The 246,813-nt window shown below is 43.9% G+C and overlaps 6 protein-coding genes across 18 annotated transcripts in view; 2 read left to right on the forward strand and 4 right to left on the reverse strand.

Annotated features, from left to right (window-relative positions):
• Positions 1-5,042, reverse strand: part of PMM2 (phosphomannomutase 2) — a 15,680-nt gene extending 10,638 nt beyond the window's left edge. For both annotated transcript variants that reach the window (XM_050966483.1, XM_050966484.1), the window contains exons 1-2: positions 4,944-5,042; positions 1,436-1,547 (exon numbers count right to left, since the gene is read on the reverse strand). In XM_050966483.1, coding sequence (XP_050822440.1) covers positions 1,436-1,547; positions 4,944-5,012 — 181 coding nt within the window. In that variant the 5' untranslated portion in view covers positions 5,013-5,042. The remainder of the gene's footprint in view (positions 1-1,435; positions 1,548-4,943) is intronic.
• TMEM186 (transmembrane protein 186) lies at positions 4,950-8,622 on the forward strand. Of its 3 annotated transcripts, none has more exons than XM_050966478.1 (2): positions 4,950-5,264; positions 6,719-8,622. In XM_050966478.1, the coding sequence occupies exons 1-2, from the start codon at positions 5,024-5,026 to the stop codon at positions 7,264-7,266; spliced, it is 789 nt and encodes a 262-aa protein (XP_050822435.1). In that variant the 5' UTR covers positions 4,950-5,023; the 3' UTR covers positions 7,267-8,622. The 3 variants fall into 3 exon arrangements, with proteins under 3 accessions (XP_050822435.1, XP_050822436.1, XP_050822433.1); XM_050966479.1 differs by having other exon boundaries at positions 5,183-5,264; positions 6,532-8,622; XM_050966476.1 differs by lacking the exon at positions 4,950-5,264 and adding an exon at positions 5,713-5,907 and having other exon boundaries at positions 6,532-8,622.
• A 5,341-nt stretch (positions 8,623-13,963) lies between these two features.
• ABAT (4-aminobutyrate aminotransferase) lies at positions 13,964-168,091 on the reverse strand. 3 transcript variants are annotated; one of them, XM_050966455.1, is made up of 17 exons: positions 167,996-168,091; positions 126,276-126,353; positions 107,366-107,496; positions 83,516-83,613; positions 82,649-82,678; positions 80,925-81,042; positions 58,268-58,317; positions 40,437-40,517; positions 39,004-39,096; positions 36,681-36,743; positions 35,088-35,151; positions 34,114-34,262; positions 22,500-22,637; positions 20,846-21,013; positions 18,808-18,954; positions 16,298-16,409; positions 13,964-14,626 (listed from the first exon to the last, which is right to left on the reverse strand). In XM_050966455.1, the coding sequence occupies exons 3-17, from the start codon at positions 107,433-107,435 to the stop codon at positions 14,505-14,507; spliced, it is 1,503 nt and encodes a 500-aa protein (XP_050822412.1). In that variant the 5' UTR covers positions 107,436-107,496; positions 126,276-126,353; positions 167,996-168,091; the 3' UTR covers positions 13,964-14,504. The 3 variants fall into 3 exon arrangements, with proteins under 3 accessions (XP_050822412.1, XP_050822410.1, XP_050822413.1); XM_050966453.1 differs by lacking the exon at positions 126,276-126,353; XM_050966456.1 differs by lacking the exons at positions 126,276-126,353; positions 167,996-168,091 and adding an exon at positions 84,740-84,806 and having other exon boundaries at positions 107,366-107,451.
• LOC127057597 (uncharacterized) lies at positions 139,626-141,311 on the forward strand. The gene is made up of 2 exons (XM_050966485.1): positions 139,626-140,339; positions 140,979-141,311. Exons 1-2 carry the CDS (start codon positions 139,808-139,810, stop codon positions 141,185-141,187), a joined length of 741 nt encoding a protein of 246 aa, XP_050822442.1. The 5' UTR covers positions 139,626-139,807; the 3' UTR covers positions 141,188-141,311.
• Positions 160,041-162,352, reverse strand: LOC127057595 (uncharacterized). The gene is made up of 2 exons (XM_050966482.1): positions 161,529-162,352; positions 160,041-160,563 (listed from the first exon to the last, which is right to left on the reverse strand). The coding sequence occupies exons 1-2, from the start codon at positions 162,187-162,189 to the stop codon at positions 160,460-160,462; spliced, it is 765 nt and encodes a 254-aa protein (XP_050822439.1). The 5' UTR covers positions 162,190-162,352; the 3' UTR covers positions 160,041-160,459.
• A 9,724-nt stretch (positions 168,092-177,815) lies between the features above and the next one.
• On the reverse strand, positions 177,816-198,589 carry METTL22 (methyltransferase 22, Kin17 lysine). 8 transcript variants are annotated; one of them, XM_050966450.1, is made up of 13 exons: positions 195,100-195,220; positions 194,254-194,287; positions 193,943-194,091; positions 193,048-193,419; positions 191,007-191,047; positions 190,777-190,921; positions 189,615-189,686; positions 188,885-188,938; positions 185,556-185,636; positions 183,897-183,999; positions 182,971-183,139; positions 180,698-181,388; positions 177,816-180,398 (listed from the first exon to the last, which is right to left on the reverse strand). In XM_050966450.1, the coding sequence occupies exons 3-12, from the start codon at positions 194,073-194,075 to the stop codon at positions 181,353-181,355; spliced, it is 1,206 nt and encodes a 401-aa protein (XP_050822407.1). In that variant the 5' UTR covers positions 194,076-194,091; positions 194,254-194,287; positions 195,100-195,220; the 3' UTR covers positions 177,816-180,398; positions 180,698-181,352. The 8 variants fall into 8 exon arrangements, with proteins under 8 accessions (XP_050822407.1, XP_050822409.1, XP_050822404.1 ...); XM_050966452.1 differs by lacking the exon at positions 195,100-195,220 and adding an exon at positions 194,464-194,544; XM_050966447.1 differs by lacking the exons at positions 194,254-194,287; positions 195,100-195,220 and adding an exon at positions 198,519-198,589.
• Between the last annotated feature and the right edge of the window lie 48,224 nt (positions 198,590-246,813).

Here is a 246,813-nt window from a genome sequence, read left to right on the forward strand (position 1 = left end):
TCCTCATACTTTATAGTATGCAAAGCTTTTCAGGTCAAAATACAGTAGTTTTTAGAATATTAAGCCCAAAAGCTACACACTTGTAACGTCCAGTGAGAAACTCCAAGGACCTAATTCTGCACTCCTCTGTATTTGTTCCTCCTTCTGAAGTCACCAGAAGTCTAATATCATCTGAACAGCTTGTAGTTAAGTTACATGCATTTAGCGTTAAGGATCTGACTCCATCCTTAGCACATTTCTTTGCGCTTTATTACTGTAAATGGTCCTGGATCCAGTAAGTATTGCAAAACCTTGGAACAACTATCTGGATTTAAATTGATAAAAGGACGAAGGAAAGTTTACCTATTTGAGTGTGATTTTTTTTAATGCAACTCTGCCTTAAGATATGTGCGTGTGTGTGTGTTTAAATTGAATTATAGGAGTATTGAGTCTCCTCTGAAATATGTAAGTAGTATTAGAAGATGAAAACATATGGTTACAAAATGATAAATCCAAGCAGCTTGTTCTGGACCACTATGTTTCAATAGGAAAATGTACAGTACTATTTATTTCACTACAAGCTGTGTGATACCGCTGCTGAAATTCAGCATTTGGATTCAAATGAATTTGGCAGGAATAGGTTGAAAACACTATCAGATCTTTCCTTGAAACAGAATATTCTGTTCCACAACTGCTGTGAAATCACATCCTTATCTGAACATTTGCAGTAGTTGTAATACTGCTGGCGATTATTTCAGGGTATCAGGATCTTGCTAGTGTAGGACAGGATGACTTCCTGGAGGCCCCTTCCAGGCCACGGGAAACAACGATTAGATAAAATGTTCATGGCATGTAATAGGCTTGCATACTTGTGAATTATGGAAGGCTATTAACAGTGATCTTCCACATTATATAGAATTAAAAAGGAAAAGAACCAGATTTTCTTTTCAGAGCCACCATCTAATAAAATCAGCTCCTGCATGGATGAACACATTAGATAATTCAACAACCTATGTAATGAGATATACACAACTCCAATTTATAAAGATGTTAAAATATATATGTTACTACAATGCTAGTGTGGACTCAGTAATTCATTCTGAGTAGCAAGCCCTGAAGAAGAAATTTCAAGATCTTTAAGATATAAAATAATTCTATCCAAAAGCATAGGTACTAGATAGGACTTTTAATCTAGCTGGTAGCTGTCCACATAAGGTATAAAATCCAGCAATCATCATATGCTAACCTCGGCAGGTTCTGAGTGGGACAGTAAATAACTAACATTTCATGAAACTGGTGTGATAATAAACACAGAGAAACTGATACTCAGAACAAGGAATAAGGAAGCTTGCATTTAATATGCAACTGTTCCAGGAGAAAGGGTTTGTATTTACGCATCAGGACTTTTTCATAAACCATTCATTTCAACTTGGATTGCATCATCCTCTTTTCTTACCATCATCTCCCAACTGCTCTTGAACTTTGTCAAAGTCTGAACCACCTACAACTCCAACTCTCACCTTCTTCCGCAGCTTCTGCAGAAAATCTGCCATTTCTGCTGTAATTTTCTAGATTAAAAGAAGAGTTTACAATTTTTAGGTAGTCTAGGTACTTTTAGCATGAGTTATCAGTTGACTGTAAATACAACAGTTCAGTGGGAGAACGGTCACTGGGAACTAAACTGTGTGGGGCTTTAACAAACAATATGAACGCTTTTTAAAAATGCCTATGAGAACATCTTCTCTTAAGGTAAAAATGCCTTAAATAACAAGGAAGTCACTATAGCATTTGGCTCACTAATGTGGCGTGTTCCCTATTGCTAAAAAGTCAAAAAACTGCATTGGCTTCTGAGGTGTCTTCTAGGGCAGCCTCCACATAGACTGAACTAATCCCCCTCTTGGCCCAGTTTGAAAGTCAGAGGCATCAGTAAGCGTGGCACAACGTCCATATCAGAATAAATGTCTTACAATCATCACACAGAACTCACAGGTTAAAAAATGGCGCTTATGGGCAATGCTGCTTCCTGAAACCAAGAAAAATTGAGAATCCAGGAGCTCCCTCCCCTAAACTGCAAGCCAACAACATACTATACACCCTCAACTCTCTCAAGATGGAACAGTAGGCATTTCTTCCCAATTACTGGCATTATCTCCATTTGTAATTCACTGAGCTTCAGTTAGCTCACTCTCATTCCAGCCAGCCAGCTATTATTTATTGCGACAAAGTTATTCCTAAAAACAGAATAAAAGACTGTAAATAATATTAAGGTACCCCACCATCTTAAAGCTAATGAATTAAAAAAAAAAGTTAAATTAGTTTCAGGCCAGACAACTGCCCACAAGCATCCTTGCCAAATCTGTGTTGCTTTAGAATAACTTTTTTTTTTTAAGATGTCTCTTCTGTTACTGTGTGAAACGCTCATGCAAAACAAAGGAAACAACAAAACTGGCTATATGCGAAATACTGTCAAAGGTACAAAGTAAATAAACCGAAAAACAGTTGAAAATGTCATCTGTGTTTTCGATTATAATTACACTGAATATACAAAATATTCAAAAGTAATATGATTTTTATTTTGAAGCTGGTTACAAAAAAATCTCAGTTTGATATAAACTCAGTGCATATGACTATATAATTATTCATTTCCTAAACCTCGCATGCAGCTTGTTACTTTTAAATGAATAGAAAATAAATATTCCAGCCATCTGGGGAAAAAACGTGAACTGCACTTTTATTTATTTGTCTGAATCTCAAAGTGAGATCTATTAATTTCTGTTCAACAAAATCCATTCCCCAGTGGAATATAATTAGTGCTAGCAGAGGGGTTTTGGAATAATTAAGGAAAGAAGCTCCTGTGACAATTAAACATTGGAGCTGACAACACAACATGCTTCTTAAAGCAGAATCCCAATAATAAGGACATTATAAAAAAAGTTATAATCCAGAAATTATATTTTCTTCCTTGCCCACACACTGAACTCATCCCATGTGGCAATGGATACTTTAAGATTGCTTTATATAACACCTCTTCTGTCACTCCGACCCTCAGTGTACTGGTTCCTATCCTTTCAGGACTACTGTTCCAGTTTATCAAAGGCCTCACGTGAACTAGTCAAACAGTCTCCCATTTAGAAGTATGCACTATAATATCATGTGGCATTTGTTTTAATCCAGTCTCAAAAGTCACCTAAACTATTACCAAAAAATGACTGCAATCAGAATGGACAGGGCTCATCATTAAAAATAGCAACACAGAGTACTTGTCACAAAGCCCTAAGTTTCCGGGTGGCTTTTTCCAGAGTTTGCACATGGGACAGAACTGGCACTCAGGATATCACAGCAACAAATGATTTTTGTAGTGTAGTATGTATTTTCTAAATGGACAACCAACCTAATTCTCAATTACTGGGGGACAATCCCCACTCATTGGTATATTTTGCTTTCCACAACCAAATAAATCCCTGTACAACTTTTCATGAGTGATGTACCCGAGTATTTGAATTCTAATATCTAAACTGTATTGTTCAATCTATTCACCTAAATTTGGGATTGTGGATTAAGTACTCTATGTACCATATGCCTTTTGAAAAATAACTTCGTGTATGTGGCTAATTTACGCACTACACCCAGATGTACAACTACTCTTTTCCCAACCTATTATATAATTTTTTTAACATTAGCTTTAATACAAATTTTAAATCTATCACAAGTGCAGCTTGTGTGAATATTTTAAGCTAAAACCTATTTTTGCTGAAGAATACAGATTTGGGTCAACCAAAAATTAATGCAAAGCCATGACAAATTTGCAGAACAGTTTCATACCAAAAAACTTTTTAAAACAGTTTTGATTTTTTTTGTACTTGAAACGAGTTTTGTTCTGAAGTTTACTTCAGTTTTAGAGCTTTTTTAAATAAAACAGAATGAAATATTTAGTCTGACCCAAACTAATTTTTTTTTTAACATTTTGGTTAACTGAAAAGTTCAAAAAATGTTCATCTCATGTCAACTTGAAACTATTTTCTCCTCCAATTTTTCAGCATAGCCAGTTGAGTTGAGGGAGCAGGGAAATCAGTTATTTGCACGGCTCTAATCATAAGTCACGGTCACATGGTGTTGACAAGCCATAATATTAAAATGCAACGTTATCAACTTCCATCAATATGACAAACACAGCATGAAATGAAGATGCCAGTAATACAGGGTCCCCCTACTGGTGTAAAAGTGATGCAGGGAATGTTAGTACAGGAGGGCAATCGTAGGTGTCAGATCTTTGGTGGGACTGGAAACGGCTATTTTCTAGGTCTTTGATAAGGCTTTGGTGCCGGAGCCCGGAGCTGGAGCTCCGGGTTTTTGCGAGGAGCTGGAGTGGAGCCGGAGCACAGCTCCAAAGCTCTGTTTGATAGTGTAACTCTCAGGGTTTGTCAATTGCATATCTTGGGAGTCAGAACTGACTGGTCCGAGACCGTATCACCGATAACCCCGCCCAAAGACATCCCTCACCCCAGTAACCCACCCTATAACCTCCCCAGGCTCCCAGTCCAGCCAGACTCCCCTAATAACCACCTGCCCAGGTCCTTCTGCCCTGCAACTCCAGACTCTGTGCCCCCCCAGCTCATCCCTATACTCCATAACCTCCCATATGTCCCCCATGTAACCCCACAGCCCAGCCCAACCCACGAACCTCCCCCACCCCAATCCCATAACCTCCCATATGTCCCCCATGTAACCCCACAACCCACCCCACCCCACCAACCTTCCTCACCCCAATCCCATAACCTCCCATATGTCCCCCATGTAACCCCACAGCCCACCCCACCCCAACAACCTCACCCACCCCAATCCCATAACCTCCCATATGGCCCCCATGTAACCCCACACCCCACCCCCATAACCTCCCATATATGACCCCCCACCCCAGACCCCTCTCCAGGTCCAAAGCCCCAGGGACGCCCCCGCCGGCTCACCTGCCTGGGGGCGGTCAAGGTCCCGTCCACATCGAAGAGGCACAGGACGCCGCTGCCCGGCGCCGCCATACTGCAGATGAATGAGGTGGCTCAGTCCACCCAGACGGGCGCTGCACTGGCTTCCGGCTCTGCGCGATCCCGCCGCGGTGGATGCCGGGAACCCAAACAGCTCCAGCGAAAGGCGCCCGCCGGCCGCCACCCTCCCCCCGCGCCAGCTGCGACCTGGTTCCACAGGGCGCCGGCGCAGTAGAGTAACGGTAGCGGCGGCGGCGCACGCGCAGTGTGTGTTTGTGTATCCTCGTCTCTCTCCGCGTCGAGATGGTAAGGGGGGGCCGGGGACTGGCGTTGGGGGATGCGGCCCGGTGCTCTCCTCGCTTGCGGTTTCCGGCACGAGGCGCCGCCCGGACCCAGCGCCCGCTCGCCGGGCACGGCCCTGGCGGGATTCGCAGCAGTGCTGTCCAGGGAGGGCGGCAGGCGGCTCCAGTGGCCCTCTCGCAGACACGCCTGCGGCAGCTCCACCGGAGCCGCGGGACCGGTGAGCGGCAGAGCGCCCCCCGCGGCGTGCCGCCCTGCTTGGGGCGGCGAAATTGCTAGAGCCGGCCCTGCTGCTCTCGGTGCTAGGCGCTGTACATGGCGCACAGCGGAACGGGCCCCGCCCCCAGCGCCAGTTTTCCGCCAATCAAGGTCCGGCCCCAGCAGCAGCTGGGCTGGGGAGGGGGAAGAGGGAGGCAGGCCGCCCTAAGCCAGGGGGCGGGAGGCGCGGTAGTACAGTTTCCACGGAGGGAAGCATGTGGCACCTTGCCGGCGGACAAGCCGGGGACGTGGCGCTACTAGCGCCTGGACAGCCCCGACAGGCATCATGACGTTCACAGCGTGCTGGGGCTGGTGCCAGTCACCTTGCTGCCCTAAAGAGAGGAGATGGGGCACTCCAGGGCCCTTCAGCCTGTGTACACCATGCATTCAGGTGCTCCTGGTCAGATCTAGGTCCCTATAGCAAGTAATTTTGACTCTTCTGTGCTGTGTAAACAGGTCTCAAAGTGAAATATACATATGACTAAGTTTCTCAACAGGAACATGAGCTTCACCAGTTCGCTTAGAACAAGCTTAGGAATGTAACTTAGGGCTTGGCTACACTGGAGAGTTGCAGCGCTGGTGGTGAGTTTACAGTGCTGCAACTTACTCACCGTCCACACTTGCAAGGCACACACAGCGCTGCATCTCCCTGGCTGTACTCCTGCTCTGCCTGGGGTATAAGGATTGCAGCGCTGGTGATACAGCGCTGCTCCGCCAGTGTGGCCACCAAAAGCACTGTAATTGGCCTCCAGAGATATTTGGAGGTATCCCAGAATGCCTGTTCAGCCACTTCCAACAGCGCTGCAAATGTGGCCACACTGCAGCACTTTCCCTACACAGCTGTATGAAGACAGCTGTAACTCCCAGCGCTGTACAGCTGCAAGTGTAGCCAGACCGTTATATACACCAATTGTCCTTAAGCTGCTTGAGACACAAATATTGAAATAACTGCAATTCTCTTGTAATGCCAGTATTGAAGGATTTAATGGTGTGGTATGGGAATCTTCTCTTTTAGGCTGGAATCTTCAAAATTAGGACTAGACTCCACTTGCTACCTTCCTTTGGGAGATCTCTACCAAGGGAGTTATCAACAAGATTGTGGAAAAAAGAAGACAAGTGCCTACGCCGTTGCTTTGGGACCCATATGTTCTTAAAGCCACAGAAATGGCAACCTGACAGTGCTTATTTTTATCCTGGGACAGGGCTGGTGCCATACAGATGTGCTGGCAGCTTAACCCCCACCAACAGTGTCTTGGAAAAGTCGATGATTGAGAACAAAGAACAGTTCAAACTGGTCTACAAGTTTCCAGGAATTAAATATTGTAGAATATTTTCAAGAATGAAGTTGCTACAGACTGCTCTAACCATAGTCATCCTCCCACCTGTCTATCATCTCTATCTGCAGGAACAAGTTTCTCAGGGTTTTGTGTTGTATGTCACTGGCACTGCTTGCTTTGCTGCTACAATGCTGTATGGTATAAGTTATTTTCTCAGACGAATGATTGGACTCATGTACCTAAATGAAGCTGGCACCGTGGTAAAAGTGGCACACTTGACATTTTGGGGAAGAAAGAAAGAAATTTATTGTCCAGTTGAAAATGTGATGACCTTGGGTGACACTGGAGATACCAAGAACGAAGTACTGCTCCAGTTTAAACAGCATAATAGTACACAGGTTTTATATTTTACTCTAACATTTGGCCATATTGTGGATAAACAGAAGTTTGCCCAAATATTTGGAGGATTTTAGTAACTCATTAGATGCAGTGACCAACATTTTCCAAAAGTCTAGCTTGTTTAATGTTTTCCATTGCTCTTCATGCTGAATTCATCACAGCCATAGCTGAATAGATTTGTAAGCACACAAATACAAAACCTCTGAGCAAATATGCACACCTGTACTTGGATAAAAGGGATACAGCGATGTGGCAACCCACTAGATAGATGTTCCTGTACAACTAGTTTCAGATGAAAGCGGAATCTCATCCTACACACACAACCATTATGTAAAGAAATATAGTTTAATACTCATATCTGATGGTAAGTTACACAGTTGAAATCTTAGTCTTGCTAATATTTCATGTTAATATAAATAAGTTATTAAAACGGTATCTTGGGACACGGATTTGCAAAGATATTGTATGGAGATGCGGTGGAATTGCTTGCTCAGTCCCTTGTCTTCTGGGTTGGCACCAGCTGGGAAGTGTGCCACTCGCTTTTTTCTGAAACAGTTCTGTCAGATCAAAACGTGTTAATGGGATCCTGAGTGAACTTTGTCCATTGTTCATCTGTGGCTTGTGGATTCAATGCTTGGATGATTTTCACAAGGCGCTAAGCATTGCTTGGAGAAAAATATGTTGCAAGAGAATATCTGCTTCAACTATGTGAAAGCAAATAAAGTAGCTGAACAGTGTCTTGAGAGCCCCAGTAAAGCATTTTAACTTGTGTACATAGTGAAAAGGATCAAAAATTCTGAAGAGAAGTATGTTACAGTAGTACTATTTACAGACATCATCAGGTCCCTGTTCAAGTTTAAAAAACATTTTCTTACCCTGGTCTATAGACAATATCTTAGGTTATTGAAACAGATAATTTTAAGCATTCATTTTTCAGTGCTTGTGCTCTATTGGGATTTTCTTTTTCAATTTAACCAACTGAAACGGTCAATTTCATTTTCTCAGGTGTAGTATCATCATATGGGGGTTGTAAAAACAGCAGGGAAATGGTTATTTTTAAAAAAGATTTACATTAGAACAAAGAATCATGGAAATATTTGAATTGGGCTGTGATTTTATAAAACGTGTGTGCATACATAGCTTCATTTCATCACTGGTTCAGATCTTTCACCAGCAACAGTGCCCATACAGGAGCTAAATGGCACATCAGTTCAAAATATCTTTTCACTGACTGGACTACAGTTAGAATAAATTTGCTTTTCTGCTGTGTACTATAGATATCACAAATTAAAAAAACCCAAAGTTGTACTATATAAGTGTTAACAGACTCCAGATGTGTTGCTTACTGATATAGAATGACAGGTAATTAAGCAGATTTTTACAGCACAGTATGTATTTTAATAAAAATGTAATGGCTGCGTTTGTTACTATCATGTGAAAAATTACGAGTGTTAACACAAGCAGACCATATGGTACAGTGGGAGTTGTTTAATGAAAGCTGCACCACTTCACATAGTGTGAAAGTTCACAGGAGTAAATGTTGCCCAATGCCTCTCCAGATATGGAATGCTCTGGTTACAGAAGTAGTATGTGTGTTTGTGTTGGCTTTTGGCAGTCTCACAGAGGGCATATAAGGTCCCGTCCCCCACCCCCGCAACTGCGTGTACACCTGGGGAGGCTGGAAGGACCAATATTCAAATCCTCTATTTTCCCCCCTACCAACTGAAGATAGCAGCTTTACTGCTCCATGACCTTGGGTGGGGAATAGTCCTTACCAGCCAGCTGAAAATCAGGAGCAAGATTTATTCCATAATGAGAAGCAGACCTGTACATGGAGAAAATATGGACTCAGGGCAACCCCTGGTGAGGCAAAAGGGGCAGTTTGCCCAGGAGCCCTGTTTGAGAGGGCCCCCAAACCTAGTGGCATTGTAAGCTGATGTATCAGTTTGCAACATCACTCACTGAAATTTGGCCCAGTGAGCCTGGGACAGGTGAGCCTTACCCTGGGGTGAGCGTGGGGCAGGCTCACTCTCCAACCCCCGCCCCTCAGTGCTAATCTTTTTGGAAGGGTGGGGAGCCTCTGTTTTAGATTTTGCCCTGGCCCTGTATGGACTTTACACCTCTAATAAATTTCATTATGTATTAATGAAGAGCCTAATCCTGAGAGGGGCAAAGCACTGCAATTTTCTCATTTTCACATTAAAATAACTGAATTAGTAAAGGGAGAGGATGGCTGATGGGATAAGATAGATTACTCTGTACAAAAACACTTGAAATTGACCAAATAAAGTACTACACGAAGTCGTGGTCTTAGAAGCACAAAGTATCCTTCCAGGGTAGGCTTAGATAAGATCAGAGCAATTACAGAGCAGCTGCCAAAGGAGGTCACTAGGGCATCATAAATGGAAATGTTCAAGAAGAACATAGCTAATGCATGTGATCACCTTAGAGTTCATTCCATCTTTAACATCTTTGGAGGTTCCATTTGTCATTACATAGCTGCTCTTGATTATTCTGGAATTACTGATTTCTGTGACAGATTTACAATTCACTGTCAAATGTTTTGCCTAAAGTCAAATAATTCCTAAAAATGTACTGCACGTTACTGCAAAATCCTCTGTGCTGCACTGGTATGCAAGAGAGTGGAGGAAGAAAGGTAAGGATTAGGAAACAAGCAGCAAGGCAGGATCTTATGAGTGCTAGGATAAAAGGCCAGCCAATGTGAAATTGCCATGTCCCTAAGGATATGTCTGCACTTTGAGCTGGGGTTTGATTCCCAGCTTGAGAAGGCATCTCTGTACTAGCTATGATTAAGATAGCACACTAAGGGCTTGTCTACACTGGCAATTTACAGGGCTGCAACTTTCTCGCTTGGGTGTGAACCCCTCCCCCCCAGTGCAGCAAGTTTCAGTGCTGTCGAGTGCCAGTGCAGACAGCACTGGGAGCTATGCCCCTCATGGAAGTGGTTTCTTTAGAGTTCTGGGAGCGCTTTAGAGCGTTCTGCAAGGACCACACAAGTCACGTTAAAGCGCTGCCGTGGCAGCACTTAGCATTGCCAGTGTAGACTAGCCCTAAAAATAGAACATAGCCACGGAGGCACAAAGGGCAGGAGGAGCTAGCCACCCCAAGTACAAACCTGTCTCAGATGCTAGGCACATATTTGGGGTGGCTACCGCCTCCTGCTGCCACAGCTACACACAGGTTTTAATGCATTAGTTAAAGCTAGCACAGTTATGTCTCCTCAAAATGGGAATTACACTCCCAGCTTGAAGTGTTAGACATACCTTAAGGGATGGAGATGTAACCCTACCCCACTCAATCAAATGGATTATATGCTGCAGTCACAGCAGCATGAAGTGCACAAAGTGCATGTTGCTTCTGCTTGTAAGGAGCTCCAAAGAGCATTTCCCAGGGCACCTTCAAACCTGTCCTGTGAAATCCTGCTACAACTGGATGAAGTTCATAGTAGGACTTAGCAGGGAGTATGTCTGCTCCCTCCACTGTGCTGAACTGGGTAGGATTTTGCTCACTGATGTACAGTGAACCTTGAGGTCTGAAGGTGGGGATGAATTGTGTCTACAGTAGAGAAATGGGAGTTTGGAGTAAAATGTTCTAATCCCAGTTATCACTGACTCACTGTGTGAATGCTGACTGATATTTAAACTCTAGGTCTCAGTATCCCCATCTATGAAATGGATAAATTTCTTAGATTTTTTTTTTTAAATCCATCCTCAACTCCCATAATTACACCTACCCTGCTGGCATGTTGTGATACTTAATCAACTGATGTTGAGAAAACTACTGATTCAGAGAATGAAACGACAGTCATCTGGAAGGGGTTCACTCTGCGCTGAGTATAAATCAAAGACCTGTACATGAAGTCTGCTAGATTGTAACATTAACATTTCTATCACAAATAGAAGGAAAACTTACATATGTTGAGTTGTTCTGGAAGTGCTTAAGTCAAGTCCTTACAGCATTTTTTTAATCTGTCATGCATTTTTACGTCACGTAGCAAACCTAGGAGAATGGCAAATAATTCAGCTCTCCATGTTCACTTACCTTGTGTTGGGGTTCTCTCTATCCCAGACTTTTCAGGTTCGTTGTCTGATCGCAAAAGACAGACAACCCAGCAAAGTCCAAATACCAAGTTCTTTATTGATGAATGCACACAAACAACAAAGAACAAGCCCGTTTTCCACACAGAACCAGCCCCCCTTCCGCAGATTCAAATTGCTTTTTATTAGCTACTCCGTCGCGTCATCACTTACGTCACGTCATCACTGTACCTTCCCAGTTATACTTTCCCAGCATACAAGAGAAAAATAAAGAGCAACTGTTATTTCTTGATAAGCTTCAAAAAGGTACAAGTTGCTTCACAAAGTGTTTGCAAGCATTTTCCCCAGACTTTGCAAGCATTCTCTTATCTAACAAGGTCATAAATCTGGCCTGTCTACCCCAGCCAGTAAATTTTTCAGTAGGCCTTGATTGGTTGCTAGGCTGAACCGGTTTGCTAAGCAGAACAGGCCATCAAGGCAAACTCATCACGTGGAAGAATTAGCTATAATTTTCAGGGTTGGCTCTCTTTGGTATTTTCAGGGGAAAATCACCATCAATTAAACACATCACTCAGACCAACCCTGATTTGCAGTCTACTAACACAGAGCCAGTAGGGGGAGTTCACATCATTCATATGACTTGGCAGACCTCAATACTACTGCAGTAAAGCAAAAGGAACCGATGAAGCAGTCGTGTTGGCTAATGCTTCCTCTTGGCTTAAATAGCAATGCAGCCAGAGGTATCACCAGAATGAGTGGGCTATGTGTATGGTGTACAATCCCCCAAAGAGTATATAAAAATACAGAACTATGTAGTGAGCATAACATTTATGAGTGTATATTTTTATTTAAAAAGTGTATTTCTAACAATAAAAAGGGCTGCTTACTGGAGGAGTTCAATTATAAATATTTTATTTAATAATACTGATTACACAGGAAACCTACTTATTTCATGGAGTCATGTGCATTGTTACCAGTTACATCATGAAGTGCAGTTAGGTATTTTTGTTTAAACATCTATTTGGCACTGTCCACAATATGCTGTAAACAATATTACTTTATTATGCTTAGGCTGCAGTGCTCTCTGAGTATGTTTTCTAACATAATCTGATCAACATACATTGTGCACAATTTTACACAGTTACTGAGTGTCAGTAAAAGTTATTAAAAACACCTAGAGTATTTATAATAAAAGTGAGGATGTGATAAGACTTCATTACTGGACCTTTGATTCTGTAAAAGTACAAGACTTGCTAGAGACATTTACTAAAATCTACTGCACTGATATGTTGAATGAACTAATTCCCAAAATGTTGTCACAAGAGGAATTTCTTAGTTTGATTTTCTTCTTGATAGTATTATATCTACTAGGACTGTGATGACAATGAGGTTTCACTGTACAGTTATTTACCAACCCTCCATCAAGTCTTTTGTAATCTACAATTCCAAGTTTTACCCTGACTTTTGCTGGCTATTTCCCCAACTATGAACTTTTACAGATAATCATCAGAAAACTTACAGTCAAAAGCCCTGTCTACGCTATGAAAATTCTGACCAACAAGTTCCAGAACAGTGTGTAGCACAGACAGGCTTACATGGGCCTGCTTATTTTTAAATCAGCAGAAGTGAATTTCCTTGGTTGCTAGTTGCCAGTAATTTTGAAAGTTACTTGTTAGGCAGAAATATTTTCAAAGCAGACCAGAAGACTTAGACACATCTTTCACCGAACTTATCAGAACGTATGTCTAAATCTCCTATGCTGCTGTGCAGGTCTCAACCTAAATATTGAAGTGCTTCCACTGAATTACATTGTAGAACCTATTGGCCACTGGGAGCTTAATAGTTTAATTTGTAATACTTCTCTATTCTCTATCTGGACATGGAAAATTCACAAATCAGTTCAAAAGATTTTTCACCCTGAATAAGGTTCAGTCATTATTCAGTCAAAATTCAAACGTTCACTAGGGAAGAGAAAGGGAATACGTAACAGTATTAGTTCAGCAAATCAGCTTCATGAAAATATCCTTTCTACTAGACAGAGGAAAGCCATATATAAAGGAGCTATCCCAAAACAACTGTCTGATAGTGAACAGATTAACAGACCACCGACATTTACAGATCCTGTGATTTTCTAAAGGACCCTTCAAGCATGAGAGAAGAAATCTACTACAATAGAATTATTTTGCATTAGAGCTGTGCACTTAGTAAGGATCCCATCGCAACAGATCTGATGTCAAGTAATGGCTCGATACAAAACAGTGCATCTGTGGTTTTGCAAAATATCTTGAATATTTGCTTAGAAATTTTGCTAAATTAATGGCTGCATATTATGGGCAAGCTAGTTAAATAATCCTGCAGCCCAACATATTTTAGATTGCTAAAATAAGGCAGCAGTACATGCTTCATTTTATTTCTTAAGTTTCAGCAATTCGGAAACCTTTGGGTACAGTTGTGTGTGCACAAGGCTGACTTTTTACATTAAGAATAACTAATCAAGGGCCAGAAAGGAATTATTTCCCCTTCTCACTTCCATGTAGCACTCAACTGGCCAGATGCATCAGTGCCTCTGAAGAACTAGGTATAGGCCGAAGGTAGCAGATCTGATAGTCCCTTGGTCCAGTCTGGTATGGCAGATTGTGTGTTTGTATTTATGGGAACACAGCTGGAAGCGATTCTCTGAAATACTGTACTTGGCAGTGCTGGAAAGCAGAGCTTGCTTTGAAACATCTGTTCTTTCCTCCCAGTCACTGTCAGACAATAGCACTTTCTGCTTGGCAGACATCCCCTAAGCTTCTACCCCATACTCACAGGACCTGCTGCTTCGTCTGGACACAAAGTGGAGAAAGGAAAGTTACAGCATTTACCTATGAAAATATATATATTATTGTGTTATTTTTAAATAATCAAATATGCAAGGCAGTGCATGTCTGTAGGGTTTTTCCTTGTTTCCTGCTTTGACCCAAGGCTGAAAATGGAGTGCAATCTAGCACTCAAGTGCAATATCCCTTGCAAACACACTGCTCAGAGCATTTGGATGCACTTGCTGGGGGTCTATGAAACTCCAAAGCTCCATGTGCATCCAGAGATTCAGTTTAAAGCAGCCTGACTTGATGGTAAGCATGGGAAAAAAACAACAGCTTCATTTTATGAATTCACATTTTGTCCTGTAAGTGAAAATATGTACCAATTAAGTAAACTAATTCCATAATCTTAGAGGACAGGACAGGACTGTTCAGTGCAAGGAAAATGTGTGTTTACTTGAAGTCTGCTAAGATGTCACTGAAGATGTTCAGAAAGAGGTGCGCATGGTGATCCTTGAAGATCAGAGTTGGGCGGAAACGGATCGATCTGTCGCCACAGCCTCCCAGCACAACACCTAAGGCAATAAGATGTACCATAGTGACTTCCCTCTTTGGAGGATACACAACACATACCATTCTCTCAGGATGAAGTTCACCCAAGTGCTGAGGGCCAGTATAAGCTTCTACACAGCACTGCAGACCCATGTAAAGCCATAAATGGGGTTTCAGTGATGCAGCGGGGCCTGGAGCTGATCACCTGACACAATAACAAACATAAGCAGCATGGTAGCTGTTTGATGCTGTTCACCAGATGTTTGAAATGTTGGAAGTAGTCCTAGCCGTGACAAGGGAGGCCATATAGTATCACAAAGAGACTGATGCTCAGACAGTGACAAAGACTGAAAATGAGCATTAATACTCTCAACACAGTCATTGCCTACATCACAGAACAAGATGTTTGCTTGTTTTCATCTTTGGTGTGACGTTTTTGTATTTAATACACTGTTGAGTACAGGAGGTCAAGGGTAACCATCCAAAGAGACTGGCCAATCATTTCATCTCTGTTAAGTTTTTTAAAAAAATGTAAAGTGTTCTAATTCTGAAACAATCTATCCGTTTTCCCAATCAAAGGCTGCAGTACTGTTAAAATCTCTGTTGCTCAGCTGGGGCCATGTCTACACTACAGAGTTTTGTTGACAAAAGTTATGCCGCCCTAACTAAACTGCTTTAATTAAACCACTATTGCACATCCACACTATATTCCTTGTGCTAGCCGAGTGCTTCCACACTAGCAACTCTTGCATTGACACAGAGCAGTGCACTGTGGGTAGCTATCCCACTGTGAAACTGGCTGCAGGATGCTTTGGAAAGGGTTTGCAATGCCTCATGGGATGGGTACACTGTCACGTGATGTAGGTTCCTCAAACCCATTGTTCCATGGGCATCTTACGAGATTGCCAGCTGATTTTCAACTGAAGGTGGGGGGAGATAAGGGGGAGGGAGGAGGGAGGGACTGTGACAGGGATATGGTTGCCAATCCTCCAAGATTGTTCTGGAGTCTCCAGGAACTAAAGATTAATTTTTAATTAAAGATCATGTCATGTGATGAAACCTCCAGGAATTCATCCAACCAGCAACCCTAGACAGTTCTATAAACTATGAATTATTGTAAGCTACAATGCAAGAACAGTGGATTATATAGGGATACACACACACACACACACACACACACACACACACACACACACACACACACACGTGATTATGGGGTTTTCGATACACAAATACATTTTGAGTATTACCAGCCTAACTAGAACATTTAACTGTTATAGAAAAAAGATCTCATTTTCTAATTAAAACATATGAATTATAAATGGCATTATAAAATATTACTTATAAATACATGATAAATTAGCGTGGTGGTATAAATGTATTCACTAACAAAAAACAGCCTTGGTAGAACTAGCCTCTATTTTAATATAAAAATTAAAATCTCCACTGAAGTGATATCAGGCTTTACATAGAACATAAGGAGAACATTTCTGTTGTCTTACATCCCGAATGTGGAAACAACCTGAGGCTTTGGTATCATGCTTACAGAAATAGTATGTTATTTCCCCAGCCAGGGAAAACAAAATTTTCTGGAACTTTTCATTCATATGCCACAGGAGAAAAATCAAATGCATGAGGGGATGAGATACTGAAAGCCACTCTCCCGCATGACATGCAGACAGACTTTATCATACCTTTGTTTCTGGCTATTGCAATTAGCTTGTTCCTAGTTGTATCATCTGGAGTGTCAAATGAACAGAATGTCCCTCGCCCTCTCACTCTGCTGATGAGATGGGGGTAACGAGCCTAGAATAAAGAGAGTTAGGAGAACATTACTCTTACATCTGCTGTCAGACTTTTCCAGCAGAGAATTCAGGGCATCTTATTGGTGAGCAGTGCACCCAGGCATTCTAAAACATGGAAACTTTGCCTTCTCAGTTTCTGCAGACATGGAAACATTATACAGTTTTAATTTCTGTGACCTATTTACCCAGCTGCAAAAACTGCCTGGTGCTGCTGGAGAGTTTAGTAATCAGAAGATTAGATGTCTATGGCTGGAAGAAATTTTATTCTCTCTCTCTCATAAGGATATAAAGGAGTCTGACAGCGTTTACACCACAGAACAGGATCAATAGGCAATATTTACTTGGATTTTTAAAATGCACCCATTCCATACATTTAGGATACTACCAAGGCAAATCAGCACAAATGGCTTACTGAATGGTGCTAGAAACCAGCTTACCTTCATGTTGCAATAAGCTGCAAGTTTTGCTAGACACAAATATATTCAGTTGCTAAAAATACATATGGACAGTAGATATATTCAACCCCTTGGCCTATATGATGCTTATTTCTAGTGACGTGGTAACTCTATTTTCTAAGTGAGACTAGAAAGAGTTTAGCTCTTTATTCCCCAAGGAAGCATGCACTGCTGTGTGGCTGGGACATAGCCTTTTTAATGAAAAGAGAAAAAGGAAACAGGGCAACAGCGGGAATTTCTGTATAGGAAGAAAAATCTCATTCCTCAATATAACAGCATAAGAACTGCCATACCGTGTCAGATCATAGTCCATTTTGCCCATATCCTGTCTCCAACGGTGGCCCACTAGAGCTTCAGGGGGAGTGTACAGAACGGGGCAATTATGGAAAGATCCACCCAGTCTTCCTCTCCGGGCTGTGGTAGTCAGAGGTTTACAGTTGCTCTGAGCACAGAGTTGCATTCCTGACCATCATGACTAATAGTCATCCTCCATGAACTTATGTCTGAATCCATTATATTTTATATGCACCACACTTTGAGGTGATGGCCTTATGTACGACTGTCTCTGTGCAGCACATTGAACTAATGTCTGGTATATTCTATAGGATTGCTTTTAATTAAAAAACAAAAACACAACAACCCATGATCAATAGTTTAGTACAGGCAGCGAGATCTGTCATGTCCACAGGCAGAACCCATCAAAACTCAGCTTCAGGACACAAATCCTGCAAACTGAAGCTAAGGGTAAACAATTTTGATTTGCCCCATAAATCTCAAAGGAAAATAAACCACATTGTCACTTCTCCCTGTCTCCTTGGGCAGGATCATTAATAAGTAGATCCTGAGGGAGAACAGCGTTAACCATTTGCAAACAAACGTGCTGACTGTGCTCCTCTCTGCCCACCTACTATTCACAGATTGGACAATCCCCTATCTTAGTCACACAGCTAAGTGCCAATAGATTCCCAGTTCAGAAGTACTTCTAGCATTAGCTTAGTATCTAACAATAAATTACCATTAAAAAACATTTTGTGCTAGGACAGATTGGCCTGATTATTGTAAAGGCATCAGTAAGCCCAGATTTTATTTGTATTAAAAACAACTTCAGTGAATGCACCAGGATTGTATGTATGAGGCAGTCTGCAGGTGATCACAATGGGGCTCAGACACTATGCTGAGCAGTGCGATGAAGACCTCAGTTGATAAAAACCTCTAATACTTGTGGTGGAAAAGGCCCACTATCTCTTCATTTTCTTGTCTAGAAGACAAGTGGGACTTCTGTAGTACAAGGTTCATTTAATCTTAAAACACTAAAACTAGGACAATTAAATCTGTGAACACTGACTATACACCACATAGTAGAACTCAGACTCATAGACTTTAAGGCCAGAAGGGACTATTGTGATCATCTAGTCCAGGTGTGGGGAACCTACTGCCTGTGGTCTGGATCAGCCTGCAGCAAGTCTCCATGCTCTGGGCTGGAAGCCACAAGCTTCAGCACCCCCACACCCTCCCGGCGGGGCTGGAGCCACGAGTGCCGGCTCACCAGGAAGCTAGGGTTGCCAGGCCGTTAAAAGTCCGGTCAGCTCTGCATAGCTCCCAGAAGCAGCCGGCATGTCCAGCCCCTAGGCACTGGGGCGATTAGGGAAATGCATGTTGTCCCTGCCCTCAGCACCGGCTCCGCAGCTCCCATTGGCTGGGAGCTGTGGGGGCAACACTTTGGGCATGTACAGCGTTCAGAGCCACTTGGCCACACCTCTGCCTAGAGGCTGGACATGCCAGCTGTTTCTGGGAGAAGCATGGAGTCAGGGGAGGCAGGGAGCCTGCCTTAGCCCTGCTGTGTCGCCAACTGGGATCCGTCTTTGGTAAACGTAGCCCAGCTGGAGCCTGCATCCTGAACCCTCTGCCCCAGGTCGGAATCCCCTTCTGCACCCTCCAAGTCACCTGTAAGTCCAGCAGCCCGGCCAGTAGAGCTTTCCCTGCATGGGTTGCATTGTTTAGAAGGTCTTCCCTCTTAATAACATTAATGACTTCAGCAAGCATGAGGATCTTGGAGGGATCTCCAAGCCAGGTGTTAAAAATCCGATATGGCTGGAGGGAGAGGGGAAAAAAATTGTGGAAGATGGTGAGAGGCAATTTGAAATCAAAGCAATGCTCTACACAAAGGAGAGTGAGCATATGGGCATCAACAAATTTCTGGGGCACCAGAAATGAACACTAGGCGCCTCTTCTGTGCCGTAGGAACAGAAAGCCTGCTCAGAAGGGAGCAGATCCACAGCATTTAGGACGAACTACGGAGAAGCCACTCTGCACTGAGAATGGCACCCTGTTCTTTGTGACCTCACTGATATGAATGGTAGTGTAACTGAGGCCAGCAGTTAGCACGGTGTGGTTTTGCCTTAGTGTTTCCATTGTTGTCCCATTGGCTCAGTTTCCGTATGTTAAGTTTACAACTACGCACAGATTGCTAATTGTCTTAAAAAAATTCTGAATAAAAGAATCTGCAGATCTTGAAGAAAAGAGATATACCTCCCAAAAGTACAAGGTTAATTCTTACTCACATTTGGTGCTGAAAATAAAGCATATCAGAAATATCAGCTCTGATTCTTCACTCCCTGACACCAGTTTTATACAAGCAGAACTTCAGTGTAGTTAAACTAGTGTAAGGGCATGGAGAACTAAGCCCACTGTCTGTGCTTGTGAAACTACAATAACTCCCCACTTAATGTCCTTTCGCTTAACATTGTTTCGATCTTACGTCCCTGCTCAATTACAGAACATGCTCCATTTAAAGTTGTGCAACGCTTCACTATAACATCGTTTGGCTGCCTGCTTTGTCCACAGCTGGCAGCCCCCCTACGACCTGGCCCCCCCTCAGTGCCTCCCGCCCGACCCCGCGGATCAGTGCCTTCCCCCTCCTCCTCCCACCGGCAATCAGCTGCCTTGCGGTAGGAGAGAGGAGAAGCAAGGACTCAGTTCACAGGCTCCTCCTTCCTCCCCCACCTCCCGAATGCCACAAGCCAGCTGATTGCCACATGCAAGAGGCAAAGGAGGGAGGGGGAGGCAGCGCGCCGGGTCCTTGCTCCTCCCTCCTGAATGTCGCAAACCAGCTGATTGCCGCAGGCAGGAGGGAGGGGGAGTGTGCATGCCGTGTCCTCCCTCCTCTGCCTCCTGGCCGCAGCAATCAGCTGGCTTGTGGTGTTCAGGAGGCAGGGGGAGCCTGCGTGCCATGTCCTCGCTCTTCCCCCTCTCTCCTGAATGTCGCAAGCCAGATGATTGCTGTGGGCAGGAAGCAGAGGAGGGAGTGGGGAGGAGCGAGGACGCGGCGAGTGGAGTAAAGGGGGAAGGGGGAGAAGAGGTGAGATAAAAGTGGGGGCTTGGAGGAAGGAGGGGTGTGGGCAGGCTGAGGGTTGAGTCCCCCACCCCTGGTGCTTGGGGAAGCTGCCGCTGCTGCTGTGCAACGTGCTTCTCCTAGCCTACCACACCTTCAGCCTCCTTACCTGCCTCATTGTCTCCAGTGCCAGTGGGCTGTGCCTGTATAGGGCAAGGCGGGGGCACCTCCCAACTATAGTACTGGACTGTAATGTACTGCATGGCAAAAATAATTTCCCTGGAACCTACCTCTCCATTTATATTCATTCTTATGAGGAAATTGGATTCACTTAACATCATTTCATTTAAAGTCGCATTTTTCAGTAACTAAAATGTTCAGTGAGGAGTTACTGTATACAGAATGTGTGTGTCAAATAATAGCTCCATCGTATTCAAATAAGCAAATATGTGCATTGCCACATATCAGATGAACTCAGCTGCAGGACAGCTGAGTTTATTATACATGCAGCAATACTGTTCACCAGGCATTTGAGGACAGAAGCATGTCCCAAGGTTCAGCATATTTTAGAATCACTCCCAGAAATGGACCATCTTCCTTCACTCATTAACACTTAGGACTACAGAATCCAAGGCACACTAAAACACTTACACCATTGGGCCTGAACTCCTCCTTGTGAAAAAATCCTCCTGTCATCATCTTCTTACTAAATGTTACCACATCGGCTGGGTCATCTAGGCCCCAGTGTTCATGGGCCCAAAACTTCCCAGTGCAGCCGCCTCCTGTCTGTACCTCGTCCACCAGAAACGCACAGCCATGCTATTCAGAGAGATTGAGAGATCAGGGAACCTGAATCCATGTTTCCAAAACAAATATTCACCTCTCTTACTAAACACAAATTCTAAGAGTTAAAGAATAGTACACAGAACAATATGTCAGGAGAACTGTTTTGAACACCTCTCTCATGTCAGTCTGTAAAACAGTTGATCTTTTAGGTCTTTGTGACTACAGCATCAAAACAAATTCAGTTATTTTTCAGGAAGGTACACAGTAATTTGGTTTCTATACAAGCTTGTGAGGACAACAGAGAAAATAACTATGTTTTATATAGACTGTCTCAAAACATTTATAAGGGATATTAGAAAACGCTAGAGGAGAGATTTTAAAAAGTTCAAAAAGCAGTTAGACTTTAAACTCCCAATGAAAGTCAACGGGAGTTTAGAGCTTAACTTCCATTTGTGCTTTTGAATGTTTCCACCTACAACACTGGGGGCCAGTCATGTTCGATAGACACAGGAAACATCCCAGCACATCTGACTAGCTGAAAATTCCAGGTTTAAAAAAAAGATAGATGTTACTTGCAATGGACCACTCCACGGATCCTGTGCAGGCAAGGAAATTTTGAAAAGTCACATTAAAACAGATTACTAAGTGTTCTCAACACAGTATTGTTACAACATTGGCACATCCTCAGTTTGGGCAAGAAAAAACTGCTTGACTTAGCCTCATACTTGCCCATCTAATCTAAACTGCTCAAATGATGAGAAAAATGAGTGGGCAGTGAGAGCACTTGTTAACAAAGGAAAATGATGCTGCTTCATCTTACAGAACAGGGTTACTCAAATGTCATTAACATGTTTTTCCATGAACACACATTCAGGTTTCTCGCCTGGAACATTTACAAGAAGAAACTGAAAGGCAGGTCTCATCTCCTCTTTTAAATAGTTCCCATGGTATTCCAAATGTCATAAGACATCTTATCTATTTTTGTCATTTACTGGAACATCTGAACTTACATCTGGACTCAGCTTCTGCTTTTACTGTTGCTGGGTCTATAGTTGCAAGTGCAAATGTTCCAGAAAGAAAAATACTTCTTCACCATCCCAACTACTATTCCTGGAATTGCGTGAGCCTCTCTATGGAAGTTAGCTTTATAGCTTAAGGAACACGGATATGGAACCAGGATTTATCAGACTGGACCAATCCCTCAGTCTCCCTTGAGAGTGGGGGAATTTATTCAACAGAACAAGTCACTACTAACTCTCTGAGAACACTTCAAATGGAACAGGAGGTGTTACTGTGCTGGTGAAGAGGCACTGTTGGGTCTGAGCACATACACATCATTGCCACCAGTGCCATTTTAGAGGTCTTCCAGGATGTCTGGACTCTTACATTAGTCTTCAGAAGGGGATTATGGGAAACCCATTGAAATGGTCTGGAGAAAATGCTAGTTAACTTGAGAAGCAAGAATGAAGTCTGGCAGACTGAACTAACCAGTTAGTGGACCTCTAAATGTTTGACTTACCTTCCTGGTAATGTCCCGTAGCTTCCTGAAGAATTTATCTGAAGCATGATTGTCTCCCCCTTCTGACTGAATTGGTTCGATGATTATTCCAGCAACAATCCTCTTCTTTTTCCTGTACTTTACAATCAGATCTTCTACCTGTATCAATCACAGATATTACATTTTCTTTCCAAGACATAATGGCAAGTTTCTTCCCAGAAAAAACTAGTCCTTCCTAGCACTAGAAGCTGGACTTCTTTGGTGCAAAGAGCATTGGTGATATCAAACCCCACAAACATTAACATGTGGTTGCTGCAGAAATTAGAATGGTTACCTACTTCTTAATTTTAATTATGTTAAAGTGCTATAATTTTAAACCATTTTAAACACAGCTCACATTAATTTACAATAATGCTTATTTGAAAGTTGTAGCAAAACTCAGGGAAATAATGGAAACCACTTTTGTTTATTAAGCCACTCAAATGATGCTGAAGAAAAAACAGTTATATATTGTGCTACTAAGTGAAAGCTCATCTAATCATTTTGAATTATTAGTATTACAAGGAAATATACTGCAGATGCTTTGAAATTAATCAGATTAAATAGTGCAGAACTTTTGTTGCTGAGAACATCTTATAGAAACATTTTAATTAATCCCAGAGTACCAGTTGTTGATGGTTAGTAATATAATTTGTGCCTGGTAATTTCTACTCCAAGCTTCCTGGGGCTGGTAACAGTTTATGCTATTTAAAGTGACACTTTTCTGAAGGTGCTGATCAGCTACTACTGGGTCTTTCAAACAAATCACCATCTCTTTATAATCTTTAAGTTTGTGAACTGATCCTTTGCATCCTTGCTTTCTCCACTGACATGTTGTTTTTTGCTGTTTGTCATAACAGCATGTATCCCCAAAGCATTTTGCTAGGCTTGTAGTTTTTCCTGTTGTTATCCAGTGTGACAAAGTTCCTTCTCTACCTTGTATCAGAGGAGTAGCTGTGTTAGTCTGGATCTGTAAAAGCAGCAAAGAATCCTGTGGCACCTTATAGACTCAGACATTTTGGAGCACGAGCTTTCATGCATCTGACGAAGTGGATATTCACCCACGAAAGCTCATGCTCCAAAACGTCTGTTGGTCTATAAGGTGCCACAGGATTCTTTGCTGCTTCTCCACCTTGGTGGGTCCTGTGCTTATTGGCAGATTTGCTCACCTCAGTGATCTTCTCCATAGTCTGGGTCAACTTCTCCTGTGTCTGATCAGGAGTTGGGAGGTTTGGGGGGAACCTGGGCCCGCCCTCTACTCCAGGTTCCAGTCCAGGGCCCTGTGGATTGCAGCTGTCTATAATGCCTCCTGTAACAGCTACAACTCCCTGGACTACTTCCCCATGGCCTCCTCCAAACACCTTCTTTATCCTCACCACAGGACCTTCCTCCTGGTGTCTGATAACGCTTTTACTCTTTAGTCCTCCAGCAGCACACCCTCTCACTCTCAGCTCCTTGCTCCTCTTGCTCCCAGCTCCTTTCACACATTTCCTCTCCTTTAGCTCCCCCTCCCTGACTGGAGTGAGCTCCTTTTTAAACCCAGGTGTCCTGATTAGTCTACCTTGATTGGCTGCAGGTGTTCTAATCAGCCTGTCTGCCTTAATTGGTTCTAGCAGGTTCCTGATTACTCTAGTGCAGCCCCTGCTCCGGTCACTCAGGGAACAAAAACCTGCTTCTCCTGTGGCCAGTAGATCTCCCTTCTATTCCTCTGCTGTAGAGGGAAGGAGAGAGAGGGCTGCTGCTGCTGTTCCTGCTGAGCACTGGGCCCTCGTTGCTGCTGCTCTTCCTGCTGCTCCCTTGGCTGGGCCAGACACCACCACTTCCATCCCAGCCTCCCCCCTTCTCTGCTACCCTCTAGTCGGCTGGCTGCTGATCCCCTCACCGCCCCCACCCTCAATTGCTGCTGTTACTCCACCTAGAGCCCTGGGGGGGAGGAGAAGGCTGCTGAAGGCCTGCTTTCCAGAGAAGGAGGAGAGTGAGGGACCCCAGCTCTTGTTGCTGAGGACACCACCATCTGAGGAGGGTCCCTCCTGCTTGGACACCAGACCACCACCACCTGGAGCTGCTGGGACTACTGTGGCTGTTGCTGGGAAGCTGTTGGAGCCCCAAGGAGAAGGAGGAGGAGAAGAGGACCACCCGCTGCTGGAAGACCACGTGAGGACCGTTGTGGAGGGGGCTTTACTGGACTCAGTCTTTTTCGAACTGTGCTCTTCTGGTGGGGGTTTGTACTGTGTCTGTTGGGACACCGGGGGTGTGGCGTGGAGCTTGCCCACAGTCCATCCGTGTCCCCCTTCGCCCCCACCACCATTGTTGCCCCCTCCACCACCCCTGCTGGCTGCTTTCCTTCTACTTTGACCTCCTATCTTTGGGACTGAGCTGCTTGCCTGGCTCACCACACTCACTTCCACCATTTGAGCCTGCAGCAACAGCAGCCAAGCATTTACTTTTGTGCATGAGTGCCCGTGGGCGCACCTCCCTCTGCCCCCTGGACGTGACGGAGGGCGGGGCCCTTGCAGCCCAACGGGAGAGGGCTGATGACGGAGATGGGGCGCCCCAGGGCAGAAAGGGTGGGCAGCAGGGTGGCATTGGGCAGGAAGGGAGGGATGGACGTCAGGATCAAGCGGACCCCCAGGTCTTCCAACGGCTTCAGGGGGACGAATATGCCCCCCACCGCCAGGCCCATTTCTACCACCTCCTGGGCAGCGGCCTCCGATGCCAGAAAGACGACCACCCTCCCGTACATTTTAGAGGCCGCCATGATGTCCGTGGGCTCCACCACCCTCGTCAACGCCCACACGTAGGTCTCCACATGGAGCGAGGCGGGCACCAGGAGGCAACGGATGCCGTGCTTCCTGGCCAAGGTGGGGAAGGGGCCCCAGCCGCTATAGATGGAGGAGATTGAGGCCCTGGGTCTGACTCCGGTCACGCAGGAGGAGGATGACCCTCTGCCAGTGGGCCTCGATCTGGGCGACCTCACCTCAGTCCCCTTGTCCCCGTGTTCCCTTCCCCTAACCGCTGCTTCTGCTCCCGCCTCTGAGGGTCCCCTGGAATCTTCCATCAGCCTGGCTGCAGGTGGCACCCTGCTGATGGCCAAGCCCATTGAGGCGACGGCCAGCGCCCTGCTGCTGGGACGCGGTTCCCAGGAGGTGTCCCTCTTGGGTGTGGAGCAGGGACCCAATTGACGACCATTCATCTCCTGATGTCGGGGCTACCGCCCAAACCATAGTGGCTGAGCCTGGCATCATTGGGGGTCTCCTTCCCACTCCCCAGATCTCTGAGCCTAACCAGGAGGGGCCAGCTTCCAGCGGCCCAACTACTGAGGCTCAGGATCCTACTTCTGCCCCCCTCCCCGGTTCCCTTCCTGATCCCCGCCCTACTCCTGTCCCCTACCCTATTCCTGATGCCAGCTCTGTCCTTGTCCCCTCCACCTCCCATGCTGCCAGTGCGGCCCCTGGGGATACTCCCTAGGGAGCGGTTTTAGTTGTTTTTCCCCATCCCGACCCATTGGGGGCTGCTGTTTTCCTTACGCCGCCCCTGTTGAACCGGGGAGTGGGGCAGGTCGCGTGGCGTCAGCCCATCGGACGCCACGTCGGGGGTCTTCCCCCTCCCTGCCTGCCTCGGTGGGCCACAGGGCTGCAACAGGGGCCCCACTGGGGGACAGTCGTAGATCAGTGACCCCGCCCCCCCATGCACTGAAGGAGAATCTGCGGGAGTTCCTTGAGGATGTCCGTGGCTCCCGTAACAAAGTCCAGCTTGCGCTCCAGCGGTGGGGGGATTTCCATCAGGTCCTCTGGGCCGCAAGAGCCCTCATGGGGGAGGGTAAGAGGACCGGAAAGCAGGCTGCTGCGGCCTACCAGCGGGTCCGCCTTTTCCGCGACTCTTTACTCACCTATGGGGTAGGTCACGGACTGCTGTGTGGCCTGACGGAGGCCGTGGGCGTGTCTGCTGGCAAGGATCCCCCCCAGCCCTCCTCATGGCACCGATCATCTTTGCCACATTAAACACCCGGGGTTCTAGGATGGGTCTCCACAGGAGCCAGGTGCTCAACTTCCTTCAGGAAGGGGGGGGTACTCTGTGGTTTTCCTTCCTGAGACCCATACAGATCCAGCCGCTGAAGCTAGCTGGCGGCTGGAGTGGGGGGGACGGGGTCTACTTTAGCCACCTCTCAGTCTGCACGGCTGGAGTGGCGACCCTGTTCTCCCCCGACCTACGGCCCGAGGTGCTGGGGGTCGCCGAGGCTGTGCCGGGCCACCTGCTGTGCCTCCGGGTCCGTATGGAGGGGCTTGTGGTTAATCTCGTCAACGTTTACGCCCCGACGTCGGGCCCGGAGAGGCTGCGTTTTTATCAGCAGGTGTCCGCCTTCCTCGGCTCCCTGGATCCTCGTGAGTGCCTGGTCCTGGGAAGGGACTTTAACACCACCCTCAAGGAACAAGACCGCTCAGGGACCGAGCAGTGCCCGGCCGCCGCGGACGTCCTCCGGGAGATCTCGATTGCCACTCGTCTCGACGTTCACCTTCGTCCAGGTGGAGGCCCATCGGTCGCACCACTCCCGGCTGGACCGCATTTACCTGTCACGTTTCCACCTTTCACGGGCCCACTCCTCCAGTGTTTGGCCGGCCCCCTTTTCAGATCACCACCTTGCCACCGTGACGGCCTCTCTCTGCGCGGACAGGCCGGGGCCGGCCTATTGGCACTTTAATAATAGTTTGCTGGAGGATGCGGGCTTTGTGGCGTCCTTCCGGGAGTTCTGGCTGGCCTGGCGAGGGCAGAGGCGTGCCCTTCCCTCGGCGCGGCGCTGGTGGGATATGGGGAAGGTGCGCGCCCGGCTCTTCTGCCGTGACTACATTCGGGGCGCCAGCCGACAGAGGGATGCGGCGATAGGGCAGTTGGAACGGGAGGTCTTGGAGCTGGAGAGGCGTCTGGACACCAGCCCCAAGGATCCATCCTTCTGCAGAGCGTGCCGGGAGAAGCGGGAGGAGCTCCGGGCCCTCGAAGACCATCAGGCCCGGAGTGCTTTTGTTCGATCCCGCATCCACCTCCTTCGGGAGATGGATTGCAGCTCCCGCTTCTTCTATGCCCTGGAGAAAAGGAGGGGGACCAAGAAGCACATCGCCTGCCTCCTGGCGGAGGACGGCACCCCCCCTCACGGATCCGGCGGAGATGTGCGAGAGGGCCAGGGCCTTCTACGTGACTCTTTTCTCCCCGGATCCGACCGATCCTAATGCTTGCAGAGTGCTCTGGGACGGACTCCCGATGGTCAGCATGGGCGACTGAGACCGGCCAGAGCTGCCTCTCACTCTGGCCGAGTTCTCGGAAGCCCTCCGTCACATGCCCACCAATAAATCTCCAGGCATGGATGGGCTGACCGTGGAGTTCTACCGCGTGTTCTGGAACGTCCTCGGCCCAGACCTGGTCACCATCTGGGCCGAGTCTTTGCAGGGTGGGGTCCTCCCTCTCTCGTGCAGGTGAGCCATGCTTGCCTTATTGCCGAAGAGGGGGGACCTCCGTGACTTACAGAATTGGCGTCCCGTCTCGCTCCTCAGCACAGACTACAAAATTGTTGTGAAGGCCATCTCGATGCGGCTAGGGTCCGTGCTGGCGGACGTGATCCACCCAGACCAGACCTACACCATCCCGGGCCGCACGATTTTTGATAACCTGTATCTGGTCTGGGACCTTCTGGAATTAGGGTGTAGGGATGGTCTGTCGTTCGCCCTCTTGTCCCTGGATCAGGAGAAGGCGTTCGACAGGGTGGACCACGATTATCTCCTGAGCACTCTGCGAGCGTTTGGCTTCGGACCCCGGTTTGTGGGTTTTCTCCAGGTGTTGTACGCTTCTGCGGAGTGTCTGGTCAGGCTCAACTGGACAGTGACCGAGCCAGTCAGCTTTGGGCGAGGAGTGCAGCAGGGGTGTCCCCTCTCGGGTCAGCTGTACGCTCTGGCGATCGAGCCCTTCCTCCGTCTCCTCCGTCGGAGGCTGATGGGGTTGGTGCTTCGTGAGCCGGAGCTGCGGCTGGTCCTGTCGGCGTATGCCGACAATGTGCTCCTCGTGGTCCAGAACCCGGGCGACTTGGTGCGGGTGGAGGCTTGCCAGGCCATCTACTCGGCTGCCTCCTCCGCCCGAGTCAACTGGGTTAAGAGCTCTGGCCTGGTGGTCGAGGACGGGTGGCAGGCAAGCTCCCTCCCACCCGCGCTTCAGGCCATCCAGTGGAGCGCAGGCCCGCTGCTCTATCTTGGCGTTTACATTTCTGCCATGCATCCGTCTCCGCCGGAGAACTGGCATGGTTTAGAAGGCAGGGTGATGGAGCGGCTCCGGAAATGGACGGAACTACTCCGGTGTCTCTTCCTTCGAGGGAGGGCGCTGGTGCTCAATCAACTGGTCCTGTACATGCTCTGGTACCGGCTCAACACCCTGGTCCCGGCCCCGGGTTTCCTGGCCAACCTCTGGATGAAAATTCTGGAGTTCTTTTGGCCAGGGATGCACTGGGTCTCTGCAGGGGTCCTCCACTTGCCCCTGGAGGAGGGAGGACAGGGCCTGAAATGCCTACACACTCAGGTCCATGTCTTCCGCCTCCAGGCCCTACAGAGACTCCTGTATGGTGCTGGTAGTCCGGCATAGAGTGTATTGGCTCACGCCTTCCTCTGCTGGTTCCGAGGGCTCCGATACAACCAGCAGCTCTTTTACGTCCATCCAAGAGGTCTTCCGCGAGACCTCTCCGGGCTGCCGGTCTTCTACCAAGACCTCCTCTGGACGTGGAAGCTCTTTTCAATGACCAGGTCCATGGCGGCCACTGTGGGGGCCGATCTCCTCACAGAGCCCCTGCTACACAATCCCCAGCTTCGTGTGCAGGTGGCGGAGTCCCCTGCGGTGTGCCAGAGGCTGGTTTTGGCGGGAGTCACCAGGGTCGGAGACCTCCTGGACTATGACCAGGGAGACTGGCTGGATCCCCTGACGCTCTCCAGACCTCGTGCTTCCCGGCGCGTACTTCAGGAGGTGAAGGCTGCTTTACTGCCTGCTGCTCAGGCTTACCTCAACTGGGTCCTGCGAGAGGGCATGCCCTGCCCACCCTCCACCCCAGGCCCCGTGGACATTTTTATCGGGCCCCTGTCCCGTGGACCCAATCAGCCCCCTCATCCTTTCACTGTGAGCCGGCTGCACGAGCTGCAGCTGGTTCTGTTCCAGGCCGCGCCACAGAAACACCTGTACATGCTCGTGCTCCACACTCTCCACTACCTCACCCTCGCATCCCGCCCTGATACCAAATGGCGGGACCTCCTGCCACCTCGAGGGTGAGAGGCCCAAGTGGGCCAGCTTATACTCTGCCCTGGTCCCGAGGCCCGCCGGGGATGTCAGTTGGTGGCTCCTTCACGGGGCCGTGAGCACGGGCGTGTACTTGGCGCGGTTTACCCGTCCCCAACACCTGCCCTTTTTGTGGCATAAGAGAGACCCTGGTGCACATGTATTTAGAGTGCGCCAGATTTCAGCCCCTGTTCCGGCTCCTCTTGAACCTTTTATTGCGTTTTTGGTTGCACTTTTCCCCTCACCTGTTTATCTACGCACTCCCCATCCGTGGCCCCACAAAGACACGGGATCTCCTTGTCAACCTCCTCTTGGCCCTAGCCAAACTAGCCATCTACAAAACCAGGGAGAGGAGGTTGGCCGACAGGATTTCCTGCGACTGTGGGCCTATTTCTGCTCCTCCGTCTGTTCACGTATCCGGGCAGAGTTCCTCTGGGCGGCGTCCACTGGCTTCCTTGATGCTTTCGAGGAGCAGTGGGCGTTGTCTGGGGTTCTCTGCTCGGTGTCCCCATCAGGTTCCCTTCATTTAGCCCTATGACCTCACTCCCAATCCTGTTTTTTCATTAGTTGTCCCCTGTACTTATTTGGTGTCACGGACCTGTGGATCCTCCCCTTAAGCTAGGGGGAGGTCCTTTAGAAGTGAGTGGGCTTTGCCCGCCCACCTCCTGGATACCAATAGGACCAGACTCCCGTACCCCCACTGGTCTGGGTCTGTCACATCAGGTTTGAATAAAAAAAAATAATAAAAAAACCTCTCCAGTGTAACCCAACGTGCCCATCTGAATGATCCTGTTGTGGAGTGATAGTGCTTTGTTTAGGATATCCTAGCCTGTTGAAGTATAAACAGTTATGAGGTCTCAAATTCATCACTGTTGTGTCTGAGATCACAGAGCTGCTATGCCTTGTAACCCTCTGCAGTCTTTTGGGAGGACGTGCTTCAAGGTGATGGGCTTGGGGCCTCCACTTCATTGCCACTCTCAGGGCAGGTCTACACTACAGCAGGGATTGATGCTCTGAGATCGAGCCACTGGCGGTCGATTTAGCAGGTCTAATAAAGACCCACCAAATCGACTGCAGATTGCTCTCCAGTCAACCCATGTACTCTACCCCTGACGAGAAGAGTAAGGTAAGTCTATGGGAGATTTTCTCTCGTCAACTCCCTGCGGTGTAGACCCCGCAGTAACTCGACCTAAGGTACGTTGACTTCAGCTACGTTATTCACGTAGCTGGAGTTGCGTAGCGTAGGTCAACTTACCGCAGTGGTGTAGACATAGCCTCAGACTGGGTGTCCCTCGGCTGCGGCACCCCTGTTTCCCACCATGGCTTCTTTATCAGTGCCAATCTGGCTTGGCTCCTTGCAGGAGTATTCTCTCTTGGAAGTTCTGTAACCACAAAATGTATGTATTCAGCCTTTTCAAAACAAAGTACTTCTTATTAGTCAGCAAGAACACAGTAGTCAGAGAAATGGGTTAAAACAACAAATAAGGCTGACATGCAGGAACCTTACTTAAACTTCATTTTCTCCTTGCAAGTTATGGGTAAGTTCCAATCAGCCGAGACATTCCTACTCTTGGGCTGGGAGAGACAGCCCATGCAGCATACCCTCAGGGTATGTCTACACTGCAATTAAAACCCCATGGCTGGCCCATACCAGCTGACTCTGGCTCATGTGGCTCAGGCTAAGGGGCTGTTTAACTGCAATGCAGATGTTTGGGCTCAGGCTGCAGCCTGAACTCTGGGACCCTCCCACCTTGCAGGGTCCAGGAGCCTAGGCTCTAGCCCAAGCCTGAACCTCTACACTGCAATTAAACAGCCTCTTAGTTTGAGGCCGAATCAGCTGGCATGGGGTAGCTGCGGGCTTTTAATCGCAGTGTAGACATACCCTCAGTATCTCTGTCACAGCCTTACGTCCAGCTGCTCCTGCCTGCTCACTAGACAGAGGACTTTAAGGGTTTAGTATCCTTTTGATCCTATGTTTGGATCTTGGAAAAATAAACTAGGTACTTGATTGGAGCCATGCAAGGGCACATTTCCCTTTTAATAGCTTAGTTCGGTTGAGGACCCTTGGTATTCTCTGCAGAAATACCTTATCTGTCATTGTTTTATTTCCTGTTTGTTTTCCCAGTAACAACCTCCTCTGCTTTACTCACATGCAGTGTGACAGACCCAGACCAGTGGGGTACATGAGTCTGGTAGAGGGCAAATATACTGGTCACTGGCTGAGTAGTTTTCTGTTCCCTGAGTGACCAGAGCAGGGGCTGCACTAGAGTAATCAGGAACTTGCTAGAACCAATTAAGACAGACAGGTTGATTAGATCACCTGCAGCCAATCACGGCAGGCTAATCAGGGCACCTGGGTTTAAAAAGGAGCTCACTGCAGTCAGGCAAGGAGCTGCCAAAGGAGAGGAAGTGCATGTGAGGAGCTGGGAGCAAGAGGCGCAAGAAGCTGAGTGAGAGGGTGTACTGCTGGAGGATTGAGGAGGATAAGCATTATCAGACACCAGGAGGAAGGTCCTGTGGTGAAGATAAAGAAGGTGTTTGGAGGAGGCCATGGGGAAGTAGCCCAGGGAGGTTTAGCTGTCATGCAGCTGTTACAAGAGGCACTATAGACAGCTGTGATCCACAGGGCCCTGGGCTGGAACCCGGAGTAGAGGGTGGACCCAGGTTCCCCCCAAACCTCCCAACTCCTGATCAGACACAGGAGGAGTTGACCCAGACTGTGGGGAAGATCACTGAGGTGAGCAAATCTGCCAATAAGCGCAGGACCCACCAAAGTAGAGGAAGAATTTTGTCACAGCAGTTATACAGAATAACACTGAGCAGCTAAATTGGGGCAGATATAATATTCATAGAAATAACACAGAAACCTACCATGTTCTGCATAACTTTGCTGCAGGATTGTGCAGAGGAAAGAAGAGGGTTTATAAGCAGGATAAAACTCTTCCTTAAGCACAAATATCTAATAATCAGGAAGAGTTGACCAGAATATTGAGAATCGTGAAAGGGGAATATTTAAGCTATGTTAAGATCATGCTGAAAAGTGTCTATGAAAAAACGATACACCTCTTTACTCAACAACATGTGTCTGCCCAGAGTCATTTCTACTAATAAAACAAACATTTACTTATCTTAGCACAGCAACCTGGACTTTGTTCTGCATTACGCTTCAACAGAAATATCAGCTATATTCTGACTGCAGGATTGCTATTAGTGATGATGAAGGCTCCGTGTTTGTCACAGAGGTCACGGAAGTCACGGATTCCATGACTTTCCGTGACCTCTGTGACTGCTGCAGTGGCTGGTGTGCCTGGCCCAGGGGCCACCTGAGCAGCTCGGGCAGCCTCTAGGCCAGTTTTGCCTCCCCTTCTCCTGCCCCGCCCTCCCAGCAGCAGGAGTTTAGGTATGGGAGGCTGGGGATAGGGTGGTGCTTACCTAAGGCAGCGTGCTTACCACGATTCCCAGCCAATGGGAGCTGCAGAACTGGGGTTTGGGGCAGAGAGGAGGTGCATGTGGAGCTCAGGAGCTAGGCAGGGAGCAAGCCCCAGCCCCATCAACCCCACAGGCCGTCTCCCCCAATTCCCCCCCACACCTCCCAAGTTTTAGTCAGGAGTATATAGTAAAAGTCATGGACAGTCACGGGCTATGAATTTTTCTTTACCGCTTGTGACAGGTCTGTGACTTTTACTAAAAATAGCTGTGACTAAAATGTAGCCTTAGCGAGGATGTGAAAGGCAGAATGGAACAAAGCTTAATTTCCAGATTTAGTATGGAAATGAAGCCTCAGTCCCACAACTGAGTCTGCATAGGACCTCACTACACCTGCACAGGAAGACCTCATTGGCTTCACTGGGGAGCCACACTGGCATATAAGTTCATGGAGCTGGTTATAGGATCAGAGCCTGAATCCAGAAATTTTGGATAGAAAAGCAGGAAAATCCATGTCACTTTTACAGAGATGCTTTTCAGAGGACTAAGCACACTGAGGTTTATCCTAGTGCACATTTCCCTCTCCCAAATTTGGGCAAGAAAATTAATTCAGACATTTTTAAACAAACCTTTCCTTGTATATGAAATTTCACTCTGGGGCAAATTTCTGCAGACCAGTCATAATATCATAGTAGACAGTTCCTTTTAAATGGCAGCGGAGGCAGGCTATTAACTGTAACAGCTTAAGGAGTACTGCTTTCATCAAAGGCCATTCCAATTCCTGAAAATTTTCTTCCAAGTTAACAGCAGCTAATCCCACTAACTTCATTATTTCAAAATGAAAACAGAATGCAGATAGTGAAGTACTCACCTCTTCTAAACAGCGGGCTTCTTCCTGTTGATTCTCTTTCACAAACTCTTCCAGGGGGTATTTTAGTCTTGGGAATGGAGCAATTGGCCAGTCAAGTGATGGAATGTCTAATTTGTGAATTGCTTTAGAGTGAGTTGTAGCTAAGCAACCTAAAAACCAGAAAAACAAAAATTAGAACAAAAATTCACTAGAAATAAGGAAAGAAACATTCTGAGAGGTGAGAAACAGTCTTCTTCTGAGCTACTGGAAAGAACTGGATGGTTCCATTTTAACTGCAGTGTTCAGATTAATTTATATTTGATTATTCTGGAGTACTGATTGATTGGGTTTGGGGATTTCTACTAGGCGGAGCATCATTCTGAAGTGTTGGAAGGCATCCACACTATTTAAAATGTAATTTAAAAAAAGCTAGGAGAATCTGGTTACAGGATGGTAAATGGACACCACGGTTAAATCTGGGTTTCATCTTCCCAGTATTGGAGAAGACCAAACCATGTTCTGAATCACGCTACAGCCCTGCAAAGTTCAAAGCAGCAGCAGAGTTAGGTAACGTTTAAAATATGACACTCTCCCATCTGCACTGGCAGGACCAGATAATATCCTGTAAAACAGGTCCTCCCCAATACGGTAGATTTTTAATAGTGTAGATAGCAAAACAATAGGCCTAGAATGAAATTGGGCCATCTCCCGAAGATGAAAATCCACAGTTAACCACACCTCCAGTTGAAATAAAATGCTGTTTCAGTACATTTCTAACAAATTCCATTAGCATCAGATTTAGGTTCCAAATATTTTAATAAATCTATGTTTTGTTTTGTTTTTTTACTGATCGTATTTCTATCACCAATTCATTGCAAAAGAACCTTTCATTTAAAAAATATAAATACAATGAGATAAATATGCACTGCTGTGTCCAATATCAGCTGAGAAAGGAAGAGGGAAAATATAGAGATTACTGGGAGTGTTTTACTTACCCATGGTTCTTCCATGGAATCCACCCATAAAGGACAGAATACTATAGTCAGGGCACCCTGGATACTAAAATAAAATACAGGCTATGTCAATGAACTATTCAAACAACAGGAAGGTGGCAGTGTAGCTTATTGGAATGGAATCATAAGCAGCATTACATAACTGGACTGAAGAACACACAAACATCCTACTTGTAATCAAATGGTCAGTCAAGAATACGTCCATCAGAGCATTAGGAAAGACAGGAAGATTTTTACTACTTTTGGCTGTTGCCTCAACTAAAATGCAAGTAAGTTTCACTCTGCAGGCAGCAAGTTCAGTAAAGTATATTCACACATTTCTTTGCCAAGAAATATTTTTCATCCCTTTAAAATTATCTGACCTCCTGTAAATACCATGAATATTAAAGACAAATATTGGCTAATTTAGCATTTCATCTTCAGAATGCTTTGCAAATACTAACTAATTAATCCTCCCAACAGACCGGGGGTGTGCGTGTGTCTCAATCAGCCCAATTTTTTAGAAATCAAGACAGATGGTAAATTGCCAAAGGTCACAAGGGAATTAGTGCCCAACAAATGGATCAATGACTTCAATACTTATAAGCGTAAGCATGTATCTAGGTGTTTGCAGGATTGGGTCCAAAGCGGCAATTAGACACAGGAATAAACTGCAATGAGCTCACACAAGATGTAGCTGTGTGATAAAAGTACTTCTAGCACATTTACTACTTCACTCAATCCTAGGGTTGCTGATATAAATCAGATTAGTCATAGGGCTGCTTTAACTCATGCCAGCTGGAATGGTCCCTATGAGATCATTCCATCAGTCCAAGATCGCAAAAACACAGTGTGTTCCAGTACCCAGTTCTCTCCCTGGCTGTGGCCCAATTTAAAGCACATCCCAGCTCCCCTTCCAGCAGAACCACCTCCAGGAGCCTCTTCAAGACAGTTTTAAGCATTGCACCACTGGAGCAACACAACAGGAACATACCCTGGGCCAAGGATCTGGCCCTGGAGTTATAGATCCTGTAATTTCCAAGATGCTCACATCTTAGAAGGTGTCCCAAATTAAACACATCCCCTCTTCATTAGTAACCTTGTGTATTAAGGTGGCTAGAGCAACACAATCTGGGTTAGAGCTGAATTGGCACTGCACAGGCTTTCCAACTGTATGTTAATTTCTTGCTGCCATGTGATTAAATGATTATTCCATGGCAAACTAGCTTCTTGATTAATTTTAAGACATTAAACCCCAGTTTTGGAAAAAATTATGAGGACTGTTAACGTTCTTAATCTTTATTTATAAAATCTGTGTATATTAGTGCTCCCCACAGTCTCTCTCAGCACATGCACGTCTCTCTAGCAGATGGTGTATCACATAAAAAGGGCAGTTTTAACACAAGTCACAACTACTATCTTGGAAGGTAGCAGGGTGCCAGTAGCAGGCCTAGAATTTTGGTTTGGAGTGAGTTATAATTGGCCATTCTTGAGGCTTTTGTTAGAAATATTGCAATGTTAGAAAGCCCTGGATTTTTTTCTGTGAACAAATCAAACACTAACCATCTGGGTAAGATAACAGAACAGTAAAGTTACCTGGTTAATCATGCACGTCTCCAGTTCTTCCTTTGTGACATTATTGTTACCCCTTTCTTTGTTCTGCAAAAGTAATGAAGAAGTTTTCATGAGGTATCCTACATGAATCTCTCATTACTTGCTGGTGAAGTCTTGCTGAAAAATCCTAGTGTAATAAAGTGTCTGAAGGATTAACCAGCAGGTAAAATGACAGACTTGATGAAACCATATATGGATTTTTAAGCCACAAATTACATGAGATCTCCAAAGCTTAACAGGCACAAGTCTATCTGGAGTGGGCATGAGAAAACAGTCAGAAATTCCTTTTTATGTCTCTTTTTAAAAAGAGAATAAGACTTTTCAGTATTTCAGATGTAGTGGAAGCACCAGGGTTTGTCTGTGCGACCACTCTTCACTGCCCGTTTGTCGCTTCTTTAGCTAATTATGAGTTTGTTTAGTCTAAAGTGGACAGTAAGTTTTTCCTCCCAAGAGCTACATACATTGTTTCTCGAGTGTCATGTTGTGTGGGATGATCTAGCATTAGAGGCATTATATGCTCATTCTGAAAGTCAAAAGGAGAATGAAGGGACTTATCTATTTTGTTATTAGATGAATTTAGAGGGGCCAGAGAATGGCTTAGAGAACTAGTAAAAAGATTAGCTTCTTTCAGATGGTAAGCTCTACAGAGCAAGGACTCTCTCTTTATCTATGTTAGCATAGGGACAATGGGGCATGAATCCTAATTGGGACCTTTGGGCTCTACTGTAATATATAAGGCAATAATTCCAGCATATGGATTTAAATTAATGGTTGCTGCAGCTTTAACTGGTTGACTGTATGCTACCGTCACCCAAAAACATTCCATTCAGTATATATCTTCTATGCACAGATGTTAAAAGATTGGCCAGCACTAGTTTAGTTAACAATATTAGGAGAGAGAGACTGTGAATGAGCACAGCTACTTGTGACATAGGCTTTGTTTATACTAGCACTTCTTCACACCCCTGACCGACGGAAGTTTCACCAACAAAAGCGCCGCTGTGGACAGCACTATGTTGGACAGGACAGCGTCTCCCACTGACATAGCTACCACCACTCTTTGGGGGTGGTTTACTTATGCCAGCAGGAGAGTTCTGCTCCACCAGCATACAGCAGCTATGCAGGAGACCTTACAGTGGTGCAGCTGCAGCAATATAGCTGTGCCGCCTTAAGGTCCATAGTGTAGACGTAACTTAATACTGTATTTCCAAACCAGGGCCAAGGAAGATTTTATATCAGCCCCTTGCATTTTTAGTTTAGGAAACACATTTTAGGACAAAAGCTTGAAAAATATGTTTGTTTAAAAAGACAGCCTCACTGGTACTTTTGTAACCAACTTCTTCTAACCCCTTTTTGTCCTAGAATCACACACAGACCTTGGAATGCCGGAAACAAAAATGCACTGCAACAAATTTAAAGAAAGAAGCTTTTCCAAAATCGTTTTGCTATGAGCCGTATGGGCCTACTGGCTTCAGGGGGGAATTTCACGTGTTGGTTTTAACCTAAAAAACCCAGAAATTGCTTGGTATCTGTCCCTCCCTCCCTCGCCTCCCCCCCCCCCAATGCCCTACTATCACAGTTGCATCAGCTGCTTTCCTTTCATTTGGAATGTTTTTGTCCCTTTCTTCCCCTCACCGCACCCAAGTCTGAAATATCCCAATTTTATACACTGCAAAGCCCCTTTGTTTGCATAAGCATTGTCAGAAGACAGTTGAGGGTAGAATTTCTGGTTAGTGCTGGAGGGTTTGAAGCTGCATCAGTCACATGATTTCTGACAGTAAAGAGGGAGGAAGGAGTGCTGCTGCACTGGCTGATCTTTACTCTATCTCCTGTGTTCTTATGTTTTTAAAATGCATGTCAAGGAAGCCCAAAGCCCTATATGGGTGCCTTTCAATGTGGAGTTTGTAGCAGACTGGAATCTAAATAAATATTGTAGAAACCAGGATAGAAACACAGCCTCTGTTTGGAGCCCTGCCAGCTCATGAGAGAGCAGATCTTTAAATATTCACTTGTTCAAGCAAAATGTGAATTTTATATCTCTATTTTAACCTGATCCACCTAATTCTGACCAGGGTGAGGCGGCGGCACAGGGAGAATAAACAATAGTTTTGTAGTGAGAAAGCTGCTGACACATCTGGGGTCTTCCAAGTGAGAAAGTCGAAAGTGCAAAGGTCTATTCTGGTTTCTACAGTTTAATCCATAGTTGTATAACTAAAGGAACACATTCCATTCAGTTTTTACGAAGCACTGTCGATGTCTAGGTTCTGCAGTATTGTAAAGAGTCATACTCAGTATTTTGACTCACCCTGTACCACATGAATATTGCTTTAAAGGCATTTTCATTAGAACAGGATCCACAGGACATGGTAATAACCTGTTGCAGGCCCTTAGGAGCCACCTGTCAACAAAGAGACATAATAAATCTAAATTGCAGTTATGGAACTAAGCAATAATACTAACCAGCCCCATTTCATTCCCTTACTCAAATAAATTCAGTGTGGGGTCTGCATGCAGACACACCACCACCTCTCACATTCAGCTCTTAAGAGAATCAAAGGTTTGATTTCATCATGGTGGAGGGTGGGAGGTTCTCTTTGAAATTTCATCTGCAAAGTTCTCTGCATGGGAACATCCAGCTTCATTTATGGATCCTATTCTCTTGAAAAGGGGAAGGCAGGTGATTCAGCTGCTAACAGTTAAACCACCTCATATCCTATTCAAATGCTTTTATTTTTACCCTGGTAAGTCTGTACCCTGAATACCATGTGTTTCTTCATAAAAATTGATCACAATTTTAAGAAGGAAAGAGAAAACACACATTCCCTTACAGAATAGTTACACAAATAACCATCATCTGCAGAAAGCACACATGGAAAATAACCTCAATGCCAAGCTCCACATGCTCAGCATACAAGGAAAAGAAGGTTGACAAACAGTGCCTCACTTGGAGAAAGCCTCTAGTGAAAATACAGTGAAAGGTTTGGAGGCCTCATCTTTAGCTATTCACACTTTGAGCTAAAGGATTGTTAACTTTAGCCTTGTACTTTCTGGGTTCCATGTGAAATTTCCCACTTATGAAAGGGCATTCATAAACCGGAAAAGGGGTAGAACACTAACAAAGCAAAACCATTGCTTCCTTTGATGCTTAGTTCTTCAATCTGTAAGCAATGATTACTCGCAACACTCAGTCTCATTATCCGTAATTTCAGTTGACATCTTCAAGAATATAGAATAATGGTTATTTAATAATAGTTCCAACTTTTGAATCTCTTCAAGAGCAGCACCATCTGGTCAGTTCTCTGATGATCTTTAAAAAAATTCCTATCATTCCTTAAAATCTCTTCAAATCCTGTTTCCATCATGGCTTTCAGCATTGTAGGTTGGATTATGTTATGCTCTTTAGGCCCTGATCAAGCAAAGCAGGTAAACACATGCTTAACTTTAAGAATATGAGTAGTCTCATTAACTAAAGCAGCTACTGCATTTTTCATTGCGTTTGATACCTTCTGAACCCCTTCATTGGTGTTAACATGGATGGTAGGAATATTCTAATGGGGGGTGTTTAAGATAAGTGCACAGAGCTCTATTTCTTATTTGTGATTAAGTAACTTTGCAATTTACTGCTGCAACAGAAATTTCAGATCCTTCCTCTCGGGGCGGGTTCATACCATACATGCACTTTGGAGAATATGCAGACTTAGAATACGGTAAATGATCATAGTTCATTCTTAAACTTACGGAAAGCAAAGATTCCTTTAATTTTTCAGCAAAATTCTCTGGAGGTAAAATCCCAAGAGCAGGTCTGTTAACAAATGTACTCTGAAAAGTGAAAGAAGGGAAACAGTAAGTATTTAACATCATAAGAAAAAATCTGCGATGTTGAGACTGCGATTCAAAAAATATGAATATAAATTAAAGTCTAAAGTTCAAGTATACTAACATCAGCAAATTCTTAAATATTTGTAGTCATGATACAGAAGTTTAAAAAAAAAACTGAAAATATTCAAGTCTCAATAAATTCACCCATTTTTCTGTCTAAGACCAAATTTTATTCTCTTTGAGGATCAACTTTAAAGAGAGAGGTTCTAGACTGCATTAAATGTTTTTTCTTTAACACTGATTTTTTTATCCCTTCACCCTATTCTTTCACCAAAATCTCAGTTTCTTTTATACAGAGGAAATAAACTTTAAAGCCTTAATTATTTGGCTTCAGTTAGAATGGCTAAACCCAAATTTAATTAAGATAGTGTAACAGTTTCTTCCTTATCAGGCTTCAAGAGAGACCAGTTCTGAACACTGTAGGTATAAACACCCTCCAGATATTATAACAATATAGGATTTTGAGGCTGGGGGAACTAGACAAAGATATGTTCAAAAGACAAGAGAGAGATAAGCTGCAAGAATGAGCAAAGCAATGTTGCAATAAAATAGTTTTCCTGCAATAAAATTATGCACACACACACACGCTCTCTCCCTTATAAAATCCTCTCATACATTTACAATAGTGAGTGTACATCAAGGGAGTAACGTGTTAGGCAAAACCATGTCTGGATGAATGGGGATTTGTGTTCTGATTTAATGAGAGATACTGCTACACCATATTATGTAAAATTGCATTCAGTGGCTTTGTGCAGCTTAGTTTTAGTAGCAACTTGATTCTGCACTCGTAGGTTGATCAGATTGGTACTGGATTGTGAGAGAAGGGGGTTAAAAACATCAAAACTACTGGCCATAGTTACCATTTTGAGTTGATTGTGTCGACTCAGCTGCACATAAGTGTCTCAGAATGCTGTTGCAGACCTGAACCAGTTCCAATCCCCAATACTCGTGAAGGTAATCTCACTGGTGAGACACAGCTACGCAGAGAAGACTGACATGAACAATGGCTGAGAAAGCAGAGATGATATTCACAGAATCACAGAAATGTAGGACTGAAAGGACCTAGATAGGACATCTAGTTCAGTCCCCTGCATTGAGGCAGAACTAAGAATTATCCAGCTCATCTCTGACATGTGTTTGTTTAACCTGTTTTTAAAAACTTCCAATGATGAAGATTCCACAACCTCCCTAGGTAATTTGTTCTGGTGCTTAATTACCCTAAGGCCTGGTCTATACTGGGGCGGGAAATCAATTTAAGATACACAACTTCAGCTGCGAGAACAGCGTAGCTGAAGTCGACGTATCTTAGATCGACTTATCTCCTGTTCTCATGGCGCGGGATCGATGGCCGCAGCTTCCCTGTCGACTCCGCTTCCGCCTTTCACCCTGGTGGAGTTCCAGAGTCGACAGGAGTGCGTTCAGGGATCGATTTATCGCATCTAGGCGAGACGCAATAAATTGATCCCCAACAGATCGATCGCTACCCGCCGATCCAGCAGGTAGTGTGGACGTGCCCTTATAGTTAGCAAGTTTTTCCTAATGGCTAACTTAAATCTCCCTTGTTGCAATTTAAACCCATTCCTTCTTGTCCTGTCCTCAGTAGTTAAGGGGAACAATTAAATCACTCGCTTCTTTATAACAACCTTTACATACTAGAAGACTTCTGTTCCCCCAACATAAGTCTTCTCATCTCCAGCTTAAACAAACCCAATTTTTTCAATAGTTCCTCATGTCATGTTTTCTAGACCTTTAATTAGTGCTTAATTTGTAATGAAAGAGGTGCCAAGGCTCAAGCAATTTTTTTTAAAACTTTTATAACAGATGCAGCAAGCTCAGAGGTGCAAGGGCGATGAACTGCCAAGCCTAGAGGTGCTGGGTCTCAGCCTTGGCAAGCCCAGACACAAATTAAGTACTGCCTTTAATCATTTTTGTTGCTCTCCTCTGGACTTTCTCTAATTTGTCCACATCTCTCCTGAAGTGTGGTGCCCAGAACAGGACGCAGTACTCCAGTTGAGGCCTTATGCTGAGTAGAATGAAAGAATTACTTCGTGTGTCTTGCTTACAACACTCCTGCTAATACATCCCTGAATGATTGTTTGCTTTCTTCAGTTCTGTTTTCCATGCTGTTTTTGGGAGATACCTGGAAGGCTCTATTGTAGTGTAGTATATTTGTGTTTGCTATTTAAAGCAAATGGCATGATAAATAATATTTAACACCTTTCACCCATAGATCTCAAACACTTTGCAAAGGAGAGCAACATTATCCTTATGTTATGGATGCGGAAGTGGAGGCACAGAGAGGTGAAGTGCTTTCTCCAAGAGTCCACATCCGGTCAGTGGCTAAGCTGGAAGTAGAATCCAAGACTCTTGGATTCCCAGTCCATTGACTGATCCACTGGACCATTGCCACTGTACGTGTAACTCTCTCACACATTAGGATGTGTGGGTAAGGATAAAAGGGGTAAAAACAAGGGTGATGTCTTGGTAGGGGTCTACTACAGAACACCTGACCAGAAAGAAGAGGTAGATTAGGCTCTCTTTTTAAACAACTAACAAAATCATTCAAAGCACAGGACTTGGTGGTGATGGGGGACTTCAACTACTCAGATATCTGTTGGGAAAATAACACAACATGGCACAGATTATTCAACAAGCTCTTGGAATGTATTGGAGACAACTTTTTATTTCAGAAACTGGAGAAAGCTACTAAGGGAGAGGCTGTTCTTGATTTGATTTTGACAGGCTGAGAATTTGAAAGTGGAAGGAAGCTTGGGTGAAAGTGATCATGAAATGGTAGAGTTCATGATTTGAAGGAATGGCAGGAGGGAGAATAGCAAAAAAGAGAATATGGATTTTAAGACGGCAGACTTTAGCAAACTCAGGGAGTTGGTAGGTAAGATCCCCTGGGAAGCAAATCTAAGGGGAGAAACAACTGAAGATAGTTGGTAGTTTTTCAAAGAGACATCATTAAGGGCACAAGAGCAAACTATCCCACTGCATAGGAAAGGTAGGGAGTATGGCAAGAAACCACCTCTGGCTTAATCAGGAGATCTTCAGTGATCTAAAAATCAAAAGAGAGTCCTACAAAAAACTAGGTCAAATTACAAAGGATGAATATAAACAAACAATACAAGTATGTAGGTACAAAATTAGAAAGACCAATGCACAAAACGAGATCAAACTAGCTAGAGACAAAGGGTAACAAGAAAACATTCTTCAGATACATTAGAAGCAAGAGGAAGACCAAGGACAAGGTAGGTCCGTTACTCAATGATGGGGAAAAACAACAAGAGAGCATGTGGAAATGGCAAGGGTGCTCAATGATGAGTTTGTTTTGGTTTTCACCAAAAAAGTTGGTGGTGATAGGACATCTAACATAGTGAATGCCAGTGAAAATGAGGTAGGATCAGAAGCTAAAATAGGGAAAGAACAAGTTAAAAATTAGACAAATTGGATGTCTTCAAGTCAACAGGGCCTGATGAAATGCATCCTAGAATACCCAAGGAAGTGACTGAGGAGATATGAGCCATTAGCGATTACCTTTGAAAAATCATGGAAGACGGGAGAGATAATGAAGCAAATAATTAAGCAATCAATTTGCAAACATCTAGAAGATAATAAGGAGATAAGTAAACAGTCAGCATGGATTTGTGAAGAACAAATCCTGTCAAACCAACCTGACAGCTTTTCTTTGACAGAGTAATGAGCTTTGTGGATTGGGAGGAAGCAGTAGATGCGTTATATCTTGACATTAGTAAAGCTTTTGATCCTGTCTCGCATGACCTTCTCATAAACAAACTACGGTAACGCAACCTAGATGGAGCTACTATAAGGTGGGTGCAAAACTGATAGAAAAACCGTTCCCAGAGAGTAGTTATCAGTGGTTCACAGTCATGCTGGAAGGGCATAATGAGTGGGGTCCTGCAGGGATCAGTTCTGGGTCCAGTTCTGTTCAATATCTTCATCCATGATTTAGATAATGGCATACAGAATACACTTATAAAGTTTGTGGACGATACCAAGCTGGGAGGGGTTGCAAGTGCTTTGGAGGATAGGATTAAAATTCAAAATGATCTGGACAAAGTGGAGAAATGGTCTGAAGTAAATAGCATGAAATTCAATAAGGACAAATGCAAAGTACTCCACTTAGAAAGAAATAATCAGTTGCACACACAAAATGGGAAATGACTGCCTAAGAAGGAGTGCTATGGAAAGGGATCTGTGGGTCATAGTGGACCACAAGCTAAATATGAGTCAACAGTGTAACACTGTTGTAAAAAAAGCAAACATCTTTCTGGGATGTATCAGCAGGAGTGTTGAAAGCAATACATGAGAAATAATTCTTCCGCTCTACTCCACGCTGATGAGGCCTCAACTGGAGTATTCTCTAGTTCTGGGCGCCACATTTCAGGAAAGATGTGGACAAATTGGAGAATGTCCAAAGAAGAGCAACAAAAATGATTAAAGGTCTAGAAAACATCACCTATGAGGGAAGATTGAAATAACTTGGTTTGTTTAGTCTGGAGAAGAGAAGACTGAGCGGGGACATAACAGGATAGGACAAGAAGCAATGGGCTTAAATTGCAGCAAGGGAGGTCTAAGTTGGATATTAAGAAAAACTTTCTAACTGTCAGGGTGGTTAAGCACTGGAATAAATTGCCTAGGGAGGTTGTGGAATCTCATCATTGGAGATTTTTAAAAGCAGGTTAGACAAACACTTGTCAGGGATGGTCTAGATCATACTTATTCCTGCCATAAGTGCAGGAGACTGGACTAGATGACCTCTTGAGGTCCCTTCTAGTCCTATGATTGTATGATTCTATGATGTGCATTTATTCTTACTCAAGGAGGCTGGCTTTCACCAAAGATTGGTTGGACACTGAAGATTCTGGTTGTCTCCATGCTGCCTTCCACTCAGCTTAGCAGCTCAGGTTCAAAATGTTTCCAATGAAATCAATGGTTTGGTGTTCTGGTTCCTTTTATTTGTGTGGCCAACCTCCTAGGAGCCTGAAGCACGCCCCTTTACCACAACTGCATTTTAGGGATGTCTTCCTTGGTGCACTAGCACAGTAAATTTCTTCTCTCAGATTCATGTGGCACCTTATAGACTAACAGACGTTTTGGAGCATGAGCTTTCGTGGGTGAATACCCACTTCGTCAGATGCATCTGAGGAAGTGGGTATTCACCCACGAAAGCTCATGCTCCAAAACGTCTGTTAGTCTATAAGGTGCCACAGAATTCTTTGCTGCTTTTACAGATCCAGACTAACACGGCTACCCCTCTGATACTTCTCTCAGATTGTGACAATGGGCTAAGCAGATGATGGTGTTCTCTACTCATCGCATTAATGTTGTGGGTAATTAGTCTCTCTTTGACCAACAGCCTCTCCCAGCATTACATCTGAGTAATTTGGCTGGCAGTTGCAGAATTCCCTGCAGACAAGAGAGGGGAATCCATTCTTTTGGTCCAGCCCTGAGCCATTCAGCAGCCACTAAGGCTGGAGTAGCCTCCATAGCTGTAGCACTCTCTCTCGAAGCTGTGGAGAAGATTGGATGATCTTTGTAGCAATGGATTCTCCAGCTCTGTCTGGGTTCCCTCCCCACTCTGAACTTAAGGGTACTGACGTGGGGACCCGCATGAAGACCCCCTATGCTTATTTCTACCAGCTTAGGTTAAAAACTCCCCAAGGCACAGATCCTTCCTTGTACCTTGGATTAGGAAACGCTGCCACCACCAAGTGATTTAAACAAACATTTAGGGAGAGCCACTTGGAGCCGTACCTTCCCCAAATATCCCCTTGTGACGAACTAGGAATGTTCTTAATGTTTTCTCTTAATACTGTGTTGGTGCCTCAGTGTCCCCTATGCAGTTCTTAAGTATCTAGGTGGTGGAATAAGGGTGTATAGTTGCTGCAGAGCAAAGGGCCAGTGTACATAAATGCCTGAAACTCTGTCTCCTAGCAACTGATGGCCTAGGCCCCTCCTCTGCAAAGGTGCCAACTGAAGGTGTTGGACACAAAGAAATCAAGTGACTTCCTGGCCCCGGAAAGGAACTGAGCAGAGGAGGAGGGGCTAGAGGGGGTTCTCAGTCTGGAGCTGGCTGGGGACGAGGAGTGAAGTGCAGACATGGGTGTCTGGCTCACTGCCCCCCAAAATGGACCTGGCTGAGGGGTCCGGTTCTCTGTACCTACAAGCTCTGTTTTAGACCATGCTCTTGTCATCAAATAAACCTCTTTTTACTGATTGGCTGAGAGTCTCGTCTGACTGCGAAGTGGGGGTGCAGGACCCTGTGGCTTCCCCAGGACCCCGCCTGGGTGGACTCGCTGTGGGAAGTGCACAGAGGGGCAGAGGATGCTGAATTCTCCAAGGAGAGACCCAGGAGGTGAAGCCATGTGAGCTTCTTGCCCTGGAGACAGTCTGCTCCAAGGGAGAGGAGGCTCCCCAAAGTCCTGCCTGGTTTGGTGGGGAGCAGTTCCAGAGCATCACTTGTGACACCTCCAAACCCCTACATCCCTTTTCCTGGGGAGGCTTGAGAATAATATCCTCACCAATCGGTACAGGTGAACACAGACCCAAACCCTTGGATCTTAAAACAATGAAAAATTGATCAGGTTCTTAAAAGAAGAATTTTAATTAAAAAAAAAGGTAAAAGAATTACCTCTGTAAAACTGGGATGGTAAGTACTTTACAGAATAACAAAACACTGAAGAAAACAGAGGATCTCCCCTCTAGGCAAAACCTTAAAACAGTGGTCCCCAACGTTTTTCATCTGAAGGACCGTGGCGGCAGTCGAGCATCTGCCGAAATGCCGCCGAAATTTGGCGCATTTCAGCAGCGACGCTTCTGGATGATGTCACAAACCAAAATAAAAGTAAGCTAACGCATTCCTTCGCTAGTACTTACTAATACTAATGGAGTTGGATAGCTTGTTTTCTTGATCAGTCTCCGGCAAGCACACAGAACAGACAGACAAAGAACAGACAAAACAAAGCCTCCCCCACAGATCCTAAAGTATCTTGTCTCCTTATTGGTCCTTTTGGTCAGGTGCCAGGTAGGTTACCTGAGCTTCTTAACCCTTTACAGGTAAAAGGATTTTGTGCCTCTGGCCAGGAGGTGGATTTTATAATACTGTATACAGGAAGGTTGTTACCCTTCCCTTTTTTATTTATGACAAGCTCTGTCCCCAATTTTCTTCTGTGCAACAACATGCAGGGACACACTGCGGAGCTGGACTCCTCTTTGCTTACCAGGGATAGGGTCCTCCCCAACTCTTCCCTCTCTTACTCAGTAGAAACAAAATGTCTCCACAACAAGAGTCCTTGGCACCTACAGAGGTGGCAGCAGCAAGATTTGCCCCACCACAGAGAAGCTAGCAAAAGACTAACTACAAGCTCATCTAAGTGAAGCCAACATACTAGACCCAGCACAATCTGGCTTTAGTGGCACTAATGGATGATCTCCTGACAATGGATTCTCATCACCCTACACCCCTGTGCAGCATTCAACACTACTGACCATGAGAGACTGCTGTTTCACCTGACAGAGGTGGCAGGAGTTCAGGGTGATGCGCCAAAATGTTTTCAGTCCTTCCTGGAGTGATGCACCAAAGAACAGTAATGGGAACTGCACTTCCATCACCACATCCTTCATTTGGGGGGTTACACAAACATTAATTCTCTCTTTGGTTCTTTTCCACATCTATATGGAACCATTGGTGAACTGATCAGATGACATGGACTCAAGTGCCAGTGATATGCAGATGATACACAGTTCTTCAACACTTTTGACCATATCAACCACCACCAAGATGGCTCAGTGCTTGGATGAGATCAGCTTATGGATGAACAACAACTGGATGAATCTGAATCCAAGCAAAAGAGGGCAAAGGAAAGTATTCTGAGGAGTTTTCAGCCATGATAGAGTCTTCTGTGATTGAAGGTTCACATCCACAATTGGTCAATTCAGTCCATAGTCTAGGAATACTCTTGAATTCCTCACACCACAACAGCCACAAGTAATGCTTTCTACCTTCTCTGGTTGGCTGGGAGACTCCATCCCCTCCTGAAGAATGAAAACCTGTCCTTAGTTATTCAGGACTTCATAACCTCTCAGATGGACTGTAGCAATGTAATATACCTGGGCATGAAACCTTCAACACTTACAAAACTCCAATTAATACAAAATGCTCTTCAGCAACACAGAACAGGTGTGATGTGCTCGCAGTAGCCTCTGTACTCTACACTGGCTTAGGAAATTAACTCTCCAGGACAGGACTATCACAAACCTCACCACTTTCCGTTCCAAGTGAAAGGTGGATTTCTTTGACCTTGCTTTCTCTAATATATACACACAGAAAAAAAAACAAACAAAAGAAATCCATGCTATCAAAACAAGACACTCCACTGCTTCTTCCTCTGGGAATAGGATGAGTGAACAAAACATGACAGCAGTTAGTCAAGTTGCTTAATGCACTCCTAGAAGGTACTCGATACTATGATATAAAAACCCTTATAGAATAGAGTTTGGTGTTGGTGGTCAGTAGGTGGTAACTGAGTGGGGAGTCAGTAAGCACCAACTTGTACAGTACACTGTTTGAAAAACAGTTTTTGTTCTTCAAAATCATTGTTAAATTATTAATACAGATGAATTTGGTAAATTTATTCAAGTGACTTGAATGGAATGTCATGGATTGAAGTGTTCCTCCATAGCACAGATTTTAATCTTTGCAGATGTTCTATTGTCAAACAATATGCTACTTTTATCGGTATATTAAAAGTGAATTAAGTACAAGTCAATAATGTTTGGCAATGAATTCATGTATGAAAGCAGGCTCAACAACCCATGAGTACTACAAAACAATGTTACTTTTTTCAAGTTCTCATTAGAATTACAGTCTGAGCTCCAGTGAAGTAAGTCCTTATAGGTCTCCAGAGAGAAGAGACTGTTTTCCTAAATCCTCTATGTTTTTCAGTGAAAAGCAGTCTGCATGTTATCTGATATTTTTCAAATCTCTTTCTTTGGGAGAGAAGCTCATCTTATTCAGGAAATGCATGGAACATGATCAGAGCAACGAGAAATGTGAATTGCAATATTTACAATGTGTAAGGAAAACATCATCAGAATTCTTGAAAAATACACAGGGTCTAACTGGACACTAGCCAAAATTTCATAATTTATAAAAATATGTCATTTCTGAAACAATGTTTACTTCTGTAGGCCCAGACTTAAATAAATCTAAATACAGATATTCCTCTCCAATTGTTTGAACAGCAAATTTTTTTGGTGTGTACTTGAGCTCTTATTTAACTTTTGTCTTTACTAGAGAAAAGTTGCCACATAAAACTAGATGCTTGAGAAAAATTCACAACAGATTAATGGATTATGGGCCATTTTGAGAAGAAAGTGTGTTTTTCTTTTGTTGTTAAAAAGAGACAAGCCCAACAACAAGAGAAACAGAACATTCAAATCATCTGCCACCATTTCAAATTAATGAGAATAGATTCCTCACAATGGGATAAAAATATAGTATATGATGCATTAAAAAAATAAGGACAATCCCCACAAGTAAATTTTATTTTTATAATTAACAATAAAGTCCCTGGAATATTTTGGCGCCTCAGGGGAGATTACTCCAGTAAGACTAAGGGCTAGTCTACACTGAAGTGCTACAGTGGCACAGCTACGTGCTTCAGCTGCACCACTGTAGTGATTCAGTGTAGATGCTACCTATACTGACAGAAGGGGTCCTTCAACTGGTGTAGACAATCCACCTCCATCCATCTAGTACTATCTACACAAGGCCTTAGGTTGTCTTAACTACGTTGCCCAGGAGTATGGATTTTTCACATCCCTGAGTGACACAGCTTTGCCAATCAAATTTTCTAGTGGAGACCAGCCCTGGGAACATGAATGGATTTTCAAAGTATGGCTGACACTTAGCAGTCTGCAATCACACCCCCATATACCAGTTGGCTGCAGTAGGTTTCCAGAAGCCCTTGCTTTTCATAATTCCCTGACTATAGAACTAAATGCTTTCAGTATACTTCAGTGCAAATGGACATATTGCCTACAGTTGCCAAGACAAAGCATTGCCAGAAATAGACAATGCACAGATGGTTTCTGGCTGACTCAATTCTGTCTTTTTTCCCACTGAACTGATGGAGGCCTATATCATCCACTCTAGAAATAAAACCACAATACTAACAGTGTCTGTGCAGATCATGTTTAGGAGAGGTGGACCGAGCTATAAAATTCCTATCTGGACTTTGCAGGCATTCTGATCTGAGATTTGTTCCAAGCTTTTCTCTGACATTTAAAGTGCCAGTAGACAAATAGGCTAGTGCCACTAAACACCATGGTGGTAGACATCTCTTTTTTAGATTAATGCTGCACTGTTATTAGGGTGTTTTGAGCTGACCTAACTCTCCATGTTGGTTTTTAAAAAAGTTTTGAGGCACTTTGTTTTACCTTCAGGGAAGGTAGAATCACCCACCCTGGAGAAATGAGAACTTCCCTTGAGAATTCACTGGTCTGGTCTTTCACATCTACACAGTGCTGCTGAGCTTTTGCGTTCAGACTCTCAAACAGTTCAGAGCTTAACTTGGAATCATGCAATGTTTTCAGTTAAGTTAATTCAGTTCATCATTCGATGCATCCAGGGGCGGCTCCTGGCACCAGAGAAGGAAGCAGGTGCCTGGAGCGGCCAACAGAAAGGAGCGGCACTCTGTCCGTTATTGGGCGGTACGTCTGGGTCTTCAGCAGCACTTTGGCGGCAGCTCAAGCACTCCGTTTTAGTCTTCGGCGGAAATTTGGCGGCAAGTCCTTCACTCCATCTCTTCCTCTTCAGTGGCACTTCGGCGGCAGCTCATTTGGGTTTTTCTTTTTTTTTCTTTTTTTTTTTTTGCTGGTTGGTGCAGCAAAATACCTAGAGCTGATCCTCGATGCATCTACTCATATGCACAAGCTAAACTCAAAAGTCATGGAAATTAAAATATATATATATATATATATACACAAAAATCATGGAACCCATGACTTCCAGAAAAGCCATGGCAAAAAAGCAGACTGAATTAAAATGCAATATTATTCAAACATCGTTCATGTGGGATTCCCTCCCATAATTTCCACTTCATAGGCAACAAGGGTGTAGGATGCTGTTCTTTTTGATGACTTAGGCTTTGGCTACACCTGCGACTTACAACACAATAAAGCTGCCCCGGGTGCTCTAGCTCCCCATCCACACTGGCAAGGCATGTAGAGCGCTCTGACTCTGCAGCTACAGCACTGCTGGTATCACTGCTCTACAGCCAAAGTGCTTCTGAAATAAATGTAGTCCAACTTTACTAATTCTGGGTCACTGAGAACGAAAATGATGCTTAAAATTGTCGATTGGCTCAAGATATGCTATTGGGTCAGTATATATGACCCTTGACTTGGGAATGGCGGAGGATAAGTGAGTTATAAAGGGAAGGGATCTCAGTTTAAACCAGAAATGACTAAAATACATCTTTGACTGGATTTATGAATAAATCTATGACTGGGTTTGGACAGTACTTGCTTTTTAGGCAAAACAATGAATGATGCAATCTGAAGCTGGTATTGTGTCATACATGATATGAATTGCATCATGTTATTCCTAGAAGTCATGGATGATGCAATCATAAAGAAGCTTACATCACTCTGCTGAACAAATTGCCCTAGATCAGCTCTAGAAATCATATAGTGTCGTGCTCTCTTATTTGTCAGTGTTTGATTTTGCAAAGGGACACATTTCTGTTTAGCCAAAGTGAGCAGAGATGCCTCGTGCTTGTGTGAACAGTGCAGATAACTTCTGCTATGTTTGTGGTGAAGTGACTTTTGCATCACAAAAGCGCAGTATAACCACTATGATTAAGAAAGCCTATCACTTTTCTTTTGGCTGCAAAATTGGAGATCATGACAAGAGGTGGGCCCCACATATATGCTGCAACACTTGTGCAACAAATCTTTGCCAGTGGTTGAACAGGAAAAGGAAATCTATGCCTTTTGCAGTGCCAATGATTTGGAGAGAGCTAACAGATCAGACCAGCAATTGTTACTTATGCATGGTGCCTCCAGTTGGGAAAGGTGTGTCAAAGAAGAAAAAGTGGACTGTGCATTATCCAAACATTCCATCAGCTATACGCCCAGTACCCCACAGAGAAGGACTGCCGGTTCCTGATGCACCAGAATCATTCTCACTTGAGTCAGATGAGGAAGAGAAAGAGGATGAAACTTCTGGTCCTGAACCATCCATGTCACAGGACCCACATTTTCTCCCATCCTCCTCCTCTGAACCACACCTCATAACACAAGGTGAACTGAATGACCTTGTCAGGGATTTGGAAATACCCAAGAGTAAGGCAGAGCTGTTGGGCTCCAGACTACAGCAGTGGAATCTCCTGGCAGGCTATCAGGGCAAATGGAGCCCATCAATGCTTGCAGACTATTGCTGGACAGTGACAAGAGATGCTCCATTTAATGAATCCAAGAGACAAGACAAGAAGCGCCGAGTAGACACCGAATAGGACTAAACTATGTACACAATAGTTTTTTGCCTTTTGTTTCATAATACATTTTATTTATATAACCCTTTTGCTGATTTTTAAAGTGTTACATAAACAGGACAGGTAAAATATTATCATGTAAAGCAACCATAAACACATGGAAAGACCTAGGTTTACAATTTATGATTAAAACTCTACTATTTCCACAATATACATAGATATAAAATGTAAAAACTTAAATATCTTAGAAACAGTAGCCAATCAGTTGTTTTAATTGTCATATTTGAATTCAGCACATCAAAATACATAATAAATATCACATTTTATCTCTGAAGCAGATGACTTCTCAAAAATTGTAAACCAGTGTATTCCACCTCGGTGAGTGGAATAATGTTTGCTGTGCCCCTGCTGGAGCACCGGGGCACCAGTGTGAACAAGGTATTACATTACTGTGCTGTGATCAGCCTCCGGAAATGTCCCATAATCACCTTAAGTCAAGTGGCCACTCTTGTCATTGTTGTGAAATCGGCTGCAGGAATACGGAAATGCCCTTTCAAAGCTCTGTTTTGGAGAAGCCAACTGCTTATCAGCTCTGAGAAGAGCAAACATTTACTGTTTGCTTTGAGTGAGTGAGAAGTGGGGGGGCGGGTCTGAACTTACAAGACAGCATGCTGACATACTCTCAGCACCCCAAAAATCCACTCTCCCCCCCACATACACACTCCCTGTCACACTCTCCTCTATCCTCTCCCCCTCCATTTGAAAAGCACATTGCAGTCACTTGCATGCTGGGATAGCTGCCCATAATGCACCACTCCCAAAGCCGCTGCAAGTGCCGCAAACATGGCCACGACAGTGCGCTTGAAGCTGTCAGTGTGGACAGACTGCAGCGCTTTCCCTACTGCACTACGAAGGCAGGTTTAACTCACAGCACTCTATATCTGCAAGTGCAGCCATGCCCTTACACTGATAAACAATATATTCACATTATCTGCATAATTACTCCATATCTGACATCCCAGTCCTTGTCCTCAAAGGACACCTGCACAACACCTTCAAAAGACAAGCCTGAGAATTTAAATTTACAACTCTGCTAGACACTGAAAATCATGGACTTAAGACACTGAATTTATGGCTCATTACAACAGTCTATAAGCCACAAACCCTCCTTTGTCCTACTCATATCACTTTGAATGGTCTTCTGCAATATGTGTTAAGTCCTTATCTGTTCCACCATCTATTTAGCTGTAAGCCTTGGCTACACTTGGAGGTGTGCAGTGCTGGGAGTTACAGCTGTCTTCGTACAGCTGTGTAGGGATAGCGCTGCAGTGTGGCCACATTTGCAGCATTTGCAGCGCTGTTGGGAGTGGTGCATTGTGGGCAGCTATCCCACAGAGCACCTCGTCCCATTTTGGCGCTGTGGGTTGTGGGAAGGGGACGGAAGGGTGAGGGTCATTCCGCTTCCTGTCCCAACGCCCCATGGTGTATCGCTTCACATCCCAGCAGTCACTGTTTTTCCGCCCATGTTTGGTGCCATTGTGAGTCTCCCAACGGTTTCAGTGCAGCGTGATTTCTGTAGGAAATGGAGCCCGAGTTGCTGAGGACTTTGCTGATGAGTGTCGCCAGCACATCACATTTGGCAGTTGAGCTATTCCTTCAGCTGCAAAGTGACAGTGAGGAGTCCGACGATGATAGCGAATCGCCTGACGCGTATGACACTAAATTGCTTGTGGCAGTAATGGAAATGCTCAGCACCGTGGAACGCCGCTTTTGGGCTCGGGAAACAAGCACTGAGTGGTGGGATCACATTGTCATGGATGTCTGGGATGACGAGCAGTGGCTGCAGAACTTTAGGATGAGAAAAGCCACTTTCATGGGACTGTGAGAGGAGCTCATCCCCACCCTGCGGCGCAAGGACACAAGATTGAGAGCTGCCCTGCCAGTGGGGAAGCGGGTGGCTATTGCAATCTGGAACCTGGCAAATCCAGACAGCTATCGATTGGTCGCGAACCAGTTTGGAGTGGGAAAGTCGACCGTTGGAATCGTGTTGATGCAAGTTTGCAGGGCCATTAATCGCATCCTGCTAAGAAGAACCGTGACTCTGGGGAAAGTGCAGGACATTCTGGATGGCTTTGCACAAATGGGTTTCCCTAACTGTGGAGGGGCAATAGATGGGACGCATATTCCTATTCTGGCACCACCCCACCTAGCATCTGAGTACATTAATCGGAAGGGGTATTTCTCTGTGGTTCTCCAGGCGCTTGTGGATCACCGTGGGCGTTTCATTGACATTAACACAGGCTGGCCTGGAAAGGTGCATGATGCACGCATCTTTCGGAACAGTGGTCTGTTCAGGAAGCTGCAGGCCGGGACTTTTTTCCCAGACCGGAAGATCACAGTAGGGGATGTTGAAATGCCCATTGTGATCCTTGGAGACCCCGCTTACCCATTAATGCCTTGGCTCATGAAACTGTATACAGGGAAGCTTGACAGGAGCATGGACCGGTTCAACTACAGGCGGAGCCAGTGCTGAATGACTGTAGAGTGTGCGCTTGGCCGTTTAAAAGGGCGCTGGAGATCTTTTTATGGGAAGCTAGACTTGGGGGAAAGCAGCATCCCTGCGGTTATATCCGCGTGCTGTACCCTCCATAATCTTTGTGAAGGGAAGGGTGAAACATTCAGTCAGGCATGGACCTCCGAGGTTCAACGCCTGGAGGCTGAATTTGCACAGCCAGAGAGCAGGGCTACTAGAGAGGCCCAGCACAGGGTTACAAGGATTAGGGATGCCTTGAGGGAGGAATTTGAGGCTGAAAGCCAACAGTAATGTTTAGTGCCTTCCACAGGACTGAAGTGCAGTGGTTACAATGATTTGCAGTGGCTGTTTTTTCCTTGGAGTACGGTATCTTTCACTTTCTGCAATAATAAAAACTGTTTTAAAAGCCAAGAAATCATTTACTGAAAAGAAAGTAAGTAAAGGGCAAGGGGGTAGGGTGGTGAACTGTACAGTCAGAGGTTTGAATATGTCCTGCCTGGAGTGTTGTGCAATGACTGCTGCACTTCAGGATGAAAATGCTACATGGTGATGGGGGTTGAGTGCAGAGGGTAAGGGTGGTAGTTCTCAGGGCTGGTAGGTGAATGTACAGGTGTTGGGGGCAGCTGGTGGTGGTAAGAACCTGGATGCTGGAGAAGGGGGTTTTGAGCTGACATTGGGGAACGAGGGAGAGAGCTTTGGGACGGGGGGAGAGGTGGCACGGTAGTGCTCTGCCTGCATGGCTACGAGTGACTGGATACAGTCCGTTTGGCGTGCCAGGAGGCTTATCAGCTGCTTCGTGCTTTTCTTCTTAGCCAATGCCTTTCTCCTGCGTTCTCTTTCCCTCCAGTGCTGCATTTTTTCTCTCAAGTCCTGCAGCGTCTTACTCTCTCTGGCAGACTGATTCATAACTGCTTTCACCATATCTTCTTTGCTTTTTCGTGGCTTTTTCCTCAGGTTTTGTAGCCTTTCAGCAGTCTCTGATATGGCCAGTCGAGTAGTAGTAGTAGTCAAGGACACTTATTAGAAAGACAAAAATTGGAACATTTAACAGAGAGGCAGCATTGTGTATAATCACAGTGAAGGAGTTTACAGTCTCACTTTAGCATACTTTCCACATACCAAACAGAGCACAGAAAGCCCACAGCAGCAAAGACATGGTGAGTAAGGGGGAATGAGTGCAGGAGTTAATTAATCCTGGAAGCTATCTTGCTGCTGCGGGTCACCTGGGAAGGGGGACTGATTGGTTCAGGGCTGCACTGGGGTTTCTGTGCGTTGGGGAAAGCAAAGAGCTGCAGGGGAACCTACACTGAACACTATCCCTACATTTTCCACAGGAGTTAATCCTGGAAGATATCTCACTGCTGCGGGTCACCTGGGAAGCAAGGGATGGTCTTCTACAGCAATGCGGATTCCACCCTGGCCCCTATGCAGCTTGCCTGTGTGCAGCAATGGTCCCCCCACCCCTCGTGGCACAGTGGCGCGGAAAGTGTTAGCCTGACTGGGACAAGGACCACAGTGGCTCTCCCTATAAACTTGTGCAAGCGCATTGCCCATGCTCTGGCAGAAACTTTTGAGGAGATTACCGAGGCCGATTACAGCGACGTGATAGACCACATCAATGGGCTATTCCACATCTAGGCATGCATGCATGAAGCCCTAACACCCCTACCCCCCCCTCCCAAAACATTTCCATCATGAAAATAAAAGCTGCTTACCGGGAACCCGCTCCTCTGCTTCTTCTTCACCAAAAAGCTCCAGCTGCTGCGACTGGCTACCTTCCTCCTGGCTTGAGAAGAGCTCCTGGCTGCATGCCTCCTGGGACTCTGGGGTGTCTCCCCCCACCCCAGTACCCTCACTCTCGGTTTCCTCCCCCCCCCACCTCCCTCTCCTCTCCCTGCTCTGAACTGTCCAAACAACCAAAAATAATGAATTCAAAACAGCCTGGCTTTGAAGGGAGCATTTATTTTAATTAGTCTGCATCCACAAAAACAACAAGGAATCCAGTGGCACCTTAAAGAACTGGGTTTTTTACCCACGAAAGCTTATGCCCAAATAAATCGGTTAGTCCAGGGTCCCCAATGCAGTGTCCGCGGATGCCACTGAGCATCCGCCGAAATTCGGCAGCATTTCGGCAGCGATGCCTCTGGATGACGCTGCTTGCCGCCGACAAGCAACATCATCCAGAAGCATCGCCGCCGAAATGCTGCCGAAATTCAGTGGCATTTCGGCAGATGCTCCACCGCCACCACGGTCCTTCATCTGGCGCCCACCAGATGAAAAGGTTGGGGACCACTGTGTTAGTATTTAAGGTGCCGCTGGACTCCTTGTTATTTTTATCTGAATTCTCTCTTTCAAATATGTACAAAGTGATGCATAAATATGTCACATCAAATTCCCTTCTTCTGAAACTTGCATAAAGTCATTGTTGTTGTCCGTAAACTTTACAGAGCTTTTTTTTAAAATAGTGAGTCTCCCCACCTACCCCCAAAAAATAAAGCCTGTCCACTCACATACAAAAATGATTTGCAAACATGTCATTTTTAAAAAGTTAACACAAGATAAAGCAATAACAAGGGTGGGAGAAGTGAAGAACTGATTTAAATTATTTTGTGTCTTTTATACAAACCACTTACCAAGTTCTGTGGCTGCTGAAGAAGTTTCATCAGAGATGGATGGCTGTAACCTAAAACAAAAGAAGGAGACTATTTCCATCTGGTTTCAAGTAGCCTTTTTGAGATTTATTCATCAGTATGTACTGTAGGGAATAACTTTATAACTTTATAACTTGCTTTTTCCTTAGTATCAGAGGGGTAGCCGTGTTAGTCTGGATCTGTAAAAGCAGCAAAGAGTCCTGTGGCACCTTATAGACTAACAGACGTTTTGGAGCATGAGCTTTCGTGGGTGAATACCCACTTCGTCAGATGCATGACATGCATCTGATGAAGTGGGTATTCACCCACGAAAGCTCATGCTCCAAAACGTCTGTTAGTCTATAAGGTGCCACAGGACTCTTGGCTGCTTTTTTCTTAGTGTCATCTCTAACCTTTGCATGTATTAAAGTATTAAAGGTTGATTCTTTTCTAAAGTGGCACAAACTGTTATACCCCTATGACTGACAAACTTTTCAGTGGCTTTGGGACAAATGAAGCATCCGATTACAGGGAAGCATGCAATACCACCAAAGACTCTGGTGTAAGACTTCACCAGTCTTAGGGTTTATCACCAAATTGACAATCAGGTTGAAATGGACACAACATGATCAATCTGCTCTCTGTATGTATATATCTCTCCTCAATATATGTTCTAGTCTATGCATCTGATGAAGTAGGCTGTAGCCCACGAAAACTTATGCTCAAATAAAATTTGTTAGTCTCTAAGGTGCCATAAGTACTCTTGTTCTTTTTGTGGATACAGACTAACACGGCTGCTACTCTGAAACAACATGATCAGTTGCCCTATTAAAGTTTGATTAAAACAGATAAAACAATTACAGACTGTTTGAAAAGGAATCAGGCCCACAGGTGACACATGTGAATCTTTCTTGTACAAATTAAGCTCTTTGGTATTTAGTTTGAAGTGCTACCATCCACTTGAGTGGTGGAAATTTGCTTCCTCTTCACTCTGGGGTTACCAAGTTAACACTTCTCATTTCTCTTTAGTATCAAATGTATCTGTCATCCACTTTCTTTTACTGAGAATGGTATCACTGTCACTAGATCAGTACCACTAATGTTTTTCGGCTCAGATTCTATTACTGTCAACGTTTAAAATGCATGCACTGTGGATTGCTTATTTTCCCACTCTGAAGAGATTCTTTCCAAGAACAGAGGGATAGTAATCATAACCATGGCTTGTTTGAGTAAAATGACCTTCATCAAGCACTGAACATTGTACTTTTGTACACAGTTATTTGTCCACTCAAAGTCAGTCTGGAAAATTATGCTCCATCCTTATGCTTCTCAGCCCATACTAGTCCCCCAATTCCAAGCACAAAAAGGATACAAATATCACCCAAAATTGATAGTAAAGTGGGAGGAAAGGACCCTATGTAGCATCATTCCACCTTTCACCCTTCAACTTGTGGAAGTTCATACACAAGAATGGAGCATAGTTTTGGCTCTGATTTGGTGAAGGAGGTATCTGATGTAATCCCAGGGTCGGCCTACAACATTTTAGCATCTGAGGCGGGGAGCTCAAATGACACTCCCATACCCTCTCGCTTGGGCCAAAACATTGAAAGATCTTAATTCTACCTTCTTCCTGTTCTACTCCTCTCATGGTAGTGCCCTGCTACTTACCCCGATAAAGAAGAACTAACAACTTAAAATGCCTTGTTCAAAAACTTTAACACTTAACTTTCAAACACCTGAACAGCAAATGTAACTTTTCTTGTCTGCATAGTAAACACTGGCATTTTTATCTGTTTGAATAATCAAAGTGGTGCTTTCCATGCCTTCTTGGCTACGAAGATTTGAACTGCTTCCTGCTGAAGGGCCAGCTTATGCTCTACTGAGATGGTTGCAAAGTTGACCAGCCTCTCCTGTGTCATTGTGGAGCGTAGATGTGTTTTTATTAACTTCAGGTTGGAGAAGCTGTGTTCTCCCACAGCAACTGTTACAGGAAGTGTTAGATGTATGCACAGAGCAACAAAAGCATTTGGAAAGAGGGTGGTCATGTTATTTGTGCACATATATTCCAGAACAGCTTTTGGAGTTGATCCTGCTGAAATGTATCGTGAAAGGGCTTTCAGTTCATCACCTAAATCACTTGCGTCAATACTGCATATCATCATGAGTCAACACTGTCTCTAGTGCCCTGCATTACTGGTGTAGGTCTTCTTCAGGTACAGTCAGGAGTTTTGGAATATCATACAACATCCCAAATATACTGCTGTGTTCCTTGAGCTGCATGAAACGTTCTTCAGCTAACTGTATTGTATAATCTAGCACCTGGTTAAAGAATTCAACTTTGAACTGTTGTTTGGAGTCTCTTATGGGATTATCTCATGCCTCATAATCAAAATGTCTTCTTCTTCGGTGACTCTTGTATTCTTGAATGGGAAAATAGCTTCAGTGTGAAGTTCCTCTGCCAATTTCCATGCACTCTTTAGAACGTTTTGAAATCCCTCATCTGACCAGTAAGACTGTAGGTATGACTTTGCTTTGTCCAGTTGTTCCATTGCTCCAGATATATCAAGGTCAACACCTTGGAGTCTCTTGCTTACAACATTTATTTCAAAGAGTATGTCATGCCACAACACTAAGCCACACAGAAATTTAAAGTTATGTATGTTTCTGGTGATTCCATTTCCCTCTGCTACTGTTCTCCCATGAACAGTTAATGTCATAGCATTATCCTCCATAATGGCAACTATGGCATCATCTATCTTCCCAACTTGGTGTTTGATAGGCTTTATCACCTCCACTCGACCTTCCCATTGTATGGCACTCAGTGGTTTCAGTGTCGGTGAGGATGTTCCCAGATGTTGCTTCAAAATTTGCCATCAATGAGTTGATGCAGAGAAAAATACATAGATGCTTTGAATTACATTAAAAAATTCAGCAGTTTCACTAGAAGCTGATGCTGCATCACTGACCACCAAGTTCAATGAATGAGAGCTGCATGGGACAAAAAAAGCTGGAAGGTTTAACTCTCAGATCCGTGTCTGCACTCCTCTGTTCTTTCCTCTCATGTTGGCACCATTATCATAGCCCTGATCTCTCATGTCAGCTATCGCAATTCCCGTATCTTCCAGCTTTTTAAGAAGCATATTTGTCATACCAGCACCCGTAGTATCATCAATGTCAATAAATTCTAGAAAATGCTCTCTGACAGTCACCATGGCAGGGACATTTTCACTAGGTTCTGTTTCTGTTACAAAACACACCATTAAAGTCATTTGTTCTGTATGGCTGATGTCAGGTGTGCAGTCCAGAATAACAGAGTAATATCTTGCTGACTTCAGATCTGCCACAATCTTCTGTTTGACTTTTGTTGCCAGTAACTGTATGATCTCATTTTAAATTGTTTTTCCAAGATAGTGGTGTTTGTACGTTTCTTGGGTGGTGATTCTTCTTAGATGTTCCTGGAGTACAGCATCAGCTGCACAATTTTAAGGAAGTTTCTATAGTTTGGCACATACAGCTGATCTGAGTGCCATGCAGTGCTACGTTTTGGGTAGTGCAGCAAGCATTCTCACAATGGCAATGAGCCTTTTCAGAACATTTTGCCAGTAAAGAGACTCCGATGCAATCTTCTCTTGATGCTGATCATCTATGGTGGCCTTTAACCTTAGTCTCATCTCAAGCTCTTTCCACCTACGGAATGCTCTCTGGTGATTTGCTTCCTTCTCATGGCATGCCAGATTTCTAGCCATATTTTTCCAGTCCTTTGTTCCTGTAGAACCCAATGTGGCTGGAACATTAGACTGGAAGAGTCTGCAACAAAAACAGTATGCGGCATTCTGGTTTTTTTAGTACATAAGCCATGGCCTCTCTACTTTGTCACCATTGGGGATTTCACGCCAGTAATGTGTTGGATGGAAACTTCTATTTTCATTGTCTTTGGGGAACATGAAGTTTTTCACTTGCTGTTGGCCCATGCTGTATAAGGAAGTCCCTCAGGCTACTGCTCAAGTGAGCCCACAGTCCTGGATCATCTAGCCTTAAAAAACTAAACTCAGCAGCCTCCACCACACTCTTCTCTGATCTACACTTTTCTTCAGGAATGTTCATGGTTATATCCATTTGAGATGGAGATATGGATGCTGCAGTAGCTGCCAGGTCACCTGCACTCTAACTGGAAGATCAGGCATCTCCTCACCAATCACATCCTCACTGGAGCCAGAAGGCTCACTGTGAACATTTGTGTCTATGTATCTCAGGAGAGCTCCTTCCTGCTTAGATAGAAAAGCTTCCTTCTTTTTCTGAATGCTGCCTCAGAGGGCCGTTTTCTTCTTTCACTCATGACTGCTGTTCTGTGCCAGCTATAGTGGCTCTCAACACTCAATTGAAGGGGACAAATAAGCAGGCTGTTGGTAGGGCTTGAGTGAGGGAAGATATCAGCGTCTTCAGGGCCTAACTGGCTCCTCCTGCTTCAGTTGACTGCCTGTTCTCCCCAAGTGGATTCAGGGAAGCAGCAGGAAACAGGAAGCTCCCTGAGAAGCTGGTGTTAAACAGTCTAGGCTCCTGGGGGTGTTGGGGATTTACATAAGAGGTTCCTCCTCCTCTCTCTCCCTGCAGCTCCTGCTGCTTTCTGTTACTCCCTCTCACCTTTTCTCCTGCCTGCCTGGTATGTCTCTTGTACCCTCCTTGCTCCAGCACAGCACTCCACCATCTCTGTGCATCTAGAGCAGAGAGAATACATATACACCAGCAGCAGACACAATTTTCTACACTCTGGGTCCTAGGGGTGCCCTCCACAGTCTGGCACCTGAGGCGGTTGCCTCAGTTCACCTCATGGTAAGGCCAGCCCTGTATAATCCCTGGCAAAGTAGCATATTATATCCAAATGAACATCATGAACTGACACTGTAAAGCAACAGGGTTTGGTTGCTCTAGAGCTATAAGAGTTCCTGTGGCCAATGAATACAAGAGCATCCAGTGACCTGTCACCCAACAGCAGACCCACAAGTTCACTGTTCCCTACGAGAACTTTTGGCCAGGCCCACTTCCCCAGTGACATGCTGCCTCAGAAAGCCAGCTTCAAAAACATGAAGTTGTGAGAGTTATTGTTCCCTTCCCACCTGTTTTTTTCCCCAAAGGGAATAACAGTTTGCAGGAAAAATAGCACTTTACTTAATTAATACTGAGGACTTCAGTTACTCAGCCAGAGGTTAAGGCCCTATTACAGTAGTGGGTGGGAAAGGTTCTGTGGCCTGCAACGTGCAAGAGATCAGACTGGTGATCATGACTGTCCCTTCTGAACTTAAAGTTTACAAATCTATAAAGGAAAGACAACGCCAAGTAAGTCTGCGTTAAAGTAGGTGTGGGTGGCAACTACACATTTACTGAACTCTTAGGGTAAGTTCATTTAGCTATTATAAGTTTCATTACATAATGCAGCCTATCAGAGAATTATGGACCAGGTTTAAATAAAAAGGTTCAGTTATAATTGTACAGCACAGGGGAAATTCAATGGCACAACAGCACTGTTCTAGCGAATGTTTTGTACTGATACCAACAAAGCTGAGGCATACTCAGCAGCGAGAAATACTAGGCATCACACAGAGCTCTGCCAATGGCTTGACAGCTCTCTCTGGCACATCTGTTACATTTGGATAGCATTCATAGCTACTTTCCCACATTAAGCATTCATTCCACACAATCGCTGAAAGAATCTGCCTTTTTAAAAAAGAACATATATTGGGCCACATTCTTAGCCATGCCTTCATTTGTGCACATGCATCTACATAAACCTACATTTTGCAGGTACAGACACCAGGGCATGATCTTTGATAATCCTAATACAAGGTGTGGGTAAACATGTACATATCAGGGCCGGCTCCAGGCCCCAGCAAGCCAAGCGCGGCTTGGGGTGGCACGCTGCGGGGGGGCGCTCTGCCGGTTGCCGGGAGGGCGGCAGGTGGCTCCGGTGGACCTGCCGCAGGCGGCTCCGGTGGACCTGCCGCAGGCGTGCCTGCAGAGGGTCCGCTGGTCCCACGGCTCCGGTGGAGCATCCGCAGGCACACCTGCAGGAGGTCCACTGGAGCCGCAGGACCAGCGGACCCTCCGCAGCCAAGTCTGCGGGAGAGCCACCGGAGCTGCGGGACCAGCGAGCGGCAGAGCGCCCCCCGTGGCGTGCCGCCGTGCTTGGAGCAGTGAAATGGCTAGAGCTCGCCCTGGTACACATACATCAAAGTACATGGACAGGTGCATGACGAGGCAGTAAGTCAATCCTACTGTATTTGTTTGAGGTGTAACACACGCAGTAATGCTACAATGGCAGTGGAGTGTACAAGTCTTTGTAACGTTATAACAGTGGTTCACCTCCATTACCACAAGAGATCCCTAGTTATGAATTACTTTTTAAAGTCAAGAAAACCATACCAAAACTTATGTTAGATGTGCTGATTTTATCATCTTTCATTATGCTGGGGATGGGAGGAGAGAAGACAGGAGCTAATCTTTATGCAAGATGTATGCAAGTGCAAGATCACTCAATCCATCTCAGTGTACAATAAATCTCTCTTTATAAAACTGCTGCTAATGATCTCTTACTCACGCTATACATTTCCAAGTAAGAGGTGGCAGACATTTTTCATACATGGAGGTGAAGTACACATTGTGCAGGATCAGCAGCAAAGAATCCTGTGGTACCTTATAGACTAAGGGACGTTTTGGAGCATGAGCTTTCGTGGGTGAATACCCACTTCGCCGGATGCATGTAGTGGAAATTTCCAGGGGCAGGTATATATATGCAAGCAAGAAGCAAGCTAGAGATAACGAGGTTAGTTCAATCAGGGAGGATGAGGCCCTGTTCTAGCAGTTGAGGTGTGAAAACCAAGGGAGGAGAAAACAGGATGTGCAGGATGTGGTCCAGGGGCTTAGAAAGGTCCTCATCAAGGTATCAACTCTGCTGAACTCAACTCCTTACTACCTTTAATTCCCTGGCAGTATCTCAGAACATGCCACAGATCTAAAGTGAGACCAAATCCAGGTCATCCTCGTTACTTAAAGTAATATTCCCAGTGCATTAGAAACACACAGTTACCGAAAGAAAAACTATATATTCCTCTTACATGTCAAATAGAGAGGCACATTTGCTAAATTTCAGGGAACAATACGACTGGTACAAGACAGGAAGGCAGAGAGGGTTGGGAAGGTGAGCAGACTGGTACCTAAAATGCTATCAAAGCAAGAAGAAATTATTGCTGGTGGAATTTTGCACCAAAAAATTAAAAATTCTGCACACGATATTTTAAAATTCTGCATATTTTGTCAAAATAACACAATATAATCACACCAGTTTCAATTATAATTTATTTCAAATTAACTGCCAGCAAGTATGTCAACAATACAGACAACAAAAATTATTCCCCCAGGAGTAGAGAGTTAAAGAAACTCCTATGACAACCCAGTTCCAGTTGGGGAGTGCTGGAGAGGGCTGCATGGTGCCTCCTCTGGTCCAGACACGTCTCTCCCCTACCCGAGCCCAGCCGCAGGCTCCCCTGGCCCAGATACGTGCCCCCTCTCCTCTCCAGAGCCCAGCGACAGAGACCCTCAGCCCAGACACGTACCGGGGGACATAGTGCAGCCCTGCCCTTCCTCATCCTTTGCCAGAGACAGGTCTCCCAAGCCCACCTCTGTCCCCAAGTGGATGAGGCGCAAGCCCTGGAGCCAGAGAATGCAGAACCTCCATCCTCATCAGGTTGGGCACTCAGCTCACTGACAGCCAGGCTCTGCAGAGTGCAGCAGCCTCTAGTGGTGGCCAGCAGCTCTGCAGCCCAAATTCTGAAGGAAAAGCATGACATTCTGTGCAGAACATTAATTCTGCGCAAATTCCTCATTGCTCACTGGCACCGAATTCTCCCAGGACTAAAAGATTCTTGGCTGGCTTCTGGCTTGCTTCTTCCCTCCCCTGCTCTCAGTCCCCTGCTAGAGGCAAGCTGGTAGCTGGTTATCAGCTCAGGACCCAGAGCTGTCATCCAAATTCGCTGTATCCTAGGGATGACTCAGAATGTGATATTACATTTGCTCACGGTAGTTAATTTTTAACACTACTTCAGAATATCAAAACAGGAGGATTCTTCTTCAGCTACAATACAGTTGATCTGGAACTCAACCTGTATAACCTGTGGCTACTGATATATAATATACAGTAGGAGTTGAGTGGAAAAGGAGAATTAAAAATATTGTTTTGATTTTCCAACAAGCTTTGTTCTCCAACATCACTCCAATGAGCTCTCTATGAATTGGAGGCCTGATATTACAGGGTGCTGAATGCCATCAATTCACACTGATTTCACTGGGAGTAGAGGGTATTCAGTACCTAGTAGGATGTGCTCACGATCTTTCAGGATCAGGTCATCAGCAGGGCCAGTCCAAGGCGAAACTTCCACCTTGTGCCCCTCCCCTTCCCCGGAGCATCACTTATTATAAACTTTCAAAAATGAATACTGCATAATGTGGCATTGTTCATTAGAATTAATACAGAGGGGGAGGATTTGGCCCATGAAACAATAACTGTATTAAGATGCGGCCTGTGAAAAACTTTGAGAAACCTTGACTTAAATTTCTTTGGTGACATGATGTAATATTCAGTATTGCCAACCTCAACCATTCAGAACTCATGAGTTAGGTCAGATACCGGTGATTTTATGGGGGCCCATCAGTCCTCATTCTCAAAGGAAACCTGCAAAATGCTTTTCAAAAGATGAGCCTGGAAGCTTGAATTCAAAACGTTGCTAGACATTAAAAATCATGATCTTCATAAAGATATTGGATTAATGGTTAATTACAACAACTTGAAACCTACTAATCCCTCCTTTTGTCCTGGGATTACAAGGGAGTTAATGGGCTACTTCACCTTGAATATGTGCTAACTACTTGTGCTAAACTAACTGTTAGATCTAGTGTTTAGCTGTGACACTGTCAGTACCTTTTCAGACCCAAAAAAACTGTGTAGCTGGAAAACTTGTCCATCTCACTAACAGAAGTTGGTCCAGTAAAAGATGTCACCTCATCCACTTTGTGCTATCATATTATTTAAAAGAGACAAGGGATTGTATAAAATCATGTGTCCCTGTAGCTAAACCCCATCAACCTGATCCTTTTCAAGTGTTCATAGTAATAAGTTCAATAACAGATTTGCAGACCTTTGACATCTCTACTTAAAAATGAACTGTTCTTTATAAAACAGGCGTCTCCCATATGATTTCATATTGTAAAGTTTGTCTAAGTTTAAACTAATATTTACGGAAATTTCTGTTTCTATTTGACATTGACTCTGCTTGTGCATAATGTGTTTCTTACTTTACTAATCACTTCCTTATGTGGGAAGTGTGAAACCAACTGTCTTGGCATGATTTTCCTAGTTTTGTGGCCGTGTTTTATAATCACTTGAATTATAAAATTGAATTACTTTTTAAAATGTTAGCTATATTAATTTCTTCGTATGCTGTGGGTTTCTGAACAGTTTAAAGAGCAGGACACGTCATTGCAGCTGGAATTGTTTTCTTGATTTAAACACTGCAAATAAAAAAAGTTGGAGCATATTTTTGAAAGTTAGGTTAATGCAAATATCAAGTTTTTAATCATGTAACTTTTAAAATAGGTTGTTTTCTCAGATTAATCCATACACGGAAATACAACTAAAAAGTCCAGGGTTTTTTGAGCGGTGGAGGCTTGGCCCATGCAACATGCAGGGAAGGGGACCCGAGTGGCTGCATCTTACAACTCCCAGATTCAGGTTGGCGCCGGAAAGGTTTCCTGCCAAACCACCTAGACAGAAATACCAAAATGCCCCAAAAATACTATTGCAAGGTATTTCCAACATAATTGAAAAACACGGGAAGTTACATGAAAGTATGTCCTCACCAGACATGCCAAACCCGTGCAAAAAAATGCAGAAATTCGGCTTGTTTTTGGCTTAAGTGGCTCGTGAGTTGCTCGTTGGCTAGTTTTTGGCTTGTAACTTGTTGCTTGTTTGGCTTGTAGCTTGATGCTTTTTTTTTTTTTTTATCAGCTCCTGGCAAGCAGGGGTAACGGAGGCAAGCAGGGGCAAGGGTGGGAGAGTCAGGGGTGTACAGTGGGCCTACCACAGTCCCAGACTGCTCACCAGGGTAATCTAGTCACAGTGTGTTAGGGTTCTTAGGGATTGGCTTGTTTTGGCCTTGTTTTGAAATGGAATTAGCTTGATTTTTGGCTTACTGTGAAAGTTGGGATGCTTATTTACCGTGTGAAAGTTGGCAACTGTGGTTCTCACCAGTTTTTTAGATGGAAAAGATTCAGGAAAGCATCAGATCTTTAGAAGTTAATCTGAAAAGAACCCCCCTGAGTCTTTTGAGAACTGAACTTCCCTAATAGGACACCACTGTTCCACATTCTCACAATCAAGAATGCAGATCTAATAATAATCAATAATAATAGGGCAAGTAATTAGAAGTGGAAACAATTAATACACTTGTCTTCAAGCCATCTGACACTCAGTTATTGGTCTGACATCTGGGAACACTGGCATTCAGATCAATTTTCAAATAAATTGCTGACAGTAAAAATCAACTGAACCCAGCGTTTTCTTTACCTTTAGCTCAGACTGGAACTTTGAGTCCTTTTAAACATATTTTTATTTTAATAACAACCCTCATCAAAGACCAAGATTAAATCTTGGGCTGTTTCAACACTGAATACTTAAACTTCTGCATTAATATTTCTCTTCCCTACTACAACAACGTGTAAGAGAATACATTAAATTTTTAAGACCTAACTCTGATAAAACCTGGAAACGCTAAATATGAAACAACGCTCATATGGCACACAGTTCATTTGTTACAAAGCAACATGTCTGAAGGCAGCATTAGACAGAAGTCAAGCAATGCTAACTGCTGTAGTTTGGGCCCCAGGAATTTCTCTGAACTTGGAGAGAAGTCATGATCAAATTTTTTTTCAGAACTTAAAAAAAAAAGGACCCTTAATCTGGGTCTCAACCCATAGTTGAGATCCCCTCTCCTAGTCACACCTTCTCAAGGCTTAACTTTTTCTTAAACATTCTTCCCACTCTATACATCAGACACTGCAGTGCTCCACCATCTAACACCTAAATGCAACTTTTCAATCATGACCAATACCACGCACACTGGGCTAAATTCTGATCTCAGTTACTCTGATAATGCAGAGTAATGTCAATGAGGTCAATAGAATGACTCAATTCACAAGAGTATAACGGAGATCAGAATCTGGCCTTATATTTCAAAGGAGTCCCTAATAAAGACACTACATAGGAACACCATTATTTTCTTGAATTAAGTTGCTCTGAAAATACAGCCTACTTCCTGTTCTCCTCTGCATGTAGTTCCTTTTATACTAATTTCTCTTTACCTCTGTTCCAGCTATACAGTACATCATCCTTCACTTGTCACTAATTCTACAGCAGATAATTATCTTTCAAAGAAGAAAAATCTGGCAGCTAGAAGGTATCAAGGAGGAAAAACCAACTTCCTAACACCCTAGTTTTTACGTACAAAACGCATCATACTACATTCTTCCACAATTAATCACCACACATTTCTCAAATATAAGAAAAAGGAAAAGCGAAAATTACATTAGAAAAGCCCCCACTAACATACATACTAATGAAAACATCTCCCTAATTATCTCTAGTATAAAATTACGTAACCACAAGTGGAAACTATGTACCTAGCTGAAAGACATCTGCCCTGTGTTCTGATACACTAAACAATAGCTCTGACTGATCCAACTGCATGGCCTTTCCACTGAAAATGCCCTCATACTATGGCTACAAGGATGTTACTCCCAGGAACCAAGAGCAAGAAAGACTTTAAGATCTGGAAAGTCTGTGACTAGATATGGGTGATATTTTAAATAACTCTACCGCAAGCTATTTAGGGCTTTACAGACTGTACTTGTGATGGGTTCTGTAAGGGAACATAACCTCCCCCGCCCCCCTCACTGGATAGAGTTTTGCAACTGTTTATATGGGATCTTGTCTTGCCACCAAAGCCTTTTGGAGGTTGCTGTCACTGGTTGGATACTGTAGCAGGGCCTTGACTGAAATAGTAAACTGTCAGTCCCTGCTGCAGAGCCCTGCCATTGATATAAGCATCTGTGATTTTAACATATAATATTGCAACAATTATATGCTTTTAGCTTTATTAGTTTACAGGCCCATGCAAGCTAAAAAAAAATGCAAAATAAAAGCCATGGTTTTAGTTCTCAAAGAAACTTGTATTACTGTGGCACTGGGTGTTCAGAAACTAGATATGAGGAAAGCAGGGTATGGAACACTAACAAAAGAGGAACTAGGAGGGGACAAGGGGTCCCTTGGAGGCCAGTTCAGCTATAGGTAAACATAGTAGCTTTGCTTGCATAAGGTAGATCACAAGGAGAGGTCACAAGATAACCAGCTCAACACTGCCCAAAACACAGGATATCTGTTAAAACAGCTTGCTAATTTGCAATATTCTATATGGTAATGCTTTTGCAATATGTAATTGCAACCAAGGGGTCATAGAACAGTCAGCATAATTAATGATAACTGGAAATACCCCAAGCTAAACTTACAGTAAATAACCAGCTGATTTGCAATATTAATTACCAAAAAAAGGCAAATAACTTGTGTAATCAATATGACGTTTTGCGGTTTTAACCTTTATACGCTTGGTGAAAATTGTGAAGGGCAGAGCAGCCTACCTCTTGCGTGAGGTTACGCTGTCTCTCCCTGTATGCTTACTTGTAATCTTGTTTTTATTAATAAAGGTGCCTCCGGCTGTCTGAACCAAAATCAACTGGGTGGTGGTCTTTTCCACAATAGTTCGGTCACAGAGACCCCCTTGGGACTGTCACTTGATATGCTGAAATTAGCTCTGAGCCCCATTTTCCCTGCCAGCTTGTGACTTTCAGAACCCTGTCTTGTGGAGCCAGACACTCTAGCCTGCTGCAACACAGACCCAGGGTTTGGTCCATGCCCCCAAAGCTTTAGACTTAACTGAAAACAACTTAGCAGGTTACCTGTCTTCAGCACCCAGACACCCAGTTCCCAATGGGATCCAACCCCCAGATAAATCTGTTTTACTCTGTATACAGTTTATACAGGGTAAACTCAAATTAACCACCCTCTGTAACACTGATAGATAGGCACAGCTGTTTGCTCCCCCAGGTATTAATCACTTACTCTGTGTTTATTAATAAATAAAAATGATTTTATTAAGTATAAAAAGTAAAATTTAAGCGGTTTCAAGTAACAACAGACAAAACAAAGCAAGTCACCAAGCAAGATAAAGCAAAAACATGCAAGGCTAAGCCTAATACATTAAGAAACTGGATTACAGGTAATATCCGAACCTTAGAGATGTTCCAATAAGCTTCTTTCACAGACTAGACTTTTTCCTAGTCTGGACCCAATCCTTTCCCCTGGTACAGTCCTTGTTAGTTCCAACATACATCTCAGGTGGTAAGCAGGGATTTCCTCATGACTGCCAGCCTCTTTTGTCCTGCTCCACCCTCCTTTATAGCTTTGGCACAAGGTGGGAATCTTTTGTCGCTCTGGGTCCCCACCCCTCCTTCTAAATGTAAAAGTACCAGATTTAAGATGGATTTCATTATCAGGTGATATGGTCCCATGTCACTGTAAGACCCCTAGTTTCCTTTCCCCATGGGTTGGCCCACACGTACACAGAAAGGCTTTCAAGTAACTATGGCCATTTACAATTGATTGTTTCTGAAGCACCCTTAATGGCCTCCACTTAATATGTTTATATAAGTGATACAAGTTCATATTTTATTCTCCTAACTGCAGATATAGAAATAATACATGCAGACAAACAGGATGAACACACTTAGTAGATTACAAGCTTTCTAATGACACCATACAAGGGGTATTTAGCATAAAGCATATTCCAGTTATGTCATATTCATAAGCATATTTCCATTAAGCATATGGAGTGCAACGTCACAGTACTCTCACATCTGCAAAAAGATAGCCAATGCGGAGCAGAAAGCAGATTGGTTTATGAATTCAATGTGGCTCAGCAAACTCAAGAGAAGGGCAGCTACATTCCATTCTACCTGCAGGTCTTGAGTCCCTGTTATGGGTAGCCCCAACCAGAGTGCATATAAATAATCGAGCCTGAGAGTCATAGGACATTGATTAATGATGCACAGTCTGCTTTTGAGAGAAATGTTGCCAGCCATTAGTGACTACACCATCTATGGTAGCTACTTCCTATCTGTGAATCTACAGCCTGTAATGGATCCAATGTAACCTTGAACAGGTATCTATATTGTTAAAGGTCAGACAAACTCCTGCAGTCAAAGCTGTACTCTCAGCCTTAGCCTGTTCATCAAAATGCTTTCCTTACCTATCAGCATCAATTTGTCTTAACTTAACTGAGCCCCAGCCAGTTCGCATGCATCCAGTCTCTTCCATTTGCTATCAGTTGCTGTTCTTTCCCATTGTTTAAATTAGAAAAGATGTAGACCTAAAGCACTGTTATCACTGCAGACCAAAGTATGTTCCCTAAAAAGGCACAGATATACATTGAACACAAGAGTCAGAAAATGGAACCCCAAACACAACACTCTGGGGAAGAAAAAGAACCTATTACCTGCTCTTTGAGCACTCCAGACAGAAGGAGCAAACCTTTGAAATACTATTTCATCAACAGTAAGTCACTGCAGGAAAGACGATCAAGCCTTGTGGTCAGTGGTAGCTTTAATGTATGTTGTATAACTTACGATTTTATTTTCTCTGTACTAAAACTTTAAATTCCTATGGTTCTGCCTGTCTGCAGAAGTATTTCTGTTCTCAGAGCTGCTGTGGCGTATTATAGCTGAGACCATGCACTCTCCTGGTTGCTTCTTGCTTTCCTTAAACTAAAACAAGTGAGTCTATTTGAGACTGAAAGAATACATTCTGCTCTTTTCACAGGGAAACATTACAGTATTGCAGGCTGCTGATAGGGCTAACTAAATCAAAGGATGCTTAACTTATGCCCATCACTAGTCAATTGGACTACTTGCATGCTTAAGAGTAAACAGACATGTAGATATATGCAGGACTGGGGCCAAGTATACCTATTTTAAAGTCTGATTTTAAAATAATATAAGGCCCCAGGCAGGAACTAGTATATTATTTTATACTCCCTCTGTTTGGTAATTTGGAAACCTCATTTTCCTTGGTACTGACAGACCCTCACTTCATATTGATTCATAACTAAGCACATCATGCCCCTAAATTCCTTGTTCTAGTTTCATCATAGCAGCCTATCTTTTCTTTCCAAGCACTGACACATTAGACTAACATGAGAGAGGATCAATTTTAAATACTGTTTTGAATATTTTGGTCTACAGTGAGTAAAATCTCAACAGTATTTTAATTGTGTGTCATGCTAGCAGGAATCAGTTAAGATTATTATGAAGAAAGTAGATCTGGTTACTCAGACAAAGACAACACAACTGAGTATGCATTGAATCTATTGGGGAAGTATCGGGGGTATGTTGAGGGAATGAAGAGATTAGCTGCTGCTGTTGAAAAACTACCCGCTGTATGAGAGACTTCCAGATTAAACTCTATGGAATACTGACATTAACAGAGGCTACTATCCAAGAAGCTTAGATACTAACTTCCATATTGCTTGTAAAAATGTGTAGATATGCTGCCTTTATTCAGATGCCCCCTCCCTCTCCAAAGCACAAATTCAGAGCGTCCTCTCCCCATTCTCCTTCATTTTTCCATCCACACACAATGTCCATCCTGACTCATGCCATCCTCTTCTTAATCTCCATACCCCAGCCCCTGTCATTCTGAACCCCTCCTCACGTTGTTCATTCTTCTCTCTTCTCTGGTGCATCTTGTTGCTTTCCTACTCTGCATACAAACCCCAGACAAGTGAGGTGGAGCCCCTGAAGCCTGACTCTTTCCCCAAAGCAGGGCAGCTCCTACTAGGCTGCTGGATTTGTGGCCCCCCAAGCACTTCTGAGCAGAACATAATGGACATTTTAGGCTGGACATTTTAAGCTGCTGGCACTTGGGTCAGCAGCCTCAGGGCTTCCATTCTCCCAGCTTATGTCTATACTACTGTTAGACACCCACGGCTGGCCCAGGCTCACAGGGCTAAGGCTAGGGCTAGGGCTAAGCGAGTGTTTAACTGGGGTGCAGACGTTCAGGCTTGGACTGCAGCATGAGCTCTGGGACCTTCTTGCTAACCAATTCATCCCTGTTGCTCAACCCCAGATCCAAAATGGATGACCCTCTAGTTGTTTCCTTGTCTTCCTGAAAAACTGTGCCTGTAGGGTATGCCATAAATGCTCCAATTTCACCAACCCACCAGGCAGAAGTGATAGCAACAAAAAATGCTCTTTTCATAGATAAATGAGTATAGGAGCATATTGCCATTGGTTCGAATGGAGGTCTAGTAAGAGAGTGTAGGAAGAGGCCAGGGTTGGATCCTGTATGTGAGGGTAAAGATTTTGGAGGCCTTTTAGGAATCGTTCCATGGGTGAAGACAGAGTGGCCGTCTATCTCTTAGTGAAAGGTCATGATGGCTGCCAAATGCACATGAATGGAGCTTGTGAATAACCCCAATTGCTTAAGTTGTAAAATATAGTCCAGGATAAGTGGTAATGGAGACTCATTGCCTTGACTCGATTGGAGGTGCACCAGGATTGGAATCTAGTCCATTTGTGGAGGTAAGTGTGTCGAGTCATAGTACGCCTGCTATTAAACAATATTTGTTTAACTGCTTCCCAACAGGTTATTTCCACATTCCAGAACCATGGAGGAGCCATGCTTTCAGGTGGAGCAGGTTGATTGGGATGGAGGATGTGACCTGTAACCTGTGAAAGGAGTCAAGGAGTTGAATGGAGAGAGATCAGAGGGCATACCATCATGCAAATGAAGGAAGTATATCAGATCTGTTGTGGCTATGTCAGAGCTATAAGGATGACATGGGCTTTGTCCCCCAGGATCTTGTGGAGTACTCTGAACAGAAGGGGAAAGGGAGGAAAGGCACAGGGAAGCAGCACATCCCATGTGATGAGGAATGCATCTCCCAGAGCCTTGTTTTAGCTACTGGCATTTGGCAGGAAATAGTCCAGTGTCTTTAGTCTAAAGAGTCTTTCAAACTTCATTTCTCATCTCTCTGCACAGGAGCTTATTACTTCTTGGTCTTTGCTGATAAGGATGTTCTAGCCTGGCAGTCCATTATTAAATCTTGTGGCGTACAAAGTCTAACAGATCCATGCAAAGTTTATTGGATTTACTTGCAGAGAGATAAGTACAAAAAAGACTAGTGCCCTGATCCAAGTATTCACATTCATGCTGACTTTGACATAATTTTGCTCAAGTATCCTTTTCCAAAACATGCAATCTACAGCTCCACCAGCATCTGTCTTATCTCTAGCAGTGCCTTCATGCTCCTAGAGACCAGTCATCCCTACTGACATGTTGTTTTTCACAGCAGATCTCCAGCAAAGATCTACACAATTTATTAAATATATGTAGTTCAGGAAGCTTGCTGTTTCTGCACATTTTAAATTCATATCCTGAGCAGCTGTCAAGAACTAAATTACAGTTCCTTAATTGTAGGATTTTCACCATGCTCCCAAGGGAGCAAAACAAGTGGCTTTTGGAGCGTAAGAGTTGGGTTTATGGTAATCAGCTATGATTTGTGATACCCAAAGCAGATCCAGAGAGGTAAAGCTGTACTGAACAGAGTAGAGAAAAGCCAGTTTGCACCATGTCACTGTATAAGAAAGCTGAAGGGTGTAAAAAAACCAGGGGAATTGTATGGAGCAATTAAACATTTTTTTTTTTAAAAGATGCCTTGATTGCGGAGACAAGGATGATACTGAAGAAAGGGGCCCAATGCTGAAATAATAGCACAGCCAATGGATTCTGACATCTTACAACTTCATATGGACAGAGAGTGAGAATGGAGGAGAAGATTTTTCTAATAGAAAAGAGCCCACAGACTTTCTTTGGGATGTATACACTTTTTGTACCACTTTACATTGGTTTAGAAACCACTCAAGTTAAAGCAGTACAACCACTGAGCATGGGCACGGTTATACCAGTATATAGGTATTAGCATCTACATTGCATGTTTCTGTAAATTTACAGAAACTGATATAGTTAATGACTTTGCTGCATTGCACATAGGGGAAGATTGGTATAATTTTAAACGTTCATTTGCTGAAAATGTATGGTAATGCTGAAGGTTAATGCTGAAATACAAAAATCCAACTAGGGTCATTACAAAAAGGAGTTGGTGCCGTTATCATCATATCTGTGGCACTGTGGCCACATTTTTAATGCACTGGCACAGTTAGTTCCTGCTTAAGAAAGGCCCAGAATAGGAACAATAGTGATTACTCGCATTACACCCAGCTCCAGCCTTTGAAGTTAGGCTCTCCTTGCTTTTATATGCATCAAACACTCAAACTCACCAACGGCCTAAAACAGATATGGAAGACACAGTATAGGAATATAACAGACAGATCAGATAGCTAAATCTCTCTTCCTCAAGCAGGCTTAAAAAGGTATTGAACTAAGGGCAATGGATGACTGAGGGGACTGGTAACAGGTTAGGGAGTCTTCTACACTTAGGTCACTGGTTTGAACCAAGAAAGTGAAGTCCAGAAGTTCTTTCTATCTGTTGGGGGTTTCACTGTCTAGATGGAGGTGAGTTGGTGGGTTTCAGTCCAATTCTAGTCATACACTATATTAAGGGCACATTTATGAACAATTTATAGAGGGTTAATAAACTATTAAGAGATGTTATAGACCTGAGCAATATGTATTATAGATGGTTGTAACAACCATCTCTAATACCTTCTGATGTGATTAGCAGCAACAACTTCTTTATCTCTTGGATTCCATAACCACTCATTATGCATTTATTATGATGTCTATCAATCAGTTATTAACCCATTATAAGCTATATATAAATGTACCCTAATATAAAGCATGCCCCCAGTTCTTATTTCACACCTGTTCATATCACAAAAGTCATGAAGTGCTAAGGATGGGATGGGCACAAACAGTGAACTGCCCCTAAAGATCATCTCTCTGATTCAGATTGGAGGCACACTGACAGAGCAATGTAAGTGGGTGCTACACTTCCACTGTCTGTGCTGTACTTGTTCTGCAAGTAGAGGATTTAAGTCTCTGATGCAGTCTTGTCTGGCATTAAATTCACTTAGCAGTTATAGTCTATCATCCTCATCAGCTGACAAGAGGATGGTCTATTACAATTCTGAGAAATTCATTACCTATCAGATAAAATCCTGGACTTTTTCCAGCTAGCTGCAGAGCTCCATACTGAATTCTGAAAAATCAAACTAAGTGAGACTTGCCACAGTTCTGTTTTTCATAAACAGGAATGGGGGAAGGAAGAGCCACACTTGACTAGCCAAACAGCCTGGAAAATTTAACTTCAAGCCATAATCTTTGCTCACTGTTTCGACTCTTTTCTATCCTTGAAGCTCACCACTGAAAATTATGTAAAGTATTAGAATGGATATATCAAACATTCCCCCTCCTTCACCTTGGATAGGCATATCATCAAATCCCATTCATTTCTCATAAATCTACTTTTCCATGTTTTAACCCTATCCCAAGAATATCACCCAAAGTTGATTGCACTTCATCTCTGTAGACACCATGCATCCAATTAACCCATTCCTCCTCATTTCTCATTAGACAGCTACAGTGTGAAAACAGAGATGTTCATATAAAAATCACTTCTGGGTAACAGTGTAGTTCAAACAAACATACTCACTTTTTTTTTTTTTTACACAATAAACTGGGAAAGAATTTTTCTAATTTACATTTTAGGGAAGAATTATTACTTGTTTTTTCAGATGTGTGGATGGGATGAAGTTTACCACAAAGAAGAAGAGAAAGAGAAGAATGGAGGGAAGAATTTGACTTAGTACATACAACATAGCGACCTAAGCTACCATATACTGTTGAAAAATCCAACCCACTTGCTCTGTGCCAGAAGAGGATGCTAGCAATGGAGTGTTAACAATACACAGCAATGGGCAAGTACCATTGTCTACTTAAATCATTTAACCTGTTATGGAAACTTCTTCTCCATTGACTAAGCAAGACCATCATTTCTCATCTTATTTGTTCATTTTATTTTAGATTTCACGTGAAAAGGAGTTCGAGTTGTCAGGTATTTTTCATTATTAAGTTAAAGTTTTTTGAGATCTTGTACCAAAAGTGATTTTATCCTAACAGATTTGTTTTCTAATCGTAATAATTTGTGTTTCAAATATTAAGCCATCTCCTTTTGCAAATTCCTGACAGGCATCTAAGAACTGATAATGCTCCCATTACTGTGGCAATTACATGCAAAATACAGTGAAGACTAGAATAACTTTAAAATATAATTGGTGATTAGTACACAAATTAAGAAACCAATTCCTTAAAGGATCTGGACTACATACACCCAGACATATCTTTCATGAATGTCATTACCTGATTCCAGTAATAAGAACATGAGAACAGCCATTCTGGGTCAGACCAAAGGTCCATCTAGCCCAGTATCCTGTCTTCCGACAGTGGCCAATTTCAGGTGCCCCAGAGGGAATGAACAGAACAGGTAATCATCAAGCGATCCATCCCGTGATTGCCCACTTCCAGCTTCTGGCAAACAGAGGCTAGGGACACCATCCCTGCCCATCCTGCCAAATAGTCATTGATGGACCTATCTTCCATGAATTGATCTAGTTCCTTTTTGAAGCCTGTTATGGTCTTGGCCTTCACAACATCCTCTGGCAAGGCGTTCCACAGGTTGACTGTGCATTGTGTGAAAACAATTACTTCTTTTTGTTTGTTTTAAATCTGCTGCCTTTTAATTTTATTTGGTGGCCCCTAGTTCTTGTGTTCTGAGAAGTAACACTTCCTTATTTACTTTCTCCACACCAGTGATAATTTTATAGACTTCGATCATATCCCCCTTGGTCTTATTAATCTCTCCGCATATAGCAGCCATTCCCATACCCCCAATCATTTTTGTTGCCTTTCCTGAACCTTTTCCAAGTCCAATATATCTTTGAGATAGGGCAACCACATCTGCATGCAGTATTCAAGATGTGGATGTACCATGGGTTTATATAGAGGCAATATTATATTTTCTGTCTTATTAGCTATCTTTTTCTTAATGATTCCCAAAAAGCATGGCATATGTGCTCTAGACATATATTTCAAAATATAAGAATATACAATATATATATATTGTGTAACAACTTTTTGCACATCTACATCTCCCCCCCAAGTTAAAAGAACACTAAGGTTGTAGAGTCATGCACTTTAAAGTTAGCATTAATTCTGGCAGTTCCTATCTACAACCTCAATCTGGCCCTCTTGTGTATTTGTATTATGATACAATTTTTAATTACAGAAATCACACAATTTTTTCCCCAGGACCCCTGTCTCATGAGGCAATTTTGTGATGCAGATGAATGGGAGACTAGGATAATAGTAAACTCATTTACATTTCTAGAAATCCACGGTCAAATCCATTTAGATTAGATGTAGTTAGTGCACAAACACAGTGTTCCCTAAAACCATTGTTACTTCCGCATTAGAAACAACCCAATTGGTTTCCCAAAAGCAGCCTCAGAGAGAAAGCACAGCAATTGTCCTAACAGACCTGGGTCAAGATCAGCAACCAGTTGGCGTATGCTAACAACTTTGGTTAATGCATCTTACCTTTCAAACCAGAGGGTAAGTACTTCCTCCTCTATTCTAAACTTCCAGACTCACTCCCCAGGTGACCTTTTACAAAAGTATGTTATGGGACCAAAACAGCAAGAGAAAGTAGTCATGAACCTGAATTCTGGGCAATACAAGACTTGATATAAACAACATTGTTTGGTTTAATTTTGGATTCTTTCCAGTCTAATGATGTGCAAACATATCTAGCAAGTCCATATAGGATGACCTAGCTTAAATACTTTAAAACCAAATTGTTTCAATTGCTGTGATCAACATAATGTACAAAGTGGGCTAGCACTGGTCAGGTATATGATAACACCAAGGGAACTCTGCAGGGCTAGCCCCACAGTATGCGAATAATGTATTTCATCACACAGACTGATAAGGAACTAGAGAAAATGGATTTCAGAAGCAAGATGTTTGGTATCTACAGAAGAGAGATGTGAGGATAAGAATGCCTTCAAATGAATGTGTTTTGTTTGCAATTGGGAAGAGGTCGAGTGGGTGGACAGTCTGTCTCAGAAGGGCAACTGTGTTTACGGCAATATGAATGGTCAAATATTGCATTTAGGCCATTAAATTTAATAAGGAACTTGTTTTAAAAGTTATAGAACCCCCATGATTCAATCCAAAATTAATACTATGGCTCCTTCTAGGTCCCAATATATGTTTCAAGTGAGCCATGTGTATTGAATCCTAAAACAGTTCCTCCAGCTATATAGAGATGCAGTTATGGAATACAGAGCATTGAAACACTGTGACTGCAATGAGGCATACATGGTGTCAGCTATTTCACTGTTTAATCAATTAGCTTCTCCAGCAGAGACTGAGAGAAAGAAGCAGTTCCACAGAAAACCAAGAGCTTTAGCGCAATCCGGCTCTTACCTATTGGGATGGATGATATCTGAGAGTAGAGATCCAGCATGCGGTTGCCATCTACGTCTACAAGGTAGTTCCCTCGGCTCTCTTGATAATTGCAAAAAAAGTGCACGGCTTCTGCATTCTTACAGGAAAAAAAAAAAACTAATAAATCTAGCAGGTGGCACAATATTCAGTTCAATCTGGAGATAGTAAATGGGGGACACTTACAGCAAAACCTTTTAAAATATCTATTGATAAAATACAAATATACACATCTCTGTTGTATGGGAATTAAGTTTACTGTAGCCTCTTATAAAAATGGATTTTAATAAGAAGTGCAGTAAAGACACAGGAAGGAACAGTATGCAGTACAGTAGTATTTCACAACTCCTCATCTAAGGCTCTCAAGGTGTTTTACAAGCATCAGTGAATTAAATTAAGATAATGATTGCCCAAGGTCAAATACTGAGCCAGTAGCAGAATAGAAAATAAACCACAATATTCTTGACTCAATCTGTTCCTCTAATAATCCGCACACACTATATGTGTGGGGGGAAGGCCTTGCAAGTACCAGTTGGTGAGTAAAGTTGAACAATTGCAAGGGTGCAGTTTCTGCACATAAATCAAGTGTGCACATTGCAGAATTGCTCTTTTGATCAAAGAAATATATAGTTATATTGATAAACTTTTAAACTCAAAGATTGCAATGCTCATATCCTCTGCTTAATAGCAATTAAAAAAAACCCCACCACATTCAGTAGGACTCCCTAAAGAGGTAAATAATAAACAGACAATATGGTACACTGATTTCACAAAACATTTCAGCATTTAAAACCTGTTATAGAGTTATTTTCTATTAAACACTGTACAATAATTTAACCATCAAATACTACTGTCACAATTCAGGGCAACTGCACCTGTATTCCCCCTTCAGTGGCCCATTTCCCTATGTTACTCTCAGCAATGATAGTCTGCTTAAACAAACCTGCATCTCTCTCTTCAGAGGCTGGTAACAGACTGATTGCTACAGTTGTAAGTAACATACAGCTCTTTCTAAGCAAGCCTATTTTATTCTTAAGGTAAAAAGCATTACAAAGAAAACATAATAAAAACAATAAAAGAATCTACACATATGCTCAGAAGTTAACCAGAGACCACCACAACTCTAACACAGGCTCAGGCAAGAGCAGTCTTTCAACACCCCACCCTGGTGGCTTCCTTGTGGTTACAAGTTCATGACAACTTCAGCTCAGAACAAGCACACAGTTTTATAGGCCCCAGTAAGCCAAGTTCTTCCAATCCTTCCCTAAGGATGGGGCCTGCTGTGGACCAGAGTTCCTTTCCATTGGCTGTCAGTCTTTGGAGAAGTTGGTTTGAACTAGTATGTGTGTGTCCGGGGGGACGGAGGGGAGAAATAGCTTCAAAGGCTGATAATGGAGGAAGTATATTAGCATCCCCCTCCCTATTTGAAACTGTACATACAATGCCACAGTGACACATACACAACTGCACTTGTAATACAGTTTACTCCAAAGGTATTAAGCCCAATCCAATAATGTTTAACTTTATTGAATAAAGTTTATCTTAATTCCATAAGGTTTGTTCAGGATATTATCAATCTGTCACAACTACTCCTAGATTTAAATCTTTTTTTCCTAGTTTTGCAGCATGAACATAAAGCTAGAAAATCTGATTTTAAAATGGAAATGCTGAGAGATTGGCAGCAAAAAATAAATTTGATGAGTTACCTGTATTCCATTTAGCTGTTTCATTAACTCCTGAAAGGAAATAATAAAAAAAAATCAAGAGCATGATAAACATAGTTTGTACACTTCAACTGAACGGCTTTAATGATTCTATTAAATACTTGACTCTATCAGAAGGCAATAGTGTCCAGCTAATTGAAACCCTCATGCCACTTTCAAAACTTAATGTATCAATTTGTAATCAGCACAACCAGTCCTGTGCTCCAGCTGGAGGACTAGGAGACAAGCAAATACACTGTGCTCTCCTGCAGATAGGAGGTTTCATTAGACTCACTTGCTTCTAATTCTTAATACTAGCAATAGATGTTAGGAAACCAGGGAGTTAGACACAAAGGGCAAAATCTCCTCTCTGATCAGCCATTGCGAATCTTTACTCAGATACTCCGCCATCTCCCCAGCAGCTCCTTTAGTTGCCCCTCCTCCACATATTGCAGACCCTGATGCAACTGGACCACTTGCACCACTGAAGTTACACTGTAGAAGCAGAACTTTACAGGTGAGATCTTTCATGCAGATCTGGGAGGAGAGTTTTGTCTTAAAATATTTTGACATACACCTTTGCCTAACTTTTCATAATCTGATCTAAGTGTGTGCACAGTTATTTACTTGCTGCTAGGAACACTGGGGTTCTTCAGTGTTGTTTCTTCCATTTTAGTATCTCATTCTGGGGGTCTAGAAAGAAAATGGATTCTGTGTATTGTGTGATCATATTTATTTAGCAATAACAATAATCTTTAGCTCCCGGTTTTTATATATAAAGGCATGGTACTGTGTTTTGGTCAATCAAAATATGGCTAGGGGAATGTGGTGGGGTGGTGGAACTAAAACCACCTCACTTTGTGAACTTACTCTGGACCTAGGCCCAGGAACTTCTGTCTTCATTAACGGTCCATCATAATCAAAGTCCACATCAATTTTAGCTGCAGTTTGACTGATCAATCTGTGCCCTGTAAGAAATAAAAACAATGAAAAAAAAAAAAAACTAAATTAAACTCCCCCTGAGAATAAATATCCAATTCTTCTTCTTTATAAGAATATCCATTAGCTGAAGATATCTATGTTGTACTCTGTGAAGAAAAAACTTTCAGGGCCTGATTCTGATCTTGTACCAATGTAAATTAAGAGTAACTTCAAGGAAGACAATAGCATTATCCCAGTACAAGTGAGATCAGAAATGGGCCTCCCCAGCTCTGCACTAGAGAAGAGGAGACAGTCTACTTTGTAGAGAAGGGGGAAAGGGAGTCAGGAATCCTAGGTTCTATTTCTGTCTCTGCTACTGACTTGATGTGTTACATTGAGCAAGTCTATCCCTGGACTCTCATCTGTAAGATGGGAGTGATTCACTGCCTGCAGAAGTGCAGTGACCATTTGAAAATTCCCATGGAGTCCTCAAATGAAAGGTCTTACGTTATGCTCAGTAATAATTCTAAGGGTGTAAAAGAAGATGTGTATATCAGAAAAATGACTTTGTTAAACAAATGAATACTGCATGACGAAGACAGCATGCACTGCAGCTCAGAGAGCTGGATCATATTGTGGTTATCTTTATTCTGACCTATGGGTAGACTGCTGCTCTGTAGCCATGCGTGTAATGGAGGAACGACAGCAGACCTGACATCTCTAATGAAGCAGAAAGGCAGAAAACTACCATGCTTCATCAGTAATAGACTGCTTCAGTTTTTTAAAGGAACTTCTACAAAATACACCTCTACCTCGACATAATGCTCTCCTCAGGAGCCAAAAAATCTTCCTGCGTTATAGATGAAACTGCGTTATATTGAACTTGCTTTGATCCGCTGGAGTGTGCAGCCCCTCCCCCCCGGAGCACTGCTTTACCGCATTATATCCAAATTCGTGTTATATCGGATCGTGTTATATCAAGGTAGAAGTGTATAGGATTTGCATGTGGCTTTTTCTATTGTCCACACCAAAACTGTAAGATGTAATATTCAAGAGCAAAACAGTTCACGGGATACAATCTAAGCAGTATTTACTGAGTAAAATCTGAGGCATTCACATGTGATGAAAAAGAGCAAGGCAAATCTTGTAGGATCTTAAGGTTTTTAAACTTACATCATATTCAAGGAAACGTTATCAGTGGAGTTTCTGGTCAAGGGTCCACATTAATTTCCTGTGTATACTGATATGAACACAAAGTATTAAGAGTGCCAAAGTATGTAATAAGCAGTACTTACAGATCAAAAGTGCTAAGCAAAGTAAACTTTGCAAACCTGATATTGCTAACAGTTAGCAGCAATAGAAGCGTGCTCTACATTTGTGATGCTCTGTACAAATACTAATTAATCAATCAGCCCTTAGCAACAGAGTATCCTCCTCTTACACAGATTATTTGTAGATTATACCCCTAAAATCATCCCATCAATTTGCAGCATACATTCGAAAATGTTTAATAAATACCAATTTCCTTAATAGCTAGATCCTATTATACATACATGAGATTTTATCCAATAATAGACAACTGTCCAATACTGATTTACTTCACTGAATGTCTGATGTAAAACATTAAGTGTATATTCAGAGTGAGTATAAAATGCATTTGTTGTGAATTTTTCTATGTTCCTGTTAGAGGGCAGACAAATGAACTGCAACAACTGAGCACTAGAGGATATTTAAAGTGATACATACTCTGAGAAGTCCCTTGCCATGTTCAGGGATGCAGGCCAAAACTGTTTCAATGTTACATTTTTCCAGATTATAATTTGACACTTCACAATTAAACAAAAGCAATACTTTATTTATTTATATCTCCTGTCACTTAAGAGCAGGGTGCCTGAAGTCAAGAAACAAAGGGATGTAGAACCAATGTAGGAGCCTGAAGGCCACACATGGGTTGATTAGTTTCTCATTGGAACCAGAGTCTTTCCACTGCCTTTATTAGGAGTTGGACTAGCCCCATAGTTTCCATATAATTTTCATTATTACAGTAGCTTTTATCTGCAGATCTCAAAACCTTTTATACAGGTGAGCATCCCCCTCCTCACTTTACACATGGGAAAACCAAAGTACAGAGAGGTTAAGCAATAAGAATTGGGAGGCCCATCTGTGCTCAGGTCAACAGGTGAGAAGTCATTTTATGGAGTGGATTTCTGATTTCCTGGCAGGGAAGATGTGGGTGTCAGGAGGTGGTTCCAGCAATCAAGATGGGAGATGATCAGGGCTCAGATGAGTATTATAGCAGCCAGGATACATAAAGTGTAGCACCTTTGAAAGAAAGCATAGGAAGAAACAACAAGCTTTTGAGGACATGGCCTGGATGTATGGGGAGGAGCAGAAGAGGATGAAGATAGCCCCTAAGTGACAAGTCTGGACGAAAGGGAGGCTGCTTGTGTAGCCATCAGAATATGAGGAAGTAGAGTGAGCTAACAAGCTCAGTGTAGGCTGTTGCCTGTCCCTAAGCCCAGGAAGGACTAACACCATCGCCGAAGTCTGAACAGACCCCTCCTTCAGGGCACAAATTCAAAACACAAGACTCACAAAGTAACACTAAAACAAAGCTATTGCCATGACCGAAGTAGGCTGTAGGGGCATAGAACCTTTTCCATTGCATCACCCCTGCCACAGGAGCCCACTTCCTTCTTGCAGCTCCCTCCTTCATCTGAGCTCTCTCAGCCACTTGTCCCTTCACAGCTGGATCTGAATCCAAGAGCTGGCTGTTCCCGGTTCCCAAGCCCTCCCAGTCCCAAGGGGCAAACTACCCTGTTACACTTGGACCTAGCCATGTTAAGTTCTAAACATGCATGTTTGTAATCTCCATTAAAGTAGGATGGGAGTTACATCCACAGCAAGGAGAGTACAGATGCCAGAGCATTACCAGGAAACCAAGAAAAAAAGACAAGTTTGTCTCTGTACTCTTCAACTACAGCAAAATTATTAACTGTACAACCAAACTAACATTCTCATCCACAGTTTTTGCTGCGGGGTATCCAAGGGCCATTCCCCAAGCAACTTATCTGCTGTCAATTAATCTCAATTGGTGTAACTGATTCAGAGCTTTTGTAGCATCACTCCTACACCAGGTCAATACCTGGTAAATGGATGCTAGCTGGATTCATCAGAGCACAGGTAGAAGTTACCACTCAACAATATCACATTGAGTGCCAGGAACAGATCTGTCAATCACCCCTAAAGTGAAACGCAACACAGCAGGGCCGCCCAGAGGGAGGGCAAGTGGGGCAATTTGCCCCAGGCCACACAGGAGCCCCCACGAGACTATAGTATTCTATAATATTGCAACTTTTTTTTATGGAAGGGGCCCCTGAAATTGCTTTGCCCCAGACCCCCTGAATCCTCTGGGCAGCCCTGCAACAGAGTGTACCAGAGCTCCAGAAAGATGAACATATGGGAAGGCAGGCAAATACCCAGGTATGTGGAAAGCATCCTGTAGCAGAGTGCAGTATTATCAGCTGTCTAACCCTCTACTTTTCTACAGATAAATTATACTGCGGAAAAATAATACAGAATTCCACAGCTCCATCCTGGAGGCTCACTTTCCCCCACAAGATTTGAGATTCAGAAGAGGCTTGAGAAGCTTAGAGTCATTTTGCTTGAAATAAGTATTTAGTAAAAGAAATAATGGAAGGAATCTCAGACCTGCATTTCTCAGCAGAAATTTTACATTTTGAATAGAACCATTTGGCCAAGATTTTCAGAAATGACTTGTAATTTTATATGCCTCCGTTTTTGCGTGCCCAACTTGAGACACCTTGAAGAGGTCTGATTTTCAAAAAGTGCTCAGCACCCAGCCTCAACTGGTAGCCATGTTTAACTTATCTCTAGTTGAGTTCTCAACTGCTGCTCACTTTGGAAAATCTAGGCCACTGAGTACAGTTATTCTCATCAGTTTTAATTCTGAGTGCTACACCTTAGTTTAAGTGACAACACCATAAAGAAGTGCATTATTAATGAGCTTTGTTTGGAAAGCAATGTCACTCCCTTTTTGTACCACTCCTGTTTAGCAATGGTATAAATAGTGGGCTGCACGACAAAGTAGTTTCACCAGAGAAGTTACTGGATATAAAAGTTCTGATGTTCATTAAAAGCAACATAATTCATAGCCGATAAGGGCTGTACATTTAGTAGCTCAGCTATAAAGTCACAAAGATTAAAAGGCAGATAATAGACTAAAATAACCTTTAATTTTGCCCTCAGAAAATGAGATCACAACGTACCCTATGACACAAATTGATCCTCTCTTCCTCCAGCACTGCAGTTTTCCTTGGCAAATAGCTCTATTTCTCTTCCCTCAGTCCCACACCTTCCAAACATCTATTTACTGCCTTAGTCTCTCCTTCAGTCTGCCCTGCCCTCTCTCTCTGCACAGGAACACATCACCTACTTCAAAGACAAGATCCTCTGCAGTCTCCCTCCCCAATTCCCTTTTCCTCCTTCCCAGTGTCACTACAGCTCTCTCTTATTTGCACCAGCCTATGTATCCAATCCAGCTTTTTATAACTTTCAACAAACAGCCAATTAGCTAATGAAGACAGGAAAGGCGTGGGTACAGTGATTCAAACCCCTTCACAGGGACATAGTACTACTTTTCCGCCTTCTTGGATGTAGGCGGAATGGAAGGCAGGGACTCCTGGGTGGACAGGCAATGCGACCTGGGCTGGGGAGGAGGAGAGGATGACACTGAAGAGGTTGTCGGATTCCCCAGTTAGTTTCTTGACCTCCAAATTCAGGCTGGAAGCCACCCTCTTGAGCAGGCCTTGGCATAGGTGCCAACTTTTCCTGGCGCTGCTGGGTGCTCAATCCCCCCTCCCCCAGCTCCACCCTGACTCCACCCCTGCCCTGCCCCATTCCAATCCCTTCCCCAAAGCCCCCAACCCAACTTCACTCTCTCCCTGCCCCTATTGGACTCCTTCCCCAAATCCCCGCCCCAGCCCACCTCTTCCCTGAGAACACCATATTCCCTCTCCTCCCTCTCCCTCCTACCACTTGCTGCTGCAAAACAGCAGCTCTGCGGTGGCAACCACTGGGAGCTAGGGGGAGAAGAGGAGCCGCGGTGCACTCAGGGGAGGAGGCGGAGTGGAGGCGGAGGTGAACTGGGTCGGGGAGCTAGCAGTGGGTGCAGAATAAGCACCTATGGGCCTTAGTGCTTCCTGAAGTCATGGGGGGTGGGAGGGACTATTGATTTGTGAGGGCTCTGCCACCACCTCATCCAGGGATGACGAGGACGACTGAACCACTGGAGGGTGGGGAGCATCCCCTTCCTCAATTGAGGACTGCTCTGTGGCCTCTGGAGCCTCCCGCGAAGCTCCCGCATCCGACTCAGTACCATGTTCCAACTCTGGTGCCAGCTGTGCTGGGGGTGTCCAATGCAGCCTGGAAGAAGCGATGGGAGTAAGATGCCGGTATAACAGGTACACTCCCACAGGTTCCAGCATTGCCATGGGGCAGGCCATTGCCCTTGACCCCATGTTGGTGCTGCAGGCGCCCTGGCGAGTTCCCGTCTGGAAGGCAATTTGCCCTTTACAGGGGAAATGTTGAACTGGCCCTCCGACCTGGACTACTGCCTTTCTGGTGACCAGGGCAAGGCCGTCAATGCTCGAGTCTGTCAACTGTCCCTCGTCGGCACCAGCATGAAGAAAGCGAGGACTGGAGCCTGCCTGAAGAACAGTACCAGGACCCCGGCAACCGGTACCATGACCAGGAATGATCCCGTACTGGAGGGAACCGATGCCTGGGAAACCTGTGAGGCGATGGTGATTGGCACCTTGCCGATCTCTGGCGGGAGAACGTAAGCTACTGTCAGTATGAGGATTGGTGCTGTGACTCCGGAGTCCCATGTCTTGTTGGTGGGGACCATGGCATCAGAGATGTAGACCTCCTGGCTGGAGACTGAGGCTGCAGTGCCAGGTTCCTGGGCCGTGGCAAAGGGGAATGATGCCTGAGGTCCAGAGACGCTCCACTGCTTTCGGGGGTGGCCCCATAACTGGCCTGGCCATCGGGACCAGTGTCATGGCAGAACCCGACATGCGGCCAGGAGTCTGCGGTGCCGGTCGGCCTAAATCTTCTTTGGCCGCCGGGCCGGCTTTGGGCGCAGATGGTCCGCTACCGCTCCCCAGAGTCGGAGGCGGGTCCTTGCCTGGGCAAAGTGGTCCCACCACAGCAGTATTCCCGAGAGCCTCCGTAATGGGCATGAGGCCTAACACAGGTCCTTTGCCCAAAGTTCCCTTCTTGCATGGTGCCAGCGGACCAGTCGACTTACACTGCTTCTTTGGTACGAGTGAGGGGGAATGGTGCCAGGCAGATTCTGGTGCGGGCGGTGCACTGCATGGTGAAGCCAAAGTAGCGGGCATGGAGTCTAAGTGTGAGGGCTCTGATGTTGGGTCAGAGCAGCCTCCATGAGGAGGGCCCTCAATCAAATGTCCTGGTCTTTCTGAGTCCGGGGGTGAAAGTTTTTGCAGATCCATCCCTTGTCTTTTCTATGGGATTCCCCCAGACACTTTAAACAGCTATCGTGAGGGTCACTGATGGGCATTAGCTGGCTGTACTCAAAACATGGCTTGAAGCCTGGGGAACAGGGCATGCCCTGCTCCGGTACAAAGTCCCAGTTGGGACTCTAACTACTAAACTACTACTGAAACACATAACAACTAACTAATCACTCAACTAAATAAAGGAGAATGATCTAAACAATGAAGAACCGCTAATGCTCTTGCGATGCAAGACCAGACGCTCCAACCAACAGCTGCGGGCGGAAAGAAGCAACTGAGAGCGCGTACGGCCGGCATGAGCGCAGCACTCCAGAGGGCCCCACAGCCAACCCTATGGATATCACTAAGGGAGAAATCTCTGACAACTGTGCATTTGGGCGTGCACACACCTAGAATGGAATCAAAATAAGCAAGCACTCGAAAAAGAAAGGAAAGTTTTAGGAGAGTTTTTTAAGTTTAGAGATACTACAGAAGGGTCAGACTATGATACCCTTTGCCACATTAAAAACATCAAAGAATCCTGTGGCACCTTATAGACTAACAGACGTTTTGGAGCATGAGCTTTCGTGGGTGAATACCCACTTCCTCAGATGCATGTAATGGAAATATCCAGGGGCAGGTATATATATGTGTGCTAGCAAGCAAGCTAGAGATAACGAGGTCAGTTCAATCAGGGAGGATGAGGCCCTGTTCTAGCAGTTGAGGTGTGAAAACCAAGAGAGGAGAAACTGGTTCTGTAATTGGCAAGCCATTCACAGTCTTTGTTCAATCCTGAGCTGATGGTGTCAAATTTGCAGATGAACTGAAGCTCAGCAGTTTCTCTTTGAAGTCTGGTCCTGAAGTTTTTTTGCTGCAGGATGGCCACCTTAAGGTCTGCTATAGTGTGGCCAGGGAGGTTGAAGTGCTCTCCTACAGGTTTTTGTATATTGCCATTCCTAATGTCTGATTTGTGTCCATTTATCCTTTTCCGTAGAGACTGTCCAGTTTGGCCGATGTACATAGCAGAGGGGCATTGCTGGCATATGATGGCGTATATTACATTGGTGGATGTGCAGGTGAATGAACCAGTGATGGTGTGGCTGATCTGGTTAGGTCCTGTGATGGTGTCGCTGGTGTAGATATGTGGGCAGAGTTGGCATCGAGGTTTGTTGCATGGATTGGTTCCTGAGCTAGAGTTATTATGGTGTGGTGTGCAGTTACTGGTGAGAATATGTTTCAGGTTGGCAGGTTGTCTGTGGGCAAGGATTGGCCTGCCACCCAAGGCCTGTGAAAGTGTGGGATCATTATCCAGGATGGGTTGTAGATCCTTGATGATGCGTTGGAGGGGTTTTAGCTGGGGGCTGTATGTGATGGCCAGTGGAGTCCTGTTGGTTTCTCTCTTGGGTTTGTCTTGCAGTAGGAGGCTTCTGGGTACACGTCTGGCTCTGTTGATCTGTTTCCTTATTTCCTCGTGCGGGTATTGTAGTTTTGAGAATGCTTGGTGGAGATTTTGTAGGTGTTGGTCTCTGTCTGAGGGGTTAGAGCAGATGCGGTTGTACCTCAGTGCTTGGCTGTAGACAATGGATCGTGTGATGTGCCCGGGATGGAAGCTGGAGGCATGAAGGTAGGCATAGCGGTCGGTGGGTTTTCGATATAGGGTGGTGTTAATGTGACCATCACTTATTTGCACCGTGGTGTCAAGAAAGTGGACCTCCCGTGTAGATTGGTCCAGGCTGAGGTTGATGGTGGGGTGGAAGCTGTTGAAATCATGGTGGAATTTTTCCAGAGTCTCCTTCCCATGGGTCCAGATGATGAAGATGTCATCAATGTAGCGTAGATAGAGAAGGGGTGTGAGTGGACGAGAGCTGAGGAAGCGTTGTTCCAGGTCGGCCATGAAGATATTGGCATATTGTGGGGCCATGCGGGTGCCCATAGCAGTGCCACTGATCTGGAGATATATATTGTCATCAAATTTGAAATAGTTGTGTGTAAGTATAAAGGCACAGAGCTCAGCAGCCAGTTGTGCTGTGGCATCATCAGGGATAGTGTTCCTGACAGCTTGTATTCCATCTGTGTGTGGGATGTTTGTGTAGAGAGCCTCTACATCCATGGTGGCTAGGATGGTGTTTTCTGGGAGGTCACCAATGCATTGTAGTTTCCTCAGGAAATCAGTGGTGTCACGGAGATAGCTGGGAGTGCTGGTGGCATAGGGTCTGAGTAGAGAGTCCATATATCCAGATAGTCCTTCAGTGAGAGTGCCAATGCCCGAGATGATGGGGCGTCCAGGATTTCCGGGTTTGTGGATCTTGGGTAGTAGATAGAATAACCCTGGTCGGGGCTCTAGGGGTATGTTGATTTCTTCTGGTGTTAGTGTAGGGAGTGTCCTGAGTAGATGCTGTAGTTTCTTAGTGTATTCCTCAGTGGGATCTGAGGGAAGTGGCCTGTAGAATTTGGTATTGGAGAGTTGTCTGGCTGCCTCCTTTTGATAGTCAGACCTGTTCATGATGACAACGGCACCTCCTTTATCAGCCTCTTTGATGATAATGTCAGGGTGGTTTCTGAGGCTGTGGATGGCATTGCGTTCTGCACGACTTAGGTTGTGAGGCAAGCGATGTTGTTGTTCCACGATTTCTGCCTGTGCACGCCGGCGGAAGCATTCAATGTATAGGTCCAGGCTGTCATTTCGACCCTCAGGAGGAGTCCATGTGGAGTTCTTTTTCTTGTGCTGTTGGTGGGAGGGCACCTGCGTATCAGTGCACTGTTCAGTGTTGTCCTGGAAGTATTCTTTGAGTTGGAGACGGCGAAAGTAGGCTTCCAGATCGCCACAGAACTGTATCATGTTGGTGGAGGTGGCAGGGCAGAAAGAGAGTCCCCGAGATAGGACAGACTTTTCTTCTGGGCTGAGTGTGTAGTTGGATAGATTGACGATATTGCTGGGTGGGTTAGGGGTACCACTGTTGTGGCCCCATGTGGCAGGTAGGAGTTTAGACAGCTTACAGTCCTTTTTCCTTTGAAGAGAGGTGAAGTGAGTAATGTAGATCTCCTGTCTTATTCTAGTGAAGTCCGTTTGTACAGAAGTTTGGTTATTAATGAGAGTCTCCAGGTTGGAGAGCTCTTTTTTGATGTTTTCCTGTTTGCTGTATAGGATGCTGATCAGGTGGTTCCTCAGTTTTTTTGATAAGAGTATGACATAATCTCTCACTGTGGTCTGTGTAGTATGTAGATAGCAGTGGATTTTTTACCTTTAGTCCATTTGGTATGATGTCCATCCGTTTGCATTTGGAAAGGAAGATGATATCTGTCTGTATTTGTGCAAGTTTCTTCATGAGGTTGATGGATTTCCATTCCATACGGCTAAATGCAGTGCCTTGCATGGTGTCAAGTATCAGAGGGTAGCCGTGTTAGTCTGGATCTGTAAAAGCAGCAAAGAATCCTGTGGCACCTTATAGACTAACAGACGTTTTGGAGCATGAGCTTTCGTGGGTGAATACCCACTTCCTCAGATGCATGTAATGGAAATATCCAGGGGCAGGTATATATATGTGTGCTAGCAAGCAAGCTAGAGATAACGAGGTCAGTTCAATCAGGGAAGATGAGGGCCTGTTCTAGCAGTTGAGGTGTGAAAACCAAGAGAGGAGAAACTGGTTCTGTAATTGGCAAGCCATTCACAGTCTTTGTTCAATCCTGAGCTGATGGTGTCAAATTTGCAGATGAACTGAAGCTCAGCAGTTTCTCTTTGAAGTCTGGTCCTGAAGTTTTTTTGCTGCAGGATGGCCACCTTAAGGTCTGCTATAGTGTGGCCAGGGAGGTTGAAGTGCTCTCCTACAGGTTTTTGTATATTGCCATTCCTAATGTCTGATTTGTGTCCATTTATCCTTTTCCGTAGAGACTGTCCAGTTTGGCCGATGTAGAATCTAAACGGGAGGTCCACTTTCTTGACACCACGGTGCAAATAAGTGATGGTCACATTAACACCACCCTATATCGAAAACCCACCGACCGCTATGCCTACCTTCATGCCTCCAGCTTCCATCCCGGGCACATCACACGATCCATTGTCTACAGCCAAGCACTGAGGTACAACCGCATCTGCTCTAACCCCTCAGACAGAGACCAACACCTACAAAATCTCCACCAAGCATTCTCAAAACTACAATACCCGCACGAGGAAATAAGGAAACAGATCAACAGAGCCAGACGTGTACCCAGAAGCCTCCTACTGCAAGACAAACCCAAGAGAGAAACCAACAGGACTCCACTGGCCATCACATACAGCCCCCAGCTAAAACCCCTCCAACGCATCATCAAGGATCTACAACCCATCCTGGATAATGATCCCACACTTTCACAGGCCTTGGGTGGCAGGCCAATCCTTGCCCACAGACAACCTGCCAACCTGAAACATATTCTCACCAGTAACTGCACACCACACCATAATAACTCTAGCTCAGGAACCAATCCATGCAACAAACCTCGATGCCAACTCTGCCCACATATCTACACCAGCGACACCATCACAGGACCTAACCAGATCAGCCACACCATCACTGGTTCATTCACCTGCACATCCACCAATGTAATATACGCCATCATATGCCAGCAATGCCCCTCTGCTATGTACATCGGCCAAACTGGACAGTCTCTACGGAAAAGGATAAATGGACACAAATCAGACATTAGGAATGGCAATATACAAAAACCTGTAGGAGAGCACTTCAACCTCCCTGGCCACACTATAGCAGACCTTAAGGTGGCCATCCTGCAGCAAAAAAACTTCAGGACCAGACTTCAAAGAGAAACTGCTGAGCTTCAGTTCATCTGCAAATTTGACACCATCAGCTCAGGATTGAACAAAGACTGTGAATGGCTTGCCAATTACAGAACCAGTTTCTCCTCTCTTGGTTTTCACACCTCAACTGCTAGAACAGGGCCTCATCCTCCCTGATTGAACTGACCTCGTTATCTCTAGCTTGCTTGCTAGCACACATATATATACCTGCCCCTGGATATTTCCATTACATGCATCTGAGGAAGTGGGTATTCACCCACGAAAGCTCATGCTCCAAAACGTCTGTTAGTCTATAAGGTGCCACAGGATTCTTTGCTGCTTTTACAGATCCAGACTAACACGGCTACCCTCTGATATTAAAAACATCTTGAGCCATGAGTGGCCCCACCAACTTCAATGAGACTACTTGTATGGTGAGGCACTAGCCAAATCTGTTAAGTATTGTAATCTGGCCTTAATAATAATATTCATCTGAAAATTTTCCTTTTAATTTCAGCCAGACTCTCCAAGTAAACATACTTGTTCTGAAGGCCATTCAAGGTTTGCTACCTAGTTTAACAATCAAAGCATGCTCAGAAAAAAACAAACATGTATGCTTCCTTAAGGACAGACACATTACAACTACCCCAGTAACGCACTCCCCACTTGCAAAATGGGGGAGGGGGATTTGTAAAGCACTGAGAGCTAGGTATTCTATCCATCCCTTGGATTTATTTTATTTATAATTGTTTAATAAAATAAAAATCTAATGTCAACTCCATGGGCAAATTCTGCTCTGGACGGTGCAGCAAAGGAAGCAAAAGGTGTTTCCCAGTGCATCCGCCTTAACATAAATCTCACCAGCCAGGACAAGAGCTACACTGTGGGGAAGCTATCTGGAGTATTCTCTGCTGCTCCCCTGGCTAGTGGTTTTCACAGCATAAGTCACTAAGGATTCATTTCTTTCAGCAGCTAGATTTATTGCATAGTGAAATTGATCTACATTGCACTGCTTTTCAGAGGTTCTGAGCACTTCTGAGAAATCAGGCCATATACTGAAGAAAACAGACTAGGTGCAGATTAAGAACACCTTTTGAAAACACTCACTTCAAAAGCAATAATCCATAGGTAACTGTGCATATGCGCTCTCTCTCTCTCTCTCTCTCTTTGAAGGGATCAGTTTAGGAAAAAAAAAGTACATTACAGCATTCCAAGGAATACTGAAAGGAAAAACAATAAAATACTCAGCAGAGCAGCAAAGAGCTAAGCAAGGGTCATTCCCACCCCTTTTTGTTGTTGGTATTTATGCAAAAGTTTCTGTGAACTAGATATTTGCTAAGGGCACGTAATAGTACTTTAAAAACGAACAACTGTACTGTGCAGTGCTGTATAAATTTACATTGTCATAGCTCATGTGTCTTATTGTATGACTAAACTAAATCTCTGGTACACAGTGCAGGAATTATTCAACTGATCTGAAAACATGTTACTGCTCCCCAGTTAACACAATCGTCCTTGTGCCTTAAAGGTGATTTCATCAAATTAGAAATGTTGATCAATTTGTGGAACAGGTTTTTTTGTTGTTGTTGTTTTTTGTTTGTTTGTTTTTTTAATAAAACCTTTTCGGGGCAGTTTAACCAAACTATCTTAATTTTCAGTAATCCTGACCCATTTGAAAATGAGACATGCAAATATCAATTTTCTCCATTTGTTTGCTGTTGTCTGCAATATATTACACTTCATTTTCCACCAAAGGCAAATAACTTTTAGATTGTTTCACAGATATAATATACAAATGCATTTTTTACTCATTTTCTAAACAAGAAGCCTACATATCCTGTTAACAGAGCACCTGGATTTATGAGAACCTGTGTAATGGCAGATTTGATTTATTACTCTCTACTATTTCAGAAGGAATCTCTCCCCTTCTCCTTATCATTACACCTTCCCCCCGCCCCTTTGAAATTGAGAAGCTTTGCCATATGCAACACAATCGAATTCCCTTCTCTTCTTGGGTTGAAAACTGAAGAGATGTCCAGGTGGGAGGGGGGAACCTAACAAAGCCTTTGGTGAATTAGTCCCAGTTTGGCTTCAGACAGATATATTTTCTGACTATCAATACCTGTAAATTTGTTTTAACTTCTGGCCACTTTGAGCAAGTGCTGGGCAGATTATGGATGCACAGTAGCTCACACATATTTTAGCAGTGCCAAGAACAGATATATTCTCTCAGCCTTGCAGTATTCCATGTTCCCACTTACACAGGACATGCATTTTTGTTTAAAAAGGAAACAAAATTTTTAACTGAAGTAAATCATGAGTCTGTGCACATATACTTTCATGACAATTCTGAGAGGCTGATTTGCTGATCTCTTGTGTCTTATCTGAATATCATCATAGTCAAGTTCTAGAATAAATTTGCATAGGGAAGTAAGTAAAGAGCTCTCACCTTAACAGCTAGGAAACAGATTAAACCAGGGGTCAGCAATCTTTCAGAAGTGGTGTGCTGAGTCTTCATTTATTCACTCTAACTTAAGGTTTTGCGTGCCAGTAATACATTTTAACGTTTTTAGAAGATCTCTTTCTATAAGCCTATAATATATAACTAAACTATTGTTGTATGTAAAGTAAATAAGATTTTTTAAAATGTTTAAGAAGCTTCATTTAAAATTAAATTAAAATGCAGAGCCCCCAGGACCGGTGGCCAGGACTTGGACAATGCGAGTGCCACTGAAAACCAGCTCGCATGCCGCCTTTGGCACCCGTGCCACAGGTTGCCTACCCCTGGATTAAACTATTGTCAAGATGGCCCAGAAAGCACATTTGCATATTGCTCAGGTCAAATCCTACAACAAGACCTGGGGACAGATGCTCAACTCATGTAAATGGTCAAAACTCCATTGAAGTCAATGAAACTGTGATAATTTGCACCAGCTGAGGAATCTCCCTCCAAGCTAGTCTGACACAGCACTGTTGTACTGAAAGAAGAGATACTGATGCTGCACTGTTAGAGGTGATGTCCTTCAGATGATGTGTTAAATACAGGTCCCTTCTGAAGGACACTGTCCAGACAAAATTTAAGGAGCCCAGGCCAATTTGTAAAAGAGTAAGAGATAAAAATTTTCTGCACAAAGATTCCCACTCATGTCCAAAATGGTGTCCATTATTCCTGAGCGCATAATGGTTTACACATTGACCCACATGTTTGCAGCTTTATCATTATCTATATTGTTACAGAATGTTGTGGATCTTTTCATCCTGGAGGGATCCCATAAACCCAAATAGACTAAGCAAAAACAGAATAAGTTCTAGGAATTTTATGGCTTGTCAGAACTCTCTCCAAAGTCTTTGCTCTCTGTAACTGGTCTTATATCCAATTGAGTTAGGACCTACCAGATAATTACTTGTTATGTTTAATGTTATGGTTATTTTTAATGAACTTTTGTTCTATATATCCAAACAAGAGAGACTTGCACACTGAGATTATAACCAGATCCCAAACTACATTTCCCAACAAGTCTGATATTTTAATATTAATGTAACCTGCAAAAGGAAAGCAACAGGAGTACTGGAGTTGCTCTGAAAATCAGGCACATAAAATGGAAGTGACCTACCTCTGGGCACCAGATTTTGAAAAATGTGGCCTTTGTCCTTAAAAGTTAACTGTAATTGCGTGGTTGAAAAAAAAAAAAACAACAACAACACAGTTTTAGGTGTTCCCTGCTCCCGATTATTAATACTGTCTTTACTATTATAGGATGCTCACACATGTGAAATGTCACTGGGGTTATGTTACAGCCTCACTCCTCAGAACTAGAAAGCATTAGCGTCTGAAACTTCCCTCCAACAATCCCATGTACTTTGCATACTTATGCTGACCATTTGCCAGTAGCAGACTAAGTGCTTGTCTACATGGGAAAGTTTTATCATTTATGCTGATGTTGTTACACCAGTATAACCGCCTGTGTGAACACTTTTATCTTGGTCTAAGAGTGGTTTTTTTGGTTTAGTTTAAACTTCTCTGAATGTGACATAAGATAAACAAACAAACAAAACAAAATGAAAGAAACAAAGAAAGAAAAGACCACTCTTAGACTAGAATAAGAGTGGCTGTGCAGTGGCATACTGGCGAGTTAAATTCACAGGTTTACTTTACAGCAGTATAACTTTCTTGAGAAAACAAGTCCTAACTTATAGCTGGGTTTGTAAATTTCATCCAGTGGGCCAAATTCATCCACTGACTTTTGTAAAATGCGTAGGAAATGTCTTGACTGGCAAAAAGAGGTACTTTCTTCACTGTGTTAGCTTACGACAATTGTAAAGCCTTCTGTACGCTTGTTATGCTAGGCTATGTCTCTGAAGTTGTTAACTGTTCCTGATATAGCTGCAGGTATTTAGTCTGAAGTCTTGGCCTGTGAACAAGCATTAAGAGGGCTTTTCAGCCGTGTTTGACTAACATAACAGCACTCTTTCTGCCTGTCAGATAGGGCCTTGGAGATCCTCAGATAAAAGGTGTTATGTAAATATAAGTATTACTACTAATATACTATATAATTTGTAGAGAATTTTCTAGCAGCAAAACAATCTTCAGTTTAAAGATTGTCAGTATATTAAGTTAAATTCCACCCTTCCTTACTGCTGGCTTTTCAAACTTCTACAGTTCTACGAAGTGTAACAATACTTCACATTACTATAGAAACTTCCAGCCAAAGATCTCAGATATTAATTAATAGCTTCATCCTTTTATTAGCACTGCAGTGTCATCGGCAGTGCCACTCCTTGTGCTCCAGCCTTGTGGTTACATGTCTACATGGTAAAAGGGCAGCAGTGATGGAGGGAGCTGTGCTTAGTATAGGCCTGCAGAGAGAGTGCTTACCCCTGAAAGGCCAATAGGAGGATGGATGTAAACACCATAGTTCAATTCTGGTCTCTAAGAACACTGATATAAATCAGCAGTAACTTCACTGAAGGCAATAGAGTTAAACCAGTGTAATCAAGAGGAAAAACCAATTCAAGGAAGGAGAAGAGAAAACTGGGTTTGGGAATAAAAACTTACATTTAGGAATCCCCATCCTTCCCTAGGGTGACCAGATGTCCAGATTTTATAGGGATAGTCCCGATATTTGGGCCTTTTTCTTATATAGAGGCCTATTACCCCTCACGCCCATCCCGATTTTTCACACTTGCTATCTGGTCACACTATCCTTCCCTCTGCAAGAGCATGGGGAGTGAGAGCTCCTTTTCCCCAAAGGCAGACTGTCTTTCTGCATTGCCACATGATAGCAGTAATACTGCATATCATAACATATGCAGATCTATTACTGCAATATTCACTGTCCTACATCATTGTGTTCGATTAAAAAAAACAGCTAGGAGCTGGAAGGCTGCAAGCCTATGCAAGAATGATTTTGATTTTCCAGGCTCTCTCTTTCAGCTGCCAGAAGCAGAATCTACTTACTAAGGGATCTTGACAGGGAGAGGTAATAGGCCAGGCTAGCATGAGCTGCTTGGAGAGCAAACACTGCTATTGCATCACACCCCAAAACCTGAGACTGTTTATACAGAATGCTTACAGTGTAACATTAGAGCCAGTAAGTGCAACAAATTCCATATGAGGTGGCTTGTGCTTTGGTATCCCCTCCCCCACTCAGGGCTAGCTAGGAATAGGGAAAGAATTCCCCACTGCAGAGAAACACAGAAACCTGATACAAACAGGCTGTACAGTGGAAATGCTCACCCCAAAGAGCAAGGCAACAGCAGGTGCCAGGCCATGCAAAACCTGAGAAAGAGAGGGCCCAGATGAGTGGACTGCTGCTCATGAAAAGTATGTAGTATCAGTGAGGACTATAATGCTCCAAACACCCTGGACACCAATGGGAAGGAACCACAGTCAGGACTGCATCCTTTCACACACTGGACTGGACACAAGACAGACCAAAATCACCTCCTCCACCCCCTGAGAAGAATGAACTACTAGAATCTGTCTCAAGATACAAGAGAAACAGGGTGCACAATGTAAACTGTCCCCTAGAAGGTAAAAGGGACAAAACCCCTGGACTGGAAAAGGCAGTGACCCTGTATATACCCAAGGATCCCAGCCCCACTGCTCCTCTCCCACCACCTCCCCAGCAGCACAAAAGTAGAACTTCGAGACCCTATAGTTATAGCAGATGCTAGGACCAATTCTCTTCTTACATCAATGTGTACCAGGAGTTACTTCACTGAAAACAGTGGAGTGATATCGGCATAAGTGGGAGGAGAATCAGGCCCGAAACATGGTGGTGAGAGTACAGATCACTCTGTCCCAGGCCCTAATTTGTTCAGCATTTCACTTTAGGCATCTCCCTTACATCTATAAAAAAAACTAAAAGCAAACTTTAAAAGTGCGGGGGGGGGGGAGAGGAGGATGGGTGGCAAATATTAATATAGACAAAGGAGTAGGACTGACAGTGAGGAATCTTCAGGGCTTTTCATTTTACAATTAGAGATCAATAGTATCTGAAAGCCCTACAATCTTTCACATGTTTATCCTCACAACATTCCTGTGAAGCAGGGAAGTGCTATAATTCCCATTTTACTGCTGGGGGAATGGAGGCACAAGGAAAGTGACTTGCCCGGGATCACATAGGCAGACTGTGGCTGAGCAGCAAAATGAATCCATGTCTCCCAAGTCCCAGGCTAGTGCCCTACGACTGTGTCATCCTGCCTCTCTACAACTGCTTTTTCAGTGAAAGAAAATGTGTGTGTATGTGTGTATATACATATATATGGCAGAAGACTGTGTTCATACCACAGCGAGTGTATGCATCGGAGAGCAAAGCAAAAACTCTGCCAGTGCTAGTGAGAAGCGGAACAAATATTTAGACTGAAACTACCAATTCTGATTAATTTGCAGTGTGTTGGACTGGTGACCGAAACAAAAATTTTATTTTATTAAGAATCTAAATCACATGCAATCCAGAGAGGAAGAACTACCTAGAGCAGAGGTGGGCAAGCTACGGCCCATGGGCCATAGCCAGCCCGTGGGACCCTCCTGCCTGGCCCCTGAGCTCCTGGCCTGGGAGGCTAGCCCCCGGCCTCTCCCCTGCTGTTCCCCCTCCCACGCAGCCTCAGCTAGCCCCGCCACTGGCGCAATGCTCTGGGCAGTGGGGCTGTGAGCTCCTGGTGCAGCGCAGCTGCAGAGCCAGGGCCTGACCCAGTGCTCTGTGCTGCACGGTGGCGCGGCTGGCTCCAGCCGGGCGACACAGCTGCCTGTCCTGGTGCTCTCGGTGGCGTGGCTGTAGCACGGCCAGCCGCTGGTGCTCCAAGCAGCTCAGTAAGGGGGCAGGGAGTGTTGGATAGAGGGCAGGGGAGTTCGAGGTGGTGGTCAGCGGTGTCTAGGGTTTGGAGCAGTCAGAGAGTGGGGAAAAGGGGGGTTGAATGGAGGCAGGGGGGTTGGATTGGGCAGCATGGGGCCGGGGTTCCAGGGGTGGTCAGGGAGAAGGGGTGGTTAGATGGGGCAGGTGTCCCGTGGAGGCAGTCAGTAATGAGAAGAGGGGTTGGATGGAGTTGCGGGGGCAGCCAGGGGCGGGGGTTCCAGGAGCGGTCAGGGGACAGGGAGGAAGGGGTGGTTGGATGGGACAGTGGTCCCAGGGGGACAGTCAGGAATGAGAGGAGGGGTTGGATGGGATGGCAGGGGGCAGTCAGGGACAGGGGTTCCAGGGGCTGTCAGGGGACAGGAAACAGCGGGGGTTGGATGGGACAGGAGTCCCAGGGGGCCATTAGGGGGCGAGAAACAGGAAGGGTCAGATAGTGGGCGGGGGCCAGGCCACACCCGATTCTTCGAGGAGGCACAGCCTCCCCTAACCGGCCCTCCATACAATTTCGGAAACCCAGTGCGGCCCTCAGGCCAGAAAGTTTGCCCACTCCTGACCTAGAGTCGCTATTGTTTCTATAACATAAAAGCTCTCATACACAGATTTCCTGCAAGTTATTCTACTGATCTCTCAGGAAACATTACAACAGGATGACAAATTTCATATAAATCTACACAACCTTTGTGCTCAGTCTATTTTGTTTAAGTTAAATCAGCCATCTTTTCATTTCTGGGATAGAAACTATTTTTAAGGACAGCCATCTTGAGATCAAGTAGCGAAGAAAAATAAGGGGAGACTGGTTAAAAGTCCTTTTAAAAATAACAGATATTTTAATGGGTGTTTTTAAATAAATACTTTAGATACCAAAACAGAAATTTAAAAGTTCAGCTTGCTTTTCAGATTAAAATGCAAAAACAAAGTCAACAGAATCAATCAGCTTGGACTGTGAACACACTAGTCAGTTTCCTCTCTGGTTCTCTTCTCATGGACTAGCACAGTCCTGCACTGCCATTGCTTTGAAAACACTGCAGGGGATGTTTACATTAGAAATGAGCTCCCACTCCAGAATCACATCTCCACCCCTCCCTAAAGCTTTTGGGGAGTTAATATCTATCTTAGTTTAAATGCAACCATTTCTTTTTCCACTGACACAAGTTCCCTGAACTTTTTTTTGATTAATATTATGTTCTAGTGAAAATTTTCTCCCACACACTCTTCAACACTTAAATTCAGTGCAGCAGGCAAATGTAAAAAGATGAGTAACCCCAAAATTAAGCTAATCAATTTCCCCATTTCTTCACACATACCCCTTTGTCAGATGACTGGTTTATTTCACTCTGATGGGCAACACAGTTCAGATTCCCATACTTGTGCTTTTGAAGTCAGGAATAATCAAGCACAGCCATCCTTTTATTGAGAATACATTTGTTGTAGAGGCAAGCCGTACATAATTATTCTGCTCAATATGTGCTCACAGCTGAAGCATGACAGCGCACAGCCACACAGATTTCTACCAGGGAACAGTCAATTTCTCCCCCTCCCCCAAAACTTACATTTTGTCATTTAAATATTGAAATATACAAACATCCAGCTTATTTGATATAATTGTAATGGCTTTGATACCCATCTGAGCGCTTTAGGTTTTGCTGCAATTGAAAACCAAGGCAATCTGTTATATTAATTTTGATGGAATAAATGGGCCCAAAGAGTCAAAGGGGTTAATATGACCCTATCACCATCCAACATTAAAAACAATTTTAAACAAAGGTTCGAGGTTTGGTACCATGGCAAACAACATTAAAAATTCTTTTAACCTTTTATTAAAGATGAAGAAAAAAGGAAAAAGAGGTAAGCATCTGAAATATAAAATATTAAGTAAAGCTTACTTTTTAACAACATCCCTTATTCCTTTTCTCTTCATCCGGAGAGAATTTTTAGAAGGAATTCTGCCCTATTTGACAGTCTTTTAGATAGTAACAACTGTCCTTTTTGAAGAAAAGAGAAGTTAGTTGAGATGGGTTGGAGCTGTTAAAATCTGATCCCATTTCCTAAGAGACAAAACAAGACACATACACACAAAAGTGAAGAGAAAAGAACCGCAAAAATAGAAAACGCAGCTTCTAGGCCTGGTGTTAGTTCTCACTTGCAGCCTCACTGCTGGAGAAACACAGACACAGCACACAGTCTTAGGGTACGTCTTCACTACCAGCCATATCGGCGGGTAGCAATCGATTGCTCGGGGATCGATATATCGCGTCTCATCTAGACGCGATATATCAATCCCCGAATGCGCTTGTATCAATTCTGTAACTCCACCAACCGGAACGGAGTTGCGGAATCGACAGGGGGAGCCGCGGACATCGATCCAGCGCCGTGAGGACGGTGAGTAATTCGATCTTAGATACTTCGACTTCAGCTACGTTATTCACGTAGCTGAAGTTGCGTATCTAAGATCGATTTTCCCCTCTAGTGTAAACCAGCCCTTAGCAGCCACTGCAAGACTTGGGAAACTTGTACCAGCATTGGGCTGTTTAAGGCATTGCTGTTAGCTGCCATTCTGGTCTAAGACTCACAGCAGTGTTGAAAAATATGCAGTCTTGGCCGGCTAAGCCAGATTCTTATTAAGCAGAAAGCAAAAGAGGAGGGATAGGAAAGAGAAGAAATAAGGTAGGGAAAGAAAAAGACACACAAGTTGGGGAGGGAGGGGAAAGAGTAAGCACACACACCGGTGGAAGTGGCAATGTCATTTGGGTCCCTCTTTCTGGTCAGGACAACACTCAGGATTAGGACAGGAAGGCCCAATGGTGGATCCCAAGAGACAGTGGAGGTGACAGCCATGATGGTGAAACTCACTCCTTCCTGTTCTTATCTCTTTCAGTAAGCCAGTGCCCATGGTCACCAATTTTCATTCCCAAGTCTCTCTCTCCCTCTTTTTTTTTTAAAAAGGACCCCAAAAGGGAGTGATGGGTGCAAGAGCACAGCCCCTCATTATTTTCTCAACCAATTAGACCTAATTTCCAACGTACCAATTTTGGTCTGTTAATTTCCAGTCCCACATTTCTCTTGTTTACCAGACATGAGATTAACATAGTCCTTGAGTTATATCATCAAGTCTTTTTGTTTAGACTAATTAGTCTGTGCCCCTTTTGCAACTTTTCCAATCAACATTTATTGTGACAAGTTATTCTGACATTTTATGAACTTTTATTCACTGTTCCCACAGTTAAGCTCACAAGTGAAATACATTTATGGCCCAATTATCAATAAAGCTCCCAGGGGCAGGTCTTTCTCTGTTCTGTACAGCACTGCACACTCTGAGTGCTTAATAATAATGGAAAATCTATGGAAGAGGGTTTCAGTGGTGGCGTACTCAAGGTGGTTTCCACATATTGTTCTCCAGAGTGGAGAGCTGTAACACCGTGTTCCTGGGTATCTTGTAAACAGCAGGGATTAAACCTATGATCTCTGCCTCTAAGAACATGAGCCTGCTCCCACTGCCTAAGCTAAAAGACACCATTCTGTTAGCCAAGGATGTAGTAGGCTCATCAATCTCGATGTGGCCCAGTCACCACTAGAAGGGGACAGAGAACCACAAAAAGTGGGTGGGGTTACAGATGCTTGCCCTCAAGCCTACTATACTCTTCAATCTCAGGGGATACATTCACAGCACAGAACTACCCATACCTGGTTCCAGGATGAACTGCTCTTCCCTCTAATTCCCTGGTGGGGCTTCTCCACATTCAAGAAAGTTCCCCAATGTAGACAGAACACTTCTGAGAAGTGGTGGAGCCATTTACTGCAGATTTACTGCCATTTGTGGTGGACTGGCAAGGAAGACAGGGCAGTGCTCATCCAACCCAACCCTCATCACACTGTCACCAAAGTGGATCCCCAGACCCATGGATGGGTGGAAAATGCCATGGAGGTGGATGACCTACTACTCCGAACCTCTCAGACTTCTCCTCCCTCCCCCACCCCCCCACTGCAGTGTAATTATTGTCCTGGTTTGGGAAGCATAATTCTAAGACACAAATGAACTCAAAGCACTGATAGCCAATAAGGGCTTGGTTGCTCCAAGCACTTTCCTTTGTCCATTATTGACTGGATGACCCCTGATTTACACAACACAGACCATCAGTGCGTCACAGGCATGAATACAACTGTATTTTCCTGACTGCAGCATTGACCTGATGCAGTCACATGGTTACAAGAATAGACTGAGTATGTCAGGCAGAGGTCAGCTGTTCTCTGAAGTACAGCATTTGAAAGGAAGTCAATTCCTTCAGCATGGAGTTTAGTTTTTGAGTGGAGGTGAGGCTTCTTTGTTTGTCTGGGTTTTTTCAGGGTGGGTTTAACATTTATTAGCAAAGAAGCAGCAGCCATTCAGTCCAAATTCTATTTGATATAAAACTGGATAAAACAGATGCCGGATCTAAATTTTAATACTGTTTTACCTATCACACAACACCCAGCTCAATCTACACCTTTAGAAAAGATCATGAGGGCCAAGGAGTTTAATATTTGCTTTGAAGAGATTGTAGGCTTAATATTTCTATATAGTATACTAACATACAAGGCAGAATCCAAGCAAGAACTTTTTCATTATATACCTAGGATCAGATAATAGTTTGACACTTTATATAGCTCTTGCATGAAATACATAGCTACCTGGTGCACTGTCAGAAAAGTAATGTGCTCTCAATAAGGGAGCTCTTGCTAATGCAAAACTCCCACTGACTTCACTGAAGTAAGGAATGCAGGATCATACATAAAGTGCATGAAAAAAAAAAAGAAATAAAGGCCACTTTTGATGGTTGATTTCTCATGTCCACACAGTTCGATGTCAGAAAGATGTTCCATAAAAGCAGAATTCAGTGTTTGAAAAAGAGATTTGTTTCAGTTAGTAAAAATTCTATTGTAGCACAAAACAGCTCCTAACTGAGTATTTCTTCCACTGCTTGCAGTCTTTAAGAACAACTGTTTCTGACATTTCTGGGCTATGACTGCAGCATTAGCTAAAGCTGCTGACAGCAGTGGTAATTCTTCAAAATCTGGGGGACTGAAGACTATTAGACAGAACCTGGCAATAGTAAATTACATTGATAATATTTTACATAAGCATGAAGGCAATACTCACCACATGCAAACAGCCTGGAGTTCTGTTGCAGAGAACAAGTCAGCTGTCGACTGAGCAACATCAAGGCCATTTTACTTTCTTTAACCAGAAAAACCTCCAACTAGAGAGAGAACCTTATTCCAGGTGATGTTCTGAAAAAAAAAAAACAAAAAACTATCTATGTTCCCATTGATCTAGTCATCACGATTACCATTTCACTCATCCAAATGGAAAGAGCCAGAAAGGATGTCAAATACAGTGGGGTGGTACTGGAGTCTAACGAGAGTGCAAGGACTGAGAACACAACCTATCTGATGACGTCGTCTTCTCCAGGCAGATGACTCCGAGCCATCACCTATACCTTTTATCCCTAATAAAGGCTTACAAGTCCCGTGGATGCCAAACCAAATCTTACAATTTACATCAGCCACAGAGCTCACAGATGACCTCATTTTAGCAACATGAAACAAGATCAACAAGCCATGAGTTAACTGAGAGAAGGGGATTTCCCTCCCCCTTATTATTATTACAAAATAAAAAAATATTAGTGTTATCTAGTTCTTATATAGCACTTTCATTAGTAGCTCTCAAAGCTCTTAAAAATGTCAGTATCATTATCACCATGTTGCACATGGGGAAACTGAGGTACAGGCAGAGCAGGTGTCTTGCCAAGGTTACCAAGCAAACTAGTGACAGAACCAGAACTCAGGTCTTCTAATTCCCAGTTCATGTACTAAGCCACAGTGCCTCCCTGTGGTAGCTTCAATTCCTGTTGGCAACTTACAATTTGTGACCCTTGTCCTTCCAGGAATTGCAAACGTCAAGCAAGATATAAGATCCCCTTTGTGTTATGAACTAAGGTCCATCATCTAACACTAAAAGACTCTTTTTGCACAAAAGATCACCTTTCATTTTACGTTATCTCTCTGGCATGCTTTGTTGTGGAACTATATTGATTAAAAATTGTTACTAGTCTGTGGCTCTTAAAGAGATTTGTCATTTAGATTCATCATAAATTATGGGACGTGGTTGTGACTTTTTTTCCTTTTGACTTCACATAATAAAACACATCCAGAGAGACTCTGCAAAAGAAGCTACAAAGCCAAGATGAAGGAAAGGACTTCAGGAAGGGAGTAGATGGGGGGCAGAACAAATCCCCTGAAAACATTCAATATCATCTACAGATAGTTCAAAGACCAAATTCCATCACCAAAGCCATGGATGCTTGTGATGCTGTATGACTGGAACATGATCATTTATATCATTAGTACTGCCACTACTGGACAACTGCAACAAATCTTGTACAAAGTATTATCACGTGAGGTGCTGGTGAGAAAGCTAGGATTTGCTGAGTATGATTATCCTTTTGTATGCATGTATGATCTTTGTATCTAAAGTTATGAATATTGACTATGTAGCAGTATTTCAAATGTGTTTGCTCCTGGGGTAACACTCACAAGATAGTTTACATCCACTATAGCCAGCACAATGTGAATGGACCATTCAAGTAGATGGCTCATTAAAGAACACGTAACTCTCACAATGGGCCATAGAAGAAATTCATCCAGCATAGCGAGCCTTCCTGTGGATGCTTTAGCCAGAATACAGGTAATGGCTGCTCCTATGAGTCATCAAAGCATGCAAGGGCATGTGACCGTGGACTCCATCTTGTGCCTATAATTTTCCACAAACTAAGACTGAGAGAATTCCCTCCACATGGGAGAAGTTATACTAAAGGACCATAGAAGTATCCCCATTTTGGCTCTTTCCTGCTCTGATCTCTGCATTATGGACTTACACTAAAAGGAGCATATTGACTGAAGAGCTTCCAATTTTTTGGAAGTTACCAGAACCTTTACAAGCCAGCAATCTGTAATATCATTGCTATAAACCTGATCCAGGAACTTTGCAATGGATTGTTATGTATATGACTTCCTTAACCTTTTAAAATCTCTCCTTCTTTTCTCTTATACATAAACCTTTAGATATTAGATGTTAAAGAATTGGCAACAGTGTGATTATTGGGTAAGATCTGAGTTATATACTGACCTGGCTATGTGGCTGATCTCTTGGGATTAGAGGACCCCGTATGTGATGGTTTTCAGCAATAACTCATCATAGAGTTCAGTGTCTGGGTGGTGAGACAAGGCCTGGAATGGCTAAGGAGACTGCATTTCTGACTTCTTGCTAACCAGTGCGGTGAGACAGAAGTTTACTTTTGTTACTTGCTCGGTATACCAAATGGAACAATAACCACCAGTTTTGGGTGAGTCTGCCAGCTTGTCCTGAATCTAGTATTCTCAGCTGTGACCCATTGAGGCACAGTGACAGTGCAGCGCACAGGTAGGTATCCAAGGGAAGACACTGCAGTCTAAGTAGCCTTGCTAGTGAAGACTTGGACCTGGACTGTAATATGGCTGTTTTTTTACTCTGAATTATCTACAGTAATTGGAATAGTGTCTAGCTGAGCTATCATCTTCATTCATGACTGTAGACCAATTAGCCAATGCGGGCAAGGGGATTTAAATTAAAATCTTATTCTTAAAAACATGAACTCATGTTTGACTCAGTGCAGCAAATATCTTTCCACCAACTTCCCTCCCCCAACACAGCTCATGGCAATTCTTATGCTGCTGCTTTTCATGGGCCTCCTCTTGATTGCCAGAAGTTGTTGGAACAGTTTTATGAAGTTTCAGGTATAAATATGCAGTTCACAGACAAGGTCACTTGTACTCTCCATAAGTCACCATGGGAACAGACCTATATCTTGTTATGTGATAGGCCATGAAAATGCATCTGCTTTTCCAGCCTCCTTTCACAGAAGCATTCTGCCTTTACTGCATATATCATTTCTATACATCTAATAAAATATTGGAACTTACGCTTATGACTAGATGCCCAGGAAGCTGCTAGTTTATTGTTGCATGGATGAAAAGTATGTTTTAGCAAACACTAAAAACATCAGAAGTTTAATCTCTATGTTACCATTATCCAAGATGGCATTTGCTTTACTTTACACATCAGTATTTTCTGACAATTCCAGACAGTCCCTGCCAATCTGAGTTTATTAATTCAGAAAGACAATTTTTGTGTTGAAAAGAGCCCCTATGTCTTCCCTAAGATAATCAGCCTGACACTTGGTTGCACTTAGATTAAACATAGTTAAATTTAAAATCAAACCTATTTTAAAATTTGCCAAGCTGAGAAAACACATTTGTTGTGTACTTTGGAAAAGTTAGAGACTCACTGTAATGACATGACACCCACTTCTCATGAGCGCCTCTTCTGGTTGGATATGTCTGTGGTCTTTAAACAGTCCCAGCCCTGGTATCAGGTCGTACCCACAAGGCTTCCTCCCTGGAGGCAATGGTTTTGCCATTTCTAGGTCCTTCTGGCCCCAGCTGGGTCACTAAGTAGTTCAGATCCCCTTCTGGGTGTCTACCGCTGTCCGATTGTAGGCCATTTCCCCAGTGGCCTATTGGGGGAGAGGGGGGCAGCACCACCAGGCCCACTCACTACTCCGGGTCCCAGCCAGGGACCTCAAGAATAGCAGCCACGCACCACCCTGTCCCTTTAACAAAATTACTTTCAGTTCCTTTGGCCACTTCCCCGCAGTCCCAGCCTTCATGGATGCTTCACCCTTATCTAAGGGCCCTCCTGTTTTCAGCCCAGTAGCCAGCCAGGAGTGCTTCCACACCCCCTAACCCCATCCACCAGCACTGAACTGTCCATGGTGCTGCAGTTCCCTTTAGCCAGCCTGGAACATCGTCCACTCCTGAGGGCATTCTGCACTAAAAATTAATAATTCTGTGCACAGTATTTTAAAATTCTGCAAATGTTATTTGTCAAATGGGGAAGCTCCAGCGTGGCAGCGGGGAGCATAGGACACTGGCTGAACAGAGGTGGGAGATCATGGTGCAGCTCCCCTCCCGGGACACAGACTCAGTGGTGAGGCTGCGTCAAACCCTGACACAGTGCAAGGACTGGACCTGCCCCAGAAATACCCCAGGCCCTGCCCCTCCGTGCCAGGTGCACCAGGTGTGGGCAGGCAGGCTCAGCATGGCAGTATCCAAGTATTGAGGGGCTTAGTGTGGGGGGTTCCAGATGTGGGTTGAGAGGGTTCTGCAGGGGGCAATCTGTGTGTGGGCGGCTCAGTGAGGGATCCAGGTGCACGGGGAATCTGGATGCACAGGGGCTTGTTGCGGGGTTCTGGGTGCAATGGTAATAGTACTCTGCAGGGGGGTCCAGATGAAAGGTGGTTGTGGCTCAGCAGCAGGGTCTGAGTGTCGGGGGGGAAAGAGCTCAGTGGGAATCGTGCAGATGCTGGGGGAGTGGGGCTCAGGTGCAGCTGGTTGGGGCTCGGTTAGAGTGGGCAACTGGATATGGATGGCTTGTTGGGGTAATCCAGGTGCAGAGGGAGTGAGACTTGTTGGGGGGGCGGGTTTCTAGGTATGTGTGTGTGGGGGCTGAGGCTCGGTGAGAGGGTCTTGGTATGAGGGGGGCTGGATGCATGGAGGTTGGGAGGATGGGGGAGCAGCTCCCTGTACAGTGATCCTTCCCCCTGCAGCTGAGGAGTGATGGGTGCAGGAAGCACAGGGGGTGGGGGTGGGAGAGTTTGCAGAGCTTACTACAGCTGGAAAAGAAATCTGGGGGTGGGTCTGACATTCCCGGATGCCATGCAGGGGAAGAGAAAGTCTCATCTTCCCCAGCCCAGCTGCAATTAGCAGCTGAGTCTGGCGCAGGGTAGGCACCACCAGCTGGGTCTTCGAGTCCCAGCCCCTGCCCCACAGTGATTTACCTCTCTGCTGGGTTCCCTTGGCACCCAAAACATACTGCTGGGGAAGGTTTTATGACCGCTCTTGTGGCTTCCCTTTGCTTCCCCATCAGAAAGTCACTTTTCTGCGAGGAAACAAAAATCTGCGGGAAACAAATTCTGTGCATGTACAGTGGCGCAAAATTTCCCCAGGAGTAATCAGCTGCACTCCTCTGGCTCCTGGAAGAAACTGACTGGCTTCTCCCTGCAGCCTCTCTAGGCCACTTAGAGGACTTACCTCCACTGCTCCGTTCCTCAGATGGGCGTGACAGGACCCTGACGCCTCCAGCAGGGGGCCTCTGGGCCTAGTCCACCCCATCATACTTATGATATACATTTATTAATTTTTGATCAGGAGCTTAATGAAGCTGGAGTTACCACTTGTTGAAAGCAGAGTTACTTGGTTTCCAGCAGAAGGTTCATTTAATTTGGTCTCCCTTAATGCCTATTAATATTTTCCATCACAATTCCTCTCCATTTCCTCCATACAGGCTCAGACCCTTCAAAGACTTACACACCTGCTGAACTTCACACACTGTGTATTCCCATTTACTTCAATGAGACCCCTCACCAGTGTATAAAAAGTTAAGCATGTGCTGTATCAGAATTGTACTTTATATATTGATTTTATGATATATTCTGTTTTTCTGGCATATGCCTGGGTCAAAACCCAATGTCACTATGGTAGGGAATTGTTTTCAGGAAAAAAAAAAAAGTCATGTCCCCACCCACTCCCTCTCTAGTTAATAAGCCAGGATCTTACAGCTCTGAGCTATCTACTTGTTCTTTACTACTGTAATCCTTGGTTTCCTTCACAGCCCTTAACTAAATTTGCTTGATAAGACATTGCCTCAGAAACCTCCCTAGGAAACTGATTAAACTGTAATCAGCCATTATTTTCTGTAACAACAACACACAAAACATGGCAATGAAGTTCTACCCATGGCACAATGCTAAAATTTAACTTGGGGAAAAACAATGGATTTATTATGTTTATTAGGTCATCTAGTCTAGTCCCTCTCAGGATTGATCCCTTCTGCACGTTCTGCAGTAGTTTGTCTAAGCCACCTTCCTTCTGAATTATGAGATGCTTCTGTGTATGCAGATCAAACACACACTGGCTTTAGTTTTGCAGCCATATCACACTGCATATCTACTTTTTTTCCACTATCACCCCTAGTTCTCTTTCAGCATTATTGCTTTTCACACATCTTCCTTCCCACTAAATCTCTGTGTTAGCAACTGTTTCCCCTGAACAGATTAGCTCATATTTTTGCTGGCAGAATTTTATTTTATTTCCTATCTAGCATCCTTTAAGTTATAATGTTCATGCAATGTTTAAAATTACATTTTGAGATGGTATTGGCTTTATGTAAAAGCTCCTTGAAGACAACACAAAATTATTATTACAAGAGTTTCAGAATTAAGTAGCTTGCTTTAATTTTGTTTGATAGCTGTTTTTAAAAGTTTTATTATTTTGCAGCCTGAGGTCAGATCATATCATAGATAAGGCTAAAATTTAATCACAGGTATTTTTGTAAAAATCATGGACAAGTCATGGGGCAACAAATAAAAATTCACAACCTGCCCATGACTTTTACCAAAAATACCCCTGATTAAATCTCCAATTCTGGGGCTCCATTGCATTAGGGGGGAGCCTGCTCCAGTGCTGGGGGTTGACTGTCACCCTACCCCTGGGGACCACTCTCTGGATGGCCTCCAGGCACCCCAGGGTTGCTACTTCAGCTGCCCAGGGGCCGCTGTTCGGGCACTCCCCAGAGTCAGCCACATCGGTCGCTGTTCCAGCAGTCCCAGGAGCCAGCTACCCAGGATTGCCTGAGCAACGGCCAGTGCAGCTGGCCCTGGGGCAGCCCCCAGGACCACTGCTCAGACATCCCCCTGGGGCTCCCCAGAACTGCTGCATGGGTGGTCCCCAGGACCAGCCGCACTGGCCACTGCTGGCCAGGACCACCGTAGCACCTGGTCCTGGGTCACTCCGGCAACAGCCGGTGCGGATGGCAGTGGAGTGCCCAAGCTTGAAGTCATGGAATCAGTGACTTCTACAACCTCTAAAAGAATCGCAGCCTTAATCATAGAAATATAGACCTGGAATGCACCTCAAGAGGTCATATAACCCATCCCCGCAGGCTGAGGCAGGAATAAGTATATTTAGACTATTCATAACAGGTACTCATCTAAACTGTTCTTAGAAACCTCGACTAACAGGAATGCCACAATCTCCCTTGGTAACCTGTTCTTCAGATTAATTATCCTTTATCATATAGTAAAGAAAACCAACTCCCTCTCTACTTCCATTATGCATAGCTCCTCTCACAAAGCTGTATCTTTTAACTGATTGGTACATTTGCCTAAATGTCCATTAAGTTGTTGCTATTTGTGAATCCTGTCTGCATTTAGGAGTTTTCTTCTAATTTCCCATCAGTGTAGCACTATCAATGCAAGCAATCTCAGTATAATTCACTCTACAGGGCATGTAAACTTAAGGGCATACGTTATTTATTTATTTTAGGTTTACCTGTTGTTTTAAATACATAAACCCAGTTTAGTATTGGGAGTACTTTTCATTTTACTAAAACATACCCTGCAAGACAAATCTACATTTCAGAATGGAGTTCACAGGATCTGTATCTGAAACCACTGTTCAGCAAAAGTGCCAGAGTAAGAGGTAAAACACACATATTTTGAGAATGTGAGACAGAAGATATCGTTGCTGCGGACTGCAGCCTTCTAGCTCATTCTTTCTGTTTAAAGTACAGGAACCTGTTTTAAATCCATGGGGGCAGATTCATTTCTCCCTCAACTGCTGAAAAACCATTTAACCGGGAACAATGAAGTGGTTTAGTAAATTGCAGCACAAGCAGTGCAGTGCAGTTACACCAAAGATCTCCACAACAATTTGGGGAGAATGGGCTCTCTAGATGCCCTCACTTTTGAAAAACCTTGACTTTGCTAGGCAGGCATGGCAGTCATGCCACTATGCGAGGAGTTAACTGTTCATACCCTCAAGCTCACACACTGTTCGTTTGCTTCCAACACAGATCTCAGAGCAAGAAGGGCTTTTTAATTTCATGTAGAAAATTTAGTGCTGGTGAAAGGTGGAAGATTGACAGCCCTAGGGACTGCAGTTCTGTCATTAGCCATTGAGCTGGTTCCAAGCAGGCAGCCACAGTGCAAACTTTCCCATACCATTCCATCAACATGCCTAAAGGCAGAAGTGGAAATACAACCTCCAAAAAGCAAAAGAGTAGCTCCTTTTCCAAGCACCTTGGATCATTTATATGATAGATATTTACCCAAAAGCTGCAATGAATAGTTCATTTCACAATTCAGTACACTGTTGTCAGGTGACATTTTAATTTAAAAAAAGGGAGGGCAAAGTGTAGACTGCACTAGGTCAATGGATGAATTCTTCCATCAATCTAGCTGCTGCATCTTTATGCCAATGTGCTGCTGTAGCATTATAAGACTAGACGAGCCCCAAATCACCTAGGATAACTGCTCCTGATCCTAGAGTCAACAGTCAGGAATGGCACTATTCACAGCAAGAAGGGACATAATTAGAAGCTAGGCAAATACTGCAAAGAGGATTCATAAATACTGTTTGGAATAACCCCTGAATTTGCTAGGATGATCTATACAAGCATTTTTAATACTTCTTCACAAGAATATTCATGGTAAGACAAAGTGTCCCGAATAATGTACAAATATGTATACGCAAGCATTCACACTGCAAATAAATATTATCTCCTATATAGGGAAGTGGCACTTATGAGAGCAGTTCTCCCAACCCACAGACACAATAATCCAAAAGGAGAGAGATGTAGATGTGTCATCTCAATGCACCCTTTGCAAAACAGACTGCGCATCTGAATGCAAAACAGAATTACTCTGTGTGAATGTGACAAGAAAAAAAACATGAACAGTAAGTCTGCAAAAGAGCCAATACATCTCTCTTTAGAGCATGAGGATTCAGTTGTTTTCAAAGCTAGGGTCCATATATGTAGCTAAATGTAATACATTCTCTTGTGGAAAAGAGACTAGGGAAAGCTTTAAAAGCATCCCAAATCTCCCTCAGTCTTTATCTCCTGCTGGCTCTCCCCTTCCTCATTCCCATCATAACCTTCCCCAAAGAACATAAAAGTCCCCCAATGAATTAAATCAGACTTCTTTCCTGTTTGTAGATGTTAGGTAACACCACCATCATATTTAATATTGAACAGATAATATTGGAAAAATAGCTCACAAAGAGCCCAAAGGCTGAACTATTTTTGTATATTTCGCAGACAGCTGGGGGTTAGGGCTGGGTCCAGTTCTCAGAATAAATTGCTTGTTCATCTAGCCTCTACTCATAGTCATGTTCTTCCCCAAGATTTATCCGAGCAAAGGTGGGTGAATCTAATGACTTCCTGCCAACTACATCAAAGAGAGACTACTTATACAGGGCCTCAAAATGCATGGCACTCATTAACCATCACCACCCTTGTGAAGTAGGTTATACACCATTTCACCAGTGAATGAGAGCAACTTGACAACCTTCACGTTATTAACCTTGTTACACGTTACTGATTAACATAACGAATGTCATTAAAGGCTACCAGACATTGATCAATCAATCTACCCGTAGGATTAGCAGTGTGAAATCTGTTAAGAGCCCTTGTCCAGGACAGCATCAAAGAACATAGAACAAGTGCTGTGTATGTACCAACTTAATGCTTAAGAGTTCTTAAGGAGAATGACACTGATTTTGTTGCTTTGCAAGAAACTCAAGCTGCAGACTATAAGCAAGCTGTAAAATATAAAATTAATGGCTATGAACTCATTGTCACCATGAATGATGCAAAATATGGCCTCACCAAGTACATCAGGCATGGACTTAAGATGTCTATCCTGGAGGAATCCAGGATGCTCATTATGGTCTGTTGTCTGATTCTTAGGTCAGCAACAGAGATTCCCATGTTAACTTGTAAGTTAATGGAGAGGGTTTTATTGGCCCATCTCGGCCCATCTTTGAAGTCATGCTACCAAAGGAACAGGCCAGTTTCGGACTGGGATGAAGTTGCTGCAACCAGGTTCTCACCACTACTAGTTATATTGAGGGTGGCTGCCAGCAGAACGTAAGAATCAAAACAGCATTGACTGATTTATCCACTGCCTATGATGCAGTATGGAGATATGGGCTATTGCCCAAGGCATCAAGGGTCATCAAATACCATAGCACTATGTGACTCCTGGCCACAATGTTGAGCAAATGTAACTATGGTGTCCTTTTGAATGGGCAGATCAGCAAAGCACATGCCCTCTGTGGTGGTTTACCTCAAGGATCTGCGTTGTCCCCCTTTCACTATACAATACCTATATTAATGTTTTACCTGACACAATTTTGGATATGTTCATTTATGCTGATAACATCACTCTTGCAGTACAGGCAAAGACCTCACTGACATCAGTGACACCCTCTCCACCAGCTTCAAGATAATGTAAGAATACTTTCAGTACTGGAAGCTCTGCCCCAGTGCCACCAAAAGCTTATTAAGAGCTTTTTCCCTAAGCAACAAATCTGTCGAGGGACCACTTAACGTCATCTTTCACCATCAACAGATCCGAAATGAGCCCTGTCTGAAGTGTAACTCTAGGGATAAGCTTGTCTTTTAAAGCTCATCTGGAAAAGACATGTGAAAAGGTATAAGCAACAATTAGCCTTATCTGAAAACTCACAGGAGCAACATGGGGTGCCAATGCGCACACACTTCGAACAGCCACTGTAGAACGGATATACTTGATCACTAAATTTAGTACACTAGTTTGGGCAGGCAGCTCTCACATTCCAAATCTCTGGATGTGTAGCTTAATGCCACAAAGAGAATTACAGATGCAACATTAAAATCAACATCTGTTCAATGGATGCCCACTCTGGCATATATATCTGGCTGCACCCAAGATCTGGCGTGACAGGCATCGAGAGAGAGACAGTTACAAGTGAACCATGACCAACTTGAACTTATCAATCCATGAGGACCTCCAGAACTTTACAAAGACATGCAAGAAATCGTGCAAGTCTTTTTGGCATTGGGCTAAAGCTCTTAAAAAGGTCCAAATTCAGGGGTTCTCAAACTTCATTGCATGGGGACTCCCTTCTGACAACAAAGTTACAACATGACCCCGGGGTTGAGGGAGGCATGGAGCCTGAGCCCTGCCACCTTGGATGAGGGTGGAGCTTGGGCATCAGCTTCAGGTCCCAGCAAGCCTAATGGTGACCCTGACAAACCCTTTAAAATTGGGTCACAGCCCACTTTGGGGTTCCAACCCACAGTTTGAGAACCACTGCCCTAATCTGATCTGGAGGCACACTGGAAAGAATTCTGGGCTAATACTAATGTCTCAAACAACATCTGATTGCCAACCCACAAAAGAACTTCCAGGCTTCAATCTATTCCAGAAACAATGATCCACACTGAACATTTTCAGAACATAGCTTGGCACATGCTGTCATCTCTGACATCTCTGGAAGATGAGACACAATGTAACTGTGGACACCAGTCACAAACTATGGACCACACTGTAAAAAATAGTGCCTGTGTCGATCTTTTGCTGGTGGCATCTCAGACTTACACCAAGCCACTTCTGAAGCTACTCATTTATCTAGACTCGGCTATTTGAACATTGCTAATCACTTCTTTTGCCATACAAAGATGATGGCAGGTGAATATATCAAAGCAGAGAGAAAGTAAGCAACTTGCCTGAGGATTACACAGTTATTAGCAGAACTAAGGATGGTACCTAGAAATCCTGACTTACTGCTCTAACCATTAAAAAAAAAAAAAAGAGCAGAGGAAAAAAAACTGGCAGTATGTTAGCTAAGGGTATTTGGGGATTGTTTAATTGTAATTCACTCAGCCACAGGAAGAGAGTGAAGAATTCAGCAGTCTGTGTATGTGCAATGAAAGTACAATAGACCACGTTAAGTCTTTTTCCTTCAAGACTTTTTCTCAGATCATTCATGGTGTTATTCTCTGTCTGCATGTCCAAGACTGGCAATGAATGGCACACTGGTAAATATTGCTCCCGTTTTTCCAAATACTGAGCTTGAGCCTGACTGTGAATTTGGGAGGGAAAAAAAAAAAAAAAAACCAGCAAGAAGCCATCTTCCAAAGCAGGCTAACAGCATTTTGGACTGTATAAGTAGGAGCACTGCCAGCAGATTGAAGGACACGATCATTTCCCTCTATTCGGCATTGGTGAGGCCTCATCTGGAGTATTGTGTCCAGTTTTGGGTCCCACACTACAAGAAGGATGTGGAAAAATTGGACAGAGTGCAGCGGAGGGCAACAAAAATGATTAGGGGGCTGGAGCACATGACTTATGAGGAGAGGCTGGGGGAACTGTGATTATTTAGTCTACAGAAGAGAAGAATGAGCTGCTTTCAACTACCTGAAAGGGGGTTCCAAAGAGGATGGATCTAGACTGTTCTCAGTGGTACAAGATGACAAAACAAGGAGTAATGGTCTCAAGTTGCAGTGGGGGAGATATAGGTAGGATATTAGGAAACACTATTTCACTAGGAGGCTGGTGAAGCACTGGAATGGGTTACCTAGGGAGGTGGTGGAATCTCCTTCCTTAGAGGTTTTTAAGGTCAGGCGTGACAAAGCCCTGGCTGAGATGATTTAGTTGGGGATTGGTCCTGCTTTGAGCAGGGGGTTAGACTAGATGACCTCCTGAGGTCCCTTCCAACCCTGATATTCTGTGATTCAAAGTTCCACACGCTCCTTCTGTCAGAAGTCGTCTTTTTCCACTGGTCAGATCTGGGTCGTTATTGAACAGTTTGTTCAGCCCCTGCCGGAGGGCCTGAGCCCCTGACTGTTTATTGCCCCGCCCTGATCCAGGGCTGGGGCTTGCTAATATTAAACTGTTCGCTCAGCCCCTGCCTGAGGGCCTCAGCTGGTGACTGTTTGCTGCTCTGCCAGGCTAATTCCCCCGATTCGCTGGACCTAAGTAGTGAGGCAGCCTGGTTCCCAATCGCCGAGAAGGAGGACAAACCCTGACCGAACCCCGACAGGCTTCCTTTCCATGGGTCCAGATGATAAAGATATCATCAATGTAGCGCAAGCAGAGTAGGGGCATAAGGGGACGAGAGCTGAGGAAGTGTTGTTCTAAGTCAGCCACAAAAATGTTGGCATATTGAGGGGTCATGCGGGTACCCCTAGCAGTCCCGCTGACTTGGAAGGTATAAATTGTCACCAAATCTGAAATAGTTGTGGGTGAGGACAAAAGTCACAAAGTTCAGCCACCAGGTTTGCCATGATGGTATCGGGGATGCTATTCCTGATGACACCTACAGAATCTCTGTCAAGAATTCTTAAAACTGCAATACCCACCTAGTGAAGTGAAGAAACAGACTGACAGAGCCAGAAGGTTATCAAGAAGTCACCTACTACAGGACAGCCCCAACAACAGTAACAGAACGCCACAAGCCATCACCTACAGCCCCCAACTAAAACCTCTGCAGTGCATCATCAAGGATCTATAACCTATCCTGAAGGACGATCCCTCACTCTCACAGACCTTGGGAGATGGGCCAGTCCTCGCTTACAGACAGCCCCCCAACCTGAACCAAATACTCACCAGCAACTACACACTACACAACAAAAACACCAACCCAGAAGCCAAACCCTACTACAAACCCCAGTGCCAACTCTGTCCATATATCTATTCAAGAGACACCATCATAGGACCTAACCACATCAGCCACACCATCTAGGGCTCATTCACCTCCACATCTACCAATGTGATATATGCCATCATGTGCCAGCAATGCCCCTCTGCCATGTACATTGGTCAAACCGGACAGTCTCTATGCAAAAGAATAAATGGACACAAATCTGACATCAGGAATCATAACATTCAAAAACCAGTAGGAGAACACTTCAATCTCTGTGATTACTCATTAACAGACCTCTAAGTGGCAATTCTTCAACAAAAAAACTTCAGAAACAGACTCCAACGTGAAGCTGCAGAACTGGAATTAATTTGCAAACTAGATACCATCAGATTAGGCCTGAATAAAGACTGGGAGTGGTTGGGTCATTACAAAACCTAAACTTAATTTCTCCAGTACTAATTTCTCCCTACTGTTATTCACATCTTCCTGTCAACTGTCTGTAATAGGCCACTCTCTTACCACTTCAAAAGTTATTGTTCCTCCCTTGGTATCCTGCTGTTAATTATCTTATCTCGTTAAACTGACCTAACACTTGGTAAAGCAACCTCCATCCTTTCATGTATTTATACCTGCTCCTGTATCTTTTACTTCATACATCTGATGAAGAGGATTCTAGCCCATGAAAGCTTATGCCCAAATAAATTTCTTAGTCTCTAAGGTGCCACAAGGACTCCTCATTGTTTGTCTTTTTTTGTTTTTGTTTCTTTGGTTTTTTTTTTTTTTGGTTTTTTTTTGGTTTTTTGCTGATACAGACTAACACAGCTACCACTGAAACTTATAGCAACTGAGCCATGTTCAGTGGAAGGATTCTGCTCAGTATGTGCTGGGTTCATAGTATGACAGTCCACAGCCATCAGTATCTCAGAGAGAACAGGATTCCTCAAGGCTTCTCAGCATTTGAAGGAGGAGGAGACACTTATTTGACAGACAAAGTTTCCCAGGGAATAGTCAGAAAACCAGCACAAAAAAGAACCACCAGTGAGTATTCTACTTTGGATTGCACAGTTCACCAGAAGCATTATTAATAATGGAATGAGCAATGATTATCAGGGAATGGAAACATGCATTCCCACAGGGTACATCCACATTGTACCTGGGAGCATGCTTCCCAGCTGAGGCAGACAAACACTAGTTCTACTCGAGCAGTGTAGTTGGTGGTAGCTCAGGCTAGCCCAGGGGTTCCAGGCAGGTTTGTACTCAGGCAACCAGCCCAAGCTACTGCCCTTACTGCCATTTTAGCCATGGATACATTTTGCACACTGTACTTACTTTAAGACTATTAGAGGAACAAATAGTCAAAAGGTTCTCTGTAGAACAGGATATAATTGGGTATGCCACAATTGCATTTGAGTTCTCAAGTACACAGGTTGTCATAGTTACAAACAAGCCTGAGCTTTTGTTCTTCCTATGTGCTTATTTACTTTCATTTTCTTGCTCAAACACTCCTTCCCACCACCACCCTGGAAGATGTTTACCGTTTAGAAAATAAGTGGGCCTGTTCTACTTTTCACAGTCTTGACAGTGAGCAGCAGATTTGCCATGGTAGTGACATACAGGTGAACATAGCAACAGTGAGGACACAGTGACACGGAAGGGCTTTGGCAGTGTGTCTGCTCTCACCCACGCTAGGTCAATCTGGGTGCTCAGACGTGGAAGCTGATCACACAAGTTAACTCAGCATGAAGACATATCCTAATGGATCACACTATTAGAAAAATCTCCTCCACAATATTCAGCCTGACCTTATGAAGGCTTTTGACCTGGTCAGCAGAAAAAAAAGTCTTTTCCAATTGCTAGAGAGGCATAGTTGTACCCCATTCTCCTCAGTCTGATTCAATCCTTCCCCAATGGCATGATGTCTGAAGTTCAGTATTATGGTGGCCAACCTGACAGCTTTGAAATCTGCCGTGGTGTCAAACAGCAATGTATTTTGGCACCAACACTCTTCAGTACATTCTTCTTTCTCACCTAGCACCAGCGATGTACATCACCATATGTCAGGATTCCTTCCCCACTCGAAACTCTAGGGTACAGATGTAAGGACCCGCATGAAAGACCCTCAAGCTTATTTTTACCATCTTAGGTTAAAAACTTTCCCAAGGCACAAATTCCACCTTGTCCTTGAACAGAATGTTGCCACCACCAAGTGAGATAGACAAAAATTCAGGAAAAGGACCAGTTGGAGTTCCTATTTCCCCAAAATATGCCCCCAAGCCCTTCACCCCCTTTCCTGGGAAGGCTTGAGAATACTCTACCAACCAGATAGGTAACAAAGTGAGCACAGACCAGATCCTTAGGTTTTAGGGCACTAAAACCCAGTTAGGTTCTTAAAAAAACCAAATAGACTTTATTATAAAGAAAGAAAAAGTAAAAGAAGCACCTCTGTAAAATCAGGACAGAAGATAACTTTACAGGGAAATCAGATTCAAAACACAGAAGATTTTCCCTCTAAGTAAAACTTTTAAGTTACAAAAACAAGGACAAATGTCCCTCTTAGCATAGGAAAAATTCACAAGCTAAAACAAAAGATAATCTAACACATTTCTTTGCCATTACTTACTATTTCTGCAATACTAGATGCTTAGTCCAGATATGCTGAGGGAGATGTATTTGCCCTGCCCTGGTTCCTTTGCTGACTGCGAGAGAACAGAACAAAGACCTTCCCCCACAGATATGAAAGTATCTTCTCTCCTTTTCGTTCCTTTTGGTCAGATGCCAAACAGGTTATCAGAGATTCTTAACCCTTTACAGGTAAGGAAGGATTTTATGCTACCCTTAGCTGTATGTTTATGACACCATATCAGATCAGATAGAAAACTCTTCAACTTTACACATGTAAGAGCAAAAAGCAAAGTCAAACTCCTGTGATAACTGAAGTTTTTTTCCACCAATGATGCAGTGTTCATCACCTACACAGGAGTTCCAGCACCGTGGCAATAGCTTTGCTCTAGCTTTTGTTGAATTTTGACTAACCATCACTCTAAAGAAGATAATGGTTATGGCACAAGGTGTGTTGACTGCATCAGATGTTTTAATATCTAGTTCCACACGAGAAGTTCTGCTTAAGTTCTGCTATTCAGGATCAACTTTGAATAAGCTTGTCACCTAGAGACAAATTAGTTCTTGCACCTGAAAGGCAGCTACCCCATTTGGTCACTGACCAAATGCATGTGGGAAAACAGGAAACTAACACTGAACACTAAGATGTGGGTCTATTAGACATGCACTCTGAGAATGCTTCTGCATGGTAGTGAGACCTACACCACTTACTTGCAGGATCAGAGAAGACTAACCACTTTCCACACTTGCTGTCTTTGTTGTATTCTAAATATCAAGTGAGAAACCTGAGTTCCTGACACCAAAGTACTTGAGAAAGCAAAATTGCCAACTCTAATTTTTTCCCCAACTCATATGTTTCTGTTGGCTTGGTCATTTGTACTGGACAGACAATGGATGCATTCCAAAGGACCTCTTGTATGAGAACTTGCAAAAGATCCAAAGCCACTGGGATGACCTAGGCTTAAGTTCAAGGATGTTTGTAAGCAGGACTTGAAAAGTTTGAACATCAACACTGCAAGCTAGGAAGATGCAGCTAGCAACAGGACACAGTAGAAGGTTGTGCTGCACCAGGGAGTCAAAGAGGCTGAAGAGAGTTGTTTAAGAGAGAGGAAAGCGAAGATGGCATCAAGGGCTAGTAGCACACCAGTTTCATCCTCTGGTCTTGCACTTTTTGCCTGCATTATTTATGGCAAGGACTGTTGCTTGAGAACTGGACTTTTTTGCCACTTGCGATGCAGCAGCATGACATGCAGTAACTGAACTGCTTTGGTGCTCACACCATCATCTTTCGAAATGGATGGCTGCCATATAACTCACTGTGTCACCCTGAACTATGCCTTGCTTTTCTTGGTGCTTATATTCCTCAAATACTTGGCAACAATTAAGTCTCCACCATGCTCCTTATCTATTAACCAGAATATTGTAGCAAAAATGGTAAAGATATGAAATGTCATGAAATAATATATGTGAGATGGGATTCCCAAAAGAACAGTAAAACCAGTCACAAAATATCCTAAATATCGTAACCCACTAAGCTAATGAACCATTGCTTAAAGGAACATCAGTGGGGAAATTTAGGTCATCCTTATGTCAACTAATGCCTCACTTATCAATCCAAAAGCAGAGTTTCTTTTCAAACATACTAAGTAGAATAGAAGGTAGTAATGCCATTGAAAACAATGAGGCCAGGCCTCCCCTCTAAGGCTTTGTGTAGACTAGGATTTAAAGGTGTGCTGTTTGACTGGTTTAAGTATCTGATTCCAACACTTTCTAAGACTCATCAGGACAAGACAAGTTATGCTTTAGCATATGTTTTGACAGCAAACCCTCCACAACAGGGACCATCTTTTTGTTACGTTTATATAGCGCATAGCACAAGAGTGCCTTAAGGCCACATACAAGAAGTTACCTAGTCAAGTTAAGGCCTAGTCTTCATTCGAGGTTTTAACTTGGCTAGTTTAGCATCTGCTAAAGTACAATTTAGTATATCTCATTGCCTAAGAAGGTGTTCAGTAGATTGAGCTAGTTAATATGATCTAACATCACATCTTTAATCCAAGTCTACATAAAGCCCTAGGGGGAAAAAAAGCCTGAAGCCCAAATTCAGACACATTAATTTGAAGTCCTGAGTTATTCTGAATGATAACACTTTGTGGGAGAGATGAGGTGTAGTAACAACTTTCCCACAAAAAATAAACAGTGAGTTGGAAAGACATAAATGCAGAAATACTGCAGAAGTGGGAGTAGTGTCTTGGATGTAGCATTAAATCAAAAGAATACAGTCTGACTGGGTACTTGATCGGAGCAGTTTGCTGGAGTTGTGAGAGCATTGTCCTATATGTAAATTATAAACTGGGTTTTCCTATTATCATCTGATATCCCTTATCCACAATACACATACTTCTCTGATTAATTAGACTGAAAACAAAGTATCCTGTGTCTCGATCAAATCATGTCTACTGGAACAAGGAAAATAGCCCACTACTGGTGTTCAATCTTTCTTAACCGCTCAGAAGCCAATCAATAGAAGTTGGTGGTGCCTAGTTTTAGTGAATCAGGTTTGTGTGCTGGGCAGAATCTGTATTTATGTGGGGGAGGAAAGGACTGAGAAACATCAAGGACCTGGGGGAAAGGTGCAAATAGGGATGGTTAGAACTCAGGCTGGAGACCCAGAGACTGAGGGTCTAGAAGGAAGGAGTTGGTAGGGAAAGGACATAGGCTTATATAGTGTGTGTCAGCACAAGGATGCAGACTTAACACTAACAATCCACTAAAGTAGTATACATAATGGAAATAAATAGCATATGTGTGAGCTTGCACACCTCAGACCATGCAGCAGGTCAGCTGTGCCAAAGGATGCTCCCGGCCTCATGGATCTTACAGAGTAGTAGTGATGGTGCCTGTGAACAAGGAAGCATCATGATGTGAACAGCATTTCTTTCCATCCCACAAAAGCCAAGATAGGGTTTTGGGATAGGGAAATGGAACATCAGTAAAAATCTAATAGAGTTGTCAGTTTCTGTGCCCTTATAAAGAGAGTGACAAGAAGGTACAGATTTAAAAGGTTTGGGTTTTATTTATATTTAAAAAGTTTCTCCTCTGAAGTATAATAACTAATATCTATATTTTAAGTGAATTGTAATCCTGTTGAAAGGTGCCAAATGGACAGCCCTGGAGACAGAAGACCTTTATTTAGCCACAGAACAGATACAGCAAGGGCAATAGCTGTTAAAGTTCCATACAGACCCACAGGGACAACTTTGGGGGTCAGAGTATAGTTCAGTCTAAATAGCCCCTTTAGTCCTTCCCTGTTTACTAAGACTACTAATATGGATACCAGTTAGAACAGGGATTGTCTGTTTTGTGTTTGTTCAGTGTCTAGCACAATGAGGTACAAGTTCATGAGTGGGGCTCCTTAATGCTACATAAAAAGACCGTTACTTACCTTTTCGTCACTGTTGTTCTTCGAGATGTGTTGTTCACGTCCATTCCACATTAGGTGTGCGCACGCCGCATGCATGAGCATCAGAAACTTTTTCCCTTAGCAGCTCCCAGTGGGCCGGCGGGGCCCCCGCCAGAGTGGCGCCACTGCACCATGCATATATACCTCCGCTGGCCCAACCTCCTCCAGTTCTTTCTTGCTGGTGACTCCCACAGAGGGGTAGGAGGGCGTGGCGGTGGAAAGGATGTGAACACCACATCTCGAAGAACAACCATTACGAAAAGGTAAGTAACCATCTTTTCTTCAAGTGCTTGTTCACATCCATTCCACATTAGGTGAATCACAAGCTTATCTTTAGAGGAGGGTAGAAGTCACGAAACAATAGATCGGAGGACCACCCTGCCAACTGCCGCGTTCTCCTGTGCCTGCTGGTTGACCGTGTAGTGGGTCATGAAGGTCTGCACCAAGGACCAGGTGGCTGCCCTGCAGATCTCCTGGATCGGGACCTGTGCCAGGAAGGCCGCAGAAACTGCCTGTGCTCTGGTCAAGTGGGCCGAGACTGCCGGAGCCGGGCTGAGATTTATGCTGACCTTGGCTCTGGCTCGGCCTATTGGAGGAGTTGTTATTATTGCGCTGCCTTCTGTTGTCTCCGCTTCGCCTGCGGTAAGGCTCCTGTCGAAGATAAGGCTGGTACTGGCGCTGGGGAGGAGGCTGCGGCTTAAAGGGTTTCCTCTGAGTTGCCAGGGCGTGCATACCCAGCGACTTGAGTGTAGCTCTAGAGTCCTTGAGGCTATGCAGCTTTGCGTCTATCTGGTCCGAGAAGAGTCCGGACCCTTCGAAGGGGAGGTCCTGGAGCGAATTCTGGACCTCAAGCGGCAGACCTGACTCCTGAAGCCACGCCGCATTCCGCATGACCACGCCTGACGCGATTGTCCTGGCTGCCGTGTCCGCTGAATTCAAGGACGCTTGGAGGGAAGTTTTCACTATGGCCTTGCCTTCCTCCACCAGAGCCGTGAACTCCTGTTGGGAGCCGTGCAGGAGGTTGTCCTTAAACTTCTCCACTGCCACCCAGGAGTTGAAGTTATGCCTGTTAAGGATGGCCTGCTGGTTAGCAATCCTCAACTGGAGGCCCCCTGACGAATACACCTTCCTGCCGAACAAGTCTAGGCGTTTTGCTTCCTTGGCCTTAGGGGACGGGGCTTGTGGCCCATAGCGCGCTCTCTCGTTTCTCATTTACCGCCGTTTTCTACCAGGGAACATGGGCTCAGGTGGCAGAACAAGAAGTTGTTTCCTTTTGACGGGGTGAAGTACTTGCGCTCCCCACCTTTGGCTGTTGGTGCTCTGGATGCTGAGGTCTGCCACATAGTTGTGTAATTAGACTGAATGGTCTTAATGAGCAGGAGCACTACTCTGGATGGACCTTCTGGGCTCAGAATATCCACCATGGGGTCCTCCTGCTCAACCGTCTCCTCGGCTTGCAACTCCAAGTTATGGGCCACCTTACGTAGCAGCTCTTGATGGGCTTTGTGGTCTATTGGCAAAAGTCCTGTTACTGCCGTGTCTGCTACTGCTTCATCCGGGGATGACGAGGAAGTTAGCAGCTGCTCAGTTTCCTCCAGCTGGTCTCCTTGGTCCCCCTCCCCCAGGGGAGGGGTTTCCGGCTCAAGCTGGGGCCGGCGGCCTTGGGGCGGCACTGGGTATGGTGCCAGACTCTCCGGTCTCTCACTCGGCGAGGCTGTAGGTGGCTTGGACACCGTAGCTTCCCTTATGGAAGAGCATCGGTGAGGGGAATGCTGTACCAAACAGCTAGCCCTGGAGGGAGCACCTTGTTGCCACTGTGGTTGCCAACCAGTTTGTTGTTTCCTGCTGTTCAGAGCCCGTTGCAGGTAGCTATATTGGCCTGAGTTAGTGCTGGACTTTGGTGACACAGAGCGCGAGGGCCACAGCGGTGCCGTCGATCGGCTTCTTGCTGATCGGGAGCGGCACTGGTACCGCTGCTCTCTGGACAGGGACCGATGCTCCCGAGACCAGGACCTTCTGGGAGCCCTTGGTGACTCCCGGCTCGTCTCCTCCTGGTGCCAGTCTCGGGGCGGCGCCAGGGAGTGCCATGCACTAACCCCATGCGTTGACTAGCCTCTGGTACCGAGACTTCCTTCTGAGTGAAGGGTAACTGGGAGTCCACAGACTCTGATCTTGACTGGGGCCAACGCCGGGACGGTGTCCTCAAACGGCGCACCATTGCCGGCTTTCCCTTTGACAGCACCCTTGGTCCAGGTGCCGGAGGCTTCTCCCTGGCCGGGAGGGGGCTCGCCGCCAATCCGATGAGGTCTTTTGCAGCCTCAAAGGTGTCAGGCGTGAAGGGCTGATCTATTATGCTCTCGAGCCCTTCGTCCGCACTGAGTTCACTTATGGCTGGACTCGGTGCCACTGGTGCCAAAGTAGGTGCAGTGTCCATCCCGCTCTTCCCAGTACCCGGGGCCTGATATGGCGCTGGCCTCCTTTGCAGGGAATGTCCGCGCCCCTCCTTTGGTTTTGCCTTGGGCCGCACCGGAGAGGATGAGCAGTGCCAGGGTCTACTTTGGCATTTCGAGGCTGACGGCTTGTGGTGCTTGGCCGGTACCGGGTCTCTTAATGACTCCGGGGCACTCTGCACTGAGTAGGCGGGGGCTGGCATCAGACGTTCCCCGCTCAATGGCTGCAGCACAGCCTCCATCAACCACTGCTTTAAGCAAAAGTCTCTCTCTTTCTTTGTTCTCGGCTCAAAGGCCTTGCACATCTTACACTTCTCTGTTTGGTGAGCTTCCCCTAAGCAACGTAGACAGGAGTTGTGAGGGTCACTAAAGGCATAGGCTTGTGGCACATGGCGCAAGCCTTAAATCCTTGGGCCTGTGGCATGCCCCACGGCTCACAGCGGGCACTGGAATCCTTCAAGCACCTAATCTATTAAGTGTCCAACAACAATGAAATGTTAACTAACATAACTAATTGATAACAGGGATGCAACTCTAAGGTTGCTTCTCTTACAAGAGCAAGAGGTTGCTCCAACACCGCCATGGACAGTAAGAAGGAACTAGAGGGGGTCGGGCCAGCGGAGGTATATATGCATGGCGCAGCGGTGCCACTCTGGCGGGGGCCCTGCCGGACCGCCAGGAGCCGCTAAGGGAAAAAGTTTCCAACACTCATGCACGCGGTTCATTCCCTAATGTGGAATGGACGTGAACAAGCACTTGAAGAAGACTACAAACATAACTATAATGCCACTTATATTCAGAAGTGGATTTAGGCTAAACAGGATCTGACTTCAAATACTTAAGTTTTCCCAAGGCAGATTCTTACTCCCAGCCCTCATCTTCTAGCATAGTGTTTCCCAAACTTGGGACATTGCTTGTGCAGGGAAAGCCGCAAACCTGCGGATGCGGCAGGTAAACAAACCGGCTGGCCCGCCAGGGGCTTCCCCTACACAAGCAGCATCCCAAGTTTGGGAAACACTGCTCTAGCCCTGTGTCCCCACTTCCACTTTTTGAGCCCTTCGTATTCCTCTAAATGAGGTTGCTCAAGCCCAGTTCCCTGGCAGGCTGTGCCAGCTGACAGAAATTAGATATGCACCGGGTCACTTCCTACTGCTACACCTGTGAGTAACTGCTGCATGTGGAGTTGGACCCCTTCTACTCCCAGTGTCTTCATCCAGTGATTCTCCATTAATATATCCCTGAGCGAGGGGGTGGTGATTTTAAAACAAAGATCTGAACAAACTACCACCCTGTGATTTCAAGCCCAAAGATGGTGGTAACTTTTCATTTCTCAAATCTTGAGCTAAATGATAGATACATGATCTAATTAACATACTGTTGAAGCCACTTGTGAGGACAACCTCATTACTTTCTCCGCTTTGGAGCACAGTACAGCCTTCCCAAAGGAAACAATGGCGAATCAGAGTACAAAACTAAAACTGTACTGGAACAGAATCAAATGCAGGAGGTATGTTTGAGGGTTTAGAATCAGTTTCTTACAAGTTCAGTGAGTTCTGGTTACAGTTGTGGGACTATTCTTATATTTGGCATAAACCTATGTGTTAGGTTCATGGATAAATGACTGGTAAAACACACAAAATTATACACTTATTACTCTGTTAGCAGCCAAATTTTAAAAAAACGTCTTAAAATGCATAAAATTGAGATTGCAATGATTACCTTGGTTACTAATCTGTATGTACAAATCCTAATTCTCAAATACTTCCTTTAACTGGCATATTTTGACTCAAACTGTGCACTTTATTATTCATTTAAAAAAACTGGAAAAATACCCCAAATTAAAACCTCATTATGAAGCTTCTGATGTTTCACAAAAAGGAACATCCAGCCTAGTTTTCAAAGGGGTCAAACAAATCAACCCCATAATGACAGACTCATACTTTTAGATTAATTTTCCCACAATTATTTCCAACCCCCTAGAATGCTAAATATAAAGTAAAGGTTTATCTGCTCAAACCTCATCTGTATTTGTTCACCAACCCAACAATCCACCTAAGCTTTCTAAGAGATCATGAAACTAACAAGATACAAATTGTCAAATGAAACTGATTCTAAAAGTGCCATTCATTCTTCTGTTTCCTTAAGACAAAACTAATCCATATAAAGCAAAAAACACCCCACACATTACAGAGGGAGGATTAGAAACGTAAGAGAGAGCTCTAGCTTCCTTAAGGTGACCCTCTTTTTATTTGAAGGAACAGGAAAGCAAATGGTGACTATAAGGTGACTAGCAAACATTTCAAAAAATAGTTACACACACGTACAAAGACACACCTTTGAATACAGCAAAGGATGTTAAGGGTAACAAGAAGGGTTTCTACAGGTATGTTAGCAACAAAAAAAAGAAAGTCAGGGAAAGTATGGGAGGCAACCTAGTGCCAGATGATGTGGAAAAAGCTGAAGTACTCAATGCTTTTTTTGCCTCTGTCTTCACAGACAAGGTCAGCTCCCACACTGCTGTCCTGGGCAACACAGTATGGAGAGGAGCTGAGCAACCCTTAGCAGTGAAAGAACAGGTTAAGGACTATTTACAAACTCTGGACATGCACAAGTCCATGGGTCCAGATCTAATGCATCTGAGGGTGCTTAGGGAATTGGTTGATGTGACTGCAGAGCCATTGGCCATTATCTTTGAAAACTCGTGGCAATCAGGGAAGGTCCCAGATGATTGGAAGATGGCAAATATAGTGCCCCTCTTTAAAAAAGGGAAGGAGGAGAACCCAGGGAACTACAGACTGGTCCTCAAGTAAACCATTTTGAAGCACTTGGTATAGAGGAAGGTGTTCAGGAACAGTCAACCAACCTGATTTCATTCTATGATGAGATAACTGGATCTGTGGATATGAGGAAAGCAGTGAACATGATACCTTGACTTTAGCAAGGCTTTTGATACGGTCTGCCACAGTATTCTTGCCAGCAAGTTAAAAAAATATGGATTGGATGAATGGACTATAAGGTAGATAGAAAGCTGGCTAGATTGTCGGGCTCAAGGGGCAGTGATCAACAGCTTCATGTCTAGTTGGCAGCCGGTATCAAGCAGAGTGCCCCAGGGGTCAGTTTTGTTCAATATCTTTATTAATCATCTGATGATGGGATGGATTGCAACCTCAGCAAGTTTGCAGATGACACTAAGTTGGGGAGAGAGGTAGATACACTGGAGGGTGGGTATAGGGTCCAGAGTGACCTAGACAAATTGGAGGATTGGGCTAAAAGAAATCTGATGAGGTTCAACAAGGACAAGGCCAGAGTCCTACACTTAGGAAGGAAGAATTCCATGCATTGCTACAGACTAGGGACCGAATGGCTAGGCAGCAGTTCTGCAGAAAAGGACCTGGGGATTACAGTGGATGAGAAGCTGGATGAGTCACCAGTGTGCCCTTGTTGCCAAGTAGGTTAACGGCATATTGGCTGCATTAGTAGGAGCATTGCCAGCAGATTGAGGGAAGTGAATATTCCCCTCTATTTGGCACTGGTGAGGCCACATCTGAAGTATGGTGTCCAGTTTTGGGCCTCCCATTACAGAAAGAATGTGAACAAATTGGAGCACATCCAGCAGAGGGCAACAAAAGGTGCTGGGGCACATGACTTATGAGGAGAGGCTGAGGGAACTGGGCTTGTTTAATCTGCAGAAGAGAAGAGTGAGGGAGGATTTGACAGCAGTTCTCAAGTACCTGAAGGGAGGTTTCAAAGAGGATGGAGCTAGGCTATTCTCAGCGGTGGCAGATGACAGAACAAGAAGCAATGGTCTCAAATTACAGTAGAGAAGGTCTAGGTTGGATATTAGGAAACACTGTTTCACTAGGAGGGTGGTGAAATCTCCATCCTTAGAGATTTTTATGACCCGGCTTGACAAAACCCTGGCTGGGATGATTTAGTTGGTGTTGGTCCTGCTTTGAGCAGGGGATTGGACTAGATGACCTCCTGAGGTCTCCTCCAACCTTAATCTTCTATGATTCTATGAATATCTAAAAACATACATACGCACACACCTTTCAACAACAAATTTTCTTCTTAGTAATTAAACCCTTCAATTTGTCATTTTGTAAAAAGCATTCAAAGTAAACAAATTTCATGACACTTAGGGTACGTCTTCACTACCCGCCGTATCGGCGGGTTACAATCGATTGCTCAGGGATCGATATATCGCGTCTCATCTAGACGCGATATATCGATCCCCGAATGCGCTTATATCGATTCTGTAACTCCACCAACCCGAACGGAGTTGTGGAATCGACAGGGGGAGCCGCGGACATCGATCCCGCGCTGTGAGGACAGTGAGTAATTCGATCTCAGATACTTCAACTTCAGCTACTTTATTCACGTAGCTGAAGTTGCGTATCTAAGATCGATTTTCCCTCGTAGTGTAGACCAGCCCTTACATTGCTTGGTTGAAAATATGTAAGTTAAGTTGTACTTCCCTTTTATTCCTTTTAAAGCAGCTGCTGCTAACTGCATTGTAAAGAAATATCATTGATGTCAGCTCCCTTCAGTAACTGCCATAAGACCAAAGAGCCATCAGAGAAAAGAATCTAGCAGCAACTCTGCAGTTCAACTGAAGAGAAAAAACAGCCATCTATTTTAATGCATCTAGCTCTTACAAATTGCCAGTGCTCAATCTAAACCCAGGCTGAATGAGGTTGGGGAGAAAGATAGCCAATTCAGTTCAAAAAAAGGCCACATGACCACATAGGGTAGCACTTTAACTAATATCTGTATAAGATTCAAAATCAACTCAATGAATGTTCTTGTCCAGAAATAAAGTAGTGACAGATCTAGAACTGGAATGTATTTGTTTCAAATGACCTCCTAGTTTCCAAATACTGTATCTTCCTTATAACTGTGGGATTAAAAAATAGCTAATGTCTCTAAAGATTAGCTCTGTAATGCATCACTTGTGCTCTGGTTTATAATGCCACAGCTGTAATATCGGGGAACACGATTCCTACAAAATATCTAGTTTTATATTTGTTTCCTTGATATCCTGCACAGTAAGCATGCATGCATGAATGCATGTATGTCTATATAATTAGCCATCATGAGGCAATGTACTTTCATCTCCCCATGGTGATTCATTCTCTGAACTGTGGAGTTAAAGAGAAATACATATGCACACAATAAAAGCAGTGACTATGTAGTAACAGTAACAAAAACCAAGAGCTGGCTGTCTTGCTAGTTGCACCAAGAAACACAGCAGACTTGAATGCCACTGATGGGTTGCCATGGCTGCAAGGGGGCAGGGGAGGAAACAAGAGGAAAGATGAACCAGTGTGCAGTAAAAGGCTAAGCTATTTCAGTTTTAAATCACTGTGACAGCTCTTCAGCTGAGCTATTACATGGTTGCTGTGGTAACAAATAGGAGAAAAATCACAGAGGAAATCTGTAATTATTACAAGGGAGATAGTGACTTACCCAGTTCAGTAACCAGCACATTACAGTGATTCAAGCTGTCATGAACGCCTAACCACTATGGAATAATGCAGGGTCATCGAGCCATACCTGCTGCAGTGCCACGCTAGAATGAAATGCAAGCAAGATCCAGTCTTGGTTGCTTCACACTATGTCTCAGTAAGAGACTTTTCTAACAGCTCTAGGTAGCCAAGTCCAGCTGCTTTGCATTAATGCAGTGGTCCCCAACCTTTTCATCTGGCGGGTGCCAAATGAAGGACCGTGCCAGCAGTTGAGCATCCGCCAAAATGCCACCGAATTTCAGCCTCTCGATGACGTCGCTTGTCGGGCACCGCTTTGGGGACCCCTGCATTAATGCAATGCTTAGTGTAATGCTCCCTCACTCTCGGTCAGAGGGAGGCCACTCAGGCTAGTCCTGTGAGGTCAGGACCAGAGACTGTAAGACAGGCAAAAGTCCCAATAGGGCTGCGCGGTTAATAATCAATATTGGGCTTTAGCCTGGACTTGGGTAGCGCAAGTAGTCAGCCCTTAACTACATTCTATCAGTGGAGCTCAGGCAGCCAGCAAACAAACAGTCTCTAAAGATGAGTGGTAAGGGAGCTCCTGTCCTGGGCTGGAGCCTCCTTGCATCGTGTAGGAGGTCAGCCAACCGGGGTAGGGTGGCAGGGGGACACAGGCCCACCCTACTCCACTGTGTCCCAACCCAGGGCCTTGGCAGGGGCAGGATTGGCTGCCCCTGTGTCGGTGGGGATCCAGAAGCAACACACCGACAGCCTCACTGGGCTCTGCAGTCAGCTGCTCCGTGGCTGCCCCGGGCTACTTCCTGCCTCTCCGCGGTTTGGTACCTGCAGCCTCCAGGTCCCTTCCAGCTCTTCAGGGTAAACTGCAGTGGGTACTCCGGGCCAGTCGTCGTCCATGTCTGGAGATTGGGAACAGCCAGGCGCAGGCTCCTCTCTGGGCCCTTGGAGAACAGGCCGAGCGTCGTCCTCCATTGCAGGCTCTCCCCCAACTGTGCTGCAGGGCCGGCCTCTTATACTCCCAGACATGCCCCGGTGCTTCTGGCGATGGGAGCAGGGCAATCTACGCTCCACCCTCCAAGGGGCACATAATGCTCCCTCACTCTCCCAGTCGGAGGGAGGCCACTCAGCCTCACTACACTTAGACACATGCAATATTAGAAGGGAAGAAAACCATGGAACTGGATTCAAGAAGGAAGAGGAATTAAACTGTATACCATGCATGATTCAAACATCACTACACTGTTCTTTAATTCCTTTCTCAAGACCTCTTGTAATAAATGGCCAACTGACAACATCCGGACTCACTGCCAGTAGGAATACCGATACTTATAAGGAAGAGAACTCCCTTCTGCACAGAGCCAGGGGAGGCTGTTGCTCCCCTCTCCTTGGCCATGCAACCATTGCCTGGGACCTCAAGTGGCTCCTTGGTAGCAGCCAGGGAGGGAACACAGACGGAGGCAGCATAGATCCCTGCTATGTTGCCTATACCATGTGGAAGTCTAAACACTGAGCAAGACATGGTGACTTAGAAAATGGATCAGCCTGTGCTCCACTCTGGGAAATCTGTGACGGGGTATATATGGAACCAGGAAAAGCAGAGAGTGGTGATATCACATCACAGGGGTAGCATGCCACTCCATCCCTCCATGGAAATCACTGGAAAGTGATCAACCTTTTGTGCATACATGCATGTGTGCACTGTACATATGGGATTTTCTTTAACATCACAAAATAATATTTAAGGTATACCACATCTCGTAACCTTTGACTATTTATTATTCAGTGAAGCAGTGAATCTGAAAACTAATTTGGGGTTCTGATGGATAATCAGCTGAACATGAGCTCCCAATGCGACACTGTGGCCAAAAGAATGCATAATCATGGGAATCTCAAGCAGAAGTAGGGAGGTTATGTTATCTCTGTATTTGGCACTGATGCAACTGCCGCTGGAATACTGCATCCAGTTCTGTTGTCCACAATTCAAGAACGATGCTGATAAATTGGAGAGGGTTCAGAGAAGAAGCCACAAGAATAATCAAAGGATTAGAAAACGTGCTTTATAATGGTAGACTCAGGGGCTCAATCTATTTATCTTAAAGGGAAGGTTAAGGCAGGACTTGATTACAGTCTATAAGTAACTACATCGGGAACAAAACTTTGATAACAGGCTTCTCAATCTAGCAGAGAAAGGTAAGACATGATCCAATGGCTGGAATTTCAAGCTAGACAAATTCAGACTGGTAATAACATGTACATTTTTAACAGGGAGGGTGATTAACTATTGGAACAATATACCAAGGGTCATGGCAGCTTCTCTATCACTGGCAATTTTAAAATCAAGATTGGATATTTTTCTAAAAAATATACTCTAGGAATTATTTTGGGGATGTTCTCTGGCCTGTTTTATACAGGAAGGTAAGACGAAATGATCACAATGCTCCTTTCAGGCCTTGGAATCTAACAGTGGTATCACAAATGTCAGTCATTTGCTAAAAGTATACCAAGCAATCCACAGATCACAGGCGTTCAAGATGATTTGGATTAAATATTGATGTTATTCCCTTACCCCCATTTATTCTAGGGCTGAATGCAGATTTCTTAGTTGAATATCTGTTTAAACATATCAGTTATCCCATATATTATTATTAATATAAAATAGGGTGACCAGACATCCCGATAAAATTGGGACTGTCCTGATATTCAGTTGTTTGTCCCGTGTCTCGACAGATGTGAGGTCAGGACGCCATTTGTCCCAATATTCTGGCAGTATTATGGAGATATTACATCACCGATGGCAAACACTCAGCTTGATGAGTTATAGCTGAATTCATTAAGGTTTATAAGGCAATTTGAAATCCTTGGCTAGGAGGTGCTATCAAAGCTCAAAGCATTATAGTAATAGTAATTTATTATTATTATTATTATTGTTATTTACATTGCAGTAGCACCAGAGGCCCCAGTCAGGATAGGGACTCCGTTGTGCTAGGCACTGTATAAAACACAGCCCCCTGCTCCAAAAATATCACCATTGAATTCAACACGAGAGACCGATTTTGTAATTCCTGCACCAAAAGAGTCAATGTAAAGACTAAATTATATCTTCCTACCAATCTCAAGCTGGAATGTACGTTCTGAAAGAAGGTGTGGCTGCTCTGAATCCCTTCCCCCCGCCCCCCCGTACATTTTACCACATATATTTTCTACACCAATATCCATCTAGATACTTAGGCTTCCCCATCACCATAATATTTGAACATCTCACAGACATTAACAAATGTATCCTTAACGACGCTGTGAGGACAGGAAGCATTATCATCCCCATTTTCAAAGATGGAGACTCAATGCATGAGATATTAAACAACATATCCAAGGTCACACAGAAAGTCTGTGGCAGAGCAAGGAACTGAACTCAGATATGCTGAGATCGAGTCCAGTCATCTAACAGGACTATCATTCTTTTCATGATTGCAACAAAACTGGGTCATAACACAAGCCAGCCATTGACTTCAACACTAACTCATCAGGACTAATGTTGGTAATAAGCTGGGGGAGGAATAGCTCAGTGGTTTGAGCATTGGCCTGCTAAACCCAGCGTTGACAGTTCAATCCTTGAGGGGGCCACTTAGGGATCTGGGGCAAAAATCAGTACTTGGTCCTGCTAGTGAAGGCAGGGGGCTGGACTTGATGACCTTTCGAGGTCCCTTCCAGTTCTAGGAGATAAATAAATAATTGGAGATATACCTAAGGAAAGAACACAGCCAACCAACAAAAGTAGTAGTGCAATCTCAAAACAGCACATTGGATTTTTCCAGGGAAACTTATAGTACATTTTCTGCTCTTTTAAACGGATCCTTCTACTTATTATGTTCTTATTCAAAAGCAAACTTTTCTATCAAATGTATTCTTTCATACGTGCACCAGTTTCAGTGTATTATCATGAGACGCATGTGCTAAAAGGAAAAGGATCAAGATCAAGAAAGATTGGTGCACAGTAGCAAATGAAAGCACAAGGTAACTATGAAGACTGGTTATTTGTACCCCCAGTAATATAAGGTCTAGTCATGTTACTTATTGCTGTAAAATTTACAGACACATGGTTTTACTATAAGTGACCAGACATACCGGCAAAGAAAATGATTTATTGTATACACCTTCAATAGGCAGTGGCTCCGACATATTAGAAAGAAACAGCCAGAGACCTGTTAGGAAACACAAAATGTTCCATACAATACACAGAACTTTAACACTCGAGAAAAACAAAATACCCAGACATAGCAGCTCCTAAGGGGTAGAGACAAAATGTCAAAAACATAAATGTCATATATGCCTTCAAGAAATAAAAATAGAACACATCAGCATCAAGCAGTAAAGGGCAAAACAAACTGGGACATTCACCACCACATTCTGTTTATAATTTAAAACACTGACTTGCTAAGAGACTAAAAAGTAAGCCCTGAGAACTCCAAACTTCTTGAGGAGGAAATGTCACTCATTTAAAATGCCTGCAGTCCTTGAAAAGGAATGGAGCATCTTGTTTTCACTGGAGTATCAAATCAACATTTACTTTGGCCTTGGCTACACTGGAGAGTTGCAGTGCTGGTGGTGGCTTTACAGCGCTGCAACTCACTCACCGTCCACACTTGCAAGGCACATACAGCGCTGTATCTCCCTGGCTACAGCGCTGGTTGTACTCCACCTCTGCCTGGGGAATAACGACTGCAGCGCTGGTCATGCAGCGCTGCTCCACCAGTGTGGCCACCAAAAGCGCTGTTATTGGCCTCGAGGTATTGGGAGGTATCCCAGAATGCCTATTCAGTCACTCTGCTCATCAGTACGAACTCTACTGCCCTGGCCTCAGGTGACCCGCCCTTTAAATGCCCCGGGAATTTTAAAAATCCCCTTCCCGTTTCCTCAGCCATGTGTGGAGTGCAATCAGTGAATCTTTCCAGGTGACAATGCCTCCACGTGCCAAACGAGCCCCAGCATGGAGCAATGGCGAGTTGCTGGACCTCATCAGTGCTTGGGGGGAGGAAGCTGTGCAGTCACAGCTGCGCTCCAGCCGTAGGAATTACGATACCTATGGGCAGATATCAAGGGCCATGCTGGAAAGGGGCCATGACCGGGATGTGCTGCAGTGCAGGGTTAAAGTGAAGGAGCTGCGGAGTGCCTATTGCAAAGCCCGTGAGGGAAATCGCCACTCCAGCGCCGCTCCCACGACCTGTTGTGTTTACAAGGAGCTGGACACGATACTTGGAGGTGACCCCACCGCCAATCCGAGGACCACGATGGACACTTCAGAGCGGGGGGGGCGGGGCAGGAGGAGGAGGGGAGGGGAGGAGGAAACCGAGAGTGAGGGTACTGGGGTGGGGGAAGACACCGCGGAGTCCCAGGAGGCATGCAGCCAGGAGCTCTTCTCAAGCCAGGAGGAAAGCAGCCAGTCGCAGCAGCCGGTACTTGGTGAAGGACAAGCAGAGGAGCGGGTTCCCAGTAAGCGGCTTTTATTTTCAGGATGGAAATGTTTCGGGAGAGGAGGGAGGGTTAGGGCTGCATGCATGCATGCCTAGATGTGGAATAGCCCATTGATGTGGTCTATCACGTCATGGTAATCGGCCTTGGTAATCTCTTCAAAAGTTTCAGCCAGAGCACGGGAAATGCGCTTGCGCAAGTTTATTGGGAGAGCCACTGTGGCTCTTATCCCAGTCAGGATAACGCATCCGCGCCACTGTGCCGCGAGGGGTGGGGGGACCATTACTGCACACAGACAAGCTGCACAGGGGCCAGGGCTGAATTCGCATTGCTGTAGAAGACCCTCCCACTCTTCCCAGGTGACCCTCAGCAGCGAGATATCTTCCAGGATCAACTCCTGTGGAAAATGTTGGGAGAGTGTTCAGTGTAGGTGCCCTCTCCAGCTGTTTGCTTTTCCCAACGCACAGAAACCCCAGTACAGCCCTGAAGCAATCAGTCCCCCTTATTCACCATTTCGGGGCTCCTGTGGGTTACGTGCGCTCTCTTTGGTATGGGAACATTATGCTAAAGTGAAGACTGTAAACTCCTTCACTGCGTGGGAATAACTGTCTGAGATATAAACAGTGCTGCCTCTGTTGTCTTTTTTTGCCTTTCCACAAGCAACCTTGAGTTCTCAGCTGCCCGTGTTATCAACAGCTCAAAGACTCCAAAACCTCCAGAAGAAGCCGCGAAAAAGCAAAGACGACCTGCTGCAAGCCGTTATGATCACTCTGCCAGAGAGAATCAAAAAGTGCAGGATTGGAGGGAAAGGGAAAGCAGGATCCGCCAGAGAAACGCAGCGGCCAGGAAGAAAAGCACAAAGCAGCTGATAAGCATCCTGGCATGCCAAGCGGACTCTATCCAGGCGCTCGTAGCCATGCAGGCAGAGCAATACGGCCCCGTCCCCGTCCCAAAGTTCTTTCCCTCGTGCCCCAATGTCAGCTCCAAAACTCCCTTCCCCAGCACCCAGGTTCTTACCACCACCAGCTGCCCCCAACACCTGTACGTTCACCTACCAGCCCTGAGAACTACGACCCTTACCCTCTGCACTCAACCCCCATCACCATGCAGTATAGGCATCCTGAAGTGCAGCAGTCATTGCACAGCACTCCAGACAGGACATATTCAAACCTGTGACTGTACAGTTCCCCACCGCATCCCCCTGCTCTTTTAGGTTCCCAAAATGTTGTGTGTCTGTCAATAAAGTTATTTTCTTTTCAATAAATGAATTCTTGGCTTTGAAAACAGTCTTTATTAATGCAGAAAGTCAAAGATACCTTAGCCCAGGAAAGAAACAAGCACTGCAAATCAGCTTAGGAAAAACAGATTCCTACTAACATTGTAACCACTGCACTTCACTCCCGTGCAAGGCACCAAACATTACTGTTGGTTTTCAGCCTCAAATTCCTCCCTCAAGGCATCCCTAATCCTTGTAGCCCTCTGCTGCGCCTCTCTAGTAGCCCTGCTCTCTGGCTGTGCAAATTCAGCCTCCAGGCGTTGAACCTTGGAGGTCCATGCCTGACTGAATGTTTCACCCTTCCCTTCACAAAGATTATGGAGGGTACAGCATGTGGATATAACCACAGGGATGCTGCTTTCTCCCAAGTGTAGCTTCCCATACAGAGATCGCCAGCACCCTTTTAAACGGCCAAAAGCATACTCCACAGTCATTCGGCACCGGCTCCGCCTGTAGTTGAACCGGTCCTTGCTCTGTCAAACTTCCCTGTATAAGGTTTCATGAGCCAAGGCATTAATGGGTAAGCGGGGTCTCCAAGGATCACAATGAGCATTTCAACGTCCCCTACTGTGATCTTCCGGTCTCGGAAAAAGTCCCTGGCCTGCAGCTTCCTGAACAGACCACTGTTCCGAAAGATGCGTGCATCATGCAACTTTCCAGGCCAGCCTGTGTTAATGTCAATGAAATGCCCAAGGTGATCCACAAGCACCTGGAGTACCATAGAGAAATGCCCCTTCCGATTAACGTACTCAGATGCTAGGTGGGGTGGTGCCAGAATAGGAATATGCGTCCCATATATCGCCCCTCCACAGTTAGGGAAACCCATTTGTGCAAAGCCATCCACAATGTCCTGCACGTTCCCCAGAGTCACGGTTCTTCTTAGCAGGATGCGATTAATGGCCCTGCAAACTTGCATCAAAACGATTCCAACGGTCGACTTTCCCACTCCAAACTGGTTCCTGACTGATCGGTAGCTGTCTGGAGTTGCCAGCTTCCAGACTGCAATAGCCACCCGCTTCTCCACTGGCAGGGTAGCTCTCAATCTCGTGTCCTTGTGCCGCAGGGTGGGGGCGAGCTCAGCACACAGTCCCATGAAAGTGGCTTTTCTCATCCGAAAGTTCTGCAGCCACTGCTCGTCATCCCAGACTTCCATGACGATGTGATCCCACCACTCAGTGCTTGTTTCCCCGAGCCCAAAAGTGGCGTTCCACGGTGCTGAGCATTTCCGTAACTGCCAGAAGGAATTTAGTGTCGTACGTGTCAGGCAACTCGCTATCATCGTCGGACTCCTCATCACTTTGGATCTTAAGGAATAGCTCAACTGCCAAACATGATGTGTTGGCGAGACTCGTCAGCATACTCCTCAGCAGTTCAGGTTCCATTTCCCATAGAAATCGCGCTGCACAGAAACCGCTGAGAGAGTCAAGATGGCGCCAAACGTGGACGGAAAAACAGGGATTGCTGGGATGTGAAGCGATGCATCACGGGGCGTTGGGACAGGAAGCAGAATGACCCGCACCCTCCTCCCCCTTCCCACAACCCACAGCGCCAAAATGGGACGAGGTGCTCTGTAGGATAGCTGCCCATAATGCACCACTCCCAGCACCGCTGCAAATGCTGCAAATGTGGCCACACTGCAGCACTGGTAGCTGTCAGTATGGCTACACTCCAGCGCTTTCCCTACACAGCTATACGAAGACAGCTGTAACTCCCAGCGTTGCACATCTGCAAGTGTAGCCAAGCCCATAGTGACAACTAATACAATCAGAGTGATTTGATTATACTTAATCAAAACCTACACCACCATAGGTGTCCTCCATAAAGAGGCACACCACATACGCTAACAGGAGATAGACAATCATTTCTATTTACGACTGCTCTTGAAACAGGAAATCAAACCTTTAAGATTCCTGCAGCAAAGGGATTGCAGAACTTTATGGCCCTATCTTCCTTAATCAGCTATTTAACTCCTTGAGCCAAGTCACTGTTTCAGGGAGAGGAAGACACACCTTTGGACAACTTTTAAATTTGTCTTCATCGTCACTAATTAAGGACTTTCCTGTCTCTCAGCACCCTATCGGGGATAGGATCAGTTATTATGATTACTCCTTGGGGCTTTCTGCACCAAAAAATTAAAAATTCTGCATACAATATTTTAAAATTCTGCAAATTTTATGTGTCAAAATAACACTACATAATAACGCCATTTTCAATTATTTTGGTAATTTATTTAAAAAACCTGTCAGCAAGTATGTCTGTAACAATACAGACACAAAAACTCACCCAGGAGTAGAGAGTTAAAGCAATCCCTATGACAACCCAGTTCCTGTTTCTCTGCCCCTTTCCCCCACCAGAGCCCAGCCGGGGAACCAGACACCCACAGCCCCTCCCCCCAGAGCCCAGCCATGGGTCCCCCCTTTTCCCAGATACCCGCATCCCCTCCCCTCCATAGCTCAGCCACAGGGGTCCCCAAGCCCAGATACCCGCACCCCACCCCCAAGCCGCAAAGCCATCCCTTTCCCAGACACCTGCACCCCCTCCTCCCTAGAGCCCAGCCCTGGCCCCCCCAGCCCAGATATCCGCCCCTCTCCCCACCCAGAGCCAAGGGATCTAGAGGGAGAAACAGACTGATGCTTGGCCCCAGGCTTGCACAGACTTTCCTGCATGCCGCCTTCTCCTTCCCTCAGGGCATGTTGGGAACTGCAACTGACAGGAACCCTCTAACTTCCTCTCCCTCCCCCCGAGAGTCTTCTACGTGCGAGCTGGGCTCTGCCAGGTCCAGTGGTCCCTACTGGCAGCTAGCAGCACTGCAGCCCATTTCTATGGAGGAAAAGGAAATTCTGTATGCATGTTAATTTCTGCAAAATTCTGCATTGTATAGTGGCACAGAATTCCCCCAGGAGTAATTATGGGGAGTGATGTGGCAGAAAATCACAAGCAGAGGGACTCATGGCCCAATACCACTTTCTATTACACATGTGCAACTCTAATTAAGCCAATTAGCTTGTATGCATAACTAAGAGCAAAATTTGGTCCCCAATCACTATAAATAGTCCACAAACTTAGGTTATCTGTTGTAATAATCAATACCATAACTAGCCTAACTAGTTTGATCACTAGCTTAATTGTAAACTACAGCTATGAAATTTTCAGTGTAGCTGGAAGGGAATTATGAAACAATGCAGACACTGGCTAAGAATTAATATGCCAGGCCAACTTCTTTGCACTTTAGAACTTAAATGTTTAGATGGTTGCACTTTTCCTTTACTCACTGGTGCAAGAGCTACCAAAAACAAAACATACCTACTGAAGCTCACAAATGGGAATTACTATTGTAAACAGCATGCAATTTTCTAGCAAGTAGAAACTGGGGAAAAGAGTTGGAACCTTATTTGGACAAAAGTGACGGGACAACCTCAGAGAAAGGCACATCAGAAAATGGAGTGAGAGAAAAAAAAAACCCAGCGTTCGATTGCTCAGTTTCAGTGGATATCCAAATAGCCACAGTGGTGAAAAATGCTCTCTTCCATTTATGCCTGACTAAAAGACTGTGTCCCATACTACTGAACTCTTTCAAACTTTGAAGCTAAACCAATTTTCAGGACACAACTGTCCTCTCTGAAGAGAAAATAAGCATCGTGAATGCTGGATATTCAGTGCAATCAACCTCAGTACATCACTAGGAACCTGTTATTTTCCAACAAATTTGAGGGATGGATGCCTGTATGTATGCATGGCAGGGACAGGTTTGCATAGTGTCACTCAAGTATCAGCTGTATGATATAATTCACTCAGACAAGCAAAACCAGTGTCCCAGTCTCCGTTTTAGGACTAACTTGGAGTTGTAAGTGTCAAAGCCGTTTAGACACTAGCTACTTAAATTCACATCAAAGAGGAGAGAAGTCAAATCTTTTTTAAAAAATGATTAAATAACGTGAAAGAATGAACTAAGGGGCTACACAGAAGTCAGGCAGGGTCTCGCATACCTATACACCCAACATTATTTCATCATTGCTCGCTTGTCAGAATTAGGCTGAAGCAAACCTTGCAGCATTCAGCTTGAGATTTTCAAAGCTAGACACAGATGTTCTAATAAATTTAAAGGAAAATGTGTCTAAACCCCTAAACTATTTTGAAAACCTCAACAACCATCTCCAGACTCCAGCTGATGAGACTCCTTGGACACCAGAATTAAATTAACATTGATCTAATTCAATAAAGTACTTAAGCTCATGTGCAACTTTAAGCATATGAATAGTCTCAATGAGATAAATGAGACTACTCATGTTTAAGATTACTCATGAGCTTAAGTATCTCACCAACTCTCGGCCACAGCGCAGAACCTCACAAATATCTGGAAGACTCAGTGGAAATCAGCAAATACTGCAAATCAGCAAGGGAACAAAGAAAAAGGCTTGGCAACTAAATCTAAACTGCAATGTATTCACTTACTTGACAAGTGTAGTTTAATGATCATAGTGTAATTGTAAGTGGTCTGCAGTACATTTTGACAAAATAATTAAGCTATTTTTACAACTGCTAACAAATCTGATGAAAAATGGGAATAAATGGTCTTTTTTGTGGGTGGGAGAATTACAAGATGCATGGAGTAGGCAAACATGAAATAGCCCAGCTCATATTTTAGTTTCTTTTTAGCCCCTAACTCTTTCAAAAGCAGCACATTCATGTCTACTAAACTTTGGGCAGTTATTTTCATTTTTAATCTTTCTATCACATTTCCAGCCAATTTAATATACTGTCATAATAGCAATCCCCATCAGAGTCCAGATAATGAGCTGGGAGGTTATTTCCTCCACTCTTCATTTCCTCTTATGACATCAGTATCAATGTTTATAATGCAATATCAGTTCATATATTATTTTTGCAGCAGGAGAGTTTAACTCTTTAATAAGTCACAGGAAGACAAAAGATTAAATGCATCAATTCAATTCTACACTAAAACTTAACATGCAAGATTGGAGTTTTCAAGCACGTGTGGCAGGGATGGGTCATCCTAGCCCCTGCATACCCTAAGATTTTGGCAACTGTCTGCTGCTCTTTATACACAGTAGCCTATATCCAGTTTACCAAGGTATGTATATATCAAGTTCCAGTTTGATACAAAAATAAGAATGTATTCAATGCCTGTAATTACACATTTGCTCTTAAGACAAAACCCAAGCCCAGCAGATCTCAATAGCCACAGAAGATATTTCCCATTTCTGAAAGTAAACACCCTTTCTCCCATGGTTGCAGACTGACAGATCAGTTATACAGTGGCTGACAAGAGATTCCCCCTTCCCAAGAGAACAGTCTGTGTTCCATCCAATATGGCAATAACTGAAGCTTTGAGAAGTGTGTCCACATGTGTAAAATACCTATTTTAATTATAGATTCATAGCAGTTAGAAATGGAGATGGCCTATTTGGTCAGGCTGTCCAGTTCCCTGCTAATACAGCACTGATCCCCGCAATACATTCTCCTAGTAATGTTTATCTATTCTACTAATTTAAATGTCAAAAATGATGGCACTGTCTCCCCTTCCCTTGAAATCCTGTTACACGTCTTAGTTGATCAGAGCAGAGAGTGGGAATTATGGTCAACGGTCAATTAAATGTAGGCATCGAAAAACAAAAGCTTTTTAGTGGTTTGGGGGAAAATATTGTCTGACTGCTGAGGAGCAGCTACTTGAACAACAGTCAACTCATACATGTTCAGATGTTCATTACATTCATTAGCTTTAGTATTTTTTGAGTAAACATTAGAAAAGACTGTATTTGTTTGCTGACGTTCCCATGAGAAAAAGACGGCTGCTATATGTTTGACATTTGTTGTGTTGCAAGTGGAATCCACCTTTAAAGCTCTCATCTCAATCCATTTTTCTTGATCATGACTTTTAATGGGAAAGATCTGAATAACTGCAGAATTTCCTGGCTGAAAGAGAGGATTTTGGTAGCAGGAACTACAACATAAAATAAAGTTTCCAGTCCTTTTTACAAGTCACTTGACATATTCAAACTTCATTCTGCTAAAGATTCATGGTTCCAATGACAATTCTTTCATCATATTCATTTCAATTTATTCTAAGAGAACCTCCCAAGCTGTGTTTTTACAATAAGCTCTAGAGAGCAGGCTCAGTCCATCCCTAAAACTGGAGAGATGCCTTACAAGGAGACCTAATTTCTATAGTTAGGAGAATGGAAATCTCAAAATAAGCTATGTCAGAGGTAGGCAACCTATGGCACGTGTGCCGACGACGGCCCGCGAGCCGATTCTCAGTGGCACTCACACTGCCCGAGTCCTGGCCACCGGTTGGGGGGGCTCGGCATTATAATTTAATTTTAAATGAAGCTTCTTAAACATTTTAAAACCTTATTTACTTTACATACAACAATAGCTCAGTTATATATTATAGACTGATAGAAAGAGACCTTCTAAAGACATTGAAATGTATTACTGGCATGCAAAACCTTAAATTAGAGTGAATAAATGAAGACTCGGCACACCACTTCTGAAAGGTTGCCAACCCCTGAGCTATGTGCTGCTGTAGAATATGATACAAAAGAACAAATATTACAGGTAGACATTTTTTATTTGGAGGCTAGATAAAAGAAGAGGTAGTACAGAGGAGGAAAAAAGTCTGGGGAGAACTGAGTATAGGAACTTAAGACCACAGAAAAAGGAATAATATATAGTGGAAAAAAGGAAGCCAACATTCTGAAGTCTCTTTCACACTCCAAGAGCCTTCCTTTACCTCACGCTGCTGACAGACTCTCCCTACAAGAGCTGTAACACCCAGATTACGTAGATTCCTGAATTAGGCCCCAGTTTAACCTCAAGCACATATAGTATTTAAATGCTTTGCTGAATAGGGATGGACCGCTGAATCGGAGGCCTCCATGAATTCCTAAGTCAAACCTCTTTTACTATGGTCAGATGAAAATAAGACATTTTCTGCACTACACAGTGCTGTAGCCATGTTGGTCAGTGGCATAGCCAGGTTCTAACATCAGGGGCAGCAAATACATAAAAAAGGTACCACCCATTTTGGGAGGCTAAAAATGCCCCGGATGTGATTGATTTAAAAAAACAAACAAAAACAAAAACAAAACAACACACTGTCTACACAGCAGCCAGGTCATTTTGAACACAAAATTGAAAATGTCTGAATTTCTGGAAATTCTGAGTTTTCACTAGCTCAAGGTGAAATTCTTCACAGAAAAATAAATTCCCCAAAAAATCTCTATTCAGAAACATCCAAATATTTTGCTTGGGCCTCTCTTCATTGAACAGAAACATTTTAATTTTGGTTTGTGTAGTCAAAATGAATCTGTGTCCAACTGAGCAGCCATCGTGCCTCAAGGAAGTTATAATTCCAGTTCCCTCATGCTGCCTTTCTCCTTTACATGCCTTAGTCCCCAGCTACACTGTCTACCATGATGCACCACAGTCTCTCCCTGTGACTGAGCCACCAGAGTGCATTGTAAGACTCCCATCAGGCATGGACCATGGCAAGATATGTAACTGGCAAAAAAGCTAACAACAGATTAACGTTACTCTTGGCCACTGCTGCTATCTAAATATCTAGATCAAGATTTCCCAGTGTGTAAACCTGAGTAACAAAAGGTAGGCATAGTCCTTCAGGTAAAAGAACTGCTGTAAATCTCGTCACTTCTTCTGGCTGATTCCCCCAGACTACTACTATTATTTCTTATTCAAATTAAGAATAACCCAGCTAGTTCACATCTAAGTACCCACCTCTGTTAGAGACTGAGAAGGCTCACCTCATGTACTGTATAAGTCACATAAAATGAAGATGCAGAACTGTGTATCATCTGCATACTGAAGGCTCAACAGCCCACTGATGGTTACATATACACAGAATTAGAGGGGCGAGAGAATAGAACCACCTTGTATCCAGTATGAGAATTCCCTCAATGCAGATGAACATTTGCCCCAAAGCTGTCTCTTTGACAGGCTAGAATGGGGTTACTCAAGAGACACTCCTTATGTCCCTACTCCGGTCCTCAACCTGTCAGCAAATGGTGTCTAAAGCTGGTAACATAAATAAAAGAATTAGAATGGGCATCTAAGGCCAGATTCTCAGTTGAAGTGAATTGGTGTTGCTCTATTGACTTCAGTGCAGCTACACTGATTTACACCAGCTGAGTATTTGGCCCATTTTAAGCCATTTTTAGAAGGACATCAAATATTCACACCAATGTAGCCTGTGTGTCACATCCAAGCCTAAAAACAGATTGACAGTGACCAAGAAAATCTTTGGACTCTGGATTTGTCAGAGTTGTCCTTTCCACATAACATTTCCAACTATATTCTCAAGAAAAGGAAGATTAGAGATAGAAGATACAGGGCTGAATTCTGAGAATCAAGGTATCTTCAGCAAGGGCCAACCAAAGGAAGGGATTGACAGTCTCCTCAAAAAACAGCCTCAGGACTTCCCTACTTGATCTTACCAGCCTGGCAGGACACAGGTCAAGTCTGCAACTCATAGCTCGGAGCTTCCCAAGCACCTCTAGCTCCTCCATGAATAACAGAGGCTTATGGTCAAACAGGCAAGATTCACATTTGTCTGTACCTAGGGTGACCAGACAGCAAGTGTGAAAAATCGGGACAGGGTGTGGGGGGTAATAGGAGCCTATGTAAGAAAAATCGGGACAGCTGGTCACCCTATCTGTACCAGGCATGACTTTGCCTCCACAGAGATCATTAATCGGAATCTGACCAGACTTCTCTTTTCAATAAAGAAAACAGACAGCTCCTCACAACAAGAAACATTCAACTCTTTCTGAACAATGTTCAAGTTTGCGAACCCCAAGTTCCCTAAGGCTATTCACCAACCTTCATGGGACAGGGGCTCAGCAGTGTACTCTGGGATTAGCACCATCCGGCTAAGTACTCCTTGTGGGACAGCTCAGACCACTCACATTTCACCAAAATGGAGATGCTGATGTATTTATCTTTCTCCTCAGGGGATGGAATGGTGCAGTGCGCTAATTTATTCCCCTAGATTCAACTGCTACTTTCACTTACTTCAACCCCTGGTTAATTTGATCCTCCTTCTAATTATATCAGCACCTCAGGAGCTCAGTAATTTGTGCTAACATGAAGACAACTTCCACCCTTTCTTTTGATCAATGCCGATCCCTTCAGGAAGCTATTACAGGATAATTTGATCACTGGTTGTAAAAAAAGCAGCCATTTAATTGCTGAGGGCCAGATCCTCTTCTCAGTGACACTAGTGAAAACTTGGAGAATCCTCTCTGTCAAATTCTTTTGTGGCATATCTGGGCACAGCTCCATAGGCTTCAGCTTTTGCACAGCTGAACCCGAGATCAGAATCCAGCCCTAAGGCTGAACCGTAATTCTGCAGTTAAAGAAGAAAGAGACCAAGGAAGCCCCTGAAAATAAAAGACAACAGAATATGACTAACAGGCATTGGAGTCTGGAGGACATTCCCCAGTAGGTCAGGACCTTGTGAAAGTAGAGCCTATTTTGAGGCTCTGCAGTATTGTCTTTAACTTTCTGGGGTTGACATGAGCAGCCTACCCTATTCAATGAAAGGCCTGATCCTGCAAGACGCTGAGGGAGTAGGAAGTGAGAATTGCTAGCAGTTCCCAGGCTCAGCCCCCAGCAGTTTATTCCAAGAGACCCCTGACTCACTGATCCAAAGCCAGTAAAGTCAACGGGAGTCTTTCAGCTGACCTCAGCGGGCTTTGAGACTCAAACCCTATTATGATGGACTTAGCAGGACTGGGAGATTTTTGCTCTCCCTCCTTCATTCCATGCTGCAATGCTGGCCCTGCTGTTAATTATTATTTAGCATTACCTCTCCCCTCCCTATTCCCCCCAACCCAAATGTCAGCTGCATCTGGACATTATCCATAGCGGTGAGGCCCTCATACATTCATGTAATAGCCACCAGGCAGGGATGATGACCAGTGTCATCTGTCTGCCACCCTTCCTCCTCAGAGATTGCATCTCCTCTGTCAGACTCACAGCAGAACTCCAGAGCTAGTTGGCTCTGTCATAACATATTCCCAGATTTGGACCTTAGCGTCCAAAATATGGGTGTTAGCATGAAAACCTCCAAGCTTATTACCAGCTTGGACCTGGTAAAGCTGCCAACACCCAAAAAATTAGAGTGTTTTGGGGCACTTTGGTCCCCCCAGCAACCTTCCCTGGGGACCCCAAGACCCAAATTCCTTGAGTCTCACAACAAAGGGGAATAAACCATTTCCCTTCCCTTCTCCCTTCCAGGTGTTCCCTCCCTGGGTTCCTGGAGAGATACACAGAAGCAAGCTCCGTGAATCTAAACGGAGGGATTCCACCCTCCCTATTTCCAGTCCTGGAAAACACAAGTACCGATATAGCTAATCTCTCTTCCACCTCCCCCCTTCACCCAGAGGGAATGCAAAGTCAGGCTAGTAAATCTAACACACAGAGATTTTCTTTTCTCCCTGACTTTTTCCTCCCACCAATTCCCTGGTGAGCTACAGACTTAATTCCCTGGAGTCCCCCACTAAAGAAAAACTCCAACAGGTCTTAAAAAGAAAGCTTTTTATAATAAGAAAGAAAAAAGTACATAAAAATGGTCTCTCTGTATAAGGTGACAAATACAGGGTCAATTGCTTAAAAGAAATATGAATAAACAGCCTTATTTAAAAAGAATACAATTCAGAACACTTCAGCAACTACACACATGTAAATACAAAAAAAAACATATAAACCACTGTCTTATCTTTTTGTACTTACAACTTGGAAACAGAAGATTAGAAAGCCAGGAGACAGAAAATCCTTCCCATAGCCGAGAGGGACAGACACAAGACAAAGAACTCAGACACAAACTTCCCTCCACCCAGATTTTAAAAAGTCTTGTTTCCTGATTGGTTCTCTGGTCAGGTGTTTCAGGTTACTTCTTTCCAGGTGAAAGAGACATTAACCCTTAGCTATCTGTTTATGACAGGCTCAGATCCTCAAAAGGTTTTTAGGCACCTAAGGCCCATTGGGAATTAGGAGCCTAAATACCTTTAAGGATCTGGGTTGTTGTTCTCAAACCCACTCTCTCCTGCAGGGGAGAGCAGGAGTTTACTGAAGAATTAAACAAGAGAACGCCTGTCCCTAGCTATTTTGGTTCCCTACACAGCCCCCCTGCAGAAATACTGCAGCCTATGGGGGGAGGGCTGTGTGGGACCCCAGGCCTCTGTGGGTGGGAGCGGGGGACGGGCTGGACCCAGGCATCCACAGGGGGGATGGAGGGGCTGGCCACTTCCTGTGGGAAGTGGAGTGACCCAGCCCCAGCCTGCTCTGCTCCCCTGGCTCCCAGCCCCACCACTGGTGAGTACTGGGAGGGTGATTCCCCCCTCCTCCAAGCCTGGGAACCAGGGGAGCAGAGCACGCTGGGGCCAGGTCACTCCACTTCCCACAGGAAGTGGCCAGAGCCCACCCCCCACGGAGGCCTGGGGGCCGGGGCCCCAGCCTGCTCTGCTCCCCTGGCTCCCAAGCTTGGGGGGAGGGAGAACCACCACCCCCCCCAGCACTCGCCAGCAGCACGGGTGGGAGCCAGGGGAGCGAAGTAGGCTGGGGCCGGGTCACTCCACTTACTGGTAAGTGCAGGGTCGGGCCTGGCTGCAGTCCTCAGGAGAGTAGGGGCAGGAAGAGGCAGGGCTGAGGTGGAGCAGGGGGCCATGGAGGAGAGCCAGAGCAGGGGCTGGAGCAGGCACAGAGTGAGACCTGGAAGCAGCCCCAAGTAAGTATGAAAATTAAAAAGGCGCCACTTTTGGGGAAAGTGCAAAAGCTTGTCTCTCTCACCAACAGAAGTTGGTTCAATAGAAGATATCACCTCGTTCATCTTGTCTCTTCAGTTTTCTGCAGAGTCAGACAAGCCTGTCCAAATTACTTATTATTTTAGAAAGGCACTGATGAATATCAGTAATGTGGCAATCTTTCTGAGACATTGGGCTAAATTCACTGTCAGTGGGACTCAGTGTGACTTCAAAGAAGTTACACAGGGATGAATTTAGCCTATTTGGACAGTGGAAGAAATAAGCCATTAGGTTTAGCATTTTAGTTGTTACAGACTCTGCAAACTGGAACTTTTATTTTTCACTGACAGTATGCTGAAACAAACAGCCCCATTGCAATGGCTCAGCAGAGCACTTTCATTAAGGGTGTTTCCTTTAGTTGTTCTTGGATTGTATTTAACTTCCCTTGTGCTCAGCTATGCAGTGGGAGCATTGTTGTACACAGCTCAAAAAAAGGTAACAGTCCAAAGTGTATCCTCTCACCTATAAAACATACCTTATAAGTGAGACTCAAATGTAGGGTTTAACAAAGTAATTTTACAGGACACTGCCAAGTCAAAATCCTTTGATAACCTACTGAAGCCTTGAACAAAAAATACTGCAGCCTGCACCTCCTCCCTTGCTGCTTCTAGTTAATGGCAGAAAGTTAATCAGAAGCTGAAGTTTTATGATATGCTTTGGGAACACCATTGCATGCCTGCAACGCCAGCTTACTAACTGGAATGTAGAAATCCATTATATCAGAGCCATTTGTGGATTTTGACCACATTAATAAACCAGTTACTTTCCCTCCCCTCCCCCAACAGTATAATAAAACTTAACCTTAAGAGCTGATCCAAGTAATTTAACAGACAGTTCAGGAACATTGCACTGCAGAATTCCTGCATTCACACCAATGGCCATACAGAGGAGTGAAAATCATAATTTTTAAGAAACTGCACTCTACACAACCACTACATTCAGATAATCAGGACACAGAAGCTTCTTGAGTTTGCTTAAAATATTGCAGTATTTCATCTGAACTTGGTTCATTCCTCAGCACAGAGAGGACAAGTATTGAAGAAACCTTGTGAAAAACTGATGCTAGAAACTAATGTACGTTTGCTTGGTTATTTTGTTCCTTTTACAAGTTTTATTGCAGGACCTTTGGCTAGATAGGATTACATGAATATGGAAATCAAGACAGAAAAACACAGGGAGATATTATTTCTCTTAAATACACACGGACCTTTCTTGGACTGTAAAGACTGGCCCATACACTAAAAAGCTGGGTGTGCAGAAAACATGCTTTCTATCCTACCCCAAAAGCCCTTCCTTTTATCTTTACTGAGTCCTCGTTATTTGCTCTTCTTCTGTACAAATTCCAAATTATCTTCCTACTGGTGTGTAGAGTTTCTCTCCTCTTATCTTCCTCCTTCGATATCCATCCCAGCCTGGCCTCTAACAGTTTGGAAAGCTGCACATGCACCAGTTCCTTCTTGCCTATTACTTCTGGCCCATTGTGCCTCCTGTCTGCTTCTATGATACCAAAAAAACCAATATGCACACAGAGTAAAGGTATCAGCAAGAGCATGCATGTGTTTGTAATGCGTGGGCGAAAGAGGGGAGAAAATAACAAAAAAGCCCAAAGAAAAACATCCTTCCTTCTGTTGGTGCCACTAGGTAGAAATTCTCTTGCTTAAGGCCTACGTGAACCAAAGTACCTCCATGTTAGAAGCCTTTGTGTTAGCCTCACTAAACTTTCGTAACCTTTTGTACTAAAGTGCTGACTGTAACTTTCTGTACTAATGTGCTGACTGTAACCACCTGTGTTATAAGCTAACTGCTAAACAATAAGGCCGTAGTTAGCAGGGCCGGTTAATACTAGACACTACTAATACTAGATAAGATAGACGAAAAGCAGATGTTATGGCCAATGCCATGTGCATGAGAAAGTAGCCCACACAATGAATAGCACAGAAAGAAAGATACAAGAGGCGGGGTATAAAAACTAGTGCCCTGCCTGCGTGCGGCGTGCAGGATTTGAGATTGTTATTTCTCCCGTGCACCTCATTTGAGCTCAAGTAAACTTGGGTTTTGCTTCTCCACCCTGGTGTGTTTATTCGAGCCGGGCACACCGGGCCACGAACCGCTGTTGCTTGGCCTCTGGCACTTTGTGTCGGCAACACTTCCTTCTCTTTGCTTGGACTGTTCTGAGGCTGCCCATCAGCTGGAATTCTTGCCATATACACACTTCCCAAGACTTCTCAATGACTCTGCTGTGTCTCACACATAGTCAAGCATGGACTCTCAGGTTCTCTCTCTCCCTTCCAACAGCAGAGCCAAGCAATTTGCTACTTTCTTGGATCAGTCAAGAAACTGACTGAGCACAGAATAGGGCCACAGGAGCTAGGGTTACCACCTGGCCAGTATCTGACTGGCCTGAATCTTTCTTTTTTTTTAAATGAATTTGCCAGTTGGCAGAAAAGTAATGTAATCTTCCTAGTTTTTTTTACCTGGGTTTTAAGATTTGCATTATTATCACAATACACTGGGATATCTAATGTTAAAAGTTTCTGTGTTCAGCTGAAGATGCTGCAGTTTTCCAACTTCTGCAGTTTAAGCGATTACAGATCAAAACTGTTGAAAATACAGCAGCTCTTTGCCCACCAACACACAAGCACACCACACACGTGCGAGAGAGGATGTGATTCATATGAGAATGAGGAGATATACGAGGCATATTAAACAATGGAAGATCAGGACAATGGTTCAAGTGCTCCTACTACACCCCTGAAAAAAAACTAGCATCAGAAACTGCACATTCAATGACAACTAGCTAAATGAAACAGACTGCAAAGACTGGCTAGCAAAATGTGCTAATAAAACAACCCCCCGTTTGTTATCAATCTTATCTGTATGGGTTCTCTATCTAGATATTAAGCAGCTGTTGAGGTGGGGTTGTGAAGTTGCCTTGTGGCTGGGGTTGCAGGGGCTTGCCTTGCGGGGGGGGATGCTTTTTTTTTTTGCGTTCATTTCAAAGGTGGTCGCTCTAACAAAGCACCTCCCAGCTTAGCTTAGCTTAGCTTCTTAAAGGGTCTGCTTCCAACCTTGCTGTCATGTTCTGTAATGTAGATATGAGTGCCCTGATCTCACTGTGCGCCAGATTGCTCCACAGTTTAGAAAGACGACACACAGGGACGCCGCACTGATGCAGCTTGGCCCCAAACTCCGTTTCAGAGGAAGGGAATAATCTCAGTGAAAAAAAATCTCTGTAGATGGTGTATGGGGCAGAGGCCTACACAAAAGCTAGATCCTCCCTGGAACAATGGCTGGAATGGCCACTCCAAAATTCAACTCACAACTCACCCACATCAAACACAGAGTAACAAGTAACATTCTTATAATGTGAAGAGGTAAGAGACACAAATAAAGCAGTGATTTGGTCCCTCTAATAATCAGTATTGGACATCTCTTGAATAGCATTGTCCCTCATTTTAGATATTTTATGATGCTGTTAGACATACCAGTCCTGGCTGCATTCCAGAAAAACTCAAGAATGGCAAGCTAAGACTGAGAACTAGGAGAGCTGTACATCCAGATGGAGGTACACTAGCAAAATAATGTTGCAGATGCTTACACTATACCTGTTTACACCAGCACTGTTCATATTAATTCTTTCTTAAAATCAGCTTGTTATTAAATATATGGGGGTTTCAAATGAGAGATGAACACCCACCCACCCCCAACCCTCAGGATGTTTATAATCAGTTTCACTTCTGTCTGGGGACTGAGTCCCACCACGCCACTGTGGACAGGCCTCCGGACAGCAATTCTGGGCCCCAATGCAGAACAGTCAATGGCCCCCACAGAAAGGGATGGCTGAGGTTTATGACAACTTTTTATCCTACGTACTTTGACAGCATATTAGAACCGACTATACATAAGTTGTGGAGTTGTTTGATCTAGTTAACTTTTTTTCCCAGTTACAGCACCAGTATTAAACAAACTGTGAGCCTAAATATAAGATGTAGAATTTGTTGTTCTGAATTATATATTCAAATCAAATAAATACATTATGGAATAAAATTAATTAAGATATGAAACATTTAAAGAAGCACAAAGTAAGAAAACACCTGAAGTATCAAGTAAGCTAATTAAACACCTAATCATAATTTATGGGTGATCTAAAGACAAGGAAAAAACAGATATACCACATGTAACTGAATATGAACAATAAAGTTAAAATATACAATACAATACTTGCACTGTTGGTGTCGTGGGACATCAACACCCAGAGCAATGAGGAGACAGCAGGTATCGTGTGCCACATCCCCTGGAATATCTCTGAGGAGGTGGCCGGGGCGAAGGCAGAGGGAAAACCTGCACCTCGTTCCCTGGCTGAGCGGTGAAGGCGGCCCCTCATCCTGTGCTCTTGATAGTGGCTCGTCAGCCAGTGCTAGTGGCAGTGAAGGGAGGGCTAGCCCCAGCTGCCTCTCAGCAAACTTAGGGCGGCTCAATTGGGTGGCTGAACTTGCTGGCTTGTGTTTGGCGACGAGCTGCAGCCCTGGGAGAGAAAATCTGGTAGCAGAGGGAGCTTGTTCCTCTTTAAAGTCTCCCTGTCCTCAGCCCCGCAGCCAGAGCGCCAGCACGGCAGGCACAGCGGCTCCTGAGCAGTCAGAGGAGGGGAAAAGCTCCATGGTTCCCAGGCTGCTGCTCCTGATGCTCTGCCAGACCAGTAGGGTGAAGCAGCACTCTGACAAACTGTTATTGTCACAATGAGACATGGTGCTCTGTCCAGAGCAGCAGGAGGAGGAGACCAGATTTCTTTGGGTACGTCTACACTATGGGATTATTCTGATTTTACAGAAACTGTTGTTTTTTTAAAACAGATTGTATAAAGTCGAGTGCACCCGGCCACACTAAGCACATTAATTCGGCGGTGTGCGTCCATGTACCGAGGCTAGTGTCAATTTCCGGAGCGTTGCACTATGGGTAGCTATTCTATAGTTCCTGCAGTCTCCTCTGCCCCTTGGAATTCTGGGTTGAGATCCCAGTGCCTGATGGGACAAAAACCATTGTCGCGGGTGGTTCTGGGTACAGCCTCACTCCTCCCTCCGTGAAAGCAGCAGACAACCGTTTCGCGCCTTTTTTCCTGGGTGAACTGTGCAAACACCATAGCACAGCAAGAATGGACCCTGCTCAGATCAAGACCGCAATCGTGGACATTGTAAACATCTCGCGCATTCTCGTGCAGTCTATGCTGAACAAGGACCTGCAAAACCAGGCGAGGAGGCGGCGGCTACGGCAGCACGGCGACGAGAGTGATGAGGTCACGGACACAGAATTCTCTCAAACCGCAGGCCTCTGCGCTTTGGAGATCCTGCTGGTAATGGGGCAGGTTACAGCCATTGAACGCCGATTTTGGGCCCGGGAAACAAGCATAGACTGGTGGGACCGCATAGTTTTGCGGGTTTTGGACAATTCCCAGTGGCTGCGAAACTTTCACATGCATAAGGGCACTTTCATGGAACTTTGTGACTTGCTTTCCTCTGCCCTGAAACACCATAATACCAAGATGAGAGCAGCCCTCACAGTTGAGAAGCAAGTGGCAATAGCCCTCTGGAAGCTTGCAATGCCAGACAGCTACTGGTCAGTCAGGAATCAATTTGGAGTGGGAAAATCTACTGTGGGGGCTGCTGTGATGCAAGTAGCCAAAGCAATCATTAAGCTGCTACTATGAAAGGTTGTGACTCTGGGAAACGTGCAGATCATAGTGGACGGCTTTGCTGCAATGGGATTCCCTAATTGTGGTGGAGTGATAGATGGAACTCATATCCCTATCTTGGCACCGGAGCACCAGGGCACCCAGTATGTAAACCCCAAAGGGTACTTTTCCACGGTGCTGCAAGCACTGGTGGATCACAGGGGACGTTTCACCAACATCCACGTGGGATGGCCGGGAAGGGTTCATGACGCTCGCGTCTTCAGGAACACTACTCTGTTTAAACAGCTCCAGCAAGGGACTTACTTCCCAGACCAGAAAACAACAGCTGGGGATGTTGAAATGCCTGTAGTTATCCTGGGGGACCCAGCCTACCCCTTGATGCCATGGCTCATGAAGCCATACACAGGCAGCCTGGACAGTAGTCAGGAGCTGTTCAACTACAGGCTGAGCAAGTGCAGAATGGTGGTAGAATGTGCATTTGGCTGTTTAAAGGTGCACTGGCACACATTACTGACTCGCTCTGACCTCAGCCAAATCAATGTCCCCATTGTTATTGCTGCTTGCTGTGTGCTCCACAATCTCTGAGAGAGTAAAGGGGAGACCTTTATGGCAGGGTGGGAGGCTGAGGCAAATCACCTGGCCGCTGATTATGCGCAGCCAGACACAAAGGCGATTAGAACACACCAGGAAGCGGTGCGCATCAGAGAAGCTTTGAAAACCAGTTTCATCACGGACCAGGGTACTGTCTGACTGCTGTGTTTGTTTCCCCTTGATGAACCCCCGCCCTTGATTGACTCATTCCCTGTAAGCAACCCACCTTCCTGCTTCGATTACAGCTTGCTTTCTACGGAAATAAAGTCACTGTTGTTTAAAAATCAGGTATTCTTTATTAATTCATTATAAAAAGAGGGAGAGAACTGACAAGGTAGCCCGGGTGTGGTTTGGGAGAAGGATAGGAGGGAAGGAAAAGGCCACTAAAAAAATTTCAAAGTAATGACAGCCTTTTGGTTGGGCTGTCCACGGGGGTGGAATGGACGGGTGCACGAAGCCTTCCCCCACGTGTTCTTACATGTGTGGGTGAGGAGGATATGGAACACGGTGAGGGTGGTTACACAGGGGCTGCAGCGGCACTCTGTGATCCTGCTGCTGTTCCTGAAGCTCCACCAGACGTCGGAGGATGTCAGTTTGATCACGCAGCAGCCCCAGCGTTGCGTCATGCCTCCTCAGATCTTCCTGCCACCACCTCTCATCTCGAGCGTCCCTCCTGTCCTCACGTTCACTGGCATCTTTCCTGTAATTTAATACCACATCCTTCCACTCATTCAGATGAGCTCTTTCATTGTGGGTCACTTCCATGATTTCCGAGAACATTTCGTCTCGCGTCTTTTTTTTCCATCGCCTTATCTGAGATAGCCTTCGGGAGGCTTGAAAAATTTGCAGCTGCATGAGGGAGGGAAAAAAGGGAGAGAAGTATTTAAAAAGATACATTTTACAGAACAATGCTTATACTCTTTCACGGTTAACAACACTATTCACCTTACATAGCACATGTGATTTCACTACAAGGTCCCATTTTGCATCTTAATATTGAGTGCCTGCGGCTCTGGTGTTAGAGATCTCACAGACACAGGTCTGGGCAGCAGAATTCAGCTTGCATGCGTCCATGGTAAGCCACTGTCTTTCGACTTCTGCAGCCTTCATATACACAGTGCCCTCCTTTCCCAAATACCAAGCAAATCCCGTTCAGTGCTGCTTTTTTCCTGTTAACATGCAGCAACAGAAACCACGCCCCCATCCAATTCTCTGGGATGATCGCTTTACCCCTCCTCCCACCGCATGGCTGGTATCATGGAAGATCATTGCTAGCCAAACGTGAAAAAGCTCAGCGCCAATCCCCCCTCCCTTCCCCCACTTGGCTACCTGCAAGGAAGGATTTCTTTTAAGCAACAGGCAAACAGCCCAGTAGGAATGGCCATGTCTGTCCCCTTAATTGAATTCCTGAATTTCAACTAGGTTACCATGAACGATATCACTCTCCTGAGGATAACACAGCGAGATAAAGAACGGATGTTACTTGAATGCCAGCAATCACCAAGACCATACGCAGCTAGGCTTTGTCATGCAATGATACCAGATTACTTGCTACATGCATGGCGTGGTCAAGTGTCCTACCATGGAGGACGGAATAAGGCTGCCCTGCCCAGAAACCTTCTGCAAAGGCTTTTGGAGTACCTCCAGGAGAGGTTCATGGAGATGTCCCTGGAGGATTTCCGCTCCACCCCAAGACATGTTAACAGACTTTTCCAATAACTGTACTGGCCACGAATGCATCCAAAGTCCTCAACTAATCATTAAAAAACACTTGCTTTTAAACCATGTTTTATATTTACAAAAGGTGCACTCACCAGAGGTCCCTTCCATGGCTTCATTGTCTGGGCTAGTGGCTTGGGAGGGCTGGGAGAGTAATTCCATCAGGGTGAGAAAAAGCTCCTGGCTGTTGGGGAGAAAGGACTGCTGTGTGCTCTCTGCAAGTTCGTCCTCCTCTTCCTCCTCCTCATCTTCCCCGTCCGCAGAATCCTCAGCCACAACTGAGATTACCACCCCCACCTCGGAATCCACAGACAGGGGTAGGGAACTGGTGGCGGACCCCCCTATAATTGCATGCATCTCAGCATAGAAGCAGCATGTTTTTGGCCCTGCCCCGGACCTTCCGTTTGCTTCTTTGGTTTTCTGGCAGGCTTGTCTGAGCTCCTTAACTTTCACACGGCACTGTACTGAGTCCCTGGTGTGGCCTCCCTGCATCATGGCCTTGGAAATTTTTTCAAATGTTTTTTCATTTCGTCTTTTGGAACGGAGTTCTATTAGCACGGAATCCTCTCCCCATATAGCGATCAGATCCAGTACCTCCCGTGCTGGAGCTCTTTTTCGATTCTCAGGAGACTGCATTGTTACCTGTGCTGATGAGCTCTGCATGGTCACCTGTGCTGGTGAGCTCTCCATGCTGGCCAAACAGGAAATGAAATTCAAACGTTTGCGGGGTTTTTCCTGTCTACCTGGCCACTGCATCTGAGTTCAGATGGCTTTCCAGAGCAGTCACAATGGTGCACTGTGGGATACCGCTCGGAGGCCAATACCATCGATTTGTGGCCACACTAACCCTAATTCGACATGCCAATACCGATTTCAGCGCTACTCCTCTCGTCAGGGAGAAATACAGAAACCGGTTTAAAGAGCCCTTTATATCGATATAAAGGGCCTCGTTGTGTGGACGGATGCAGGGTTAAATCGGTTTAACGCTGCTAAATTCGGTTTAAACGCGTAGTGTAGACCAGGCCTTAATCTTAATTTTTATGACAAAAAATATACTCATCTATCCCATCTGCTGCTGGGCCCCTGAGCAAATAACCCCTTTGCCCCCCGTCCATTGGCGGGCCTGAGTGTAGAGACTGAGGGCCAGATTCTGATCTCAGTTACAGAAGTGTAAGTCCATAGTTACCTCTCTTATTTACTGAGATCAGAATCTCACCCTTTGGGTTGAAATGGAGACATTGTACCTGCATGTGTGGCCATTTAAAAATTAGGGTACTGATTACAATTAAAGAACAAGAACAGCTGATCACTTCCTGTGGCTGCAGACAGACATGCAAAAAGAATAGTTATTTTGGCTTTAAGAATGGGAAGAAAAAAAATAGTACTAAAAGGTTTCTCACCTACAATTATTCCACCAAAAAGAAAGCATCTGAGAATGTTATTAATGTATAATTCAAGGCTCTTCCCAACCTAATAAAGTCCACATCCAAGGCATCACCACATTTTGAATACAACCACTACTGCTACTTGCCATTACCTCAAGTTCACAGAACCCTGTCTCTAAACACTTTTATAACAGAAACAGGATCTATTAGAATTCTTTGAGGGTGTCAGTAAGGGGGATCCAGTGGATATAGTTCAGTGGATTTGATTTAAATCATTATTTAAATCACTAGTCAGGAAGACTCAATTCAATCATGGATTTCTACATAAAAGTGCATTCTTGTTGGTTGTTTTAATCTTAAAACACATTCTTCACAACTCAGAGATAGATGTAAGTTTTATTTTTAGAAGGTTACACACTATACATTTTTAAGTAATTTTGAAAACTTTTCAGATTAGTTTTACTGCTATATCAAAAAATGAATAATTATTTAGTTATTTCATTTACCAAAGGTAATTGAAGCAGATATTTATTAAGTCATTGGGAGGTGAACTATCTACAATTCAACAGGTTACTCATTAATATTTGGAGGATTTTCTTGCCAAGCTCTATCAGGAGAGCATCACCAGACATTTAAATTGTTGTTTTAGTTAAATAAAACGTTATGTATTCTGGATTTTTTTTTCCCCAACAACAAACATATAATATTTTAACAAAACAAGCATATGAATTTTTGAGTTTGTTTTTGTTAAAATTGTTTTTACTAAAATAGTTAAATGAAATATTTAAAAAAAACAACAAAAATTTAATCAGCTATGTCAGCTAGGTCAACATGAGAAACTTAAAATATTGGCTTCTGTAGCTAACTCAGTTGTCTTCACCTTCATTTCCCTGTTTGTTCACAAGCTGGAAAAGAAAAACAAGCTTTCCTGCTTTTTCAGGTTCCAAACGATTTTTCAATTTGGAATGAATTAGTCCAAAGGAAGAAAATATTCTTTCTACACTGGCAGAAGAAGCTATTGCTATTAAGTGAGATTATCACTTCAACAGTCTCTGAATCCAAGTGCTTAAGTGACTTCCACCAGTTCATTGGTATCTTTTACGGCCTGCTGCCATTATAAGTTTTCTCTTCTTGTGTGAGAATGGTATGGTAGATCTCAAATCAATGAAGGCTACACCCAGAAAGACCTCAAGACTTTTGGAATATGCTGATCAAACATTTTCACTTTTGTTTCTACTGCCTGTCCCTCCCTTCTCACATTTATCTCTGGACTTCTTCTCCTTGTCCAGATCTATTCCACCCCAACAATCTTCTTATTCATTGAACTTTTTGAAACTTTGCACTTTTAGAGAGAAGAAAGGGGTTGACTCTGTGTACACAAATTTGCAGAGGGACAATAGGGTTGAGATCTGTTATTTCTCACCTCTATATTTTACTTATGTATTTTAAAATATTTTTTTTGCTGTTAACAAGCAGGTTATCTCTGGAGACATAAATCCACAGTTTGAGAACTGCAAAACTAAGCATCTCTGATAGTATCTTCCAGACTGAGCACTGAGTCCCTTTGGGTAGATAGAAAGATTAACCTAAATAATCTATACAGAAGCACTGGAACCCCATAAGATTGGATCCCTAATCCATGACCTATTGGAACTCATTTACAAAACTTTTCTTAAACATTACATGAATAGATTGTCTCATACTACAGAATTAGAATAGTATAATTGAGCTATAATGTATCTTAATTAAAACTATCTTTAGATAATATTTTTGAGGAAAAAACTTATCAAAAAATCCAATTTTTTAAAAAATCATTAATTTTTATCCACTCTGATATAGTGTACTTAGATTTTCAGAAAGTCTTTGACAAAGTCCCACACCAAAGGCTCTTAAGCAAAGTAAGATGTCATGGGATAAGAGGGAAGGTGCTCTCATGGATTGGGCAGGGTTTAATTAAGTTCCAAGAATAAATCTTAGCAGATGCCAAGTGAGTATTGCTCAAAAGTGATTACTCAGCCTCTTCACTATTATCCAATCAATTTCCCTCCCCAGATTTGAATTATGGAAATATTCCAAGATGAGTATTACACATATGCCAAATTTCAAAGTTCAGCCGTTTCAAGTAATCTGTGCAAAAAAGCGTGGCTATTTTTTTTTTTTTACACTAGGGGTGGGAAAAAAGACTCTTCATCCTCACAGTTCAAAAGAGCTAAACATATTTTCCACTTAAACTTGCAAAAAGAAATTGACCTTTTGGCTGAGAACCAACATGGAAGGTTTGTTTTTTTTTTAAAGATACAAGTAAGCAAAAACACAGATAACAGGGTAATAAACAAATGTCTTGCAACAATAATTATAGCTATACATCTTATATAGTAATTTTTCCATGTCATATTGCCCAGACAAGGAGACACACCACTGCTGTTCCTCACTGGATCACAGTAGAAAGCTCAGAATAAACGTAGCCAACTTTGTGACTCATGGATTAAGAAAGCTTGAAGACGTCAGGATTTATTTATGTTTTTGGGTAAATGAACTACATGTGTTTTTTTTAATGGAGACAGAAAGCTTTAATCAGTATATCTCACCAACACATGAAATCTTGAACTTTCTTGCCTTTAAATTGCCCAGAATCTTGCCACAGAAAACGAAATGAGCTGCAGTTCCATGGACTTACACATTTTAGACCCAGAGGCAAAACCACAAACTTTATGCAGTACAATACAGCCATTCATCTGAACAAATGCTTCCTTTTTGTATTAAAACTCAGATGTATATTTGTGATGGGTCCTTTGAAAGGTCTGTGCAAGACATTCTAAAGGCAGGCAAGCTATTTGGGTTTGAGGGAAATTCTGTATCAGTAACCGAAACATTGAGAGTTCATATACCTGATCACCTATTTTCTCTTTGTGCAATAACAAACAACTATGCAGCAGGCCCAGTAAGCACAGCACTTTAGCTAGCACACTGTAGCATTGTCTTTTATAAAAGCCAGCCTAGTTATTAGGAGTCAGATGTGCGTCCTTAATACTACAGGTGAAACGCTTTCAGCCGTGTCCCCAGTTTACATTCACTAAGGCAGTTAGTGAAAAATTTCCTGATCTGCTGTAGTAGAAGAATGAACAGATTCAACAGCCTGAGCTGGAACAGCAGCTGCACAGGAACATTTTCACTGCAGTACCTGTCACTATGGCAGCTATCAAGTACTATGGAGAAAAAGACTAAAATCCACACACAATAGGGACAGAGAAATTTACCACTGCATGTCTATGTGTCACAGTTCAAGGAACCATGTGATCATTTATTCTAAGGTGCTGCAATATGTAATTTCATGGAATAGGATGAGAAACTAACAACATTGCAATAGCCTGTATTTCTTTGTTCTCTTGGTCACAGGTAGCAAGTTTATAAACTTTTACTAAAATCTTAAAACATTTTTAAAAAATTCACTACAGTAAGTTTGCTCACCATCTAAGCGCACAAGGTCTTTTCTCACAAAGCTAACAAATGCAATGGTTTTAGCACAGAATATGCCCACATCCTTGCCTTCTAAAGTACATTAGCACCAGTGAGCACATCTCCACAGGGCACTAACCCAATGTACTATACAGCAACAGGCACACAAATGATTAACCACCTCCTAGATGTTCTGTTTGCTTTGCTAGGTTTCTAAGAAGTACCTCCCTCCTCTAAGGATGGGGGACTGAGGGAGACCTGAGGAGCAGGATCCTACTTTTCCTAAGGGGATGGGGTCATGAACTAGCACTGAGGCAAGATATAAACTCCAGCTCCTATAAATCAGAAAAGAAGTTAAAAGCTACAAAGAAAGAATTTATGACAATATTTTGACTTTGAGCCATTTTGCAGGCTTTGGAAAAAACACAGAACTCTTATTTTAGCACAAATACCATATGCCCAACAAATACATTGTTTTTACCTTTTTCCTACCCCCTGAGTATCATTTCAGGCAATGGGCAAAAGTATCCACATACAAACGATTCACATTGGCAATGCAATTACAGATGTTTAGTGCTAGGATTTATGGGGCATATCCCAGCTTCCTAGCACCTCATCAAGTGGATCTGCAGTATATTGTGGGAGACCTTGTCTGTTCTTGCTGGACCCTTGTGTATATGTGGTTTTGCTCCTGGATCTATTCCTGGGACTTTGCCCCCCACGGCACTGTAGTCTCCTCCAGTACTGGAGAAAAGCAGGCCACTAAGTAAGCAGTCTTCTTCAAGAAGAAAAGGATGGGTCTTTGCTTCACACATTTGCTGCAGAGCATAAGCCCTTGGCAAGAATTGGCAAAGCTCACCAGGCATGTAGCTGTGCCACAGCTGCCCACAAGAGAACAGCAGAGGTATCAACAGCACACCACTACTCCCTCCCCTGAATCACACACACGGGGCAAGGGGCCACCAAGTAAGAAGGGGAGGGGGCACAGACCACCACCAGCAACCTGCAGCAGCTCCCGGGGTGCCCAGCAGCCTCACCACCTACTGGGTGAGCAAAAGGTGCCAGCAGCCACCGCCCCCAGGGTTAAAGTAAAGGTTGTGAGGAAGGCAGGGAGGGAGACAGAGGGAGCCTATCAGCCCCCCCGCCCCAAGCTGAAGTGGAGGCTGAAGAAGGCAGGGGCAGTGGGATACGCCTGGCAGCCCCCGCCCTGCTTCCAGGTTGAAGTACGGGCAGTGAGGAGGGCAGGGATGGAGGCAGGGGGAGCCTAGCAGCCCCTCCCCAGGCTGAAGTAGGAGCTGTGAGGAGGGCAGGGGGCGGTGGGATAAGCCTGGCAGCCCCTCCCCGGGCTGAAGTGGAGCTGTGAGGAGGGCAGGGGGCGGTGGGATAAGCCTGGCAGCCCCTCCCCGGGCTGAAGTAGGAGCTGTGAGGAGGGCAGGGGGCGGTGGGATAAGCCTAGCAGCCCCTCCCCGGGCTGAAGTGGGGCTGTGAGGAGGGCAGGGCCAGGGAGACAAGTGGCGGGGGGCTCCCAGAAGCGGCTCGCGGGCGAGGCATAGGACGGGGCAGGGCTGAGGGGCGCCGGGCCAGCAGCCTCCCCTGCCTCGCCCGGCCGGGCGGTTTGGGGACGCCCGGCTGCCCCGATGGGGACGCGGTACTGGCAGCCAGCCTCCCCTAGGGCCTGGACCTCCCCCCCCGGCTGTGACCAGCGGTCCCCCCGCACTCACCGCGGGCTGCCGGCGGACTCTCCCTCCCCCGGTTCGCGTTCCAGGCTGAGCGCACAGAGCCACAGGGCCCCGCTGCTCGCTCTCGCCGCGGCCCGGCTCTGCTCGCCACAGCCAATCCGCGCCACCGGCCCGGCCAATCAGAGGCCACAGCCCGGGCTCCCGCCCCCAGAGGGGCGGGGCTGCCTGGCCGGAGAGGAGGCGGACAGCGCAGTGCGGGCAGGGGTGAGGACGAGCCCGGCTGGGGAGGGGGGCGGGCAGGTGGAGTTGTGTAGGGATCACACAGGGTCAGGGCTAAGCCCCACCCACTCTGAGCATCGCCTGCGGTCCAGTGCCTGTCAGGAGCCTGCAAGGTGCTGAGCACATCCCGTTCCCCTTGAAGCCCAGGGAGGGGCTGGTGGCACTAAACGCCGCATCGCGGACCCCTAGACAGTGGCACAGCTCAGTTAATTAGCAGAAGAGAAGCTGGCTTGTTTTGCTGCCTGTACCAACTCTCAGGAATTGATAGGGGGCGAGGCAGGACCTTGGCAGCCTCTAAATACTGGTGCAATTCCTAGGCTGGAGCTGAAATGACATCATCATAGTGACCTACTTCCCCTGCTGATCGCTCCAGTCTAGATCACACTTGTCCCCAGGCAGGATCATTCACAGCACATCTCATTCCAGAATGGTAGGGGTGTGTGAACAGAATCAGCTCAAATATGAACTGAGCTGAACCCTGGTGGTATCTTCCCCACAAAGCCCAGGAATCTCTTCTCTGAAGCAAACCTAATCTTAAACCTATGTTCTTAAATCATGTGTTTTTCAGGGTTATCAGTAGCAAGCCTCACATGCACCTATTGATTATATATGTCAAGAGCACCCTGCCCAGAATAGTGTGTTCATTTCTGGTCACCTTCTTTCAGAGACAAATAACCAAAATGTTTATAGATACACAAAAAGCCCTAGAAACTGAAAGGATTTGGACTGTTTAGAGTGGACACATAATAGGAGTTGCATAAAATAGGTAAATGCGGTGCCCCCCTTTACCCTTTTTCATCATAATACAACAAAAAAGGAAAGGACATTCAATGAAAATGAAAGGAACCAAAGTTACAACTAATACAAGCAAAGGTGTTAAATGTTTTTTGTTTGTTTTACATAATGCATAATTATTCTATGGAACTCATCCCTGTATGATCTCACGGTGACTCAGAGTTTAATGGGATTAATACAAATATTAGATCTTTCTCTAAATAATGAGACTGTGTCCAGTTGTAACATATTTATTTCTGCAAGAGTTATATGCCCATAGGTTACAGAGCATAAGCCAATTACTGTCTGATGGGGTTAGAAAGAAACTTCTCCAAGGGCAGTTTTTTTTTCATAACTGTCTCCTAAGGAGTCCCACAACTTCCTTCATCTGAAGCCTCTGCCACATCAGAGACAGGATACCGGGATAGATGGATGACTAGTCTGTTGCAGTATGGAAACTCCTTGGTTCTCAGGCATAAAAGTTAATAGTACAACCCATGGAGATCACAAATATCTCTGGACACAGAGAGGTCTGAGCAACAGGGTCACCTCTCAATCCCCTACTTGTTTTTGTGTGTGAGAACTTTAAAACCATTTTCTATGGGTTTCCACTGTTGTGAAGGAAAGGCAAAAGCCTCCACCAATATTTTACAGTTCATGTCTATGCTTTTACATCCTTGCACACCATTGTATTAGACTTTAGGATTAATATCTGTTCCGCGTATTGGCCAAATCTGATTATACATCTGGATGGAGAAACTGAAGAGAGGGGTTTCAGCAACTGAGGAACCATGTTTAGGCTGCCCCTTTGAGCACTGTAGATTCTTTTAGGCCCAGATCTTACAAAGTCTTCAGCATAGATGTTACCTTGTATACAGGGGTGGTGGGTATAATAGGCCAGGACTTAGCCTTCCCTGGCGCTGCCACCAACCCACAATCGGACACCTGGGCTGCAGTGGCCCCACCCCTTCCCTGAGGCCCCCCACCAGCAGCTGCTACCTGCCTGCCATGTCTCCTCCACTCCACACCCCGCCTAGATGTCCCCACTGCTCGCTGCAACCCTCCTCCTCAGGGACAGGGGGATTGAGGAGGGACGCAGAAAGCAAGCAGTGGGTAGGGGGGAGCGAGGAGGCTCAGCTGGGTGCTGGGGGTTGGTGGCCCAGCCAGGGGGGGCTAGCAGGGGTGGGAGGGTCCGGTGGCTCAGCCTGGCACTGGGGCCGTCCTAGTGCGGGGGGGGGGGTAGCTTGGCCCAGCACTGAGGGAGCCTGGTGACTCAGCTGGGCGGAGGGGAGACTGGCATCTGGAGCTGGCCCGGTGCTCAGGAGGGCCACTAACTCAGCCCAGTGCTGGCAGGGGAGCATGGGGACTCAGCTCGGAGGCCCTTAGGGGTAGGGGGGGCAGTAAATCAGAGGGGCTGGCAGCTTGGCCCGGGCTGCCCCTTCCTCAGGGCTTCTGTTACAGGATGGGATTCAGGGCTCCAGCATGCGCGGGCGGGGGGGTCTTAGGCAGAAGAGGCATGGCTGGCAAGCTAGCCTCCCCAAAGCAAGCATTCAGCTGCTGCCCATGCTTGTATATCAAACATGTATAGCCTTGCACTGAGGTTGAGACAGAAATGGGAGGCAAGCCTGCTGCAAGTCTCTAGGTAAGAATAAAGGGGGTAAAAAACCAAGGGTCAGATCATGATAGGTGTCTAATATAGATTGCCTCCGAGGAAGAAGAGGCAGATGAGGCTTTTTTTTTTTTTAAACTAAAGAAATCGTCCAAAACCTAGGACTTGGTGATGATGGGAGACCTCAACTAACCAGACATCTATTGGGGAAATAATGGAGCAGGGTACAGATTATCTAACATGTTCTTGGAATACAGAGGAGACAACTTTTTATTACAGAAGGTGGAGAAAGTGACTAGGGGAGAGGCTATTCTGATTTGATTCTGACAAAAAGAAAAGGAACTAGATGAGAATCTGAAGGAGGAAGGCCGCTAGGGTGAAAGTGATCCTTAGAATCATCAACTTGATCATTTCATGAATTGTAGGAGGGAAAAACAGCAGAATAAAGACAATGGACTTCAAGAAGGTAGAGTTTAGTAAACAGAGAACTGGTAGGTAAGATTCCATGGGAAGTAAGTCTAAGGGGGGGAAAAAGAGTTCAAGAGAGTTGGCATTAAGAAAGATACAAACATTATTAAGGGCACAAGAGCAAACTAGACTAATGTGTAGAAAAGACAGAATATACGGTAAGAGGCCACCCTTCCTTAACCGAAGATCTTCCATGAATCATACAAAAAGTAGAAACTAAAAAAATTACAAAGGATGAATATAAAAATACAACACGAACAGTTAGAGACAAAGTTAGAAAGGCGACGGCACAAAACGAGATTAAATTAGCAAGAGCTCTAAAAGGGTAACAAGAAAACATTTTACAAATACATGAGAAGCTAGATGATCAAGGACAAGGCTCATTACTCAATGAAGGGGGAAAGACAATAACTGTAAACATAGCAACAGCTAAACTGTTAAATGTCTTTTTTGTTTCAGCTTTCACCAAAAAAATTATGTTATCAGATGACAAATATAGAGAACACCAGTGTAAATGAGGCGGGCTCGGAAGGAAACTAGGAAAAGAACAAAGTTAAAAATTACTTAGGCCATGTCTACACTAGAGAGTTTACAGTGGCACAACTGTACTGATACAGCTGCGCTGCTGTAAGAACTCCCTTTTAGCTGCTTGCTCGTCGGAATAATTAAACCACCCCCAACGAGCAGCAGTAGCTACATCGGTGGGAGAGTGTCTCCCACTGACATAGCACTGTCAACACTGGCGCTTCTGCCAGTGTAACTTATGTCACTCAAGGGTGTTTTTTTCACATCCCAAGAGACATAATTTATATCAACAAGTTAGATGTTAGATCCTGATAAAATACATCCTAGAATATGTAAGGAACTGGCTGAAGAGATCTGAGCCATAAGCAATTATCTTTGCGAACTGATGGAGGACGGAGGAGATCCCAGAGGATTGGAAAAGGACAAATATAGTACCTATCTATGAAAAGGTGAATAAGGACAAATTATAGACCAGTCAGCTTAACTGCAGTACCTGGAAAGATAATGGAGCAAAGAACAACAGAAGAGGAAAACGTTACTGAACTGAAAGAATTGCTGTACAGTACATATTACACCTTCGTCACACAAACAAAACCCCACACAGATGATAGAAAGGAAGCAGGAGTATGTAGTAGGAACTCACCTTATTGAGGCAGCAGAGGTTATCTCACATCTCACCTTTCAGATGCCAGTAGAACTAACTGAAGCAAGCAGTTTGTAAAAATACAAATACATGTAGATAATTTTATTGCTACACTTGGCTGCTGATGTTGCTGTTAATAGAGACTCCATATGCCACCTGCTGGAAGAAATTTCTCTCACTCTCAATTTTGAAGAAAATGGGGCAGATTCTCATCTTGTGAAATCCTTGATGTCAAAGGAGCTGATGATTTACCTCAATTTATATTTACACCAGCTGAGAATCTGACACATTGTTGGATTTGACCCCAGAAGTCATCATCATTTTACTGCATGCTTCTGACCTGCAAAGAATCTAAAACATAAGAGGAGAATTTAACTGGTCTTTGACAAAAATGCTGGAAGAAAGCCTAACTGGGGGATTGAGGATGATGATGAGGAAGAATCTTTTTTTAAAAGTAACACTGGGCCAGCTCCTCCACTAGTGTAATTTGGAGTAGTGCTATTGTAATTAGTTGACTGATTAAAGCAGCCGAGGATCTGGCCCGTGACCTGAATTATCTTTTTAATTCCTATCCTCCTGTGTCTCTCCCCCTCTTTTCCCCCCTCCCTCGCATATGGGAGTAGACTTGACTGAATGAGGCACTAACTTGGGCATTTGTATAATCTTGTGCTACAGAGAACTACAACAACTTGCTCACATAGTCCCCATTTCCTCTGTTACTTTATCTAGGCTAGCAGAGAAACTCCTTTTCTTTAGCCTGTTGGAGTCCAATTGACTTCCTCGAAAAAAGCAGTTACTCACCTTCCCGTAACTGTTTTTCTTTGAGATGTGTTGCTCAGATCCATTCCAGTTAGGTGTGTGTGTGTGCCACGTACACAGTTCACCAGAAGGTTTTTCCCCTAGCAGCACCCGTCGGGTCAGCTCTGGAGCCCCCTGGAGTCACGCCTTCCTGGCGCCACATGTAAGGTCCTGCAGACTCGCCTTATCTCCAGTTCCTTCTTGCCAGATACTCTAACAGAGGGGAAGGCGGGTGGGTTTGGAATGGATATGAGCAACACATCTCGAAGCACAACAGTTACGAGAAGGTGAGTAACCGTTTTTTCTTCGAGTGCTTGCTCATATCGATTCCAATTAGGCGATTCCCAAGCCTTACCTAGGAGATGGGGTTGGAGTTTATGGAATCGCTGATTGAAGCACTGGTGTGCTGGATGATGGTGTAATGTGAAAGGAAGGTGTGGACCGAAGACCACATACACGCTTTGCATATCTCCTGGATCATTACCTGGGCCAGGAAAGCCACCAAAGATGCCTGAGCTCCAGTGGAGTTTGCAGTCAGAGCAAGGGCAGGGACCTTAGTGAGGTCGTAATAAACCCGGATACAGGATGTGATCCACAATGATATCCTTTGTGTGGACACTGGGAGGCCTTTCATCCTGTCCGCCATAGCAACAAACAGCTTAGTTCGTTCAATATAAAAAGTCAACGCATGCTGCAGATCCAGAGAATGGATGGGCTTCAGGGGAAAAAACAGAAGGAATATGTCTTGATTGGTGTGGAAACTCAAGACCACTTTCAGGAGGAACGCCAGGTGGGGTCGCAGTTGCACCTTATCTTTGTAGAAAATGGTATATGGAGGGTTGGATCTGAGACCCTTGAGCATGGACACCCTTCTGGCTAATGTTATTGCAATCAAAAAGGCCACCTTGTAGGAAATGTAGAGGAGTGAGCACGTAGCTTGGGGCTCGAATGTGAGCCCCATCAGCCTTGAGAGTACCAAGTTAAGGTCCCAAGCGGGGATGGGTCGGTGAATATGAGGATATAATCTGTCTAACTGCTTGAAGAAGCGCCACACCATTTTGTTAGTAAAGATGGTGCCTCCATGCTCTCCTGGGTGAAAAGTTGAGATGGCAGCCGGATGAACCTTTATCGAGGAGTGAGACACGCTCTGCTGTTTCAACTTTTGGAGGTAGTCCAAGATAAAGGGGATCAACGATTGTGTTGGAGGGATATGACTCAGTAAACACCAAATCATTAATCTCTTTCACTTGGCTAGGTAAGTCGTTCTGGTTGAAGGCTTTCTGCTACCCAGTAGAACCTCTCTAACAGGGTCTGAGCATGTAAGCTGTAGCGGGTTCAACCGCACAGCTTCCAAGCCGTGAGGTGGAGAGACTCAAGATTGGGGTGTCAAAGCCTTCTGTGATGTTATGTGATGAGGTCCGGAACTAGCAGTAGTGATTGGAGTGTCCACAGATAGCTACAGTAGGGTGGTGTACCAATACTGACATGGCCAGGCTGGTACCACCAAGATCACTGAGGTTCCATTGCTCCAGATTTTGAGGACCACCTTGTGAATCAGTGGTATGGGAGGGAACGCATAGAACAAGCAGTCTTTCCATGGAAGGAGAAATGCGTCTGCCAACAAATCTGGGCTATGGTTTAGGAAGGAGCAGAAGAGAAGTTCACTCACCTTGCAATAACTGAGATTCTTCAAGATGTGTCCCCCTGTGGGTGCTCCACTGCAGGTGACAATGCGTCCCCGCACCATTGATCAGAGATCTTCAGTAGCAGTGCCTGGTCGGGATGCACGCACTCAGCTGCTGTCTCATAGCATCGTTAGGGTCTGCCTGAGTGCTTGCTTCCCGCACCCTCCTCAGTTCCTTCTCTACTGTAGAGATGTCAGAGTAGTACTCCAAAATAGAGGGGGGGGGGTAGTGGAGCACCCACAGGGACACGCATCTCGAAAAACCTGTTACTGCAAGGTGAGTAACCTTCTCTTCTTCTTCGAATGCTGTCCCTGTGGGTGCTCCACTCCCAGTGAATGTGAAGCAGTACCCACTATGGTTGGTGGGAGTTTGGAGTTGCGACAGTGGCAACTGTAGAGTACTATGTGGCCTACTATGGTGTCTTCTGTGGTATCCTGTGTGATAGCATAATGTTTGGCAAATGTGTGGTCAGATGTCCATGTGGCCGCCTTGCAGATGTCAGTAATAAGCACATTATGGAGGGAAGCAATGGATGTTGAAATTGCCCGAGTAGAATGAGTTCTGATGCCCTTGGGTGGTTGAGCATTCTGAATCTGGTAACAGGATCTGATGCAGTCAGAGATCCACTTGGAGAGTCATTGCTTAGAGATAGCCGCACATTTCTTAAATCCTTGGGGACCCTAGCATTATCAAACTAGGAATGCCTTGGGAGGGTCTCTCAATGGGAAACGAACCTGAGGAAAAAAGTTTGTTTTGTTTTAAATAGGTAACTATTCTAAGGGAAGGGAAAAAGCTGAGATATTTCTATCTATTTCTTATGTCTTTGTATTTATTTCCTTCAGTGACCAGAGAAGAGGTTCAGCACTGCCCCGAGTCTCATCTTCAGCTGAGCATGGTTGAGAAGGAACTGGGGGGGTGTGTGTGCGTGCAAGACGCACACACTCAGGCAGACCCTAACAATGCCACGAGACAGCAGCTGAGCGCGTGCATCCCAACTAGGCACTTCCTCGGCCTCGCATGTTGCACTACATACGTTCAAGATGCCATGTGACCTAGGAGTTTTAAACAACTCCTTACTGTGGTTATAGGGAATTGTTTGAGGTCCTATATGATGTCATGAATGGCCTGGAAACGGGGTTGCAGCAGGAATGCTCTGGCAGGTACAGAGTATAGCACTTCCCCTATGAACTCTATTCTCTGAGTAAGGGTGAGTGTTGGCTTTTGAGTGTTTAGGAGGAAGCCCAATGCATTGAAGGTGGATCGTCTGAGGGAGACATGTTGATCCACTTGTGTTCTGGACCAGCTCTTGACTAGCCAGTAATCTCAGTAAGGAAATACCTGAACCTGCTTTTTTCATAGAAAAGCAGCCACAACGGACATACATTTGGTAAACAACCGAGGAGTTGATGATAGGCCAAATGGTAGTATTGTGAATTTGTAGTGGGAACTCCTGACTATTAACCTTAAGAAGTGCCTGTAGGGCGGGATTATGAAAATATGGAAGTATGTGTTCTTCAAATTGAAGGTGGCATACCAATCTCCTGCATCCAGGCACGGAATGATAGTGGCCAAAGAGACCATTGGAAACTTTAGTTTCTTCATGAACCTGTTGAGGTTGTGCAGGTCCAAGCTGGGTCTGAGTCTCCCTTTTACTTTCGGAATTAGGAAATACCAGGAGTAAAACCCCTTTTCCCTGAGCTCCAGTGGAACCTCTTCCACAGCCCCCACTAACAGGAAGGTTTGTACCTCCTGAACCAGAAGCTGCTCATGAGAGGTGTCCCTGAAAAGGGATGGTGAAGGAAGGTGGTAGAGGAAAATTGGAGAGAATATCCCATCTCTACCGTGCAGAGGACCCGACAGTCTGAGGTGATTTGGGACCACACTTGGTAGAAATGAGATACATGTTCTGAAAATGGGAAAGAAGGATCCCGTTAAGAGGCTGGTATAATCCCCTCGAGCATATCCTCCTCAAAATGTCTGCCTAGGGCCTGGTGGCTGCCTGCATCATCCACATCCCGTTATCCCAGAGTCCTTCCTCTGCAGCTCTGAGACTGAAGCTGGCATGCTTCGCACCGATGCTGAGGAGCCCCATCCATGGAGCTCACCTCAGACAGAGTGTGGTGAGCTGCTTCTATTAGCTGCAACTTTAGTCTGTGATCATGGGAGGGAGCGAGCATGAAACCTCCTCCCTTCTAATTCCCATCCAAGCTAGTCCAGCTTAATGATTTTGTCATCTACCACCTGTAGTTTGTTTTGCAGGCTATGTGAATGGAATCTGAGGTCTCATGGCAATTTCTAGTGGACAGCTATCTGCATCATGAAAACGACCAACAAAATTGGTATGCTTGATTGTTGTCTCAGTAGAAAAGGACAGGCAGTGAAAGAGAAGGAAGGCTGAAAAACACTCAGACAAATCAGCAGGAATCTGAGCTATAGCTGTTTGGGGTTGAGGGTTTGTTTCCATTGCAGCATCTTTGCCTATGTATTCAGCTCCTTCCACCAACGTTCAAATTCACTGGAAGAGTCACTTGCTCAAATTACCCACTTAGGCTAGGTCTACACTGGGGGGGGGAAAGAGGGGTTGTCGACCTAAGACACGCAACTTCAGCTACGCTATTCATGCGGCTGAAGTTGGCGTATCTTAAGGCGATTTACCTAGCTGTGAGGACGGTGGCGAGTCGACCGCTGCCGCTCCCCCGTCGACTCCGCTTCCACCTCTTGCCGCGGTGGAGTTCCAGAGTTGATGGCAGAGTGATTGGGGAATTGATTTTATCGCGTCTACACTAGACACAATAAAATCGATCTCCAATAGGTCGAACACTATCTGCCGATCCAGTGGGTACTGTAGCCATACCCTCAATAAAAAGGGAGAAAAAACTACCAGGAGAGATCTGATGCCCGTTGCTTCAGCTACTGAACCCTAATGAGCTATATTGTTACACTAAATATTCTGGCCAACATTCTAAGATCCGAGGTTGTGTCCAAAACACAATTCAAGCACCAAACAGTTTTCATGTCTGCCACCATCTAGGGACACTACAAGTGGATGTTTTTCAAAGGTTAATTACAACACAGGCTTAGTAGCATTTTCTAAATCATGCTTTATTAGGAAAAAATATCATCTTGCCAAATATACAATGGAAGTCATGTTAGAGAAGGTGAAAACTAAATTTATGGATGCATCACTCGTGTATACAGTTTTGTACAAACTTTTGGTTTTGTTGCTCTCAATAGAACAAATTAAATTGCTTTAGGCTGAAATGTGCATAGTAAGTCCTCAGTAAGATCACATGGTATTAGTACTACTTAAAAAGTGCTGTTATGGTCAGAAACATGGCTATGTAAGCACTGCACATTCTTACTCAAAACTTTTACTCTAGGTATGCTGAGTAATACCTGCCTAACTTTCTGGCATAGGTTTTTCCTTTTTTTATATGCTAGTACTGGACAACTAAGTACATTGATGAGAGCGAAAGTTCCCTTTCTGGCTTTTGCACCCTCAGAGCTGTTACTCACTTTTGGTTGCAGAATCTGTTACTGGTGATAAGGAGCAACACAGCAGGACTTCAACTGAAACTGCAGCCACAGCCATTTTTAATCATAATGGGAGCAACTCTAAATGAAAGTCATTAGTTCAAAAACGTAACCAATATTTAAAAAAAAAAAACAGCATCACTTTTAAAGTATAGCCAAACTTAAACATTCCAGAGAGATAAAAGAATTACCTTTGATTACCTACAAAATTATTTATTTTAAGTGAATAAATACCACTCTCTCTTTTATTTTAAACGTAAGTGGCTTTCGCTTTCCCTCATACAATGGATCTCAGTATGCAATACTCCATTTAGATCTAATCAGAACCAGTTATGTTAAAAAAGGTGAATAAATCTACCATGTCACTCTACCTGTATGATCCAAAGTTTCCTTCTGCTGGTGGTTGGGTTGCCTTTTCAAGCTTCTCTGAAAGTAAAAAATCTGCATAGAAATAGTAAAAACCTTCCCTTAAGCACACACAACTTTTCCACATAAAAGTGCTGTTTCATTTATCTTGTTACACCACACTTTCAAAACACACATTAATTTTCAAAGTAAAATCATGGCTTTAGTATTTGCCCAAGAACAACAAAAGCCTTTCGCCACATTAATTACGCAGCAAAACAGTTTTGCAAAAAGCACATTCCACAACTGCAAAGGCTGCCCTTCCTTTCAGCAGTCACCACTGACCCAATTTCTCCATATTTTCTAAACCTTATAACTTGGTTGTAAAAGTTTGCTTCTGGCTGAAACTTCTTTGGCAGCAATTTATTGACATTATGCAGCAAGCTAAGAAATATGAAACAATTGCTCGTTTGCTGTGTTAATATCACTTTTAAAAATGCAAAAACTGTAGAGTTTTGATATATTAGATAAATGCTGTAAGGCACATTTCAGCACACCTATTAAATTGTCAATGTACTTCATAAAATTAAATACAAGTTTTTCCCGTAAAAGTGATCAACACAAACAGCTCAGCTCCAGCTTGGGTACCTACATGAAGTGGCCAGACTTTTAACACTGCTCAGCACCTGGCAGCAGCTTGTCTACTGCTGGGCATGATGCAGTTTTAGAGAGCTGGCCACTTCTTTAGATGCCCAAATGGGAGGTTCTGGGCTCTTGAAGTCAGTCTTACCACATATTATCCAAGATACAATATGTAGCCTCTCTGATCAATGCACCTATCTGGTATAATGAACTACACCTGGACTAAGATCATCATTACAAAATAATTACCCAAGTGTTTTAAGATGGTTAAATAAGGGTTTTCACAGACTGATGTGCTACACAAATCTAGTCAAGGATATATTAAACCATATGGTTAATGGATCAACTATGCTATCTAAAGTGCTTCTAACCCAAAAAAACAAAACAAAACAAAAAAAAAAAACCACCACCAAAACCCTCCCACAAAACTCTTTTAACCCAACTAAGAACATCACATAGAAATAATATCCTCATGCATGTAAAGAGAAAAGCAGTAATTAATTCCCTAGAAGAATGAACCAAATCAAGCATAAACCCTCTTTTAAAACTACTACTAGAGGCCTTGTTTGGCAATCTAGTATAAAGCGCAACACATTACTACATGAAAGATCACAGCTCTCTGGGCTGAAAGAACTATGGAAGCAGCACGTTCAGACACTGGGGAGCAGCATGCAGCACTTTAACCCACTAAAAATGACTCTAGAGAAGTCTAGAGCTCTTCAGCAGGAGGAAGAGTTCCCATGACTGCAGGTGTAGGGAAAGTGGGTGACCATGATGGATTACCTCCACCCAAAAAAAATTATGGCAGAAATATAAACATATATTGTGGGGGTTGTTTTTATTAACCAGAAGAGCTGTGAACAACAAACCTTACTTTTATTTAATAGCCAAGAGGTCCAAGAATGTGTGAGTGGGCAATGCAGAAGAGTCTCAATGGCATTAACTTCCTCCTTCTCCTATAATCTCACCCACCCACAGGTATGTTGTGAGGCTAGAATTCCATGGACTGAAAGAGGGTGGACAATTCATGCCACCCTCAGCTTAGCAGGGATTGAACAGCATAAGATGTGAGCAGGATTGCTCCAGAGGGAGGCATACAAAACCTGCAGGCTGAACTCTGTGCGTCAGTTGAAATCCTGGCCTCTACACTAAGCCCACGTCCAGACTAACCCGCGGCATCGGTGGGTTAAAATCGATTGCTCGGGGATCGATATATCGCGTCTAGTCTGGACACGATGTATCGATCCCCGAGCGCGCTTACATCGATTCCAGAACTCCATCAACCCGAACAGAGTTCCAGAATCGACATGGAGAGCCGCGAACATCGATGCCACGCCGTCTGGACGGGTGAGTACCTCGATTTTAGAAATTCGACTTCAGCTACGTTATTCACGTAGCTGAAGTTGCGTATCTCAAATCGATTTTAATACCCTAGTCTGGACGTGGCCTAAAAAGGTCCATGTAAGGGAAAAGGTAAAGGTAGTCCTCCATTTTCATAGTTCATTCCAAAGTTTTAAAAATAGATCGCTCTGAACTGAGGAAACAACCACCTGGTGAAAAGCAGCTTGGCCTATTGCAGATCACTCCATAAGAGTCTATAATATCAACATGGTATGGAAGTAGAATCTGGGTCTGACTGAGTTTACTGATTATTAGATATAAATGTAAGTGTATGAGACTGACATTTCTGTAACATGGAAAGAGGTTGGATAGGTGGTTATTAGGGTACAGGGACAAAGTCATAGGAAAAAAAATTACTGGTCCCAGGAGTAGAGACACCTTATCACTACTATTAGACAGCCAGTTATCTGTGGATCCATCACAAAGTTGACAGAAGTAGTTAAGAGCAGTTTTCAGATCTGTACTATGAGGAGCAATTTAAAAACAGCATCATATAAATTAAACTATAAAGAAATCATCCTCTAAGTGATACAAGATATATTTAATTAAATTTAAGGCAAATCTGCATAAAATTCAGTTTCATGGCTTATGGTTCCATTGGGAACACATCTTCTGGAAAAAACTCTCAATTGCTTTATTTGTAGAATAGCATTAATTTTCTGCGTCAAGGTTTTCAGCTGTCTTATGTGAAAGAGGTCACATAAGTGGTTCAGCAATGATCTTCCATAGCTCCTGTGAAGAGGGAAAAAAGCGTATTTTCAGAATGCACTCAGGTCACTGTATCATGATAATTATTAAGGACTATTAAATTAGTTTCAACACCTGCCCCTTATATAATTTGGCTTGCAGCATGCATAAGGTAAGAATTATCTTTGAAGACTAATTTAATTTAGCTATTATTCTTGGAGCTTTGTACTTTTAGCTGCAATAAAAGAAGTTGAATCTACCTATTCCTGAAGTTAGCAAGGGAATTTTTGTATTCTAAATAATTAATATTGCCATAAATTAAATATCATTACAATAATTTCACAAATTCTGGGGTCTGCAGAAAGTATGTTTTCTCTGATAACTTGTTCTGTATTCTTCGCTGGTTCTGCAAATGGTTCCTCATAATGCCTTCAAGGGTGTAACAGAATATGTGCACTCAATATATTTTACTACAAAAATGTGAGGAACAGGAGACATTGAAAAGTATCTCTATTTCTGGATAATGAACAGTAGCAGATGTGTGTTTGCTAAACGGAACATTAGAAAGAAGACTGTCTTGGTCACAAGTGTAATTTATAAGCAATCCTCCATCACCACATATTTTAAATTGTGATTGGAGATTTTACCTATAGTTTCAAGTAGAACGGAAACAGTACATTAAGTTTTTATTACATACAGATCACTAAAGACCTACATGATCATAATATAATCTTTGGCAAAAAAACATGAAACCTAGAAAATACGTAACACAAAAATAGTGTGTTGTTATTTCTTATGGTTTTGGTCATCTTACACATCAAAGCTGAATAAAAAAATAATTAACTATGAAACTAGGGCTCCGTCCAAATCAGGTCTCATTACAGACTTTAAAAAGAAAAAAAAATAGAATTTGACCAAATTAGTTTCAATCTTTATGAACCTCCAAGAGATTTAAAATCTAGTTTAAGGTTACTTATTTCTTCTGCAACAACAGATAATAATCACTAATGTTTAAAATGGTAGAAATGGTTACATTCTTTACGTGACTTCAGGTATTACAGCTACAGGTATTACAGTTGGGAAAACAGAGCCCTCTGGTAAAGTAAGTAAATATGGAAACCATTTTAAAATTACTGCATTTGGTAATTTTTAAGATTATTAAAATTTATGATAATTTGATCTCTTTCAGTACACTTTAAGTAGCAATGTTTTTTGACTGAAAACTTGGAAAGAAGCTTTCCTTACATAGAGAAATATATCTTGGCACTATTATAAGCATTTACTAGCAAATAAATGAATATATTTTAGTTCTGTTTTGTAGTTACTGTGAAAATCATGTTTTCTATTGCTCCAGTGAGCATGTTCATGATGCAGATTATATTAATTTACTCAAAGGTAAAAAAAAATGCTTATCAACAGAAGCTTTCCTATGCTATGACATAACCCAGCATAAAAAATGTAAATATAAATGATAGGTCATTTCTTGGGCAACAAATAGCTTCTTTATGAACATAAATAAAATGGTGAATTGTTTCTGTTTTTCCTCACTATAATGACTAAATAACTGAAAACTAATTTGAAGTGATTCTCTTAACACATTACATTTAGTTTGATAAATACCACTCACCAAATGCTCAATCCGTTCATAAACGAGAAATTGGCAGAAAGCAAGCTTAATGGGCTCAGAAGTATATTTCATTTTGCTATCTTGTAAGTTTTCCAGATCATTCAAAGTATTTCGAAAATGATTGTAAGCTTCACATGTAATGTCCATATGTCTTAAGGTGAAGTTCAGCCTGACAAGAAAATATCCATTTAAAGTGATATCTCAAAACATTTTTCCTGACCCTTGTATCTTAAATAGCTAGTTAACTTCCCCAAATATAGCAGCAAATAGAAAACGTAATATAAATTCTTTTTATTGATGTCAAACAATAACGACCATGTTCTTTTCATGGCAAATGTGTTATCTTAATTAGGATCAGAATACTGATAAGTTCTGGATAATATTTCTGTCTCAAAAGAAGAAACTCCCTCCCTTCCCACCAATTTTAGGCCCTTTTCTCCACGTGAATTCAGTCTTGTGGTTTGTGTTTCTACAGAAATGATGCCAATGCTCACATAGCAACCCATTACTTGCAGATCTACAGAGACTCGAACAAGGCCTGTTATTCACATTTTAACATGGGAATAGGCAGTCACATTCATTCTTACTCAAAAAAGAACACAAGGCAATTTAGTACAAGGAATTATATAAAAAGACTATTATGGCAGTGAATTAAAACCCACAAATAGTCTATATTCGTGTATTTAGCAATAGTTGCATAACTCTATCCAAGGATGGCATGACATGATACATAGCAAGAACAATGATAAAGAATCGTAACTCTTTCACTTGATTTTTATAGATTCAGAACCTTAGAATGCTAGGAGGCTAAAGAACATATAGTGCACTGAATATTCATTGAAGTGTCTGATCAGTTACCACTGAGTCAAAAGATTTAATTCTGAAGCAAAAACAAAGATCTTAAAGAAGGTCAAGATGGCGCTTACCTCTTTTCTATTGATAAGTAAATTGTACAAGAGTTTTTCAAGTTGTGGGTGATTTTGTACAGTGTTTTGAATAAAGCATCTGTTAAGTCATCATCATAAACAACTAAAATACAAAGAAACATTAACACAGCAATGAACGTTTGACTGTTTTAGTCATACATGATCTTAACATAAAACAACCATCCTTACTTATGCAGATTATTTCTAATGAACAATCTCTGGGATAAATCCAGACACTGGTGTAGCAGAAAGTAGGAAGAGCTTTTAATGGCAACAACTGACGCTGCTATATTAATCGCAGCTGCTTTTTGTCAATCCTTCACTGGTTTCTCAAATGTCAATGCAAATCATTAGTCTGGCAACTTGCATTATCCATAAACAGGCTGTCTCCTGACCAAGAAATCTTACTGAAGTTTTAAAGGAAGGAGGAGACATAAATCATGGGGCCTTATGTCTCACATAAGGACAAAATGGTAGTGGTTCCATTGAATTCAAAGTTAAACTTGTCTGAGAAGAGAATCAGGCCCATCAATTTCCTTAAAGTCAAAAGATGTAGTATGCAAAAAAAAAAAGCAGCAGCCATCCAGAGACTGGTTATATCATCAGCAACAAAATCATATGATATATAAGAAACTTTGCCTTCTGATCTGACTGTCTAAAGACACTAGGCTGGACTTACACAAATAACTGAGTTCAACAAATTCAGGCACTACTTACTATGAAACATACTGCAGAACAGCTACACTAGAAAATTATCACCAATTTAGGATAGAAATGAAAGGCTGAAAGTGTGATCAAATTCATAAAAAAGAGTAAACAGCATGGTTTTCGAGGAAAAACATCTCTTGTTTTTCCAACGTCTACAGTGAATGGTACAGAGTTCAAAAAATACCATCTAGATAATTTTCATTTTCTGAGAGATAAGGTGTGGTAACTTCACTACTGACTGTATGAACTGTGCTGAGTTTACAACAAGTTTGTTTCAGAGAAGTTAAAATTTCGTATGTGGTAAAAGAATATCAACACAATCCCAACACTGCCTGAAACTTGGTATTACCCAGTATTGTTAGAAGTAACACCCACGACAATTAAAACATGTCCCATCAGTCAATTTACTTCACTGTCAATATTTCACTGTTTCTCCTATATGGTGAGGTCAGTCTGTTAGCTTGTTCTGTTATTTGTATGGGTCTTTCACTCAGCAACAGGACAGAGAAAAACATGTAAGAAAATAGGAAAATATAAAACCACACAAGTTGGCAGGGAGACTCTCGGCAGATGTAGTTGCAACTGTTTTAAAAAATTTAGTAGGTTTCAAGTTGCTGCTTCCATTAAACAGTTTATCCAGATTTTGTAACATTGTTTATCACCACAAATGAAAGAACAGGCTATGTTTCAGAAAGTTTTTCAATTTCTAAATTGTAATTATAACCTATAATTTTTGAAGACAGACAGCAAGATACTTCAGATAGTGAAGACTATCATAACTCCTTGAAGTCAATTAACTTCAAAAGAGCTGTGATAATTTAGATCAACTGAGGATCTGGTCTACTTTTTAAACAAAAACCTGAGTAATCATATTCAAAGTTAAATATTTGACACTTGCACATTCAGTTGTCACTTTCATCAAGTTCCCTGGCTTCAGCTACTTTCTCTTACCATCAGCTGCCAGTATCACCGTGGTGCGGTCATGCAAATCAGCAATCTCTGCTTCAGACCAACTGTAGGGAGCTTCAGGGTCTATAACAAAGAACATACAAATGGCCTTACTGGGTCAGACCAATGGTCCATCTAGCCCAGTAGCCTATCTTCCAACAGTGACCAATGCCAGATGCTTCTAAGGGAATGAAGAGAACAGAGCAATCATCGAGTGATCCAGCCCACTGTCCAGTATTTTCTAAACCCAGTTATACTTTTAGCCTTCACAATATCCCCTGGCAATGAGTTCCACAGGTTGACTGTGCATTGAAGTAGTACTTCCTTTTGTTTGTTTTAAACCTGTTGTCTAATAATTTCATTAGGTGACCCCCGGTTCTTGCGTTATGTGAAAGGGTAAACAACACTTCCCTATTCACTTTCTCCACATCATTCATGATTTTATAGACTTCTATCATAACCTCCACCTCCGAGTCATCTCTTTTCCAAGATGGAAAAGTCTTAGTCTTTTTAATCTCTCATAATCTCTTCATCATTTTTGTTGCCTCTCTCTGTACCTTTTCCATTTTTATTATATCTCTTTTGAATTGGGCAACCAGCACTGAACACAGTATTCAAGGTGTTGGCATACCATGGATTTATATAGAGGGACTATGATATTTATTGTCTTATTGTTTATCCCTTTCCTAATGGTTCCTATTCTTGTTAGCTTTTTTGATTGCCGCTGCCCATTGACTCAGATTTCTCTCTTGAGTGGCAATAGCTAATTTAGAACCCATCATTTTGTATGTATAGTTGGGATTGTTTTCCAATATGTATTACTTTTTATTTATCAACACTGAATGCCATCTGCATTTTGCTGCACAGTCACTCAGGTTTTTGAGATTTTGTAATTCTTCAAAGTCTGCTTTGGACTTAACTATCTTGAGTAGTTTTGTATCTGAAAACTTTGCCACGTCACTGTTCATCCCTTTTTTCAAGATCATTTATGAATATATTGAACAGCACTAGTCCCAGTACAGATCCCTGTGGGACACTATTATTTACCTATCTCCATTATGAAAACTGACCATTTATTCCTACCCTTTGTTTCCAATTGTTTAACCAGATACTAATCCATGAGAAGACCTTCCCCCTTAAGCAAAGTAAGCAGTCATTGGATAAGAGCCTTTGATAAGGTACCCTGTCAAAGGTTTTCTGAAAGTCCAAGTACACTATATCAACTGGATCCCCCTTGTCCACATGCTTGTTGACTGCCTCTAAGATTTCTAATATATTGGTGAGGCACTATTTCTCTTTAAAAAAGTCATATTGACTCTTCCCCAACAGATCATGTTTATTTATGTGTCTGATAATTCTGGTTGTTACTATAGGTTTAATCAATTTGCCTTGTTCTGAAGTTAGGTTTACTGGCCTGCAACTGACAGGATCATCTGTGGAGCCTTTTAAAATAATTGGCATCATATTAGCTATCCTCCAGTCATCTGGTACAGAATCTGACTTCAGTGATAGGTTACATACTACAGTTAGTAGTTTTGGTATGGTCAATGCAAAAGGCACATGGCCTATTGAGTGAAGATTCCACTGCCCCCACCCCACAATAATCTATCTCCCATAACAGTTTGGGGGATATGGTGTTACTAGGGCAGCAGTAAAAGCCACAGCCACAATGGGGAGAAAGGAGTGGATGAGAATTCACAGAAGGCTCCTTGGGGTTGGGTACTGATGCGTTTGTTTACATGAAACTCCTATCCCCTTCAGGAGCATCAAATCCCACTCTAATGAATGCTCTGCTTTCCTTTCTCTATTAAGACTGATTCTTAATGGGGCAGGGAGTTCTGGGGGGGCAGTCACCCAGCCCTCTGCCCTGCACCCTGACCCCCACACACACCCCCAGGCCCCTGCCCTGAGCCTTGTACCACCCAGCCCTCTATTGACTCCTTCACTCCACCCATGACCCCAGCCCTGACTGGCACCCCCACACATACCCAGCCCCCCTATCCTGACACCTGCACTCCCCTCACATGCCCCCAGCCCTCTGTCCTGACTCTTGCACTCCCCACATCCCCCCCACATCCCATGCACCCTGCACATCCCCATCCTCATCCTCAGCACCAAACGGGAGCCCCTGCACCCTCACTCACATTCCCACCTGCACCCTTCACACTACATGGGAGCTGCCCAGGTAAGTGCCCCCACACCCAAACCTCCTGCCCCAACTCTGAGCCCCCTCCTTCATTCTAGTTCCTGGCCAGACCCTTCACTCCCAGCCCTGTGCTTGGTCCACTCCAACTCTCAGCTCAGTGCAGAGAGAAGAAGAGAATGGGCCAGAACCAGGGAGAAGGTATGTGGGCAGGGCCGGGACCCCAGACTGGTACTGGGCTGAGCGGGTCCGGCAGCCAGGATCCCGGCTGGCAGGAGCTGGAGGATGGAACCCCTGAGCGGCAGTGGGCTGAGCCGCTCAGCCCACTGCCAGACCCCGGGGTCCTGGCTGCCAGACCCTTCCCAGCTGGAGTCCCAGCCGCAGGCCTCACTCAGCCCACTGCCGGCCTAGGTGAACAGAACCCCAGACCAGCAGCGGGCTGAGTGGGTCGGTGGCATAAGATCAACATTTTAATTTAATTTTAAATGAAGCTTCTTAAACATTTTGAAAACCTTGTTTATTTTACAATACAACACTAGTTTAGTTATATAATATATAGATTTGTAGAGAGACACCTTCTAAAAAACATTAAAATGTATGACCGGCACACGAAACCTTAAATTAAATTAGAGTGAATAAATGAAGATTCGGCACACCACCTCTGAAAGGTTGCCGACGCCTGGTGTAGAATATACTGGTTTGTATGTTTTTTCATGTAATGGTTTTGTCCTAAACAAATTTACTGTACTCTTAAAGCTGGATGGTCACTCTCATAAGCCCCTGGGAGATAGCAGAAAGGCAGGAATAAGACTAAGGTCAGAATTGCTGGGATAAACACAGTACATTGCAATAAGACTGCAAGTGAGTCCCCAGTCTGGAGGGAGATGGACATGAGTCCCTGCTCATAGAGAACTGATGGTTGGAGGCCTGAGACCTACGGGGGCACCCTTGAGGAGACCACGGAGGGAGAAGAGGTGCAATTAGCACCTGTGACACTTACTGGTTTAATGCAGACTTTTGAAACTCAATACTCCCACTCTTGGAAACGATCACTAATTTCAGAAGGGACCACTCCGACTTATTAAAAAGTCATTTTTACTAGAACCTGATGTAACTGAAGAGTTGTTAGTTGCAGTTTAGTATGCTATTATGGAAAACAGTTTGAATAAAACACATCACAACTACTTACCTGTACAGAACTCATCTTTCAGCCAGTCCAGCTCTTTTACCTTAACTTCACCTCCTGTACACACACACAAAAACCACACCTGATGAGCAAATTAATTGCATCCACCCTTCAAATGGCAACTTAGTGGAGATCAAAGGCCAAAAATCAGCAGTGAAGCGGTGCAGTAAGTGGAGAAATTGACATGAACTGATTTGGCATTCAGCCAAATCAGATAGCTGCACATGCAGGAGAAAATGATGGGAGATATGCAGAAGAGGGAGCTTGCTTTACCTTATGCTCTCCTGTTAGCTCCCATCCCTTTGACATCTATTTTATACATTCCAATGTGAAACAATTACACCACTTCACCATTGACACTCAATTTACACCACTGCTGACTTTGGCCCAAAGACGTCATTGACTCCCAATTATTCTAGGTGACTCTTGAAGGATTCCGTATTACACAATAGCTTTGTGCAGCAACCATGGTTACCTGTATCTGATTGGAAGAGAGCAGTGCTCTGAGTCTCCTGCGCTGTGCTCAGAAGAGCAGCAGCCCCAATGTGGACCCTATAGAGTTTTCATATCTTGGTTTCTATGAGCCATATTTTCAATTAAGATAAAAAAGTTTCATTATTTGTAAACATTTATATAGTGACATCAACCTATGTGGCCACTACTCTATATGCTAGGAACAGTTCTACTGACAAAGACACAAACTTGCAATTGAGAAACAACAAATGGTTCTTACCTGTTGGCTCAGTAAGATGTTTGTTTAATGTTACATTTTGCTCACACATAGAGAGAAGATCTTCACCAACATCTGGAAATAATTGATAATTGTACTGAAAACAATATTATATTCAGAATGTGCTGAAACTCTAACCTACATGATTGAGCGATCCTCTCATCCCAAGAAGGAGTCAATCTCCAGGGCCTGTTCATAGTTCTTGTGCTCTCCACTGACACTGCCAATAACAAAGCCCAATATTAAGGCCAGCAGTGATGAGCATATTGTATGATCTGGACACCTCTTCACGAAGAGCTGAACTTAAGACTGCCAAACATTTTCACACAGACAACTAGCAGTTAAATACCTAGAATGTATTTGAACAGGAGACCTAGAGTTGAAAGGCTCTCTCTATCCATAAGAGCAATCATTTTTTGTAAAAACAATAGTTTTCTAGAGAGTTACAACCAAAGGCAGATTCATTTATTCTGGAAAACAAATTTAGGCAGGATCCACAGTTAGTTGTTCTTAGTATTATCTTTTTCAGACTTTTTGTCTCTTTTAGAACTGCAGTTTTAGGAAAAGCTAAGCTAATACGTAATTGAATGACAAGGTTATCTCCAATGAGTAGCTGAAATTTCAAATGGTATATCAATAAAATAAGATCCGCAAATGAATACAAAAATAGCCATAGAACTGCTTTTTCATTTGCTGGTATCAATCAAGTTTGAGATACTATGCAAGCTGCTCAAATAAAGTTAAAATCTCTAAGTTTCTTAACAAAATATACAGAAGCTAACTTTCCAAAATGCTGTACATTAGAGACAAGCTTTTTGGTGTACACAGCTTCCTTATGAGAAAAGTAGCTGTTACCCAGGCATGTTTTATTTAAATTCAATGTAAAAAGGTAACATTCCCTAAAATGAGGATCCTGATTCCATTTCACACTTATAAGAAGGCACTACTTCTTTTTTGTGTCATCTACTGAGAAATTTCGTGCACGGTATTATCAATAAATTGAGAACCTGTTACTTGGTGTCATTATGTATAACCAGAAAAAAAGAAAGGACTAAAACAGAAAAAAACAGCAGAAATAAGAGATGCTTCATTCAAATTTCCTGTGCTTTTACACAATTAGACTTTTTTTCATGTTAGTGTTTAATTAAAAATAATTGCAAAGTACCTGTGCAGTACACAGTCTTAGCAACCATGGCCATGACAATGCTTGTAATTCCAGTGCCTCCTCCAAGCTCTAGTACCGTGCAACATCTGAACATATCCCGTTTGAACAAGATATAATCTGCAAGAAGAAAGGCTCCTCGCCAGACCTTCAGGAGAGAGCAGAAGCCACAGAAAGTTAAGGCTCTGATGCACAGTTCACGAAGTGCAGGATACTATGAAGAAGATACGTACTTGTTTACCAACATCTTCCAATGGTGTTGCCATTGTATGCTCTAGTAAAATGAAAGCAAAAAATGAAGTAAGTGCTAAAAAAATAAAATCCTTAGCTATGACTCTTATTTATGTTACTTGTTAAAAAAAATGTGGTTAAACTTAATCTTTATCATCTGGGATCATATTTTTTAAGTTACATGAATAAGGACATTTTTAAAAATTGTATTTTTAGACTTGCACATAAAAACACAGTAAAAAGTAGTGTGTGTAACACTATACATGCAGTCTCTGAAAATAAGCAAGGAACTATTTACAGTAACATAACAATGAATAGGTATTTATAAGTGGCTGGTCTTATGTTAGAACATTTATCACAGATCTTCCATTTAATCATATAACAGGTGGACTACAGGCAGCGGTAGCATAAGCTTCTTTTGTAATTTATCAACCTGCCTCAATCCTGACTTGAAAAAGACAAAACTCTAAGGATGAGAGAGATTTTGTTGCGGAGGTCTGAGACCATCAAAAAGTATGCTAAGGTAGTGCCAGCTATAATGGTGGTTTGAGAGGTGGACAACTACCCTCCAACAACTGGACTAAGATCACATTTATGCCACTGAAGAGCCAAATGATAACAGCTTTTGTTCAGTAACATCTTAATCTAGTATAGTTCAGCTGAAAAAGCTTTCTGGAATTTTGGATCCCTGGAAACCATCGGACCAACCCTGATTCCCTGTATAATCAATCCCCTTCCTAACTAAGAAGTTTTAAATAGAGTAACAGAAGCACTGTTATTGTAGCCATGTCGGTCCCAGGATATTACAGAGACAAGAAAAGTGAGGTAACATCTTTTATTGGACCAACTTCAGTTGGGGAGAGAGACAAGCTTTCCAACTTACACAGAGCTCTTCGTCCTGAATGAATAATCATACTATGTAAAGAACTACACACCTGAACATTTTGCTTTAGTAGCTAATACATGAAAGAGGCAAATATAAATAGTTCACATTCTTCTTGCACTACTGATAAATACCAGCAAAGGTTAATTGACAATACAAACTGCCATATACAGCAGCATGTTTATAATATGACCCCTGTATTTAGAATTTATTATAAATTGAAAAAGAAGAGAACCCATTTGAACCATATTAGCCATAAAAACTACACATCTTAAACCAGCCTTAAAAAGAGAAGTGTCTGTTTTTCAAGCAAACGAAAGGATTCCAAACGTAAAGAATGACAACTACAAGCTTGAGTTTATGCTTTGCAACCACTAAAGGCCAGTAATAGCTGTATTTCAGAGCCTTGACAGGTGCAGAATGTCAGGAACTTCCTGCGTTACAAGAAAATTAAATTCCCCATCAACCAGATGTCAAAAAGAAAATTTCATATTTAGGTAACAAAGAGTTACTACTCAACTAAATATCAAAGCAAGAGCAAATCAAGTTGGGAGCACTTGTTCATTTGGCATAAAATAACTCAATCGATTTGAAAAAACTAAATGCTCAGTGTCAAGGCCTCCAGTTAACAGCCACAGACACCAAACCTAAACAGAATGCCTTAATGTAGGGCTCACCAGCATCCCAGCACTAAGAGAAAAGGGGTGATTTTGCAAACCTATAGCGTGAGTTTTAAAGCATAAACAATAATATGTGGTTGTTTTGTTTGATTTTTCTTTTTAGTAAAAAAAAAAAAAAAAAAAAAAAAAAAGTATTTTTTAAAGGTCCTCCTTGTTACACAGATGGTCTGCATAAGGAAAGGAGATGATAGGAATAAGCACTTTTCTTGGAACATTCTGAATTACCAAACTCCTGAATCAATTAGTACTGAACAAATTTATGAAATGTGCCTAAGTATTCGAAGTACATGTAGTTTCACAATATTTGGTGAAAGGGGATATGTTAAGCATGAGAGCTTCTTCTTGCTCTACAGATTAGCACGAAAACCATTGTGCTACAGTAGCACTCTTGCTACCGCTGTATTATATAGCCCATGTTTTCTTTTGTATGAACAAAAGTAAGTGATTACTGTCTGTGTATAAGCCTATAGCTTTGCTTACCTATTTTAATAATATTATTGTAGGTACTTTCTTGCTTTGCATCTTCAAAAATACCTTCTCCTCCTTTCATCAGAATTATGGGATATACTTTGTCCCTCGAAAGATCCTCCACTTCTGGATCAGACACATATTGAGGTCTTCTGACCACTTCCAGATCCCCATCATCATCCAGCAGAGCTTCTATCCCTTTAAAATTGTTTGCTTCTCTTCCATTTTTGTTGAGAAAATCTAGATCATTACTACCTTTGTCACACAATTCCTTCCCACCTCTGGTTTGGTATCCCGTATTTTCTGTTGTAAGTTCTTTTTCATTTTCTCTCTCAGACTCCCAATTATTTTTGTTCAAAAGAAGCTGAAATTGTGACAGAAATACTAAAACAAAAACAGAAAAAAGGACGTCAAAGACAAACAACAAAAGATTAAAGAAAGAATCAATATAAAACTTGCATTTTAAAAATGTATTTCAGTATAACATATAAAAATAAACGTAACATGATTTTTTTTGATAAATCACTTAGTTTACATGAGAGCTAAACCAGGAGATTATGAGACACCTCTCTGTAGCTGGAAAACTTGGCACTATGATTACAGTGAAATATGTTACTCTGTAAACATTAACAACTATTAAAATATTTTATAACTAAATATAATTAACGCTGACATTTCTGTTTGGAGGCAAATTTTTAATGACCAATTAAGAATTTAATTTAATCCTTGAAACCAGGTTTCATTGTTAAAAATAAGTAGGTACATTTAAGATAAGATAAATACATGCAATATAAAAGCTAGATATTTATTTTTCATCTGTACATCACAAAGCACTTTACAAAGGAGGATATCATTATCCCCATTTTACCAGTCGTGAAACTCTAAGCATCCTCTGACTGTAAATTACCTGGCTGTCCAACAGTATTCAATCGCACCATGAGATGTCTTTTGCTTGGGATGTGCAGATGAACATCAGAAAGTACAGTGTCACTTCTAAATGTGATGTCATCCATAGTCTCTTCCTTTGCCACATCTACCATGGTATGCTGAGGACATCTAAAACAAGACAGTACCTTGTGAAATGCTGTCACAACAGGAGATGCTTCTCTTCTCAATACACTTTATTTAAAATGTTTGCTCATTGGAATAACCTCACAATACAGTTCTGGTGAAGATCCCAGGTAAGTCAGAATCATGCAAACTTAGTACATCACTCACCAATAAGATATTTTCAAAAAAAGCAGGATGTTCACTGTAAAAACAAATCAATATAAATATAGCTTTGAGTTATAGCCTGGTAGTTTTAAAAATTGCCATATCATTCCTTATAAGAAAAAACTATAGATGTCAGCAACTTCACTGAATGCATAAATGATATCATCTCATTCTGTCCTCCACAAAACCAAGGCTTCAATGTGCTGTCAATACCTGTTAAAACCCAGGATTTTACAGGCTGGCACAAATGGTGCACCAAACTGTTTGGAAAGGGAAGTTTTGTTTGTTGTTGTGTAAAAAAAAAAAAAATATTGTACCACATTCTCAAACCACATCAAACAGGTCTTTACTTTGGTACGTATATACACAGCTCAAAGTTTTCAAAGAGACTAATGGCTTTTGGTGGCCAGGTTGAGACAGCTTTAAAAGGCCTGATTTTTAAGACGGTGAGTGCTCAGCACTTTCAAAAAGTCTGGCAACTTCAATGCATTTCATTTTGGGCAACCAAAATCACCAGTCATTGTTGCAAGCTGTGGCCAGAGTGTCTAAGTGCTTCATTACAAGAGCAAAGTAAACCCCAACTCTTGGCAACATCAATATTTCAACATACTGCAGTGATCATAGGCATTCACAAATCTGATTTTCTGTCCTGCAGCTTCAGAATTAGAGGCAAAGAGCTTTAAAAAATATTAGTTACATTCTTTCTAGTAATTCACCCATACATGCTTAGGTGCACTAATGTCAAGGGCAAAACCATGCTCCCTCTACAGAGACAAACACACAAATTAATAGAAAATAACCCCTCACTATGGAAATGCTTTTCAACATTTGAAAATCTCTATAACTTACATGATAATTTTGAACCTTATCTGGGATCCTGTGGATAGACAAACACAAACATCAGCTGTTTGGTTTCTCTTTTTGAAAAATGGAAACTTTTGGCTCCTTTCTTAGAATACATTTTGTGAATAGTCTGTTCTAACCTAAAACTATAACTGAATCAGTACAAAAAATGTATTTAAAAAAAGAAATGTTCCTAAACGTGGTCTTTTATCAGAGGTGTTAGGGAAGCTGATGTGTAGACCCTAGTAGAAAAGAAGAAACTAGAAGAATGTGGTAAGCTCTGAGGTGAATATAGAAGGGATCAAAAGTATCTTGTATTTGGCCCTCGGTCTTTGTAACCAATAAAGCAAGGAGTATAAGCTATTTCAACTAAAATTTGGGCTCCTATGTGTCTTCTCAAGCAAATAAACTCCCCCCTATCCATGACTCTTAAAGAATCTCCCCGTCTCTCTGCAGGTAAGAGTTACATATTCTAGTGCAGGGATGGGCAAATTTTTTGGCCTGAGCGCCACATCGGGTTTCTGAAATGGTAATGGAGGGACAGTTAGGGGAGGCTGTGCCTCCCCAAATAGCTAGACGTTGCCAGGCCTCCGCCCCCGACCTCCTTTGCTTCTCACCCTGATGGCCCCACCAGGACTCCTGCCCCATCCAACCCCACCCCCGACAATCCCCCTGGGATTCCTGCCCCATCCTCTCCTTCCTGACTGCCCCCCCAGGACCCCAACCCCATTCAACTGCCCCTTCTCCCTGTCCTGACTGCCCCCGGCACTCCATCCAACCCCCCCTCCTCCCTGACTGCCTCCCAGGACTCCTGCCCCCATTCAACCCCCGTTCTGCACCCTCTGACTGCCCCGAGCCCTATCCACCCCCCTCAACCACCACCCCGAACTCCTCTATCTAACCCCTCCTGCTCCCTGCCCCTGACCACGCTGCCTGAAGCACTGGTAACTGGCAGCGCTATAGCCACGCCGCCCAGAGCACCAGAAGAGACAGCCATGCAGCCCAGCTGGAGCCAGCCATGCCACCGTGCAGCACAGAGCACCAGATCAGGCCGCAGCTCTGCAGCTGCGCTGCCGCCCAGAGCTTAATGCCAGTGGCACAGTGAGGTGAAGCTGTGGGGGAGGGAGGACAGAAGGGAAGGGGTAGTCAGCACAGGAGGGACCAGGGGCTAGTCTCCCAGGCCAGGAGCGCAGGGGCCCCACCAGGAGGGTCCCACAGGCCGTAGTTTGCCTACCTCTGTTCTATTGGAAGGAGATGACAACTAAAGGGAAAAATGGAGTGATACAAAATCTTTTGAATGCATTTCTGATGAGGAACATGAGATCAGGACAAATTAAAAACAGGATATACACAGGGTGGCAATTAACTCTTGGTGAAGCTGCCAACAGTCAACTTTCGAATTCAGCACACATCATATAGGCATACTTTAGCTCCTGCTCAGAGACAAAAGTATCACAACAAGGACAAGCCACTAAGGATATCACCACTGGTTGGTCCTTTAAATTTCAAATAATAGGTATCCCCCGCTTTTCTCATGAAAGCTCAGCTGCTTGTGCACTCCTCCAAAAAATGAGGCCCAAACCCCTCTATGTGCTTTTCTGATGAGGAGTAGGCTTTTCCTCCAAGGCAAATAAGATAAATTTAGATTTTCTATTTGTTTTAAATTAGGCGTAGTGTTTCCAGTCTAAAAAGCAGTGTGTCAGTATTACAGCATAGAAATGTTCTGAGAACATAATTGTTGTTTTGCGGTCACAGAACAAAAATAGAAGGTAATCTCTTGCTAAACATCTCTTTACCTCATTTCATCTGTATCACGTTCATTTTAATTCATTCTTATTCTGGGATTTTTAATACACAGGCCATGTGCTGAGTCTGTCCAAGGACACAAACTAGAGTGTAAGCCTTATGAATACTAGATAAATGCAGACAGGAGTAAGAAACATTATCACTTGTTTGTGATAAGCAGTATTTCACAGGCTGTATACTTTATAAATAAAATAAAAATAGTTAGCCCACTCAAAAAAAAAATCCCATGAACCACTGTTTAATTAATGAACATGAAAGACAATTTCTGTCTGAATAGCTACTACCACAAATAAACTTACTAGACAAATAAAAATGACCAGAATTGGTAACTAAATATTTTGTTTCACATTAGCAGAAAAACTCCTTAATTTCAAAATACAGTAGTAAAATGAAAGTAGAATGATTGCTTTATTTTTATTCTGGAGGGGGGTGTAAAATTCCCTAGCAAAGACAAGACCTGTAAGGACAGCTACAAGCTACACACTTCACAACTTGGATGCAATTGCTGTATGTTGGGCGTTCCCCACCGACAGGCTTCTCAATGTTTCAGGCAAGGAAGCAAGATGCTATTTCAAAGAAGTAGGCGGCAAGTCGTAAAGACAAGCTGTAAAGAAAAAATAGGACTCGTGCCTCCTCTCCCTCTACCCCACTGCTTCTTGATGACAATTCAAGCCGGCATGGGACATTTTGTTTTCCCCACAGCCGTACAGAAAGGAGAAACCCGAATTCTGCGTCTCTTCCCCAACTCTGACTGGGGGTGGGGAGGGGGTTGCTAACTGACTTCTTTCTCCAGAACACTCGTACTTAACCAAACAAAACACGCCGGGCTGCCACAGGTGGCGAAGAACCCCTTGTTTCAGGGACTCCGCTTCCCTTCCCTGCAGCGCGGGGCGGGCTGTGCCTGCCAGAAACAAAGCCGCGCCGGGCTCTCGCGGACAGCACGTCCCACCGCAGCTGCGGCTCCCGCAGTAGGACAGACACCGCCCCCGCCAGCCCCCGCACCGCCTGCCATGGCTGCGGCAGCGCCGCGGTGTCACGCGCTCCCAGGCCCGGCACTCCCAGGCCCGGCCACTGGTGCGGGCCCCCGCCGGAGCGTCAGGCCTGGGCCCTTGCGGGGAAAGGCCAGGCAGGCTGCGCGGGAGCCCGTGCGGCCCAGCCCCCGCGTTACGGAACCCGAGCTGGCTGGGAGGAGCCCAGCGCTGCGATACTTCCCGCGCTGCCCCGCCGCTCACCTCTCCCGGCAGCGCTGAGGCGGCCGCCGCCTCCGCCGCCCCCGCATGACGCCATCACCCTGCGTCCCGCCCAGGAGTTGAAGTGGGGGAGGGGCCTTAGCAGGGACGCGGCCTGTCGCGAGCCAGAGGGGAACAAAGCGGGCAGCAGGGCTCGGGATGCTGCCGTTGCTGCTCCCCCACTTACCCAAGAGCCCTCTCGCTAAGGGGTGGGGCCAGGCTGCATTCACGCCTTTAAGGAGCCTGGCTTGGTGGCCCGAGTCCTGGCTTTTAACCTGCCCTCCCCCAGGCTTTAGGCACCTCTTTGCTCTTTGGATCTTCACCTCCCACAGGGCTGCCCCACTGGCTCCTGCAGCCTCCTGCATTTTTACATGTGCCTGCACTCCCCACCTGTGTATGGGCATTGAGGGGCTTCAGCTCCAGCACCACATCTCTCTAATGGGCTGGCTGCCATGGCCGCTGGGTGGTTTGCACGGTCACTGCTAGCACTGCATATCTGATGAATCGGTGCTGATGCAGGATGTTCCCTAAAACCCTTTGGAGACACACCATGGGATTGTCTCCACATTGTGGCAATGCAGGCTACAGCAGTGTGATTGCTAAGGCACACTAACCTATTACAAATTAGTTGGTCTGTAGTCAATTGTTTTTTGGCAAGGTCCAAATTTCTTGGTCAAAGTATAGTCAAGGTTCAGACTCCAGAGAAAATAATAATAAAAAAGAATATAAATATTAGGGTCTGTACAAAAGTGTCTGGCACTCCAGATCTAGCCCATGGTTTGCCTATTGAATACCTGCTGGTGCACACTAAAGGTTCCCCAGTGCACTGTAATGTAAAGTTTGAAATGGCAGTACATTAAAGTTCACTAAAGAATCTTCAGTGCACACCAGCAACATCCGCAAGGACCAATTAATGCACAACAGGTTAGTGTGCTTTCAAAGTCACACACCTGTACTGCACGTTGCCCCACTGTGTAGACAAACCAAACCCTTATTAATTTTCTATAAGAGTGATAAGGGGCTCAGAGGATGAGGTAGCCTAGTAATTAATGCATCCAACTTGCAGCTCTTTGCCCCTTTGTCAGGATAGTAGCAATATTTGTGCCTGACCTTAAGCCAGGAATCTGCAGCGTTCTCTCCACTTCTGGGCCTTTACCCTTGTAGGGTGCGGTAGGGAGACCTGGGCCCTCCCTCTCCACTGTGCCCACCTCAGGGCCCCGTGGGAAGCAACACAGGCACGGTTGTCCCTATAGGAAGTCCAAATTAATCTTTCTGGGCTACTTCCTACCACAATATCTCTTCAGTTTGGGGTGTGACCCTTATAGTCCAAACAGTCTCCCCTTCTACCCCCAAAGTTTCAAGGCCCTGCATGATCTGCTGGCTCTCAAAGAAAGACATATTTAAAGGAGGCATTGCCTGTGGGCCTTACCTGCTCTCCCCTTTCAGGCTCAACCTGCAGGAAACCAGTCAGAAGAATGGCTCCTCTCTCCTGCAGGTTGTCTACCACTCTTCACCTTGGCTTCTGAGTCCCCTTTTAATCAGCTCCTCCAGTCACAGCATGTTCTGCTGGGGCAACATAGGCCAAGTATTGTCTTTTAACCTGTTCAGACAGTGTTAGGGTTTTGTACCCCATCACAAGGCCCCATGAAGGTCCTTGGAATTACATGTATCCGGCTGCAGGAAAATCAGGTCAAAGAGCTTTCAGCTACAGCAGACTTAACCTTGACCTGATTTTGACAGCTGTGCCTGTAACTGGTCCTTGAGAATCCCTTACACCTTATAGGGTTGCCAGGCATCTGGTTTTTGACCGGAACTCCTGCTGACCGAGCCATTAAAAGTCCTCTTGCACCCTAACTCTCTCCCTGAGCCTGTACCCCAACCCCCTGCCCCATCCCTGAGCCCCTTCCTACACCTCAAAACCCTCATCCCCAGCCCCACTGCAGAGCCCTCACCCCCAGCTGGAGCCTTCACCCCCTCCCACACTCTGAACCCCTCGGTCCCAGCCCAGAGCCCCATCCTACACCCCAATCCCTCATCCCGGGCCCAACCCCACAGCCCACACTGAGCCCTCACCCCCTCCCACACCCAGTACCCATTTCTGTCCCCACCCCAAAGCCCTCACCCCCTTCTGCACCCCAAACTCCTGCCCCAGCCCAGTGAAAGTGAATGAGGGTGGGGAAGAGCGAGTGGACAGAGGGAGGAGGGATGGAGTGAGTGGGTGGCAGGGCCTCAGAGGTGGGGCGAGGCATGGTGAAGCCTTGGAGAAGGGACGGGGTAGGGAGTGGGGCAAGGGTGTTCGGTTTTGTGCGATTAGAAAGTTGGCAACCCTAAAACCTTAGCTGCCTCATTTCCTTATATGTCTCTTATAAGGGTTGTCTTGGGCTAGGCAGGGAGGGGAAAGGTTGTGAGGGTTAATGAGTTAATGTTGGTAAAGCTCTCTGAAATTGCAAAGCATTCATTTATAGACTTTTTCTGACTCTCATCACCATAGTAGCTGAGCCCTCCTATACATACTATCAGCAGTGCCGACTTCCTAATGTGCTGTGGGGTGCTCAACCCTGGCTTTCCCCAGTCCCCGTCTCTACACCGCCCCTTCCCTGCAGCTCCCATCCTGCCTCTTCCAATCCGTGTTTCACCCCCACCCTGCCCCCACTCCACCCGACCCCACCCCGCCTCTTCCCACATGTTCTCCTCCTTCCCTTGAGCGTGCCCAGCCCTCGCTCCTCCCCGCTCCCCCACAGTGTCTCCTGCATGCCACTGAACAGCTGATTGCAGCAGGTGGGAGGTGCTGGGAGGGAGGGGAAGGTACTGATCAGTGGGGCTGCTGGGGAGCAGGAGGCACTGAGCAGGAAAGGGGGTTGGCTGCTGGGGGGGGCTCAGCATCCACCATTTTTTTCCTGTAGGTGCTCCAGCCCTAAAGCACCCATGGAATCGGTGACTATGAATACTATGGAATATTAGGAACTTCAGGCTGTGGAACTCTTACGGTCCACAATGTACAAGTTGTAAGGGGAGAGAAATATCCAGCCTTTCACATCCATTATTGTAATTACTGTTATAAATTATTTTGGGTCAGCATCAGAGAAAAGTGCTTTGAAGATTTTTTTCTTCCTTTCATCTGCCTCTCGTGAAAAGACCAGAATATTATTTTGACTCATGGGGTGCTATGCAGCCACTTAAGTTATTACAGGAGCCTCTCTATGCAAGCATAGTCCCTGCTGCTGCAAAGTGCTAAAACCATTCGTAGAAGCAAAGCAGGTCATGTTCATTATGAAATCTTATCAATTCACAACAGAGAAAAACAACACAAAAACTAAATCAGTAAATGTCACTAACAGTGTATCTAAAAAGTTAAATACTATTTACTTTACACAAAGACGTTTTTAGACCAAAGTGCAAATTATATAACTATTAATTAGTTTTGGAACTTCTGTCCCAGGGAGTCTGAAGAAGAATGACATTATCAGGCTTCTATATGTTATTTACCCAGTAAGCGCTATAGGCAAATCTTGTGGGTGTCAGAGGGGTCTCCTAGGAACCGGAGTTGCATTGTAGAGAGGTCCAGTTGTGGAGAGGCTCTGCATATGGGGGCTCCTTTTGTGGTACAGGATTCCACAGTAGCTCTCTGTGTCTCTGCCCAGGAATGCTTTGGGGACAAGGTAGGCCATGGATGGGAAGAGGTAGGGCACTGGGCCCAGGTGCTTGATGTTGGCCTAAGTCCCCTGCAGAGGGAGAGTAGAGGATGCTAATGACGTTTCAGGGGACAGATATTGCAGAGTGGCACTGCCAAGGATTTTAAAACTAGGCAGAACTTTTATAGAAATTAATCCTATTTAGTGGACAGGAAACGACCAGACTCTGTGTCTGCCAAATCTGAAGCTAGGAAAATAGAAGCCATACGTAATGCTTACATTTCAGAGCCTTTTGTCCAGAGTTTCCGGGAGACCCATTCCTAACTAAGCTGCTGCAGCCTCTCATAGAATTCCCAGCAGCAGTCATAGCTCAAATGAAAAATGAAAGTGTGGGGATATGTACAGGGCTGTCCTTAGGCATAGGCAGAATAGGCAACGGCTAGGGCTCCACACTGCCTGGGGGCACCACTCAGCAGGCAGCCCAGACAGTGTAGAAGCAGGGCTGCTGGGTCCTAGAGAGAGCCGAATGCAGCACAGTCTGAGGGACGGGATTGGCTGCTGGGGTCTCTGGGAAGGGGAAGGGGTGGGGGTTGGGAAAGGAGCTCACCTGTGAGTGTGACTCTTTCCCCCCGGCTGAGGTCAGGTGAGGCAGGCTCTGTGGCTCTGGAACCAGTATCCTTTGTTGTCTCCCATAACATCCATTCTTCTCCCCCCACCCCACGGAGCACCCCTTCCTTTCTCCCCCCTCCCCAGGAGCACCCCTCTCTCTCTCCTCCCTCCCCTCCGTCAGGGCTAGGTTGGGTGAAGTGCTGGGGGGGAGGCGAGGCTGGCTGTTTGCTGAGGAATGAAAGTGAAAGTAACTCACTTCCTGGGCAGGCAGCCAGAATTGGAATGTCACACAGGGTTTGGATGGGGTTAGCCAGATGTGTGACAAATCGGGATTGGGGTAGGGTGAGCAGATATCCGTATTTTACAGGGACAGTCCCAATTTTGGGGTCTTTTTCTTATATAGGCTCCTTTTACCCCCCCCCCCCCCCCATCCCTGTCCTGATTTTACACACTTTCTGTCTGGTCACTCTAGGTGGGGGTAGTTGGTGCCTATATAAGACAAAGCCCCAAATATCGGGACTGGCCCTATAAAATCAGGACATCTGGATCTGGCCACCCTAGCTGGGGAGCGCCTCTCCCCCGGGCTGGCAGTGATCATCTCATCCGGGGGGAGCTGCACAGGGCAGGACGAGCTGCTGTGGCTCCATGGGTGCCCTGTCCCTGAGATCAGATGCTGTGCTAACTTCACCATAGTCCATAAGGCTGGTGGTGGTGCCCATTGGTGTGTGATTGGACCTGAGGGTTTGCTGCTGCTGTTGCCACTCTGCACCCCAAGAGGTGGATTTTGGGGTCCTGCAGTTTTCCACCTATCTCTTCCTCTACTGCAGCTGTTGGACCAGCGGACTGGGGGGTGAGCCAAGCATGAAAGCAGTACTGTGTTGCCATTTAGATTGTCATTTAACAACTTTGTTTGCCAAAAATTTTTGCTAACAATCCTGAATCCAATTTCAATATTATTTAAAAAAAATCAATATCTTAGCCAAAAACAGAAAATTAAGTTGTTGACAATTGTTAGTGACAGGTTTGGTTTGAGGCAGGGAGTGGGCCAGTTTTCATCAGAGAAACAAAAAATGTTGACTGACTTTCCTGTAGGCTGTTACTCCTGATAAGAGCCCAACAACTGTAATATGCTCATCTCCTTACTAGTGTATAAAGCAGGGGTCGGCAACCTACGGCACACGTGTCAAAGGTGGCAGGTGAGCTGATTTTTGATGGTATGCAGCAGCAGGCTGAGCGGCTCAGCCCATCACTGCTCTGGGGTTCCGGCTACTGCCCTATTGCCAGCTGGGATACCAGCCATCGGCCCCACTCAGCACCTGCTGCTGGCCTGGGGACCCCCAAGGAACCCCAGGCTGGCAGTGGGCTGAGCAGGCCAGCCGAACCACTCAACCTGCTGTCAGCCTGGGGTTCCATTCACTCAGCCGGCAGCGGGCTGAGTGGGCTGGTGGCGGGCTGAGCAGGGCCGATGGGGGGTTGAGTGGCTCAGTCTGCTTCCAGTCTGGGGTGCCAGCAGCACTCAGCCTACTGCTACTCCAGGGTTCCGGCTGCTGGCCCCTTGCCAGTCAGGAGCTCAGCCGCCAGCCCCACTCTGCCTCCTGCCAGCCTGGGTGAGCAGAATCCCAGGCTGGTAGCGGGCTGAGGGGGGATTGGCGGCCGGGATCCTGGCTGGCATGAGTTGGTGGTCAGAACCCCAGACTAGCAGCAGGCTGAGCAGGGCCTGGGATCCTTGTCTAGGATTCCAGCCACCAGCCCGCTGCCGATTTGGGGTTTCATTTACTCAGCTGGCAGTAGCCTGAGCAGGACCGGTGGCCAAGACCTCAGATAATAACAATAGTTTATTTATATAATATAGACATAGAGAGAAACCTTCTACAAACATTAAAATGTATTACTGGCACGAGAAACCTTAAATTACAGTGAACATGGCACACCACTTCTGAAAGGTTGCCGACCCGACCCCTGGTATAGAGTGACCATATGTTGTACTAAGATTCTCCTGCTTTTTTTTCTCCCTGTGAGTCAGTATAACTTTTGCCAGCCCAGAAGTTGGGCAGCCAATGTTTTACGTTTTCACAATGTTTTCTCCAACTTTCATAAAGTAAATACATAGTTAATATGAGTTAAAAAGGCCAGGGACACTTCTTTGTGAAGAATCTGTACAACAGATCATGCCCATAGACGATCCAGAAAAGAAATTTGAGGTTGAATTTTTTAATGTTGTGATGGTTAAAGCAGTATCTGCTATTGATGAAAGGTTTAATACCTTGCAAGTACACCATGAACAGTTTGGATTTTTGTATGACATGACTAAATTCAACGAAATAGGAAAACAAGAGCAACTAATGACAAAGTGCAAGAACCTAGAGAGCCTCCTGAAGCACGGTGATAGTTTTGATTTAAATGGACTTGAACTGTACGAAGAATTGAGTACACTGTCATCAATGTTGCCACATGCAAAATCGGTGATGGACATTGTACAGTTTATTCATACCCGCAAACTTGTTGACATATATCCTAATGTGTACATTTCCACTCGTATTCTACTGACAATTCCTTTAACAGTAGCGTCAGGAGAACGGAGTTTCTCAAAACTAAAGCTCATTAAAAACTATCTCCGCTCTACAATGAGTCAGGAACGCTTAACTGGTCTTGCTATTCTTGCAATCAAACAAGACACGACTTTGTCTTTGTCATACGATGACATTATTACTGATTTTGCAGCCAAAAAAGCCAGAAAGATTGCTTTTATTTAAAAACAAATCTTTGTTTCAATACCTCTTCATATAAATTTCCAATAAAATTTTGATAAATTAAAAAAAAATTTGCATCATTCTGTCATCAGAATTTTTTCTATAGTGCTGCTTCTTTAGTGCTAGTCCATCAGCATTACAGTGTGCTTAATTAAAGTTAAACTGGTTTTAATAACGTGAATGTGGCAAGTTTTCCAATACTGTAAGCTTATGTTTGTGTTGCTAAGAGCAGATCAGGCACAGGGGCACCAGTTTAATAATCTCGCCTAGGGCACCATAAATCCTAAGGCCGGCCCTGGATATGTAAGCGTAAAACAGAAAACTGGGAGACCGCTGGTGTGTAGACATGCCATTGGGGAATGGAGGCATGAGCAGGCACTGCCTCTAAGCTTGATAGATAAAGTGCAGGCACCTGTCTCAGCTTGATAGATAAAGTGCTACCACCCTCCCTGCCCTTCTCCTTGTTACAGGATTGATAAGCTTATAGCTGCATAAGGAATGTAGGAATCTAAGGAATACCCTTTAGGTAAAGCAGTGTTATCTCCCCTTCCCTTCCTTTCCCAGCTACACAAATGAGCTTGGGGTCATGGCCACTTCTTCCCTTCCCTGCAAACTGCTGATCCAGGGAATTTGTGGCTGCAATTATTGTAAAGAAATGTATCTTTAAAGTAAAAGTTATCTGTAGACTATGTTAATGCTGTAAACAGTAATCAGGGGCGGGATAATTATGTTCAGTATATAATTATTAATATTCATTGTATGGGCATTCATATTACTTAATAAGGGTTTGGGGGGGTGTTGTAGTAATTGTAAATATTTACATACTAACTTAGATTAAAAGAGTGTGTTGTAACTAATGCAGTGCTTACTCGACAAATGAGTCGAGGGGAACAAGTACCACAGTAAAGAAGACCATCTACTCAAATCCGCCTTTGGGTCAACCTGCTCATTCTCTAACAGATAGCGTGTTTATATCTAGCTGACATTTTCATTGTGTAACTCATTTCAGTTTTTCTCTCCTGAGCTCTCTTTCTCTGCAGGTACTGTACATTACTGCCAGGAATGCAAGCAGAAGCATGATGAGAATTCAAACAGTTTTTAGTTTTAATTGATAAAATCTCTCATCCACAAACTGATGATTTCTTTTCTTACATCTCATTTCGTCCTCTCCCCTCACCTTGTTCCCCACCCTCCGCTGTGTATCAATCACATGCTGCTAAATAACAGTATTATAATTCCTGTAGAATTAATGTGCCATAACTTAATTACTGAAATAAATTCTACATTCACTTTTAAAAATTAAATTGTAGAAGTGGTGTGAGGTGTCTAACAGACAGGCCTGCTGAAGACCAAAGCCCTCTGTTTATAAAACATGGGGCTGGGGGGCACCCCATTGCTAGGCTCTGTGGGGTAGGGGCTGAGGGGTGTTTGGGCTGGGGGTGGTCCTGAAGCAAGACTCTGGGGGTAAGGGTTATGGGTGTCTGGGTTGGGGTATATTCCACAGCTGGGCTTGGGTGTGGGAGGTGTGAAAGTAGAATGAATTATATTGTGAAAATAGAAAGGATTAAAGAAATGCTGTCTGTACCTTTAAGCAAAACTGTTGGAATGCTGCAATCCAGGTGTCAGGAATACAGACATTAACATAGAACAATTGCCCTGTTTAAGAGCAATTGGTGAAGTATTAGCCTTAGATCGATAAGAGTTAGTAAGGAAGTAGGATATGCATGCTGTGCCCCAGATGAATTTTACTGTTTTGCTTTCGTTGTCCCTTTGTCTAATTCCCACTCTTTTATCTGTATAAATAAGACTGTTTGGGTCTTGCATGGCCACTCACATTATCTGGGTGTTATTGGCGGAGCGCTGCGCTAATAAAACAGAGTGGTCTGACAAATTGTGAGTCCTGATTCTAACTTTGACAATCTGGAGGTTCCACCGAGATGGCAACCGTCTTCACTGGGGCTGTGTGATTCCTGACCGTTTTTGTAGGATGACCGTGGCAGCTGGCACCTGGGCATTTGGCCTGAGCGGTCCTCCACTAGAGCGGAAAGGCGCACAGCCACAGTGAGATCTACGCCATCAAACCTGTTGGTTCCCACTCTGTTCTGGTAGGGATCCCAGGATCTGACATCAGGAATCTGGTCAGGTAATTATTTCTGTGTTTTGTCCGGACTGAGGACTGTCCTGTCCCTGTGTCTATCCATTGTCTTGTGGAGTGTTTGAGTCTGGGTACCGTCTCTGTCCGGGGATCGGCAGACCAAGGGATTCCTATCCCTGCGGTCTGAATAAGTGGAATCTGCACAATCGCAGCTGCACCGCACTTTGGGTAAAACCCCTGGTGTGAAAGCAAGGGCAATTAAGGCAGTAGCCTGTGGACTCCTTTTGTGTGTTGCACTGGGCATCGCTCTGACGAACCCGAATTTCCTTCTTGTGTGATTGGTGTGTGAAGTCCTCCTGTACTGGTAACCAGATGTCTAAGTCGGGACAGTTCCCTAAATGAATACCGGCTCATTTTATGTATTTAGAATGGGTCCGAACTCCTCTAAAAAGGGTCCAGACTCCTGTAAATTTCTGGAAAAATGGTCTAGGCTAACTCAGGGGGATCCCAAAACTCAGTGGCCACTGTTAAAATCTTGAAACAAAGACTGAGTGGACATCTTAAAAGACAAACTCAGCCAACCTAAAACTAAATTGGCTAATAGATAACAGTTATGCTCTTCTTGATACAGGAGAGAAGGAATCACCCCCAACAGTTAAGGAGGCGAAGCCTCGTACCCCTAAGGCTGGGAGGTCTGCTGCCACCACTGATAATAAGAAACGTAGGGTAGTGGTAGTTGGAGACTCTCTGCTGAGGGGGACGGAGACACCCATCTGTCGCCCTGACCGTTCATCCCGGGAGGTATGCTGCCTGCCAGGGGCCCGTATCTGAGATGTTACAGAGGCATTGTCGAGGATTATCTGGCCTTCTGACTACTACCCTATGCTACTCATCCATGTGGGCACAAATGATACTGTGAGGTGTGACACTGAGCAGATCAAGAGTGACTACAGGCTCTTGGAGTACGGGTTAAGGAGTTTGGAGCGCAGGTGGTATTCTCTTCGATTCTTCCTGTCAAAGGTAGGGGCCCGGGCAGAGACAGATGCATCGTGGAGGTGAATGCCTGGCTGCGAAGATGGTGTCGCCAGGAGGGCTTTGGCTTCCTCTACCACGGGATGCTATTCGAGGAAGGACTGCTAGGCACAGATGGCGTTCACCTTTCGAGGAGGGGAAAGGCCTTATTTGCGCACAGACTGGCTAACCTAGTAAGGAGGGCTTTAAACTAGGTTCGATGGGGACAGATGAGCAAACCCCACAGGTAAGTGGGGAACAAGACCTGGGAGATGGGTTGGAAATAGGAGGGAGCACAGGCTATAATGGCAGAGAGAAAGGAGGGTCAGGGCAAGGCTGGGAGGCAAGATCAAACCAGTATCTTAGATGCCTATATACAAATGCAAGAAGTATGGGTAATAAGCAGGAAGAACTGGAAGTGCTAATAAATAAATACAACTATGACATTGTTGGCATTACTGAAACTTGGTGGGATAATACACATGACTGGAATGTTGGTGTGGATGAGTATAGTTTGCTCAGGAAGGATAGACAGGGGAAAAAGGGAGGAGGTGTTGCCTTATATATTAAAAATGTACACACTTGGACTGAGGTGGACATGGACATAGGAGATGGAAGTGTTGAGAGTCTCTGGGTTAAGCTAAAAGGGGTAAAAAACACGGGTGATGTCATGCTGGAAGTCTACTACAGGCCACCTAATCAGGTGGAAGAGGTGGATGAGGCTTTTTTCAAACTAACAAAATCATCCAAAGCCCAAGATTTGGTGGTGATGGGGGACTTCAACTATCCAGATATATGTTGGGAAAATAACACCGCGGGGCACAGACTATCCAATAAGTTCCTGGACTGCATTGCAGACAACTTTTTATTTCAGAAAGTTGAAAAAGCTACTAGGGGGGAAGCTGTTCTAGACTTGATTTTAACAAATAGGGAGGAACTCGTTGAGAATTTGAAAGTAGAAGGAAGCTTGGGTGAAAGTGATCATGAAATCATAGAGTTTGCAATTCTAAGGAAGGGTAGAAGGGAGTACAGCAAAATAGAGACAATGGATTTCAGGAAGGCGGATTTTGGTAAGCTCAGAGAGCTGAAAGATAAGGTCCCATGGAATCAAGACTGAGGGGAAAAACAACTGAGGAGAGTTGGCAGTTTTTCAAAGGGACGCTATTAAGGGCCCAAAAGCAAGCTATTCCGATGGTTAGGAAAGATAGAAAATGTGGCAAAGGACCACCTTGGCTTAACCACGAGATCTTGCGTGACCTACAAAATAAAAAGGCGTCATATAAAAAATGGAAACTAGGTCAGATTACAAAGGACGAATATAGGCAAATAACACAGGAATGCAGAGGCAAGATTAGAAAGGCAAGGGCACAAAATGAGCTCAAACTAGCTATGGGAATAAAGGGAAACAAGAAGACTTTTTATCAATACATTAGAAGCAAAAGGAAGACCAAGGACAGGGTAGGCCCACTGCTCAGTGAGGAGGGGGAAACAGTAATGGGAGACTTGGAAATGGCAGAGATGCTTAATGACTTCTTTGTTTCGGTCTTCACTGAGATGTCTGAAGGAATGTCTAATATAGTGAATGCTTACGGGAAGAGGGTAGGTTTAGAAGATAAAATAAAAAAAGAGCAAATAAAAAATCACTTAGAAAAGTTAGATGCCTGCAAGTCACCAGGGCCTGATGAAATGCATCCTAGAATACTCAAGGAGTTAATAGAGGAGGTATCTGAGCCTCTAGCTATTATCTTTGGGAAATCATGGGAGATGGAGGAGATTCCAGAAGACTGGAAGGGGGCAAATATAGTGCCCATCTATAAAAAGGGAAATAAAAACAACCCAGGGAACTACAGACCAGTTAGTTTAACTTCTGTGCCAGGGAAGATATTGGAGCAGATAATTAGAGAAATCATCTGCAAACACTTGGAAGGTGGTAAGGTGATAGGGAATAGCAAGCATGGATTTGTAAAGAACAAATCGTGTCAAACTAATCTGATAGCATTCTTTGATAGGATAACGAGTCTTGTGGATAAGGGAGAAGCAGTGGATGTGATATACCTAGACTTTAGTAAGGCATTTGATACGGTCTCGCATGTTATTCTTATAGATAAACTAGAAAAGTACAATTTAGATGGGGCTACTATAAGGTGGGTGCATAACTGGCTGGATAACCGTACTCAGAGAGTAGTTATTAATGGCTCCCAATCCTGCTGGAAAGGTATAACAAGTGGGGTTCCGCAGGGGTCTGTTTTGGGACCGGCTCTGTTCAATATCTTCATCAACGATTTAGATGTTGGCATAGAAAGTACGCTTATTAAGTTTGCAGATGATACCAAACTGGGAGGGATTGCAACTGCTTTGGAGGACAGGGTCAAAATTCAAAATGATTTGGACAAATTGGAGAAATGGTCTGAGGTAAACAGGATGAAGTTCAATAAAGACAAATGCAAAGTGCTCCACTTAGGATGGAACAATCAGTTTCACACATACAGAATGGGAAGAGACTGTCTAGGAAGGAGTATGGCAGAAAGAGATCTAGGGGTCATAGTAGACCACAAGCTTAATATGAGTCAACAGTGTGATACTGTTGCAAAAAAAGCGAACGTGATTCTGGGATGCATTAACAGGTGTGTTGTAAACAAGACATGAGAAGTCATTCTTCCGCTTCACTCTGCGCTGGTTAGGCCTCAACTGGAGTATTGTGTCCAGTTCTGGGCACCGCATTTCAAGAAAGATGTGGAGAAATTGGAGAGGGTCCAGAGAAGAGCAACAAGAATGATTAAAGGTCTTGAGAACATGACCTATGAAGGAAGGCTGAAGGAATTGGGTTTGTTTAGTTTGGAAAAGAGAAGACTGAGAGGGGACGTGATAGCAGTTTTCAGGTATCTAAAAGGGTGTCATCAGGAGGAGGGAGAAAACTTGTTCACCTTATCGTCCAATGATAGAACAAGAAGCAATGGGCTTAAACTGCAGCAAGGGAGATTTAGGTTGGACATTGGGAAAAAGTTCCTAACTGTCAGGGTAGTTAAACACTGGAATAGATTGGCTAGGGAAGTTGTGGAATCTCCATCTCTGGAGATATTTAAGAGTAGGTTAGATAAATGTCTATTAGGGATGGTCTAGACAGTATTTGGTTCTGCCATGAGGGCAGGGGACTGGACTCGATGACCTCTCGAGGTCCCTTCCAGTCCTAGAGTCTATGAGTCTATAAAGGAGAGGTTAATTGCTTCATGCAGTGGTGGCAAGAGGCAAATCACAGGTGGACAAAATCAAAACTCGCCTCTCTCAAATATTCAAATAATAAGTTAAAAGCTTTATTAAAAGCCTCCTCTCCCACCACCAGACTGAGCGCTCCCCTTTACCCTGTTCTCCAAACCCCTGATCGATCCAACCCCTGATCGATCCAACCCCCTTCATACTCCCATCTCATTGTAAAAAGGACAAAAAGCCCCTTGTTCTGTTCCCCTTTGTTGTCTGCCTCAAAAACTGATTCTTTAGTGTTCCACTACCAATTCAGCAAGGAGGGTGGGCTCCTCAACTAGCCCCCACCCTTCCTGGTCCCTTTCCTTGAACATGTCTTTCAAAATTGTAAAATGACCACAATATCACTCACAAACAGTTCATTGAAAAAAAAAGCAGGATCGGGCCCAGACAAGCAGGCAAGCAACAGATAAACAAACTGAAAAACAGGTTGAAAGCCCTAAGAAAATAGTGTCAGGAGTAAGAAAAGCAGTAAGTGCAGGTATAAACCCCTGGAACAATACTTAAAATGGTAAAATCTGAAGTAATAAAGGTGTCATTTTGGGACATAAACAAGTAATTTAAGAAAAGAAAGTGAAAAGTTAACTCTACAAAGGCTGGAGAAAAGTAAGCAGTTAAACTTTGTAAAAATGTTAAAAAAGGACCATGTTAAAAAGAGAAAATTCTTGGTTTCTTTGCAGCCATTCTGAAGGGAAAATGGGCCCTTTTTCCAGAAGAATGCCTGTAAATAATCCATATATATATACAGTTATGTAAAAACAAAGCAGTGTAAAGAAATGTTAAGGAAAAGAAAATGTGTATGTATCTATTTGTCTGTGAAAATATGTAACGTTCTAAGAATCTAAACCAACACCTCTGGTTTGTAAAACTCCTGTTTTCTAGGTGTGAGATAAATTGGTTTTGTTTTTGTTTTTAATGCCACTAAAAATTTATTTGACTCTTTAATTCAAAGTTGCAAAACTGACAGACCTTTTTGCAAGACCCAGATAATTAGTGCTGTTTGGCTTTGGAATTTAGCATTTAACCCTTAAGGGGTAACTTGATTCTTTACAAAAATTAAAATGTTTTTAAATAAAGACCAAGTCATGGCTGCAATAGGGCAGTCAAAATCAGGAGAATAGGGAGAGATTCTGAAGTCTTTTTGTTTGTTTGGTGTGGTTTTTTTTGTAACTGTCATAAACAGATAGCTAAGGGTTAATGTCTCTTTCACCTGAAGCACCTGACCAGAGGACCAATCAGGAAACCGGATTTTTTCAACTCCACCCAGAGTTGAAAAAATCCGGTTTCCTGATTGGTCCTCTGGTCAGGTGCTTCAGGTGAAAGAGACATTAACCCTTAGCTATCTGTTTATGACAGTAACAATAGCAGATAAAAGCTGTAATAAAAAAATAAGAAATTAACAGTAACCCTCTGAAGCAACAGCAGAGGTGAGGTGCACAAAACAAAAAGAAGCAATGTTAAAAACACTGAGCCTTAAAATAGCTCTGTGTAATGAGACTGTCACTTTTATAAGGGTACATAAAAACTCTGTAAGAACAAAACAAACAGTTACACCTTATGTAAAAATTAATATGGCTAATGTTTTTTAAAAGTTATAGCATAGAAGAAATGTGCATTTTCCCTAGGACATGTGCAGTGTATATTGTAAAAAAGGGTTAAAAAAATGCAAATTAAACATGCTGCTGAATTAAAATCCTATTAGGGCTCCAAAAAGAGCCGCAATAGGCTGTCTTTTCTTTTTCAGATCCCTGTGTGTTAAGACAGAGGGTATGGCTACATCTGGAATTTCAAAGCGCTGCCCCGGCAGCGCTGCGGGAGCGCTGCTGCGGCAGCGCTTTGAAGTGTGAGTGTAGTCAGAGCAGCAGCGCTGGGAGAGAGCTCTCCCAGCGCTGCATGTAAACCACATCCCTTACGGGTGTAGCGTGCAGCGCTGGGAGCCGCGCTCCCAGCGCTGCTGCCCTGATTACACTGACGCTTTACAGCGCTGTATCTTGCAGCGCCCAGGGGGGTGTTTTTTCACACCCCAGTTGCAGCGCTGTAAAGTGTGAGTGTAGCCAAGGCCAGAGTCTCTGAGCTTTGCTGATGGCTTTGAATCCAAAAGCCAAGCCTATGTTAATGCAAATTACCTAACTGATAAAGAAAGGTAAAAACTGCCAGCACAAAAGAAGCTGCAAATAAAGAACATACCTGGTCAGCAAACAAATTGCCTACATAAAAGGCATGGTATAACAAGATACCTTTAATAAATTTGATGCTAATGTTACTGTTAATATTAAACATTAAAATAACTTTAATGTTAGTAAGTACCCCTGTAACAACTTACAGTGTGTATGATTTTTGAAAACATCCTTTAAAATAATATGGTAATAGTGCTTCTCAGCTATTACCTGTGAATAAACTTAAAGCTTAACACAGCAGAGAAAACATTACAAACTGAAATGTTTAAAATGTGCTGGTGAATAAAACAAATGTATGCAGAGCGAAAGCCACAGGCCCAAATCACCTCCCAGTATTTTCTACTATGTGGACTAAATAACAAGTGACACTGGCGATTAATAATCTTAGTGTCAAAAGGGGGATATGTAAGAGCAGGATTTTGGGGGATATGTAGGAGCAGGATTTTATAATGTCCCATAAGAATTAAAGTATAATTTGATTTCATCCTGTTAGCCACCTTTTTTAAATAGCAGAAAGAAATGACCCCCTGGGACTATGAGATTCTGTTTTCCCATATGCATTACAAATTGGGCCCTCTCTAACTCTTTGTTTTAAAATGTAGGTAGTAAGAGACGGATTTTCTATTGTGTCTATGTTAAGTAAATTAGAGATACATTGAAGGCCTGGGTCTCTATGTAAATTGTCTTGGTTATTAATTGTAAAACTTAGCAAGGTTTAATTTGCAATGCTTTTTTGCTCAATATAAAACACTACTGTTTGTGTTCTCAGTCTATTTGTGTAAATGAGGAATGTATGCATCAGGAAAAGATAAGGTGTGAAGGCCATTGTTATAGCCAGAGTCAAGGAAGAAGTAGTAAAGAAACTTAAAGAACATCAAAGAATCATCAGGCACTGCTTACTACCCCGACAGCTGTTAAACTGTCTGGCATCTCAGGCCATGTCTACACTTACAGTTTTGCAGCGCTGGTAGTTACAGCTGTGTTCGTACAGCTGTGTAGGGCCAGCGCTGCAGTGTGGCCACACTGATAGCTACCAGCGCTGCAGTGTGGCAACATTTGCAGCACTTACAGCGCTGTTGGGAGTGGTGCATTGTGGGCAGCTATCCCAGCATTCAAGTGGCTGCAACGTGCTTTTCAAAAGAGGGGGGTGGGGTGGAATGTGACAGGGAGTGTGGAGGAGACAGAGAGAATGGATTTTTGGAGTTGACACTGTTCTCAGCTCCCTGCCTTGCAAGTTCTAAGGACTGGAAGACACACAGTGCCTACCTTCAATCATTTTAAAAGTTCTAACTCCCTTCCCCCACTCCTCTCTCATTCACTAAATGCAAATTATGTACTTCTAAATACCCGTCAGACCAGATAAGCAACTGCTCAACACGGACTTCCCCCTCCCCCTCTGCCGTGTGAGCGTGCTGTTTCTCTCTTCAAGCAAACAGCTGTGAACATTCCAAAGTAATTCCCCTGCCTGCCTCCGCTTGCTCAGCAAACAGGAGCTGTGTTTGTTTTTTAAATAAGCAGTTTGGCTGAACTCCGAGCTCTCCCTTTCTTCCGGTTTGTCGTGGACAGGAATTCTGGGATACCTCCTTATACCCCAGAGGTCAATAAAAGCGCTGGCGTCCACACTTGCTGACCAGCGCTGGATCACCAGCGCTGGAATCCCTACACCCGAGGTTCGACCGGGTGTACAGCCAGCGCTGCAACCAGGGAGTTGCAGCGCTGGCCGTGCTTTGCAAGTGTGGCCACATCCTAAGTTGAAGCGCTGTAACCCCCTCACCAGCGCTGCAACTCTCTAGTGTAGCCATGGCCTCAGAATGGATACATGCTTCGCAGTGTAAGAATGCACCACTCCCAGTGAACCAATCATCACCTCAAGACCACGTAGAGTCAATTTTAACTCCAGAAGAAGACGTAGAAAAACAGCCTGCAATACCTTACAATCTACATTCTCATAAGGGTTGCCAGAAGCAGATGACTACATAAAGCAAGGCCCAAGAAGAAGCAGTAGTGAGCCTAGCGCCTGCTGCCTGGTGGGCATAAAACTGTGACTGCAGTTCCCTCAGTTGAGGTTGTCAGAACCAGAAGGGTCCTGCCTCCAACATGCACCTCTGGTGGTGCCTGTTCCTTGGCTGTTGGTGTCTTAAGGTCTGGGGACAATTATTTTATCTGGCAGCAAGTGTGGATAGCTCAGACTCTTATTATTTCTAAATGCTGGGTCTGCAGCCACATCCCAGCCCACTCTCAAACTGGTGTTCCCATCCTGGCTATCCCACGTAATTCCCCAGACCTCACTGGAGGACCTTGTCCATTTAACACAATATGGAACAGTAATGACACCTGGGAAGAGGCTATTGGCAGATCCTTTATCCCACTTGGGGGAGTAACACACCAGGCAAAAAGGCTCCTGAGGTTAAAAGCAGTAGTTAAAATAATGGCAAATAAAACTAGAGAAAGTTTAAGAGCCCTGGCCAAAAAAACAGGGGTGATCCGACAGGTGGCCCTTCAGAACCGTCAGGCTTTGAACATAGTGCTGGCGGCCAAAGGAGGGACCTGTGCTCTCACTGAAAAACAATGTTCTCTTTTTATACCTGACGATACCAATAAGGTAATAGATCGCGCTAGCCACTTAGAACAAATTGCATATCTTTCCCATGAAAAGCTGAGTTCTTTATGAAAGTGGCTAAGTAACCTGTTCAATTTCTCTGGCATAGGAAACTGGTTGTTTCAGGGAGCCCTAACTATCCTGTTTGGAATCTTAGTGATTTTTGTATGCTTTCAGTTAATCTCCTGTTGTATCCAGAATTGTGTCACCCAGGTGACTGCCCCAAAACAGAGTGCTAATATGATAATTTTGAATATCACTGATAAACAAAGAGATAAGGAACAGTTAATTTGTGGAACCCAGTAATTGTTGGTCATGGCGTGCGCTTGACCAAAAGGAGGGATTGTGAATGTAGAATGAATTATATTGTGAAAATAGAAAGGATTAAAGAAATGCTGACTGTACCTTTAAGCAAAACTGTTGGAATGCTGCAATCCAGGTGTCAGGAATACAGACATTAACATAGAACAATTGCACTGTTTAAGGGCAATTGGTGAAGTATTAGCCTTAGATCGATAAGAGTTAGTAAGGAAGCAGGATATGCATGCTGTGAATTTTACTGTTTTGCTTTCTTTGTCCCTTTGTCTAATACCCGCTCTTTTATCTGTATAAATAAGACTGTTTGGGTCTTGCATGGCCACTCACATTATCTGGGTGTTATTGGCGGAGCGCTGCGCTAATAAAACAGAGTGGTCTGACAAATTGTGAGTCCTAATTCTAACTTTGACAGAGGGGAGGGAACAGTTGTCTGAGCCGGGGGCGCCCTGTGGTGGGATCTGGGGGAAGAGATATGGGTGTCTGAGACCGGAGGGGCAGAGTTTTTCCCCAGATGTGCCCAGCTGACACACCCAGACTGAGGTGCACAGTTGCCAACTTTCACACAGTAAATAAGCACACCGACTTTCACAATAAGCCAACAATCAAGCTAATTCCATTTCAAAACAAGCCAATCCCTAAGAACCCCAACAATTCACAAGCCAATTAAACCAAGAACAACTGTTTTTTTTTTTTACCAGGTTTGGCATGTCTGCTGAGGTGCCCAACAAAGAAACAGGAACTGAGTTGTCGTAGGGATTTCTTTAACTTTCTACTCCTGGGGGAATCTTTTTTGTTGTCTGTGTTGTTACAGACATAATTGCTGACAGGTATTTTGAAATAAATTACTAAAATAATTGAAACTGGTGTGATTATATTGTGTTATTTTGAGAAATGAAATATGCAGATTTTTTCAGAATTTTAAAATGTGTGCAGAATTTTTAATTTTTTGGCGCAGAATTCACTCAGGAGTAGTAAAGTTTTCGAATGGTTAATTACTCTCACTGCTAAAATGTTATGCCTTATTTTCAGTCTGAATTTGTCCCTCTTCATCTTCCAGCAAGTGGATCGAGTTATACCTTTATCTGCTACACATTATGCAGCCATGGATTGCCATAGTTGTTTTGGCCACAGAGTGTCATACTAGGAGCTCATGGTCAGCTGATTATCCTCCGTGACTCCCAAATCATTTTCAGAGTTACTGCTTCCCACGATAGTGTCCCCCATCCTGTAAGTATGGCCAACATACGTTGTGCCTAGATGTATATACCTTTAGCTATATTAAAACACATATTGTTTGCTTGCACCCCTCTTACCAAGCTATCAAGATTGCTCTGTATCAGTTTCCTGTCCTGTTCATTATTTACCATTCCCTCAATTTTTCTGCTATCTGCAAACTTAATCAGTGATGACTTTATGTTTTCTTCCAGGTCATTGATAAAACTGTGTTAAATTGCATAAGGCTGAGAACTGATCCTATATAGGACTCCACCGGAAACATACCTGCTTGTCAAGTATCAGAGGGGTAGCCATGTTAGCCTGGATCTGTAAAAGCAGCAAAGAGTCCTGTGGCACCTTATAGACTAACAGACGTATTGGAGCATGAGCTTTCATGGGTGAACACCCATTTTGTCGGATGCATGATATCAAGCATCATACCTGCTTGATGATGATTCCCCATTCACTATCACAGTTTGAGACCTGTCAGTTAGCCAGCTGTTCATCCATTTAATATTCTAGTGTTCATTTTTTAAAATTAGTAGCTGCTGGTTAACATCCTCTCGAGCAACTAGTGAAATGGAAACATAATGGTCATCATATGATATGCAAGTCTTCTACCTTATTTCACTGCTTTCTGCTTCTAGTCCTTAATGTGTTTGCATGTTGTAAAGAGCTGCAGATGCTTTTAGAGATAGGTCTACAAATCAAATGAAGTCTGTTTATAAACCTTTATATTCTTACTGCATTCTTTTGTGTCTGATGCTTAGATGGAGAATTTTCCTTAAACAATTGCTGCAAAAAACCCTCTACTTCCTGCTCTTGCACTTCAGTCAGAGGCCAGCCTTCCCCTCTGTTAAAGCAGTGTTGAGTCCGATGAGACATTAGACACAGTAATCACATCAGGGTTTTCAAGCTGACATTCTTACTTGTCCATATTTTATATTTTATTAAATTGCTTCACTCTGGTCTGCTTCTCTTCCTACTAATAGACTATTATAGTTACTATTCTCTTTAGGCCCTTTGCTACTAGCATAATACAAGCTACACACATTTTCCCTTATGTTTCCCTATAGATTAAACAATTTTCTCTTTCTTATCTTAAAATGAAAAGCATTATCTTTTTCTGAGCAGTTCTTAACAAGTGTATTTTTCCCCTCAGCATTTTGATGATACCATCTAATTAAAAAGCTCCCTTTAGATTTTGAAACATTACAAGGCAGAGCAATCTTTTGTCAGCAATAGATTTGTGATGCTAGCTTTCCTTATTCAATACAAAAACATAGAACTAAAACTCTATTAAATGTCAGTGCTTATTTCTTACACAGTCCCATATATCAATAAATCGCTGTCTCTTGTCTGAGCCTTACTAAACTTTTATTGCTTTCTATGCCAACTATCCATATTGCGATTCAGAATGTCAGCACTGTCAGCCTCATTTGTTAAAAACTCATGAGACAGACACACAGACAAAAAATCATGACACTGGCTTAAAAAAATCACGAAATTTTTAAAAATACATAAGTATATTTTAAGATTTTTTTAATTTGCCTTCTGGTTTCTGAGCTGTAGGGTGCACTGTGACCATGTTTCCAAGCTTTTCTCCATAGCCATCAAGGCTAGAAACATGCTTTGTTTGAAAAAAATAAAAGCAGAGGGTTTCCTGTAATCACATGATTCCAGAAGCTAGGGCTTTAAGAGAAAAAACAAATCTCATAAGAATTGCAATAAGATCATGATATTTGGCAACACTGGATAGCAGCAGTAATAACTTTTACCCGAAGCTGCATTAATGTTTGCCCAATTCTTCCATGCTAGGAAACTGCCCTTAAAAAGGGACATTACTACCAGGGCTGTTGACAGGAAATGTCCTTGCACGGTGGCTCCAAGGGAGCTGTGCTATCAGGGCACAGGAGTTGGTGCAGTAGGAATCAAGAAAAGAATATCTATGCAGATGACCCTAGGACAACCATGTAGTTTGGGGCCAATCCTAGCCCTTTAGAGCAATTAACAATATGTTTACACTGAAGTCAAAGCATGTGATTGCAGGACACATGGACATACCAGAGCTAGCTTTAATGGTGCTCGCTTGCCTACTGATAGAAGTGAAGCCACGGCAACATGGGTGTACAAGCTCACCTGAGACCCTGGCAATTCCTTAGATTGCTAGTCTGTGCTGAAGTTTATGCTGCTGTGGCTTCACTGTTATTAGTATGTAAATCAAATTAGATTAAAGCTACTCGATATTCCTGGTGAACCAAGATGGAACAATAATGGAGGTACCTGCAGAAATCAAAAATGGCCAGCAAGATAAGGCCTAAAACAGGAGCTGGAGGCTTCATGAATGGAATTCAAGGAGTATCTGAAGGTTTGCCAGAAAGGGGTCACAGAGAACTTGCAGCCAGAGGTGAAATCTCTGTTGGAGCAACAACTACAAAACATCTGGGCAGATCTGCAGCTGGGCTTTCCAAACTCCTAGTCTAGAATGGTAAAACAGAATGATAAGGTGACCAATAATCTGGCCGCCATAGACAAGAAGCTCTTCCGTGAAACAGTGGAGACCAAGCAAGTTTTAGTCAATCTGGAATTTGCCTATAGAGATGAGATGCAGCAAGGACTTTTGAAGCTAAAAATTCAGTGACAGAAGGAAATCCAAGGGTCATAGACCACAGTGGAAGACAGCCATCAGGATAAAGAATTGAGTCAGCCAGAGGACTAGGGTAAAACCAGACATTTACAACAGTTTTCTACCCTGCTTGTAACCCACAGAGACCCAGAAGAGAGAGGGCAGGCTATAGCAGCTCAGTGTAAAAGCCCACGATTTTTGAGGGGGAAACTCTCTTGGTGGGCTTATTTGACTCAATTAAATATTATAGCTCAAATGAATGGCTGTGAAAGGAGACAGAATGGTGGATTTCTAGCAGCCAGCTTGTGTGGCCCAACTCTGATTGTGCTGCAGAACTTACCCACATAAAAGAGACTGAACTAACCAGACCTGGTACAAGCCTTGGGCCTATCCATTAATCTGAGTTGGTTTGGGCACAGCTAAGGGCTTGAAGAGGGAAAGAAGAAACACCACCTGAAGTGGCAGAGGACCTGTGATGGCTTGTGCTCCTGGCATATCCAGATGCCACAGATGTATAGATGCTCAGCTGGACTTGCAGATCCAGATCACAAAAAGGAAGCCAAAGACACTCCAGCAGGCTGAGGAATATGCCACAGATAGAACTTGAATCTTTTCTTGCAGCAGTTCCCCAGAAGGAGAAGCAGCTGCTAGTCAGGAATATGGGAACTGATTACCATGAGCCCTCTAAGTACAGGTCTTTGTCTAATATGTATGCCGAAAGAGGGGATCCTAATCTGGTTCAGGACCATATTCAATGGTAGAACAGACAATAAATGTAGTTTGAAAAAAAAAAGAAGGGGAATTGGGCAACAATGTAAAAATCATAGGAAACAGTTCAATAAAAAATGCAGGTAGTGTGACAAAATTGGCCACAAAATTTAAAGTGGGAGAAGACAGACTACCGCAGGTGTCTAGGTGCCTCTCTCCCAGTTTGGGAAACTGGGGGACACCAAGCTGAAGGGGCAAAGCTTGGAGATAGAAGGATCAGCTCCACAGTTTTAGTTTAATCTTGGCAGTTAAACAACAATAATAGAAGTTTGGCTACTGAGTGTATAATAGAGTCTGTGATGTGTATAGGGCTAATTGACACAAGCTGAAACATAACAGTTATTAGACCAGAAACACTAAAAAGGTACAGGAATAGGGGATCCAAAACTGAACCACCTAATTGGTCTCCAATGGAGACAGTGACTGGAGCAAAGGCACCAGTCCAAAGACTGGAAAATTGAGTTTGAAGACTGGACCTCTACAATTTGAGCAAGAAGTCTGGGTAGCTGAAATAGTGGATGAGCTAATAATTGGCTTGGATTTTATTGTGCTCTAATAGCTGTATAATCAGGAGAAGTGTCTTGAAAATTCACTCAGTGGAAATCCCTTTGAAAGACATGGCCCAGGCAGACAAATGTTTTGTAGACACTTAGTTTGCAGTGAATAAATTGCCCTGCCCTTAGGGACAGTAGCCATTATAACAACTATATGCTGTGGTTGCTTTCCTCCAGGGGACAGATGGTAAGTAGTTGAAAGCTGTTTTGAGACTTAGGGTCTCGGTGGAATCTTAGCTGTTAAAGTTCTTGTGGATCTGAACTGATCCCTATTCGTTTACTGAATGTTTCTGATAAGTAGAAAATAGTAAAAAAATGGAAACTGCAGTTGTAAAATAGGAATCAGTGGGTATTGGCCAGTGGAAGTTGATCCAAAACACAAGGAAAAAAACTGCTTTCACAGCAGGACAAAGCCTGTGGCAATTTAAAGTGACGGCTTTTGGCTTGTACAATGCACCAGTCACATTTGAGAGGCTAACGGGAGGGAATTACATGACATGCCCCTCTCAGCCTGTCTGTTGTCCACAGATGCTATCCTTTTACATGCTCCAGGCTACGTCTACACTACAGCATAAAACTGAAATTATTAAAACTGGTTTTATAAAACTGGTTTTATAAAATCGGTTTTACGTGTCCACACTAGGGCACATTAATTCGGTGGTGTGCGTCCATGGTCCTAGGCTACCATCGATTTCCGGAGCGGTGCACTCTGGGTAGCTCAGTAAAAGAATGAGACCAATAACTTCGATTTCCGTCCACACTAACCCTAAATCAATATAGTAATATCGATTTTAGGGTTACTCCTCTCGTTGGGGAGGAGTACAGAAGGGGGTTGCAGTGCATTGAAGTTGGAGAACCCTTGAACTAGGCTCTCATTGTCAAGTGTTCCTAGATACCAAGGCCAGAAGGGACCATTATGATCATGTAGTCTGACATCCTGTGCAATACAGGCTATAGAGTTCCCCCAAAACAATTCCTTCTTGAACTAGACCCTACCTTTAAAAAGACCACATCCAATCTTCATTTAAAAATTGCCAGTGATGGAGAATCCACTACGACCCTTAGAAAATTGTTCCAATGGTTAGTTGCTCTCTCGTTAAAAATTTACACATTATTTCTAGTCTGAATTTGTCTAACTTCAAGTTCCAGCCTTTTGCTCTTGTTATACCTGTATCTGCTAGACTGAAGAGCCCATTATAAGTATCTACATGGGAAACAAATATTTGATAGATGAGACCAATTCAACTCAACTTTCCTCTTTGTTAAGCTATACAGATGGAGCCTTTAACACAAGGCAGAGCTCAGTTTGCCCTGGTACAGTGTGTCATCCCAAAGAGCTACTGAATGTGGGAGAGGGGATGCCATCTTTCAGCTCACATTGAGGAACACAAGCAGACTGTAAAAAAATCAGTATTCTGAGAAACAGGCCCACAGTTTCTCAGACTCTTACAGAGTGGAATGTTACAGTCTGTACATAGCCAAAGCTCTCCTACTGCAGCGCTCATTCTATTTTATGTCAGACACGTCAATGGGTTACATAGAAGGCCTCCAACCTCAGAGTGCATATGGGACTTGATCCTCTGCACAGTGTAGGCTTAAAGAATTACATTTTAGTGCAAGGTAAAAACCATGATGAGCAGGGTAGGGACCACACAGGAACTCGATCCTGCTTGAGTGAGAGCATCATACTGCCCACTGCAGGAGTAAAACCAAAGAAGGGAATGTTTGGCTAAGACCCCCATCAAGAATGATGGCTTAAGCCTATGATTCCTCAGAAACACTCATTCTCTGCTGCCATCCTTTGCTTCTTGCTTTCCCTCCCCTCAACAAAACCCTCTGTACTCTTGAGAGTAAGGAAGTGGGCATGTAGGTAGCCTGAGACATACTCTGTTTAGTGCGATCAAAATAAGAACCCATGGTGAAGTTCTGGTCCCACTAGCTCTTATCCTTACTTCCATGGAGTAGCCTTCACCCATGTTTGTGCTGCAGTGCAACAACATTGCAATCTCTGCTCCCAGTTATGTAAGCAGATGCTATAGATAATGCAGATAGAAGATGCCAGGGAAGCTGTTGCCATAACAGGTACAATCTCTTTCTTTCATAAGTGTATTATTTTTCTAGTCACACCTCTCCACTGCCAGATAACAATACTCTGGTGTTTGAATTCAACTTCCTACCTGCCAGCATCTGAGGGGAAGTATGACACACTGCCTGACACTTGCTCCTCTAAAGATCTGCTTTGATCAAGCAATCTGAGTGGTAGGATGAAGCTGACACACACACACACAAAAAAAAAAAAAAGGAGAAAAATCCCAAATAAATTGATATTAATATGCTTTTGTTCAGGATTTAGTGCATCTCTAATTTCCCAAGGCATACTGACAAAGTGAATTGCATTTTTCCATAGATATGCCATTGTCATGAGCCCAAACACTGAAAATATTTTAAAGTTTAAGAAACAAATAGCTGAAAGTAAGTTCAAAGCTCTCATTTCAAATTGTATTTAATCCAACATGGACGCTGACCTTCTGATCTTCCTGTTTTAAATTAATAACTGTGGAAACTTGCAAAGACTGCCAGATTTGTCCCATTATGATTATTGCAATTACATTATTGGAATCAATGACAAAACTCCCATTAATGTCAATTTCATCAAGGGGCAGGATATTTAGTACTGCCACATCATACAGTTCTTAACCGTGACCTGCTACTCCCAACCTCCAAAATATAAACACCAATTTGTTAGCATGTGTGGAAATGACAGTTTAAAGAAGACTTTTTCTGGTTCAGTATCATTACAAGTTTGACACAAAGCCAGATTTTTATTTTTATAAATATCATATTTGTTTTTATCTCATACAAAGTAGCACCTAACACAATCAAGAGGAGATATTAGAATTAGCTCGATGGGATCACTTAGCAACTGTGTTTTCACATGAGGGGAAAAGTAACAATTTCTCTCCCTTTATCTTATTGGCCTCCTTTAGTGTGTAGATTCAGATTTTGATTTTCACTTGAGGCAGCACTGGGGGTTGGGGTGTATGTGCAAGATACTGTAGTTCAGATTCAAGCTCAAAGCACCCTCCAAGTGTCCAGATTATTTTACTATTTCCAGACAAGAATTACATTAAAGTGGAACTAAAGCCGAGAGTACACGCCAGCAATTTAGTGTAAAACATCAGATGAAATATGTGGCTCTGTGTGGCATATACTCTGTATTTCATTGTATGAGTGAGAGCCACAAGAGCCTTGATACACCAGCTGGTGTGCGGAATCCATAAAATTAAGTTCCTTGCACCATGTTCTTGTCAAACGGTATGGAGGAGCAGCAGGCAGCATAGCTAGCAACTGGCCTTTGGGTCAGTGCTCCCCCCGCCCCACAGTAAACAGTGCCAGAATGGTATTGATCTCAGATGTTCAGACTCTCCCAGGTGGAGTTCCTAGGTAGCTGATGAGAATTTGCCTCTGAAATAAAATACTTGCAAAACGGTTGGGTGCACAGCATAGGGTGGGGTGAGGGGAGACTCTAAAATCCAATAGACAAACAGGGTCTCTCTGCAGCAGACATCTAATTTTCCAAGCCTGCAGGAAAACAGTACGCAGTAGTTTCTTTTCTCCTTCTCCTTCCCTGCCTGAGCTGCAATTCTGCCCCGTGTTAGTGTCTTAAAAGGTGACTTACAGTCCATGTATACAGGCAACAAAATATCCTTTATCTCAGAGCACATAACCCTCAATGCATTTCTTTTCTTCATCAAATATGATATGGCTATTTAACGCATGGATTTACTCTACTTGCTTTACAGCATCTTCCTACCATTGAATCGTTCAAGATAAAAGATAGAGAAGACATCTTAGATCATCTTATCTGTACTCCCAGGGCCCAGTCCATGTGGGTTCTCACAGGTTATTTTCTAGTGATCTTGTCCAAGCTGATTTGAAATATCTTAAGTGATATTTAGAACAACAGGAGTCCCAGGATTTGGGTTAGGAAACAACAAATGAATATTTCTGCAGCAAGAAAGAAGTAATGTCAAAGAGCATAAAATCTTGTCTTCAGCTTCTTTCATTTCCACTACACTATGTCACTAAGCAATTTATCACAGCCTAATGCTTGCTAATAGAGGTTTCATATCCTTCTGCAACCAGAGAGAATTAATTGGTTCTTGACCCTAAATGAACTGATCCCTCTAAACTAGATGATGATGATGGAGTGCAGAGACATGTTTCTTTGGGCTAATCTGGAGTGTATCTGCTCTGCAAACGAGAAAAGTCTCAGGATTTTAGCAGACTCTCTCTAATATAGAGTCATGGTCTAAAAAGGTAAGAGACGACTCCATCATTCTGCTCAGCTCTGTGATCCAATTTATTTTGGAGCACTTCAGACTGAAAGGTTAGCCAATCAATGCAGTCCTCAGCAGGAATAAGCTGTGCAACATATTTCAAAAATATTGTGTAAAGTTTCATTTAAAAAGAAGGTACTATCTAAACATATCATCCAGCAAACATAATGGTGTGTTATAAAGGTTAAAGGATTGTCCAATCCTACAGCTAGAATAGGTCAAATTCATCCCTAACATAACCTCAGGGAAGTAAATGAAGTTATACCAGGGATGCATTTGGTGCAATAGAGCCATTTAGTACAGGCAATACACATCAGTGCCCCTGATAGAAATTACAGTTGTCTGCAGATTTTAAGATCAGAAGGGACCATTAGATCATTTAGTCTGACTTCAACCTTGTCTAATCAGACTTTCATTTTCCATTTCACATAGAAAGATCAGGCCCTGATTTCCACAGTCTTGGAAAAGTCCTTGACTTTTCCTTCCCTTCCTTCCACATTTGTTTGAAAATTTACATTCTCAGATTAGGCAGAACAAAATACTCAAAAGATTTGCACAGGTTGGTGTTCTTGTTTACATTGGCACACGCTCTTGGCAAAGAGCTTACTGGAGAGGCTCCTTTCTAAACAGTAGCTGTCTGTTGCCAGATTTTAACTAGATGCAGAAGATTTTCTACTATGGAGGATTCCTATCCAGTGCTCAACTGCTTAGAGCAGCTTTCCTTTCCTAAGGGTTGGCAGCTAAGCATCTAGCTGCTCTTTAGAATAATTTTCTATTGGACATCCCAAGAACAGTATCTGGGCCAGCTAACATTCTGTAAGCAACTTGATCAGTTCTCAAATTTCCACCATGCTTGGATATGTGGACAAGATCTGCAATACGCTGGTGTTGGTGGCAAGGTTCCAGCCTCCAGTCATAACTGGCCTTCTGAGCTTCCCATTGAATATCACTTCTGAGCTGGGAAGTACACATCTTGCTGGAATGTTGTATTCATGACTCTGGCTGCCCCATACAGCAGACCATGAGGTTGACTGAGAGAAGAGAGGTAGGAGTGAAAATGCGCCACAGAGATGGCACTTCTTTCCTGCCTCAGCCAAGATCCTCAGGCACAGCCAGGGATCTCTCAGTGCAGAAACCAAGAACAAAGCCATGTGCAAAACCAGCCAAAACAGAGCTGAAGTGGTACATTGGCCCTCTGCACAGGAGTGAACTTGATCCACAGAAAACTGGAGGGAAACTGTTGACTCTCAGTTCTAGTTCAGGAAAAAGCCTCCTGTTAAAGTCATTCCTGAGAAAGGTCTACATAGTGCAGCTTATTCCAGGGCAAATGTGTTGTTTTTTCCCTATTACAATATATTTAAGCTGTTGATCTGAGCAAGATGAGGGTCATATTTTAAATATACAGGCCGGGATTGCTATTAGCCTCATTTCTTCAATTCATATCTGGAGTCTCTTTGTGCATTGAATTACTTCCACGGGAGTCTTCTCTTGTCTCCAGTGCAGTATACTTCTAGTTTCTCCAGAACATTTTTACTCCTTACCTTGAGTCTCTCTCACTCTCATTTAATGAATGTTCTCACTTCAGCAAATCAGCACGTGTAACACATCACTGCTTTGCTCCAACTGGAACCCTCCCACATTGATATCATGGATGTGATAGTACCTGAGAGCAGAGGTGCCTGGATTGATTTATGCGTGGTCATAGATCATTATTTACAACTAATCACCGTGCACACATTTGCTGAGATAGCTGAAAAACGTGTGACCTATCAGATACTACTATTCATGTGTCATAGACTGATCCACTGAGGGGCTGAGTGCCTTCAATGGGAGTCACACGTTCTCAGGACTTTGTAAGACTGGGTCCTCAGGTATATTGCCACTACCTTTAGTAAATGGCCTTTTTGTGGTGGAGAAATATCTAGATATGACCATCAGCAATTCCCCTTTCGTTTGATATTTATTTTTCTACTCTTTGTTTAAAGATTGGGCCAAATTCAGAGCAGACTCTAGCCTAAGTTGGCATAACTTCACCTTCTTCCAGCCTTCTCCACCCATGTATTTTTACACCATTTTAGTCTCTGAAGTCTTGAACCAACATATTAGCGGGTAACTCACACCTTTCCCATGCATCGCCTCTAATTTGGCTCACTGCGAGTAAACTGTTGTAATTCACACACCAAGGGGCCCCAGGAGAAGAACACAGCAAGAAAAGCAACTAACAAAGGGGTGTAAGAATGTATATAATTAAAGAAGATCATTCCCTACTTTAAAAAATGGTTACTCACCTTTGTAACTGTTGTTCTTCGAGATGTGTTGCTCATATACATTCCAATTAGGTGTGCGTGCACTGCATGCACGGCCATCGGAAAGTTTTACCCAAGCAACACTTGGTGGGTTGGCTGTGAAGTCCCCTGGATTGGCGCCCTCATAGCGCTGGAGATATACCCCAGCTGACCCAGTGCCTCCTCAGTTCCTTCTTGTTGGCTACTCCGACAGAGGAGAAGGGGAGCGGGTTTGGAACGGATATGAGCAACACATCTCTAAGAATAGTTATAAAGCTGAGTAACCATTTTTTCTTTTTCGAGTATTTGCTTATATTGATTCCAATTAGGTGACTCCCAAGCCTTCCCTAGGCGGTGGAGTCAGAGTGAAGCAACGTGGACTGCAGTACCACTCTACCAAACGCCATGTCATCTCTTGTGTGCCGGACGATGGCTTAGTGCAAGGCAAAAGTGTGTACCGAGGACCAAGTCACTGCCCTGCAGATCTCCTGGATTGGCATCTGGGCCAGAAAAACCACAGATGAGGCCTGGGCCCTTGTGGAGTGAGTGGTGAGGGCCAGGGTCGGTACACCGGCAGGTTCATAGCAAGCATGGATGCAGGACATGATCCATTAAGAGATTAATTGAGAGGCAACCGGGAGGCCTTTCATCTACTCTGCCACTGCAATGAAGAGCTGGGTCGTTTTCCTGAATGGCTTTGTGCGCTCAACGTAGAAGGCAAGGGCCCTAGGGATATCGAGGGAATGCAGCCGCTGTTCCTGGGGATCAGCATGGGGCTTCGGATAAAAAAACAGGAGGAAAATGTATGGAAGGCCAGTACCACCATGGGAAGAAAGGCTGGGTGAGGTCGAAGCTGCACCTTATCTTTATGGAAGACCGTGTAAGGTGATTCCGAGGTAGGGGCTCTCAGCTCGGCAACATGCCATGCCGACTTCATAGTGACAAGGAAAGCCGTCTTCCAGGAGAGGTAGAGGAGGGAGCAGGTGGCTAGCGGCTTGAACAGGGGCCCCATGAGTCTGGAATGGACCAGGTTAAGGTCCCACATGGGGACCGGCTGCCGGACCTGGGGTTAGAGGTGGTCCAAACCCTTGAGAAACCTGTCAACCATGGAACTGGCGAAGACAGAGCATCCAGACATGCCCAGGTGAAAAGCTGAAATGGCCCAAGGTGAACCCTGACAGAGGACACTGCCAGGCCTTGCTGCTTCAGGTCCAGGAGGTACTCTGAAATGAGAAGCATGGATGCTTGGAGAGGGGGCGCGCTGGGCACACCAGCACGAAAACCACTTCCACTTAGCCATATATGTGGCCCGAGTGGAGGGCTTCCTGCTACCCATCAGTACTTGTTGTATGGATTTCGAACACAGATGCTCTGAAGGGTTCAGCCATGCAGCAGCCATGGCGTGAGGTGGAGAGACTGCAGGGAAGGATGGCAGAGGTGACTGTGATCCTGAATGAGCAGGTCAGGAAGAAGAGGCAATGGGACTGGGGTGTCCACGGACAGTTCCAGCAGTGTGGTGTACCAATGCTGCCTGGGCCATGCCGGAGCCACCAGAATCACTCACACCCTGTCCCTGCGTACCTTGAGCAGGACCTTGTGCACAAGGGGGAACAAAGGAAAAGCATAAAATAGTCAACCTGTCCATGGGAGCAGGAAGGTATCTGTGAGAGAATCCGGGGAGCGACCTTGGAAGGAGCAGAATGCTGGGCACTTCCAATTGCTGCGGGAGGCAAACAGGTCGACCTGGGGAAACCCCCACTTTGGGAAGATGGAGTGGATGACATCTGGTCGAAGCAACCACTTGTGGGAGTGGAAGGACCTGCTGACACGGTCCGCCAAAGTGTTCTGGACCCCGGGCAGAAAGGATGCCATTAGGTGAATGGAGTGGGTTATGCAGAATTCCCACAGTTGAATGGCATCCTGACAGAGGGGAGAGGAGCGAGCCCCCCTTGCTTGTTAGTGTAGAACATTGCTGTGGTGTTGTCTGTGAGGACCACCACACAACGACCTTGCATCCGCTCCTGGAAAACTTGAGAGGCAAGGTGCACCGCCATCAGCTCCTGGATGTTGATACGAAGGGAGAGCACGGACGGAGGCCATAGGCCCTGTATCTGAATGTCTCTGAGGTGGGTGCCCCATCCCTGGGCTGATGCATCCATGACCAGGGACAAGGAGGGTTGTGGACTGTGAAAGGGGAATCCTTTGCATACCAGCTGGGGATCTAGCCACCAGTGGAGAGAGGCTAGGACCTGCTTCGGGACGGTGATCACCAAGTTCAGGCTGTACCGACCTGGGTGATAGACTGATGTGAGCCAGGCTTGCAATGAGCAAAGTCGAAGTCTGGCATGCCTGGTTATGTACACACAGGATGCCATGTGCGTGAGAAGACTCGAGCAACTTCTCACCAATGAGGCTGGGAAGCTCTGAAGGCTCCGGACAAGGCCTACTATAGCCTGGAAATGAGCATCCGGCAGGAGGGCTCGCGCCTGCACGGAGTCCAGAACTGCCCTGATTAATTCTATTCTCTGGGTCGGTTCTAAGGTCAACTTTGCCATGTTGAGGAGGAGGCCTAGCTGAAGAAACGTGTCCGGGACCAAGCGGAAATGGGATTGCACCTGTTCTCTGGTGTGTCCCTGGATTAGCCAGTCGTTGAGGTAAGGGTATACCTGCACCCACCATCGACGGGTGTGTCCAGCGTTGACAGCAGCTGGACTTCAACCATGATGTGGGTCAGGGAGTCCAGTGGTACCAGACTCAATGGCTCTCCTCATGGAGCCGGAGACAATGGTGCTGGGGCCCTAGCCTGTGTCCTAGATGCTCCCCTGCAGGACGCATCTCCACGGGCGGATCCAAGGAGGCAGGCCACCCTTTTCCAGCTTCTGGTGCCACTTCTGGTCAGGAGAATGGGAGCAGTGCTGGGCCGATATTGCTGGTTGCAGTGCCAGGGAACGTCGGTACTGCGGGTCTCGATCTAAGTCCAACCGTGGTGCAGCTTCTGCTGCCACTGCTGGGGCACTGTGCACCTAGGTGCTCGGTGCCGGTTCTTGGCATGCTGCAGGAGGCTGAGGGCTAAGAGCTGTCTCCATGAGGAGCTGCTTTAAATAAAATTCACACTCCTTTTTAGTCCGGGGATGAAACCCTTTACAGATCTTGCACTTCTCTGCTCATGCCTCCCCAAGACAGAGCTGTAACAAGGAATTTTTGCGCCTGAGACAAGGGCCGGCTCCAGGCTCTTTGGCAGCAATTCAGAGGCGGGCTGCTGAAGTATGAATGAAACAGCGGAAGCAATTTGGCGGCAGGTCCTTCCCTCCGAGAGGGACTCAGGGACCTGCTGCCAAATTGCCATCGAAGAAGCGGTGGCAGAGCTGCAGCCGAAGCGCTGCCGATCATGGTACAGCTGCGCCCCTCCACTTTGCACGCCCGAGGCAAGTGCCTCAATCGCCTCGGCCTTTTTACGGCACTGCCCCCTGACACTTCAGGCAAGAGTCATGGGTGTTGCCTGTTGGCATGGGCTTAGAACAGGAACCACAGGGCTTGAATCCCAGAGCTTTGGGCATAAGCCCAAGAGAAAAAATTGGGGAGGAGAGGAACCTCCACCCTAACCCCACTAACACTAAGTAAAACCAACTATAACTGACTGACAAACAACTATTAACTATTAGGTATACGCTAGGGAGAGTGGAGAACAAGTGAAGTAGGACTCCACAGTTCCAATGACTGTCATGGGCGATTAGAAGGAACTGAGGAGGCACTGGGTTGGCTGGGGTATATATCCAGTGCCATGAGGGCGCAACTCCAAGGGGCTCTACAGCCGACCCACCGGGTGTTGCTAGGGTAAAACTTTCTGACGGCCGTACACACGGCACGCGCACATCTAATTGGAATCAATATGAGCAAGCACTCGAAGAAAAACATACAACTTTTTCTGGTTGCTTGACATGTAAGTATACACCACTTTAGGCTTCCTGACCGATTTGCAAATGGGGCTAGTGGAGTCTGAGCTAAATTCTGCTCTTGTTTACATCTGTGCAACCCTTATTCTTTCAGCTGGGTTGCAAGGGTGCAAATGAAGGCCACAGAGCCAAGGTTATAGTCATTCACATCCATGTTAAGTGACTGTTCAGTGCTACCACTCTGATTTGATAGCATTTTATACCCACGCTGGTGTAAATGACTGCACAAGGTGCAGAAAAACAGAGAATCAGGCCCCTTTGTTGAACTAACCACCACCTTACACCTCACTGCTAAACTTGGCCCTTTTAGGAGATTCCTTGGCACATGCCTTTTATTTCCTCCCAGGATCTCTCTATTTTAGATTAGGATTGTGGATACAAGAGTGGCTCAGTGTATGCAGCTGGATATGTAATCCAGGTCCTGCATGGTCCCTACTCCTACAATTGGTACTCTGCTTAACCCATGCACCAAGTTCTTTAGGTTCTCATTGTTTCTAAGAAGCATTTTTAAAATGAATGTTAGCAACTTAGCATTGCAAGGTGCATGCTTTCCTTCGCCTGCATGAATCTGGCTGGCAGCCAGGCCTGATGGAGCACACACCGTTGTTTGCTGACCAAAGGACACAACCTCTTCAGCAGACCCAACCAAAAGTAAAACATCTTGATCCTGGAGGTTGTGCTGATGAATTCATCCACCGCCATAGAAGGATATTGAAACACCGCAAGGTCAAGTGCATTTTCTAAGGGACATGACTCCAGGGTCTTTTGCTCCACATCTGTCTGCAAGTCAAAAATTGTTTGGTTGTGTTGACAGAAGCATCGATTCCTTCCTGTTTCATCTGTAGGGCTTTTACACCTTGGACTCGCTGGGCTTTATTTTTTTCCCCTGAATTGCTTCCATCTCCATTGTCAGAGCTGTCAGCTTTTAGTGCTGTAGGTTATCAGCATCTGTTCCACCTGGTCTGTTTACTCTTCTTGTCTGTGAATCTCTCTCTTAAAGGGTTCTGTTAAAAAACTCACAAGTCTAGACTGTACTACTCTGTGCTTCCTCTGATTGCTATCAATGGACCAAATTTTGCCCTTCAGAGCTTGTTAGCTGGAATCCCATGTATGCATCTGAGGACAGAATTTAGCTCTGTCTCTGCAAACTGATTTCAAGAGCACCCAACTTGCCAGAGAAGGAACTAGGCAGGGAAGGTGATTGCTTTTTACCTTCAACACTCATTTCTCTTACTGTCTGGGATTTTTCCAGTGTTTCTGAGGGGTTTGAAGTGGAGGCTAGTTTTCCTTGTTTTATTGTGATTATTAATATAGCACTTGAGATGTGCATGGCACTTAACAAGGGCATGAAAGACAAGACACCTTCTTACTTATGGGAGCATGTCATGCAGCAGACTTGCATGATTGAGTCCTAAATTAGAAAGTTAACACACAAGACATACATCAGAATGTGCATGTGGGAAGGGAAAAGTGAGGCCCAAACCAGAGGAAAGGGAACAATGATATTAGGAGAGCTTATTTTTATATAATAATTACTATCTAATTTTCTTTTAGCGAGATCATGAGTAAGGCTGTGAGTTTGTCACAGAGGTCACGGAAGACATGGATTCTGTGACTTTCCAGGACCTTGGACCTTCTGCAGTGGCTGGTGTGATGGCCCAAGGGTTGCCTGAATTACTCAGGCAGCCCCTGGGCCAGCTTCCCTAGCCACTGCTGAGGCAGTTTCAGGCCACCATGTCCTCCTCCTCCAGTAGCAGCAGCAGCAGCAGCAGCAGGAGTTTGAGTGGGAGGCTCACAGCAAGGGGTTGGTGTGCTAGAGGGAGTGAGGGCTCTGTGCAGTACTTACCTTGGGGGGTGCTCCCTGGAAGTGGCAACATCCCTCAGCTCCTAGGCAGAGGTGACACCAGGGAGCTCTGCGTACTACCTCTGCCTGCAGGCACCACCCCTACAGCTCCTATTGGCTGAGGTTCCCAGCCAATGGGAGCTGTGGAGCTAGTGCTCTGGGCGGAAGCAGCATGCAGAGCTGTCTGATTGCACCTCCGTCTATGAGCTTTGTGAGGGGGATATCGTTGCTTCTGAGGAGACATGGAGCCTGCTAGCCCCGCCACCCCCCAACAACACCCCCGCCACCTCCCGGCTACATGCCATCTCCGGGCCGTTGTCCACCCTCCCAGCACCCATGGCACCTCCCTGGCTGCCCCTCCCACCCAGGCTGCCCCCCCCAACCAGGGGTATATAGTACAAGTCCTGGACAGGTCACGGGCTGTGAATTTTTGTTTACTGCCCGTGACCCGTCCACGACTTTTATTAAAAATACCCATGACTAAAACATAGCCTTAATCGTGAGATAAAGATCTATTATATAAATCTCTTTCTATATCATGATTAGATGGCAATGGGGAGTATCAGAGTGGAGAGGCGTAGCATAAAGCCATAGGAGCTGAAAGCAGTTGGGTGGGGTGGGGCAGGGGGCTCTTATATTTCACAGTAATGATGCTTATGCTAGGATGGCACTTTACATATTCAAAGCACTGTGCAGACATTTACTAGCCCTCACAACACCCCTAGGAGATAAGTAAGGATCATTCCTATTGTATAGATGAGGCTGACTTTTCCAGCTATGTGTTATATTGTTTATTAGCTACACCCCTCCTTTCAAAGAGAGGTAGGTAAAAATATAGGATTTTTTGGCTCTAGTCAAGCACTCACAAGAATACATAATATAATTACTTCAATGAACTTTTCCTCTCCTACAAAAGAATGTTGAGAATCTTAAAAATAGAAAGTATCTAAACCAGCTGCTTTAGTCAGTTTCTCTCCTAATACAAACTGTTGTATGTGAAAAGTGCTAACCACTTGCAAGCCACAGAAAACTAAGGTAACGTTTTCCCATATTTGCTTATGTCTCATATGTTCCTTGTCAAATAGGATAAAAGCAGGAGTTAAATGGCATCTAGGGCCCAGTCCTGGTTCTCTCCGAAATACAGGTACAAGTAATAAAAGTGCACTTAACTGAATAAAGTAGCAAGGAATAGTGCAAGAATGTTTTCTTTAGCCTGTTTTGGAGATAAACTGGATGGGAAACATTTTTCCCATCCTGCAAAGATTTTGAGATTTCTAAAGTGTTTCCCATCCTGTGGAAGTAGAGAAAGAACTGACAGGGATTTGTAGGGGATCTTAATGAATGACAGTCTCTGTTAGCAAGAGTTAGGCTAGCTGTAACCCTAATAACGCGAGATTTGTAGAAGTGAGGACTGTGTGAGGCGAGTGGGAAAGAACTGAGTGAGAAGTTGTTGCGACCTTGTGTCGATAATGAGGAATGTAGACTGGCATCTAAACAGAAGTGAGAAAAATAAGATATCAAGATGGCCTACGTATAAACAAAATGCAGCTGTTGCTTATTATTATATGAAACAAAAAGTATAAATGCTTGCTGTAATTGTTTACCTGGAGAGAGACCTGCCTACGAGGAGGAAACCCTGTGTCCTAGCGCACTTCATCCCTCTATACAATTGTAAAGAGAAAAAAAAGTATCTAACTCTGCTGCACACAACCAAAAAGTGAGAACTAAGTTTTTCTCCAACATATCCCAAACCAGGACAAAAAGTTAAAATCTCAAAATGTTTCACAAACGAAAAAGCCAAAAATGTTTCTGTTCCAGTTGATTAAAACATTTCATTTTTTATAAATAGTGATTAGCTTCCATTTCAAAATGAAAAATCATTTCAAACCAGAAAGACAGAATTTTTTTTTAGAAAATGTCAAAACACCAGCTTTCAAAAAATCTCAAAACTTCTTTTTCCAAAAATACTTCAAGTCAAGAAAGTCAGCAAAATTGAGCCGTTCCCATGAAAACTTCCAGTTTTGATGAATCTGCATTTAACAAAAACATGTTTTGTTGAAAAATTCTGAACAATCTGTACCAGTTGATTCCTGGCATGTTTTAAATGCAGTTCACAGGACTAAAGCTAGAGCAGTTAGACCACAATTCAGCAAAGCAATAAGCACATGGTTAGAGTGCATTGACCAGCGTTGGACAGGGATGGGGATCACTCTCATGCCTAGAGTTAAGCATTGGCTTAAGTTTGTTGAACTGGGGCCTTAAATCACTAAACATATTTAATTCAAATAAGTCTCTCTTCCTTTCTTTGCACTTTGATGAATACTTCCTAGCACGCTGTACCTAGTGATTGGGGAGGCTGACATGAAAAAGACATTTCAAACTTTGCAGGTCAGAAATGTCAGAATAAATAAGCCACTTTCCTGGGGTAACAGGTGCAAAAATAAACAAAAATAAAATGGCCACCAGTGGCCCTTTTTTATTATAGCTACTGTATTTTTAAAGTGTGGGGAGGATTTTCTTGTGGCTAAAGCACAAAATTAGGCATCATGAGTTCTAGGTTCAGTTCCCAACTCTGCCACATATTTCCCATCAAATGCTGGACAAGTTACTTAACTATTCTGGGTCACAGTTTCCTGTATAACAGGGATAATACTGGAGCACTGACAGGTCCAATTTATTACTAACTTAAAGTACTTTGAGATCCCCTAGTGGAAGGTGCTACAGAAGTGCCAAATATTATTATCTGTGAGGATAATGCAACTAATTGCATAAGGACACTTTGTAAGGGAAGATGCAGGGCAGAGAACAGCACATGCTGCAATGTTTATAGAAGAGGTGGGCAGGAGGTTGTAACTGAGAGGCAAAATGATCAGAGCTCTTTGCAGACTGATAAAGCCCAAACAACCCCAGCATTTGCAGGTGACCTCCTATATACATTCAAGAGTCCACTGAAGTATTTCTTGTCATTTAATCTCCTGATGCAAACGTCTGTCAATTGTAAGTGATCATTGCCCATAGCAACCCTGTCTTGTGTAATGACTTACATAATATTTCTAGGCTATCATAACAACTAGTGGGGCTGTTCTAGACTTCGTCCACACCCCATATTTGTGCCTTATGCGCATCATTAGAGAATTTTCCACATGAAACCATTTGTGTGATGTAAGATATGATGGCAAATAGATTTTTTGGCTCCTGCCTGGATTCTGAGGCACTGTTTGTAGCACATTACTGTTCTTTTTCAGTGTTCAGAGCCAATGGGAACACATGGGCTACAATGGTCATATTGCTTTAGTTTCAACAAAGGAAGCTTTGGAATGATTGAACAGGGATGTTCTGAAGTAACTCTTTTTTGACATTGCCTCAAACTAGACTCTGTTTTGAGATGTCTATTTCATCAATACAATTTAAATAATTCTCTGATGACACTACTTTGAATTGCAGGGTTAAGGAGCTGTATTTCCAGCAAATAGCTAAAAAACCCTTCATTATAATTTGTTGTGTTTGAGCTGAACAGGAATTTCCCAGTGCTACACACACATCAAATGCCACCCACTTGCAAGCATTCCTTCTCTTGTCATGGATCAATCTAGCTCTAACCATACAGACAGAGCCTCTGTATAAATCATTTCCCCACTACACTGGTTTCAAGTACATTTTCCTACATTGTAAAAAGCAGAACAAAGGATGTTTCAAATGTCATAAACTTAGTATTTCTACTGAGAGTCCAGAAGTACTTAGTGTTTTCTTTTTTTACAATTACAATTTTGATAACTACAGTTGTATCTGACTTTTCACACTGTTATGATTAATTGGTTCTTTCGGCGCCCATTATCTAAAAGTGATGATTTTCCCAGAGAGAGCTCTCCAGGCATCCTTAACCAACCTATTCATGTTGTGCAGGTTGGATGGAAAGCCATTTGACACATTGCAATGGGATCAAAACAAGCCAAAAAATCCACATAGCACATTTCCACTTAGTGCCACAAGAAAAATAAAAATGTAATGACACCACTGTTATTCTGCTACTTGAAGTAGCTGGTAAATACTCAAAGACCGATCCAGCATGCCATCACGTAGCTTGGGAACATAAGAACATAAGAACGGCTGTACTGGGTCAGACCAAAGGTCCATCTAGCCCAGTATCCTGTCTACTGACAGTGGCCAATGCCAGGTGCCCCAGAGGGTGTGGACCTAACAGGCAATGAACATCCTGCCATCCATCTCCATCCTCTGACAAACAGAGGCTAGGGACACCATTACTTACCAGTCCTGGCTAATAGCCATTAATGGACTTCACCACCATGAATTTATCCAGTTCTCTTTTAAACGCTGTTCTAGTCCTTGCCTTCACAACCTCCTCAGGTAAGGAGTTCCACAAGTTGACTGTGCACTGTGTGAAGAACTTCCTTTTATTTGTTTTAAACCTGCTGCCCATTAATTTCATTTGGTGACTCCTAGTTCTTGTATTATGGGAATAAGTAAATAACTTTTCCTTATCTACTTTCTCCACATCACTCATGATTTTATATACCTCTATCATATCCCCCCTTAGTCTCCTCTTTTCCAAGCTGAAGAGTCCTAGCCTCTTTAATGTCTCCTCATATGGGACCCATTCCAAACCCCTAATCATTTTAGTTGCCCTTTTCTGAACCTTTTCTAGTGCCTGTATATCTTTTTTGAGATGAGGAGACCACATCTGTATGCAGTATTTGAGATGTGGGCGTACCATTGATTTATATCAGGGCAATAATATATTCTCAGTCTTATTCTCTATCCCCTTTTTAATGATTCCTAACATCTTGTTTGCTTTTTTGACTGCCTCTGCACACTGTGTGGACATCTTCAGAGAACTATCCACGATGACGCCAAGATCTTTTTCCCAACTTGTTGTAGCTAAATTAGCCCCCATCTCATTGTATGTATAGTTGGGGTTATTTTTTCCAATGTGCATTACTTTACATTTATCCACATTACATTTCATTTGACATTTTGTTGCCTAATCACTTAGTTTTGTGAGATCTTTTTGACGTTCTTCATAGTCTGCTTTGGTCTTAACTATCTTGAGCAGTTTAGTATCATCTGCAAACTTTGCCACCTCACTGTTTTCCCCTTTCTCAAGATCATTTATGAATAAGTTGAATAGGATTGGTCCGAGGACTGACCCTTGGGGAACACCACTAGTTACTCCTCTCCATTCTGAGAATTTACCATTAATTCCTACCCTTTGTTCCCTGTCTTTTAACTAGTTCTCAATCCATGAAGGGACCTTCCCTTTTATCCCATGACAGCTTAATTTAAGTAAGAGCCTTTGGTGAGGGACCTTGTCAAAGGCTTTCTGGAAATCTAAGTACACTATGTCCACTGGATTCCCTTGTTCACGTTTGTTAACCCCTTCAAAGAACTCTAATAGATTAGTAAGACACGATTTCCCTTTACAGAAGCCAGGTTGCCAACCCCAGGGAGTCAAGCCAGGTTGACTATTGCTCAACAGTTTATGTTTTTCTATGCGTCTGACACTTTTATTCTTAACTATTCTTTTGACTAATTTGCCCTGTACCGATATTAGACTTATCGGACTGTAATTGCTGGGATCACCTCTAGAGCCCTTTTCAAATATTGGTGTTACATTAGCTAACTTCCAGTCATTGGGTACTGAAGCCGATTTAAAGGACAGGTTACAAACCTTAGTTAATAGTTCCACAACTTCACATTTGAGTTCTTTCAGAACTCCTGAGTGATTGACAAGATCACAATCAAGGTGTCATGACAATATTGTTTACCTCGACGTATGAATAAAACTGGGTCACAGATGTGTTAAATTTTTGTTTCATAATTAGAATAGGCTGGATTCTGCTTTCACGCTGGACTTCAGTGGTGTTTATTCCTGATCTGCACAGGTGAAAGACCTTGATCTAGCAAACCGTGTAAGCATAGGCTGACAGCATGTGCGTAGTCCCAGTTACTATCCAGCCACTTGATTTCAAGAGGACTACTTAGAGTTAAGTGTATGCTCAAGTGGTTTGCTGGATCAGGGCCTGAAGTGAGATCAGAATCAGACCTTGTAGAGCAGAGAAAGAACATTTAGGAATTATTGTGTTTGCATCTGAAAGCTATGATTTAAAACTAATTTGTGACGCATACTTAGAGGGGAATTTTTGCATATTTCTCTCAGTGAAACTGCTCAGCCATAGTCAGATGTATACATTCTTCTTCTGGGGATACATGCTGTCTAACACCAGCCATTCCCTGTCTGACATTCATATTTCAATACTAAGCTGTCAGTGTATTTGAATTTAAAATGTTACTTTTCATAGATTTTCATGTTGGCATAATATTCTATGAAATTCTAAAAAAATCTAAATAAATCCAAACATTTTTGTAGGTCTGAGTTCTAAGCATTACATAATACTTTTGCTAATGCCACTTTGAAAACCACTGGGGACAGGGGCAGAGGGGGAGAAAAGAAAGAACCTCTGTTTATTAGGATCCATTAGTTCCTAATGTAATATCTCCACTACTTAATGACCCTATTCTAGTTTGATCATCCTTATTCAAGTATTGCCTCTAGATAGAAATTGTAGTTCCATCTATAGGTGCACAATGAATGCATAGATAGGAAGATTTGTTCATTCACTGGTAAGTGGTTACAGAAATTGTGTACGTTTATAAAGAAATACCTTTTTTGTCAGTCAGTAACACACATAAGCATGTGATTAACTTTAAGCATGTGAGCAGGCCTGTGCTAGAGCAGGGTCAAAATGATGTGCTTATTTGTACTTTAAACTAATAACTATTACTAAAGGCTGATCTAAGGCAAGGAAGCTGGAACCCAAGGAGAGGAATTAGCCCCCTGTGAGGAGCTGGTCCACTGTGTTGTATACCCTGTGCATTCTCATAGATAAAGTACATTTACCATGTTCCTGATGCAAAGTATCTCCACATCGACTCATCAACTTCCTGACAATATAGCATGTTGTAGGAAAGTGTTCAGACATAGTCGCACAGTGAATAAATCATATCTAAAGAGGAACAGCCAGAGCTCAGACAATCCAGTCAAGCAATAATTATTAATTACAAAGAGATTGAACTTGATTATTGTACTGTAGTTTCCACCAATGCTCTTTTGAGTCATTTGGTAAAGGTATTGCAGATGGGACCCTGAAACAGCTATTTAAAAAAAAAAACCCTTCTAGAATTTATTAAAATTTCTCACTGGCTTTTAATGGAATGTTGAATGGTAAACAGGTCTTGTCTTAAGTTCTATAATTGATTAAGACAAAACAGGGAGGAGAAAGTGACATTTCCTGGGAAATTTTTTTTGAATACCACCAGTTCAATTGATTCCTGTTCCCGGGGTATATTTTAGCTGCGATGTATTGATGTTACAAGTATGCATTCATCTAAGTTTGAGACCATAACTTCATTTCAATTGGACAAAAGTATCCCTGAGTTAATTTCATTGATTTAAATGGAGTTACATTGGTCCAACTTGAGCCTAGGGATCTTTAACTTACTGGAAGTCCTATACTGTATGCCTGGGCAGAACCAATCATCAGCATGGACGCATGTCCTCTGGAATGTTGGCTGGAGCGTGAAGGGACATATGAATCTTTAGTGCATCTGGCACTAAACATCTCGCAATGCCAGCTACGACAGTGCCATGAGAACACCTGTTCTCACTTTCAGGTGACGTAGTAAATAAGAAGCAGCAGCATTATCTTCTGCAAATGTAAACAAACTTGTTTGTCAGAGTGATAGGTTGAACAAGAAGCAGGACTGAGTGGACTTGGAGGCACTAAAATTTTACTTTTTTTATTTTTGAATGCAGTTTTTTCCACATAATTCTATATTTGTAAGTTCAACTTTCATGATAAAGAGATTGCACTACAGTACTTGTATTAGGTGAACTGAAAAATACTATTTATTTTGATGTTTACAGTGCAAACATTTGTAATGAAAATAAATATAAAGTGAGTACTGTACACTTTGTATTCTGTGTTGTAACTGAAATCAATATATTTGAAAATGTAGAAAGTATCCAAATATTTAAATAAATGGTATTCTATTATTGTTTAACTGTGCGATTTATTGTGATTAATTTTTTTAATCTAGAAATAATATGAGTGGTGGAGGAAACTGAAAACAAAACCCAAAACCCAACTGATTTGGAGATTTAAAAACAGATTTTGCTGGGTAGCAGTAATTAATACAAGTTTAGATAACCTGTCTGAAAGGAGGAACTATGGCTTTAGCAGAAGAATTGCTATTTCTAATCCAGGCAAACAGTGACATTTTGCCAATATTAAGTGTTTGTTTACTGAATATAAATGTTAAAAGTGGTAGCACACAATCAATTTCATTACAATTTGGACGTTCCTGAATGAATGAACTCAAAGTTCTAAAAATCAATTTCATGCATTAATCTCTCCATTAATAACATATTAATCTCTGTAGTACTTCTGAAGCACAGGGATTTCAAGGATCTCAGTTGGACTATGTAAACATTAATTAAAAGTAATTGAACCAACTAGGGCTGCCCTCAACATAGCTGTCAGGGAGCTAGTTATGGGCTTTCAAATGCTCAGGCTAGTATTTTGCCAACCCCAGGGAGTTTAGAGCAGCCTGCTCTCAGCTACAGCAGCCAGTGATGGCACCCAGGCAACTGTCAGTCAGACTGGGATTGTCAGAATACAGTACACTCTAGCCACATACCCCTCAATACCCAACGTGCCGAGAGGTGGAAGTGTGGGGGCAGAAGTCATTTAGGCCAGCTGTGATCTGCCTCACACCGCAGGAATACCCAGTTGACTAGATTCAGCTGTTTTCTGGCCCCTGTGCACCACTATGTCTAGGGATCCCCATGGTTGCAGTTTTGGCAGCATCCTCCAAACGGTTACTGGTTGTCACTGACTTATTCAGTAAAGGCAAGTGTGACTAAGCACAAGTGATCATTTCCCCCTGTCCACGAAAGCCAGTTCAAATCAGAGGCTCCCTTGGTCAAAGATCCTATGACCGTACTGTCCCAGCTTTTGAAGATTTTTGGAAGAATTCAATAAATCAGAAATTAATCTCTGGAAAGGGAATTTTACCATTTTTGATTTCCCCGTTTTCTTGATGGGATCCTTATAATGATGCTTTGATGCAGAATTGCCTGTTTAAAAATGTGCAGCAATTTAGTTTTCTTCTGGGATTTCATCTTCCCTCAGGACAAGGATTTACATTTGAATAGACCATATTGATATGGAAATTAATCTTCCTTTGATATATCCTTGCATGTTGGCTCATCTATCATTATGGCCTAATCATACAAGCACTAAGTGTTTACTTCAAGATATTAATTACTATGTTTATGTATACCCAGATTCTGCAAAGACATCCACAGTGATTTAGCTTTACAGTTAATTCTCCTTGTATGCCTAAATTGTGTGTGGGACAGTAAATTCTTCAGGGTAGGGACTCTCTCTTACCATGTATTGTACAGCACCCAAAACAGCTGGGTCACACTCCTCATCAGAAGCTGCTAAGAAAGGCACCAAAGACTAAATAATCCTGCATGCACTTTTTTTTTTTAAAACCACCGCTACTCATTATTGCTTGGCATCCTGTTCTGAGACATGAATTGAATCTGCCTTCCTCCACTGTGAAAATATGGGAGAAATACATGCAGTTATTTCATGTAATGGCACAGCTTGCTACTGCTATGAGTTTTAAGGCTGAAGGAAAAAGTTAGAAAGAAACTAAAATGTTCTTCTTGTACAAAGCTTTTCATGGAACTTTTCAACAAAACAAAATGAAAAATTTGAGGAGTATTTTTCTCCTTCTCTCTGGAAAAAAGAGGGGAATCCCCCAAACAACTGAAAATTTAGTCCAGATCTAGTGTTTTTGGCATGGCCGGTGTGTGAAACTTCCCTTCGGTGAGGCTAGCCCCTGCCCTCGCCCCTTCTGCCTGAGGCCCTGCCCCTCCTGCCCCCCATCGCACACTGGAGCCTCAAGCCTTCCCTACGGTTGAAGGAGCCCCGGCTGTTCTGAGCCCCAGACCAGTCCACCCCAGCTACCCTGCATCCTGGGCCGCCAGCCGGCCAATGCTCCCCCATGCCGCCAGCTGGCCCAAGCACTGGCCCGAACCCTGGGCTGACTTCAGCTACCCTGGGCTGCTGGCCAGCCCAACCCAGCCCCGGGCCACCAGCCAGCCCAAGCCCCAAGCTCCAGGCCACTGGCCCAAGCTGAGCCTCCACTGGCTTCAGGGGAGCGAGGGTGAGGCCTTGGGGCAGAGGTGGGCAGGGCCATAGCCTGGGTTAGGGAAGGCTTAGCATTCCCTGGCCTATTATACCTGCCGCCCACGGTATTTGGATCAGCCATTTCAGCAATTGTATCCTCTGACATCCTTTATTCCTCTGGATTTCATTGAGAGAAGAATAAGGGCATTTGTTCGAGACTTTGAGTTAAGGATTTGCTGGTATGAAGGGGTTTGTACACTTCTGGTTTATATTTATGAAAAATAAGCTAATAACATTTCTCCTCTTTTGTATACATTTTATATGGCACTTCTCTTTTGTATGTCTGAAAAGACTGATAGAGCAAATAAAAAGTATGACTATTTGATTCACTGTAACCTTTGAACACATTGTCTAATAAGGAAAGACTATTGGGATGCTATCAAAATATGTCCCTAAGTCTGTTTGCATGCTACAAAGTAGTATCTGTCTGATTTTGAAGAATATTGTATTTGAGTAAGAACTCTCCTTTGCATAAGGCAGCTTTTCCTTCTGATCATCTTAGGTTTATGACAGTCCATTGACATGGAATAGATAATTAGGTCACAAATTCTGCCTTGTGACAGGCACTTTTAAAATAGATTTATTTCAGAGAGCAAGTAAACTAAGATTGTTTGTAAACGATTAGTGTTTGACCCAGGAAGACCCCGGAAACTCAAAGTGAGTTACATTCAGCAAGAAAAGAAAATGCCTCAGAGGCCCTGTCTATAAGATGTATATATTTTACACTTGTGCAGCTATAGCAAAGAGAGCCTCCAGTGTAGATGCTCTGCACTGGTTTAAGCATAAATTTAAACTGGTGCGATTCGATCCAGGTAAGTGACTGAAGTCAACTGACTTCAGTCATAGGCTCAGCACCATAAGCAGGAGATAAGGTGGCAGCATGGCCAACGTGTTGATTCACTCAGAGACACACACTTATTGTATCACATGCACATTAGTCTTTCAGAAATCTTGTGATGGAAAGAGATGCACACATCAGAGATAACTATGCTCTCAGATGCCATATCCACTGAAGCACGTTGAGTTTACTGCAGCTTTATATAATCAGATGCTCACTGCACTTTGTGCTCTATTGGAAGGGGATAGTCAGAGGTAGCAATGATTTGGCAAACAGGGTCAGTGTTTAATCCATATTTAAGTTGGTACTTACTCATGAGGTAGCAAAAATGCTTAATTCTTGGTGTTAAACTTACATATGATTATTTTGTTACTGGACACAATCTAGCGCAGAATGATAAATAGGATGTATCATACTGTTATCATCAATGTCTTTTGGTAACATTACAGTGTCCATATATTATGAAATAGCAAATGTTTTGCACATAGTGAGAATATTTTGTCTGGCCATCTTAAAGCATTTAATGGATATAAAGCCACACAACACAACCAGTATTTTGCAAATGGGGACACTGAGGCACAGTGTCAATAGCACATGACTCAATGGCAGAACTGTAAACAGAACCCAGAAGAGCTGGCTCTTAGAAATATGCTCCCTCTTACAAGATGTGTAGTCACAGCTGCTCTCATTGCTCATATTTTCAGTGACTTTCCCCCTCCCCCCCAACTACAAGATACATAGCTGAGCCATACACTACCTGAAAGGTATGTATTGCAGCAGGTCTTCCCCTTTGCCCCCTCCGTTCTGAAATGGTTTAAAGAAACCCACTTCACTCAGACCTATATTTGGAAAGGCCAAAACAAACCAAAACCAAAACAAAAACCAAAAACAAACAAATCAAATACATCTCATCATCAATTAGCTGGAAAAATAGACCTACAAAAGTGTTCAAATGTAAGAAAACATTTCCAAACCCTTTACAAGCTATTTTAGTCTGCGCTCCCACATCCTCCTGATAAGTAAGAGTCTGATTTGTACCAAGGGAAGATTTTCCATTCCTGTGTGAGAGCTACGCTGAGATTTTCAAAGCTCCTAGGAGCTCTGGATACTGAATTCCCATTATTTTCTAATAAGTATCTAAATCCGTTAGGGAGGCTTTGGATGCCAACCCTACCCCAATAAATCCATTCCTCCTTTAAAACGGTTTTGAGAGGTACCGATGAAAAGGGCTATATAAGTACCAGTTAACAAAGATGATTTTTTCACATCTTAGCGAACGAACAACAGCTGCAGGCATGCACCTGTTAAGGAAGACCTAGAGGCTCACGATTAAGATTGCTCTCAGTTGCACTTATCCAGTCCCCGGGGCTTTGCTGCTGCAAAGCACCTCTGCTCCCGACATCAAGCACAGGAGGGGCAGGAAAGTTCCCCCGTTAATGCTGCCGTGAGGACACTGGACAGGTCCTTCAAGCCTGTCACGGAAAGGCTGGAGGGAGAGCAGGGCAGATCCAGATGCACATACAGTGTAACTGCC

This window comes from Gopherus flavomarginatus, chromosome 9 (genome assembly GCF_025201925.1).
Source record: "Gopherus flavomarginatus isolate rGopFla2 chromosome 9, rGopFla2.mat.asm, whole genome shotgun sequence".
In the NCBI taxonomy this organism is placed as follows: Eukaryota; Metazoa; Chordata; order Testudines; family Testudinidae; genus Gopherus; species Gopherus flavomarginatus.

Coding starts and splice junctions, on each gene's coding strand:
- TMEM186 (XM_050966476.1), top strand. CDS start 5,803: ATGACGTTCACAGCGTGCTGGGGCTGGTGCCAGTCACCTTGCTGCCCT. Junction 5,908..6,531: donor TGTGTACACCATGCATTCAG/GTGCTCCTGGTC, acceptor CTTCTCTTTTAG/GCTGGAATCTTCAAAATTAG.
- ABAT (XM_050966453.1), bottom strand. CDS start 107,435: ATGGCCTTGATGTTGCTCAGTCGACAGCTGACTTGTTCTCTGCAACAG. Junction 40,518..58,267: donor TTCAGCAGCCACAGAACTTG/GTAAGTGGTTTG, acceptor TTCACTTTTCAG/AGTACATTTGTTAACAGACC. Junction 35,152..36,680: donor AGACGTGCATGATTAACCAG/GTAACTTTACTG, acceptor ATTTTATTTTAG/TATCCAGGGTGCCCTGACTA.
- LOC127057597 (XM_050966485.1), top strand. CDS start 139,808: ATGCCTCCACGTGCCAAACGAGCCCCAGCATGGAGCAATGGCGAGTTG. Junction 140,340..140,978: donor AGCAGAGGAGCGGGTTCCCA/GTAAGCGGCTTT, acceptor CCTTTCCACAAG/CAACCTTGAGTTCTCAGCTG.
- LOC127057595 (XM_050966482.1), bottom strand. CDS start 162,189: ATGCAGTGGCCAGGTAGACAGGAAAAACCCCGCAAACGTTTGAATTTC. Junction 160,564..161,528: donor AGCCATGGAAGGGACCTCTG/GTGAGTGCACCT, acceptor TCCCTCATGCAG/CTGCAAATTTTTCAAGCCTC.
- METTL22 (XM_050966446.1), bottom strand. CDS start 194,585: ATGTGGTTTGAGAATGTGGTACAATATTTTTTTTTTTTTTACACAACA. Junction 190,922..191,006: donor TGGAAGATGTTGGTAAACAA/GTACGTATCTTC, acceptor TCTCTCCTGAAG/GTCTGGCGAGGAGCCTTTCT. Junction 185,637..188,884: donor GAAAGATGAGTTCTGTACAG/GTAAGTAGTTGT, acceptor TCTTTGTTATAG/ACCCTGAAGCTCCCTACAGT.